Source organism: Enhydra lutris, unplaced genomic scaffold (assembly GCF_002288905.1).
Source record: "Enhydra lutris kenyoni isolate GAN:26980312 unplaced genomic scaffold, ASM228890v2 scaffoldscaffold18, whole genome shotgun sequence".
NCBI lineage: Eukaryota > Metazoa > Chordata > Mammalia > Carnivora > Mustelidae > Enhydra > Enhydra lutris.
Window position 1 is genome coordinate 23428136 of NW_019154102.1, and position 239268 is coordinate 23667403.

The following is a 239268-nucleotide window of genomic DNA, read 5'->3' on the forward strand; positions in this document are numbered from 1 at the left end:
GATTTTCTGTAATTGGTTGGGAAGCATTGTATTGTCCTTGATATTTCACAGAGAAAAGAAAGGAGTGGTTCTCAACAATTACGGGGCATCTGCATTACTTGAGGGTGGGGGGGTATAAGAGCTAGTTTAAAGATCAGATTCTTGGGCACCAACCCAAACTTCCTAAACCTTATTCTCTGGGTGATAGCAGCTGGGATTCTTCATAAAACATATACTTCAGGTGATTCTAATGAAGATGGTCTACAGACCACATTTTGATTAACATGATTAAAAGCCAAGAAACATGAATTCAGTCAACATCTTGCTCCACTTGCCTGAGTAAAAGATCTTTATTAATATCTGTCTTTTCTCTCCTCTATGAGAAAGCCATACTTTTGGAGGGTACTCCTTCCACTTGAATCCCCTGTCATCCTCTCTGCTTTTATCAATTATCTTTTTGTTTTCTAGCTTCAATGTCTTTCTTTCCTTTGGGTCAATCTTCTCGGCATAGTAATAAACTCAATTGTCTTCCATATTGAAAATCAAGACAAAACTCTTGTCATGGTTCCTTTCCTGTTCTAGCCACTACCTTATCCTTTTTTTTTTCTTTTCATGACCAAAATCCTCCTTTCTACACTCAATGTCTCACCTTCTTCACCCCCAATCATTTCCCAACTGTTGCACCTGGAGTCTGTTCCCACCATTCCAGCAAAATAATTTCTTGTGCAAGTTACCAATAATTCCTTAATGCCAATTTCATTAGATACTTTTCAGTTATTTTGTCTTTCTGTTGTATTTGATGCTTTTGGCCTCTTCCATCTTAAAACTATAGCTGATCCTTGAACAATGCAGGGATTAGGGGAACCTACCTATCAGTTGAAAATTTATATGACTTGACTCCACAAAAACTTAACTACTAATGGCCTACTGTTGATCAGAAGTCTTACCGATAACCTAGTCAATTAACACATATTTTGGGGACACCTGGGTTTCTCAGTTGGCTGAGTGTCCTGGGATCGAGTACCATACCGGGCTCCTTGCTCAGCTGGGAGACTGCTTCTCCCTTGCCTGCTTTGCCTACCACTGCCCCTGCTTGCGCTCTCTCTTTGACAAATAAATTAATAAAATCTTAGAAAATTAACACATATTTTGTATGTTCTGTATGTATTGTGTTCTTACACTGAAGTAAGGTGAAGCATAAAAAGTGTTATCAAGGGATGCCCGGGTAACTCAGTTGTTTATGGGTCTGCCTTCAGCTCAGGTCATGATATCAGCCTCCTGGGATGGTCTGCATCAGGCTCCCTGCTCAGCAGGAAGTCTGCTTCTCTCTCTGCCTGCTGTTCCCCCTGCTTGTGCTCACTCTCTGTCTGTCTCTCTCAATCTAACAAATAAACAAAATCTTTAAAAAAAAAGTGTTATCAAGAAAATTTAAAGAAAAGAAAATACTTTTATAGTACTGTACTGTATTTACCCCCCCAAAATCTGTGTAGAAATGGATCTGTGCCATTCAGACCTGGTGTTTCAGAGTCAACTGTATTTGATTTTCCCAACTCTATATTACCACTTTGTGTTCTCTTCCTATCTCTCTAGTAGTTTCTTCTCAGACTTTGCTCTCCTCTTCCTCTTTTGGAATGTGCCTATTATTCAGGGTTCCATCCTTGGCCCATTTATCTTTTATACTGAGTTGTGACTTTCTCTAACACCTATGTGCTTGTTGTCACCAACCTACACCTCCCTCTTCCCTAAGTCCCAGCCCTGTGTCTACAACTGCTACTTGAACATCCTTAACTGGATATTTTTAGGCAACTGAAACTCAGTATGTTAAGAATTGAACTGATGACCTTTCCCTAAAGACCTGCATGTTTCTACTTCTGTATTTCCTTGATCAGCTCAGCTGCCCAAATGAAAATGAGGGATTTATCTTCCTCTTTCCTTCTATCTCTCCTTCCTACACCCAGTCACCAGGTCCTATCGATATGATCTCCAGGTACCTTTTGCATCTGTCCTTTCCTATCTCCACGCCACTATCTGCATCCCATCATTCATCATCTGAAATACTGTTGTTAGTTTCTTATTGATTTCCTTTTCTCTACCAGGTCCTCCAGGTCCTTTCTTGTGTTTTGGTTCCTAAGGAGAATGGGTGAAAAGATGTAGAACTGTATCAGTGTAACTCAAGGATACAGCCATTTGTGTAAAGGACGGTGTAGTTGAAGGAGAACTCCAATTTATTCTCTGGAGGGCTCAGAGTCAGGAGACATCAGGTTTGTCTTTCAGACTGTCAACTTTGAATGTGGAAGTTGCTGAAAAGATTTACACATTTCAGCTATTAAATTAAGAGCAGTAGCTAAGATTTGAGAAAAACATACTAGAGATCATTGTTTTCCTTTCCTCTCCTTTTCTTTCCCTTTTTTTCTTGAATTTTATTTATGTATTTACTTGAGAGAGAGAGAGAGGGAGAAGCATGCTCTCTGCTCAGCCAAGCCATGGGCTTGATTCAGGACCCTGGGATTGTGAGCTGAGCTGAAGGCAGATACTTAACTGACCCACCCACATGCCCATTTCTTTCTTTTTTAAAATTGTTTTTTCTTAACTATCATATGATCTCCCTGATATGAGGAAGTGGAGATGCAACATGGGAGGTTTGGGGGGTAGGAAAAGAATAAATGAAACAAGATGGGATCGGGAGGGAGACAAACCATAAGAGACTCGTAATTTCACAAAACAAACTGAGGGTTGGGGGGGATAGGGAGAGGGTAGTGGGGTTATAGACAATGGGGAGGGTATGTGTTATGGTGCGTGCTGTGAAGTCTGTAAACCTGGTGATTCACAGACCTGTACCCCTGGGGCTAATAATACATTATATGTTTATAAAAAAATAAAAAAAATTATAAAAAAAAGAAAAAAATTGTTTTTTCTTAAGTGGCAGAAGAGCATAGGGAGTCAAAAGTAACAGTAGGAAGATAAGGGAGATCATATAGAAAAATCATTTTGTAGTTAATAAAGGTTGTCCAAAAACATAATAGGCAAGATTAGTGGTAGGGTAAAGGATGCTGAAGAACCAGAAAATTAATCTTGTTCTGTTGTAATGGGCATAAGCTATCCATTTCTGTAGTCTGCGGCTTCAGGATAATTCCTAAGAATCTTTGGTTTGAGATCTTCCAGTGAATTAGACATTCAGTGTCCCAGAAAAAAATGATGCATTCATTTTTAGTTGAGTAACATGAATCCAAGGACCAATGCCTTTGGAGTTTCACTGTTGGTTTGTTGTTAACAGTGCCTGGTTAGGATTTTCCATTGAGGATCAAGGGAAATTTTTTTCTGATTCTTTTTCAGAAGATCAAATCTCTAGATTTCAGATCATGCAGAAGCTGCTTAGATGGGTGCTTTGTAAATATTTTGTTGCTTTATTGTTGATAAAACAAGAGTTACAGCGTGGGTCCTCTGCAGTAATTAGTCATATCAGTTTGTATTAAGGTAGGATCTAGTACTGCAAATACACAAGGAAGCCTGTTATTAACTCAGAGAGATAACTTGTGAGTCTTACGATAGATTGATGTCATCATTTTCAAGACAAATGGAACTACTTTGGGCCTTGGGAATTTGAGAGTTTCTGAGAATTTTGCTAATGAGTTTTAGAATTCCATTAGTTCCCTTTAATTTTCCTGAAATTTGTGAATGATAAGGATAGTGGAGTTTCTAAGTAAATGGTAAAGGTTTACAGAATTATTTAATAACAGTGTCACTGAAATGTGTGTACCTGTTACTGGAGAAGTGCATTGGGATTTCTCAAGTCAGGAACACAAAATCAAGAAATTTTTTTCTATCATTATATCCATAGCTCTCCAGCAAGGAAAAGCCTCAACTGTCATAAGAAGAGTTATATTTGAATGTACTCATAGTCCATTTAGAGGTTTTCTTAGGAGCCCTGAGGCTTTGGGCTCCAGTCTGTATTCTATGTTTATAGTTTTGCCAGAATTACATCATTGGCAGATAGGACATACATCCTTGGCAACAACCCTAAAAATTACCCCAGCGGTGCTGGTTCGATATCATTGCCAATTTATCTTTGCTATTATGGATAGATACCATGAAGAATTTCACTGGCCTCTAATTATGGCTATCTCCTTAGGTAATAGCAAAGCATCTCAAGATTCTTTAATTTGCTGTTTATTTTACAGGAGTTCCTGAAATAGTCAGGAAATCTGTTTCTAAAGACTTTCAAAGTCATTGACTAACCTAAAATGTATATGTACCATCAGTACAGATACTTGTCCTTTTTCCTTTATTAGCTGATAGCTCTGGGCCAGGGCAATTAACTGGACCTACAAAAGACTTGGGATGGAGTAATTCAGAGACTTTGGGCGAGTTATTTTTCTGAGCATTATATTTCTTCAAATGCGAAATGGTAATAATACTCATCTCAGAGAACTGTGAGCATTTAATGAGTTTATCAATGAATAATACCTACCACCAAGTCCTTCACGTTGGTCATCATTTAATAGAGGCTCGGTCACGCAGTTTTAAGGGCAATGTCAGGCTTGAAACTTCTATTTTTTTCTGATACACGCGTCCGGTTCTTAACCCCTCTACTGTCCCAGACATCTTTCACTGCTAGGTTCAAGAGCCCATCATAAGGCCTGTCGCCCAGCAGGCACTCAATCTTTAAAAATTTAGTTTGCAAGTTTGATCATCATGGGTTTGTACTAGGGTCTGATCTCCTCTCGGTGCATGGACAAAATTCAGTCTTGGCTTGGCGCAGTCGAGGACTAAATTCTCCCCTCCCTCGAGAGGAGCCCAGTCGGGGTTTATTGTGAGCTTTCAGTGCAGTGAGCAAGATCCCAGCGGGTGGCAAGGACGACGCCCCTCCCCCGCCGGCCCCCCCCCCCCACACCTCTGCTCCCTCCCCCGCCCTCTCCCGCGGGGCGTCCTTAGCAACGCGCGCTTTCTCTCCCTGCCCCGCCCAGTCCGCGCGGCCCCGGGCGGGGCGCGAGGCCTTGGTGGTCTTTGCGCCTGCGCGCAGCCGCAACCGCCAGTCAGCTCTCCTCCCCTCTCCTCCCTCCCCTTTCCCCTCTCCCCCTTCCTCCTCTGCCTCCTAGAGCGAGACACCAATATGGAGCCTGAAGACCTACCATGGCCGGGAGAGCTCGAGGAGGAGGAGGAGGAGGAGGAGAAGGAGACGGAAGAGGCGGAGGAGGGGGGAAACCTGGACTCGGACGAGGTGGTGATGGTGGAGGAGGTGGAGGAAGAAGAGAGGAGGTACCTGGACTTGGACTTTAGTAACTACGAGAGCCAGCCTCTGGAGAGTACGGACGACGAGGAAGACGAGGAGGCCAAGGCCTGGCTGCAGGCGCATCCCGAAGGGCCTTTGCCTCCGTCGTCGGTCCCGAGGCACCGCTACTCGGAGGACCAGCGGAGCGGCCCGGAGAAGGTAAGCCGGGTCGGGGAGAGATGGGGATTGTGGTCGGGCCGGGTGACTCGGTGTCTCTGCGCGCTCAGCCTGCTCTCTGCCTTGCTGCCTCCTGCTGGCTGCGGGTCACCGTGCCGGGCAAATAACAGGCGGGCTTGTAAAGTCCTGTAGGGGCCGTATCGCGTCCTGGGTTAATAAAGTCCTGGGTTAATAAACTCCACTTCTGCGCAGGCTCTGGCTGACTACCTCAAGTCTCCCATTGTTTATGTCAAAGACCTCTCTAGTTTCACCCTCTCTGTGGGTCCCGGGCCTTTTGAATTACACCAGCTGTTTCGAGCGTCTCTATTCCCAGTGGGTGTGGTTAAGCAACGCTTTGGGGAGGAGTTGGGGCTCCTCGTGCCCTGCTGGAGGGGAAGCGTTTGTATGCGGGGAGAGAGTAGTTCTTGTGGGGCTGTCTTGTTGGGAAGACGGGAGATTAGCGTGCCTGAAGGGCAGGACTCTCCTGGAGGGAGTAGTGTGGATTCTGGACACTACATGATTAGTCTCCAGAGGCTCCTCACCTGTTTGACTTCTCCGGAACCTTGTTTGTAGCAATGAAGGGGAGTGCCCCGTAGGTAGGAGGTTTATGCTGCAGCTCCAGTTTGGAAAACTAGAAAGCACCAGGTAGTACACAATGGAGAAAGAGCTGGTTTTATGGTGGGCTCCTGAAGACAATTTTGAAAAGAACTACATTTAATTCATTAGCTTTTCAGGGAGGAAACAAAAGTTTTGCTATTCAGTTTGAATATCAAATCATCAGACACTTATTAAGTTTCTGTTGTGTGCAGGTCACGTTGTGGGGACCAAAAAGCCTAGTGTTTATTGTCTAGGACTGCTCCATAGATAAGATGTAAACTGTGAAGAGTGAACAAAATGCAACAAAGTACAAGTGAAAAGACAGTGAAAGACTTTTAATAGACCTGTGCTGTTCAACACAGTCATCACTATCCACACGTGGCTCTTGACATCGTATTTCGTTAAGATTAAATAAAATTTAAAAATTCAGTGCCTTTGTTATACTAGCCACGTTTTAAGTGTCCAGTAGCCACACTTGACCAGTGGCATTATTGGACAGTGCAAATATAGAATAGTTCCATCATCACAGGAAGTTCTTTTGGACCTTAATCCTATAGACGGTTGATCATTAAAGAGTAATAGTTATTGTTTTTCTTGGTAAGTATTCCACTGGGTACTTAATTCATTGAGCATTCACCATGGGCATTCACAGTGTCCTGCTGGGTGCAAAGGAATCTTGGTGAACCGAAACATTTTTTTAAAATCTCTGCCCTTCTAGTGTTCAGGTAAGAAAAAGCAGACAAAATTTAGTTGGCCACATAAATAAGTAAAACTGGTATGTGCTAATAATATACTTTGAAAGCATACCGTAAGGGGATCTGACTTTGTTAGTGAAGCTGGGGAAAGCTTCCCTGAGGAAGTTCTGGTAGAGCTAAGATCTGAAGACAAAAATTAACTAGACACAGAGAAGAGTTTCCCTCCCAGTTGAGGGAAAGTCACATGTAGAGGTGCTGTTGGAGAGAACATGGCATTTCCAGGGAACCAAAGGCTAATACGGATAAAGGCTTTATCTGTGGAGCTGTGGAATTGTTTAAATGGAATTGTTAAATTTGGAAAATGTTTAAAACATTTTCAGTGGTAAGATTTGTGTTTCAGAGGGGCACCTGGGTGGCTCATTCATTAAGTGTCTGCCTCAGGTCATTATCCCAGGGTCATGGGATCAAGCCCCACATTAGGCTCCCTGCTCAGCGGAAAGCCTGCTTCTCCCTCTCCCACTCCCCCTGCTTGTATTCCCTCTCTCACTGTTTCTCTCTCTGTGTCAAATAAATAAGTAAAATCTTAAAAAAAAAAGATTTGTGTTTCAGAAAGATGACTTTGTAGCAGAGTAGAGGACAGCTTTGACAGCAGGATGGAGTCAGAACTGGTAGTAAGTCAAGGATGCTAATTATTAAGCCATTGCCACATTGCCAGGCAAAAGATGATAATATTTTGGAACAGTAAAGTGTTAGTGGATATAGAAAAAAGTAGACTGATTGAAGACATATTTAGGAGGTACGGGTGCCTGGGTGGCTCAGTCACTTAAGCGTCTGCCTTTGGCCCAGGTCATGATCTCTAGGTCCTGGGATTGAGCCCCGTGTGTGTGTTTGGGGTGGTGGGGGGGAATCCTTGCTGAGCAGGGAGTCTGCTTCTCTCTTTCTTCCCACCTCTGCCCCTCCTCCCTGCTCATTCTCGTTCTTCCTTTAAAAAAAAAAAAAAAGAAAAATATTTTTTTCTATAAACATTTTTTATAACGTTTCTATAAACATTTTTTATAACATTTCTATAAACATTTTATAACATTTCTATAAACATTTTTACTGTACTGATAATGGATTAGGTAGAGTCTGGGTGTTAGATTATTGGATGAATGATTGTGTCAAGCATCGAGATACGGCCAGGTTCATGGTGGGAACAGTGGAGGGAGGGGTTGATGGGTTTGGTTGAGATGAGCGTTAAGATTCTAAGATTGGTTTTGGAGATCAGAGCAGAAGTCTGAATTGGAAATACCAAGTTGTAAGTTATCTGCATATAGACCATATAATATATGGGATCTGCATATAATATATGGGACTCCATCTCAGGACTGTGGGATCATGACCTCAGCGGAAGGCAGACACTTAACCAACTGAGCCACCCAGGCATCCCTGCTTTTTTTTTTTTTTTTTTTTAAGATTTTATTTATTTATTTGAGAGACAGAGGGAGAGCACGCCAGCGGGGTGGAGGGAGGAGCAGAAGGAGAGGGAGAAGCAGACTCCCCACTGAGCAGAGAGCCAGTTGCGGGACCCCATCCCAGGACCCCAAGATCATGACCTGAGCCGAAGGCAGATGCTCAACCAACTGAGGGACCCAGGTGCTGCATAATTATCTGACTTTTTGATTGTAGCCATCCTGGTGGATGTGACATGGTATCTCATTGTGGTTTTGCTGTGCATTTCTCTGATGGCTTATGATATTGACCATCTTTTCTTGTGCTTATTGGCTATTTGTATATCTTCTTTGGTGAAACGTCTATTCAGGTCCTTTACTCATCTTTATTTCAGTCATTTGTCTATTTGCTGTTGAGTTACAAGAATTCTTTATAAAGTCTTCATATTTTCCACAGTGTAAATTAAAAATTCCCACATAAGGTGTCTGATTTGCAATATTTTCTCCCAGTCTGTAGGTTGTCTTTCACATACTTGATAGTGTTCTTTGAAGCCCAGAAGTTTTTATTTTTGATGAAGTCTGATTTATCTTTTTGTTGTTGTTGTTGCTTATCCTATCTTAGAAACTGTTGCTGAATGAGAAGTCATATTTATCTCTATGTTTTCTCTTACGAGTTTTATAGCTTTTGCTCTTACATTTTAGATCTTTAATTACTTTTGAGTTATTTTTGTACATTGCTATTTTTTTTTGTATGTTGTATGTATGTATGTACGCTACTTTTTTTGTATGTTGCTACTCAGTTGTCTCAGCACCAATTGTTGAAGAGTCTGTTTTTTCCAGTTGAATGGTCTTAGCACTCTTGTTGAAGGTCAGTTGACCATTGATGTATAGGTTTATTTCTGGACTCTCAATTCTATTCCATTATCCATCTGTCCAGCTTTATGTCATGGTACACTTTTTTGATTACCATTGCTTTGTGTAGTAAGTTTTGAAATGAGGATGCGTGAGTCCTCCAGCTATGTTCTTCTTTCTCAAAATTTTTTGGCTATTCTAGTTGCCTTGCTGTTCTCTATGAATCTTAGGATCAGTTTGACAATTTCAACAAAGAAGCCAGCTGATAATTTGATAGGAATTACATTGACTCTATAGATCAGTTTGGGAGTATTGCCATCTTGGCAACACTGGGTTTTCTGATCCATGAACATAGGATATATTTCCATTTATTTAGATCTTTCCAGACACATTCATTACTGTTTTGTACTTTACAAGGTATAAGTTTGACACTTATTTTCCCTTAAATTATTCTAAGTTTTTTATTCTTTTTGGTGCTATTGTAAGTAGAATTTATTTTTTAATTTCATTTTTGGATTGTTCATTGCAAGTGTATAAAAGGACAATTGGTTTTTGTACATTCATTTTGTCTCTTGCAATTTTCCTGAACTCGTTTATTAGTCCTAATAGATTGTTAGTGGAGTTTGTAGAATTTTCTGTATATAAGACCATGTCAAATGTGAATACATATAGTTTGATTCTTCTTTTCCAATTTGAGTGCTTTTTATTTTTTTCTTGTCTAATTTCCTTGGATAGAATTTCAAGCATAATGTTGAATAGATTTAGTAAAAATGGATATCCTTATCTTATTCCTGACCTTAGGGGGAAAGCATCCAATTTTTTCACTGAAAGTAGGATGTTAGTTGTTGGTTTTTCATAGCTTACCTTATCAGATTGATGAAATTTCTACCTATTCCTAGTTGATGGAGTATTGTTTATCATGAAAAGGTGTTAGATTTTGTCGAATTATTTTATTATTTGGTGTATTAATATTAGATTGTTAAGCCAAGCATGCATTCTGGGGATGCATTCTTTACTTCATCATGGTACATAAATGTATGTTATAGGGTACAGGAATATGTACACACACACGCACACACACACACAATTTACTAGTATTTCTTAAAAGAATTTTTGCATCTGTAGTCCCAAGGTAATAGTCTGTAGTTCTTTGTGATGTTTTGGTCTGGCTTAGTATCCAGGTAATACTGGCTTCATAAAATGAGTTAAAAGTGTCCTTTCTGTTTGTTAAGGATTGGCACTAATAATTTTTGACTGTTAGCTAGATTACACCATTTAGGTCTGGGCTTTTCTTTTGGGGAAGTATTTTAATTACTAATTGACTCTCTTTCCTTGCTATATGTCTCTTCAGATTTTCTATTTCTTCTTGGATCAATTTCAGTAATTTGTGTTTTCTAGGTGTTTGTCCATTTCTTCCAAGTTATCTAATTTTGTAACATGTAGTTTTTCATTGTATCTCCCTATAATTATTTGTATTTCTGTAAGATTGGTAATGAAGTTGCCTCTTTAATTTCTGATTTTAAGTAATGGGAGTACCGTCTTTTTTTCTTGGTGAGTCTGGCTAAAGGATTTTTAATTTTGGGACTATTTCAAAGACCTAACTTTAGGTTTCATTTATTTTTCACTATTCTCTATTTCATTTCATTTCTTTCTTTCTTTCCTTCTTTCCTTTCTTCCTTCCCTAAGATTTTTATTTATTTAGAGAGAGCATGCACAAGCAGGGGGGGACGGCAGGCAGAGGGAGAAGCAGGTTCCCTGCTAAGAAAAGAGCCCCATGTGGGACTTGATCCCAGGATCCTGCAGACCATGACCTAAGCCAAAGCCAGATACTTAACCCACTGAGCCACCCAAGCGTCCCTATTTCATTTATTTCTATTTTAGTTTTATTTTCTTCCTTCTGTTTGCTTTGGGTTTTGGGTTTCTTTTTTAGTTAAAGGTGCGTGGGCAGGCTATTGGTTGAGATCTTTGTTCTATTTGTAATGTACACATTTGTAGCTATAAATTTCCCTCTCAGCACTGCTTTAGCTTCAATCCATAATTTTGGTATGTGGTATTTTTGTTCTCATCTCAAAATATTTGAAAATTCTCTTTATGAGTTCTCTTTTTTTGACCCATTGGTTATTTAAGAGTCTGTTGCTTAATTTCCACCCATTTGTGGGTTTATTCAGTTTGCTTTTGTTACCAATTTCTGCCTTTATTCCATTTTATTTGGAGAATAAACTTTTCATGTTTTCTTTTTTTTTTTTTTAAGATTTTTATTTATTTGACAGAGACAGAGAGAGAGGGAACACAAGCAGGAGGAGTGGGGGAGGGAGGAGCAGGCTTCCCCCTGAGCAGGGAGCCCGACATGGGACTTGATCCCAGGGCTCTGGGATCACAACCTGAGTTGAAAGCAGACACCCAACTGACTGAGCCACCCAGGTGCCCATGTTTTCAATTATTTAAAAATTTTGAAGCTTGTTTTATGGCCCAACATATGGTCTGTCCTGGAGAATGTTCCATGGGGGCTGGAGAGGAATGTGTATTCTGCAGCTCTGGAGGGTAATGTTCTATTATATTTGTTTTTGTTTTTTTTTTAGGTTTTATTTATTTATTTGACACAGAGAGAGATCACAAGCAGGCAGAGAGGCAGGCAGAGAGAGAGGAGGAAGCAGGCTCCCCGCTGAGCAGAGAACCCGATGTGGGGCTGGATCCCAGGACCTGGGACCATGACCTGAGCCGAAGGCAGAGGCCCCAACCCACTGAGCCACCCAGGTGCCCCTGATCTATTATATTTGTACATCTGTTGTATTTATGGTGGCATTCACATCTTATTTTCCCATGTTGGTCTTTTGTCAAGGTGGCTATCCTTTTTTAAAAGTAGACTTCTTGGGAGCAGTTGTTTTTTTTTTTAATAGAAAAACTAAGCAGAAAGTACAGAATTGCAATATATCCCCTCTCCCTCCCCATTTTCCTGTTATTAACATCTTGCACTAGTCTGTCACATTTGTTACAGTTAGTAAGTCAGTACTGATATATTATTTTTAATTAAATCCATAGTTTATGTTAGGGTTCACTCTTGGTATATTCTGTGGGTTTTTACAAAATGTATAATGCCATGTATCCACTATTACAGTATCATATATGACAGTTTCACTGCTCTAAAAATCCCCTGTGCTATACTGATTCACCCTTCTCTCCCTTCCTGAAACCCTGGTAACCACTGATATTTTTACTGTCTCCATAGTTTTTGCCTTTTCCAGAAAATCATGTAGTTAGGCTCATACAATCTGTAGCCTTTTCAGAATGACTTCTTTCACTTAGCAATATGCATTTAAGTTTCTTCCATGTCTTTTTACAGTTTGATAGCTCATTTCTTTTTTTCTCCTTGACTTTTTTTTATTGTGGCAAAATATACATAAAATTTACCATTTTAACCATTTTTAAGTGGCATTACACGTTTGTTGTGTAACCACCACCATCATCCATCTCCAGAACTTTTTTATCTTTCCAAACTGAAATTTTAACATTTCTGCCATATCTGAGTCTGGTTCTGAAGCTTGCTTTGTCCCATCAAACTGTTTTTGTCTTTTAGTATGCCTTTTAATTTTTTTGTTCAAAGTCAGATATTTATTAAATGAATGTGATATGAAAGGAACTGAAGTAAATAGGCCTTTAATGTGAAGTTTTGTATTTATCTGGGTAGAGGTAAGATTATATTTACTATTTGCTGTAGCTTTATGCCAGGGGCTAAAATTTCCTTTGGTGACCTTGTTTTTGTCTTCTCTGTTATGTTCGGGTTTCTCTAAGGATTTATTCTTAAATAAGGTCTGAGATATGCTTTTAGTTATATTCCCTTATTATTATCAGGAGCCCTATTGATGCAGTATGGTGTGTGTGGGGGAGGCTGCGGTGGGGTGAGGGAGCAGGGGGAGTGTTCTCTAGTCCTATTATTAGGTGTTAGTCTTTCCCCTGGGCTGTGATTTTCCCTGCGGTTTTCATTGTCTTCTCTTAAGTGAGACAGAAAGGCTAAAAGGGGGCTGGAGTTGGCTATTTCTTTATGCTCATGTTGAAGGCCAGAGCAAGCTGGAGTTGGTTATTTCCCTTCCCCTAGGTCTCTTAGTCTCTGGTAAAGCCCAAGTGGGTTAAGCTCTGGTAAAATAGTTTCTTTTGAGGGCAGGTTTTACTAAGAACAGAATGCTCAGGTATGTTTCAAAATGGCTACTTTCCCCCTCCCCCTGCCAGAAGCAGAAGATTTTTCTCTCATCTGTAGGAATGTGGTGCAGATCCTAGAGATAAAACTCATGGGTGTAGTGGCCCCTCTAAGACTGATATTCCTTTTTTTTTTTTTTTTTTTAATCTCAGGGTTTTCTACCCTGAGCTTCTAGCAAGTTGTCAATTGCAGTTTAGGTTTTCCTGCTGTAGTACTGGTTTCCATCATGGTATCTGCTCCTTGGATTTGGCTCCAGTAAACAGTAATTCTCTATATCTGCTTGTCTGTTTCCCCAGTCTTTGGGACTGTGGTTGCCCTTCATTTTATTTCTCTAGTGGATGTAAGAAGAGTTGTTGGTTTTCAATTTGTTCAGCCTTATTGTTGTTGTCCTTGTTGTTGTTAATGGGAATGATGACTTCCTAACTTGTTGCATGCTGGACCAGGACTCTTGTTTTCGTTATTTTTGTAACAGACACCATTGTTTACATTCCCAGAAAATTTGAGCAGAAATACTGAGCAGGCTGTACAAGCATACCTTGGAGATATTGCAGATTTGGTTCCAGAACATTACAATAAAGTGAATATTGTAATAAAGCAAGTGAAAAGAATTTTTTGTTTGCTGAGTGCACATAAAAGTTATGTTTACATTATAATGTAGTCTGTTACGTGCGCAATAGCATTATGTCTAAACCAACAATGTGTACACCTTAATTAAATGCTTTATTGCTAAAAAAATGCTGACCATCATCTGAACTTCTAGCAAGTTGTAATCTTTGTGGTAGAGAGTCTTGCCATGATGTTGGTAACTGCTGACTGATCAGGGGTGGTGGCTGCTGAAGGCTGGTATGGGTGTGGCCATTTCTTAAAATAAGACAATGAAGTTTGTGACATTGCTGGTTTCATGAATGATTTTTCTGTAGCATGTGATGCTATTTGAAGCATTTTACCCACAGTAGAACTTTTTTTTTTTTTTTTAAGATTTATTTATTTATTTTGGGAGAGGGGGAAAGAGAGAAGAGGGGGGAGGGGCAGAAGGAAAGTGGGAGAGAGAACCTCAAGTAGATTGCCTGCTGAGTGCAGAGCCCAGTGCGGAGTTCCATCTCATGACTCTGAGACCATGACCTGAGCCTAAATCAAGAGTTGAGTGTTTAACCAACTGAACCACTAGAAGTTCTTTACAAAACCGAAGTTAGTCCTCTCAAACCCTGCCACTGCCTCTCAAACCCTTGCCATTACAAGGTTAAGTAACATTTTAAGTCCTTTGTTGTCATTCCAACAGTCTTCACAGCATCTTCATAAAGAGTAGATTCCATCTCAAGAATTTTCTTTTCCTGTGCATAGGAATCAACTCCTCATCCATTATAGTTTTATCATGAGATTGTAGCAATTTGGTCACATCTTAAGGCTCTACTTCTAATTCTGGTTTCTTTAGCTATTTATATCACATCTGCAGTTACTTGTTTCATTGGTCTTAAACTGTCACAGTCATGCATGAGGGTTGGAATCAGCTTCTTTCAAACTCCTTTTAAAGTTGATAATTTGACCTCTTCCTATGAATCATGAATGTTCTTAATGTCATCTAGAAAGATAAATCCTTTCTAGAAGGTTTTCAATTTAGTTTTCTCGATCCATCAGAGGAATCTCTGTCTATGATATTCTTTAATAATAAGACTTTTGAAGGTCCAAATGATTCCTTGATCCACAGGCTGCAGAATGGATATTGTGCTAGTAGGCATGAAAACAGCGTTAGTCTTACTGTAGATCTTCATTAAGGGTCTTGGGTGAGCACGTGCGATGTCAGTGAATGGTAATGTTTTGAAAGGAATATATATATATGTATGTATATATATATATATATATATATACACATATATATACACATATATATATATATATTTATTTTTATTTTTATTTTTTTTGCTGAGCAGTAGGTGTCAACAGTGGGCTTCAAATATTTATTAAACCATGTTGTAAACAGATGTACTATCATCCAGGCTCTGTTTTTCCACTTACAGAGTCCAGGCAGAGTAGATTTAGCATAATTCTTGAAGGCTCTAGGATTTTCAGAATGATAAATGAGCATCAGCTTCAACTTGAAGTCAACAGCTGCATTAGTCCCTAACAAGAGTCAGCCTGTCCTTTAAAGCTTTGAAGCCAGGTGTTGACTTCTTTCTAGCCATGAGAGTCCTAGACAGCATCTTTTTCCAACATAAAGCTGTTTTGTCTACATTGAAAATCTGCTGTTTAGTGTGGCTACCTTCATTAATTATCTTAGCTAGGTTTTCTGGATAATTTGCTGCACCTTCTGCATCAGAACTTGCTGCTTCACCTTACATTTTTGTTATGGAGATGGCTTTTTCCCTTTAATCTCATGAGCCATCCTCTGCTAGTCTCACTTTTCTGCAGCATCCTCACCACTCTCAGCCTTCATACAATTGAAGAGTTAAGGCCTTGCGCTGGATTAGGCTTTGGTTTAAGGAAATGCTAGATTGTATGCTAAGAGTATGTTTAGTTTTGTAAGACACTGTCAAACTGTCTTCCAAAGTGACTGTACCATTTTGCATTCCCATTATCATTCAGTAATGAATGAGAGTTCCTGTTACTCTGTACTCTGAGCAGCATTTGGTGTTGCCTGCGTTTGGGATTTTGACCATTCTAGTAGGTGTGTAGTGATGATCTCATTGTTTTAATTTGCAATTCCCTAATGATAATACGATGTGGAGCATCTTCTCATGTTATTGTTTTCTGGATGTATATCTCTTTTGTTCACATCTATTGACCATTTTCTAATTAGGTTGTTTGTTTTTGTATCATTGAATTTTAAGGGTTATGTATTTTGGTTTATAGTTCTTTATGAGATATGTCTTTTACCAATTGTTTCCCAGTCTGTGGCTTCTCTTTTCATTCTTTTGACATTGTCAAATTGTAATGAGTCTGATTTCTTTCAAGGATTGTGGTTTGGTATTGTACCTAAAAATTCATCATCATATCCAAAGTCTTCTATATTATCATCTACGAGTTTTATAGTTTTTATAATTTCCCAGTTTGCCTTTACATCTATGATTGATTCTGAGTTAAATTTTGTGAAGCATGTCAAAGTAGTGTCTAGATTCATTTTTTTGCTTGCGGATGTCTAGTTATTTCAGCACCATTTGTTAAAAAGACTCTCTTTGTTCCATTATATTGCCTTTTGTTCCTGTGTCAAACATTAGTTGACTATATTTATCTGGGTCTATTTATGGGCTTTGTTATGTTACTGTGATCTATTTTTGTGTTCTTTTGCCAATACTACCCTGTCTTGATTGCTGTAGCTTTATATTGAGTCATGAAGTCAGATAGTATCAGGTCTCCCACTTTGTCTTTAATTTTGTGAGAGCTGTTCTGGGTCTTTCTTATGAACTCTAAAATTACTTTGTCAATACCCGCAACATAATTTGCTTAGAATTTTGATTGTGATTGGAATTGTGTTGAGTCTATACATCATGTTGGGAGGAATTTACATATTGACAGTATTGAGTCTTCCAAACCGTGGATGTGTTAATTAGTTCCTCTTTGACTTCTTTCATCAGAGTCTTACAGTTTGCCTCATATAGATTTTGTACATATTTGGTTACATTTATACCTGAGTGTTTTAATTTGGGGGTGCTAATGTCAATGGTATTGTTTTTTAAATTTCAGATTCCAGTTGTTCATTGCTGGCATATAGGAAAGTGATTGACTTGCTCTCTTTTTTTAATGTCCAAGAATCATTCATAGAATATCTGTCTCTTTGAAAATGGAGTATTGAAGTCTAATTATTGTTGAATTGTCCATTTCTCCCTCCATTTCTTCCAGTTTCTCCTTTCAGTTTTTACTGGGGGGCTCTGATGTTAGTTGCATATGGATTTTTAATTGTTATGCATTCTTGGTGGGTTGACTGCGTTATCATTGTGAAATGTTCCTGTTTATCTTGAGTAGTTTATTTTAATATGTTTTTTAAAAACATTTTAAAATTTTAATTCCAGTATAATTAACATACAGTATTCCATTCATTTCAGGTGTACAATGTAATATTCATATATACAATATAATACGATGGACATCGTTTCAGGTGTACAATATTATGATTCAACAGCTGTGTATTACTCAGCTCATCATGATTAGTATGCTTCTAATCCCCTTCCCGTTTCATACACTGTTTGTGTAAGGTGTAAGAAAGTGGTTGAGTTTCATTCTTTTGCATGTGTTAGGGTCCATAATCAAAGGAGGGAGACTGATACAAAGTGAAGGTCAAGCAAAGCTTTATTTCCCTCCAAGCATTGAGAATCAAACCAACCAGTCAGGGCGCCTCTTACAAAGAGGCGACGAGGACCCTTCCCAGCCTCACAGACTAACTTTTATAGAGGTGGTTGAGCCTGGCTTATACACAGGTGGCCAGTGAGATTGCAATACACAGGGAAAACTGCACAGTCATGCTAGGTCAGCAATACCGGTGGCCAATTGAATTTCAACTTGCCATAGTAAATATATGTGTGCCCTACTGATTGGATGTCTCCACCCGGCCTGGCCCGCCCTTGTATCTGGGCTTTGCAAGTAAGTTCCTCTGGGAGCAGCAGGGTCAATCTGAGTTTACAACCAAATGGCTCCCTCTGGCTAACCAGGCCCTTACAGCATGTAGCTGTCCAGTTTTCCCAGCCCCATTTATTCAAGAGACTTTTTCCCATTACATATTCTTGTTTCCTTTGTCAAACATTAACTGATCATATACTCAGTTTATATTTATTATTAATATTATATTATTTCTGGGCTCTCTATTTTGTTCCATTGATCTGTGTATTGTTTTTGTTTTGTTTTGTTTGTTTTTTTGGTGCCAGTACCATACTGTTTTGATTATTGTAGCTTTGCAGTATATCTTGAAACCTGGGTTTGTGATACCTCCAATTTTGTTTTTCTTTTTCAAGATTACTTTGGCTATTTGGGGTCTTTTGTGGTTCCATACAAATTTTAGGATTATTTGTTCTATTTCTATGAGAAGTGTTAGTGGTATTTTGATAGGGATTGCATTAAATCTGTAGATTGCTTTGGGTAGTATGGACGTTTTAACAATACTTGTTCTTCTAATCCATGAGCATAGAATATCTTTATTTGTGTTGTCTTCAATTTCTTCCATTGGTGTTTTATAGTTTTCAGAGTACCAAGTCTTTTACCTCCTTGGTTAAATTTATTCTTAGGCATTTTATTATGTTTTGGTATGTTTCATCTTGATATTTACTATAGCTACTCTACCTCTTTTTGGATTGTTTGCATAGTAAATCTTTTTAATCTGTCCTTTAATTTTCAACCTGTTTGTCTTTTTGGGCCTAAAGTGTATCTCCTATAGATAGCATACATGAATCTTCTTTTTCATGCAGTCTAACACAACATATGCCTCTGATTGGATTATTTAGTTCACTCACATGTTTGGATTTATTTCTATTTAACTTTTTTATATGTCTCATGTCTGTTTTAATCCTTTAGTCCTCCTTATATTGCCACCTTTTTTATTAAGTAGATAATTTTCTCTTATTCTGATTTTAAAATTATTATTCTTGAGTTATTTTTAGGGCTTACAGTATCATATTAACTTATCAGAATCTGCTTCAGATTCATTAGGACTTAGTTCCAATGACATTTGGAAACTGTATGCCCAGATATGTCCATTCTCTATCCCCTTTTTAATGCTATTACTGTGAGGCATAGGTCTGTATGTGTTCTATACACAGCAGTATATTGTTATATTTAGAACTTCATAAATCTTAGGTTTTTTTTGAAGATTCTTGCAGAAGGAAGAATAACAATTATATATTTGTAGAGGTTGATATACTAACCTTCTTATTTTCCTTTTTTCATACTTATTTCTTCCCTTCTTTTGAGTTATTATCTGATGTTATTTCCTTACTCCATTGCGACTCTATTCCTGTTTTCTCCTTTGTGGTATCATTATCAAATATATTTCTGTGTTATAGCCCAACAATATGGTTAGATACATTTTGTTTCATACAGTAGCTTTTTATTTTATTTTTTAAAATATTTTATTTATTTGTTTGAGACGGAGAGAGCACAAGTAGGGAGGAGGATCAGAAGGAGAGAGAGAAGTAGATTCCCTGCTGAGCAGGGAATGTGACACGGGGCTCAATCCCAGGACCTTGAGATCATGACCTGAGCCAAAGGCAGATGCCCAACTGATTGAGCCACTCAGGTGCCCCTGCAGTTCCTTTTTAAATCAGTGAAAGGAAGAAGGGAGAATAAATACACAATTATACTATCTTTCGCAGTTGCCTGCAAAATTGCTTTGATTGGCTTTTTTGTTGTGTTCCATAAATTTGAATTACTTGCTGGTTGTCACTTGCTTTCATCCTGAAGAACTTCCCTTAGTATTTCCTGTAAAACCAGATTGTGATCAATAGATCTTCTGATCTTCTGTTTGGTTTATCTGGGGCTTAAATTTTTTTCTTTTTTTTTTCTTTTATTTTTATTTGTTTTTAAATTAACATATAATGGATTATTGGTTTCAGAGGTACAGATCTGTGATTCATCAGTCTTATATAATACCCAGTGCTCATTATATCATGTGCCCTCCGTGATGTCCATCACCCTGTTACCCCATCCCTCCATCCCTAACCCCTTCCAACAACTCTGTTTGTTTCCCATAAGAGTCTCATACAGTTTGTCTCCAACTCTGGTTTCGTCTTGTTTTATCTTTTCCTCTCTTCCCCTATGATTTTCTGTTTTGTTTCTTAAATTCCATATAGGAGTGAGATCATATGATAATTATCTTTCTGTTACTGATTTATTTTGCTTAGCATAATATTCTCTAGTTCCATCCACATTGCAAATGGCAAGATTTCATTTTTTTGATGGCTGAGTAATATTCCGTGTGTGTGTGTGTGTGTGTGTGTGTGTGTGTGTGTATACCACATCTTTTTTATTCATTCATCTGTCGATGGACATCTGGGCTCTTTCCAAAGTTTGGTTATTGTGAACATTGCTTCTAAACATTGGGGTGCAGATGCCCCTTTAGATGACTACATTTGTTTCTTGGGGTAAATCCCTAGTAGTGCATTTGCTGGGTTGTAGGGGAGCTCTATTTTCAACTTGTTGAGGAACCTGTGTACTGTTTTCCAGAGTGGCTGGACCAGCTTGCATTCCCACACAAATTCTTTTAGTCCTGTAAGCTTTTTTTTTTTAAGATTTTATTTATTTGGCAGAGATCAAAAGTAGGCAGAGAGGCAGGCAGAGAGAGAGAGAGAGGGGAAAGCAGGCTCCCTGAGGAGTAGAGAGCCTGATGTGGGGCTCGATCCCAGGACCCTGGGATCATGATCTGAGCTGAAGATAGAGACTTTAACCCACTGAGTCACCCAAGTGCCCCTAGTCCTGGAAGCTTTTTATCTCTTCTTCTATTTTGAATGACTTCTGGCTGGATAAAGTACTCTTGGCTGCATATTTTTCTCATTTAGCACCCTGAATATATCATGCCAGTCCTTTCTGGTCTGGCAAGTCTCTGTGGATAGGTCTGCTGCCAGTCTAATGTTTCTACTCTTGTAGGTTATGGATTGATTGTCCCAAGCTGCTTTCAGGATTTTCTCTTTGCTTCTGAGATTTGCATGTTTCACTATTACATGTCAAGGTGTTGAACTGATTTTGAAGGGGGTTCTCTGTGCCTCCTGGATTGAATGCCTTTTTTCTCCCCCCGGTTAGGGGCCCTCCCTTTCCTCCTCTGGGATCCCAATTATTTCAATATTGTTTTGCTTTATGGTATCATTTATCTCTCGAATTCTACCTTCGTGATCCAGTAGTTTATCTCTCTTTCTTCTCCGTCATTTGGTCTTCTATATCACTAATTCTTTCTTTGCCTTATTTATCCTAGCAGTTAGAGTCTTCATTTTTTATTGCCTCTCATTAATAACCTTTTATATTTTGACTTGATTAAATTTTAGTTCTTTTGTCTCTCCAGAAAGGGATTCTGTTAGTATCTTTGTAATTGTTATTCTGAACTCCAGTTCTGATATCTTACTTACCTCTGTACTGATTAGATCCCTGGCAATAATTACTGCCTCTTGTTCTCTTTTTTGAGGTGAGTTTTTCTGTCTTGTCATTCTGTCTCGTAGAAAGTGTATGCTTTTTGATTTGCAGAATATTATTTTTTTTTTTAGATCTCTGGTTGAGTTTGTGGGTGTTCATAATGATATGATAGCTATCTAGATGAATTCCTGGGACAAGATGAAACTAAGGTCTTCTACTCCTCTGCTATCTTGGACTATCTTCTGCCTTTTTTTTTTTTTTTTTTTTTTAATGTATGCCTTTACAGTGGTAAATTTCCCTTTAGCACTGCTTTTGCTGAATCCCATAAGTTCTGGTATTTTGTGTCTTCATATTCATTTGTGTCAAAGTTGTTTTTGTTTTTCCCTTGTGACTTCTTGTTTGATTTATTGTTTGCTTTTTTTTTAAAGCATATAGTGTTTAATTTCCATATGTTTGTGGAAATTTCCAATTTTTTCTGTGCCATTGATTTCTAGTTTCATTCCACTGTGATTGGAAAAGACGTTGTATTTCAGGCTTCTTGAGTTTCTTAAGACTTTTGTGGCCTAACATGTTCTATCCTAAAAAATGTTCCATATGTACTTGAAAAAAATGTATATTCTGGGGGCGGGCCTGGGTGGCTCAGTTGTTAAGTGTCTGCCTTCCACTCTGGTCATGATCCCAGAGTCCTGGGATCGAGCCCCACATCAGGCTCCCTGCTCAGCAGGAAGCCTGCTTCTCCCTCTCCCACTCCTTGTGTTCCCTCTCTCGATGTCTCTCGCTGTGTCAAATAAATAAAATCTTTTAAAAAAAAGGTATATTCTGCTGTTTTTAGGTGGAGCTTTCTGTATATGTGTTAGGTCCAGTTGGTCTATAGTGTTGTTCACTTTATTTACTTATTGTTCTTCCATATGGTGGTTTTATCCATTATTGAAAGTGAGGTATTGAAGTCTTTTAATATACTGTGTTGCTGTATATTTCTCCTTCAATTCTTTAAAAATTTGCCTAATTGATTTGGGAGCTATAAGGTTGGGTCCACAAATATTTGTAATTGTTGTATCTTCTTGGTGATTTGATCCTTTTATGGTTTTATAGTGTCCTTTGTCTCATAACAGTTTTTTATTTAAAATCTGTTTCATTTGAATTTGGTATAGCTACTCCTTTGCTCTTTTGGTTACTATTTGCATGGAATATCCTTTTCCATCCTTTTACTTTCAGCCTATATGTGTCCTTAGATCTCATAGGCAGCATATATTTGGAAGACTACTAACCTTTAATATTAAAAACCTATTCAGGGAAGGGCTCTTTCAAGGTGTTAATTTATGCCAAAAAACATTTAATCTCAGATGAAGAGTTGATGACACCTGCTTAGCTTTGAAGCATTCATCTTAAGAATCCTTCAAGTATTTGGGTTATAGTCAGAAGCAATAGTGGGAAAGTTGATCAATCATATGGGAATGTATTAATTAGTTTTCTTGATGATGTCTAAACAGGTGATAAAAACAGGAAGTTCTGGGGAATGGATTTTCTTTTTTTTTTAATATTTTTTATTTATTTGACAGACAGAGATCACAAGTAGGCAGAGAGGCAGGCAGAGAGATGGGGAAGCAGGCTCCCTGCTGAGCAGAGCTGGCGATGCTCTATCCCAGGGCCCTGGGATCATGACGTGAGCGGAAGGCAGAGGCCTTAACCCACCGAGCCACCCAGGTGCCCCGGGAATGGATTTTCTAATAAGAACTTTTAGCATTTAATTTTTAGGTTTTCTTTAAACTGATAAAACTAAGGGGGGAATGTTTGTTTTCTCATATATTGGGTTAGTTCTCAAAGTGCTAGTTTCTTAATATTGTATCATTACTAATATCCTAAAGAATTGAACTCTTTTTATAAGCTGTTGTGAAGCAACTCTTTTCAAAGGCAAGACCCCGTGGTCCACAACCAGCATTATTTAGCTGCAGTGACTAGCCATTTTAAACATTTATGTTGGGATTCTTTCCTGGAGGGCTCAAAGAAGACTGTGCTAGAACTTTGGCTGTATTGTTACATATTTAGGTATTTCAGATGTCCAGAATGCATTTGCAAAACAGTTTTCTTTACTTTTTATTCTTTGTCCCTTAAACATTGCCACTGAAGCAAGATGAGTGTGAGCCATGGTACTCTACCTTTAGAGAAAAACCTCTTGGAAGAATTGGTATCTTAGAAATCTCTTTAGTTATTGAATAGATTTTAAATAAGCTGGCCTTTCTGTAACCAAAAATACATTGTTTTAAGTTCTCTCTGTAAAAGTGTTTTTTGAGTGTAGTAACAGTGTTTTAAATCTGGAAAAAATCTGATGACCTTGGATTTCCTTCAGAGGCTCTTTCACATTTGTGGTTATTAATAATTTGTTAGCATTCATCTTTTCTTGGCTTATAACTGCCTGTTTACTTTTATAACTTCTTCTCTTTTCATGGACATTGTGTGTTTATATCTTTGAGGATCTGAGATACTCATTTTAAAGTTTTTTGAAAGTATAGTTTGTAATTGCATTTTTATTAGCAGGAGTGTTTTTTTTTTGTTGTTGTTTTCTCTTTTGGTGGACCCTTCACTACCTGGTGTTTTTGTGGTTGTCTTTACTTTGCCCCTTGTGGCTGTTTTTTTAAGAAGAGGTCTTATATTGAAGCTTTGGGTTTTTATTTTCCAGGGATATTGGAGAAAATCTCAGGACTCATTCTCTGAACCAGTGGGTGACTTGACCTAGCTCATTTTTGTTTGATTGCCTTGATCTTTTCCATTTGCATTGCTTCAGCCTTGAGCTGTAGTCACAGCTTTTACTGCTTCCTTTCACAGTTGAGGGACCCCTGCTCTAACCCCTGATCTCACAAAATAGCCTGTTTGTTCCCACAGTCCCCACCATGAGTTGATTTTAGTCCCTATTGTTAGGGTTCATTTCTTAGGTATCTCAAATAGTAAGATTTTAAAGTTAGTAACTTGCTTGTTTCTGCTTGCTTCTTTTACTTCTAGGGGTAAAGGAGGTTAAAGAACTGCATGGTTTATTGGAAAGTATATTGAGTTCTAACTGGATAACCTTAAGACTATTTTTTTATTTTTATTTTTTTAAGGATTTGTTTATTTATTCTGGAGAGAGAGAGAGAGCGCGTGCACGAGCATGCATGCGTGAGGGCAGTGGGGAGGGGCAAAGAGAGAGAAGGAGAGAGAATTGCAAGCGGACTTTATGCTAAGCATAGAGCCTGACACTGGACTGGATATTAGGACCCCAAGGTCATGACCTGAGGTGAAATGAAGAGTCAGTAACCAACTGAGTCACCCAGGTGCTCCTGTTTTTTGTTTTTAAGTTAAGGTAGTAATTTGGACAGTGGTTGTGGAGTTGAAATGTTTTATATATATATATATATATATATATATATACACACACACACACACACACACACACACACACACACACAAACACACACACACATATTTGAAAATGCTTTAGAAACTGAGAAGTACAAGCTAAAGTTTAGATTTTATTATTATCTAATAACAATGATTGTGTCACTACTCTATTTAAATCTACTTTTGATTTTCAGGTTGTTCCATTGATCTGTCATGTATGGCAACAGCCACTATATCAAGGCAATAGTAGGACACATATTTCTAATACTACTGTGGTCTCTGTGGAAAAAACAGCTCGGTGGAGGTCTAAGGCTGATCAGGTGTGTCTTGTGTAACTAGCAAACTATTTTTCTCTTCATAAGCAGCATGAGAAATTCTGATTTAGCTGTTAAGAATAGTAAGAGGTGAATTACTTTAATATTCATTTTTCTAATAGATCTTTAACAATTTTAATTATGTAGACTAGCTAATTCAGTTTCTTTTTTTATCTCAGGACTCCTTTACATTCTTCATAAGTATTTTAAGTGTCTTTTGTTCATAAGGATTATCTATATTGATATTTAGCTTACTAGAAATTAAAACGTTTAAAAATATTTTAAAAATAATAAACCCATTATATATTAGCATAAATGATATATTTTAAAAATGAGAAATACTTTTTATTTTTTAAGATTATTTATTTATTTGACAGAGAGAGAGATCACGAGTAGGCACAGAGGCAGACAGAGAGAGAGGGGGAAACAGGCTCCCCGCTGAGCAGAGAGCCTGATGCAGGGCTCAATCCCGGGACTGTGAGGTCATGACGTGAGCCGAAGGCAGAGGCTTAACCCACTGAAGCACCCAGGTGCCCTGAAAAATAACTATTTTCCAAGACAAAAAAATTAGTTGAAAGAGTGGCATTGTTTTACATTTTTGTGTATCTCTTTAATGACAGGCGTAATGAAAGATGGTGTATTAGACAGGATTCTCTAGAAAAACAAAACTGATAGGAGACTTACACATACATACATGTATATACACGCACACATAAAATAAGGAATTTGCTCTTGTGATAACTGAGAATTCTAAGATCTGCAACCTGGAGACCGAGGAGAGCTGATAGTATAGTCTTAATCTGAATCCAAAGGCCTGAGAACCAGGAGAACTGATGATGTAAGTTCTATTCTGAACCCAAATCTAAAGGCAGGAGAAGACTAGCCTTAAGACCATCAGGCGGAGAGAGTGAATTCTGTTTTGCTCAGCCTTTTGTTCCATTCAGGCCTTTAATGGATTGGATGAAGCTTGCCCACAGTCGAAAGAGTAATCTGCTTTACTCAGTCTGTGGACAAATGTTAGACATACAGACATACAGAATAATGTTTAACCAAATATCTGGTTGTCTGGTGGCTTAACCAAGTTGACACATAAAATTAACCATCATAGGGGCGCCTGGGTGGCTCAGTGGGTTAAAGCCTCTGCCTTCAGCTCGGGTCATGATCCCAGGGTTCTGGGATCGAGTCCCGCATCGGGCTCTCTGCTCAGTAGGGAGCCTGCTTACCCCCCCTCTCCCTGCCTGCCTTTCTGCCTACTTGTGATCTCTGTCTGTCAAATGAGTAAATAAAATCTTAAAAAAAAAGTTAGCTATCATAGTTGGAGTCTCATATCTGTTTGTGCATTTAGTCTGCTGGGATACACTGAAGTACGTGAAAAAAAATCTGGCCTTGCATAGATGGAGCTGCACATAGATTTCCTGAAAGAATGTCTGTGATGGCCAGCGATCTTTGGGCCATACTTTGAGTACTAATCTAGAGTTTAGTCATGAATTTAGAAGAGATGGAAAACTAGGGAGCAGATAGGAAAGAAGCTTACATATGTTTGTTGGAGGAAAAAAAAATGCAACCTTATTCGTAATGGTTAAATATATAAGGTTGATTATCTAATAACTTGGTTATCAGATTTCTTCTGGTACCTTCTGTTTCCCCTAAATTGCAGTGATTATCCATTCGATGCAAGATATGGAGGAAGGAGATTTGCTATCATCAGGGGAAAAAAAGGGGTTAAAAGAAATCTTGACCGGAAAGTGCATAGGATTCTGGGACCATTAAATGAAAGGGGAATTGCCATAGATTGAATTGTGTGCCCAGATTTTGTTGAAGTCCTAATCCCCAGTATTTTAGAAGGTGTCCTTGTTTGAAAATAGGGTGATTGCAAATATAACTTAGAGCATACTGAAGTATGGTAGGCCCTTAATCCAATATAACTGATATCCTTATAAGAGAGGAGAACAGCATGTGTAAGAGACACACACAGGAAGAAGTCAGCCTTGTGAAGGCAGAGGCAGAAAATGGAGATACAGTGTTCCAGGCCAAAGAATGCCTGGGGCTATCTGAGGGAAGAGGTAAGGAAGGAGCCTCCCTGGAGGCTTTGGGTGGAACATGGCCCTGCCAGCACCTTGATTCCAGACTTCTAGCCTCCATACCTCTAGCCTGTCAGAAAATAAATTTCTGTTGTTTTGAACCCCCCAATTTGTGTAACTTTGTTATGGCAGTCCTAGGAAATGAGTATAGGGATATATCCCCAAATAGTTTCATATTCTCTGAGGACATATTTATGGTAGAGCGTGGTCCAAAAATAGATGTCTTCCCCTTTTGTCCCTGTCTTATGATACTATATGCCATGGATAGATCCTGTAGCTCTTTATTTCTGCCTTTATGCCTGGGTTCCTCAGCCTAGCAGGAGCATTATGCTATTTTTTTTATTCCCTTTCTTCTTTTCTCCTTCTTGTTACTCTGTTTGTTCATCTTTGTTGCTGTTATCTGAGTTACCTCTCTTTATTCATTGGAAACTATAGCTTTTGCTGCCCTGTTCTCAGTTTCTTTCACTTCAGCTTACATTACCCATGTAGTGCCTAAAGCTCCTGGATCTTTGATCTAACCTTCACAGATCTTTTCCTCTACTTCTCCTCCTAAACTTCTGCGCTTACTCTGTTATTATCTGATGATCACAGTCTAGACCATGTCACCTCTAGCAACTGAGTACAAATGTCTCATCCTCTCTTCCCCTCCAGCTGCTATTGGGTTTAATATTCTGCTCCTTGTTAAATGAAATTTTCAGGAATTTTCTCTGTTTCCTGCTATGTTAACCTTATTGATGTATAATTTAAATACAGCAATCCTCTTCTAGGTATACAGTTTGATGAGCTTTGGCACATATTTACAGTCATATAACCACTACCACATTTGAGATATACAAGATTGTCATGACCCCGGAAAGGTTCCCTTGTGCCTCAATATATAGTCAGTCATGTCCCCATTCTTAGTCCTTGGCAACCACTGATTTGATTTCTGTCCCTATAGTTTAGCCCTTTCAGAATTGAAGGGTATAGGTTTTTGAGTCTGGCTTCTTTCACTTAGCACATGCTTTTGAGATTTATCCATATTGTATGAATTAATAGTTTGTTCTTTTTAATTTTTTATTGCTGAGTAGTATTCCATACAGGTGAAGGTTTTTGGCAGACAAATGGTTTCATTCTCTTGGTAAATACTTAGAAATGAGATTGCTGTCTGATAAAGTAATCGTATGTTTAATGTTATGAGAACGTACTAAACTGTTTTCCAAAGTGGCTGTACCGATTTGCCTTCTCCCATAATATATGAGAGTTCTAGTTGATTTGTATCCTTGCCAGCTCTTGGTATTGCCAGTAGTTTTGTTTTAAAATTTTTAATCATTTTATACATAGTTGTATTATGGTGTCTCATTGTGATTTTAGTATGCATTTTGCTAATGACTAATGATATTGTACATCTTTTTGTGTGCTTATTTGCCACCTATGTTTCTTCTTTGATGTAGGGTCTTTTAAAATCTTTCCCCCATTTTTAATGGTTTATTTATTCCATCTGTTGAGTTTGGAAGTTCTTTATAAATTCTGGATGCAAGTCCTATAAAAAATGTATATTTTGTAAGTTTTTCTTTGAATTCTATGTATCAGGATGCCTGGGCGTCTCGTCTCAGTTGGTTAAGCCTCTGTATGCCTTAAGCTCAGGTCATGATCCCAGGGTGCTGAGATTGAACCCTGAATTGGGCTCCATGCTCAGTGGGGTGTCTGCTTCTTCCTCCACCACTCCCCCTGCCGTGCTCTCTCTGACTGTCTCTCTCTCTCTCTCTCTCTCTCTCTGACAAATAAATAAATAAATAAATAAAATCTTTTTAAAAACCCACATAAAAAATGAGGTTGTTGTATAGATTTGGGTTTTTTTTTAGTGGTTTGTATTGTTGTGTTCTGAGAAAGTTTTTCCTAATCCTGTGTCACAAAGATTTTGTTCTATATATTTTTCTAGAACAAGGTTTCTTAACCTTGGCCTTTTTGACATTTTGGGCTAGATAGTTCCTTATTGGGTGGAGCTGTCCTATGTGTTATAGTGTTTAGCATCATTCTTGACCTTTCCTCACTAGATATCAGGAGTATTCCCCCGTGTTGTAACTGTGAAGCATGTCTCCAAATATTGCTGAATGTCCTGTGGTTGAGGGAAGAGGAAGTGTCAAAATTTTACCTAGTTGTGAACCCCTGTTTCTGAAGTTTTATAGTTGTAGATTTTACATTTATTATATATGATCCATTTTAGTTGGTTTTTGTATATGATGTGAAGTAAGGGTCCAGCTTTATTTTTTTACATATGAGTATTTAATTGTCATTACAATACCATTTGCTGAAAATACTATAATTTTTGTCTAATGCTTCTTTGGAATCTTTATCAAAAACAGGTTGACTGTAAATGTGTTGGTCTATTTCTGGACTCTGTTCCATTGATTTATATGTCTGTCATGCCAATCCCACACTCTTAATTATTATACTGTCCTGAAATCAGGTAGTGTGAGTTCTCCCACTTTGTTCCTCTTTTGAAAAATGGTTTTGTTTATGTTAGATTCTTGTAATTTCTGTATAAATTTAGGATCAGCTTCTCTATTAAAAAGGCCTGATGGGATTTTGATTAAGATTGCCTTGAAGGATGCCTGGGTGGCTCAGTGGGTTAAGCCTCTGCCTCCTGCTCAGGTCATGATCTCAGGGTCCTTGGATTGAGCCCCGCATTGGACTCTCTGCTCAGCAGGGAGCCTGCTTCCCCCTCTCTGCCTGCCTGTCTGCCTACTTTTGATCTCTCTCTGTCAAATAAATAAATAAAATCTTTAAAAAAAAAAGGTTGCCTTGAGTTATACGTCAGTTTGGAGAGAATTGACATCTTAATAATAGTTGAGTTCTCTAATCCACAAACACAACAGTTCTTTCAGTTTCATTTAGGTGTTTAATTTTTTCGTCAGTGTTTTGTTGTCTTCAGTGTACCAAACTTAACACGTGTTTGTGTTAGACTGACTTTTTTTTTTAAACATTGCTTTTATTAAGGTGTAATTAATCTTACTGATGTTTTTAAAAATTTCAGTTTCCTGTTGATTACGAGTGTATGGAAATATAAATGACTGTATAATGAACTTGTATCCTGTGACCTTGCTAATCACATTTACTGGTTTTAGTGGTAGACTTCTGTAGATTTTTTTAGAATTCTGCCCCCCCCCCCCCTGTTTTTTTTGAGAAAGGGAGAGAGAGTGGAGAGGGGCAATGGGAGAGAGAGAGAGAGAGAGAGAGAGAAAGAATCCCAGGCAGGCTCCACACCCAGCACAGAGCCTGTGGAGCTCTCTCACATGACCCTGAGATCATGACCTGAGTTGAAATCTAGAGTCAGACGCTTCATCAACAGAGCAACCCAGGTCCTCTAGGACTTTCTAAGTAGACAGTTATATCAACTGTAGTTTTTTTCCTTTTTAATATATGTACCTTATATCACTGGTTAAGATCTACTTACTATTTTACTTAATCTGCTTTGTGTTTTAACCTCAACTCTGTGTAAGCAAATTTCGCTAACATTTGTATAGCTGAATACAGTGAGCACTTTTCTGTGCTCATTTTAGCTACAGTAAATAGCATTTGACACCGTTAACCATTGCATAATTTCTTAAAATGATTTCCTTTCTTAGCTCCTACTAGTTTTCTTTCTACTCTTCTGCTATTCTCTCTCATTTTCCTTTGCTGCTTTATCTTCCCCCTGTTAAACTTCGAAATCAAAGGTTGCAAGCTGTGGGCCTGAATAATGGTTAAATGTGGTTTTCAGAAAAAAAAATTTTTTTGGCACACTGTTTTTAAAATTTTGAAATAGAACACTTTAAAATATTTCATTTATTTATTTATTTGTCAGAGAGAGAGAAAGAGAGAGCGAGTGCACAAGCAGGCAGAGTGGCAGGCAGAGTCAGAGAGAGAAGCAGACTCCCTGCCGAGCAAGGAGCCTGATGCAGGAATTGATCCCAGGACTCTGGGTTCATGACCTGAGTCGAAGGCAGCGGCTTAACCAACTGAGCCACTCAGGTGTCCCGAAATAGAACACTTTAAAGTGTGTATGCAGTGCATATTTGGCCACAGGTCCCAATACTCTAATTTCAGGCAGGTTTACTCATTTCTCTTACTTCCCTGGCCCTGTTCACATTTGAGTTTTTGACTTTTGCTTGAAGTTTTAGGATGTTTTAGTTCTCATCTGGATCTGGGGGGTTAAATATATCTGTATACTTAAAAATCCCAAATTTATATCTCTAATCTTTATTTCTCCCTCAAAATGTGTTTATGTCAAAAACATTAGAGATTCGAGGGCCTTTTTTTATTGATTAAAAAGGTATAACACAAGTAACCACTGTATGATAGAAGCAGCAACATAATGTACAGAAACTTGTGACCAGCACCAGGTGTTTTATATAAGTGTTAAATCACTAAACTGTATACCTGAAACTAATGTTCATTGAGATTTACGTAAAAACTAAAAGCTAAAACAAAAGAAAAAAGATAAGAAAAAAAAAGATATGCAGAAAAAAAAGGAATGTTGAACAGGGATGTTTCATAATTTTATTTTATGATGGGAAATTATATATGTTTGCTTGGGGAGAAGAATGATTTAGTAGAGAGGGCAAATGGATGAAAGCAGGAGCATAGTATAGGAAGGCAGTTGTTGAAAAGAATGGAATAAGATGAGGATGCCTTTGGTAGGTACAGAGACTTTTTTAAAGTTACAAGATGAAAATGGGATTTAGATCTGGTGATAGGAAGTTAAGGAAGTTCCATCTCCTGCTCTTCACTTAATTGAAGTATGAGATGAGGTCATCAGCCGATATCCAAAATCTATAAAGAACTCCTCAAACTCAACACCCAAAAAATAGATAATCATGTCAAAAAATGGGCAGAAGACATGAACAGACACTTCTCCAAAGAAGAGATACAAATGGCTAACAGATACATGAAAAAATGTTCATCATCACTAGCCATCAGGGAAATTCAAATCAAAACCACATTGAGATACCACCTAACACCAGTTAGAATGGCCAGAATTAACAGGACAGGAAACAACAAGTGTTGAAGAGGATGTGGAGAAGGGGGAACCCTTTTACACTGATGGTGGGAATGCAAGTTGGTGCAGCCACTTTGGAGAACAGTGTGGAGATTCCTTAAGAAATTAAAAATAGATGGGGCGCCTGGGTGGCTCAGTGGGTTAAAGCCTCTGCCTTCGGCTCAGGTCATGATCCCAGGGTCCTGAGATCGAGCCCCGCATCAGGCTCTCTGCTCGGCAGGGAGTCTGCCTCCCCCTCTCTCTGTGCCTGCCTCTCTGCCTACTTGTGATTTCTGTCTGTAAAATAAATAAATAAAATCTTAAAAAAAAAAAGAAATTAAAAATAGAGCTACCGTATGACTCTGCAATTGCACTACTGGGCATTTACCCCAAAGATACAGATGTGGTGAAAAGAAGGGCCATCTGTACCCCAATGTTCATAGCAGCAATGGCCACAATTGCCAAACTATGGAAAGAGCTGAGATGCCCTTCAACAGATGTATGGATAAAGAAGATGTGGTCCATATATACAATGGAGTATTATGCCTCCATCAGAAAGGATGAATACCCAACTTTTGTATCAACATGGATGGGACTGGAGGAGATGATGTTGAGTGAAATAAGTCAAGCAGAGAGAGTCGATTATCATATGGTTTCACTTACTTGTGGAACATAAGGAATAACACGGAGGACATTAGGAGAAGGAAAGGAAAAGTGAATTGGGGTAAATTGGAGAGGGAAACAAAGCATGAGAGACTGTGGACTTTGAGAAACAAACTGAGGGTTTTGGAGGGGTGGGGGTTAGGTGAGCCTGGTGGTGGGTATTAAGGAGGGCATGGATTGCGTGGAGCACTGGGTGTGGTACATAAACAGTGAATCTTGGAACGCTGAAAAAGAAAATGAAGGAGAGTTCAGTAGTTCTGAGGAGAGAAAAGTGTAGTCATTTCAGCAGGAAAATATAGTAGGATTTCTAGGCAATTCTGAGTGCCCTTGAGGTTTAAGGTCATTAATTTTTTTTAAAGATCCTCCCAATCTTTTTTTTTTTTCTTTTTTAAAGATTTTATGTATTCATTTGACACAGAGAGAATGACAGGGAGAGAGGGAACGCAAGCAGGGGGAGTGTGTGGGAAAAGCAGGCTCCCTGATGAGGAGGGAGCCCTGCGGGGCTTGAGCCCAGGACCCTGGGATCATGACCCCAGTCCACGGTAGAAGCTTAACGACTGAGCCACCCAGGCATCCCTAATATCATCAGTTTAAGGGAAAAACTGTTTGGGTTTGTGCTTTACTCAGCAGTGTGCCACTGCCTTGTTCAGATAAGGAGAAGGTTTGACTAGAGAACTGAGCTTTTACCAGGCAAATAGGATAATGGGAGAAAAGTGCAGGAAAGTTAAAGATGTTTGCAAGGCAGTGGTTATAAGGATGACTCTGAACTCTCAGAGTGGTAAAGAGGGAAATACAGGAAAAGAAAGGAATTATAAAAAGTATAAATGTAATAGGATAATTGTCTTAATGTGGTTAAAGAATTACTGAAGTTGAGCTAGAGTAGAGTGCTCTGACTAGGCCAGAGGATGGGCAGGAGAGCCAACAGATACCTGTCTCTTTGGAGTGAGGAATAAACTGTGGAACCAGGCTCAAACCATGCTTGAGGAGACTGAGAGGAGTTGGGGACTAGAGATTTTTTGGTAGAGTCACACAATGACTGGCATTCCCCTGCTTTTAAACACTTCTTTAGCTCACTGTGCTCTATAGAATGGAGTACTCTCAAAAGAAAAAATTTAAAATTAATCACCTTTTGTTTCCAAGTATTGAAAACACGATTTTGATGTTCTGGGTTGGACTGATTTATCCAGCATAGCAGGGATTGAGATATTCTGGAATGTCAAAGGTCTACTGTTCTATAATCCCAGAAGCTGTAGATGAGTAGTGTTAATATTTTAAAATATTACTCTCCAATTGTTTTTTTCCCCTGCATATATTCATATAACTGATAGTAAATAGTGCATAGTTGTGTATCTTTTTTTTTCTTAACTTACTAAAAGAACATGTAATTAGTGAATATTAGGTAATGGTAATTTTAACTAATAACTTCAAAAATGAAAGTGTTGTTTGAGAAAATCATTCTGTATTTATAATACATCTTTTTATAGATTTTGGGTTATTTGAGAATAAAAAATTTATATTCTCTTAAGAAAACATTTGAAAAAATAAAAAAATAGAAAAAAGAAATAGAAAAAAGAAAAAAAGAAAGAAAACATTTGAATTGGTTAAGAAAGAAAAGTTCAGGGGCACCTGGGTGGCTCAGTGGGTTAAAGGCTCTGCCTTCAGCTCAGGTCATGATCCCAGGATCCTGGGATCGAGCCCCGCAACGGGCTCTCTGCTCAGCTGGGAGCCAGCTCCCCCCCCCCCCACCTGCCTCTCTGCCTACTTGTGATCTCTGTCAAATAAATAAATCTTTAAAAAAATTTTTTAAAAAGATAGAAAAGTTCAGTAATAGACTTGTTTACAAACAATGAATATCAGTAGGTTGGGGTGCCTGGGTGGCTCAGTTGGTTAATTGTCTGCCTTCGGCTCAAGTCATGGTCTTGGTCTTGGGATCAAGCCCCACGTTGGGCATTACGCTCAGTGTGGAGTCTGCTTCTCCTTTTCCCTCTACCCCTCCCCCTGCTCATGCTCATTTTCTCTCTTTCTCTCTGTCTGTCTCAAATAAATAAATAAAATCTTAAAAAATATATAGGACAAGTTTACAGAATAAGGTTAGAAAACAAAGCAAGGCATTTGAAAATCCTGATCAATCTTAAGAATATGTATGAGTGAAAATGTTAGAGTGCTAGCAAATATGATTAAAATCTGATCTACCATTGCCAAGTAAGAAATGTTGTACTAGAAAGAAATTTAGTACATTATCAGACTTAATTGGGAAAAAAAGATACTGTATTATAGTTTGATCAAATATAGAGTTCATTCCTAATCAAATTAATTAAATATGAAAATAAAAGTGTACTTTCATAGCATGGTAGGAAGAATATCTTTATTAACCAATACCAAATTTAAAAGAAAAATGCCGATAAAATTGTTAACCATTTGTCTTTTTTAAAATTTAAATTCGATTAGCCAACCTATAGAACCTCAGTAATTTCAGATAGTCTTTAATTCAACATTGGTACTTAGTGTGGTCTGTGGATTGGTGCCAATCCATGAATTGGTTGTTTCAGGTCTATCAAGAGATAAGTACAAGAATATAGAAGTAGTTAGAAACTTTTATAAATTTGACAGTAATTTTGGTTTTTAGAGCTAAAAATTGGACATTTGGCCTTCTGTTTTATATTTTCGGCTTATATATCTTTTAAATTTAATTTTCTAATTCATATTTGTAATCAAATTGTAAGATTTCATGTAGAACCAAATATAGTGAAGAGAACTGTTAAAGAATAACAGAAATGCTAGTGATATAACACATTGAAAGATGGGTAGTGATGGGAAGAGCTCTAAAATGTAGTTAATATTGTGAAAAACATATAGAAAGAACAGTTTACTTTCTCCAAAAACACTATGATGAGAATGTTATCACACAGAAGCCAAATGCTACTTGAGTTTATGGATATTTGTATCTAAATATTAATATATATGGTATATATATTATACTCGGTTAATGACTTAGCATATTTTCCTTCAAAATTATTGTTTTAGAGAACAGAATGTTGGCAGTATCTTCCTCAAGAGATGGACTCTTCCCACACCTTGGATATGACCCAGACCAGGTTTAATATGAGAGAGGAAGGGACCGAAGTGACAGACCTCGCCTCTCTGGAGGAAGGTATATTGACCCAACCAGAAAATCAAGGAAAGGAACCCAAGAGAGGTCTCTTATGTTCGCCGCTGCTAGGTAATGCCTCTTTATTTTTAACTAGTAGTAATAACATATTTATAACATACTTTTGGGGGACATTGGGTCTTGCATCTAAATCTCTTTTTCTTTCTTTTAGGTTATTTATTTTAGAGAGCGTGCAAGCAAGCAGGGGGTGGGGAGAAGTAGAAGGAGAGGGAGAGAGAATCTGAAGCAGACTCTGCAGTGATTACAGAGCCTAACTTGAGGCTCGATCTCTCCACTGCAAGATCATGAGCAGAGCTGAAACCAAGTCAGACGCTTAACTGACTGAGCCACCTAGGCACCCCTAAATCCTTTCATGAATTGAGGAGCTCTATAGAGCCATCCTCAAAGGTATTAGCTTAATTTTGGTTTTCTACACTGACCATCTGGTCTGGTTATATGTACCTGCCCTTCATTATGTCCTGTTGCTCACAGAAGGTAGAAAGGTGATAACTTCCTCTCTAGTGGGTATACCTCCTTGGCCTTGAGTTTGTGGATTTTTCCTTGGGGTAAACTATTTATTATCCTTTGACAATCTCTTATCTCTTGCAATGGAACCTCCATGATCCTTAAAAAACAACAAATGCTTACAAGCTTGCTTCATTAGATTCTTTTTTTTTTTAGATTTTTAAAAATTATTTTTATTAACACATAATGTATTATTTGCCCCAGGGGTACACGTCTGTGAATTGTAAGGCTTACACACTTCATAGCACTTACCATAGCACATACCCTCCCCAGTGTCCATAACCCAGCCACCCTCTCCATACCTCCTTCCCTCCAGCAACCCTCAGTTTGTTTTGTGAGATTAAGAGTCTCTTATGGTTTGTTTCCCTCATGATCCCGTCTTGTTTCATTTTTCCTTCCCTACTTCCCAAACCCTCACCTCTGCCTCTCAAATTCCTCATATCAGAAATTTATCAGAATTATCAGGAATGATAATTCTTTCTCTGATTGACTTATTCTGCTCTACATAATACCCTCTAGTTCTATCCACATTGTTGCTAATGGCAAGATTTAATTTCTTTTGATGGCTGCATAGTATTCCATTGTATATATATACCACTTCTTCTTTATCCATTGCTTCATTAGATTCTTAGAATTAGTTAAGTCATATGTTATTCTCAGTTTTCAGACCCTAAAAGTGAGATAAAGAGGTTAAATGACTAGTCTGAGGTAGATCTTACTGGTTTCCTCTGCTTAATATGGCACTGATTTATTAGCTCTTTACAAAAGGTAAACATGAAGTACCTTTCAGATTATCAGGGTAGGAGATAGAATTGTGTTATTACTACTTTGAATTGTGTGGGTATAGAAGAATGCTTAACCAGTATGGTGATTTCAGTTTTTTTTGCCTAAATGATAATTAAGGCAATATTATTTTGCTCTTCTTTTTGTTTTATTCAGGTTTTCTTTTCCCCCCAAATAACGCTTCTCAGCCTTTTGGCTAAGATCAAGTGTAGAACTAGCCTTGACAGTGGAAGGAGATTTAACCATGATGTTATCTTGTCAGCGTTTTGTAGAGGAGCGCCAATAGGAGTTAATTCAACAAGTTTCTTTCTTTCTTTCTTTCTTTCTTTTTTTTTAAGATTTTATTTATTTATTTGATAGAGCACACAAGTAGGCAGAGCGGCAGGCAGAGGGAGAGGGGGAAGCAGGTTCCCCTTCTGCTGAGCAGGTAGCCCAATGTGGGGCTCAATCCCAGGATCCTGGGATCACGACCTGAGCTGAAGACAGCTGCTTAACTGACTGAACCACCCAGGTGTCCCACAAGTTTTTTTCAAACATAAGCCAAGGTTATCCAGATCAGAATATGGGCACCAGTGTATTTTATGGTGTAGACCATCAGAGTCCGTTTTAGTTTCACATTTTAAGAAAGTTGTTGACAGTGGGGCTCCTTGGTGGTTTAGGCAGTTGAGCTTCTGACTGTTGGTTTTGGCTCTGGTCCTGGGATCTGGCTTCATGCTTAGCTTGGAGACTGTTTGTGATTCTCTGCCTCTCCCTCTGCCCCTCCCCACCTCACATACTCTCTTTTTCTCTCTTTAAAATAAATAAATGAATAAAAAAAATTTTTTTTTAAAAGAAAGATATCGACAGCACAGCAGTTCCTTTTTGAGAGGAAATGAGTATGACAGTAGATGAAAGAGAAGACTTTGTTATGATCAGGTGTTTGAGGGGCTGTCAAGCTAAAGAGGAAGGAGTTTACCTTTCATTTATTCACTCATTTGCTTAACAAATATCTAAGTACTTATATTGTGTTTGATGCTAAGGATATATAGATATAGAAAGCTACTTCTACTCTTGGGAAGACTAGTAAACAGAAAAATAACAGTACCGTAGGATTGGTATTATAATGATCTGGTGCAAGGATCTGATTTTGTACTGGCCATGAGCTAAGAATAGTTTTTGGATTTTTAAATGATTGTAAAAAACAAAAAAAGAAGTACATGTGATAGAGACCATATGTGACCCACAAAGTGTGAAATATTTATTAGTTGGCCTTTTAAAAAATGGTTGCTTATTCTTAGTCTAGGGGTTAAAATGAGAATACATAGCTTATAGGGAGGCTGTTTTCAATTTGATATAAGAAAGAACTTTTCTAACGGAGCCATTTAATAGTACAAAGACCATATAACAACAGAAAATGTGAGGTTTATATCATTGCAAAATGTCAAGAAAATCCTCTAACAGAATTTCAACATTGGGTCGGAGATTATGCAATGTGGCTTCTAAAATGTTTTCTAGTTAAGGTTTTAGAACTACAGCTTCTCATTTACTTTAGATAAATAGAACATTTTTAGTTATTAGAGCAGATCCCTGGATCTGATACATCTCTAGAGGAAATTTCATCATTGCTGTTTTGTTATGTATGTATATAGTCATTGGGGGGTGTATCGGTCTCACCAGCGGCAGATGTCATGATGATGACTGGTGCCAGAACAGTTAGATATTTCAAAAAATAGTGGTCTAAGCCATCAGCAGTTGTCTAAATGTGAGGAAATGTGGGATCTTTGTTAAAAACCTTTATGATTTTTAGAGGAATGAGAGACTTCTCTGTTATGAAGGTTTAAGACTGAGTCTGTAAGCCAAGGTCAAAGAGGAATCATACCAAGCAGTCCTTGGTAGTCAAGGTTATCATTCTCATCCTGCTTGATTTTTAATAAATTAATTTTTAATAAATCTATTTTGAGTAACTAAGTGTAGCAAGTACTTTGGTAGGCACTGCAGATACAGCTGTGAATAAAGTGGATGTGGAGTTGACTGTCCAGGTGAGAAGCAGTCAGACCAAAAATTAAAACATGGTATGACAGGGGCGCCTGGGTGGCTCAGTGGGTTAAATCCTCTGCCTTCGGCTCAGGTCATGATCCCAGGGTCCTAGGATCGAGTCCCGCATCGGGCTCTCTGCTCAGCAGGGAGCCTGCTTCCTCCTCTCTCTCTGCCTGCTTCTCTGCCTACTTGTGATCTCTGTCTGTCAAATAAATAAATAAAATCTTTAAAAAAAAAACAAAACAAAACCAAAAAAAAAAAACATGGTATGACAGTTATGATAGGGAAGGTGTTGTCATGCAGAATTATAGGCATTCTGAAATCAAGAAAGTGTACCATAGCAATGGTATCACATTCATAGTGAAAGAACGTTTAGTTCTAGCAAAATATCACCTATCCAGTTAAATTAATCTTGGAATATTGATGGTTTTATAGTTTTATTTCTATTAAAATTGTTTTTGTTTTATAGTTATATAAATGGTATAAATAATGAGGAGTTTATACCTATTTTGTATGTATTTAGGCACATATAATAAGAATTATTTAAGTTGACATTCAGGAATCCACAAGAATTATTTTTCCTTTAAATCAGCAGTTCTCCAACTTTTTGGAGAACAGGACTCCTTTACATATTTTAAAATTACCAAGGACTTCAAGGAGCTTTTGTTTATGTGGGTTGCTGATATTTCCCATTTTAGAAATTAAAACTTAGTAATTTCTAAAATATTAACTCATTAAAAAAAAAACTCCATTGCATGTTAACATAAATTACATTTTTTTAAGAAAAATAACTATTTTCCAGAGCAAAATATTTAAGAGTGCCATTGTTTTATTTAAGAACAAAAATCTCTATAATGTTTGGCCTCATAGAGGAGAAGTAGATTTTGATAATCTGCTTTTGCATTCATTATGTTGCTATATCTCAGATGATGTAGCTTCTGGAAAATTCTACCATACCCTTGTGAGAGAATGAAAGTGAATAAGGCAAATGACATCTTAATATTATTTTGAATATAATTTTGACTCTAGGTACCTCCTGAGAATGTCTTAGGGATGCCCAGGAACCTATGGACTACAGTTTGATTTAAGATGGACAGAAACACTCATAATGGTTAAGAGCACTCACTAAGAAATTAGAGTGTTTAAGTTCAGTTCTCATTCTGACACTTAAGCTATTTGAATGTGGGCAAATTCATATTTCTTAAATTTTATAATCATGTTTCCTCAGCTGTGAGATGGGCATAATACCTATCCTTCAGGGTTATCTTTGAAATGTTGTGCTTTAAGTGCTGTTATGTTATCATTCTGATGCTTTTAGAAACTTTCAGATGGCTACATATTTAGGTTCTATAAAGTATTACATGAGTAAGCTAAGCAATTAACTTTCAGCATTCCCAACATTTTTATGCTTGAAACTTTGCAGTCATACAAGACAACTTTGCTTCCCCTGATTTGCCTTTGCTGACATGTATGACACAAGATCAAGAGTTTGGGTCTGATTCCTTATTTCAACAAAGCGAACTAGATTTTGCACCTCTGAGGTAGGATGATTTATTTTTTTATTTGCATGTAAACTTCCTACTTTTTCTTGTTCTAAGTTGTTGCTAATATTAATGACTTCAGGCTAAGGTGAGACTTTGGAGTGGGGGTTAGATATTTTCAGCACACCCTTGGAAGGTAACAAGGCCCTAAGTTAAGACATGATACACATTAATTTGGTATAGTAATACATGTGTAAAAATGAGCCAGACAACTGTAGTTTATTTAAAAATGTTTTTTAATGTATTTTAGCATTTCAGGCATAATTTATTTTATTTTTAAATTTTTATTGTAGTATAGTTGACATACAGTGTTAGTTTTGGGTGCACAACGTAGTGTTTTGACAGTTCTATTCATTCTGTAGTGCTTACCATGATATGTGTTGTACACCTGAAGCTAATATAATAATGTTTGTCAACTATACTAAAATAAAATGTTTAAGAAAAAACTGTAGATGTTTGCAGAGTAAACACCTTTGCCCTTCTGCTATGTATTACCTTAAAATCACTTTTATGAAAAGGTGTTCTATGTATAATAGTCAACTAATAATTAGGTTACTGCTGTGTTTTAAGAGTACATCACTTCTTAAGGGGTTTTAAAGAGCACAGTAAATGACTAGTGAAAGAATTAGTGAAAGTTAAGTGAGTATTAAGTTATGATAGGTGATAAACATTTTAAATAGTAAAGTTTGAATTTTTTATTTAATCTCTTTTTGGCAGTATGAAAATATTCCCTATTTTTGGGTAGTATTGTTTTAGGAGAAGGTTGAAAAACAAGTCAGGGTCATAGGATGGGAGTTTGTATTCTATTTATACAAAATTTGCCTGGTTCAGTCACTAACCACTTTAAGGGAATTTGAGATTAGAACTTTGTTTTTTCAACACATTTTCAAATAATCTTAATTTCAGTGACATATCAATTTTGTATTTTTCATGTTAGTATTTAAAAAAATGTTTTAAATGTGTTATTTATTTATTTTTAACTGTATATTTTTCAGGGGAATTCCTGGTAAGTCTGAAGATACTGAATGGTTTTCTCGACCATCAGAAGTTAGTGAAGCTTTATTCCAGGCAGCCTCAGAAGTAGCTTCAGACTTAGTTAACAGTTGCATTAGTGTATCTCAGCACTCGCTTATAGCTAGTACAACTGTTGAGTGTCGGCACTCTTTTTTACCTTTTGAACAAGGGATTAAAGAAGAGACCCCTTCTTCTGATACAGTTGATGAACTGAAAACCCCCAATGACTTCGATAGTTATGATGCTCTTTGTTCCTGTATGGCATGGAAGACACAAGAAGTTCAGGAGCCAGAAGTCAGTTTAGCTGATAAAGGTCAAGTTTCTGTTTCGACCTCATCTTATACAAGTGATGAATACATGACTCCTGAAGGAAGTGACAGTTTTGATGCTTCTTGTTCGTATGTGCAGTATTGGAAACAGAAAGCTTCACAGAAGTCAGAAAATTATCTAACCAGTAAGGATCATGATTCTTATTCAGATTCATCTGACACAATTGATAAAAACAAAATTCCTAAGGGAAGTGACAGTTTTCATGCTCCTTTTTCATATACGCCATGGAGCAAACGGAAAGTTTCACACCATCCAGAAACATATGTGATCAGTAAGGACTGTGTTTCTTTTCCCCATGAAGTTGCTCCTCATTTTAATAACAGAATGTCACATTCTTTCTTGCATTGTCTGTTGGAAAGAAGAGGAAAGGGCATTCCATTGACAGCTCACAATTATTTTGGGAGTGTTTCTTTAAGGGCTCCAGCTGAGAATGAGGTGAAAGAAATGATGGGGTATGAAAGAAATGAAGAAGGTCTGGAGAAAGAACTATCTCAAGGTTTTGAACAAAAGGAGAGTAGAAGTACTTCAGTATTTCCCGAGATGCATCCCAGATCTTCAGAAATACAATTATTTGAGAATGTTGTAGTTCCTGATAATTCTGTAAAAGTTTCGGAAATAGATACACACTCTAGGCAACATGGTACCTCTAAGATGGAGGTTTCTGGTGGTCCTCTTAAGACGATTAAATCCAACTTGGATGAGACATCAGAACAACCGTATTTACAAGAGGAAAGATACCAAAGGGCAGCTTCTGCTTTTGGTGGAAATAGTGTTGATGCTTCTGAAAATGTAGCCTTTGAGGTAGTTATTGCCTCTATTGAGCCTTCCAAGAAAGACAGTACAGTAAATGAAATCCAAACTGACATTAGTAAGTCTTTAATAAATGACAGCCAAGAACGTGAACCAAAAAATTCACATCTTTCTCTATTAAATTATAATGGTGAAAACTCTTTGTTTGATGAGCTCAGTCATCCGCTTTATCAGTCTACTCCTGGGGTGTTTGAATTAGCGGCTTCAAAACCATTGTTGCATAAAAAAGATAATAGTGATAGCTCCCTGTATTGGCATCTTGATTTAAAATCCCTCCCCAGTGCTCCTCAGGAAATGTTCATTAAGCCACTTTCTCTTCCAGAGCTTAAGTCATCTGCTTCTTTAAGTGAAAAATCTCACAGCCAGGCTGCTGGTCTTGGCAAAGCACAGTCAACTTTATTTCAGTGCGATCTAGACAATGAACCATTTCTTCCCATTGGGAAGATAAAGTCTGGTCCTGATCTTGACCTTGCAGAGAAGGCAGGATCTTCAAACATTTTTTATCCAATGAATGTATCAACTTCAGATTCTTTGGTTTTACAAGATTTAAGAAGATTTGAAGAAATTGCGGATTCCTCAAACTATATTTTGGTTAAGAATGTAAACTCTAATAACATCATTGAAGGTCCTTCTGCAGGTGTAGGAGGTGGCTTTTCAGCAAACTTGGTGACAAGTGATGCTAAGTCACAAGGTACTTTACCAATGACCAGTAATGCATCATTAATTCCAGTCGGCCAAGAGTCATTGCTGAAAGCTGATGTAGGTCAAGATAAAATTCCTCAGCCTATGGGAGACAAATCCTATTTTACTATACATACAGTTATGCAAAACGACTCCTATTTTGTAGAGGGCCTGCAGGGGAATGCTGAATCTGAGACCTCTACTCTGGGTGATGATACTGAATGCTGTGACCTAGATGAAAATGCTATTGTTGGCAGTACAAGAGCTGCTGATCTACAAAGAGAGGTGAGACACAATAAAATGATATTTGGGGGAAATGTTGTCTTTTCTAGTACTATTTTAGGAAATGGTATTGTTACTTGTTTTTATTTTTCTTTCTTTTAATTTTATGAGCAGGTGTGTGAACAAGGTGACTTGCCTGTTGAGTGCATTGAGCTAGCAGGTTTTAAAAATGTGCTTGATGATCTGGAGGTTTGTGACAGCTCCCTGCACAGGCAGTCTGCCGTAGAACTGCCATCAAAGGAAGAGAGTGATTTTGAAGAGCCTGTAAGTTACTCTGTTTGATATTTCTTAGGGGGTAGGGAAAGAATATTTTAGTTGAAAAATGGGGTTGAAAGTAAAGGGCCCATTTATATCCTCTAATACCAACATGTGACTTACAGTCTGGTCTTCATCTGATATCCAAGAATATGCTCCATTAATTTGTTAGAGGTTGGCATAAAAGAAATATTTGTGTTTCATAGACCATAAGAGTTAGTGAGTTTTGTGGTGTCTGGGAAAAGGCCTTCCTTTGGAGCTCCCAGGCCTTTTATATTGAGATGTGCTAACTCTTCCCAGTTGTGGCAGCAAGAACCTTTAGACAGTGTTCAGATTAGACTCACTGGTAGAGATAGTCAGTTGTACATTTTTTCACTCTGCCCTTCAACTTACAAGCATTGGAATAGACCCTGGAATATTTTAAATATTTCTGTTTGGAAGCTCCTGAAAGGTTTGACTTCAGAGGAATTTTGAAAATTATAAGAGCCAGTGTTTTCCCAGGAAGGATACTGAGGTGCTTAATATCCACACTAGTTAGTGTCCCCAAAGGAAATTAACTGCCTCCTTCCCAAATGAGTGACATACTGAAGCATATACACATTCCCTCCCTCTCTCTGTTTATATCATTATTATTGTGTATGTGTACTAGAAAATAACTTTGAAGTGTTAAAAAGTTCTCTGTCAACCTTTCTTTTATACAAAACTTCATTTGCCTGGATGCTTGCCTCTCTTGGTTTTAATGCTCCTTTGGTCCCATTGCCTATCCTCTTTTGTCTGATACGGTCAGCTTCTTTATAATATATCCTTATATTTTATTAGTCATTAAATATAGCTGTACAATAAATGTTGTGTACTTAATGTTACTTTCCCTTTCCTGTTTTTCCATGTATAAGATTAGTATGTCATTGGAAAGCTGCTAGTTTGGGTTGCAATCATTTTTAGATCTTTAGGTTCAGGCGGTTGATTAGAGAAAATGAACAAAGATATTGAGATAAATTTTTCCTTTCATTTATAATTACCGAGTATATCAAAAATTGAAATACAGAGAACTGTGAGGTTAATTTTATTTCCTTTAATATTCTAAAGTAGACATTGTTTGGGCACCTGGGTGGCTCAGTCAGTTAAGCATCTGCCTTTAGCTCAGGTCATGATCCCAGGGTTCTGGGATCAAGCCCCACATTGGGCTCCCTGCCCATCTGGGAGCTTTGTTCTTCTTTTTCTGCTCTCCCTGCTTGTGCTCTCTCTCTGTCAAATAAATAAAGTAGACATTGTTTAATTTTCAATCTCTTAATGGGGATGAAAATGATAGTTAACACTGTGTGCTCAAATACTATGCTAAGCGATTTATTTATATACATTGATTCATTTAGTCCTTTGGCCAGTCCTGTCAGGTAGGATTATTGGGGATTGGTATCATCCTCATTTTACAATTGATATTTAGAGGGTTAAGGAACTTGCTCGTTGTTATTGAGCAAGTTGAGGACTAGTATTTGATACTAACCTTACCTTTTTTTTTCCTTAAGATTTTATTTATTTATTTTTGAGAGAGAGATAGCGAGAGAGTGAGCGCAAGCAGAGGGGAGAAGAAGCAGGGTCCCCGCTGAGCTGGGAACCTGACATGGGGCTCAATTCCAGGACCCTGGGACCATGACCTGACCCAAAGGCAGACACTTAACTGACTGAGCCTCCCACGCATCCTGAAACTAACATTATCTATGTATTTAACCACTATATCATAAACTGCCTTCCTGTTTAACTATTATTCAGTGAAACCAAAGCCAAGATTTTGCATTATTTTGGCAAGAGTGAAGGTTTTGAAGGGGATTGGTCAAAGTGAATTTCACTAAGAATGAGAAACAAATATAATCAATCTTAAACTTCTAATTTTTTTGGTAGTACTACTTATGTAACTTACATCAACCTTTTATACACATAATATATATCTGAAGAAATGTAGATATGGGTGCCCGGGTGGCTCAGTCGGTTAAGTGTCTGCCTTTGGCTCAGGTCATGATCCTAGTGTCCTGGAATTGAGTCCCCCATCAGGCTCCCTGCTCACTCTTTTGCCTTTAGCCCTCCCCACTGGTTGTGATCTGCCTCTCTCTCTCATGCTCTCTCTTTCTCAAATAAATGAATAAAATCTTTTTTAAAAACCCACAATTTTTTTTAAAGATTTTATTTATTTTGACACAAAAAGAGATCATAAGTAGGCAGAGAGGTGGGCAGAGATGGGGAAGCAGATTCCCCACTGAGCAGGGAACCCAATGTGGGGCTGGATCCCAGGACCTTGAGATCATGACCTGAGCCTAAGGCAGACGCTTAACGACTGAGCCACCCAGGCGCCCCCAAAAAACCACAATTTAAAAGATATGTAGATAGATATTCAGTTAATAGTGATATGCTAAGATTAATTCTGACCACTATTCCAGATTTTATTTGCCCGCAGCTGTAGCCTTAAGTATACTTCTTCACTTTAGGGAGCATGTTCCCTGTATTCGCTTTCACTCTTAGCTCCATTCTGTAGTCCGGGAGTTACAATGCTAGTATCAGGGAAATAAGGACTCAGATATGGTAGTAATATCCTGCATGGCTCAGCTTGATCTCAGAGGGCTTGCCTGCTTCTTGGTTCCTTTCTTATTCTCATCTGTGTCTCAGAAGAGTCATTCATATTTGTTTGCCTACATTTGATACTAGCCATCATTTCTTTAAACGATCGGTCGGGCATCCACTTGTATATGATGTAGCTTGGAGCTGTGAAAAGAGTGTGGAGATGTGGAGTCAAAACTTGTTCAGTTATTTGTTAGCCTCATGCCTTGGGCAGATGACTTTGGAGGATCATTCTGCTCATCTATATGAAGAAAGAGGAATAGTAACAGTCAGCCTCATGCATTGTTATATCGAATGGGGTAAGGTATATACACTGCCTGCCTGTTAGTTCCTTCACTTCACTGAAACCAGGTGACTAGACCCTCACCAGTGATTTCCTCTTGCCTATCATTATTCTTCCTTCTGTCTTTCTCCTTGTTCCTGGTAGCAGCACATTACATTCTTTTAGCTTCTGTGATAAAATACCGTTTTTAGGAAAGAAAATACTGTTTTAGTATTCCCTGTTTTGGTCATGTAACTAAATATTATTTAAAGTTTATTTTTAGAGTTCTTTTGTTTTGTTGGTTCTGCGTCTTCCACCAAGTACTTTCCTCTCATGGTTTAAATGCTTTTCTCTGTGTGATGGCTATTACTTCCATTTTTAGATCCTAATATTTCTACTAAGGTAGACCTGAATGCTTTCTTGCATGATATTTTTTTGTGAACGTTCCCGTCACCTCAAACGCAACTTGCCTGTACCAAAAGAACTCAGACGTTTTTATGGAATCGGACTGACTTGTAGATTTTCTTTGTTCTAGAGGAGTTAACATGTCTTGGTTTCTTCATCATCTTTGATGGATTCTTTATTATTGATTAAAGACTGGGAGATAAGCCAGTTTAATTTTTTTCCTCCTGATTTCTCCCATTTCCAGTTAGTAATGAAGATCTGCTGATCTCTTAAATAAATTCTTCTCATCTTTTTCATTCTACATCTTCTTTTTTTTTTTCCTTAAGATTTTATTTATTTGAGAGAGACAGAGAGAGAGCATGAGCAGGAGGGAGGGGAAGAGGGAGAGGGAGAAGCAGGCTCCCCGTTGAGCAGGGAGTCTAATGCAGGGTTCAGTCCCAGGACCCCAGGATCATGACCTGAGCCAAAGGCAGATGCTTAACAGACTGAGTCACTCAGGTGCCCTACATTTTCTTTTGCATTAACTACTCTAGTATCCGTATATTTCGAAGCTTTGATAATAATGAAGTTTTATTTATTTACTAAATTTTAATTCCAGTATAGTTAACATACAGTGTTATATTAGTTTCAGGTGTATAATATTCTGTACATTAACAGTTCTATACATTACTCAGTGCTTATTGTGTTAAGTATACTCTTAATTCCCTTCACTTATTGCACCTGTCTCCTCCCCTCCCCCAACTATCAGTTTGTTCTCTATAGTTGAGTCTGTTTTGTTTTTGTCTCTTTTTTTCTTTGTTCATTTGTTTTGTTTCTTAAATTCCACATAAGTGAAATCACATGGTGTTTGTCTTTCTCTGACTGACTTAATTCACATAGCATTATACATTCTAGATTTGTCTGTGTTGTTGCAAATGGCCAGATTTCATTCTTTTTTATGACAGAATATTAATGAAATTGTATTGAAGTCAAGATTGGAATAGAAATTTTTTTTTCTAACTATATTTGAAAGGTCTAGAGAAAAACTATTAAATACCCATATGTGCCTGGGGACACACACACGAAGTCTCAATCATATATGTGATATATGTGTTAAGGAACTGTACTTCAAAAAAGTCTCCTTTAGGGGTGGGATAATTGAAAACTTAGAACTTTGTGCTTTGTTTAGAGCAGAGTTTCTCTGTACTGTTGTCTTTTTGGGTATGATATTTCTTTGTTGTGGGGGGTCTGTGCATTTTAGGCTGCTGAGCAACATCCCTGGCTTCTACTCACTAGATGCCAGTAGCCACACACACTGCCCCCAACACCCAAAGTCAGGACAGTGAAAAATGTCTCCAGACATTGCCAGATGTTTCTTGATCAGGGAGAGATGGGTAGGGGCAAAATCTCCCACAACTGAGAACCACTGGTATAGAGAAAACTAGACCAAGGCAGCAGAAGTAGACTATTTATTTTATACCCTGCCAGCTTCCTAAGATTGTTCATTACAGCACGATGAAAAAACCTTGACAAAAGAGGATCAAACAAAATTCATCTTTACATACATTTTTAGACTCTCCTGAGACTGCATCAAGAAGTGGGAATAATATTTTTAGGAAAATAAAGAAACCTAGATGTGGTATATTGTTTTTATATGAGAATATGATGTGAATTTGGTGGGAAATTATATACGTTTATGTACTGACTTCACCAGAGTTGGTTTCTAATTTCTTTTCTAGTAAGGACTTGCTGGGATCTGATGAAACTTTGAGAACTTCTTTTTCAGCATTTAACCTTTGCTTCACTGTCAGTTTGTATTTCCTACTATTCTTGTTTAAAGAAATTTGAGGACTTAGGCTTTTTGGTGATTGATCATAGATCCAGTTCTTTGATACTTTAGTTTTTTTTTCTAAACATTTGTGGATTTCTTGAAAATATTCCTGTTCTCTCTTTCCTTCTTTTCTCTTTCCTTTTTACAACATAACCTCTCCTTTAAAAAAAAAAAAATCCTTGAGCTTGTCAAGAGTAATACCAAAGTTCACATTCTTCAGTGACCATACCATTATATGGAACAAACCAGATAGGCTTCCTATCTGTAATTTTCTATATAGGCAGACTTCCAGACCCTCAAGAGTAATTTGTAGAGCCTTCTTAGAATTGACCAAACAAGATATGACTGTAAATGAATTTAGGAGGGTTGAGAATATGAGCTTAAGGAACTGTTAAGTATTCATTTTCATAAAAATTAGGTTTGTTTTAATCAGGTTAAGCCTACTATTAATCCTATTTTCTTTATTTTTTCTCTCTTTTTATAGGTAGGTTGTTCTAATACGGACACTAATCAGACTTTTTCATCCACATTGCCTCCATTTACTCCTGATGAGCCAACCATAGAGTTGGAGTATCACTCTTCAGATCTCAGGATGTTGAGGGTATCTCCTGACACTGTGCAAAAGTCTCTCAAACATATAGCAGGTATGTAGAAAAGAAGATATTAGATGTTCGTGTGACTAGCTTGCTAAAAATACATTGCTGTGGCTAACTAATTTTTTATTTTTGAACACTTTCAATAATGTTAACTTTGGATTAGGTGTATTTATAAATCCCCAAATCTTTTATTAGGTGAATCATTTGGTTTTTCATTGCCTTCTCTATGGCAGTGTTTAGAACTGAATTACGTGGCGGAATCTATTAGAGTCAGTTTATTATTTCTGCATTCCTTTCTGTGACTTGAAGGGAAGAAAGAAATTAATGGAGCACAAGAGGAAAAGAGTGGATTCAAATAAATTTGTAGAGAAGAAACAAAGATCAGTTCTGAGGTAGAAAGCAAGATTATCTGCTGAGGGGAGGTAGTGATAAAGGAGGGTTAGGGGGGTTAAGGAGAGTAGATTGGTGCAGGCTCAGAATTTATGTTAAAGTGAATAGGAATTGCAGCTGACCAAGAACAAGCAAAAGAACTGGCAGGTAGTTCTGAGAAGTCAGCTGAGGTTGGAGATGATTCTGTAATGTTGACAGCCTTACTAGAATCTCTGGTTTTTCTCTTCTAAAACTCAAGACTGCAGAAATTGAGTTATAGGTTGATCCTCAGTTTTGCTGAGGGATTTGTTGAGTGGGTGGATGTGGTGGATGAAAAACAGTGGAAGGGAATCAGTAAATATTAAATGTTTAGATCTGTGAATGTGCGTTGTCTTTCCTTTGATAGAATGCCATTTTATATTAAATGCTTTGATCTATAAATATGGGACATCTTTTCATTATTTAGGTTTTCTTTATTTTTTTCAACAATATTTTGTAGTTTTCAGTGTATGAGCCTTGCAGTCCTTTGTTAACTTAATTCTTTTTTTTTTTTTTTAAGATTTTATTTATTTATTTGACAGAGAGAGAGATCACAAGTAGGCAGAGAGTCAGGCAGAGAGAGAGAGAGGCAGGCTCCCCGCTGAGCAAAGAGCCCGATGAGGGGCTCGATCCCAGGACACTGAGATCCTGACCTGAGCCGAAGGCAGCGGCTCAATCCACTGAGCCACCTAGGCGCCCCTGTTAACTTAATTCTAAGTATTTTAATCTTTTTGTTGAAAAAGAAACTGTTTTCTTAATTTCATTTTTGGAGTATTCATTGCTAGTGTATGGAAATACAGTTGAATTTTGTAAATTGTATAGCTGCCATCTTGCTGAACTATTTGTTATTACCTCTAATATATTTTTGTGTGGATTTCTTATAATTTTTATATACATGACCACATCATCTTCATATATAGTCTTCTTTCTTTCCAACATGGATGCCTTTTATATATTTCAGATTCCCAACTGCCCCCAACTAGAACCTTCAGTGCAGTGTTGCATAAAAGTGGCAAGAGCAGACATCCTTGTCTTTTCCTGATCTTTGTAGAAAGATATGAAGTCTTTTATCATTAAGTATGATGTTAGCTGTGGGATTTTTGTAGACTATCTTTATCAGGTTGAGGAAGTTCCCCTTTATTTGTATTTTTTAGAGCATATTTATCATGTCACCATATAAGGGTGTTAGATTTTGTCAGATTTTTTTTTTCTGCCTCTTTTATTATGATCACATGGTTTTTGTCTTATATTCTCATAATATAGTACATTGTTAATTTTCATATAACCGACCTTGCAATCTTGGTTATATATGCCATTTGGTTATGGCATATAATTCTTTTTGTATGTTGTTGGATTTTTTTGGCAAGTAATTTTTTGAGGACTTTTGTATTTATATTCATAGTGGGTATTGGTGTGTACATTTGTTGTGATTTTTGTTATTGGCTTTGGCGCAAGAATAATACTAATGTTACAAGTTGAGGTGAGAAGCATTATCTCTTCTAGTTTCGCTGATGTCACAAGTTGGAATGAGAAGCGTTGTCTCTTCTAGTTTTGCTAATGTCACAAGTTGGGATGAGATGTGTTGTCTTCTAGTTTTTGAAAGAGTTTGTAAAGGATTAGTTTTTATTGGGTGAAGGCTGCCTGCCTCTTTGTAGAAGTTTTAAAATTACTAATTCCATCTCTCTGCTTGCTATAAGTATTTATATTTTATATTTTTCATGAATCAGTTTTCATAATTTGTGTCCTTTGTGGAATTTGTCCATTCCACCTAGGTTATCTAATTTGTTGGCATATAACTGTTCATGGTATTTGCTTATAATCCTTCTTATTTTGGAAGATTGGTAGTAATATCCCTTCTTTCATTCATGATTTCGATATTTTGAATTTTCTCTTTCTTTTTTTAGTGAGTCTAGCCAAGTTTTGTCAATTATGTTCATCTTTTCAAAGAAATAAACTTTGGTTTCTCTACTTTTTCTGATCTCTTTTCTCTACATTTAAATTTCTGTTTTGTTCCCATTTTAGTCTTTATTTTTTCCTTCCTTTCACACTTCAGCTTTGGTTTGTGCTTTTTACTATTTCTTGAGGTGAAAGAATAGGTTATTGATATGAAACCTTTTTTTAAGATTTCTCATCTGTTTATTGAGAGAGAGAGAGAGAACACATGAGCTGTGGGGAGGGGCAAAGGGGGAGAGAGAAGCAGACTCCCTGCTGAACAGGGAGCCTGATGTGGTGCTTGATCCCAGAACCCTGAGACCACGACCTGAGCTGAAGGCAGACCCTTAGCCAGCTGAGCACCCAGGTACTCCGAGACTTTATTTTTGATATAGGTGTTTACATTTAGAAATTTCTAAGCACTACTCTAGTGGCATGCTCAGAGTTTTTGTTTCTTGTGTTTTTGTTTTAATTCATCTAAAATATTTTTAAGTTTCTATTGCAATTTGTTTTCGTTGACGCTGTGGTTATTTGGGTATGTCTTGTTTAATTTCCACTTATTTTTGACTTTCCTTTTGTTATTAATATCTCATTTGATTCCATTTTTGTTGGAGAACACCTGCTTTGTATGATTTTAGTTCATTTACATTTTACTCAGGCTTGCTCTTATGTCCTAGTGTGTAGTTTATTCTGTAGAATGTATGGTTTACTCTTGAGAAGAATGTGTATTCTGCTGTTGTTAGGTGGTGTGTTCTATACTTGTCTCTTAGTTCTAGTGGGCATATAGTGTTCAAGTCTTCTGTATCCTTGTTGATCTTCTGCCTAGTTTTCTCTGTTTTTGAAAGTAAGCTATTGAAATCTTGAACTGTAATTGTTTGTTTTATCATTTTTTCTGTCTTATTTGCTTCATATCTTTTGAGACTATGATATTAAGTGCATTTATGTTTATAATTGTTGTATATTCCTGATGAATTGACCTTTTTGTTGTTACAAATGGTTGCCCTTTAATTCTAGTAACATTTTTTGTTTTAAGGTCTGTTTTCTCTTACATCAGTATAGTCACTTCAGTTCTTATGCTTGCTGCTTGTATGGCATATGTTTTTCATTCCTTTACTTTCAACCTATTTGTTTTTTTTTAATCAGAAGTGTTATCTCTTGGGGTGCCTGGGTGGCTCAAGTGGGTTAAAGCCTCTACCTTCGGCTCAGGTCACGATCCCAGGGTCTTGGGATCCAGCCCCGTGTCCGGCTCTCTGCTCGGCAATGAGCCTGCTTCCCTCCACTCTCTGCCTGCCTCTCGGCCTACTTGTGATCTCTGTCTGGCAAATATATAAAAATAAAAAAAAAAAAATTAAGACTTTATTTATTTATTTATTTGCCAGACAGAGATCACAAGTAGGCTGAGAGGCAGGGGCCCAAGCCCAGGACCCCAGGATCGTGACCTGAGCCGAAGGCAGAGGCTTTAACCCACTTGAGCCACCCAGGCGCCCCTAAAAATAAAAATCTTAAAGTGTATCTCTTGTAAACAGCTTTATAGTTGGATCTCATGGTTTTTTGTTTTTTTTTTTTAAATCCAGACTGACAGTCTTTGCCTTTTTTTTTTCCCCCTAAAGATTTTATTTATTTATTTGACAGACAGAGATCACAAGTAGGCAGAGAGGCACGCAGAGAGAGGAGGAAGCAAGCTCCCCGCTGAGCAGAAAGCCCGACGCGGGGCTCGATCCCAGGACCCCGGGATCATGACCTGAGCTGAAGGCAGAGGCTTTAACCCACTGAGCCACCCAGATGCCCCCAGTCTTTGCCTTTTAATGTGACTGTTAATCAACTCATGTTCAATGTCATTATTAAGATTGGATATATATTTGCTGGGTTACTTTTTGTTTTCCATGTTTCTTGTTTTTTTTTTTTTTGTTATGTTCCTCCCTGCTTTTTATTGGACTTAGTGAATGTTTTCTAGTATCACATTTTAATTTTTAAAATTATTTTCTAGTTAATTTTTAAAGTTATATCCTAGGGGCACCTGGGTGGCTCAGTGGGTTAAGCCTCTACCTTCAGGACAGGTCATGATCCTGGGGTCCTGGGATGAATCAGGCTCTCTGCTCAGCGGGGGGCCTGCATCCCCCTCCCCCTCTGCCTGCCTCTCTGCCTACTTGTGATCTCTCTCCTTCTGTCAAATAAATAAATAAAATCTTAAAAAAAATAAAGTTATATCCTAGTCATTGCTCTAGGGCTTACAGAATTTATCTTATTAGAATATATACCTGATTTATACTAACTTAATTGTAGTGTAATACAGAAACTCCTATATGGTTCTATTCTCTTTTGTGTGTGCTATTACTGGTATATGTATTATACCTATATGTGTTACAAACATGCAAGAATACATTATTAATGTTACATTATTAAACTTATTTTTATAATTTTTTGTATTTTTACAGAGCTGAGAGAAGTAAGGAGAGCAAGTATTTAGAGTTTATTATATCAATCTTCTGATTTACCATTTTTTATTCTCTTTATTTGTTCCTGTGGATTTGTTACCATCCAGTCTTCTCCTTACTCCACTCCAGCTTTGCTCCCATTTGCCTCCTTTTGATTTTCATTGTCAAATATGTTACATTTCTATATGTGATAGCCCTACTAATATAGTTAAATACATATTGTTTTGTGTAAAATTGCTTTTAAAATCAGTTAAGAGAAGAAAGGAAATGAAATATGTAAATATGCTGTCTTTTTGTAATTACCTACATAATTATCTTTACTAGCACTGTTTGCTTTGTTTTGTAAATTCAAATTACTGTCTGGTGTCACTTGCTTTCAGCCTGAAGAATTTGTTTAGTATTTCTTGTGTGATGGTTCTGCTACCAACAGATTCTCTCAGTTTTTATATACCTGGAATGTTTTTATTTCATCCTTTTGGAAGTTTTGTTGAATTTATAATGTTTGGTTGATAATTTTTTTTTTTTTAAGATTTGATTTATTTATTTGACAGATCACAAGTAGACAGACAGGAGGGGGTGGGGGGAGGCAACCTCCCTGCTGAGCAGAGAGCCTGATGCGGGGCTTGATCCCAGGACCCTGAGATCATGACCTGGAGCTGAAGGCAGAGGCTTAACCCTGAGCCACCTAGGCACCCCTGATAATCTTTTTTGTTTTAGCACTCTGAATATATCTTTCCATGGTCTTCTGGCCTTTATTGTTTCTGATGAGAAATCAACTATTGATCTTATTAACATTGCCTTGTATTGATTTGTTTTCTCCTGTTGCTTTCAAGATACTCAGTCTTTCAACATTTTGATTATGATGTTGTGTGGATCTCTGTGTTTATCCTACATTGAGTTCATTGAGCTTCTCAGATGTGTAAATTATCTTTCCATTTATTTGAGTCTTTTTCCACTTCTTTCATCAATGTCTTTTACAGATCTTTACCCCCTTGTTAAATTTATTCTTAGCGGTTTTTTTTAATGTAATTGTAAATGGGATTGTGTTCTTGACTTTTCTAATAGTTCTTTATTAGTGTATAAAAGCATAACTGATTTTTATATGTTAATTTTGTATCCTGCGACTTTACCAAATTTATTAGTTCTGACAGTTTTTTGGTCGAGTCTTTAGGAGTTTCCATTTGTAATACCATGTCATCTGTAAACAGAGACAGTTTTACTTCTTCCTTGCCTATTTGGATGCCTTTCTCTCCACTCCCCCCCCCCACCCCCCCACCCCCGCTTTTCTTGCCTGATTGCTCTGGCTAGGATTTCCAATACTATGTTGAATAAAAATGGTGAGGGTGGGAACCCTTATCTTGTTCCTGATCTTAGAGGAAAAGCTTTCACCTTTTCACTGTTGAGGGTAATGTTAGCTGTGGGCTTTTTATATATGGCCTTCGTAATATTAAGGTATGTTCCCTCAACACCCCCTTTATTGAGAGTTTTTATTGTGAATGGATGTTGAGTTTTGTCAGTTGCTTTTTCTACATCCACTGAACTGATCACATGATTGTTATCCTTCATTGTTAATACTGGTGTATCATTTTGATTGATGTGCAGATATTGAGCTGTCCTTGCATTCCTGAAATAAAGCCCACTTAATAATGTTATATGATTTTTTTAAAGTATTGTTGAATTCAGTCTGCTAATATTTTGTTGAAGATTTTTGTATCTCTGTTCATTAGGGGCATTGACTTATAATTTTACTTCTTTGTAATTTCCTTGTTTGGTTTTGGTATTAGAGTAATGCTGGCTTTATAAAATGAGTTTGGAAGTGTTCCCTTTTATTTTTTGAAAGAATTTGAGGTATTTTGGTGTAAATTATTTGAATATTCAGTAGAATATTCACCAGTGAAGCCATCTGGTTCTAGAGTTTGATTTGTTGGGACACTTTTTTTTTTTTAAAAGATTTATTTATTTATTTATCTGACACAGATCACAAGTAGGCAGAGAGAGAGGAGGAAGCAGGCTCCCTGCTGAGCAGTGAATCCGATGTGGGGCTTGATCCCAGGACCCTGGGATCATGACCCGAGCCGAAGGCAGAGGCTTTAACCCACTGAGCCACCCAGGCACCCCTGTTGGGACACTTCTGATTAGTGATTCAATCTCCTTACTAGTAATTGGTCTAATCACATTTCCTATTTCTTCATGATCCAGTCCTGTAGGTTATATGTTTCTTCTAGATTGTAAAATTTGTTGATGTAAAATTATTTGTAGAAAGTCTTTTATGATCTTTTATATTTCTGTGATATCAGTTGCAATATTTCCTTTTCCATTTTTGTATTTTATTATTTGTGTCCTCTCTGGGTTTCTTTGGGTGGCGGTGGTGGTGATTTTAGCTAACGATTTGTCAGTTTATTTATCTTTTAAAAGAATCAGATCTTTGTTTCATTGATCTTTTTTCTTTTCTATTGTCCTTTTAGTTTCTCCTTCATTTGTTTTTGCTCTGGTTTATGTTTTCTTCCTTCTACTGGCTTTGGGCTTTGTTTGTTCTCTTTCTGGTTCTTTAAGATGTAAAGTTAGGTTGTTCATTTGAGATCCTCTTATTTCTTGATGTAGGTATTTATCATTATGGACTTCCCTTTTAGAACTGCTATAACTGTACCCCATAAGTTTTGGTATATTGTATTTCCATTTTCATTTTTTCAGGGTTTTTTTTTAATTAAAATATAATGTATTATTAGCCCCAAGGGTACAGGTCTGTGAATCGCCAGGTTTACACACTTCACAGCACTCACCATAGCACATACCCTCCCCAATGTCCATAACCCCAAGGGTATTTTTGATTTCTCTTTTGATTTCCTCTGTGAGCCATTTGTTGTTCACTTTGTTAATCTGTCCTGCTTTATTAATTTCTTGAGTCCTTTTTTCTCACTTTCCATAACTTTCCATAACTTCTATTCCTTTTCAAGTTACTGTGCAGATTACATTCATCCCTTCTCCTTTAGTTTTCCTGAAGAGTTAATACTTGATAATGTACTTCCTTACCTTATAATTCACTCCTCAACCCATTTAATTCTATATTTAGTTACTTTTTTGAAGCTCATCATTGAGTTTAGAATAGCAGTAACTAATAATTCAGTAAAAAGAGCTCAGAATTTGGAGTTAGAATTAAAAGGTTAAAGTACCTGTTTTTGTCTTTTACTGTAGAACTCTGGAGAAGTTGTATTTCTTTACCAATCAAAATGTAGTCTGAGGACCAAAAGTATGGGACATCACTAGGGATTTTGTTAGAAATGCAAAATATCAGATCCCACTCTAGACCTAATTTTTTAAAAAATTTTATTTATTTATTTGACAGATAGAGATCACAAGTAGACAGAGAGGCAGGCAGAGAGAGAGAGGAAGGGAAGCAGGCTTCCCGCTGACAGAGAGCCCAATGCAGGGCTCTATCCCAGGACCCTGGAATCATGACCTGAGCTGAAGTCAGAGGCTTTAACCCACTGAGCCACCCAGGCGCCCCCACCGTAGACTTATTGAATCAGAATCTGCAAGTTAGTAAGATCTCCATATTGAGAAGCAATCTTATATCTTCATCTTTGAAACTTAATTTCTTTATGTGTAAAGTGCTGAAGGTCCCCAGCTTAGGATGCTCTGATGTAGGATTTTCATCTTTATCATGTGCATTCAGTAGAAACCATACTCCAATTTATGAATTTTGCCATTTTCTTAGGCTAGCCATATGTGGTATGATATTCTTTTGTGATGTTGGGTAGCAGCCGTGAGCCACAACTCCCAGTCAGCCACATGATTATAATGGTAAAAACCTGATACACTTACAACGATTCTCTACCCATACAGCCATTCTGTTTTTTGCTTTTAGTATAGTATTCAGTAACAAGATACTTAACATTTTATTATCAAATAGTCTTTGTGTTAGGTAATTTTGCCCAATTTTTGGCTAGTGTAAATGTTCTGAGCATGTTTAAGTTAGGTGAGGCTAAGCTGTGATATTTCGTATGTGAGATTATTATATGTATTTTTAACTTACATGTTTTCATCTTATGATGGGCTTATCGGGATGTAACTCCATTGTAAGTTGAGGAAGAGCTGTATAGATAATACTTGTATATATCAACCATTTTGCCATCATCTAACATCCCATATGTTTTATCAATTTTTGTCTGCTTCCTACTATTAGAATGTAAGCTTTGTAAGGCAGAATTAGAGTGTAAACTTTGTCTGTTTATTGCCCTATTTCCTATATCTAGAACTGTGACTGGCACATAGTAAACATTAATTATTTTTTGAATGAACAAATGGATGAATGCATATCTTGTCAAATCTTATCATTTCTATTGCAGTCATTTACTTCCCACTGACATTTAGATTTAGAAGTACTGGATTAGACAGTACAAATACAGAAATTTCTGTTGTTGCAAAAAGTTCTGTTAGATAATACTACTTATGCTTTTGCATTCTGTTCCTACTCATCTTGAATCTGTATTTCTGCAGTATAGGTCAGTTCCAATTTATCAACTCATGCCATTTAGAGTTAAGTTCAGAATCTTTAGTGTAATCTTTACACACTTTATAGTTTCATATAGTTAACAAACATATCTTTCTGAAGGCGCATTTACTAGAAGAATCATTTAAAACCCACTGCTTGCATAGCATCCATCTGGGCCATATTGCATTGCCATTGTAAGACTCAAGGGATAGGGGAACCCATGAAAATAAGTTGAAGATCCTTTGCTATGCCATGGAATGAAGTATTTTGTCTCTGATTGAGGAGTCGCATGTCTTTTAATGGCATACATGGCACAATAACAGGCTAACTTATTAGGTTGTAACTAGGGTGAAATTAAAATCCAGACTGGATAGCATTTTCCCATCACGTTAAAATTCTTTAAAAATCCGGGGCGCCTGGGTGGCTCAGTGGGTTAAAGCCTCTGCCTTGGGCTCAGGTCATGATCTCAGGGTCCTGGGATCGAGCCCCTCATCGGGCTCTCTGCTCAGCAGGGACCCTGCTTCCTCCCCTCTCTCTCTGCCTGCCTCTCTGCCTACTTGTGATCTCTTTGTCTGTCAAATACATAAATAAAATCTTTTAAAAAAATTCTTTAAAAATCCCAATTTTAATAAAGATCCACCTATCATATCAAATGGATATGCTGCTATTTTTAAACATTACTCTATCGTTGAATATTTAAATTATGTCTACATTAGTTTGCTGTTGTAAATGGCTTTATAATTAATATCTTTGTAAATATTTGTCTCCTTTGATGACTTTTCTTAGGATTCTTTACTAGAAGTGTAAAGGTCAAAGGAAGGAAGGCTTTATTTCTTTTATGCATAAAAGAAATATTTCTTAATTAAAAAACATATTAGTATTAATAAGTCTCTTTTTTTAGGAGATACTTCTAAAGGAGGCATACCTGAAGTTACTCATTCCAACTCGAAACCAGGCATCACTGCTACTGCTGGAGATTCAGATACTGGATCTCTTTTATCCTTGTTCCCCGAGGACTTTCCTCAGTTGGCTTTAAGGTCTCCTCAAGAGAATACTGTTGGTCAGCATACTGATACACTCAACCAGCAGGCACCGGTAGATAGTAAGATAAGTGAAGAGACTCTAAAACTTTCAGCTGTTAGTGAACTAGCTGACCAGAAGACTGGGATATCAACAGTACCCTCTAGTTCCTACTCACAAAGAGGGAAGCCCAATATTTTCTACCCACAAGCCTTACCAGACAGTCATCTAACTGAAGAGGCTCTAAAAGTTTTGGCTGTTCCTGGTCCTGCTGTGCAGAAGGGTGGCATACCTACAGTCCTTCCAAGCTCCTACTCACATGGAGAGAAGCATAATGTCTTCTACCAACAGGCCCCGCCAGACAGTCATCTAACTGAGGAGGCTCTGAAAGTTTTGGGTGTTCTTCATCCTTCTGACCAGAAGACTAGCATACCTGCTGTCCTTCCAAGTTCCTACTCACGTAGAGAGAAGCATAATATCTTCTACCAGCAGGCACCGCCAGACAATCATCTCACTGAAGAGACTGTAAAAGTTTCGGGTGTTCCTGGTTCTCCTGTCCAGAAGAGTGGCATACCTACTGTCCTTCCAAGTTCTTACTCACGTGGAGAGAAACATAGTATTTTACCCTCAGACCTTGCCAGACAGTCATCTAACTGAAGAGACTCTGAAAATTTCAGCTGTTCCTGTATCTGCTGACCAGGGGACTGAAAAGACAATAGTTCCTTCTAGTTCCTATTCACGAAGAGAGAAGCACATTATTTTCTCCCAGCAACAGTTGTCAGATGGTCATCTAACTAAACAGGTTCTGAAAGTTTCATTTGTTCCTGGGCCAGCTGATCAAAACACTGGGATACCTACATTATCTTCACATTCCTACCCACTTGGAGAGAAGCCCGATATCTTTTACCAACAGGTCTTGCCAGATAGTCATTTAATTGAACAGACTCAGAAAATTGTGGCTCTTCCTGAACCAGCTGACCAGAAGACTAGGATACCCTCTACTTCTTACTCACACAGAGAGAGGCCCCCTATTTTCTATCAACAGACATTGCCAGAAAGTCATCTAACTGAACAGGCTCTGAAATTTTCTGCTCCTGGATCCACTGAGCAGAAGATTGGGATACCAACCTCTACTTTCCTCTCACGTAGAGAGAAGTCCAGTATTTTCTACAAACAGGAGTTGCCAGATAGTCATCTAATTGAACAGGCTCAGAAAGTTCCATCTGTTCCTGGACCAGCTGACCAGGATACTGGGATACCAGTAGTGCCCTCTAGGCCCTACTCTCTTGGCGAGAAGCCCAATGTTTTCTATCAGCAGGTATTACCAGATAGTTCTCTAACTGAAGAGGCTCTGAAAGCTTCATCTGCTCCTAGGCCAGGTGACCAGAAGACTGGGATACCAGCAGTATCCTCTAGTTCCTACTCACATAGAGAGAAGCCTGGTATTTTCTACCAGAAGGTCTTACCAAGCAGTCATCAATCTGAAGAGGCTCTGAAAGTTTCAGTTGCTTCTGAACCAGCTGAAAAAAATAGTGGGTTACTATCAGAAGCTTCTAATTTCTACTCACATAGAGAGAAGCACAATATTTTTTACGAACAGGAGTTGACAGACAGTTCTCTAACTGAACAGGCTCAGAAAGTTTCACCTGTTCCTGAACCTACTGACCAGAAGACCGAGATATCAACAATAACTTCTTCTTACTCGGATGTAGAAAAGCCCTTTATTTTCTACCCACAGAGCTTGCCAGACAGTCATCTGCCTGAAGAAGCTCTAAAAGTTACAGGTGTTTCTGAACCCACTGACCAGAAGACTGGAATACCAGTAGTTCCCTCTCCTTCCTCCTCACATAGAGAGAAACCCATTATTTTCTACCCTCAGGGCTTGACAGATACTCATTGCACTGAAGAGGCTCTGAAAGCTTCAGCCATATCTGTATCAGCTGACTGGAAGACTGGAAAATCAACAGTATCCTCTACTTCCTACTCATCTAAGGAGAAGCCCATTTTTTCCCCTCAGGCCTTGCCAGGCAGCCAGTTACTTGAAGAGGCTCTGAATATTTCAGCTGTTTCTGTATCAGCTGACCAGAAGACTGGGTTGCCATTAGAACCTTCTAGTTCCTACGCACCTAGAGAGAAGCCCATTACTTTATACCCACAGGACTTGACAGACAGCCAGGTGTCTCAGGAGGCTCTGAAAGTTTCAGCTGTTCCTGGATCAACTGACCAGAAGACTGGGTTGCCATCAGAACTTTCTAGTTCTGACTCACCTAGAGAGAAGCCCATTACTTTATACCCACAGGACTTGACAGACGGCCAGGTACCTCAAGAGATTCTGAAAGTTTCAACTGTTCCTGGACCAACTGACCGGAAGACTGGGTTGACACCAGAACCTTCTAGTTCCTACTCACCACAAGAGAAGCCCGTTATTTTTTCCCCTCAGGCCTTGCCTGGCAGTCAGTTACTTGAAGAGGCTCTGAAAGTTTCAGTTGTTCCTGGACCAGCTGACCAGAAGACTGGGTTGCCATCAGAACCTTCTAGTTCCTACTCGGCTAGAGAGAAGCCCATTATTTTCTACCCACAGGGCTTGACAGATGGCCAGGTACCTCAAGAGGTTCTGAAAGTTTCATCTGTTCTTGGACCAACTGACCAGAAGCCTGGGTTGACACCAGAACCTTCTAGTTCCTACTCACCACAAGAGAAGCCCATTATTTTTTCCCATCAGGCCTTGCCTGGCAGTCAGTTACTTGAAGAGGCTCTGAAAATTTCAGCTATTCCTGGACCAGCTGACCAGAAGACTGGGTTGCCATCGGAACCTTCTAGTTCCTACTCGGCTAGAGAGAAGCCCGTTATTTTCTACCCACAGGGCTTGATAGATGGCCAGGTACCTCAGGAGACTCTGAAGGTTTCAGCTATTCCTGGACCAGCTCACCAGAAGACTGGGTTGACACCAGAACCTTCTAGTTCCTACTCCCCGTGGGAGAAGCCCATTATTTTCTACCCAGAGGGCTTGACAGACTGTCTGGTATCTCAGGAGGCTCTGAAAGTTTCAGCTGTTCCTGGACCAACTGACCAAAAGATTGGGTTGCCATCAGAACCTTCCAGTTCCTATTCACCTCGGGAGAAGCCCATTATTTTCTACCCACAGGGCTTGACAGATGGCCAGGTGCCTCAGGAGGCTCTGAAAGTTTCAGCTATTCCTGGACCAGCTGGTCAGAAGACTGGGTTGCCATCAGAACCTTCCAGTTCCTATTCACCGTGGGAGAAGCCCATTATTTTCTACCCAGAGGGCTTGGCAGACAGTCAGGTATCCCAGGAGGATCTGAAAGTTTTAGCTATTCCTGCACCAGCTGACCAGAAGACTGGGTTGCCATCAGAACCTTCCAGTTCCTACTCATGTAGGGAAAAGCCCATTATTTTCTGCCCCCAGGGCTTAACACACAGTCCGATATCTCAGGAGCCTCTGAAAGTTTCAGCGATTCCTGGACCAGCTGACCAGAAGACTGGGTTGCCATCAGAACCTTCCAGTTCCTATTCACCGCGGGAGAAGCCCATTATTTTCTACCCAGAGGGCTTGGCAGACAGTCAGGTATCCCAGGAGCCTCTGAAAGTTTCAGCGATTCCTGGACCAGCTGACCAGAAGACTGGGTTGCCATCAGAACCTTCCAGTTCCTACTCTTATAGAGAGAAGCCCATTATTTTCTACCCTCAGGGCTTGGCAGATAGTCAGTTACCTCAGGAGGTTCTGAAAGTTTCAGCTGTTCTTGGACCACCTGACCAGAAGACTGGGTTGCCATCAGTACCTTCCAGTTCCCACTCATATAGAGAGAAGCCCATTATTTTCTACTCACAAGGCTTGACAGATAGTCGGGTGTCTCAGGAGGCTCTGAAAGTTTCAGCTATTCCTGGACTAGTTGATCAGAAGATTGGGTTGCCATCAGAACCTTCTAGTTCCTACTCACCTAGAGAGAAGCCCATCATTTTCTACCCACAGAGCTTGATAGATGGCCAGGTACCTCAGGAGGCTCTGAAAGTTTCAGCTGTTCCTGGACCAACTGATCAGAAGACTGGGTTAACAGCAGAACCTTCTAGTTCCTACTCAAACAGAGAGAAGTCTAATATTTTTTACCAGCAGGAGTTATCAGGCAGTCATCTAACTGAAGAGACTCTGAAAGTTTCAGCTGTTTCTGGAACAAGTGATCAGAAGACTGGGATACCAACGGTACCTTCAAGTTCCTACTCACTTGGAGAGAAGCCCATTATTTTCTATCAGCAGGCCTTATCGGATAGACCTCTCACTGAAGAGGCTCTGAATGTTTCACCTTCTCCTGGACCAGCTGATCAGGAGACTGGGATACCAACAGTATCTTCTGTTTCTTACTCTCATAGAGAGAAGCCCAGTATTTTGTACCAACAACCCTTGTCAGACGATCAGCTGGCTGTAGAAGCTCTGAAAATTTCAGCTGTTTCTGGACCAGGTGATCAGAAGACCAGAAAACCAACAGTTACCTCGGCTTCTTATTCACATAGAGAGAAGCCCATCATTTATCAGCAAGAGTTTCCAGATATTACTGAAGCATCTTTAAATGTTTTCAGGGTGCCCGGACTAGGTGACCAGAAGACTGGAATACCAGTAGTAACCTCTACTCCTTACTCACATAGAGAGAAGCCCATCATTTCTTACCAGCAGGAGTTGCCAGATCCTAATGAAGGTATTGTAAAAATTTTAGGGGCTCCTGGGTCTGCTGACCAGAAGACTGGGATACGATTTGGGTCCTCTGCTTCCTATTCACATAGAGAGAGCCCCATCTTTTCTTACCAGAGGGAGTCGCCAGGTGTTACTGAAGAAGCTCTGAAAGTTTCAGCTGTTTCTGGACCAGGTGACCAGAAGACTGGGATACATATAATTCCCTCTAGTTCCTACTCATATAGAGAGAAGGATGGTATTTTTAAACAGCAGGAGTTACCAGCTGTTACTGAAGAAGCTTTAAAGATTTTTGCTCTTCCTGGACCTGCTGATCAGAAGACTGAGATACCAGTAGGACCTTCTAGCTCTTGCTCACATAAAGAGAAACTCAAGCTTTCACCTGTGACTTTACCAGATGACCAAAACACTGAGTTACTAACAGCTCCCCTTAGTTCCTACTCACAAGGAGAAAAGCCCAAAATTTCAGCTGTGATTGGACCAGATAACCACACAACTCCATTACTGACAGTTTTTCGTAATTCCTATTCTCAGAGAGTAAAGCCCAGTATTTTCTTTCAACAAGAACTGCCAGATAGACATTGTAGTGAGGATATTTTGAAAATTTCACCTATCTCTGAACCAACTGATGCGAACTCTGGGATACCAATACCTCTTTCTAGTTCCTATTCCCACAGAGAGAAATCTAATAATTTCTACCCACAGGAATTGCCAGACAAACATCTAGCTGAAGATGCACTGAAGGTTTCAACAATTCCTGTACTAGCTGACCAGAAAAGTCTGTCACCAACAGTTCCTTCTAGTTCCTTTTCACACAGACAGAAACCAAATATATTCTATCAACAGAATTTTCCAGATAGACATGTAATGCAAGATGCTCTGATGTTCTCAGGGGGTGTTGGGCAAGTTGATCAGATTACTGGGTTATCAACAGTTACCTCTGGAACTTATTCACATAGTGAGAAGCAGAAACTTGTTTCAGACCATGTTCAAATGCTAATAGATAATTTGGATTCTTCAAACTCCAGTGTTATCTCAAACAATATGCCTTTAAGTTCTCAGACTGATGGTAGAGTTGTAATAAGTAAACCAGAATCTTCAGGTTTTGAAGATGTTGGGTCTGAGGAAATTCCAGATACAAGCAGTGGTTCCAAAACGCTTAGAGAGATTCGGACCCTTTTAATGGAGGCAGAAAATATAGCACTGAAACGATGCAATTTTTCTGCTCCCCTTGTCCCTTTCAGAGATGTTAATGATATTTCATTTATACAATCTAAGAAGGTGGTTTGCTTCAAAGAACCCCTCACAGCTGATGAACCTAATGGTGATTTGCCTCAGAGTCTGCCATTTACAGAAGAAAGCCCAAGCAACAAGTGCATACAGAAGGATATTAGCACCCAGGCAAATCTGAAATGCCAGAGAGGCATTGAGAATTGGGAGTTCATTAGTTCAACTACAGTTAGAAGTCCTCTACGGGAAGCAGAAAGCAAAGCCAGAGTGGCAGTAGATGAAACCCTTCGGCAATATAGAGCAGCCAAATCTGTAATGAGATCTGAGCCTGAAGGGTATAGTGGAACCACTGGGAATAAAATTGTTATACCTATGATGACTATCATTAAAAGTGATTCAAGTAGTGATGCCAGCACCTGCTCGTGGGACAGTAATTCATTGGAGTCAGTTTCTGATGTTCTTCTAAACCTCTTTCCATATGCTTCACCCAAGACAAGCTTGACAGATAGTAGAGAGGAAGAAGGTGTGCTGGAGAGTGATGATGCTGGTGGTAGCAGTGTAGATTCACTGGCTGCACATGTCAGAAACCTTCTGAAATGTGAATCGTCATTGAATCATGCTAAACAAATACTCCGAAATGCAGAAGAAGAGGAATGTCGAGTACGGGCACGAGGTAGGAACTGATAATTTGTTATAAAGGGAGGTTAAGCTTATAAACATCATACTTTAATTTATTTAAAGTTAAGTATTTGTGGAGTCTGAATTTATATTCCTGTAGGACTGTTAGAATGATTACATTTCCCACCGTAATCCAGAGTAAGTCCATTTAACCAATAGTGTAACTAAGTCACAGTATTAATAGTGCTAGTTTAAGTTTAGGGTCTTAGATAGTTTCTAAAGCCTGAAGGAGAGTAAGAAGATAGCTTGGGTTTTCAGATTCCTGAAGTTCTTCTGTTTCCTTAATTCTATATCTCAAACAGTATTCTATTCTATTACAGTATTCTATTTTGGAGGCAGAAAAAAAAAATGAAAACAATTTGCTCTGCTCTAAATCAAACTATCATAAAACTATATACACATTTCTCCTTTTCTAATAAAATTCTTAGAGCGTATTTTCGACGTTAGAAAAAACAAGTATTTTACACTAAAACTTGGGTTGGAGCTTTGAAAGAGGATATTTACCAATCCCATTAGTCTCTAATAGTAGAATGCCATTAAAAAGGTTTTTTTAAGACAAAGTAAGGAATATATTTAGAGAGCAACTTACAACTAACAGTTCAGGCCTCCCTGATTTGTTTATAAGTTTTCCCTTGAGATGAACTACCTATGCTGTTCCTTTTATCACTTACATATATTCTGACTCCAGAAAACTTAAGTATCAGCTCTCATGGAAGCAGCAGTAACTGTAGCAGGACCTAATAGGGCAGGGAAAGGGACCATCCTGATTGGAAAGAAGATTAAGATAAAAATAATTGAAAATCATGGTTAAAGGGGCTGCTTTGGAGAAATATCTGTAGAATGTGGCTTTTTAAAAATCACAGTTTTCAGTGAAATGATTGCTCTTAAGAACTTATAATTGTTCGTAATATAATTGAGAACACATTTTGGTAAGTATTGTGGTAGCATTTAGCTGGATGTATTGATGGGTTTCTGTGCTCTTGTAATCACTGAAAATTATCATTTTTGCATTGCATTATCTCAAGTGTTTTTATATTTTCTTTTCAGCCTGGAATCTGAAATTAAATTTGGCCTCATGAATGTGGCTACTCCATTTCAGAATTAAATGAAGATGACAGGAGAAAAGTAGAAGAGATCAAAGCAAAGTTGTTTGCTCATGAGAGAACAACTGACTTGTCCAAGGTATAAAAGAAATCTAGAAATGAAGAGAGAAAATGTGAAAGAAAGGGCAATGTAGAGTTAGTATCTCTTACTTGGGCATTGATGACATGGGCTGAGTCATTAATAGTCTTTGGATAAAGTGTTAAAAGTCTTATTTCTTCAAAATTAATATTTAAGTATTAGGTTCAGTAGTTTTTGATTACTTCCAAACTCATCTATTGAAAAAAGAAATTATCTCCTTAGGAAAATAAGAATAAATTTGCCTTGTCATTTGTATTTTCTCATGAAGGTGATAACTTGGGGTACAGATGAAGTCCAGCCATATTCAGATATATATTATCTACTTAAGAACATAGAGCTATAATAGCTTATGTTTAAATGATTTTCTTTTTAATAGTACTTATTTTGCTTCAGTTGTGAACTATTTGATGCATAGTAAAGCAAATATATATGAAACATATAAAGAATAAAGAAAATAAAAATAATTCCTATATATATTGGCCCAATAACTTGAAAAATGGAATGTTACCAAATACCATTGAAGTCCTTTGTGTCTTCATCCCGACATGTACTATTTTCTCTTGCTGTTCAGTATAGTTTTAATTTCTTTAATAGACGGAATTATATGGTATATATATTCTGAGAATTACATTTTTCACACAGACTTGGGTTTTTGAGATTCCTCTGTGTCAATGTGTGTAGTTTTAGTTTATTCATTTTTAGTACTGTAAGTATTCTAGTGTAAGACTATATCATAGTTTGTTCTCTTGTGGATACGTCATTTGGTCTGCTTTCATGAATAGTAATGGGGTACAGTAATACCTGTCTTACAGGGTTTTGATGTGGGTTATATGAGATAATGCTTAGTGGAATATGTGGTATCTAGTTCTCAATAATCGGCAATTATTATCATTACTATTAATACTATAAAATTGATAATGCATAGACTTTATGGCCTAATTCATAGTTTTTTAGAAAATTTTTTGTCAGTGATACAGCATAATTATTTGGCTTATCTCTTTTTGAAAAGTTTTTTAAAATTATAAATTAGATTGGATTTTAGATTTATATATATATTTGAAATCACCACCATCATCCCATTTCCAGAAACTCTTTTCATCTAACAAGAGTGAAACTTTGTACTTGTTAAATAATTTCTCTCCATTCTACCCTCCTGCTAGCCCCTGGCAAGCACCATTCTGTCTTTATGATTTTTTTAAAGATTTATTTATTTATTTGGCACACACAGAGAGAGAGCAAGCACAAGTAGGGGGAGCAGCAGAAGGAGAGGGAGAAGCAGGCTCCTCACTGAGCAGGGACCCCACTGTGGGATTTGATCCCAGGACTCTGGGATCATGACCTTAGCTGAAGATAGATGTTTATCTGACTGAGCCACCCAGGCACCCCTATGATTTTTTTTTTTAAGATTTTTTAAAAAATGTATTTATTTTAGAGAGCACGAGTGGGGTGAGGGGTAGGAGGAGGAGCAGACTCCCTGCTGAACAGGGAACCGGACTTGGTGCTCCATCCTGCGACTCTGGGACTGTGACCTGAGCTGAAGGCAAACACTTAACAGACTGAGCCACCCAGGCACCCTTGATTTTAATTAAGTACCTCATATAAGTAGAATCATAACAGTATTTGCTTTTTGTGATGAGTGTATGTCATTTAGCGTAATGTCTTCAAGTTCATCCATGTTGTACCTTATGTCAGAATTTCCTCAAGGTGGGTCTCTTAGAGATAGTATATAGTTGAATAATGGTTTTTTTTTTTTTTTTTTGATTCTGCCAATCCCTGATGTTTGATTGAGTTGATCCATTTAAAGTAATTACTGATAAGGTATGACCTACTTCTGTCATTTTGCTATTTGTTTTCTATGTCAAGGAACTAATTTTTACGTTCAGGTACAACTCCAAACCACAAGTTTATTTACCTTACTGCCCTTTAGTCCACAGAAGTGCAGAGGACAACAAATTACATTTTGTAGGCTCCTAAAGATACCCTGTTACATTGCTTGCTGGCATTAACTACTCAGATCAAACTATGATAACAAAATTCACTTTGTATGTATAGATTTACTGTCTCTTCTTAGCAGGATGCTCCCTCCTTTCTTTTCCCTTTTCTGTTTGGTAACCTCTGAAGACAGGAAAAGTTTGAAGTCAGAAAGTATCTCTTAAGTTTATAAAGAAAATCATAAAACAAACCTAAGAGTAAAAGTAAAACAAGCCAAACTAAGAAAGTAGTAAGAAAGAAATTATAAAATCAAATGGATCAACTAATGTACTAGAAAACAGGAAAATAATAGAATTGAACATTACCACTTAGAGTTCAGGCTTAGAAAAATTCCACATCAATAGGCAGCCTCTAACTAGAAGATTACAAGAAAATAATTCGATGTTATAAATTAAGAGGAGTATGCTAATTGTACCATTGAGAAGTTTTAAAGTCATAAGAAAATATAATATATACCTCTTTTTTAAATTAGATTTAAAATTCTCATGAATTGGCTGATTTTCTAGGAAGATGTCTATAAATCTTAAATAGATTAGATGTGAACAAGATAGAAAAGTCCTTGTCTCTCAGATTTATCTTCCAAGAAAAGTAGCTGACTTGTTAGGAAATGGTATGGAGTATTTCCTAGGTGTGATATTAGTAGTGTGGTTTTATGACAGGTGAGTGTCCCTATTCTTAGCAGATGTGGTGGTGAACTATTTAGGATTAAAGTGTCATTTACCAGTGTTTGTATAGAACTGATAGGGGAAAATGTTCAGTTGTTGAATCATGGCAGAATGAATTCCAGTGTTTATTTTAATACTGTATCAACTTTTTTAAAAAAAGACTTTAGTTTTTAGAGCTGTTTAAAGTTCACAACAAGGGGTGCCTGGGTGACTCAGTTGGTTAAGCATCTGCCTTCGGCTCAGATCATGATCCCAGGGGCCTGGAATCGAGCCCTACATCGAGCTCCTTGCTCATAGGGGAACCTGCTTCTCCCTCTGCCTCTTGTCTGCTGCTCCCCCTGCTTGTGCTTTCTTTCTTGCTCTCTGTGTCAAATAAATAAATAAAATCTTTTAAAAAAATAAATTTTCCAGCCGAATTGAGAGGAAAATAGGGAGATTTTCCATAGACCCCCTGCCCTGCACATGCACTTCCACTGGCATTGTCAGCGTCCCTCCCCAGAGTAGTATGTTTGCTACAATTGATGAACCTACATTGATACATCGTAATAACCCAAAGTCCTTGGTTTACATTAGGGATCACTCCTGGTGTTATATAGTTTATGGGTTTAGACAAATGTATAATGACATGTATCCATCACTATATCATACAGAGTATTTTCACCACCCTAATTCTGCCTCTTCCCACTTTCGCTGCAACTGCTGATCTTTCTGCTTTCTCTGTACTTTTAATATGTCATATAGTTGGACTAAAACAGAATTTAGCCTCTTCAATTGGCCTCTCTGGATTATTAATATGCATTTAAGTTTCCTCCATGACTTTCCATAGCTTGCTAGCTCATTTCTTTTTAGCACTGAGTAATGTTCCATTGTCTTAATGTGCCACAGAGTTTATTTCATCTACTGAGGAATATCTTGGTGGCTTCCAAGTTTTGGCAGTTATGAATAAAGCTGCTATAAACATCCTTATGCAGTTCTTTCGTGTGGAAATCAGACATTTTAGCTCCTTTGGTTAATTATCAGGGAGTGCAAATGCTAGATTATATGGCAAGAGTCTTACGTTGTTTTGTAAGAAACTACCAAGCTGTTTATAACTTTGTATGTCAGCTATCCTTCAGTTAAAAACATACACATATGCGCGCACACACACACACACACACACACACACACACTTAAATGGGGGAGAGAAAAAAAGAAACCAAAATTGTCTTACAAAGTGGCTGTTCCATTTTTTATTTCTACCCTCCAGTGATTCAGAGTTCCTGTTGCCAGCATTTGGTATTGTCAGTGTTTTAGATTTGGGACATTGTTGTAGGTGTGGAGTGAATCTTGTTTTGTTTTATTTTTTTAATTTTTAATTTATAGATTTTATTTACTTATTTGAGAGAGAGAGTGCATAAGCAGGGGGAGGGAGAAGAACAAAGAGACTTGTACTGTGTGTGGAGCCTGAGGTGGGGCTTATCTCATGACCCTGAGATCATAACCCTGAGATCATACCTGAGCCAAAACCAAGAGTAGGATGCTCAACTGACTGAGCCACCCAGGTGGTTAGGAGTTTCATTTTCATTTTCATTTCCCTGATGACATATGATGTGGAACATCCTTTCATATGCTTCTTTTCCAGCTGTATGTCTTCTTTGGTGAATTATCTGTTAATGTCTTTGGCCCATTTCTAAATTGGGTTGATTTCTTACTGATTCTTTTGAGTTCTTTGTATATCTTAGATAACAGTCCTTTATCAGACACATCTTTTGCAAATATTTTCTTCCAATATGTGGCTTGTCTTTTCATTCTTGACATTGTATGTCGCAGAACAGAAGTTTTTAATTATAGTGAGTTCGTCTTCTCAATTACTCTTTCAAGGATTGTACCTTTGATATTATATCTAAAAAGTAATCACTGTATCCAAGGTCATTGAGGTTTTCTCCTTTGTTATATCCTAGGCTTTGCATTTTACACTTAGGTCTATGATCCATTTTGAGTTAATTTTTGTGAGGAGTTTTATTTTATTTTATTTTTTTAGATTTTTATTTATTTATTTGACAGACAGAGATCACAAGTAGTCAGAGAGGCAGGCAGAGAGAGAGGAGGAAGCAGGCTCCCCGCTGAGCAGAGAGCCTGATGTGGGGCTTGATCCCAGGACCCTGGGATCATGACCTGAGCCGAAGGCAGAGGCTTTAACCCACTGAGCCACCCAGGTGCCCCTTGTGAGGAGTTTTAAATCAGTGTCTAGATTCATTTTTTTGCCTGTGAATGCTCAGTTCCACCATCATTTGTGGAAAAGACTATCTTTGTCGCTTTGTCAAAGATCAGTACATTATATTTACATGGATCTGTTTCTGGGTTTTGTTCTGTTCTTTGATCTGTTTGTCTATGCTTTGACCAGTACCACACTGTCTTAATTAATATAGCTTAATTGTAAGTCTTTTAGTGTCAGGCCTCCAACTTCATTCTTCTTTAGTAGAATGTTGGGTATTCTGAGTTTTTAACTTTCCCAGATAAACTTTGGAAGCAGTATGTCAGTATCCAAAAAATAACTTGCTGGGATTATGATTAGCATTGCAATGAATCTATATAGGTCAAGTTAAGAGGAACAATGTCAAGTTGGGAGGTCTTGACAATATTGAATCTTTCTATCCATAAACATGGAATATCTCCATTTATTTATTCTTTGACTTAATTTATCAGGATTTTACAGTTTTCTTCATAGAGAGCTTGTAGGATATTTTGTTAGGTTTAATGTAAGCATTCCATTTTTGGGAATGCTAGTATAAATGGTATTATGTTTTTTATTTTGAGCTCCAGTTATTCATTGCTGGTATATAGGAAAACAGTTGACTTTTGTATATTAACCTTGTATCCTGCCTTTTGCTATAATCACTCATTAGTTCCAGGAGTTAGTTGATTCTTGTAGATTTTCTACATAGATGATCAGTTCATCTACAAACAAAGACAGTTTTATTTCTTCCTTCTCAATCTGTATACCTTTTATTTCCTTTAGTTGTTTATGGCATTAGCTAGGAATTCCATTTCGATGTTGGAAAGGAGTGGTGAGATGGGATATCGTTAACTTGTTCCTGGTCTTTGTGGGAAAGCTTCTAGTTCTTACCATAAAGTAAGAGGTTAGTTGTAGGTTTTCTGCCAATATTCTTTATCATGCTGAGGAAGTTTCTTTCTATTCCTCATTTACTGATAGTTTTTATCACAAATACGTGTTGGATTTTGTCAAATTCTTTTTCTACATCTATTGATACAAGGGTCATTTTTCTTTTTTTAGCCTGTTGATATGATCATATTAATTGATTTTTGAATGATAAGTCCCACTTGGTCATGGTGTATAATTATTTTAATACTTTTTTGTATTTGATTTGGTAATATTTTATTGAGGATTTTTGCACCTATATTCATGAGAGATGTTGGTCTCTTTTTTTCTTCCCCCTTGTCAAATTAAATGAATTAGGAAGTGTTTCTTCTGCTTCTGTCCTCTGAAAGAGATTGTAAGAATTGGTGTAATTTTTTCTTTAAATGTTTGGTAGAATTCACCACTGAATCCAGCTGGGCCTGGCATTTTCTCTTTTGAAAGATTATTGATTCAGTTTCTTTAATAAATAGATGTCTATTCAGAATGTCTTCCTTTAGGGCGCCTGGGTGGCTCAGTTGTTAAGCATCTGCCTTCAGCTCAGGTCGTGATCCCACGGTCCTGGGAATTGAGCCCACATTGGGCTCCCCTGCTCAGTGGGAAGCCTGCTTCTCCCTCTCTGACTCCCCCTACTTGTATTCCCTCTCTCACTGTCTCTGTCTGTATCAAATAAATAAATAAAATCTTAAAAAAAAAAAAAAAAGGAATGTCTTCCTCTTTGTGTGAGTTTTGGCACATTTTTTATTTCCAGAAATTGGTCCATTCCATCTAGGTTATCAAATTTGTGGGCATATGGTTGTTCATACTATTTCTTTATTATCCTTTTAATGTCCGTGGGGTTTATAGTGATGTCACCTCTTTCCTTTTTGATATTAGTAATTTGTCTCCCCCCACCCCCCTTTTTGGCTAGAGACTTAGTGATTTTATTGGTCTTTAAAAGAAATAGTTTTTTTATTTTGGTCATTTTTCTGTTTTTTCTATTTGCGATTTCATTGATTTCTGTTCTAAATCTTACACTTTTTTTCTGTTTGCTTTCGACTTAATTTGCTGTTCTTTTTCTAGTCTAATGTAGAAACTTGGGTTATTGACTTTAGATATTTCTTCTTTTCTAATATATAATTTAATGCTAAAAATTCCCTTCTATGCCATGCATTCCCTGCATCGCACAAGTTTTCATAAGTTGGGTTTTCATTTCAAGTTAATATATTTTTAAATATTAGGTTAATATGCTTTTAAATTTTTTTTGAGATTTATTCTTTGATTCATGCTTTATTTAGAAGTATATTGGTTAATCACTATTTAGGGATTTTCTTGTTATCATTCTTGCTTTGATTTCTAGTTTAATTCCATTGTGGTCTAAAAGCAGACATGTGATTTTTATTCTTTTAAATTTGTTAAGGTGTGTTTGATGGCTCAGAATGTGACCTGTGTTAGTGAATGTTCCATGTAAGCTTAAGAAATTGTGTATTCTATTGTTTTTGGCTGAAGTAGTCTATAGATATCTATAGATATCTATTATATCCAGTTGATTTATGGTATTGTTGAGCTATGTCCTTACTGATTCACTACCTGATAGATCTGTTCATTCTGATGAGGATGTTGAAGTCTCCATCTATAATAATGGATTCATCTATTTCTTCTTATAATTAAATCAGTTTTTGCTTCATGTAGTTTAACACTCTTTTGTTAGGCACATATACATTATGGATTGTTATGTAGAGAATTGACCCCTTTATCATTATGTAATGGTCTTTTTTTTATCCCTGATGACTTTCTTTGCTTTGAAGTCTGTTCTGTTTGATATTAGTAAAGTATTCCTACATCCTTTTGGTTAGTTTTAGAATGGTATGTTTTTCTTCATTTGCTTACCTTTTTTTTTTTTTAAGATTTTATTTATTTATTTGACAGACAGTGAGTGAGAGAGAGAGGGAGAGAGAGAGCGAGCACAGGCAGGGGGAGTGAGAGGGAGAAGCAGACTCTCCCACGGAGCAGAGAGCCGGATCCCAGGACCCTGGGATCATGATCTGAGCCGAAGGCAGACACTTAACTGACTGACCCACTCAGGCGCCCCATCCATTTACTTTTAATCTATATGTGTCTTTATACTTAAAGTGGCTCTCTTGGGAGGCCTGGGTGGCTCAGTCAGTTAAGCATCTACCTTTGGCTCTGGTCACGATCCCAGAGTCCTACAATCTAGTCACTCACTGGGCTCCTTGCTTGGCAAGGAGGCTGCTTCTCCCTCTGTCTGCTGCTCCCCTGCTTATGTTCTCCATCTCTCTCTTTCTCTCTGATAAATAAATAAAATCTTAAAAAAAAAAAATAAAGTGGCTTCCTTGGGGCACCTGGCTGGCTCAGTTAAGTGTCCAACTCTTAATATTGGCTTAGATCATAATATCAGGGTTGTGAGATGGAGCACCACATGGGACTCTGTGTGGGTGTGGAGCCTGCTTAAGATTCTCTCTCCTCCTCTCCTTCTGACCCTCCTCCAACGCCCCCCCTTTAAAAATTTAAATAGATAAAGTGGATTTTTTTTTTTTGGGCATTGTTTTTCCATTTATTAGACAACCCTGGCCTTGTTCACTTGAAATCTTTCTAGTGATAGATAATAGATAGATATAGATGTAGATAGATATGAAAAGCTCAACATATTCAGATATACATATGCATTTGTATGTATATATGTGTATGTATGTATATTCTAAATTTCACCTCCTTTCTTAGAGTTTGTTCAGCAGAGGCGGAAAAGTTGAAAATTCACTCTAGGCTAAAAGCCAGTAAACAAAAGTAGTACACTTTTGTTTGTGGCTCTGGTGTTGGATTCGTGGCTCCATCAAAAACTCACTTTTAAGTCTTAGAAATGTTACCTAACCTTTTGGTTCTTGGTTTCAACATGTATAAAATAGAAATGTTAATGACATGTACTTTCTAAGGTTTTGCTAAGTATTAAGTCATATTATGCGCATAAAATGGTTAGCAACCCTAACACATAGGAACACTCCCAAAATTATTTACTGTTATTATTATTCTCAATGAAAAGCCCAACGGGACAGGAACTATTGTCCCACTTACTAAAATGATATTTTAACTTTATTTTCAGGCTTTGTTATATCACCCCTACTCGTAATCATGGACTGAATATTTAATTATAAATTTTATTTTTATTTTCTAGAAATGTTATTTTATTTTAATTCAGTTAATTAAGATATAATGTATTATTTGTTTCAGGGGTACAGGTCTGTGATTCATCACTCTTACATAATACCCAGTGCTCATTACAACACATACCCTCTCCAGTGTCCATCACCCACTTACCCCATCCCTATATCCTCATCCCCTCTACCAACCCTCTGTTACCTATGATTATGTGGTTTGTCTCCTTCTCTGGTTTCATCGTTTCATTTTTTTCTCTCTTCCCCTATGATCCTCTGTTTTGTTTCTTTAATTCCACGTATGAGTGAGATCATGTGATAATTGTCTTTCTGTTATTGACTTATTTTAGCATAATACCCTCTACTTCCATCCATGTCATTGCAAATAAAGTGCCTTTCTCATAGATAACATGTAGTAAGATCTTGTTTTTTGATTCACTCTGACAATCTTTGTCTTTTTTTATTTTATTATTTTTAAAAAGATTTTATTTATTTATTTGACAGACAGAGATCACAGGTAGGCAGAGAGACAGACAGGAGGAAGCAGGCTCCCTGCTGAGCAGAGAGCCCGATGTGGGGCTCAGGACCCTGGGATCATGACCTGAGCTGAAGGCAGAGGCTTCAACCCACTGAGCCACCCAGGCACCCCAATCTTTGTCTTTTAATTATTGTACTTAGATCATTGATTTTTCAAAGTTATTACTGGTATAGTTGGAGTAATATCTACCATATTGACTACTATTTTTATTTGTTGCCCTTGTTCTTCATCCCACTTTTTGTCTCCCTGTCTTTTGTGTTTTAATTAAACATTTTGTATCATTATATTTTCTCTCATTTCTTAGCATATCAGTTACACTTTAAAAAATTGTTTTTAAACTTTTTTTAGTGGTTGCCCTAGAATTTGTAGAACATTCACAGCTAGTTGAAGTTCATTTTCAGATAATACTAAGCATTTCAGGTAGTGTGAGTACCTTCTAATAACAAAATACAGTTTGTTACTTGAATAGTACAGCAGTGGGGGGAACCAATTCCCCACACAGTTGAAATTCTGCATATAACTTTTGACTCTCTCAAAGCTACTAATAGCTCACTGTTGGTCAGAAGCCTTAATGATAGCATAATCACTTAATATTTTGTACAGTATGTGTATTATATACTATATTTTTACAAAAAACATTTAGAGAAGAAAATGTTACCATCATAAGGAAGAGAAAATACATTTATAGTACTGTATTTATCAAAAAAGTCACTGTGTAAGTGGATCCACGCTGTTGTTCAAGGGTCAACTGTAGTCCTGATTTCTTCCTCCTGTCCCTTGTGTCATTGCTGTCATTTGTTCATACACATATATACACGCACACAAGCAATAGTTTGAACAGATTATTATCTGTTAGATCAATTAAAAGTAAAAAAAAGTGTGTGTGTGATTTTTCTTTTAACTATCACTTACTCCTTCTTTGATGTTCTTCCTTTTATGTAGATCCAAGTTTCTGACTATATTTTTCTTTAAAGTACTTCTGCTAACATCTGTTGTGTGGCAAATCTGCTGGCAACAAAGTCCCTCAATTTTTGTTTGTCTGGGAAACCCTTCATTTCTTCTTCAGTTTCAAGGATAATTTCATAGGGTAGAGAATTCCAAATATAATTCTTTGTTCCTCTATAGATAAGACTTTTTTTTTTTTAACCAAATAACTTCTTTTAGGGGCGCCTGGGTGGCTCAGTGGGTTAAACCTCTGCCTTCGGCTCAGGTCATGATCCCAGGGTCCTGGGATCGAGCCCCGCATCGGGCTCTCTGCTCAGCAGGGAGCCTGCTTCCTCCTCTCTCTCTCTGCCTGCCTCTCTGCTTACTTGTGGTCTCTCTCTCTCTCTGTCAAATAAATAAATAAATAAATCTTAAAAAAAAAAAAAACTTCTTTCAGTATTTTTTCTTTATTATTTTTTTCTTAAGATTTTATTTATTTGTCAGAGAGAGAGCGAGAGAGAGAGAGCACAAGCACTTCTCCCTCTGGTCAGCAGAGGGAGAAGCAGACTCCTCACCGAGCAGGGAGCCTGATGCAGGGACTCCATACCAGGACCCTGGGATCATGACCAGAGCCTAAAGCAAATGCTTAACCCACTGAACCACCGAGGTGTCTCTCTATTTTTTTTTTTTTAATGTTTGATTTTCTGTACTTTGAAACGTTATACCTATGTGTAATTTTGCCGGGCATTTATCCTGCTTTGTGTTTTGTAGCTTCCTGAATTTGTACTTTGGTGTCTGACATTAATTTGGGGGAAATTTTTAGCCATTTTTAAAAATGTTTTATTTATTTATTTGTCAGAGAGAGAGAGCTCACACAGTGGGAGGTGGGGGATGGCAGGCAGCGGGAGAAGCAGGCTCTCCACTGAGCAAGAAGCCTGATTCCAGACTCAATCCCAGAAAACTGGGGTCATGATCTGAGCTGAAGGCAGATGTTTAACCCAACTGAGCCACCCAGGTGTCCCTAGTCATGGTTATTTTTTCAAGTATTTCTACCATTCCTTTCTTCTCTTTTTGGTATTTCCATTGCTCATGTGTTACACCTGTTGTAGTTGTCGTAGAGTCCTTTGATGTCCTGTTCTTTTGTTTGTTTTTCAGTCTTGGTTTGCTTTGCCTTTCAGTTTTGGAGCTTTTTGTTGAGATACCTTTATGCTCAAGATTCATTCTTTAGCCACGTCTGGTAATAATGTAATAAGCCCATCAAAGGCATTCTTCATTTCTCTTAAAGTGTTTGTTCTCTAGCATTTCTTTTTCATTCTTTCTTAGGATCTCTATCCTCTTGCTTACGTTGTCCTTAGCTGCTGTTCATTTTAGCCATCAGAGCTCTTAGCATATTTATCATCCTTGTTTTAAGTCTCTGATCTGATAATTTCAGCATCTTGACATGTCTAGTTTTGATGCTCTATTTTTCTTTTCAACTAGTTTTTTTTTAATTTGTTTTTTTGCTTTGTAGTATCCTGTTATGGGGCCTGTAGCTGGTATAATATATGCAGATTATGACCCACTAAATAAGGAGACATTAGCTATGCTCACAGGACTGGCAGATCACTTCCTTAGCATCCAAACTCCCACTTTGGGGGAGGGAAAGCCCCAAGATCATTTTGATTGAAGATGCAATTTCAGTACACTCACACAAAGGGAGTTAGATTACAGCATTTGTTACTTATAGATCCCAGAAGCAGGGGTCTGTGGTGGGTGGGTGGCTCTGAGTAGGGGCAAGGGGCAGTCACTGAGCTGAGAGAAAGGCAGTCCTTTGTCCCAGGTCTGAACAAGCAGGAGATAGAGAACAGGGTCACAGACACCTATTACCTATGAGGTAGTTGAGCAGAGGTCACTAACTTCATAGTCTTAACTCTAAGTAGTTGTTTTAAAAGCTGCCTGAGGGAAACAAAGTGGAGACTTCTGGAGGGGAATCCTAAGCTCAGGTCCTTACCTAACTGTCCAGACTCTGGGTGTGAGCAGGGTTGTCATACTGTAAAATGCCTAGGCAGCAACTCAAAATAGCTTTTTTCTCATCACAATTGACCCTGTGATGCCTAGGCATTAGTCTTTAGGGAAAACCATGGGCATGGTCTAGTTGGTAGAGATGTTAAAAGCCACTGGCAGGGTTTTGGTCACCTAGCTCATGAAACATTTGAGCAAAGCCAAAATGCCAGTCAACAATATCAATAGACAAATGGTAGTTTAAAATCCTGTCTGTAACCATCCCTCCATTTGTCAGGGTCCAGCCAAGAAAATAAAGCCCATGGATAGGGTTAAGGTAAGTATCTGATTAAAAACTTGGGAAAGATTATGGAATATTTGTACCTATTAGGCCACCTTTTGTAAATTAGTCTAAATTTGTCCAGAATTACTAATAAGTATGCAGTAGGTGAGAGTTTAGGATAAGCACTTTACATTCCTTTACCAATAAGGAATGTAAAGTGCTTATCCTAAACTCTTCGCACGAAAGAACCTTGTGCGAAGTCTACGCTTTGGGGTAGCAGTCCAGTGTATTCAGCGAGGGTGGCTGACAGGTTAGTGTTTGCCTTAATAATTTGTTGTTGTGTGCCTAGTGCTTTGGTGTTCCCCACAAGGGACAATAGCAGATTTTCAACATAAGAATGCATTCTAAATGCTTTTGACATGAGGGGACAGAAAGACAGAGTGGGGGTTCTGTTTATTAGGTTGTAAGGGTTGTGCCAGGGTATTGAGATACAGTAGTGTGAACAGACAGGACTCCTAGGGGACCAGCAAAGAGGCAGATGTGTTGGAGTTTGAGGGAAGAAGTGCATGTATGGAGAACCATATATGGACTGGACTTGCAGTGAACACTGACTGTTTCATTGTCAAAGCCGGAGTAAGTTAGAGTTCCCCTGAGTGAGTAGGCTACAGGGCCCAAGACTGTGGGGTTTGTGCTCTTTGGGACAAGATATATGTTCTATTCATTTTTGTGGTGTTGGTGCCTGCACAAATATGTGGAACTACAAAGAGCGTGTGGGGTCTCCTGCCAGATGCCATATACTGTCCCGCAAAGTGTCCTGCATGGGAACAGTTGAGCACCACAGAGAGTGGTCTGGCAAACTACAGAGATGTGTGGGATGCCTTTTGGTGGGCAAATGAGCACAGGCTAGGCTAAGCCTTTGTTGAGTTCATTAACTTGCCCAGCAATTACAGTGGCTCAATAAATGAGCCCTAGTTCTTGCCCATGGGATAGAAATAGACTATTGGAGGGCTTCAGTGGGAGGATTGTGGAAAGCTGAGTGGTGACAGTGGGAAAGGGTCTCCTGGGGGTCGTGAAGGAGGTGACCTTACAGCTATGGTCCTGTGAGAGTGTTGGGGGGGATGCTCTGGCAGTAGCATCCACATCCAGAGTGGTTTTTCCAGTAGAGATTAAGTTTACTAACCCCCAGTAAAAAGCTTGGACCAATCTAATGGGTATGGTGAGGGCCAGTAACTAAGAGAAGTGTTTAAAGGGGCCTCTGTAAGTTTATGAGTCTTGATAGATACCTTGGCCTTTCAAAGCTCAAAAGTACGTGGAGACCAGCCTGGCAGTCATAGGGCTGCCTCACACTCAAGCAGCAAGTGTTGTAGTAAATAAGGGGGCCTTGGGGTAAACACATAATTTAATGTGTTTAATGGACAGAATACCACTCAGGGGGGTCATGTTCCCAGTTGTCATCTTTACTATTGTGGAAGGTTTTAGAGGCAGCATTTGGGATGAAGTTTTGTCCCATGCCATCATGGGCTAGGGTATTGTCATCTCCAGTGTTGTTGGACTGGAGAGAGCCATCCCAGAGGAGAGTGGTTCTTCTAGGTACCCACCCAGGTGGGGACCTGAGGGGCCCAGGAACATAGATTTCAGATGCCCTGGTTAAGGTTTGCTTTCATCATCATAAACATCTACTGGTATTACAATTTTTAGTAAACTTTGGAGGTTCTTGGGGGAGTATACCTCACAAATGATTGGTCACTGCTCTCCTCTGAGGCATAGGATGCCTCCATCCATAAGTAGTAAAGGTTGGAGGCATATGTGTAGCCTTAGTGTAAAGAAAGTGTAGTTAGATGCTTCTGACAGTTTAATGTTTGATCCTGTATTACTGGGGATGGGTCTGAACTGCATAAGCCTATTAGCCAGTTAGGGTTGGAATTGGGGCAGTGCTACAGCTGGTGGCCTTTAAGCATTTATGCCTTTGATTCCACTTAAGATTGTGGGCTTGAATCTCCTAGCAGTTTCCACACCCGATGGCATTTCAGGTGCAGCCACTCTAGGGCTGACTTCAGCACACACCATCTTCCCATCATGGGGTGCTGTTGTGAGCCAGTGCTGTTTGCTTCCAGCAACTTTCTAGTGTTGTCTTTCTGGGGTCAAGGAGAAGCTTCATGACCCACATGGTACAAAGGCACAGAGTTAGGCCAATAGTAACAGGCATCTGCATTTTATAGTTTTGTCCTTCTCACTGCCTCGTGAGAAGATATATTAGGGGCCCTTGTGGATAAGCAGCCCATTGGTGGCCTCTTCAAAGTGGGGTAGGGCCAAGTGTTATGACTGTGTCACCATGATGTCATCGAGTATTCTTGGTATCAACCAGGAGGAGTGCCTCTTTGCTGCTTTGAGTGGGTCCAGGTACAATTGCTTCCACTTTCTGTGGGGAGGTATGGTTAGGAGAAATGAGCCATTGACTGAAGCCACTATACATTGGAATTTACATATCAAGTAAGTAAGTGTGGTCCAGCAGCAGCACAGAACTTCTACTGGGCCAGCACTGTCCGTGACTAGGAGAGGTAACCGTCTGTCCTCAATCAGGTTGCCAGGGAATACTGGAAAGTGAGATGATTGACCTTTCAAATCTGTAATGTTGGGGGAAATGTAAATACTACTGTTCTGTAAGATAAAGGTATCAGATTACCCCATGATAACAACCATAGGCAGCATGGTCAGATAAGCCTAGTTGGTATGAGAAGAGTGGTGTCCATATGTCCTAGAGTTTAAAATGTTTTAAAGTGCCCCTCGTAGCAAGAAGTCCATTTAGGAGTCTATTTGTTGCCTTGTAACTTAAGGAGCAAGGAATTTAAAAGACTCTTGTGTTGAATAATGCCAGAAGTCTGTAGCTGCTATGAGAGATCAAAGTCTCATCAGATGTCCTGTTGGAAAGTCCAGTGCTATGTTGTATGAGCAGTAAAATGAGATCCTTGATCTGAATCAGTGGTGTCTGGAGGGCTGAATGGGGGCAGGCTATACTTAGGAAAGAAGGAGCTTACTTGTTCCACAGAGCTGTTCATGATGGGTATAGCAGGCAGCAGGCTGGTGAAAGCGTCTACACGTGTCATAGTGAAGTGGGTAGCGCCTGCGGACTGAGGATGTGGCGCTGTTGAGATCAACCTGCTGGCAGCTTACAGGGGCTCTCTCCTTGCAGAACTTAAACGTGGCAGGGCAGTTACCAGTGTTTGGTTTGGGAGCATAATCTGCAGTTTAAAATGGTATGTTTTTTAGGGGTGGTGGGCCCAAACTGTTGTGGCAGCAGTTCCCTCATGACCCAAAGAGGTATGGTACCATTCAGACAGGGAATAAGGAGTATGGAAGTAGTGACTAAGAGAGGCTGGAATGTTGATGGCGGGGAAACCGGTTTTGTGGTAGTGGGTGGAACTCACAGTTGGTAGAGTGTCAGTGGTTGAGAGCTCCAAACCCCTGGTGACCTGAATTTGGTCAAGGGTGTCTGCCTTGGAGTTAGACTCTGGTGTGATAGTATTTGTATGTGCTGAAACATGGGTAATCTTATTTGTGACTGGTGCCAGGGCATTGCCTTTCCAAATTTGGGGCATCCCAAATGGGATAGCCTTGAATATGAAAATCATCCTGTTGCAATTGGTCTGACCAAACAGCTGATATGGTAGCAACTGTCCATTAGTCAATGAAAATAAGAAAAGAGCCTTGTCTGGGCAACTGCACTCCATTTGGACCACCACAGGTTCAAGTTAGCCAACCTTCACTTACCATCTTTGATAAGCATGCGCTACTGACAGGATGATACATTACCACTCTCCCAATAGGCTGTACCGCATCCAGTGGTGGCGCTGCCACCCACGAAGAGTATAGAATCCCTTTCTTGTTCTATCAGCTCTTCCCAGGGACTACCACAGATCACCAGAGGCTTAAGCAGTGGGGGCACTGTCAGCAGTTCCTCAAGGTCTTTTGGCAGTGGGTTGAGGATCCAGGAAGCCACATCCTTCAGTAACATGGAAAGATCTGCCATGTCAGGTTTATCCCATTCTAGAAGCTACCATTTCCATTTTAGCTAAGAGGCATTTGTGGTCATGCTGAGCCATTATTGGGTGGCAGACCTTATGCATGATGTAATAGGAATTTGGGTACACAGTAGAACAGGATCTGTTCATGTTGAGTTGCCTTTGTAACAAAACCCAATAAACCGCCAGAATTTGATGTTTTTTAATTTTATTTTTTTTATTTTATTTTTTATAAACATATATTTTTATCCCCAGGGGTACACGTCTGTGAATCGCCAGGTTTACACACTTCACAGCACTCACCATAGCTAGAATTTGATGTTTTAAGGGGGTGTAGCAGGTGACTATGAAGGGCAGCCATCTGGTCTAGAAGCCAAGAGGCAACCAGGGAAAGCCTTTAGTCCATAGACTCCAGGCTGAATAGTACATGGTGGTCAGTGTCTCAACCTGGAAGGAAGAGCCAGAGGGAACTATGGGTAGGGCTTGATGATTTGATTTTTGTGTCAACTGTAAAGCTTGTTGTAGGGCTTCTCCCTGTGGTAGAGGATTTGTGTGTAACTGCATAAATGGTGCTAAGTGTGGTGGATATGTGCGGTTTATGTGCCTCCAAAATGTGAAGAGAGCTAAGACATGTTGGGCTTGCCATAGTGTGGTAGGAGTGAATTCTTGGCCTTCAGAGGGCCAGATACTGCCAAGAAATTTAACAGTTATAACTGGACCTTGAATTTTGTGTGGTGCAGTAGCCCCACCTCTATGTCGTAGGTGGTTTATCAGCTGTGTTAAGGCCTTGTGCACCATATCCTCCAAGGAATCTGGGATTAGAATGTCATCCGTATAGTGCCAGACAGTGTAAGGGGACACTGTAAGGGCATCTGTGTCTTGCTGGCAAAGATTGTATGTAATGGCTGGGTTGTTAAGTTAGCTCATAGGCAGCTGGGTAAAGGTATGTTGGATCCCTGTGGCTGAGATTTCTCAGTGATTGATACTAAATAAGACTTATCAGCTAGATGGCTCTACTATGTGTTAGAACTGGCCCTCTAAGATCAACATTCTATAACAACTGACATATTGGACCCAGCAGCTAGTCTCCCCTCCTGACCTAAATGTAGGTGAATTCTCCTTGGCTCCCAGGACCCGATAGCCTATACCTCTAGTCCCTGTTTGTGAAAAAGAGGCAGAACCCTACCTTCCTGGTTAGCTCACCATGGCTCAGTTCTGGGACTTTGCATGAGTAGAGTGGATCACATCTAGACCTGACACCCAATGGACTCTCCTTTAGAGACTAATCGGAAAACTTACCACCTCAGACTAGGGCCTGTTGGCCTGTCTCTGCAGTTTAGTCTGACCTTTTATAGGACTGACAATTAGGGTGGGGATCCACAGCAACAACCAGCAGCAGCATAAAGCAATGCCACAGACCACCAGCAAGCAGTTCTTCCTTCCCAGAGAGGCCGAGCAGTTTGGGAGAGGAAGTTAGTGACCAAGTCACAACTCAAAAACTTTATATGGGGTTACAAACTGCACTCACACTCCCATCCTGGTCACCAATTGTGTTGTGGGCCCGGAGCTGTTGTATTAAATTAAGAATATGCAGATTATGACCTGCTAAATGAGGAGGGGCAGACCACCAACACAGGGCTGGCAGGTAGCTCCCTCAGCATTCGAGGGTTTTGACTTTGGGGAAGTGAAAACCCCAGGGTCATTTTGATTGAAGATGCTGATTTTACTGTCACACAAAGAAGTAAGATTACAAGATCTCTTATTCCTTGCAGATCCCGGAAGTGGGGGTGAGGGTAGAGAAGGCATTGAGTGAGCCAGAGGAAGGGCAGCCCTCCATCCTGGATCATGAGTGAGCAGGAGATAGAGAGCAGGGTAGCAAACACCTATTACTTATAAGGAAGTTGGGGCAGAGGTCACTAACCTTTCATGGGCTCAACTATAAATGGGTATTACAAAAGATGTCCAGGGGAAACACAGTGGGGGTGTTTTGTGGGGAATCCTAAAGGTCCTGTCTAACTGTCCAGACTGAGTGTAACAGGATTGTCCCACTGGAAAATGCCGAGGCAGCAAGTTACAGTAGCTATTTTCTCATCATATATGCCTTGTTATTTTTTATTCATAGGGAGACACAGTGTATCGTCAGGTAAATAGGCCTTGAATAATGTGGTGGTAAGGTATTTGGAGAAGGAAAGCATTCCTGTGATTAGATCTCAGTCTTTTTTTTTTTTTTTAAGATTTTATTTATTTATTTGACAGAGATCACAAGTAGGCAGAGAAGCAGGCAAAGAGAGAGGAGGAAGCAGGCTGTCTGCTGAGCAGAGAGCCCGATGTGGGGCTCAATCCCAGGACTCTGGGATCATGACCTGAGCCGAAGGCAGAGGCTTTAACCCACTGAGCCATCCAGGCGCCCCTAGATCTCAGTCTTTTAGTGAGCCTATACTTCTGAGCTGTGACTTAAAATATTTCTCAGCTTTTTCCCCCTGCTCTTATATGGAACAGAATGGCTAGAGTGGTGTGGAAGGTGTATTTTCCTTCTCCCATATGGAATACTTGAGTTTACTAGACCTGGGAATTTTCTTTCACCCATCTCGGTTAGGCTCTGATAATTCCCCAGCGGATTAGGCTCTGGTTTACTAGTCTCTCCTGAGTGCAGGCCCTGTTAACAACAGAGTAGTCTGGGGTATTTCAGAATATTTCCTTTTCTCCTCTCAAAAGCATGCAGGGATTTTTCTCCAGTATTTATTGTGAGAATCTGGTCAATCTCCTGGAGGTAAAACTCACAAAAATACTAGGGTACCCCTATGACTGGTTCCCTGTAGAGTTTTTAATTTTCAGACTTGTCTACACTGAGCCTCCAGAAATTCATCTACTGTTGAGGTTTTCTTACCCCAGCACTAGTTCCCACAGTGGTTTCTGTTCAGTCGTCTCTGTGCCTGTAAGCCTGGACTCCCTGTATTTGCTTTTCTTCCTGGGGATAGTGATTTTCCTTATATCCTTACTTATGGATCCAGGAAGAGTTGTTCGTTCTTCAGTCTGTTGTTAGGAAACAGTGGCAACTTCCAAGGTTCATACATAAGGAACCACAAATCAAAAGTCCCTGAGATAGCCCTCTATCAACCTTTTGGTACATTTCATGACAAAAAGTTGGAGAAGAACATAACGTGATTCAGATATTTATATGGGTGAGTCTTTGAAATGGTTGAATAATGGATAAGTCCCATGCTATCTAAATACTTATCTAATGCATAAAAGAAAATAAAAAATTTACAGTTAATTTGAGAATACTGATACGTGAGAATGTTGATACAAAAATTTTAGATTCTTCAAAGAAGAAAATTACATAAGAGTCTTTGACAGCAGTTATAATGTCTCCTCTTTTTTTCTTTGAGATTCTTTTTAACTTATTTTAAAAAAAATTTTTTTTATTAACATTTAATATATTTTTTGCCCAGGGGTGCAGGTCTCTTTTTAATTTATTAAGCAATATGGATTTTCTCACCTAATGAATTCCTAGAGATGAAGATTTCCTCCCCAACATTTTAATAATTGTAATAATTTTCCTGCAGTCCATTTTAAGCAGCCTCACATCAGTGACTTCTTTTCATTTTCTGTCTTACCAGTTAGAAAATGGAATGGTTTTTCTAGACCAGATTATAGGGATAAGATTATTGGAACTATTTGACCTGATTGAACAGCCATTTTTATGTCTGGATATATTATAAAACTCCATACAGAAAGGGAAATCCACTCAGCATAAAAAGGTCAAGTAAATATTCACACTGTGGTTTCATTACAGGCAATAGGTTTTCATCAAAAATGAAGGCTTCAGGCACCTGGGTAGTTACATATGTGTGGCCATTTGTTTTATAATGGCCAGAGTTCTGTGCTTTCTGCGTAATTCTTTAGTAGTAGGAACAGATTGGCAGGTAGGAAGTAATGTCTCCTCTTTCATTTCCAATTTCTTTTTTTAACAATCTTTTTTTTTAACATCTTAATTTAATTTTATTTTTTTCAGTGTTCCAAGACTCATTGTTTATGTACCACACCCAGTGCTCCATGCAATACATGCCCTCCTTAATACCCACCACCAGGCTCACTCATCCCCCCACCCCTCTCCCTTCCAAAACCCTATTTGTTTCACAGAGTCTTATTTACTAAAAAAGAGTCTTCTCTTTTTTTTCCTGTAGTCTAGCTAAAGGTTTGCCAATTTTGTTTCTTTTCAAATTTTAATTTTTTCTTTTGTTGTTATGTTCTCTATTTGGTTTACTTATGCTCTAATTTTTTAAAAATTTATTTTCAGTGTAACAGAATTCATTGTTTATGCACCACACCCAGTGCTCCATGCAATATGTGCCCTCCATAATACCCACCACCAGGCTCCCCCACCTTCCCACCCCCACCCCTTCAAAAAGCTCAGATTGTTTTTCAGAGTCTATAGTCTCTCATGGTTCATCTCCCCCTCCAATTTCCCTCAACTCCCTTCTCCTCTCCATCTCCCCATGTCCTCCGTGTTATTTGTTATGCTCCACAAATGAACGAAACCATATAATTGACTCTCTCTGCTTGACTTATTTCACTCAGCATAATCTCTTCCAGTCCCGTCCGTGTTGCTACAAAAGTTGGGTATTCATCCTTTCTGATGGAGGCATAATACTCCATAGTGTTATGTGGACCACATCTTCTTTATCCATTCATCCATTGAAGGGCATCTTGGTTCTTTCCACAGTTTGGTGACCGTGGCCATTGCTGCTATGAACATTGGGGTACAGATGGCCCTTCTTTTCACTACATCTGTATCTTTGGGGTAAATCCTCAGTAGTGCAATTGCAGGGTCATAGGGAAGCTCTATTTTTAATTTCTTGAGGAATCTCCACACTGTTCTCCAAAGTGGTTGCACCAATTTGCATTCCCACCAGAGTGTAAGAGGGTTCCCCTTTTTCCACATCCTCTCCGACACACGTTGTTTTCTGTCTTGCTAATTTTGGCCATTCTAACTGGCGTAAGGTGGTATCTCAATGTGGTTTTAATTTGAATCTCCCTGATGGCTAGTGATGATGAACATTTTTTCATGTGTCTGAGAGCCATTTGTATGTCTTCATTGGAGAAGTGTCTGTTCATGTCTTCTGCCCATTTTTTGATATGATTATCTGTTTTGTGTGTGTTGAGTTTGAGGAGTTCTTTATAGATCCTGGATATCAGCCTGTTGTCTGTACTGTCATTTGCAAATATCTTCTCCCATTCCGTGGGTTGCCTCTTTGTTTCATTGACTGTTTCCTTTGGTGTGCAGAAGCTTTTTATCTTGATGAAGTCCCAAAAGTTCATTTTCGCTTTTGTTTCCTTTGCCTTTGGAGACATATCTTGAAAGAATTTGCTGTGGCTGATATCTAAGAGCTTACTGCCTATGTTTTCCTCTAGGATTCTGATGGATTCCTGTCTCACGGTGAGGTCTTTTATCCATTTTGAGTTTATCTTTCTGTACAGTGTAAGAGAATGGTCGAGTTTCATTCTTCTACATATAGCTGTCCAATTTTCCCAGCACCATTTAATGAAGAGACTGTCTTTTTTCCACTGTATATTAGTTTTATCCTTCTGCTAACTTTGGGCTTTTTTTTTTTTTTCCCCTAGTTCCTTGAGGTACAAAGTTAGGTTCTTTATTAGGTATCTTTATTTTTTTAAATGTAGGCATTTATAACTATAAACTTCCCTCTTAGTACTGCTTTTGCTACATCCCATTAGTTTTAGTGTGTTATATTTTTGTTACTTTTCTCAAGGTATTTTCTAACTTCTCTTTTGATTTCTTCTTTGACCCATTAGTTGTTCAAGAGTATGTTGTTTAATTTCTACATATTTGTAAATTTTTTAGTTTTCTTTCTATCACTGAGTTCTGGTTTCATTCCATTGTGATCAGGAAAGATAGTTGGTATGATATTTGTCCTCTTGAGTTAAGACTTATTATTTGACCACACAAATTCCTAACCTGAGGAATGTTCCATGTGCATTTAAGAAGTAAGTGTATTTTGCTTTGGGTTTAGTTATCTGTATATGTCTGTTAGGACCATTTGGTCTGTAATATTGTTCAGTTCCACAGTTTCTTTATGGAATTTTCTGTCTGGATGTTCTGCCCATTACTGAAAGTAGGCTATTGAAGTTTGCTACTATATTTATTGCTGTGTGTTTCTCCCTTCAGTTCTTATATTTGCTTTATATATATTTAGGTGCTCTGATGTTGGGTCTGTGTATATACATAATTATTATTTCTTCTAGATGAATTGACCCTTTATCATTATATAATGACCTTCTTTGTCTCTTATGACAGTTTTTGACTTAAACTCTATTTTGTCTGATGTTAGTATTGCCACTTTTGTGCCCTTTTGGTTACCATTTGCATGGAGTATCTTTTTTTTTTTTTTTTTAAGATTTTGTTTATTTATTGAGAGAGAGAGAGAGGGAGAGAGAAAGAGCACAAGTATGGGGAGGGGCAGAGGGAGAGGCAGATTGTCCCTGGTGAGCAGGGAGCTGGATGCAGGGCTCAATCCCAGGACTTTGGGATCATGACCTGAGCCGAAGGCAGATGCTTAACTGACTGAGCCCCTCAGACACCGCTTCGTGGAGTATCTTTTTGCATCCTTTCACTTTAAGTCTATGTTTGTCCTTTAAAGTAAATCTGTTGTAGACAGCATGTAATTGGATCTGCTTTTTCATCCATTCAGCCACTCTGTCTTTTGATAGAGGGAGTTTAATCCACTTACATTTTAAGTAATTATTGATAGGGAAGGAGGTACTCTTGCCATTTTGTTAATTGTTTTCTATCTGTCTTTTGTCCCTTTTTTCTTCACTGGTTGTCCTTCTCCTTCGTGATTTGTAAATTTTTTGCAGGGATGGGCTTTGGTTGCCTTTTTTTTTTCTTTATTATCTGTAGGTTATTTCTTTGTGGCTACCATGAAAGCTTACACATAACACCTTATAGTTACAGCATAGACAACAAAGGCAAAAATAGGCAACTGTGACTACATCAAATTAAAAAGCTTATGCACATGGGCGCCTGGGTGGCTCAATTGTTGGGTGTCTGCCTTCAGCTTGGGTCGTGGTCCTGGGGTCCGGGAATCGAGCTCCGCATCGGTCTCCCTGCTGGGTGGGAAGTCTGCTTCTCCCTCTCCCACTCCCCCTGCTTGTGTTCCCTCTCTCGCTGTGTCTCTCTCTGTCAAACAAACAAAATCTTAAAAAAAAAAAAAAGGCTTCTGCACAGCAAAGAAAACAGTCAGTTGGGTGAAAAAGCAAATTATGAAATGGGAGAAAATATTTACAAACCACACATCTTATAAGGGGGTTAACATCCAAAACACATAAGGAACTCCTATACCATAATAGCAAAACTAAACCTGATTTTTTTAAAAAAATGGCAAAGGCCTTGATAGACATTTCTCCAAAGAAGAACAAGTGTATGATTCTACTTACATAAGATTTCTACAATAGTTGAACTTACGGGAAGAGTAGAAAGGTAATTGCCAAGGCTGCGGGGCAGAGGCAATGGGGGAATTGCTGTTCAATTGGTATATCATTCCAATTACTCTAGATGAGCAAGTTCTAGAGATCTGATTCACAACATGGTGCCTGTAGTTAAAAATACTTTATTGCACACTTAAAAAATGGATGGACCTTTGTCAAGAGGGCACATCTCATATTAAGTGTTCTTACCACAATAAAACATATATATTTTAAAAATCTTGTGACAGATATAGATGCAAAAATGTTTAAAATAAATATTAATATTTGGTACTGAGTATCATGTTTTTGAAAAAAAAAAACATATCTCAAACAAGTAGGGCTTGATCTAGCAAAGCAGTAATAGCTAATTTATAAATCTACATTCTACATTAGTAGGAAAACCACAGTTATTTCAGTAGTCTCCAAATAGGTATTTGGGAATAAAAGTTAAAAAAAAAAAATCTGTTCCCAGTTAAAAATAATTCTTTAAATTAGAGTAGAGCAACAATGCCTCGATATAATAAAGAATATGTATTGAAATTAGCAGTTAGTATAATCAAAGGGTCATATACTTTTTTATCCATATAAAACATTGTGACTGATGTTACCAAAAATGGTGAACTCTCGAGCTCCATTCTCACACAAAAAGTCTAACAGGCTAGCAAATCTGTCAGAATCAACTTTTGTAAAGCTCTGGACTCTAGTCAGAACTTTAGAAGTAAACCAGGAACCATTACTGAAGTAAGAAGATGCTGCACTTCAGGGAGTGAGTGGTGTGACACCTTAAATTGCCCGCCTGCCATCCCTCAATTTATTGTAGCTTTGAAGATGACAGATCATACTCCTGGTATAGGTTAGTGTTTATGAAGGACACAATGCAAACCTTTTTCTTAACAAATTGTTTTAAAGTGTTTTAACCTGTCTGGCAGCTCCCAGAAGGGACAAAGAAAGTTTTCCCAGGTCTGGGGCAGCTTCCCTGCCAGTGTTTGTTGAAAATATTTAATGGCCAAAGTATCGGCTAAAGCAGCCTAGGCCCAGGGATATCAGGATAAACAGTAAGCACACTGAAGAGCTTGAGAAGGAAGCAGTTGAGAAAAGGGAATACTTGGGGGGAAAGGACTTTCAAAGGCTCCTGCTTATATGGGGGAATTGAGAAGGCCAAGTATATGCCCAGGGCTGGACTTACTCTCAGAAAGGCCTGAGAAGACTATGAACTTCACTTTGGCTAACCTTTCAGGCTTTGTGTTGCACAAGTGAGAAGTGGAGTGTGAAGCAGTGTTTAAATAATATGGCTAAGTAGTGAGGAAGTATCCTAACTTGGAGAAAACCAGAAAAGACCGGTAGAGGTTTTTTTTTTCCTCTACCCCCCTTGTTCCTTTCCTTCCCTTTCCTTTCCTTTTTTTCTTTTTGGCTGCACGTTTTAAGGAAACTCAAAACAGCTGATTATTAAGCTAAGCACAGATAGACTTCAATGCTACACACAAAAAAGAATACAAACCTTTCACAAAAGTAATTTAGAAAAGTATCCAACAAACAACAACAATCTACAAGTAAAAATAAACCCTAGGTAGGGAGGAGAATCTGATATCCAGAGTTGCCATGTCCATTTTTAAAAGATCATGAAATAGTTAAACAAAGTGGCCATTTTTAGGGAAAAAAGTAATTAATAAAAACTGTGTCTGAGGAAGCCCAGGAATTATACTTATTAGAAAAAGATTTTAAGTCAACTCTCTTAATTATGCTCAAAGAGCTAAAGAAAGCCATGATTAAAAAAACTAAAGAAAACCCAGAAAAGGAGGTTTCATCAAATAGAGACATCAAAAAACGGGATAGAAATCTACTTGAACAAACTGAGGGTTTTAGAGGGGAGGGGGATGGGGAGACGGGGGAGCCTGGTGATGGGTATTAATAAGGGCACATATTGCATGGAGGACTGGGTGTTATATGTAAACAATGAATCTTGGAATACTACATCAAATACTAAAGATGTATGGTGACTAGTATAACACAATAAAAGAAATCCAGTCGAAGGTTTCAGTAGCAGATTTGAGTAGGCAGAACAAAGAATCCATAAACTTGAAGATAATTGAGATTATAAAGTCTGAGGCCCAAAAAGAGAAAAGAATGAAGAACAATGAACAGAGCCATGAGATATAATCAATTGCTCCTCACAACCCCACAACCCCTCACAACTTCTTCCTGCCCATTGGTACTGTCTCTGTGCTTTAATAAAACCACCTTTTTCCACCAGAAACAAAACCAAAAAACAGCCATGAGATATCATCAAGCATACCAACATGTGTAATAATGAAAATCCTGGGAGGAGAGAGAAAAAACAGAAAGGAGCAGAGGCAATATTTGATGAAGAAGCTATTGAGAACGCCCAAATTTGATGGAAATTATATATCTATACATCTAAAAAGCTTAATGAACTCCAAGCAGAATCAAGAAAGAGTTCTTCACTGAGACTCATTATAGTCAAACTGTCAAAAACCAAAGACAGGAAGTCTTTTAAGCAGTAGTAAAGAAGTATATCATCACTTACAAAGGGATCATCAGTAAGATTAAAGGTCAGCTTCTCTTTAGAAACCATAGAGGACGGGCTCCTGGGTGGCTCAGTGCGTTAATGCCTTTGGTTCCGGTTATGATCTCAGGGTCCTGGGATCAAGCCCTGTATCAGGCTTTCTGCTCAGCAGGAAGCCTGCTTCCCCTTCTCTCTGCCTGCTGCTCTGCCTACTTGTGCTTGCTTTTTCTCTCAAATGAATAAATAAAATCTTAAAAAGAAAGAAACCATGGAGGCTTATAGGGAGTGGGGTGATGTATTTACAGCATGTTTAAAAAAAAAAGTCCTGCTAACAATTCTACTTCTGGCTAAATTGTTTTTCAAAATGTGCAAGAATTTAAGACTAGATAAACATTGACTTAGGGAATTTGTCATGCGAGAAACGCTCCAGGAAGTCATTCAGGGGAAATGAAAGGACACTAGATAGCAACTCAAAGCCATGTGAAATAATAAAGGACAGTGATACCACTTCAAACCTACTAGGGTAGCTATGTTTTAAGAAAATGGAAAATAAAAAGTCTTGGCAAGGACATAGAGAAATTGGAACCCTTGTACGTTGCTGGTGGAAATGAAAAGTAGTGCGGCCACTGTGAGAAACAGCTTTGTGGTTCCTCAGGTAGTTAAACAGAATAGCAAATAATAATAATATTAATAATAACTAGTCCCTGCAATTCTGCTACTAGGTGTGTACCCAAAACAATTGGAAACAGATGTTCAAGCTAAAATTGTACATAAGTTTTCACAGCAGCACTGTTTACAAAATCCAAAAGGTAGTAATAGTTTAATGTTCATCAACAACAAATAAAGGAAGTATGGCATATTCAATACAATGGAATATTACTCAGCCATAAATAAGTACAGTTTTTTGATATGTGCTACAATATAGGTGAACCTTGAAAACATGCTAAGTAGAAAGAACCTAGATATGACACATACCATTTCATCTATAGGTAATAGCCAGAGTAGGTAAATTCATAGAGACAAAAGCTTATTAGAAGTTACCAAATGCTGAAGAATAAGGAGAAAAGGGGTAGAAATTGCTTCATGGATACAGGTTTCCTCTGAGGTTGATAAAAATGTTTTAGAACTAGGTAGAAGTGATGGTTACACACTGGATAAGAGTGTTTGAAATGCTACTGAATTATACATGTTAAAGTGGTTAACTTCATGTAACGTGAAGTTTGCTTTGATAAAACATTTGCATAAAAATTGATTAATATATTTTATATTGGGTCTCTTTTGCATTTCTCCATTAAACATTCTTCTAAAAGAATATATTTTAAAGCTCTTTTACACACCTACGTACACAGTATTGTTGCATAGGCTTACTGTTGTATATTTAGGTGGTTTTGAATATAAATGAAATTAACATCCCAGTAGGATTAATAAGGTTGACTTTAAATGTGTAGCAAAGCTTTCAAGTGTTTCCAGAAAACATATAAAAATAACTCTTAGAATACTTGTTGGTTCTGATACAAATAGATGTTTTTCAGCTAGTTTTTAAAAATTTTTTGGTTTTGGGGCACCTGGGTGGCTCAGTGGGTTAAACTCTGCCTTTGGCTCAGGTCATGATCTTAGGGTCCTGGGATCAATCCCCACATTGGGCTCTCCGCTCAGCAGGGAGCCTGCTCCTCCCCCCCCCCCCCCCCCCCCCCCCGCCTGCCTCTCTGCCTACTTGTGATCTCTCTCTCTCTGTCAAATAAATAAATTAAAAATTTTTGGTTATGAGATCTTAAAACTATGAACAACTTAAAAAATTATCCCTCTTAGATAACTCTGTGGTAATTTTTAAATATTTCTAAAATTTTATGCTCAACCTTATGGTAACCCTTATGTATTTCTTAAAAAACATTTGTTTCCATCAGTTTCATTTTCAAGGAAGTTTTGCATGATTAGTAATCCATGTTTCATTTCTTTGTAGGGAGTAGATTTTTGCTACCTAGTTAGTGCTAGGTGATTGTGTTTGCATGCATACACTTGTGTGTTTCTTTTTATGCATGTTTCATTTTATGGGACAGGGCAAAACTATTTTTCTGGTTTGTGACATTGAAGTCTGCGACTTCTGGTAGTAAACTGAGCAATGAGAATAATGTAAGCTGATAAACTCAAAAAGATCTTATAAGTAAAATTTGTAATTGAGAAATTATCTCTGGAAATTAATAAAGGACATGTATCAGCTAAAGAGTACTTTTGTAACCTCAGTACAATTTTTATATTATAAGGTTCACCCATTTAAAGTATATAATTCTGGGTTTTTTTACTTCACTGTGCAATGTGCAATAATTTATTTTAGAACATTTTTTAAATTTTTATTTATTTATTTGACAGACAGAGATCACAAGTAGGCAGAGAGGCAGGCAAAGAGAGAGAGAGAGAGGAGGAAGCAGGCTCCCTGCTGAGCAGAGAGCCCAATGCGGGGCTCGATCCCTGGACCCCGAGATCATGACCTGAGCTGAAGGCAGAGGCTTTAACCCACTGAGCCACCCAGGCACCCCTGATTTTAGAACATTTTTATTATCCACTCTCCTCCCCTTAATTCTCCTAGCCCTGGGTAAAAACTAATCTACTTTGTCTATGGATTTGCCTCTTCTGGAAATTTGATATAAATAGAATTGTATGTGATCTTTTATGACTGCCTTTGAATTCAGTATGTTTTTAAGATTCACCCATGTTGTATAGCAGCATGAGTACTTTATTTCTTTTTATTGCCAAATAATATTGCTTTGTATAGATATTACTTACCCATTCACCAGTTGATCGACATTTGCTTTTTCCCACTCTTTTGCTCTGTGAACAGTGCAGCCAGGAACATAAGTGTACAAGTTTTTGAGTGGTCATGTTTTCATATCTTCTGTGTACATACCTAAGAGTGGACCTTCTGGAACAAATGTTTAGCATTTTAAGGCACAATAAATAGTTTTCCAGTGTAACTGCACCATTTTACATTACTATTAGCAGTGTATGAGGGTTCCAATTTCTCCACATTCTTTCTAACTTGTTTTCTTTTTTATTATAGTAGTTCTATTGATTGTAAAATATCCTTGTGTTTTTTATTTTCTAATGATTAATAATGTTGAACATCTCATGTGCTTGTCATTCATTTATCTTTGCAAAAATGTCTATTCCAATCCTTTGCTCATTTTAATTTAATTTTTTATTTTATTTTTATGTTATTTTATGTTTTTTTTAAATGTTTTATTTACTTATTTGACAGAGATCACAAGTAGGCAGAGAGGCAGGCAGAGAGAAAGAGAGAGGGAAGCAGGCTCCCTGCTGAGCTGAGAGCCCATTGTGGGACTCCATCCCAGGACCCTGAGATCATGACCTGAGCCAAAGGCAGCGACTTAACCCACTGAGCCACCCAGGCGCCCCTTATTTTATGTTTTTATTTAAATTCCAGTTAATTAACATACAGTGTAATATCAGTTTCAGGTATACAATATAGTGATTCAGCACTTCCATGCAATCAGTGCTCGTCACAAGGGCACTTTTTTCCCTTCCTTTGTCCATTTTAAAATAATTTGTCTTTCTTACTGTTGAAAATTAAGAATATTATTCTGAATATTAGTCCCATAACAGATACACTGCAGATATTTTCTCCTATTCTGTGTGCTGTCATTCCACTTTTTTGGTGGTGACCTTTGAAGCACAAGTTTTTTATTTTGATGAAATCCGACTTACACTTCTCTATTGCTTATGCTTTTGGTGTTATAGTAAGAAATCATGGCATAACTCAGAATTACAAAGGTTTATCTTTTTTGAAAGATAATTTGGTTTTAGTTCTTATATTTAGGTCTGTGATCCCCTTTTGAGGCAATAAAAAATTTGTCTTTGAAAATTCTGTAAAATATGCATAACATAAAGTTTACCATCTTAACTATTTTTTTAAAGCTTTTATTTTTTTTTTTACTCTCCTGTTCAGCATCATCATGGTGACCAGCACAATGTGCCCAACCTGTTTCTCTCCCCCTGTTTGTGTCCCCCTTGGAGGGCAGTGCCTGTTTTCCACTCTCTGTTTCCAGTTAGGTGCTCAATAAGTATTTTTGAATAAATATATGAATACGAATATGGCCCAAGAGTTGTTTTCAGTATTTCTACTAAGAATGTAAAGTCAGGGCAGCTGCTTCCTTTCCCATCCTGCCTGTCACCCTCAAGTTCTAATTTTTCTCAGTTCTAAGTTTTAAATGCACATGCATCCTGCTCTTTCACCTCTTCCCTGAAACCCCCTAATTCCCTGTATAACATCTGCAGTTCTCCTGATCTTTTGAAGAACATTTGAAGAGAAGTTTGAGAAATGCAAAATCAAGTTAACTGTAAATGAGTCCTCTCATAGCAGAAATAAATCAGATGACCAAATCCCAGCCAGCAGAGAGGGAGGGTTCATGGTGCCTTCCTTTTATACATTTAGTTCTTTTTCATTATAAAGGAAATACATGTTTCTTTAAAATTTGTTTTTATTTATTTGAGAGAGAGAGAATGAGCACAAGCAAGGGAAAGAGGAAGAGGGAGAAGTAGATTCTCTGTTGAGTAGGAAGCCCAGTTCAGGGCTTGATTCCAGGACCCTGGGACCATGACCTGAGCCAAAGGCAGATACTTAACTGACTGCGCCACCCAGGTGCCCCCATCTTAACTACCTTAAGTATGCAATTCAGTTGTGTTAACAATATTCACACTGTTGTACAACTGATCTCCAGAACTCTTCTAAGAAAACTGAAATTATATCCATTAAACCATAACTCCTCATTTCCTTTTCTCCCTAACCACTGGCAACCACCATTCTAATTTCTTTGTCTATGAATTTGACTCCTTTAAGTGTCTCATAAAAGTGTGATCATAACAGTATTTGTGACTCTCTTACTTTGCTTAGCATTATGTCCTCAAGTTTCATCCATGTTGTAGCATGTGTCAGTTTCTTTCCTTTTTAAGGCTAATTTTCCATTGTATGTATATACTACATTTCGTTCATTCATTCATCACTGGACACTTGAGTTGCTTTCATCTTTTGATTATTTGTGAATAGTGCTGCTATGAACATGAGTGTATAGATAACTCCTTGAGACCCTACTTTTTAGTTTTTTGGAGTTACAGACCCAGAAGTGGAATTGCTAGATCATATGGTCCTTCTATTTTTAAGTTTTTATGGAACTGTCATTCTGTTTTTCATATATGCAATTGTATATATTATAGAGGTTCATATACTTGTGCTGCCTATACCCATAGAGGCAATTTTTATGTATGGATTGCAAATTCATTCTTTACACATGAATAATCAGTTGTCCTAGCATTGTTTATTGAAAAGACTGTTCTTTTCCCATGAATTTTCTTGGCTCCTTCGTTGAAAATCAAGTCACCATAAATGTTAGTGTTTATTTATGGACCGTCAGTTATGTTCCCTTGATCTGTATGTTTATCCTGTGCCGGTATTACTCTGTTTTGATTACTCTACCTGTTTAGTAAGTTTTGACATCAGAAAGTGAGTCCTCCAACTTTGTCCATCCTTTCTCAGGGTTGGTTTGTCTACTATGGGTCCCTTGAATTTCTACATGAATTTTAGGATATGTTTTTCAGATTTTTGCAGGAAAAAAAAAAAAAGCCAGGTGGGATTTTTGATAGGAATTGCCTTGAACCAATAAATCAATATGGGGAGTATTGCTATTTAACAGTATTGTCTTCAAATACATTGGGTCAGTTTTCCATTTGTTTTGATTGTCCATAATGTTTTTTCAACAGTGTTTTATAGTGTGCTAGTTTTATATTTATTTTGGTAAATACGTTCTTAGGTATTTTATTTTTTGTGCTATTGTAAATAGAATTGTTTTCTTAAGTTTCATTTTTGGATAATTTGCTGTATGTTAAAGTACAGTTGAGTTTTGTATATTGAGCTTGAATCCTGCAACTTTCCTGAGCTTGTTTCTTACAACCTGGCTGGTTTTGTGTGGTTTCCTTGGAATTTTCTATATGAAGATCTTGTCATTTACAAATACAGTTTTACTTCTTCCTTTCCAATCTGGATTTCTTTAATTTCTTTCCAGATTGTCCTGGGGAGGACATACAGTATGATGTTGAAGATAGGAAGAATGGACATACTTGTCCTACTCTTGTCTAGGGGAAATCATCTAGTCTTTAACCATTTGGCATCATTTAATAATATTGGTTCTTCCAATCCATGAACATGGAATATCTTTCCATTTGTTTGTGTCATCTTCAGTTTCTTTCCGTGTTTTTACAGCTTTCAGAGTTAGGTCTTTTATTATTATTGGTTCATTTGTAATAGGATTATTTTCTTAATATCTCTTTCTGCTACTTCATTATTAGCATATAGAAATGCAACAGATTTCTGTGTATTAATTTTGTGTCCTACTTTACTGAATTAATTTGTCAGTTCTTACTAGAGATTTTTGGTGGAGTCATTAGGATTTTCTTTATACAGTATTATGTCATCTACAAATAGTGAAAGTGTTACTTTTTCCTTAGTTGGATGCCTTTTATTTCTTTTTCTTGTCTTGCTGCTGTGGCTAGGACTTCCAGTACTATGTTGAATTAAACTGGTGAAAGTGGATATCCTGATCTTGTTCCTGACCTTAGGGGAAAATTTTCCCACTCTCAATTTTTCACCATTGAGTATGATGTTAGTTGTGGGATTTTCATATGTGGCCTTTATAATGTTGAGGTATGTTCTCTCTAAACCTACTTTGTTGAGGGTTTTTATCATGAATGGATGTTGTACTTTATCAGATGCTTTCTGTGCATTTATTGAGATGATCTTATGGTTTTATTCTTTCTCTTTTTAATATGATAATGCTACAAACAATGAATGGCTCAACCAAGAAATCAAAGAAGAAATCAGAGAATACAGGGAGACAAATGAGAATGAAAACACAATGGTTCAGAATCTTTGGGATACAGCAAAAACAGTTCTCAGAGGGTAGATTATAGTAGTACAGGCCTACTTCAAGAAGCAAGAAAAATCTCAAAGAATCCAACCTTACACCTAAAGGATCTAGAAAAAAAAAAAACCAAAGTCCAGAGCCAGTGGAATGAAGGAAATAATAAATATTAGAGCAGAAGTAAATGAAATAGAGATTTAAGAAACAATAGACCTGATCAGTGAAACCAGGAACTAGTTCTTTGAAAAGATTAACAAAATTGATAAACCTTTAGTAAGACTTACCAAAAAAAGAAGAGAGGATTCAAATAAATAAAATCAGAAATGAAGGAGGAGAAATAACAACCAATACCACAGAAATGCAAAGGATTATAAGAATATTACTAAAAACTATATGCCAACAAATTGGACAACCTAGAAGAAATGGATAAATTCCTAAGAAACATATCACCTTCCAAAACTGAATCAGAAAAAAACAGAAAATTTGAACAGACCAATTACTAGCAATGAAATTGAATCAGTAATAAACTCCCAACAAACAAAAGTCCAGGACCTGGTGGATTCACAGGTTAATTCTACCAGTCATTTAAAGAAGAGTTAATACCTATTCTCAAACCATTCCAGAAAATAGAAGAAGGAAACTTTCAGATTCATTCTATAATGCCACATTACCCTGATACCAAAATTGTATAAAGACATTACAAAAAAATAGTAATGTAGGCAGGTATGTCTTATGAACATAGATGCAGAAATCTTTGACAAAATATTAGCAACCTCAATCTAATAACACATTAAAAAAAATTATTCACCATGATCAAGTGGGATTTATTCCTGCGATGCGAGTGTGGTTAAATATTTGCAAATAAATCAACATGATACATTAACATGCAAAAGGATAAAAACCATATGATCATCTCAGTAGATGAGTTTTTAAAAATTATTTTATTTTATATTTAAATTCAATTAATTAACATTTAAGGCTACCTTATGGTTTCAGAGGTAGAGGTAGTGATTCATCAGTCTTATATAACACCCAGTGTTCATTACATCACATGCCCCCCTTGATGTCCGTCACCCAGTTACCCCATCCCTCCAATCCCTACCCTCTTCCAGCAACCCTCAGTTTGATTCCTATGATTAAGAGTCTCATATGGTTTGTGTCCATCTCTGGTTTCATCTTGTTTTATTTTTTTCCTCTCTTTCCCTATGATCCTCTGTTTTGTTTCTTAAATTCCACAAATGAGTAAGATCATATGATAATTATCTTTCTGTTATTGACTTATTTTGCTTAGCATATCCTTTAGTTCCATCCACATTGTTGCAAATGACAAGATTTCTTTCTTTTTTTTTTTTTTAAGATTTTATTTATTTGACAGAAATCACAAGTAGGCAGAGAGGCAGGCAGAGAGAGAGGGAAGCAGGCTCCCTGCTGAGCAGAGAGCCTGATGCAGGGCTCCTTCCCAGGACTCTGGGACCATAACCTGAGCCGAAAGCAGAGGCTTTAACCCACTGAGCCACCCAGGCGCCCCAAGATTTCTTTTTTTATTTTTTTTTTAAGATTTCGTTTTCTTGATGGCTGACTAATATTCTGTGTGTGTGTGTGTGTGTGTGTGTGTGTGTGTATACACATACATACCACATCTTTATGCATTCATCTGTTGATGGACATTTGGGCTCTTTCCAAGTTGGTTATTGTGGACATTGCTGCTATAAACATTGGGGTGCAGGTGCCCCTACATTTGTTTCTTTGGGGTAATGCAATTGCTGGGTTGTAGGGTAGCTCTATTTTCAACTTTTTGAGGAACCTCCATGCTGTTTTCCAGAGTAGCTGCACCAGCTTGCATTCCCACCAGCAATGTAGGAAGGTTCCCCTTTCTCTGCATCTTCACCAACATCTGTCCTTTTCTGACTTGTTAATTTTAGCCATTCTGACTGGTGTGAAGTGATATCTCATTGTGTTTTTGATTTGTATTTTCCTGATGCCAAGTGATGTTGAGCATTTTTTCGTGTTGGCCATTTGTATGTGTTCTTTGGAGAAATGTCTGTTCATGTCTTCTGCCCATTTCTTGCCTGGATTATTTCTTTCAGTGTTGAGTTTGATAAGTTCTTTATAGATTTTGGGTACTAGTCCTTTATCTGATATGTCATTTGAAAATATCTTCTTCTATTCTGTTGGCTGTCTTTCGATTTTGTTGACTGTTTCCTTCGCTCTGCAAAAGCAGTCCTAGTTTTAATTTGCATTTCCTTAATGTAAATGGTATTGAACATGTTATGCCCCTATGCCCCATCTCTATACTAGTAAGAGAAATGCTGGGGTTTTGTCCATTTTTCTGATTGGGTTGTCTTTTTTTTTTTTTTTTTTAAGCTGTTAAGGTTTTGACATCCTTATGTGTGTTAGATACAAGTCTTTTATTGGATATGAGGGTTGCAAAATTTTCTTCCAGCCTATAGCTGGGAGAGAGAGGGTCCCATCATTGCTGCTGTAAGGAAAAGTCCAGTTTCTCTGTGTGGTCTCCACACAGGAAGGGGTAGCTCCTTATCAGCCATCATGGGTTAAAAATAGGTTCTGGGCCCCTGCTTGGCCATCTCTAATACCGTGGCTTAGATGTTGGGGTGTCTTGTCATTTAGCAAGGACAGAGGTTTAGGCTCCTCATTTAGCCTTTTCTGATATGAGAAAAGCAGGTGTCCCCCCCAACCCCCCACCATGGTGTTTGGCTGGAATAGAGCAGTTATGGTCTAAAAGTTTTCTGTCTTGCTAGACTTTGCTTTTACTGTTTTGTTTGTATTGTTTTGTTTTGTTTTGTTTTTTAAGCTAATGAAGGTGGGCTTTTATTAGAGACTGTCTATGCCCTTTTTTTCCTGTGTTGCTGGCCTCTTTAGCTCCTAAATCTTCCGGATATGAGTTACAAAGAAAACCCAGGGATTTTACTACCATGTCCTTCCTCTGGTCCCAGAATCCCTAGCCCGCCTGCCTTCTCTCCATCTTTCAGATATATATACATCTTTTATATATAATGTCTAGGACTTTTAGTTACACTTATCAGACAAATAGAAGGTACAACTACTCCATTACATCAGAAGTGACAGCATAATTTTAGGTATTTTTATTTGAAATCAAATGTGGCTGTTATCATCAAATAGGATGCCAGGTAATGACTTCATAGGTAAAACAGAAATCTCAAAGAAGTTTTATCTTTATGGTAGCTTAGCTTCTGATCCAGTACCCCAGAAAGAAGTACTCATTCTTTTTCCTATTTTTAGGAATATTCTTCTTTTTTTTTTTTAAAGATTTTATTTATTTGAGAGAGAGACAACGAGAGAGAGCATGGAAGGGGAGGTCAGAGGGAGAAGCAGACTCCCCATCGAGACCCCAGGATCATGGGGTCTGAGCCAAAGGCAGTTGCTTAACCAACTGAGCCACCCAGGCACCCCTCATTTCCTTATTCTTATTGGTATAATATTAGGGTATAGGCCAAGCTTCTGTAACAAAGGGACCCCCAAATGCAATGGCTCACATAGGGTAGAATTTTATTTTCCTTTTTTATAGTAGTCTAGGATAGGAAGAGGAGCTCTGTTCCTTAAAGGTATCCAAAGACTCAAGCAGACTTGGCAGCTAAGCCATTTGCACACATGGCTTCTGATATTGTTCTAGATATTACCATTTTTAGCTGGCAAGAGTAATGGTGATGGTAGTGATGGTGGTAGTAGGGGAACATGGAGGTCAAGAATTTGATTTTCTAAGGACAGGAAGCAGAATTTATACTTACTGCTTTTGCTCATATACCATTGGCCTAAACCTAGTCATAACGGTCATACCTAGGTAAAGGAACCTGGAAAGGTCTCCAGTTTTGTGGCCATGTGACCAGCAAAAGTTGGGGTAAGGGACCTCTGTTACTAAAAGCAAATAGCTGAGGATACTGAGGGACCAAAGTAGTCTTTACTTTTGTTAGTTCAGTGAAACATTTAAAAAAAATTTTTTTAAAGATTTTATTTATTTATTTGACACAGAGATCACAAGTAAGTGAGAGGCAGACAGAGGGAGAGGGGGAAGCAGGCTCCCTGCTGAGCAGAGAGCCCGATGTGGGGCTTGAGATCATGACCGGAGCCGAGGGCAGAGGCTTAACCCACTGAGCCACCCAGGCATCCCTAATGAAACATTTTTTTTTTTAATTTTTTTTTTAAAGATTTTATTTATTTGACAGACAGAGATCACAAGTAGGCAGAGAGGCAGGCAGAGAGAGAGGAGGAAGTAGGCTCCCCGCTGAGGAGAGAGCCCGACGTGGGGCTCCATCCCAGGACTCTGGGATCGCGACCTGAGCTAAAGGCAGAGACTTTAACCCACTGAGCCACCCAGGCGCCTCTAGTGAAACATTTTTAGAAGAAATTAACAATGTGGTCTTACATGTACAGACACTTCTCCAAAGAAGACATGGAAATGGCTAACAGACACAAGAAAAAACGTTCATCACTAGCCAATAGGGAGATTTAAATCAAAACCACATTGAGATACCATCTTACACCAGTTAGAATGGCCAAAATTAGCAAGACAGGAAACAACGTGTCTTGTAGAGGATGTGGAGAAAGGGGAACCTTCTTACACTGTTGGTGGGAATGCAAGTTGGTGCAGTCACTTTGGAAAATAGTGTGGAGCTTCCCTATGACCCTGCAATTGCACTGTTGGGTATTTACCCGAAAAATACAGATGTAGTGAGAAGAAGGGCCATCTGTACCCCAATGTTCATAGCAGAAATGGACACAGTCGCCAAACTTTGGAAAGAACCAAGATGCCCTTCAATGGACGAATGGATAAAGAAGATATGGCCCATATATGCTATGGAGTATTATGCCTCCATCAGAAAGGATGAATACCCAACTTTTTTTAAGAACATGGATTGGACTGGAAGAGATTATGCTAAGTGATATAAGTTAAGCAGAGAGATTCAATTATCATATGGTTTCTCTTGCTTATGGAGCATTAGGAATAACATGGAGGACATGGGGAGAATGAGAGGAGAAGGGAGTTGGGGGAAATCGGAGAGGGACATGAACCATGAGAGACTGTGGACTCTTAGAATCAATCCGAGGATTTTGGAGGGGAGGAGGGTGGGGGGTTGGGTGAGCCTGGTGGTGGGTATTATGGAAGGCATGAATTGCATGGAGCACTGGGTATGGTGCATAAACAATGAATTCTGTTACACTGAAAAGAAATTTTAAAAAAATGAAAAAAATTTTAAAAAAGAAAAAATAATAAACGTACCGTTGGTGGGGAAAAAAAAAAAAAACTATGTGGTCTTAGTTATCATGAGCCATTTTATCCTATAGTTAACTGTCCTTTTTGTTATGTTCCTACCTGTTCTATTGTAATAGATCAACAGGACCTTCGTGGTTAAATCTTAGCCTGGATTATGTAACTGGTTTATATAACTATTCGGACTACAAGTAAGAACTTGTTTATATCTTCTAGGGTGTACGGAGTCCACGGGGAATAGGATGCAAGCCAGAAGCTGTATGTAGTCACATTATTATTGAGAGCCATGAAAAAGGATGTTTCAGGACTCTAACTGCTGAACAACCACAATTGGATAGTCACCCTTGTGTTTTCAGATCTGCTGACCCCTCAGAAATGATCAGAGGACAACGGAGTCCATCATCATGGAGAACCAGACACATCGACCTTTCCAAATCACTAGACCAGAGTAACCCCCATTTCAAAGTTTGGAATTCCTTGCAGTTACGAAGTCATTCCCCATTTCAAAACTTTACAGCTGATGACTTCAGAATTAGCCAGGGTCTTCGAATGCCATTCCATGAAAAGATAGACCCTTGGCTGTCAGAATTAGTAGAACCTGCTTGTGTGCCATCTGAAGAAATGGACTGTCATTCTTCATCACAAATGCTGCCCCCAGAACCCTTGAAAAAGTTTACTACTTCCATCACTTTTTCATCTCACCGACATTCTAAATGCTTTTCAGATTCCTCTGTTTTTAAGGTTGGTGTTACTGAAGGTAGCCAGTGTACTGGAGCATCTGTGGGGGTATTTAATTCTCATTTCACTGAAGAGCAAAATCCTCCCAAAGATCTAGAACAGAGAACCTCTTCCCCTTCGTCATTTAAAATTGTTAGTCATTCACCAGATAAAGCTGTGACTATCTTAGCAGAAAGTGGTAGGCAAAGCCAAAAACTATCTGTTGAACATTCTCAGCAAGAAGAAAAACTCTTAGAAAGATCAGATTTTAAAGGCAGTGATTCTGAGCCCAGTACCAGTGAAAAGGGTAGCGATGTCAAGGAAGTTCATTTTTCTGATAACCATACCTTCATTAGAATGAACAGACCAAGTTCCACACTAGGAGTAAAAGAGAAGAATGTAACTATAACTCCAGATATTGCTTCGCACATTATTCTTGAACAACGAGAGCTCTTTGAACCAAGCAAAGCCTCACATGCAGATCACCATGTGAGAAAACATTCTCCCCCTCCTCAACATCAGGATTACCTAGCTCCAAACCTTCCTTGTCGCATTTTTCTTGAAAAACGAGAACTCTTTGAACAAAGCAAAACCCCACATTTAGATCATCAAATGAGAGAAAACCACTGTCCCTTTCCTCAAAGTCAGGATTATATAGCTTCAGACATTCCTTCTTCCATTTTTCTTGAACAACGTCAGCTCTTTGAACAAAGCAAAACCCCAGATGTAGATCACATGGGGAAATACCATTCCCCTCTTCCTCAAGGTCAGGATTATATAGTAGAAAAGAATAACCAGCATAAGTTTAGATCATACATTTCCAATATGATAAATGTTGAAGCCAAGTTCGATAATGTGGTGTCCCAGTCAGCCCCAAATCAGTGTACATTAGTAACATCTACATCTACTCCACCCTCAAATAGAAAAGCACTTTCTTGTGTTCGTATAACTCTTTATCCCAAGACTCCTTCCAGGTTGGATGGTGGAACCTTAGATAAAAGATTTCACTCATTGGATCCTGCTTCTAAAACAAGGATGAATAGTGAGTTTAACTCTGACCTACAAACTATATCTTCAAGATCATTGGAACCAACCTCCAAATTATTGACCAGTGAACCTGTAGCACAGAATCAACAATCTTTAGGTTTTCTAGGACCTAAATCTTCACCGGACTTCCAAGTTGTACAGTCTCCTCTTCCAGATAGTGATACTATTTCCCAGGACTTGAAAACCATACTTTTTCAGAATAGCCAGATAGTAACCTCAAGGCAAACACAAGTGAACATTTCAGATTTGGAAGGATATTCCAGTCCGGAAGGGACTCCGGTATCTGCAGATCGGTGAGTCTCAATGTGATGATAAGCAAGCTGGCGGAATTTGTGATAGAGGGTTTTAAATACTTAAGCAAATGTAAGTTCTTGGGGGAAAGGCAGTACAGTTTTTCTTTGGGGAGGTTGTATCTGACTATTCTTCTAGAAGTCTTTCAAGACATAAATGCCTAGGTAAAAGAGAATGTCTGAAAGTAATGTATTTATAATTTCAGAGGGCTTTTGACAAGACTTGGCATTGAGTATTTCAAAACATCGCATTACTTTGGGAAGAGTCTTTGATCATCCCATCGTGCAATTTACTAATTGTTTATTGTATTGGAAATACGCTGAACACCAGGCTTTGGGATATGTGCATGTGCTCACTCTCTTGCTTGCTTGTGCATGTTCTCTCTCTCTCCCTTCTCGGTTTCCATTTCATGATTCTCCTCAAATATTTAGTATTTATAATGAAAAGTAACTTTCCAGCAGAGAATCCTGGCAGACATCACTTTAGTCAAGTTGTCAAGGCTGACATCACCGGTAACGCATGTCAATACAATGTTCTCTTTGATGTGATACCCCTCTTTACAGTGTATTATAGGAAAGGAAACCTTTAGTCCTTTAGGTCAGGACTAAATGCATTAGGTTTATACTATTCAGACTAATTTTAAGACTATCATTAATTCAGTTTTACATTTTGAATCCTTTAAAATACAGCTAAACAGAATTACCCTGCGTGTTTCACGGTCTACCTGATAGTTGAGAAGGCAGCATATCGTAGTGAAGAGCCTGGGCTCGTAAAGAAGGAAGGGAAAAAAAGGTATATTCAGCATCCACGTGTGGTGGTCACGGCAGTGAGGGACTTCTGTATGTTATCTCATTTAATGCTCATGATAACCCTATGAGGTAGGTTTTTTACTCTCTGGGAAACCAAGACACTGATATTGCTACTTTGTCAGCAGACAGTATGGTCTCATGTAATGCTGGGTTTGGGGGGTTTTTTTGGCCTTTTTTTTTTTTTTTTTTAGATTTATTTATTTATTTTTTTGAGGGGGGGAAGGGTCAGGGGAGAGGGAGAGAAAATCTCAAGCAGGCTCCCTGCTGAGTGTGGAGCATGACAAGGGCTTAATCTCACACCCTGAGATCATGACCTGAGCCGAAACCAAGAGTCAGATGCTCAACCAACTGAGCCATCCAGGTGCCCCCACACATACTGCTGTTTGTAAGCAACAGAATAGGCATTCTAGTGCAGTCTCTTTAAAGCAAGAGGTCATTCACTGCATGGTAGTGTCTCCCCAAATCTTGAACCCTGCTTTCAGCTCCTCTATCAGCTATTCTCCTGGACAAGTCATTTAATATCTTTGGTACTCATATGTGGATAATGGTGGGAGGAAAGGCTTGAAAAGCTGCTGGAAAGCCCCTGATAGCTCTAAAACTTAGTGATTTAGATTGGATTGGGCCTGAAAAACAGGGTCAGTCTCTGCTTTCAGTATTATAATACTGAATTGGAGTTGAATTCCTCGAATGAGAAGAAAATAATAGGTGACTATAAATATAAACTAATAATAATGCCATTTTCTAGAACGTACTAAATGCCATCTGTTATAGTGGATGTGGATATCATTTTATACTTAATATAAACATCAGGATTTTAAAATCTTAATACTGAGAAATTTAATGTTTGGCCCAGTACGAGTGCTTGGCTATTATTAAGTGTTAAGAGGTGGCATTTGAATCTAGGTTTGTCTGACTCTAGAGTCCATAGTAATTCAAAGGGTACCTGGGTGGCTTAGTTGGTTAAGCATCTCCCTTCAGCTTTGGTCATGACCCTGGAGTCCCAGAATGGAGCCCCACATTGGCCTTCCCCCTCAGCAGGGAGTCTGCTTCTTTCTCTGACCCTCTGCCCTCTTGTGCTCTCTCTCAAATAAATAAAATCTTTAGAAAAAACAACAGTAATTCAAACTACACACACACACACACTCTAATCTGTATACATATGTGTGTATATATATGAATAAAATGTGTAAGGATGTGTGTATTGTTTTAAAACTTCTTAATTTTGAGATTAAGTTTACAGAGGTGTTAAAAAATAGGAAGATTTCTTGTATTATGTATTGCTGTGTAACATATTACTCTAAAATGTAATAAACAATATTAATATGGGTTTCTATGAGTCAGAGATCTGGGTGAGGCTTAGCTGGGTGCTTTGGGCCCAGGGTCTCTTACAAGGTTGCAAACAAGGTATTGCCTGCAGTTGTAGTCCCATATCAAGGCTTGATTGAGAGGATATGCTTCCAGGCTTGTTCACATGGCTATTGGCCAGAGACATCATTCCCTTCCTTCCATATGGCAGCACAAATATGACAGCCAGATGTTCCTCAGAGTGAACATGTGAGAGAACAAGGAAGGATACCCAACACAAACGTCATAGTCTTTGCAACCTAACTTTCTATGTGAATCTCACCACTTCTGCCACTTTCTCTTTAGTAGAAATGAATCACTATTTCCTCAAGGATTCGGGGTTACACAAGGGTGTAAATACCAGGACTCAGAGATCATTGGGGAATATCTTAGAGGTTGCCAATATATCCTTTACCAAAGATTCCTCTATGTTAACATCTTGCCATAACATCATAACCATAAAATATTTAACCAAAACTAAGAAACTATCCTTCATATAAAATTATACCTAAAATATAAACTGATTTGGATTTGGATTTCACCTGATTTTTCCACAATCGAACATTTTTTGCTTCAGATCCAATCCAAGATCCCACCAAGATTCCACCTTGTGTTACAGTTGTCATGTCTACTTTCTTTCTCCAATCTGTGGCTGTCCTTGTTTTTATGACATTGACACTGAAGAGAAGTGATTACTTATTTTGGAGAAAGTTTTTACTTAGTTTTACCTGATGTCTGAGGAGTATATTGAGATTATGCTTTTTCTTTTTTTTAAGATTTTTTAATTATTAACATATAATGTATTATTTCAGGAGTACAGGCCTGTGATTCATCAGTCTTAACATTATTCACAGCACTTTCAGTGCATCTCATTAGGGAGCAGCACAGTAAGTTGATATGCATTACTGGTGATGTTAACCTTGATCACTTGGCTGCAGTGGTGTCTACCAAGATTCTCCACTGTGCAGTTACTGTTTTTCCTTTTTAAATACTAGGTATTTGAGGGAGAAACTGGTAGACTGTGTAAACATCCTGTTTCTGCTTAAACTTTGATCACTAATTTTAGCATCCATCACTGGATCTTGCCTGTAGCAATTATTACTCTGGTATTCTAATGGAGTTTTTATATTTCTTTCATTCCTATTAAGTGGAATTTTTCTATAAGCAAGAGCTATTGTTCCTTCTCCATTTATTTATTCCTTTATTAATGTACATCAGTATGGATTCCAGGGCATTTATTTCATTCTTTGGATTGTAAGCAATACTACTCAAATTAATCCAGTTTTAGCTATTGAGAACACTTTCATGTTGGCTGTTGTACCCTGCACTAGCCCCTCCGCCGCCCCCATCAACCATTTCTCCCAAGAACTCTTGTTTCCTGTTCCCTCCTCCCTCCATCCTTCCTCCCTCCTTCCTTCCTTCCTTTACCTTTCCTTTCTTTTTTCTTTCTTGAAAAAAGGATTTATTTTTTTTCTAGCTTTTTTGACACATAATTTACATAAAACATTGTGTAAGTTTACTAAGGTTTGTAGTGTGTTGATTTGATGCACGTATATTGCAAAACAGTTACCACTATACATTAGCTAATACCTCTGCCCTGTCACGTAATTGCCTTTACTTTTTGCGGTGAAAACATTTAAGGTTTTCTCTTTTAACAACTTCCAAGTGTATGGTATTATTGTTAGCTATCATTACAATGCTGTGCATATAGATCTCCAGAACATCTTCATCTAGTTGGAAGTTCATACCCTTTGACCACAATCTCCCCATTTCTCTCACTCTCCAGTCCCTGATCACTACCTTTCTACTCTTCTACTCTCTGTTTCCATGAGTTTGGCTGTTCTGGATTCCACATATATATCATACAGTTTCTGTCTTTCTCTGTCTGACTTTTTCACTTAGCATAGTGCCTTTAAGGTCCATCTGTGTTGTTGCAAGTGCAGGATTTCCTTCTTTTTAATGACTGAATAATATAATACTATATATAATAAATATATTATATATATAGATACATATAAATAGCACATCTTTATCCCTTCATATATTGATGGACACTTGGGTTGTTTCCAGATCTTGGCTATTATGAATTAATGACATAGGAGTGTAGATCTCTCTTCAATATCCTGTTTTCATTTCATTTGAATATATACCCACAAATGAGATTGCTGGCTCATATGGCAATTCTGTTTTTAAGTTTTTGAAGACTCTCCATACTGTTTTCCATAGTGGCTGTATCAGTTACATTCCCACCAACCAGTAGTGCACAAGGGTTACCTTCACTCTGTATCCTCACCAACATTTATCTCTTGGCTTTTTTCTTTTAAGATTTTATTTATTTATTTGAGAGAGAGCACAAGCTGTGGGGAAGGGTGGAGGGAGAGGGAGAAGGAGTCTCCCCACAGAGCAGGGAGCCCTATGTGGCGCTCAGTCCCAGGACCCTGGGATCATGACCTGAGCTGAAGGCACGCTTAACCGACTGAGCCACCCAGGGGCCCCTTTCGCTTTTCTTTTTGATAATGGCCATTCTAACAGGTGTCAGGGAATAGCTCATGGTTTTCATGGAGCTAGAGGGTTCTGTTTTCCTGATGGATAGTGATGTTGAGCACCTTTTCATGTATCTGTTGGCCATTTGTGTGCCTTCTTTGGAAAAACGTCTGTTCAATTCCTCTGCCCAGTTTCATTTTTTATAAATTTTTATTTGAATTCCAGTTAGTTAACATACAGTGCGGTATCAGTATCAGGTGTACAAAATAGTGATTCAGCACCTCTGTACAACACCTGGTGCTCATCACAACAGGTGCACTTACCAATTTCCCTAACGTACCCAACCCATTGCCTCCAACCACCTCCCTACTGGCAACCGTCAGTTTGTTCTCTATAGTTAAAAGTCTGCTTCTTGGTTTGCCTCTCTCACATCCCCCCACCCTTTGCTTATTTGTTTTGTTTCTGAAATTCCACATGAGTGAGATCATATGGTATCTGTCTCTGACTAACTTAAGTATAATACTCTCTAGCTCCATCCATGTTATTGCAAATGTCAAGATTTCATTCTTTTTATGCTGAGTAATACTCTATAATATGTATATATACACCACATATTCTTTATCCATTCATCAATTGATGGACACTTAGGCTGTTTTCGTAATTTGCTATTGTAGATAATGCTACTATAAACATCAGGGTGCATGTATCCCTTTGAATTATTGTTTTTATATTTTGGGGATAAATACCCAGTAATACAATTGCTAGATGGTAGGGTAGTTCTATTTTTCACTTTTTGAGGAACCTCCATATGGTTTTCCACAGTGGCTGCACTAGTTTGCATTCTTACCAACAGTGCAAGAGGTTTCCCCTTTCTCAACATCCTCGGCAACATCTCTTGTTTCTTCTGTTGTTGGCTTTAGCCATTCTGACAAGTGTGAGGTGATCTCTCATAGTTTTGACTTGCATTTCTCTGATAATCAGTGATGTTGAGCACCTTTTCGTGTCTGTTGGCCATCCATAGGTCGTCTTTGGAAAAATGTCTGTTCATATCTCTAGCCCATTGTTTAATTGGGTTATTCATTTTGGGGGTGTCAACTTGTTTGTTTCTTTGTTATCGAGTTTGTGTGAGTTCTTTATATATTTTGGATATTAATCCCATATCAGATACATGGTTTGCAAATATTTTCTTCCATTCTGTAAGTTGCCTTTTTATTTTGTTGATTATCTCTTTTGATGTACAGAAGATTTTTTGTTGACACAGTCCCACTTACTGAGTTTTGTTTTTGTTGCTTGTGCATTTGGTGTCACATTAAAAAAGTCATTGCCAAGATAAATGTCAAGGAGTTTTTCCCATATGTTTTTCTCTAGTACTAATTTTCAGGTTTTATGTTTAACTCTTAACCCCATTTCAAGTTAACTTTTGTGAGTGGTATAAGATATGGGTCCAGTTTCATTTTTCTGCACATGGTTATTCAGTTTTTTTCAGGACTTTTCCTCATTGAGTATTCTTGGATCCCTTGTCAAATATTACTTGACTGTATGTGCAGGGAAGTATTTCTGTGCTATCTATTCGGTTCATTTGTCTGTGTTTCTGTTTTGATGCTAGTACCATACTGTTTTGATTACTGTAACTTTGTAGTGTAGTTTAAAATCTTGAAGTGTGATGCCTCCAGTTTTGTTCTTATTCAAAATTTCTTTGGCTGTTTGGGGTCTTTTATGGCCCCATACAAATATTTTTTTTAATTTAATTTAATTTTTTTCAGTGTTCCAAAATTCATTATTTATGCACCACACCTAGTGCTCCATGCATTATGTGCCCTCTATAATACCCACCACCAGGCTCACTCAACCGCCCCCCACTTCCCTCCCCTCCCAAACCCTCAGTTTGTTTCTCAGAGTCCACAGTGTCTTATGGTTTGTCTCCCCCTCCAATTTCCCCCAGCTCACTTCTCTCCATCTCCTAATGTCTTCCGTGTTATTCCTTATGCTCCACAAGTAAGTGAAACCATATGATACTTGACTCTGTCTGCTTGACTTATTTCACTAAGCATATCTCCTCCAGTCCCGTCCATGTTGATAGAAAAGTTAGGATTCATCCTTTCTGATGGAGGCATAATACTCCATTGTATATATGTACCATATCTTCTTTACCCATTCGTCCATTTAAGGGCATCTTGGTTCTTTCCATAGTTTGGTGACTGTGGTCATTGCTGCTATGGACATTGGGGTACAGATGGCCCTTCTTTTCACTACATCTGTATCTTTGGGGTAAATGCCCAGCAGTGCAATTGCAGGGTTTTAGGGTAGCTCTAATTTTTTTTTTTTTTTTTTTTTTTGAGGAATCTCCACACTGTTTTCCAAAGTGGTTGCACCAACTTGCATTCCCACCAACAGAGTAAGAGGGTTCCCCTTTCTCCACATCCTCTCCAACACTTGTTGTTTACTGTCTTGTTAATTTTGGCCATTCTAACTGGTGTAAGGTAGAAGCTCAATGTGGTTTTGATTTGAATCTCCCTGATGGCTAATGATGATGAACATTTTTTCATGTGTTTGTCAGCCATTTGTATGTCTACTTTGGAGAAGTGTCTGTTCATGTCTTCTGCCCATTTTTTGATGTGATTATCTATTTTGTGTGTGTGAAGTTTGAGGAGCTCTTTATAGATCTTGGATATCAGCACTTTGTCTTTAGTGTCATTTGCAAATATCTTCTCCCATTCCGTGGGTTGCCTCTTTGCTTTGTTGACTGTTTCCTTTGGTGTGCAGAAGCTTTTTATCTTGATGAAGTCCCAAAAGTTCATTTTCACTTTTGTTTCCTTTGCCGTTGGAGACATATCTTCAAAGAAGTTGCTGTGGCTGACATCAAAGAGGTTACTGCCTATGTTCTCCTCTAGGATTTTGATAGATTCCTGTCTCATGTTAAGGTCTTTTATCCGTTTCGAGTTTATCTTTGTGTATGGTGTAAGAGAATGGGCTTCATATAAATTTAAGAATTTTTTTTCTCTTTGTGTGAAAAATGTTAGCGAGTGTTGATGGGGGGGTTGCATTGACTCTGTCAAAGGCTTTGGGTAGTGTGGACATTTTAACAATATTAATTCTTGTGCACGAACATAGGGCATCTTTCCATTTTTTTTCTGTGTGCCTCAGTTTCTTTTATCAAAGTCTTGCAGTTTTCAGGGTACAGATCTTTCACGTCATTGATGTTTAACTTTGTTCCTAGGTATTTTATTGTTTTTGATACTAGTATAAATCTGGGTTGTTTTTTTTTTTCAGATATCTTATTGTTAGTGTATAGAAACACTAATCATTGGTGAAATATTTAAGATTTTCCATATATAAGATTATATCATTTATGAAAATATACAGTCTTACTACTTCTCTGATTTGGATGCCTTTTATTTCTTTTTCTTTGCTGGTTGCTCTAGCTAGGACTATGTTAATAAGAATGGTGAGAATGGTCACTTTTATCTTGTTCTTGACATTAAAGGGAATGCTTTTACCAGGCACCACTGAGGTTGATATAAGCTGAGGGTTTGTCATATATGACGTTTATTATGTTGAGGTACCCAATTTGTTGACAGATTTTTATCATGAGTGAATGTTGTGTTTTGTCAAATGCCTTTCTTGATATTTGTCTTTCACTCTATTAATGTTGTATATCACATTTTTTTACTTGCTTATGTTGAACTGTCCTTGCCTCCCAGGGATAAATCCAAACTGATCATCGTGTAGGATTCTGTAAATGTACTGTTGAATTTGATTTGCTAATATTTTATTGGGGTTTTTATGTCTGTATTCAGGGATAGTGGTTTGTAGTTTTCTAGCAATGTCCTTACCTAGTTTTGGGTCAGGGTAATGCTCACCTCATAAAATGAATTTGGAAGTGTTCCTTGCTCTCCCAATTTTTGGATGAGTTTCAGAAGGATTGGTGTTATTTCTTCTTTAAATGTTTGGTAGAATTCACCAATAAAACCTTCTGGTTCTGGACTTTTTTGTTTGTTTGTTTGGAGGTTTTTGATTACTGATTCAATCTTACTCATTATTTGTGTGTTCATGTTTCCTATTTCTTCATGATTCAGTCTTGGGAAGTTGTATGTTTCTAAGAATATATCCTTTTTTCCCCCTAGGTGCTCCAATTTGTTGGCATATAATTGTTCCTAGTAGTTTCATGATTCTGTGTGTTTCTGTGGTATCACCTGTAATGTCTTCTCTTTCATTTTTTATTTTATTCATTTGTGACTTTTCTTTTTTTCTTAGTCTGGTTAAAGATTTACAATTTTCTTTATCTTTTTGAAAAAAAAAACAGTTCTTAGTTTCATTATCTTTTCTGTTGTTTTTCTGAACTTTATTTCATTCATTTCTTCTCTGATCTTTGTTACTACCTTCCTTCTGCTAAGTTTTTTCCTTGAGGTGTAAGGGTATTTGAGACCTTTCTCTTTTCCTTTCCTTTCCTTTCCTTTCCTTTCCTTTCCTTTCCTTTCCTTTCTTCCTCTCTTCTTTTCCTCTTCCTTTCCTTTTCTTTTCAGGAGAGAGAGTGTGCATGAGCAGGAGGGAGGGGCAGAGGGAAAGGGGGAAAGAGAATCTTAAGGTCAGTTAATGGAGCTCAATCTTACGACCCTGAGATCATGAACTGAACTGAAATCAAGAGTCAGACGCTTAACTAACTGAGTTAACCAGGTGCCTCAAGACCTTTCTTTTTTCTTAATATAGGCATTCATCACCATAAACCTCCCTCTTTGAACTGCTTTTGCTTCATCCCATTGATTTTTGTATGTTGTGTTTCCATTTTCATTTGTTTCAGAATATTTTTTTGCTTTCTCTTTTGATTTTTTTCTTTAACATATTGGTTGTTCAGGACTATATTGTCTAATTTCCACGTATTTTTAAGATTTCCTGTTTTCCTGCTGGTATTAGTTACTAGTTTCATATTATAGTGGTTGGAAAAGGTACTTGGCATGATTTCAGTCCTCTTAAATCTGCTAAGACTTGTTTTGTGACCTATCATATGTCCTGTCCTGCAAAATGTTCTGTGTGTGTTTGATAAGAATGTGTGTTCAGGAGCTGTTGGATGAAATATTCTATATATGTCTGTTAAGTCCATTTGGTCTAAATTATAATTCAAGTCCAACATTTTCTCACCTAGAAGATCTATCCATTGTTGAATTGGGGTATTTAAAAACATAAAAGTGCAGGGGGCAAAATGATAGTGATTTTGTATGTGATCAAACTTGTTATTATATAAAATAGGTTGTTACAACTATAAGAAGTTTTATGTAAGCTTCATGGTAACCACAAGGCAAAAACATGGTAGATTCATGAAAAATCTGAACGGAATCAGAGCATAATCTTTTGAAAAATCAACAATTCACAAAAGGCAGCAGCAAGAGAGGAAGAAATGAACAAGGAAACGGCAAATCAGCCAGAAAACAAATAATGAGATGGCATTAATTAGTCTTTACCTATCAATAATTACTCTATGCATGGATTGAATTCTCCAATTAAAACCCATAGAGTGACTGGATGAATTAGGGGGAAAAAAAACAACAACAACACGACCCAACTATATGCTGCCTACAAGAGACTCATTAGCTTAAAGACACACAGGTTTAAAGTGAAGAAATGGAAGAATATACTCCATGCAGGTGGTGACCAAAAGAGAGCAGGAGTAGCTATATTTATACTTATATTGGACAAAATAGACATTAAGCCAAAAGCAGTAACAAGATCAAGGAAGGCCATTATGTAATAATGAAGGGGACAGTTCATCAAGATTATATAACAATTGTACACCCAACATTGGAGTATCTAAGTGGATTAAGCAATTACTAAACATATCTGAAAGGAGAAATAGATAACAATACAATAATAGCAAGGGACTTTGGTACCCTATGTTGACCAGTAGAGAATAGTATTTAGAAACAAAGATATAACACCAGATTGGCTCATTGTTACTAGGATGTCACTGCTTCTAGCAGTTAATCAAACAAAGAATTACATGTATATATATTAATTCATACATATACCTACTTCTCTACTTATTCCCATCTCTGTCAGTATGTGTGTATGTGTTTGTGTTTATCTTTATATATATAAAGTATTTTTTATTATTTATTTATTTATTTAAAAAGATTTTAGGGCACCTGGGTGGCTCAGTGGGTTAAAGCCTCTGCCTTCCGCTCAGGTCATGATCCCAGACTCCTGGGATCGAGAGCCCCGCATTGGGCTCTCTGCTCAGCGGGGAGCCTGCTTCCCTTCCTCTCTCTCTCTGCCTGCCTCTTTGCCTGCTTGTGATCTCTGTCTGTCAAATAAATAAAATCTTTAAAAAAAAAAAGATTTTATTTATTTGACAGACGGAGATTACAAGTAGGCAGAGAGGCAGGCAGGTGGGGCGGGGAAGCACCTCTGCTGAGTAGAGAGCCCAATGCGGGGCTCGATCCCAGGACCCTGAGATCATGACCTGAGCGGAAGGCAGAGACTTTAACCCACTGAGCCACCCTGACGCCCCTTTAAGTATTTTTTAAACCACTAGTCAGTATTGGTACCCTCAACTGATCTAGAACCACAGAGTTGAGTCAAGCCTCTTACCCTTATTTTTAACTTATTTCTTCAGTGGTGATACACCTGGCTCTCATTATCAACAATATATTTACCCTTGTATTTAATTAGATAGTTTCAGAATTCCTAACCCATACTCTGGTGAAAAACATTTAGTCACTGAGGTGATTAGATGCATTATATCATCTAGTCAAAACATTGCTGACGTTTCTTAGGTCATGTTCTTTTTTTTTTTTTTTCCTATACTCTTCAGTGTGATTCATTTATAATACAGTTATTATCATTTGTCACATCCTGCATTCTATCTTTGTTCTTACATCATGGTTCATTTTTAAAAATTTACATAGTTTAAAACTTACATTTTGTGGTGTACGACTCTATCAATTATGATAAATTCACCATCACAGTTCCATACAATGTTTTTCCATCAGTCTCCAAATTTCTACATGCCTTCTATTTATAGATCAATCCCTCCCTTGACACTGGTAATTCCTGGTTTGTTCTTTCCTCTGGTTTTGCCTTCTATAGTGTCATATAAATGAAATAATAAAATATGTAACAGCCTTTAGGTTTAATTTCTTTTACTTTGTAAAGCACATTTAAGATTCATCCCTCCTTTTTGTGAAGCAGATTTTTTGCTTTTTATTGCTTTATTGAAAGCAGTGATATTTTATTACTCCTTTATATTACAATTCTGTTGTATAGATTACCATAGTCTGTTTATCCATGCATTCATTCTTTGGAGTGATTACACTTCGGGGTGATTACAGTTAGAGCAATAAACCTTTGTGTGCTAGTTTTTGTTTCTGTAGGGTAAATACTCAGGAATGGGATTGCTAAGTCATGTGGTGTATGTGTGTATTTAACCTTGCAAGAACTGTTTATTTTTGCATTTCCACTAGCATTGATACGTGTTCCAGTTACTCTACATCTTTGCCAGCATGTGGTATTGTCCACATATTTTAGACATTTTTATATGTGTACAGTGATAGTTCAACATGTTTTTCATTTGTATTTCCCTAATGGATTTTCCTCACTTCATGTGACTTTTTTACCATCCTCTTTGGTGAAATGATTTTTTTTTTAAAGATTTTTATTTATTTATTTGTCAGAGAGAGAGAGAACACAAGCAGGCAGAGTGGCAGGCAGAGGCAGAGAGAGAAGCAGGCTCCCCACCAAGCAAGGAGCCCGATGTGGGACTCGATCCCAGGACCCTGGGATCATGACCTGAGCCGAAGGCAGTGGCTTAACCAACTGAGCCACCCAGGCATCCCTGGTGAAATGATTTTTAAATAGGGTTTTATTTTCTTACTGTTGAGTTCTGAGAGTTTTGGATAATGTGTTTTGGATATAAGATCTTTGGTGGATATGTTATTGGCAAATATCTTCTTCTAGTATGTGACTTATCTTTTCATCTACTCAGTGGGTCTTTCACAGAACAACGTTTTTTTAAATTTCAGTGAAGTCCAAGTTTACTCATTATTTTATGGCTCATGCAATTAGGTTGACAGTCCTTTTCTTTTAGTACTTTAAAAATAGTCTACTTCTGTCTAAATTTCATGGTTTCTGATGAGAAATCTACAGTTGTGGAATCGTTATTCCCATATAAGCTAAAACAATGTATCATTTTTCCCAGATTGCCCTTTTTTTTTGTTTTGCTTTGAGTCAATTGGTTATGATGTTTCTAGGCATGGATTTCTTTGGTGCATCATGTTTGGAGTTTGCTGAGCTTCTAAGGGTTTATAGTTTTCATCATATTTAGGGAGTTTTAGCCCTTATTTCTTCAAATATTTTTTCTTACCACATTCTTCTCTTTCTACATCTCCAAAGACACAAATGTTAAACCTTTTGGTATTATCTTGTAAGTCCCTGAAGTTCTGTTGATTTTTTTTTCCAATCTTTTTTATCCTCTGTTTAGCATAAATAATTTCTATTGATCTGTCTTGTAGTTCCCTAAGTCTTTCCTCCAACATTTCCATTCTGCTGTTGAGCTCATCCAGTGAGTATTTTATTTCAGTTATATTATTTTTTAGTTTTAAAACTTCTTCCATTTCTTCTCTTTCTCTATATCTTCTGAGACCTGTCTTTCCATTTGTTTCAAGGGTATCCACCCTTACTTGTTGGGAGGATTTTATAATAGCTTCTTTAAAGTTTTTGTCAGATAGTTCTAACATTTCTTTCATCCTAGCATTGGTGTCTGTTGATTTTCTTTTCCCATGTGAGTTGAGATTTTTCTGGTTCTTCATATGCTGAGTAGTTGTTGTTTGTATTTTGTAATATTTTGAGATAACTAGTCTCATTTAAATCCTATAGAAAATTTTGATATTTTTGTTTAACTGGGCAATCAACACATTCACATTCATATTACAAATTCTTACCTGCCTTCTGTGGGTTATAGTTCCATGTGAGTTCAGTTTTCAAAGTTTTTGCACTGCTTTTCAGATCTGACCTGTGGCCAGTCTGAGACTTGAACTATATAGTCTATCTCATACTTCTGTGCTCAAAGTATAGGTATGCTGTTTAGGTTCAGATCCACACACACAAATGGCTCAGGGATAGGCCCAGGAGTTTATAACATACGTTAAGGAGTTGCTTTTCTCTTTACAGTTTTTCTTTAAGCTCCCCTTTCCTGACTCTCAGGACAGAAAGTAGGAGCTTAATTTACTCCTCTCTCCTGTGTACTTTGTGTCAGTTGTAGGTGGCTTAGTACAGAGGGAACCAAACCTTCTCTGTTGGAAGAGGAAAGTTTTCCTTCTGTAATTTGTGTTATTGAGAATCATTTTCTTAGATATTCCAGCACCATTTTTGAAATTTTATTTCCTTTTTTAATTTAGTTAATACCTTTGTCAGAAGTCAGTTGGCTTGTTATGTGTGGGTAAAAATAATTTTACTCTATTCCTTTAATGTATCTATTTTTATAGTAATACCATGATGTCTTTTTTTTAAAACCATGATTTCTTGATTACTATAGCTTGATATTAAGTCTTGAAATCAGGTTATGTCCTCCTCCAACCTTGTTTTTATTTTCAACGTTACTTTTGCTATTATAAGTCCTTTGCATTTCAGTATAAATTTTAGAATAAGCTTCCTAATTTGTACATTAAAGCTTCTTGCGATTTTGTTTAGTATTGAATTGAATCTATAGATCATTTTATGAATGATTGATATCTTAAGAATACTGAGTCCCACACATGAACAGTTTTTCCCTCTTATTAATGTCTCTCAGTAATAAGTAATTTCCAGTGTGTAGATCTTGCACATCTTTTGTTAAACTTAATCCTAAATACTTGTGTTTTTTAATACTATTGTATATGGTGTTTCAGAATTTATATTTTCTAGTTATTTGTTGCTTGTATGTAGAAATACGCTTGTCAAGCCAATTTATATATGTCAACAAGTTACTTTTCACTTTTATTTTTTACTTGTTGGATCAGAGCTTCCTATGGGGTAATTGAGGGCAATGGATACTAAGACCACAGAGAATTTAAGTAAGCTAATATTTCCAGTGGTTAAGTTGAGGCATACCTGCTGTCCTCTATTTTATATTCTGTAACTCTGCTAAGATTTAGGGAGTGTCTTATCTAAATTTAATGAGATCTGCAAGTATGGTATTTATTTTTAGTAGACAATCTTATTGTCAGGGAACAAGCAGAGCAGTTTTACTTCTTCCTTTTTAATCTTCATGGGTTTATTTCTTTTTCTTGCCTAATGCACTGGCAAGGACATTCAATATAATATTAAGTAGAAGTAGTAAGAGTAGACATCTTGCCTTATTCTCTGTTTTGGGAGCGGGGGGAATTTTTCTCAAGTGTGATAGTACCTGTAGATTTTGAAAAAAGACTTATTTACTTATTTGAGAGAGACAATGGAGGAGGGGCAGAGGAAAAAGGGGGAGAGAGTCCTAAGAGGAGCGCAGAGCCCAGAGTGGGGTCCATCTCACCACCAAGAGATCACAACCTGAACCAAAACCAAGAGTTTCGACTGCTGCCACCTGGGCACCCCTAATAAATGCCCTTTATCAGATTAAAGATGTTCTCTTTTATTGTCTACTGTGAGTTTTTATCATGAGTGGGTATTGAATTTTGTCAAATGCTTTTCCTGCTTTGTTGAGGTAATCATATGTATTATATGTATTTTTTTTTTAATCAGTGTGGTAAATTACACTGGTTAGATTTTGAATGTTAAATTTATCTTGTGTTATTGGGATAAACTTGACTTGCTTATGACATATTGTCTTTTTTTTACATTTATTACTGAATATAGTTTGCTAATATTGGTCTATAATCTTTTTGAAGTGTCCTAATATCAGTTATGGTGGCTTCAAAGAAGAACTGGGAAATAGTCATTCTTTCATCATTGTCTGAAAGAGTTTGTGTTAGATAGGTATTATTTTATTTAAATCTACCATATCACATTTTGCTTTCTATTTGTGTCATATGGATTTTGTCCGTTCTTTCCTGCCGTCCTTTTTTTTTAATTTACCCTGCATCTTTTATTATTTGCCTTATTCTTCTTATTGGCCTTTTATATACATTCTTTATTTTTAATAAAGAAATGGAATGATTCCTACCCCAAATTTGGTTCAGATATGTCAGATATGACATTTCTCATACTATGAGAATTTGAGAGGAAGTTTATTACTCACACAGGAACTTTTAGGGTGAGCTGGATGAATACAAACAGGTCCTGGCTAGCTTTGGCAAAGCAGAGTGAGTGGACTGGGCTTATAGTGGCTTGGAAGTAAAACTAGGAAAAGGTTTCTATGTGTGGGAGGTTAAAATTTTTTTTGGTGCCAAAGAAGCAGGTACTCACATTCAGACTTTCTTACCAGCCTGTCCAGATGTAGGGCCAAAGGCAATGCTTAAAAAGAAGTCATTAGTGAAACATCAAAAATGGAATCAGACTTTATTACAGTTGTAGAGATTACCCTAATCATCTTAATTTATGTATTATCCTTTGTTGCTAGACACAATTTACCCAGTATTTTATTTAGGATTTTTACATCTATGTTCATGGGCGATATTCACCTATAATTTTCTTTTTTTGTAATATCTTTATCTGGTTTTGGTATGAGCATTAGGCTGACCTCAGAAATATATTAGGATAGTCTGAAAGAGTTTGTGTAAGATTGATATTCTCTCTTTCTTAGGTATTTGGCAGAATTCACCAATGAAGCCGTTGTGGCCTCGAGTTTTTAGTACAGATTTAATCTAATAGATAACTGTGCAGATTTTCTTTTTTTTCTGATGTCAGCTTTGAAAGTGTTTTCAATAATTTTTTTTTTCTATTCTAACTTGTCAGAATTTGTTGACATGAGTTATTTTCATATCTTCTTATCCTTCCAGTTTCTGAATCTTTAGTGAAATTAGTTTTTTTAAGTCTGATATCAGTGATTTTTGTTTTCTCTTTTTTTACTTGATTGATTTTTCTAGGGGTTAAGTCATTTGGGTTTTGTTGACCCTCTAGTGTGTGTTTTCTGTTTTTAAGGTTTCTGCTTATATATTTATTTTTTTCCTTCTGTTTTGGGTTTTAACTTGATGGTCTTTTTCTACATTTCTGAAAATAAGTACTTAATTTTTTTTCGTATTCATTAATATTTAGCCTTTTTTGATATAAACAGATTTTTATGTAGTTTCTCATCACCATCTTTGCTCTTAATATTTTCTCATTTCTGTTACAATTTGTTGTTCTTGTTCCATGGGCTATGTAGAGATGTGTTTCTTAATTTCCAATTATATGAGAACTTTCTAATTATTATTTATTTCAAGTTAATTCTATTATGGTCATTGAGATTATATTCTAAATGATTTCAACATATTTAAATTTCTTAGAATTGCTTCATTTTACAGTGTATTTCTATTTTGATCAATGCACAGTTGAAGGGAGTATGTATTCTGCAGTTCCTGAATGTAATATCTATACATGTCAATTTAGTCCAGTTGATCAAGTGTTATGTTGAAATCTTCATTTTTACTAAATTTTTGTCTGCTTGTTTAATCAGCATTTGAGAATATTATGTTAATATCTCCTTTGTTTTCCTTAACCATTTGGGAGTAAGTTGTTGACATACTGCCCCATCACAGTATCATTTCCTGTAAAAAGAACGTATTCCTACATAACCCCAATAAAGTCATGAAAATCAGGAAATCAATATCAGTGCTCCATTACAGACACTATTCAGGTTTTCTGGTTGTTCTAGTAAGGATTTTTATAATAAAAGGAGGCAGTTAAAAATCACATGTTGCATTTAGTTGTTAGGACTCTAATTTCCTTTGGTCTGGAACATTTCTTTAGTCTTTCTTTGACTTTCTTGACCTTCTGAAGATAACAGATCATTTACTTTGTAGAATTTTTCTCAATTTGGGTTTCTCTGATGTTTATCATGATTAGGTTTGGGTTAGGACTATCACAGAGGTGACATTGAATTCTCATCGTAGTTATCAGATGTTGCACAATTTTCGTTTGTCCCACTGCTGACTGTTATGACATTAATTACTTCAGGTTATGGCTGCTAAGTTCCTTCACTGGAAAGTTACTCTTTTTCCCTTTGTAATTACATATTTTGTGGGAAGTATTTTGAAATTATGTAAATATCTTATACCTTTGCAGGTTTTGGTTTATTATATCCATACAGAATCATGCTTTCTCATTTCATTCATGGGTCTATTACGTTTTTTCTTCACTTTTTACTTTAAAAATATATAGACTCACAAGAGATTACAAAAATAGTTTAGAGAGTCACAGGTTCCCATCGCTCAACTTCTCTTACATAATATCTTATGTAACTTTAAGTACATTATCAAAACCAGGAAATTTACACGATACAATACAGATAACTAGACTATAGACCTTCATGAGATATCGCCAGTTTTTGCATGCAATTGGTTTTTTAAAAATATATATGTGTATAATTATATGAAATTTAATCATATAGATATATGTAAATATTACCATAATCAAGATACAGAGGTGTTCTGTTATCACAAAGGAATTCCTTGTACCTGTCCCTTTATAATCACACTCCTTCTCTCTGACCCTGCCTTCTTTAACCATTGGAAAACAGTGATATGTTTTTCTAAGTATGATTTTGTCATTTTGAGAATGTTCTATAAGTGGGTTCATATAGCATGTAACCTTTGGGATTAACTCTTTTTACTCAGCCTAATGACCTGGAGATTCATCTAAATTATTATATGTATCAATAGTTATTTTTTTTATTGCTAAGTAGTATTCTAATGTATGAATATATCACAGTTTATCCTGTAAAGGACATTTGCGTTGTTGCCAGTTTTTTTACTATTAGTAACATAACTGCTGTGAACATTCAGGTTCCCTGTGTCTCTAGAGTGGGTGCCCCACTCTAGAGACACCTTCCTCATTCTGCTTGGGATCAGTCCACATGCCAAGCTGGACCTGCCTTTCCATGGAAACCTTTCCCATCCTTATTAGGCTCTGATATTTTATATCAGGCCACATCTCCAGATTCTCTCCTTGCCCTGATTAGATCATGATACCTTGTATTAGGCTGCTCTTTTACTTGGTTTTTTGTTGTTGTTTTGTTTTACTCTTTTACTTCTCACACTAATGAGGCTCTGTTACCTTACTCTGGGGTACTTGTTGCCTTACCCCACATAGGTGCCTAATTTATTCTCTCCACTCTGTCTAGTGGGACTTGGTTTGTTATTGGTGCCATGACTATGAAGGAGATTTCACTCCACTTTTCATTCAGGAAAGAAAAGATAAAAGGATGAGGAAAATAAGGCAGGAGGAGGAGAAAAAGAAAGAATGCTTATTTTTTATTAGGATTTCCTTAGTATATCTTTTTCTATCCTTTTACTTTCAGTATATCTGTCACCTTATGCTAAAGTGTATCTCGTGAATAGCATATAGTTTGGTTTTGTTTATTTTTATCTTGTCAATATTTGTATTTTAATTGGGATATTTAGGTCATTTATATTCAATATAGTCATTGAAATGATTGTGTTAAGGTTTGCCGTTTTGCTGTTTATTTCTGTTTGTTTTCCCTGTCCTTTATTATTTCAATTATTTTTATTTCATGTTCTCTCCTTTGTTGGATTTTTAAAAAGATTTATTTATTTATTTGAGAGAGAGACAGAGATAATAAGATAGCACATGAGTGGGGAAGAGGTGCCCCTGTTGCATTTTTTATTGTACTTTTTTCTATTATTCTTTTAGTGACTATTCTAATGATGATACTTAACTTTACAATTCATTTTAAATTAGTATTCTTTCTACTTTATGAACAATGAGGACTCTTTTTGGGAGTGCCTAGGTGGCTCAGTCGTTTAAGCATCTATCCTCAGCTCAGGTCATGATACCAAGGTCCTGAGATTGAGCCTCACATCAAGGTTCCAGAGCTCAGTAGGGAGTCTGCTTCTCTTTCTCTTTCTCTCTCTCTCTCAAATAAATAAATAAATAAATAAATTTTTGAAGAGTTTTTTTTTTTTTTTTTTTTTTTTTTAAAGAGAAAGAGAGAGTGCCTGTGTGGGAGTGGGGAAGGGCAGAGGGAGAGGGAGAGAGAGAGACAGAATATTAAGCAGGCTCCTCGCTCAGTACAGAGCCCATGCAGGGCTCATTCTTGCAGCTCTGAGATCATACCTGAGTTGAAATCAAGAGTTGGTTGCTCAACTGACTGAGCCACCCAGTGCCCCGAACAATTAAGATGCTTATAACAGTTTAGCTCCATTTGCCTGCTCCTGCTTTTGTTCATGTGTTATTTTCTACATTTTTATAAATCACCACAAGACGTTGTTGCTTATTTTCTTTCATGTGAAATATAGAACATACAAGTATATATAAAAAGGTGCATCTGTATGAGTGTATATGAATATGTACTTGTATATGTTACACACACACACAGACGTAAGTGCCTTCATTCTTTCCTGTAGTTCTGTACCGTGTTGGATTGTTTTATTTGATTCTAGAAAGTTTTTAGTATTTCCTGAGGTCTGCTGGGAACATGTTCTGTTATTTTTTAAATTTTTTTCTGTATTTGATTCTGAAAGGTAGATTCTAATTTTTGAGAATCCCTGTATTTTTATCTATTATCCCCCATAATTTGATCTTTTAATACATTCACACTCATTTTAAAGTCCTTCTTTCTGCACTAATTCCAATATCTTGAATCCTCTGTAAAGCAGTTTTTGTTTTTTCTCTCAGTTTTTAGTCACTTTTTTCTGCTTGATAAATTTTGTAATTTTTGATTATGTAATGAATGTTGTGAATTTGAAAAATCATAGGGACTGAGGATGCTGTTACTTTCCAGCCAGAGGATTTGCCTATTCCTCTGATCGTATATAATGGCTGATCACTTTAGTCATGTCAGGAATTTTCCTGGGTCAGCACTGGGGTGCAGTGCAGTGCCTTATTATACTTTTTTTCTTTTTTTTTTTTAAAGATTTATTTATTTATTTGACAGAAAGAGAGAGTACAAGTAGGGGGAGCAACAGGCAGAGGGTGAGGGAGAAGCAGGCTCCTGCTGAGCAGTGAGCCCGATGGGGGGCTCGATCCCAGGACCCTGGGATCATGACCTGAGCTGAAGGCAGAGGCTTAACAACTGAGCCACCCAGGCATCCCAACTCATTATACTTTTGATTTTTCCTGATCTGTGGCCTCCCTGGATTTTTTCTTTAAGCCTAACAGATCTTTGACTCTTCAGTAAGTAAATACAGCAAGATGTTCAGTTTAGTCTCTCAGGTGTTTGAGTTCAGCTCTTTTCAGCTCTCAGCTCTTGCAGTTTCAGAATATGGCAAATGTAAGGGGAGTCCGGCTATATATTTGTTGTAGTTACACTTTCTTTAATAGACATTTGTCTCATAAGAACTCAAACATTGAGATGATTTTACTTTTCCTGGCTCAGCCCCCTTGTTGGGGATGGCACTTCTGGGTTTTTTATTGTCAGTCTGGAATATGTCCTAAGGTTTGAAAGTGTTCTCCCTCAGGCAATAATTATTTAGCTTCCTGCCTTATTGACGTTCAGAATCTGGCAAATGTCTTGAGGAGGAGACCTGATATTTGTTACAGGCCCCTCTGTCTAGTGGGACTTGGTTTGTTATTGGTGCCATGACTATGAAGGAGATTTCATTCCACTTTTCTGATTTAGCTTTCCGTTCTCCCATACCATCCTGATACTAATAAAATGTCCTGTGGGGAAAATTGGCTGGCATTCTGCTAGATTTCACCTCATCATGCCAGCCCAGGAGTGATTTCTCTTTCCCAGTGGAGTATGTCTGCCTACACTCTGTCCCTGCCCATAATCTCCAAAATGCCCCTCTCTAGCTTATTAGATAATACTGTTTCCTGATGCTTCCATAACTTTTCTGATACAAAAAAAAGTAGTAGATTTTTTTTAAATTTCTTTTCAGCTTAACAGAATTCATTGTTTTTGCACCACACCTAGTGCTCCATGCAATACGTGCCTTCCTTAATACCCACCACCTGGCTCCCCCAACCTCCCACCCTCCGCCCCTTCAAAACCCTTAGATTGTTTTTCTGAAAAGTAATAGATTTTTTAAAAATTTTATCTCCTGGGAGGAGTTAAGATGGCGGAGAAGTAGCAGGCTGAGACTACTTCAGGTAGCGGGAGATCAGCTAGATAGCTTATCTAAAGATTGCAAACACCTACAAATCCAACGGGAGATCGAAGAGAAGAAGAACAGCAACTCTAGAAACAAAATCAACCACTTTCTGAAAGGTAGGACTGGCGGAGAAGTGAATCCAAAGCGACGGGAAGATAGACCCCGGGGGGAGGGGCCGGCTCCCGGCAAGCGGCGGAGCAACGGAGCACAAAATCGGGACTTTTAAAAGTCTGTTCCACTGAGGGACATTGCTCCAGAGGCTTAACCGGGGTGAAGCCCACGCAGGGTCAGCGTGGCCTCAGGTCCCGCAGGGTCACAGAAGGATCGGGGGTGTCTGAGTGTCGCAGAGCTTACAGGTATTAGAACAGGGAAGCCGGCTACAGAGACAGAGCCGAGGAGTAAGCTCTCAGCTCGGGGTTACCTTGAACCGGTCGCAGGCTCGGTCAGCTCGGAGCGCGGCCAAGGCAGGGTGACGGGAGTAAATCGGCGCTGTTCTCTGAGGGCGCACTGAGGAGTGGGGCCCTGGGCGCTCGGCTCCTCCGGGCCGGAGACCGGGAGGCCGCCATCTTCATTCCCGCCCTCCGGAACTCTACGGAAAGCGCTCAGGGAACAAAAGCTCCCGAAAGCAAACCCGAGCGGATTACTCAGCCAGGCCCCTGGTAAGGGCCATGCAACTCCGCCCGTGGCAAAGACACTTGAGAATCACTACAACAGGCCCCTCCCCCAGAAGATCAACAAGAAGCCCGGCCAGGACCAAGTTCACCTACCAAGGAGTGCAGTTTCAATACCAAGGAGAGCAGCAGAATTCCAGAGGAGGAGAAAGCAAAGCACGGAACTCATGGCTTTCTCCCCATGATTCTTTAGCCTTATAGTTAATTTAATTTTTTTTTCTTTTTCAATTTATTTTTCTTCTTCTGCTAAATTTTTTTAACTTTTACCCTTTTCTTTTTTAACGTTTTTAACTAGTTTATTTAATATATATATATATGTATATATATATATATATTCCTTTTTATATTTTTTCTTTATTGGTATTCTTTTTTTAATTGTTTCTTTCTTTTTTTTTTCTTCTTCTTTCTGAACCTCTTTTTATCCCCTTTCTCCCCCCTCACGATTTGGGATCTCTTCTGATTTGGCTAAAGCATATTTTCCTGGGGTTGTTGCCACCCTTTTAGTATTTTACTTGCTCCTTCATCTACTCTTATCTGGACAAAATGACAAGGCGGAAAAATTCACCACAAAAAAAAGAACAAGAGGCAGTACCAAAGGCTAGGGACCTAATCAATACAGACATTGGTAATATGTCAGATCTAGAGTTCAGAATGACGATTCTCAAGGTTCTAGCCGGGCTCGAAAAAGGCATGGAAGATATTAGAGAAACGCTCTCGGGAGAGATAAAAGCCCTTTCTGGAGAAATAAAATTCTGGAGAAATAAAAGAACTAAAATCTAACCAAGTTGAAATCAAAAAAGCTATTAATGAGGTGCAATCAAAAATGGAGGCTCTCACTGCTAGGATAAATGAGGCAGAAGAAAGAATTAGCGATATAGAAGACCAAATGACAGAGAATAAAGAAGCTGAGCAAAAGAGGGACAAATAGCTACTGGACCACGAGGGGAGAATTCGAGAGATAAGTGACACCATGAGACGAAACAACATTAGAATAATTGGGATTCCAGAAGAAGAGGAAACAGAGAGGGGAGCAGAAGGTATATTGGAGAGAATTATTGGAGAGAATTTCCCCAATATGGCAAAGGGAACAAGCATCAAAATCCAGGAGGTTCAGAGAACCCCCTTCAAAATCAATAAGAATAGGTCCACACCCCGTCACCTAATAGTAAAATTTACAAGTCTTAGTGACAAAGAGAAGATCCTGAAAGCAGCCCGGGAAAAGAAGTCTGTAACGTACAATGGTAAAAATATTAGATTGGCAGCAGACTTATCCACAGAGACCTGGCAGGCCAGAAAGAGCTGGCATGATATATTCAGAGTACTAAACGAGAAAAACATGCAGCCAAGAATACTATATCCAGCTAGCCTATCATTGAAAATAGAAGGAGAGATTAAAAGCTTCCAGGACAAACAAAACTGAAAGAATTTGCAAATACCAAACCAGCTCTACAGGAAATATTGAAAGGGGCCCTCTAAGCAAAGAGAGACCCTAAAAGTAGTAGATCAGAAAGAAACAGACAATATACAATAACAGTCACCTTACAGGCAATACAATGGCACTAAATTCATATCTCTCAATAGTTACCCTGAATGTTAATGGGCTAAATGCCCCAATCAAAAGACACAGGGTATCAGAATGGATAAAAAAACAAAACCCATCTATATGTTGCCTACAAGAAACTCATCTTAAACCCGAAGACACCTCCAGATTTAAAGTGAGGGGGTGGAAAAGAATTTACCATGCTAATGGACATCAGAAAAAAGCAGGAGTGGCAATCCTTATATCAGATCAGTTAGATTTTAAGCCAAAGACTATAATAAGAGATGAGGAAGGACACTATATCATACTCAAAGGAACTGTCCAGCAAGAAGATCTAACAATTTTAAATATCTATGCCCCTAACATGGGAGCAGCCAACTATATAAACCAATTAATAACAAAATCAAAGAAACACATCGACAATAATACAATAATAGTAGGGGACTTTAACACTCCCCTCACTGAAATGGACAGATCATCCAAGCAAAAGATCAACAAGGAAATAAAGACCTTAAATGACACACTGGACCAGATGGACATCACATATATATTCAGAACATTTCATCCCAAAGCAACAGAATACACATCCTTCTCTAGTGCACATGGAACATTCTCCAGAATAGATCACATCCTCGGTCCTAAATCAGGTCTCAACCGGTATCAAAAGATTGGGATCATTCCCTGCATATTTTCAGACCACAATGCTCTGAAGCTAGAACTCAATCACAAGAGGAAATTTGGAAAGAACCCAAATACATGGAGACTAAACAGCATCCTTCTTTTTTTTTTTTTTAAAGATTTTATTTATTTATCAGAGAGAGGGAGAGCGAGCACAGGCAGACAGAATGGCAGGCAGAGGCAGAGGGAGAAGCAGGCTCCCTGCAGAGCAAGGAGCCCAATGTGGGACTCGATCCCAGGACGCTGGGATCATGACCTGAGCCGAAGGCAGCTGCTTAACCAACTGAGCCACCCAGGCGTCCCTAAACAGCATCCTTCTAAAGAATGAATGAAATTAAAGGAAATTAAAGAAGAGTTGAAAAAATTCATGGAAACAAATGATAATGAAAACACAACGGTTCAAAATCTGTGGGACACAACAAAGGCAGTCCTGAGAGGAAAATATATAGCGGTACAAGCCTTTCTCAAGAAACAAGAAAGGTCTCAGGTACACAACCTAACCCTACACCTAAAAGAGCTAGAGAAAGAACAAGAAAGAAACCCTAAACCCAGCAGGAGAAGAGAAACCATAAAGATCAGAGCAGAAATCAATGAAATAGAAACCAAAAAAACAATAGAACAAATCAATGAAACTAGGAGCTGGTTCTTTGAAAGAATTAATAAGATCGATAAACCCCTGGCCAGACTTATCAAAAAGAAAAGAGAAAGGACCCAAATAAATAAAATCATGAATGAAAGAGGAGAGATCACAACTAACACCAAAGAAATACAGACAATTATAAGAACATACTATGAGCAACTCTACGCCAACAAATTTGACAATCTGGAAGAAATGGATGCATTCCTAGAGACATATAAACTACCACAACTGAACCAGGAAGAAATAGAAAGCCTGAACAGACCCATAACCAGTAAGGAGATTGAAACAGTCATCAAAAATCTCCAAACAAAAGCCCAGGGCCAGATGGCTTCCCGGGGGAAGTCTACCAAACATTTAAAGAAGAACTAATTCCTATTCTCCTGAAACTGTTCCAAAAAATAGAAATGGAAGGAAAACTTCCAAACTCATTTTATGAGGCCAGCATCACCTTGATCCCAAAACCAGACAAGGATCCCATCAAAAAAGAGAACTACAGACCAATATCCTTGATGAACACAGATGCGAAAATTCTCACCAAAATACTAGCCAATAGGATTCAACAGTACATTAAAAGGATTATTCACCACGGCCAAGTGGGATTTATTCCAGGGCTGCAAGGTTGGTTCAACATCCGCAAATCAATCAATGTGATACAACACATTAATAAAAGAAAGAACAAGAACCATATGATACTCTCCATAGATGCTGAAAAAGCATTTGACAAAGTACAGCATCCCTTCCTGATCAAAACTCTTCAAAGTGTAGGGATAGAGGGCACATACCTCAATATTATCAAAGCCATCTATGAAAAACCCACCGCAAATATCATTCTCAATGGAGAAAAACTGAAAGCTTTTCCGCTAAGGTCAGGAACATGGCAGGGATGTCCGTTATCACCACTGCTATTCAACATAGTCCTAGCCTCAGCAATCAGACAACAAAAGGAAATTAAAGGCATCCAAATCGGCAAAGAAGAAGTCAAACTATCACTCTTCGCAGATGATATGATACTATATGTGGAAAACCCAAAAGACTCCACTCCAAAACTGCTAGAACTTGTACAGGAATTCAATAAAGTGTCAGGATATAAAATCAATGCACAGAAATCAGTTGCATTTCTCTACACCAACAACAAGACAGAAGAAAGAGAAATTAAGGAGTCAATCCCAATTTCAATTGCACCCAAAACTATAAGATACCTAGGAATAAATCTAACCAAAGAGACTAAGAATCTATACACAGAAAACTATAAAGTACTCATGAAAGAAATTGAGGAAGACACAAAGAAATGGAAAAATGTTCCATGCTCCTGGATTGGAAGAATAAATATTGTGAAAATGTCTATGCTACCTAAAGCAATCTACACATTTAATGCAATTCCTATGAAAGTACCATCCATTTTTTTCAAAGAAATGGAACAAATAATCCTAAAATTTATATGGAACCAGAAAAGACCTCGAATAGCCAAAGCAATATTGAAAAAGAAAGCCAAAGTTGGTGGCATCACAATTCCAGACTTCAAGCTCTATTACAAAGCTGTCATCATCAAGACAGCATGGTACTGGCACAAAAACAGACACATAGATCAATGGAACAGAATAGAGAGCCCAGAAATAGACCCTCAACTCTATGGTCAACTAATCTTCGACAAAGCAGGAAAGAATATCCAATGGAAAAAAGACAGCCTCTTCAACAAATGGTGTTGGGAAAATGGGACAGCCACATGCAGAAAAATGAAATTGGATCATTTCCTTACACCACACACGAAAATAGACTCAAAAATGGATGAAGGATCTCAATGTGAGAAAGGAATCCATCAAAATCCTTGAGGAGAACACAGGCAGCAACCTCTTCGACCTCAGCCGCAGCAACATCTTCCTAGGAACATCGCCAAAGGCAAGGGAAGCAAGGGCAAAAATGAACTATTGGGATTTCATCAAGATCAAAAGCTTTTGCACGGCAAAGGAAACAGTTAACAAAACCAAAAGACAACTGACAGAATGGGAGAAGATATTTGCAAATGACATATCAGATAAAGGGCTAGTGTCCAAAATCTATAAAGAACTTAGCAAACTCAACACCCAAAGAACAAATAATCCAATCAAGAAATGGGCAGAGGACATGAACAGACATTTCTGCAAAGAAGACATCCAGATAGCCAACAGACACATGAAAAAGTGCTCCACATCACTCGGCATCAGGGAAATACAAATCAAAACCACAATGAGATATCACCTCACACCAGTCAGAATGGCTAAAATTAACAAGTCAGGAAATGACAGATGCTGGCGAGGATGCGGAGAAAGGGGAACCCTCCTACACTGTTGGTGGGAATGCAAGCTGGTGCAACCACTCTGGAAAACAGCATGGAGGTTCCTCAAAATGCTGAAAATAGAACTACCCTATGACCCAGCAATTGCACTGCTGGGTATTTACCCTAAAGATACAAACGTAGTGATCCGAAGGGGCACGTGCACCCGAATGTTTATAGCAGCAATGTCTACAATAGCCAAAGTATGGAAAGAACCTAGATGTCCATCAACAGACGAATGGATAAAGAAGATGTGGTATATATACACAATGGAATACTATGCAGCCATCAAAAGAAATGAAATCTTGCCATTTGCGACAACGTGGATGGAACTAGAGGGTATCATGCTTAGCGAAATAAGTCAATCAGAGAAAGACAACTATCATATGATCTCCCTGATATGAGGGAGAGGAGATGCAACATGGTGGGTTAAGGGGGTAGGAGAAGAGTAAATGAAACAAGATGGGATTGGGAGGGAGACAAACCATAAGTGACTCTTAATCTCACAAAACAAACTGAGGGTTGATGGGGGGAGGGGGGTTGGGAGAGGGGGGGTGGGATTATGGACATTGGGGAGGGTAAGTGCTATGGTGAGTGCTGTGAAGTGTGTAAACCTGGCGTTTCACAGACCTGTACCCCCGGGGATAAAAATATATGTTTTTAAAAAATAAAATTTAAAAAAAAAATGTTAAAATGATATATAGAGGAAAAAAAAATTTTATCTCCTGTCAACTTTCCTAAAAACTTATTTATATTCTAATGAGTTATGTTTAGATTGTTTTGGACTTTCTGTGTACCTAATTATATCAAATATGAACAATGACAATATTATTTCTTCCTTTGTTATTCTTCTGTCTCTCATTTCTTTTTTCTGACTTACTGCTAATGCCATTTAAGACCTTTACTGAAGTTGAACAGAAATAAGAATTGGCATCCTTATTTTATTCCTAATCTCACAGTGAACATTTTCTGCATTTCAGTATAAATAGGATGGTTGTTCTAAAGTTTTTTGTGGTTTCCCTTTGCTATGAGTTTTTATCTACATAATTACTGAGTTTTATCAAATGCTTTATTTGACTATATTTATATGGTCATATGCATTTTCTCATTTATTTTATTGATGTGATGAATCATATTGATTGATTCTTGAGTGTTAACTCACCTTGCATTCCAGGAGTAAACCATCTTGGTAGGAATTCACGTACATCCATTTAGTTTTGGATTTTGTTTATGATTTTGTTTGGATTTGGTTTAGGATTCTTGCTTTCATATCCATAAAGGAGATTGGCCTATTATTTTCTTTTCTCCTAATTGTCCTTTTCAATTAAGTGAAGGCAGAAGGTAGAAATTCAGAAGGTCTTCTCTTTTTTTTTTCCCTTAAGATTTTATTTATTTATTTGATAGAGAGATCACAGGTAAGCACAGAGGCAGGCAGAGAGAGAGGGGGAAAGCATGTGGGGCTTGATCCCAGGACCCTGAGACCATGACCTGAGCCGAAGGCAGAGGCTTAACCCACTGAGCCACCTAGGTGCCCCAGAAGTTCTTCTCTTTTGTGATATAACTATTACTCCAAAATAATACAATATTGCTCTGTTTTTAAAAGAATAACTTTTTATTTCTTATTTTCAAAACATACTTATTAATTTGAGAGGGAGATGAGTATCTGTGTGAGTAGGGGAAGGGGCAGAGGGAGAGGGAGAAAGAGAGAGACTCCTAAGCACACTCTCCACTGAGTGCAGGGCTTAATCCCATGACTCTGAGATCATGACCTGAGCTGAAATCAAGAGTCAGACACTTAACTGACTGAGCCAGTCAGGTACCTCAATAACTTCTTATTTTTGAGTAATTTTAGACCACAGAAAAGATACAAACATAATAGAGTTCTCTATACCTCTCTCCCAGCTTTTCATATTAAAATCTTACATTACTATAAGTACATTTGTCAAAATTAAGAAGCCAACTTTGTACATTACTATTAACTACACTCCATTTTATTTACGTTTCACATTTTTTCCATCAATAACTTTTTTTTTTTTTTTGTTCCAGGACCCAGTGCATATCACATTCCCTTTGGTTAGCTATTGTATATCTTTAGTCTCCTCTTGTCAATGGCAGTTCCTCATTCCTACCTTATTTTTCATGATTTTGACAGTTTTGAGGAATATTGGTCAATCTGAGTTTAGATTGTTTTTTTTGTGTGATTAGATGGAATTATGGGTTTCGAAAAGAATACCATAAAAGGGTACCCAAGTTTTCACATCCCAGCAGAGAGTATGTGACATCCACACAACAACATTGGTGATGACTTGAATAATATGGTGTTTGTTAGGTTTCTCTACTGTAAAGTTACTATTTATCACTTTTTATTACTCTGTTCTTTGGAATCCAGTTAATAAGTCCAGCCCATACTCAAGGAAGAAGGGAAAGATTAATCTTCACCTCCTTGGATGAGGAGGTATCTGCATATATTTTTTGGGAATTCTTCTATAAACAAGATTTGTATTCTTATTTTTAAAAAATCATTTATTTACTCTATTCTGTTTTAGTATTAATTCTCTAAAATATTAGTACATAATTACAATCTTAAAAACCTGTGGTTCCCCCACTGACAATAAGCTTCTTGAGGCAAGTCTTTATTTTTGTACACTCTATGCATTTAGCACAGTCCCTTAATTTATTGTAGATGTCTAGTAATTTTTAAAAAATGATTATATTTTTACTTCAACTGGAAAGTACCATATCCTCAGCTAAATTGTACAATAGCATTCTAAGTTGAAATTTAAAATAGATATTTAAATGAATAAACTCATGCATGATTTCATTATAAGTATTTAAGTTAGCAAAGGGTACTGCTGAAATAACTTAGCCATTTGAGGTTGATGTATCTCCACATAATGTTCCTTGAATCTGCCTTTGGAAAGAGAGTACAGTATTTGGTAAGCCACGGATATTACCTTCTGTGTCTTTTCTCCTTTTTGTTCAGACCATCAGAGGAGATTAAGACCCCATTTTCTGCCTTTCCTGGAAAATTGTCATCTGATGCCGTCACTCAGATAACAACAGAAAGTCCAGGAAAAACCATGTTCTCATCTGAGATTTTTATTAATGGTGATGATCGTGGACTTGAAATTCCAGAGCCCAGTACCCCAAAGGTGGGCAAAGTTCCTGTCAAATTTGCTTCATCATCTTCAGGCCAACAGATTACTCATCCTTATGGCACAGATGGTAAGAGAATGTGATTACATTTTAGGTCATATTACCAACTTCTATATGAAATGATCTCAGAAATTTGTGAGGGGGTCTTTGTAGTCAAAAAGTCCAATTTTATTTATTTATTTATTTATATTTTTAATTTATTTTTATTATGTGATATTAGTCACCATACAATACATCATTAGTCTTTGTTTAAACTTTATTTTATTATTTCAGTGTTCCAAGATTCATTGTTTATGCATCAATACCCAGTGCTCCATGCAGTACGTGCCCTCCTTATACCCACCACCAGGCTCACCCAACCCCCCACCCCCCTCCTTCCTCCTCCCTTCCAAAACCCTCAGTTTGTTTCTCAGAGTCCACAGTCTCTCATGGTTCGTCTCCCACTCTGATTTCCCCCAACTCCCTTCTTCTCCCAGTGTCCTCTGTATTACTCCTTATGCTCAACAAGTGAGCCCATATGATACTTGACTCTCTCTGCTTATTTCACTCAGCATAATCTCTTCCAGTCCCATCCATGTTGATACAAAAGTTAGGTACTCATCCTTTTTGATGGAGGCATAATATTCCATTGTGTATATGGACCATATCTTCTTTATCTATTTGCCTGTTGAAGGACATCTTGGCTCATCATTAGTTTTTGATGTAGTGTTCCATGATTCATTGTGTGTGTATAACACCCAGTGCTCCATGCAATACATGCCCTCCTTAACACCCACCACCAGGCTAACCCATCCCACCACCCCCTCCTCTTTAAAACCCTCAGGAGGACATTAGGAGAAGGAAAGGAAGAGTGAATTTGGGTAAATTGGAGGGGAGATGAAGCTTGAGACACTGTGGACTCTGAGAAACAAACTGAGGATTTTGAGGGCTTGGGTAAGCCTGGTGGTGGGTATTAAAGAGGGCACATATTCCAGGGAGCACTTGGTGTGGTGCGTAAACGATCAGTCTTGGAACACTGAAAAAATTAAATTAAATTAAAAAAATAAAACCCTCAGTTTGTGGACTCCTGGAAAGAAAACCCAATTTTAGTTTTAAACATTAGGATTCTACATGATTTTATCCATCTTTTATTTACATGGCTGTGAAAGGAATGTGGCATGTTTTTGTCTTAATTACTAGTGGAGATAACTTATGTGGGACTCAGGCTGCTCATCTTTGATTTATTTTTATCTCATGATACTTAATGAATTAGTTCATAAAAATTTAAAAACTATGGATGTCTGGTTTCAGGCCGGCAGATGAAGTATTGCCATTTTGTATTATATTAAATGTTACATACTGTAATAAATAGATGAAAAAATGTAATAGTACCAGCACAATACCAGTCTGTTGCTTATAAATCAATGACGAGGAACCCAGGTTGACTGTGGCCCTGCTGTCTTTAAAACACAGAATCCACAATTTCCTTGGATTCACCATCACAGTCAACTAGAAGGGACCCAAAAAAGCTTGGAGAGAGAACCCCATGTCCTAGGCCTGGAAGTGGCTCAGATCACTTTCTTCTAGCTAGGAAATGGCTAAACCATTTAGTTGTGATTTTGAGGATAAAGAAGTAGATTTTGATGAACAGCTGGTGATCTCAACCCTAAGGTCTACATTTAGAGTGTTCATGTGCTGTGAGAGTGGTAGTTCAGTGGTATTTATACTATATAACATTCAAAATAGAGCATGTTATTTTCTTTTTCAGACCGATAGCAGGAAAATTAATAATTAAGTTCCCATTCTTCCTTCAAATGAGAGTTAAATTACTAACTTAAGTTTAAGTTAGTATGGGTTATATTGTTTAAGTTTAAGTTAGTAATTTAAGAATTTAATAGTTTGCACAAGTCTTCTCAAAATATTTAAGTTTTCCTTCTTATGCAAAAAGGTCTGTAGATAAAGATGGGGTATGCCTAAATATATAAAAAAAATTTCTTGGTTCACCATATAACTTTGACTGAATTTAATTTAAACAAGTACACTTGTATGTTAAGATGGTTATAATTCTTACACATTTTTATGGTGGAAAAAAAATACCCCCAAATCTACAGTTTAATAAATATCACAAAGAACATCCTTGTATGTCAGTTACCTAGTGCCACAATGATACTGTGAAATAACCTCCCAAATCTGTGCTTTGTAACAACAAACATTTGCTTTTTCCACTCATGGGTTTTGTGAGTCAGAGTTTAGCTTGAGGCTATAGAAATGACTTCGGTCTGTACGCCAAGCCTTGTTCTGAAACCCCAGCTAGTGGAAGAATGTCTGCCCTGGGTTATATTGTTCTCATGGTGATGCCAGAAGCATAAGAGGGGAAGTCCAACTGTGAAAGTGTGTTTTAAACCCCTACTCACATCAAATGCGTCAATTTATATAGAGGCCATAATTTATGTTTTCACCTTGGCATACAGGATCTAGGAGAAAGGATTCCTTTAAATGATGAATGTCATTTGGCTTACTGATAAAATAGTGTTTTTAATACTGTGTATTTAAAAGTAAAATTTTTGGTTTTTTTTTTTTAATTTTTAATTTTTTCAGCGTAACAGTATTCATTATTTTTGCACCACACCCAGTGCTCCATGCAATCCGTGCCCTCTCCAATACCCACCCCCTGGATGCCCCAACCTCCCACCCCCGCCCCTTCAAAACCCTCAGATTGTTTTTCAGAGTCCATAGTCTCTCATGGTTCACCTCCCCTTCCAATTTCCCTCAACTCCCTTCTCCTCTCCATCTCCCCTTGTCCTCCATGCTATTTGTTATGCTCCACAAATAAGTGAAACCATATGATAATTGACTTTCTCTGCTTGACTTATTTCACTCAGCATAATCTCTTCCAGTCCCGTCCATGTTGCTACAAAAGTTGGGTATTCATCCTTTCTGATGGAGGCATAATACTCCATAGTGTATATGGACCACATCTTCTTTATCCATTCGTCCGTTGAAGGGCATCTTGGTTCTTTCCACAGTTTGGCGACCGTGGCCATTGCTGCTATAAACATTGGGGTACAGATGGCCCTTCTTTTCCCTACATCTGTATCTTTGGGGTAAATACCCAGTAGTGCAATGGCAGGGTCATAGGGAGGCTCGATTTTATTTATTTATTTGTCAGAGAGAGAGCACACAAGCAGGCAGAGTGGCAGGTAGAGGCGGAGAGAGAAGCAGGCTCCCTGCCGAGGAAGGAGCCCAATGCGGGACTCGATTCCAGGATCCTGGGATCATGATCTGAGCTGAAGGCAGCAGCTTAATTGACTGAGCCACCCAGCCGTCCCTTGTGGGATTTTTTTGTATGAAAACATTTTATCTTATAAAGAATAGTATGTTAAACACTTGACTGTGCTCAATACGTAAATGACCAAATTCAGAATAATATATGTATATATTTGGTTCTATTTTCCAAGTTTTTGAAGAAATAAATTTTATAGTTGAATTTTCTTCTTTATCCTTCTCTAATCTTTTTTTATCTTTCTTAAGAATAACCATTATTTGCTATGTAGTCATTTCTTTCCCCATAGGCAACCAGGCCAAAGTAACCTTAAAACTATTGCATCCAAACATAAAGTTGTCAGAAATTTTGAAAAACCACTTCTCTGTCTCAGAATTCTCCAGCTCTGCATGACAGCCATTCTTGCTCTCGGTCCATTGTAATTCTGCCCACTTGTTATTACTCATTTTTTTTGTAGCCTTTCACCTAACTGGTGAATTTAACCATCATTATCAAACATTATATACACTGGTAGAGAAAGAAAATTAATAAATCAATATTCCTACAATGACTACAGTAATGACCAAATAGAAGTGGAGGCTATTGCCTATTTTTTCTGTTTAAAATTTCCCCTCCTCTATACACTTTTTTGTTTCCCTTGACTTCACAGAGACAAAACCATATATGTATATATATATAAAATCTCCTCTATGATGATCAAATTATTACTTTGTTAAAACATATACCTCCTTCCTCTAAATGCTAGCTCTTCTTGAAGGCAGAGATATTTTTCTGTTTTAGTTCCCTGATATATCCTAAGACTCTTTTTTTTTTTAAGTTTATTTATTTAAATAATCTCTACACTCCATGTGGAGCTCAGACTCACAACCCTGAGATCAAGAGTTACATGCTCTTCCGACTGAGCCAGCTAGGCACCCTGATCTTTCCCAAGAATCTTGTACACTGCTTGGCACATGAAAGGCACTCAGTATTATTCAGTGAATTAATAAATCTTTTCTTATTAATTTTTCTGATCTTTCTGTCTTTAGCCCAGCCTTCACTGTTGCCATATAAGCCTCCTGGTAGTACGAGGATGTACTATGTTCCACAATTGAAACAAATTCCTCCATCTCTGGATTCCAGATCAGATACCACCATTGAGAGCTCACACTCAGGTATTATGCATAAATTATTCAGAATTTTATTTTTTGAAATTTGACTTGTGGATTGGCTGATTAATTCTAGATTGACCTATGAAAGCTCAGTGACATAATCCTTTAGCGTGAAATATGGAGCTTTTCATGCCTCAGTCTCTGGTTCAAAGAAGTGTTATTTGGTGAGATGTGTTATGTATATATAATCATTTAATAAGCATTTAATGAAGAAAATTGTTAGGATAATTGTTTAGGTTAGTGGACTTCATTTCAGATGAAGGTTTCCAAGTTTTTTCTGTTCACAGTGCCCTTAGTATTTTGGTGATTTTTTTTTCCTTATCATTATGTAGAACACATATGAACATAAGAAGTGTTTTTTTAAGCCGCTGTAAGTTATTAAGAAATAAATACTTACTGTTTTGATCTAACAAACAAAAATATTAGGCATTTCCTTTTAGTTTTGGGTTTTGAAAGAAAATACTTTACTTTGTTCTTAAATAACTAGTTACTTACTAATGCAGTATGTGCAGCTGTTAGAACACTGTGTAGCTTCTCAAACCTTGAGATGAAATTTTACACAACCATAGTTATTTGCTGCTTTTAACTACAGAAACTATCAAAAATCCAGCTTTGCAGAGATACAACAGCATTGAAAGGAATATGGCACTATCTAATACTGAAACTTTGAACTCCTTTGGGCCAGTTGCTTGTGCACTGTATACTGGGTACCAGTTATCACTGTTGTTTCCGTGAAATCTTAAAATATCCCATAGCACCCCTGTGAGATCACCACAGGGGAACTGCAGATTTAGAAAATGAATAGCACCCCATGCAGGAATTCAGTAAATAGTTCCTGTGGGGATTTTAATATAAGAATACTGAGTTGGTGTGGTGTGGGGTTTTGTTTGATGCCATAACGTTTAGGGTGGTCCACAGGAGATGACTTGTTTCAGTTTAGATAAAATTTTTTTCATGATTTATCAATAGACATCTTGATATGTGTAGAAATAGCACACAAATGAGAAATTTTCCCTAGTCTTAGGCAGACTTTTTTTGTTGTTAACTTTAAGAGGACCAAGCAAGTACCTAGTTGTAACTTAGTTAAAGTGCCTGGTACAACTGCTTCTAATTCCCCACTGTGAAGCTACTGAAAAAAGAACCATCAAAATGCTCATATTACCAAATGATAAGATTTATTATTAAGCCTATAACCAGGAACTAGAAGAAATTTCATGGCATGCAAGGCCATGATTTTAAAGATTTTATTTATTTATTTGGCAGAGAGGGAACACAGGCAGGGGAAGCTGGAGAGGGAGAAACAGGCTTCCTGCTCAGCAGGGAGCCTGATGCGGGGCTCCCATCCCAGGACCCTGGGATCATGACCTGAGCTGAAGGCAGAGGCTTAACAACTGAGCCACACAGGTGCCCCAAGGCTATGATTTTAAAAACACACTTAATGGGGTTTTATTCCTGGGTTGCAAGGATGGTTCAATATTTACATGAATGCGATACATCACATTAATAAAAGAAAAGATAATAACCATATGATCATTTTCAATAGATGCAGAGAAAGCATTTTATAAAGTGCAACATCCATTCACAATAAAAACCCTCAACAGAGTAGGTTTAGAGGGAGCATACCTCACCGTACTAAAGGCCATGTGTGAAAAACCCACAGCTAATATCCTAAGTGGGGAAAAACTGAGCTTTTCTTCTGGGGCAGGAACATGACAGGGATGTCCACTGTCTCCACTTTAATTCAGTGTAGTACTGGAAGTCCTAGCCACAGCAATCAGACAACTAAAAGAAATAAAAAGCATCCAAATCAGCAAGGAAGGAGTCAAACTTTCAGTATATGCAGATGACATGATACTATATACAGAAATCCAAAAAACTGCTAGAACTGATAAATTCAGTAGAGTCACAGAATACAAAATCAACATACAGAAATCTGTTGCATTTCTATACACCAGTAATGAAGCAGAAGAAAGAGAAAATAAGGAATCAGTCTCATTTATAGTTGCACCAAAAACAGTAAGATACCTAGGAATCAACCTAACCAAAGAGTTGAAAGACTTATACTCTGAAATTGAAGATGATGCAAAGAAATGGAAAGACATTCCATGCTCATGGATTGGAAGAACAAATACTGTTAAAATGTCTATACTACCCAAAGCAAATTGCACATTTAATGCAGTCCCTAACAAAATGCCAGTAGCGTTTTCACAGAGCTAACACAAGCAATTCTAAAATTTGTGTGGAACCACAAAAGACTCCAGATAGCCAAAAAGCAACCTTGAAAAAGAAAAACAAAGCTGGAGACATCACAATTCCAGACTTCAAGTTATATTACAAAGCTAGAGTAGTCGAAACAGTATGGCACACAAATAACCACATAGATCAATGGAACAGAATAGAAAACCCAGAAATGAAGCCTCAGTTACACTGTCAGTTAAACTTCGGCAAAGCAGGAAAGAATATCCAATGGGAGAAAGACAGTCTCTTCAGTAAATGGTATTGGTAAAACTGGACAGTAACATGCGAAAGAATGAAATTGGAACACTTTCTTAAACCATATACAAAAATGAATTAAAAATAGATTAAAGACCTAAATGTGAAACATGAAACCATAAAAATCCTAGAATGGAATATAGGCAGTAAAGTAATTTTTTTGACATTAGCTATACCATCTTCTTTCTATATATGTCTCGTGAGGCAAGGGAAACAAAATAAAAAATAAACTATTGGGACTATATCAAAATACAAAGCTTCTGCCCAGGGGAGGAAACAATCACCAAAACTAAAAGGCAAACTACGGAATGGAAAAAGATATTTGTAGATGACATATCTGATAAAGAATTAGTATCCAAAGTATGTAAAGAACTTATAAAACTCAACCCCCAAAAATGAGTAATCCAATTAAAAATGGGTCAAAGACACAAACGGACATTTTTCCAAAGAGGATATGCAGATGGCCAACAGACACATCAAAAGATGCTTAACATCACTGATCATCAGGGAAATGCGAATCAAAACTACAATGAGAGAGCACCTCACACCTGTCAGAATAGCTAAAATCAACAGCAAGAAACAACAGGTATTCATGAGGATGTAGAGAAAGAGGAACCCTTGTGCACTTTTGATGGGAATGTCAACTGGTGCAGCCACTCTGGAAGGCTGTATGGGGTTCATCAAAAAGTGAAAAATAGAACTGTCCTATGACCCAGCAATCACACTAGTGGGTATTTGCCTGAGGAATACAGAAATACTAACTTAAATGGATATATGCACCCTGCTATTTATAGCAGCATTATCTGTAATAGCTAAATTAGGGAAACAGCCCAAGTGTCCATTGATTGTTGACTGAATAAAGAAGAGGTGGTACAGGGGTGCTTGGGTGGCTCAGTTGGTTAAGTGTCTGCCTTTGGCTCATGTCATGATCTTACAGTCCTGAATGAAGCCCCATGTTGGGCTCCCTGCTCAACAGGGAGTCTGCTTCTCCCTCTGCCCCTTTTCCTGCTCATGCTCTCTCTCTCTCAAAATAAATAAATCTTAAAAAAAGAAAAAATGGTGATAAACACACACACACACACACACACACACACACACACACACACACACAATGGACCATTACTTAGCCATAAAAAAAGAATAAAATCTTGCCATTTGCAACAACCCATGAATGGAGCTAGAGAGTATTATGCTAAGCAAAATAAGTTAGAGAAAGACAAATACCATATGGTCTCACTCATATGTGGAATTTAAGAAACAAACAAGCAAAGGGATAAAAGGGGGCAAACCAAGAAAAAGACTCTTAACTAAAGAGAACAAATTGATGATTACCAGAGGGGAGGTGGGTAGGGCGATGGATTAAATAGGTGATGGAGATTAAAAAGTGCACTTGGGATGAGCACTGGGTGCGGTATGGAAGTGTTGAATCATTATATTGTACACCTGAAAGTAATACTACATTGCATATGAATGGAATTTAAATAAAAACTTAAAAAATAAAAACACACTTAATAAGGAAAACAAAAACACACAATCATTTAGTGGCTACCAGAAAGAAAATAATTGAGTAAGAAAACTTTGATCACTCTTTTACTTTCAACCCTCAGTTCAGAAGACAAAATGTCTGAACCAGTAAAAATCTGACCGGATGTCTCAATACTTTTTGAGGCCTCTATTGTCCTACTGTATGTTTATGTCCTTAACTCTCATCTAGTTGGAGACATTAATTTTGAGAAAAATTGGACAGTGGCAGAAAGAGAAAATAATTCAGGGATGGTACATTGTATCCTGAGAAATACTGTCCCTGTAAATAAAGTACTGAATAAATCAGTAAGACAGAAGGAGATCCAGTAACGATATATATACTTCAGATTATAGTTTTTATGTTCTCCATCTATTCTGAGAGGGGAGGAGTTGACCATAGTAAGATCCTTTCTTTATCCAGTAGAGCTACTCTAGATGAAAACCTAGGAATTGTTCTAATAGCTGTTTTGTAAATTAGTATGTCATGCATCTATAGATAGAGAAGTATCCAATTAGTGTTTGGGGCCAAGGGCAAGTCATATACATTAATAGCAAATATTTGGGCCAATTAGATTTTCCTCAAGTGAGAATGAATAAACCTTTGAATTAATGAAATCCCTAAAATTTAAAGAAGGCAAAGGTAACAGCCCCCCCACAAAGAAAGAGATTGATGTTAGAAATTTATGTATTGTACCCAGTAACATTCTTAAGTAGAACAAGACTCTATATTAGATAGTAAGTTCTGATACATGTCCCTCTTTTTTTTTTTTTTTTTTGGTTAGGCATTTTATACCTCATACCAATACTCATTCTAGACATTCAAATATTTATATATTAATAATCACTATATAGGAGCAAAAAGCCAGAAGAAGAGGACTGGCTGGTATCATTTAAAGGAATTTGGGCATTACAGCAGAGAAAATGGTAAAGACCTAAGATTTCTCCCCTTGGTAAAAGCAACAAAAATTGGCAAAACTTCAGAAATTTTTTGCAAAAGTCTGGAAATTAACCAAAGGCTTATAGCAGTCCATTGAACATTTATTCAAGAGAAATGGTAAGAACAGTAAGCTTTGTGGCATTTAACTTCCCCTAGTTTCATCCTCATGCTCAGCTCAGTTATAACCTTGAAAAATACCAGCCTGCTTTCAGAGATACACCTGTTTCAAAACTTCATTCCCAAAGAATTGTCAGTGTATGATCTGTCTGGTGATTCCCTGGAAGATGACATTCAAAAGACTTGTCTTTATTTAATCTCATTCAGAGCTGTCCAGTGTTAAAAGCCTATGTGTGTGAGTGCAGGTGTGCTTGTGGTGTTTGTCAATAATATTTACAGGTAAGTGTTTTAATGTTATGCCTGAGGTGACAGACAACAATTGAGGCAAACGATAGACTGAACCAAAGATTAAAGGTAAAAACCAAGTCTGAGGGGTGCCTGGGTGGCTCAGTGGGTTAAGCCTCTGCCTTTGGCTCAGGTCATGATCCCAGGGTCCTGGGATTGAGCCCCATGCCAGGTTCTCTGCTCAGCAGGGAGCCTGCTTCCCCCCTCTCTCTGCTTGCCTCTCTGCCTACTTGTGATCTCTGTCTGTCAAATAAATAAATAAAATCTTAAAAAACAAAAAACAAACAAAAAAAAACCGAAAACCAAGGATGAGATGTCCATAGGTGTCTTGAAAAGTTTTGATAGGGGCACCTAGGTGGCTCAATTGGTTAAACATCTGCCTTTGACTCAGATCATGATCTTGGGGCCCTGGGATCAAGCACTGCATTGGGCTCCCTGTGGGAAGCCTGCTTCTCTCTCTCTTCCTTTGCTGCTCCCCCGCTTGTGCTCTCTCACTTGTTCTCTCTCTCTGTCAAATAAATAAAATCTTTAAGAAAAGAAAAGAAAAGCTTGGACATATTCCTGGGACTCTAGAAGACTGTTTACATGCATAGGCCTATGTGTATTCTCAGGAAAGACTGAAAAGACCCCACCCTTTATCTCTGTGCACTTCAGTGTCTGTGTAAGAAGAAAAGGAACGCTAAGGCAGAGTTGACAACTCCTGGCTCAGAGTTGAAGGCATGCGCTGATATGCACATAAAACCCCTTTGCAAATCTTCCTGATTTACTGGCTCTAGGTGTTTAAGGAAATCTCTGTTTAGGCATTAACTGACCACTAAACTAGTTGAATAGAATATTGAAACCAACAAGAGTACAAGGAATCCTCAATAAGTCTAATAGCTAATTTCTCATCAGAAACCTTGGAGGCCAGAAGGCACTGCAATGATGTATTCAGAGTTGAAAGAAAAAGAAACTATCAGCCAGCAACTCTGTATCTGGCGGAACTACCCTTCAAAAATAAAGGAGAAATTAAGACATTCTCAGATACACTGAGTTTATTGGTAGCAAACTGACCTATAGGAAATACTAAGGGGATTCTTCAGGATGAAATGGGTGGATACTACCAGTAATTTGAATCCATATTAAAAAATAAAGAAAACTGATAAAGATAACTACACAGGTAAATATGAAAGTGTAAATGTGTTTTTCCTTATAATCCCATTTTCTTTCATATGACTTTAAAGACAAATACATAAAACAGTAATAATTTCTGTTGTACAAAAATGTATAGAAATATTACTTAAGAAAATAATAGCATAAAGAAGGGAGGAGACAGAGCTATATGGGAGAAAAGTTTTTGTATACTGTTGAAATTAGTATAAATCTAAATAGATTGTTAATTTATTGAAATTTGAATGGTAATTCCTGAGCAACCACTAAGAATATAACTAAAAAATATATAGTAAAAGACTCACCATAGGAGTTAAAATGCTATACTAGTAAATATCTATTTAACACAAAAGAAGACTCCACACCAGGCACTGCAGGGATAGGGGACCCCACAATATTTGGCTTTGAAGACCATAGGGGCTTAACTTCTAGAGTTTTCACAATCACTGGGGCTTAACACCAGGAACTTCAAAAATAAGCTGGCTGTGCTTTGGGATAGCCAGAGGGCAATAGGAAATTGAGTCCCTGCTTTTAAAGGAACAGCACAACAGCCCTTCTGAGATACAGTATAGAAGCAGTAGTTTGGAAAATGCCTAGAGTACATCAGAAGATCTATTTACCAATCTCAGGTATGCAGTAGGAGCAAGGATCTTTAGATTTCTCCAAGAACGAAAGAGCCAGTGCCATTTTTCTTCCCCATCCACAATCCTAGATACACTCATATTTGCTGAAGAAGCATGAACGCTCTCCACCTAGCTTTGTTAATAGGATCCCCCACTCCCATGTTGTGCCCCCACGGATCTGCCCCATCCAAACTGCTCTCAGCGGGAGTTCTCCAGAAGGTGCCAGGTCTTCTCCCACAAGCATACCAACCCATACCTAGCATTGCTAACAATGTGTCCTGCTCCCACATTCTCCTGAGAATTTGTTCCATCTGACCCACCCTTGGCAAGAGTCCATCCAAAGTGGCACCAGAAGCATGGTATTGTGCAAATAGCCCCAGTAGTGACCAGGACCACTCCAAGGTGATTAACTCCCTGCGTAGAGATAAAGATAAATACCAGTTCAACTTTGGGCTGGGAGCAGACATCTGGTCTGACTACATGCCCTGCCCACCAACAAAAGCTTCTCAGGGAACAACACAAGGAGAGCGCCCTGCAGTTCAATGCAACTGCAGCTCTAGCAGACATCTGGTCATACCCAACTCAATCGGAAGGCAGCCCCAGACTGGCCCATAACAGCATAGAGTCTAAACCTGCCCACTACAAGCGAAGAGACCAATTGCAGCTGACTGGACTGAAGGCAAACGTGGCTAAATCACAGTAGTAGGACCCATGCAATACTTGGAGGAGATACCCCTGAAGGCCCAGGTTCTGGTGAACAGGGGACATTGCACTGCATGGCATTACAGGACCTCTTCTTCACAAGGCCACTATCAAGACCAGAATATATAGCTGACTTTTCTTTCTTTTTTTTTTTTTTTTTAAGATTTTATTTATTTATTTGACAGAGACACAGCTAGAGAGGGAACACAAGCAGGGGGAGTGGAAGAGGGAGAAGCAGGCTCCCCACCGAGTAGGGAGCCTGATTGCAGGGCTCGATCCCAGGCCCCTGGGATCACGACCTGAGCTGAAAGCAAACTCTCAACGAACTGAGCCACCCAGGCCCTCCGCAGCTGACTTTTCTAACACAGAGAAACAATTAGAAAAAGGGAGATAGAGGAATATGTCCCAAATGAAAGAAGAGGACAAAAATCACAGCAAGAGAGCTAAACAAAATGAAGATAAGCAATATGTCTGATAGAAAATATAAAGTAATGTTAATAAAGATAGTCACTGAACTTGAGAAAAGAGAGCCATATCTCAGTGAGACTCTCAACAAGGAGAAAATACAAAAAAGAATCATTGATGAGCTCAATAACAAATTAAAAATACACTAGAGAGAATAAATAGTAGACTAGAGAACACAGAAGAATGGATTAGTGAGCAATGGAAGATAGAGTAATAGAAAGCAATCAAGCTGAACAGAAGATAGAAAAAATAGTAATAATAGTAGGTTAGGGGAACTTACTGATGCTAATAAGCATGACATTCATATTATAGGGCTCTCAGAAGAAAAAAAAAGGGAGCAGAAAATTTATTCAAAGAAATAGCTGAAAACTTATCACATCTGGGGAAAAAAACAGAAATCCAGATCCAGATTGTAAATGTAAGAAATAAATGAAACATAATATGTATTTAGTGAGAAAATTGTATAATTGAAGGATTTATAGACCCAAGTGCATAGTTTTCAAGCAATATGGCAACAGAGAGATTTTCACAAATACATAGGAACTCAAAGCATACTCTGCCTTCATACTTTTTTTTTTTTATTGGGTTTTAAATTTTAACTCCAGTGTAGCTAACATACAGTGTTATATTAGTTTCAGGAGTAAAACATAGTAATTCAACAATACTGTACATCATTACTTAGTGCTCATCATCTTAATCCCCTTCACTTACTTCACCCACCCCCAACCCATCTCCCCTCTGATATGCTTTATTTTAAATGAGTAACCTCTGTTAAAGTTATTTTTTTTTCAACAAGAACATTTTTTTTACTTGAAGCATACTTTAGAATACATGGTTCTAAAATATCTATATAACATATTCCACCCAAGAAAAATAGAATATACATTTTCTTTAAATAAAAAAGAAAAATTCCCTGGTTAAATCACTTGAAAAGAAATATAACAAATATTACAGATTTAAGATGACTGAAATATACCAAGTGTATTTTCCAGCCATGATGTTATAAAACTAAAGATCAACAATAAAAGCTGGAAAATCTACAATATAAATATGAAATATTGAATATGTAAATATTAACACCCTATACCCCATAGCAATGGGCCAATATTAATAAATATTAACACCCTATTTGGCCAATTATTTATTAGCCAATGTTAATAAATATTAACACCCAATTTGGCCCTATAGCATTGGGCCAAATAAGAAATCAAATGCAAATCAAAATAAGTCTCAAGGCAAAAGAAAAAGAAAACACAACATTCCAAAACCTATGGGATGCAGCAAAAGCAGATGTTAGAGTGAAATTTATGTCATAAATGCTTGTGATGTTAAGGGGAAAAGATTAATATCACACCTCTAGAAACTAGAAAAAGAATAAATGTAGCTGCAATTTAGTAGAGGGAAGAAACAACAAAGAAAAATCAGAGATAAGTAAAATAGAGACCAGAATAAACAATCACATAATGTTGAAAGTTATGACCAGATTTTCAAAAATATATAAATGAATAAACAAAATTGGCAATGCTTTAACTACATCAACTAAGGTGGGGGAAAAAAAGAATAAGTCCCAAAAACCAGAATGAGAAATGGAAGAGAAAACAATAGATAACCACAGAAATACAGTGTGAAAACAGATTATTTTAAATAATTATATACTAACAAATCAGATAACTTAGAAATATACAACCAGATAACTTCTAAAAATGCACAAATTACCAAGATTGCATCATGAATCTTGAATCCCAGAAGTAGGAAATCTTCTTAGACCAATTAACAAGCATGAGAGTTACATTAGGAATCAAAACTCTCCCAGCACAGAAAAGCCCAAGACCCCATGGTTTCATTGGTAAATTCTACCAAACATTAAAAAAAAATAATGACAGTCTTATCAAAATCTTAAAATAATAGAGGAGAGGGAACACATTCAAAATCATTCCATGAGGCCAGTACTACCCTGATACCAAAGCAGGATAAAAACAGTTTAAGAACAAAAAAGTCTAGTTTGTCCAATATAAGTATTGTTGCTCCAACTTTCTTTTGACATCCATTTGCCTATTAAGGGTTTCTCCACCCCCTCACTTTAATTCAGCTGGTGTCTTTAGGTCTAAAATGAGTCTCTTTGTAGGAAGCCTTCATACTTTCTTAAAAAATTAATTTGAAGACTCATCCACCTGAAGAGGTGGCTCTAAATGAAGAGCTCCAGAAAGAATAATGAAGCAGTGGTGAACTTTGAAGCCAGGTTAACATAACACTTACCTAAATAGAAATTTTAGTTACAAGACGAACAAAAAATGTCACAAGTTAATTTTGGAATGAAAAACATGAAAACAAAAAACAGTTTAATTATATCCTTTGTGTTTGATAGAAAAAAACAAAGAAGTCTTATTTTATTCATGATTTGGTGATCAGATAGATTAAAGAAGTTCTTATGGGGCGCCTCGGTGGTTTAGTGGGTTGGTTAGAGCCTCTGCCTTTGGCTCAGGTCATGATCCCAGGGTCCTGGGATCGAGCCCCACATGGGGCTCTCTGCTCAGTGGGGATCCTGCTTCCCCCCGCCTGCCTCTCTGCCTACTTGTGATCTCTGTCAAATAAATAAATAAAATCTTAAAAAAAAAATAAGTTCTTATAAGACTAATCCGTTGTCAGAAGCACAGGCAACAAAAGAAAGAAATTGGAATTTATGAGAAGTTAAAACTTCTGTGTATCAAAAAGCTATCAATGGGGCGCCTGGGTGGCTCAGTGGGTTAAGCCGCTGCCTTCGGCGCAGGTCATGATCTCAGGGTCCTGGGATTGAGTCCCGCATCGGGCTCTCTGCTTGGCAGGGAGCCTGCTTCCCTCCCTCTCTCTGCCTGCCTCTCTGTCTACTTGTGATCTCTCTCTGTCAAATAAATAAATAAAATCTTTAAAAAAAAAAAAAAAGCTATCAACAGGGTAAAAAGGTAATTCACAGAATTAGAGCAAAATGCAATCATATATCTGATGGGAGATTAATATTCATTATATATGAAGAACTCTTATAACTCAACAACAGCCAACAGTCTTATTTTAAAATGGGCACAGGATCCGAATAAATGTTTTTCCAATAAAGATACACAAATGGCCAAAAAAGCCATAAAAATGATGCTGTACATTATTAGACATAAAGGAAAGGCAAGTCGAAACCACAGTGAGATACCACTCCATATCCAGTAGGAGGGCTGTTATCAAACAGAAAATAACAAGGTTTGGTGGGGGTATGGAGAAATTGCAACCCATGTGTATTGCTGGTGGGAATTTAAAAGGATGTAGCCACTACAGAGAATATTGTGGTAACTGAAAAAGTCAAACATAAAGAAGTGCCTGGGTAGCTCAGTCGGTTAAGTGTCGGGTTCTTGATTTTGGCCCAGGTCATGATCTCGGGGTCATGAGATCGAGCCCCGCAACAGGCTCCCTGCTGGGCATGGAGCTTGCTTAAGGTTCTCTCTCTCCTCTCTCCTCTTTCCCCCACTGTGCACATGCTCTCTCTCTCTCAAAAAAAAAAAAAAAAAAATTAAAAATGTTTAACATGGAATTACTATATGATCTAACATATACCCAAAAGAATTGAATGCAGGGATTTGAATAAATGTTTGTGTGCTCATGTTCATAGCAACATTATTCACAATAGCCAAAATGTGGATACAACTCAAATGTCTATCAGCTGATGAATAAATACATAAAATGTGATACATATATGCAGTGGGATATTATTATTCAGCCTTAAAGAGGGTGAAATTTGGCACATGCTATATTGTTGATGAACGCTGAAGATACTGTGCTAAGTGAATAAGCTAATCACAAAGGGACAAATATTCTAAGATTTCACTTATATGAGGTACCTAGAGTAGTCAAATTCATAGAAACAAAGTAGGACAGTGGTTATCAAGGGTTGAAGGGAGGAGGAAAAGGGAATTACCATTTAATAGGTACAGTTTTGGTTTGTGAAAATGTGTGAATTCTGGAGATGTATGATATGATGGTTGCACATCAGTGTGAATGTACTTAAAACCACTGAACTGTACACTTAAAAATGGTTACAGTGGCAAATTTTATGTATATTTTACCCCAATAAAAAATTCTTAAAAAAATACTACTGGAAAAACTCTAATTGAATTTTTTTTAAGATTTTATTTATTTGTTTGAAAGACAATGAGAAAGAGCACAAGAGAAGGGAGGGTCAGAGGGAGAACCAGACTTCCCGCTGAGCGGGGAGCCCGACGGGAGACGGGGACCCAGGACTCCGTTCTGGGACTCTGGGATCATGACCAAGCCGAAGGCAGTTGCCCAACCAACTGAGCCACCCAGATGCCCCTCTAATAGAATTTTTAAACTTGATATCTATCTTCCAGATTACTGTTGAGTGTACAAAATTAGCAAAATAACAGAACAAGAACAGAAGGGATGCCTGGGTGGCTCAGTTGGTTGACTGACTGCCTTCAGCTCAGGTCATGATCCCAGGGTCCTGGGATTGAGTCCCACATCGGGCTCAGTGGGGCACCTGCTTCTCTCTCTGCTAGCCACTCCCCCTGCTTGTGTACTTGCTTGCTTGCTCTCTCTGACAAAAAAATAAAGGGTGTCTGGGTGGCTCAGTGGGTTAAGCCTCTGTCTTCAGCTCAGGTCATGATCTCAGGGTCCTGGGATCAAGTCCCGCATCAGGCTCTCTGCTCAGCAGGGAGCCTGCTTCCCCCTCTTTCTCTGCCTGCCTCTCTGCCTACTGGTGATCTCTCTCTGTGTGTCAAATAAATAAAATCTTTAAATAAATAAATAAAATCTTCAAAAAAAAAAAAAGAACAAAGCAGGAAACAAACTTTAAGATAGCGTAAACTCAAATGAATAGATTATAATGAAATCTTTTTAGCTATGACAAATTTAGCATACATTGGCATTTTGTCATACATGTGTTTAACTTAAGCATGTTCAAATACATATATTTAACAAAAAAGAGAAAGCGCATGTCTTTCAGCACAGACATATGCTAAAAGGGCAAGAGTTGGGGTGCCCTCAGTTGCACGGTCAGTGGAGCGTGCAACTCTTGATTTCTGGGTTGTGGGTTCAGGCCCCAGGTTGGGTGTGAGATTACTTAAAAATAAAATCTTCAAAAAGGTGCAAGAGTTGTGTGCAGTCTGTATACTCTGTGAACATACTGTGATGGATTTGAAATGGGTGATGGGAAACCTCTTTTCTCAAACTTTACTGTCCTCATTTTCCTTTTATAATAGTTTAAACAGCTTATCTTGATTCCCTGAGAATGATTCTAGAACTAAAGTGTCTTTTTGTTACAACATGGCTTCTAAACATAAGCCAGGTGCTTCATCAGGTGCTCAGAAACAGGCACAGTGATTCGCTGCGAGCCGAAAGGAGAAAGTACTCTCAGGTGGATTTGTTGAGCCAATGGGATGTCAGTTTCAACATGGTACCTTCTTGAACCTTCGTGGGGTAATTTCAGTGCTGTATGGTTTTTCATTTTATATGCTGACTTTAAACTCTAGATTCCATGTAAAATTTATCTTGAATTGAGTGGGGGGGAGAAAAACAGATAGGAAACTACATACGTTGCATTCCCTGTGTATATTCATTCCAAAGCATATAAAACCAAAGTTTGGTTGTTTTGTTTTTCTTAAGGTGACAAAAAGCTTTCAGTTCATGTTCATTGTTTCTTCAACCCAAAAGTATTAAAGCTCTTACTGTGTTCCTGGCAGATGCTATACTAGGTGCTACATTTACAGAGGCAAAATAAACATGGTCCCAAGTTTATGGAGTATGTGGAATGTTGTTACAGATAGTAAACAAATAGACCACAAATAAGTACATAATTACAAATGGTAAGTGTTAATAAAATAAAGTAGAATTGGATGAGAATAATAAGAGTACCCAGTTTAGTTTTAGGAGCTCCTGAAGGCCTTTTCAAGGAAAAAAACTTTAGAGATGAGGTCTGTAAGATAAAGGTGGGTTAGGTAGGCAAAGAGTAGAGAGTGACAGAATGGGCAAAGCTCCTGAAACAGGAAAGAGCTTGATGTATTTGACAAATGAGAATGCAGTATGGTTGGAGCAGAATGGTGGCTAGATACGGTTAGATGGGTAGGCCCAAGATCATTTAATGTCTTGTAAACCATACTAAAACATTTGTATTTTATTCTAGTAGGCAACTGTGGTTTCATTTACATTTGCAAAATTTACCTGGCTGCGAGATGGAGAACCACTTCATAGGTGGGAAGGCAGGGAGCCAAGGTGAGGATTCTAGAAGTGTGAAGGCGAGAACACCAGTTAGTCAGAAGGCTATTGACCATAAACAGAGTTGATTTACACATTTAAGGTTATATGCAAGGGTGCCACATAAAAGGTTGTGTTACTAACATCATAGAGATATATGCTGTTTTTTATGAAAATACATAGGTGAGTATGAAGGTTGCAGATCTCCAGCTAGAGTTCTGAAGCAATGTTAACTCTCTTCTTGCCCCAAACAAAAATCTATACTTAGAAGTCCCACAGTTGTGCTTGGATGAGGCAAAATAAGTACACATACACTTGTGGGCATTCGCACATCCATTTGGCTAGATGGGCTTTCAGTTGCCTCTCAGCTCCACAGACTTGCTTCTCGTTGCTATGCACCACTATTCTCAGGGACTTACTGTTCCCCACCTGACTATGAACCTGACGTACTCCCCTCTCTTGGAGAACAAAGGGGGGTGATGGTGAAGAGTATGCATGTGCTGGTTGCTGGTGGAGTGTGTTCTCTGGTATCTGGAAGTATTTGTGAGGAGAATGATCCCCGTGTACAGTTGTTATGTTGAACCATAATATATAATATCTTAATTTGTTTAATTAAGAAAGGGACACCTTTTTCTAATTTCTTCAAAAGATGCTGTAAGGACTAGCTGTGTCTTGAATGCTAGAATCTGAAGCTCAAAAGAAAGATCTCAGCCAGAGATACATATTTGTTGGTCATCAGCATATAGATAGATAGTGTTCAATCCATTGATAATTGATGAGTCCACTCAGGAAGTCAAAAGAGTTCTGACCCCTGGAGGAGCTCCTATGCTGAGAGATTTGGTAGAAGGAGAGATACTAAGGGTTTGCCAGAGAGATAGGAAGCAAGAGAGAGTGATGCCACAGCAGCTGACGAAAAGCCCAATTTAATCTGTACATATGACCCAGCAGGCTTAGTAGGATCCTTGCAATCTGTCTAGAAAAGTCCTTCATGACTTACCTACCCTGGCACTGTACTAATGAGACTGATACTGAGCTTTTATTGCCATACAAAGTTCAGGTGCTCAGAAATGTTCTTCACCTCTTTTTTATGGCATGGATAAACTTTTCTTACCAGTGGATGTAGGAATATTGAAATGTGTTTCAAAAGAAGGTAAAATTACTTTCCAATCTTGTATTTCTTTATCACATTACTTTTCTTTCAGTGTTTTGTATCTTATATTATTATCAGATTAATCGTCCTAAAACATGGCTGATTATATTTTCCCTTTATTAAAAATTTTTTAATGATGTTACATTTCATGTACAATAAAATTTGTGCTCTATAGCTTGGGATTCCATGCTCTGCTGAATTTTGCCCCAAACAATAATTTTTTAATATGTCCCACCACTTTCTTTTTTTTTCTTTTTTTAAGATTTTATTTATTTATTTGACAGAGATGACAAGCAGGCAGAGAGGCAGGCAGAGAGAGAGAGGGGAGAAGCAGGCTCCCTGCTGAGCAGAGAGCCCGATGCGGGGCTCGATCCCAGGACCCTGGGATCATGACCTGAATCGAAGGCAGAGGCTTTAACCCACTGAGCCACCCAGGCGCCCTCCCACCACTTTCTTTAATGTGTTCTATGATCTGACCTGATCACAAAGTAGCTGCTGTTCTTGCATACTTTTTGCTTTCCTGTTTCCCTGTCTTTGTTCATGCTTCACCTCTTCCTAAAATGTCTGTCTTCCTCTGCATAGTTCAAAAAGCCTACTTATTTTCCAAGTTATAGTCTGTATTCTCCTTTCTTTGAAAACCTTCCTGAACTGGAAATTGTCTTTCTTCGGAGCTGATACTCTATATTTTCTGTCATTAGCTTCTTCACTGTGTATTGTTGCAGTTTATTATACATGTCTGACAGCTTCATTTTGACTGACATCGCCTTCTGGTCACATTACAACACTCCTATTGTCGTACCTTTTTTTTTTTTTAAAGATTTTATTTATTTATTTGACAGAGCGAGATCACAAGTAGGCAGAGAGGCAGGCAGAGAGAGAGAAGGAAGCAGGCTCCCTGCCAAGCAGAGAGCCTGATGCGGGACTTGATTCAAGGACCCTGGGATCATGACCTGAGCCGAAGGCAGAGGCTTAACCCACTGAGCCACCCAGGCACCCTGTCGTACCTTTTTAATAGAAGCAGTTTAAGAGGTAAACTTTTTGTCTTTCTTCAACTTCAACTTGTATTAATTGTACTAGTTTCCCACTTTTCTGTAGGATCCAATGATGCCATTGCTCCAGACTTCCCGGCGGAGGTACTAGGCACAAGGGATGACGACCTACTAGTCACTGATAACCTTAAACATAAAGAGGGAATCTACAGTAAGAGGGCGGTGGCTAAGACAACCTTGCCACTGGGGGCAAAATCTCCTCAGAAAGATAATGCAGGTAACTGAATTGGCTTTGCATATTTTGTGGCCTTTTTTTCCCTGGTTATTCTAAGTGAGAATGTTGTCTAATCTTTATCTTATTTCTGGTGTTACACAAGCTTTTCTCCTAGCTATTTCATTGGGTGTAAACAAGAAGGTAAAATATTTACAAAATCTTCTAAAATACTTCACAGATTTCTTAGACCTATTTATTTTCACTGTGGGAAATAAAATATACTGCAACTTTTGACATGAAATAATACCTAGTCAGGTATGTTTCAGAAACAAATCTGTAGAAAATCTTGATTAAATTTGCTTCATGAATTTATCTGATGGTACAAACTAGTATTTTCATAGATTGGATTTTGCAAGAAAGTAGATGGTTCACGTGGTATTTTAAATTTTCTTTTCATTCTGCTGCCAACGTTTGAAAATAAGATTTTGTACTTCCCTTGAAAATCAGAATATCTGGTTGCGCTCAGCTTGCATTCCACCATGACAGTAATCACCTGCCCCTGATGCATGGGTCTTCCCTGCAGAGAAGATGTACGTTCTTGTGTTTGCTTCAGGTCCCCACACTTCTCAGAGCCAGTCTGTTTCATTCATCCACCTTATCCTGGTCACTATGGGTATTTGAGCTTTCAACCCTATCCCCAGATATAGGCCCCACTGTTTTATGAAACTTTTTAATCTTTAGAGACCTGCTCTGTTTTTTTTTTTCCTCTGCGTCCCTGACATTGTACTTCCCTAGCTGACACATGATTGTATTTATTAAAGGGAGACTCCAGGGGCACCTGGGTGGCTCAGTGGGTTAAAACCTCTGCCTTCGGCTCCGATCGTGATCCCAGGGTCCTGGGATCGAGCCCCCCATCAGGCTCTCGGCTCAGCGGGGAGCCTGCTTCCTCCTCTCTCTCTGCCTGCCTCTCTGCCTACTTGTGATCTCTGTCTGTCAAATAAATAAATAAAATCTTTAAGAAGGGGGGAGGAGACTCCAGTGGCCACTGAAAATTCTACATGTATAATTACCTGTGTTGCTTTATTCCATTTACTGTTTTTAGTTCCTGTGCATGGCTGTTAGCTAAATAGGTGCTGCTGATTCCAGGGCAATTTTTAAAGCATAGGATAGCTCTGTATTCCAGTCTGGGTACTATTGTTGATTAATACATGCAATAAAGCAAAAAAAAATTCGGAAACATCCTTGGAATTGATAAACGCTAAATTCAGCATAAAAGTTGCTACTGAAAAGACAGAAAGTAGCATCTCTGAGCCTTTACACACGGAATCATATCTGTAATGTTTTATTTCTTCAGCTCTTTGATAGACACATTATATCTTTAGTAATCTCTATTGCTTTTCTGATTTCTTTGTTGAAAAATATTCATACTTAGGAAGAGCTGAACCTCTTTTTGACCCATTGTAAAAACATAAACATTGTTAACTGTTATCCTAGTTGCTTTATTGGTGACTTTTTTGTTAAAGATTTTATTTATTTATTTATTTATTTATTTATTTATTTATTTATTTATTTGACAGAGATCACAAGTAGGCAGAGAGGCAGGCAGAGAGAGAGAAGGAAGCAGGCTCCCTGCTGAGCAGAAAGCTGAATGTGAGCTCAGATCCCAGGACCCCAGGATCATGATGATCTGAGCCGAAGGCAGAGGCTTTAACCCACTGAGCCACCCAGGCGCCCCTATTGGTGACTTTTTAATATACTTAGTAATATATTATTTTACACTTGAGTTTTCTCATATAAGAAAGAAAAGAGCTGATTTTAAAAAAAAAAACCAATAAGATAGATAAATCTCTGGCAAATATGACCAAGAAAAACAGAAAGAAAGTAGAAAATATAAGGCAGTTTTAAAAGGATATAATTTCAGGAGGTTTTTGAAGTCACAAGAGTATTATACATAAAATTTTGATGGTACAAATGCTTTTCTAGGATGATACGAAAATCAAAATTGGCTCCGTAAGTGACAAAAACTTTGAATAAACCAAAGAACTCAAAAGAGTTATTCACATTCCTTTTTTACTTTGAAAAAGACAATTGATTTTTTTTTTTTTAACTATTGTGTCAAACCAGTAAAGAACAGATTTCATTTAAAGAACAGTGGTATGTTAGGCTAGAATTAACAAGTTAGGAAATGACAGATGTTGGCAAGGATGTGGAGAAAGGAGACACCCCCCCCCCCCCCCCCCCCCCGCATACTGTTGGTGGGAATGCAAGCTGGTGCAGCCACTCTGGAAAACAATACGGAGGTTCCTCAAAAAGTTGAAAATAGAGCTACCCTACAATCCAGCATTTGCACTACTGGGTATTTACCCCAAAGATACAAATTTAAAGGGACGCCTGGGTTGCTCAGTCCATTAAGCAGCTACTTCGGTTCAGATCATGATCCCAGGGTCCTGGGATCAAGTCCCGAATCTGGCTCCTTGCTCAGCGGGGAGCCTGCTTCTCTCTCTCCCTCTGCCTGCCACTCTGCCTGCTTGTGCGCTCTCTCTCTCTCTCTCTCTCTCTCTGTCAAATAAATAAATAAAATCTTAAAAAAAAAAAAAAGATATAAATGTAGTGATCCGAAGGGGCACCTGCGCTCCAGTGTTTATAGCAACAGTGTCCACAATAGCCAAACTGTGGAAAGAGCCCAGATGTCCATCGACAGATGAATGGATAAAGAAGATGTGGTACATAGAGAGAGAATGAAATACTGCTCAGCCATTAAAATAATGAAATCTTGCCACTTACAACAATGTGGTTGGAACTAGAGGGTATTATGCTTAGTGAAATAAGTCAGTCAGAGAAAGACAGTTACCATATGATCTTATCATATGATCTCGTATGTGGAATTTAAGAAATAAAACAGAGGATCATAGGAGAAGAGAGGAGAAAATAAAACAAGATGAAACTAGAGAGGGAGATAAGCCATAAGAGACTCTTAAATCATAGGAAACAAACTGAGGGTTGCTGGAGAGGGTAGGGGGGTGGTGGGAGGGGATAATTGGGTGATGGGCATTAAGGAGGGCATGTGATAAAATGAGCACTAGATGTTATGTAAGACTGATGAATCATAGGCCTGTACCTCTGAAATCAGTAATACATTATATGTTAATTAATTGAATTTAAATTAAAAATAAAGTGGTATTTTATTTAAACCATCATTGTACACAGAAAAATAGGAAGAGCTTTCCAATTTATGTTGTAAACCCACCATAATTGTCACAACTTAAAAGCTGTGATGGGGCCTAGGAGATGCTTTTTTTTCTTAATATATAAAGAGGTTTGGGGTTTTGTTTGGACTTTTTGAGGGGGGATGGCGGTTACTTGCCTATTTTGTTTATTGTCCTTTCCTTCTCTATGGAATTGTGTGATGTCATTATTCCAGATGCCCAAGTTCAAGTTTCCATCATTGGGGATGAGGACATTTCAGATAAAAACCAGAAAAAGGAGATCTACAATAAAAATGCAGTGACTCAGGCTGCCCAACCTGAAGAAAAAGAACCCTTGCAGAAAACCACTGAAGGTAACCGAGCTGGATTATCTGTGTATTATTTCTTCTGGCCTTCTAAAATGAGTAGAAACAAAAAAGTATTTTCTGTTCCCTTACTGTCTTCAGCCTTTCACTGTCTTGCTCATATGTGAAATAGGATATTAGCTGCAATTTTTTTGGTGTAGATTGCCAGGTAAAATTAACATTTTTAAAGCTCTTTAAGACATTTCTGGACAACTTTGTGACTATAGTACACAAGTTAATCTCATTGCCAGAAATTCACATAATGGATTTTACTGAGAAAATTCAGTTCCGGGGTGCCTGGATGGCTCAGTGGGTTAAAGCCTCTGCCTTCAGCTCAGGTCATGATCCCAGGGTCCTTGGATCGAGCCCTGCATCAGGCTCTCAGCTCCGCGGGGAGCCTACTTCCTCTCTCTCTGCCTGCCTCTCTGCCTACTTGTGATCTCTGTCTGTCAAATAAATAAATAAAATCTTTAAAAAAAAAGAAAGAAAAAAAATTCAGTTCCACAAGATGCTTACTCTTTTTTCTTTTTTTTTAGATTTTATTTATTTATTTATTTATTTATTTGACACAGAGAGAGAGGGGAAGCAGGCTCCCCGCCGAGCAGAGAGCCCGATGTGGGACTCCATCCCAGGACCCTGAGATCATGACCTGAGCCGAAGGCAGAAGCTTAACCCACTGAGCCACCCAGGAGTCCCAGATGCTTACTCTTTAATACTATTGTTGTACATAAACCTTTTTCTCTAGGAATTCAGCTTGTTTACTTCTTAAGTACCTATCGGGTTAATTTACTTCAGTGGGATTATGCTAATTAAAAAAGACTATAATAACGTGTTAAAGTTAGGATTTGTTAAAAAAAAAATAGGATTTGTTTTGGCTCTGAGAGATGAAAATAAAAACAAAGTAACATTGTCTTAAAGAAGACAGGAAATTATTTCTCTTTCTTGTAAAAATCCAGGTGTAGACTTCAGTGTATCAAGGAACAAAGCTCTTTCTCTCCTGTTGCTCCAACATTTTTAGCTTCCATTCTCCTGCAGTAGCTATTAGGCCTGTATTCGAGCCAGCACAAAGGAAGAAAGGGAAAGAAGAAAGTATATTCCTTCTTTAAATACTTCTCAAAAGTTACATGTACCATTCCTCTTCCATTCTATTGGCCAGACTTAGTCACATGTTCATACTAAGCTATGTTGCCAGAAGGCTGGGAAATATAGTATCTATTCTGATAACCATATGCCCAGTGAAGTCAAGGTTCTGGTTTTTTTTTTTTTTTAATACAAAAATCTTCATTTTTGCACGTGAAAGAACGAATCACATGTTCATTCTGACAGCTTTACCAAGCCTGGCCACCCAGTAGGTAACACACACCCTTAGTTACTTGGAAGGTTATTGTCTGGCTCTTTAACTGATCAAGATGGAGCAAACCCCCAGTTGGACCCCGGCTCCATCTTCCACAAGGACACCGTACTCCGAACATGCTGTGGGGTGGCTGCAATTGAACCTTGTCTCCAGATTATGAAAGTGAAGTTAGCAGGAGGCTGCGGGTTCTTTCATTTCAGAGTGTCATGTCTACTGAAGTGAAACTTTCTGAGTAGGGAGACCAAAGTACTGCCTGCTCAGTAAAACAAAAAACACAACTCTGTAGTGCTTTAGATTGTAGGCAGGCAGCAGTAAGGTAAGTGTCAGTAACCTGTTCCTGACAGATTATACAGCAGCCCAGTGTGCAGCTGGAACTTATAACCCTGAGATCAAGAGTCCCATGATCTACTGACTGAGCCAGCCACGAGCCCCTCCCTATAAGATTCATCTTCAAAGTTGAATCTTTGCCTTTTTTTTTTTAAGATTTTATTTATTTATTTGACAGACAAGAGATCACAAGTAGTCAGAGAGGCAGGCAGAGAGAGAGGGAGGAAGCAGGCTCCCTTCTGAGCAGAGAGCTGGATGCGGGGCTTGATCCCAGGACCCTGAGAACATGACCTGAGCCGAAGGCAGAGGATTAACCCACTGAGCCACCCAGGCGCCCCAAATCTTTGCCTTTTTTGCCAGCTAGATGATTTCCATGAGTTTGCTGTGATCCAGGGGTATTCTGGCATTTTTTTGAGAATCAGCCTTCGGTTAGGGTTATGTTTTACCTGTCTTGTAAAGAAATCTCCGGCTCCCTCTTATACAAAGTCAGAGAATCGGAATTCAGTCTAGGATATGTTTTTTAGGTATCTTGGTATGTGCTTGCATCAGAAGGAGTCTTCCCAACTAGAAATTTATAACAAAGAACACTAAGGCTCCAGAGATTCACTTCTCAGCATGCATTTGGCCCTTAATCATCTCAGGGGGCAGGTGGTCAAGGGTGCTACAGTAAGTGGGTGGTTCTAGAGGATGGGGACATAAACCAGCTCCCCAAAATCGGTAATCCTAAGCTCTCTAGTTGATTCAAGAAGTGGGTTCTCTGGCTTAATGTCTCCATGAATAACTCTCTTTGAATGACGTTAAGACAGGGCATTTGCCAGTCCTGTTGTAGAAGCGTAGCAATCCTCTGCTCATCAGACTGACAGTTTGTGAAGTTCTCCTTAGACAGGTGTAAGAGGGGCATAGTCTAGAATTGGGTAAACTAGTGGCACCATGGAAGTAACCATACAGTCTGAAAATATTTGGATGTCTAAGGTGGGATTGGATTTCTGCTTCTCAGCTGATACTTAGCTCTTACTTTCTCCAGTTGAGCGTTAAGAGAGACTTTAAGAGCTAGGATACACTTGCTTTTTCTCTCCCCGAATAAACATTATCAAAATTGCTTTAACCCAGCAGCCGACCAAATCGAAATCTTCCAAAACTAATTGGTTTTGTTTTTGTTTTGTTTTGTTGATTCTTCATTTTACTGTTTTGACACGAGTTCCTTCTTAAGAATTATTTCCAAGGGCTGATGGCTGGGGTTGCTCTTTGGGGCATTATTCAGTGGCCTAGGATAGGACTAGGGACACTGGTTGCCTGTAATTGCTTCTGCTTCAGATTGTGAACTAGTTAATGGCTGGAAACGAGCTTCTGTGCTCATGAAGAACTCACTGGGAGGAATTTGAAGGACACAGGATCCCCTCAGCCTGTCTATTGTCAGGGGTTTATTTTAGAGGAAAGGAAAATGGATTTCAGAGGACAGCTGGTAGTCTCTGACAATATTATAAATAGAAACATTTTGGAGCATAATTAGCCACTTCTTTTTTGTGTGTGTATTGCTTGTTCTCACAAGTTATATTGTATTCTGGGCAACATTTCAAAATTTTACCCCCCTTTTTGCGGTTCCTAAATGAATGTTCTAGTAACAGATCCTGTTAATCTCACAATCAGAAAGTTTTCAAAGCCCTTAAGAATAAAATCTAAACTCTTTTAGTACAGTCTTTCAGAACAGGAAAATCAGCTCCCAAACAACTTTTTAGGTACCTTTTTTTCTTATAAATTCTGTACTCAAACCATACACTTGCTCTGTTTCTTCGATGTTTATTTGCTTTCCTGACTCTCTTGTTTTTGTGTGCAGTGACCTTTGCCTAAAATGCCTTTTGTCTTTCTGTCTCAGTGTTTATCCCATTTAGCTATCTTCTTTTTTTTTTTAAGATTTTTTTAAATTTATTTATTTGACAGAGCACAAGTAGGTAGATAGGCAGGCAGAGGGGAGGGAGAAGCAGGCTCTCTGCTGAGCAGGGAGCCTGATGCAGGGCTCAATCCCAGGATCCTGGGATCATGACCTGAGCCGAAGGCAGCCACTAAACCACCTGAGCCACCCAGGCGCCCCCCAGCTTAGCTATCCTCTAACACCCAAGTCAGTTGTTATTTTACTCTAGATTTCTTTCATGATCCTCTGAGCTAGAAGTAGTTTATCCTTTTTTGAGTACATATACTTCTTTCTCTTAGGCAGTAATTCTTTTACTTTGTATGGCATCTGTTTTTGTATATTTTTAATTTATTTATTTTAGAGAGAAAGGGTGCATGCACATGAGATTGAGGCGGGGGGGGGGGGCGAGGGAGAGAATTTTTAAGCAGACTCCCCGGCTGAGCCTGGAGCCCAGTGTGGGGCTCAGTCCCAAAAGCCTGAGATCCTGACCTGAGCCAGAATCAAGAGTCACCCAGGCGCCCCATGTTTCTGTCTATTTTTTAACTCCAATTTGGAACAATAGTTTCTAAACACATTTCTAAATGGTCTTTTTATTTATATATTTTTTGGGGGGTCAATACCAGTAACAGTGCCTTTCACCTGTTAGATGCTTGAGAGGTATTTTAAAATACTTCTTGTCAACCTCTTGTCTGGCTACTGTGTTAATTTACCTCTCTCAGGTTCTGATGGTGTTGCAGCTGCAGAGCACTCAGCTAGACTGCAAGACACAAAGACTGAAAGTCTACCAGACACTGAAGATGTTAAACAGAAAGAGGAGAGCCTTACTAAGAGAAGAGTTCCTAAGGAAGCCTGGACAAAAGAAAAAGAATCCTTCCAGATAGATATTGCAGGTAATGGGATTGGGGCAGGGGGGTGGGGAAGGGATTACAAAGGGAGTGACAGAGTGAAGGAGAAAGACAAGGTCTGTGTCTGTGTGTTTCCATTTTATTCTTTTTTTTTTTTTTTAAGATTTATTTATTTGAGAGAGTGAGAGTGAGTGGGAGCAGTGGGAGGGGCAGAGGAAGAGAGAGAATCCTCAAGCAGATTCCCCACTGAACGTGGAGCCCAATGTGGAGCTCAGTCCCAGGACTCTGAGGTCATGACTCAAGCCAAAAGCAAGAGTCAGATGCTCAACTGACTGAGCCACCCAGGCGCTCCCTCATTTTATTCTGATGATAATGTTCCCTCACAATTTAAATAGAGATCCATATTTCTTTTTCTTCTTTTTTTCCTGCTTTCTCATGCAAATCACTTTATTATGTAAAATAATTGTAACCTCTGGGAAAAGATTTGTGAACTTAGAAACAGGATTACAAGTAAATACTTAAATTAAGGCTGATAATAATAGAAGTATCATGTCTCACTACTAAAACGGGAAAACCTAAAATCTGAAGGCATTTCAGAAGACTGTGATAAAGACTAAAAGAGCCTCAATACAGACTTAAAAAAAATATGTAGTAAAAGCCAAGTAAAAGGCCATGTTTACCCATGGCCCCCTATTTCTAACATAAAAGAACATGTAGAACATAAGTCATTACTGGGTGCCTGGGTGGCTCAGTGGGTTAAGCAACTGCCTTTGGCTCAGGTCATGATCCTGGAGTCCTGGAATCGAGTCCTGCATCAGGCTCCCTGCTAAGCAGGGAGTCTGCTTCTCCCTCTGCCCCTCCCTTTCTCGTGCTCTTTCTCTTTCTCTCATATAAATAAATAAAATCTTTAAAAAAAGAAAAAAAGAGCATAAGTCATTACTACCTAGGTGTCAAACTTTACCTCTTAGAGGAAGATAGAACATACCTAGATAAGGAAAGAAGTCAAAGAGCTGATCTATTCGTATTTGTATTTTGAGTATAGTCCAGTTGCAGCTACTTCACATCAAGATCAATAGATAAGATAAATGATTCTCCACAGGGTGCCAAGACTACACAGTGGAGAAAGTACACTTCAACAAATGGTGTTAGAAAACTGGGCATCCACGTGCAAAGGAATGAAGTTGTGAACTCTTGCTTTTTACCGTATACAAAAATTAACTCGAAATAGATGAAAGATCAAGTATAACCGCTAAATTAAAAAACTTTTAGAAGAAAACAAGGGAAAAAGCTTCATGACATTTGATTTGACAAGGATTTCTTGGATTTGACACCAAAAGCGCAGGGCAACAAAAGCAAAAATAAATGAATTATACTACTCAGAATTGAAAACTGCCTTAGAGGGCACAACAGGATGAAAAGGCAGCCTAGGGAATGGGGAGAAAGTATTTGCAAATCATGATTATTGGTTAATATCTAGATTATAGGTGGAACTTCTATTATTCAACAATAAAGAAACCCAATTTAAAAATGGGCAAAGGACTTGAATAGAGTTTTCCTAAGAAGATTTATGACTAGCCATCAAACATATGAAAAGATGCTCAAAATCACTAATCATCAGAGAAATGCAAATCACAAACCACAATGAGATATCACTCCATACCCCATTAGGATGTGAGCAAAAAGAACAGAAAGTAACAGTTGTCCCAACAATGCAGAGAAATTAGAACTCTTGTGCACTGTTGGTGTGAATATAATGGTGTTGCAGCCATTGTGGAAAATAGTATCACGGTTCCTCAAAGAATTTGAAATAGAATTACCATGATTCAGCAATCCCACTTCTGGGTATGTATCCAAAATAATTCAAACCAAATCCCAGAGATATGTGCATACTTATGTTCATCACAGCATTATTTACAATTAATCAAGTTACGGAAACAACCCAAATGTCCATCAACAGACAAATGGACAAAGAAAATGAGGTACATACATCCAGTAGAATATTGTGTAACCTTAAAAATGAAGGCAGTCCTCTCTCATGCTACAACATAGATGAACTCACAGACATTGTGCTAAGTGAAATAAGCCAGTCACAAAAGGACAATATTGTGTGTTTCATATCTATGAAGTATGTATCTAAAGTAGTCAGAATTTTAGAAACAGAGAAGTATTTGCGCAGGGCTGGTAGAGAGGGCAGAGAGAGAATTGGTGTTTAGTGGATATGGTGTTTAATGTTGCAAGATGAAGATGTTCTAGAATTCTGTGGCACACAGTGTGAATATAGTTAACACTGCTGAACTGTGTATTTAAAAATGGTTAAGATGGTACATTTAATGTTGGATGTTTTTTACCACAATAAAAACAAATAAGATGAAAAAACAAAATTGCAGCTCAGCAATTGGTAGTGTCAGAGACATAACTTGGCAAAAGAAAGGTGGAACTGCAAGCTGTAAAAACATATTCTATAAGACAGGAAAGTTTTTCCTGAATGTTTTGTGCCATGAATAATTACAGAAGACATGAAATGTGTTAAATAAAGTTTAGGTAATAACAAGAGGTAAAGAGATTTAGGGGGTCAGAGAACAAATTGAAGGAAAAGAATTGTAACAGAAAAAGGAAATGAAAGCAATTGGAAAAAATAATTTGAGGAATGACAGTGGAAGTCTAACATAGTAATAACTGTTAGTGTCTCTAAAGAAGACAACAAAAAATAATAAGATATCTAAGGAAAACTGAACCTGTAATTTAAAAGGACATAACCCAGTCCTAGAGAAAAATCTGTGTATAGTAATCAACACCCAGACATACACAGGTGAGAGTACTGAACTTCAAAGAAAAAGAATACATTGTACGGACATCCACACAGAAGAAGCAAGGCAAAAAAACAAAATGAAAAACCAGCAAGGAGACAGGCAGAAAGAAAGGCAGGCTAAAAGAAATGTAAGTGAGCTTTTATCTTTTAAGTTGATAAAGATAAATTTAAGATGATAAATTTCATCTTCTAAGTTGATAAATCAAGAAATACATGTGTAAAATTATAGTATTTTAAATTATAAAAGTTACTTCTAAAAGAATTTAAAAAAATTAAAGTTTAAAACATCTGAAATATTTAGAAAAATGATAGGAGTCACGGGAGAGTAAAGGGAAGGAAAAAGAAAAAAAGTAAATTTATAACAAAAGAAAAAATACCGGGTGCCTGGGTGGCTCAGTCATTTAAGTGTCTGCCTTCAGCTCAGGTTCTGATCCCAGGGACCTGGGTCAAGCCTCACATCTGGCTCCCTCTTCCCCTCCCCCTGATCGTGTTCTGTCTCTCTCTCTCCCCCAAATAAATAAATAAGATCTGAAAAGGAAAAAAATACTATAAAATAGAGAATGGAGAACATATGAGACTATGTAAACATTGGGGCACCTGGGCAACTCAGTTGGTTAAGCCTCCGACCCTTAATCTCAGCTCAGATCTTGATCTTGTGGTTGAGAGTTTGAGCCCCACACCGCCCTTGCTGCGGGGCATGCTAGAAAGAAAACAAAACAAAACAACGCTATATACATTTTTGGAATAAATTAATCAATTTTTTAAAAACTCAGATTGGGTTAAAAACAAACTCAGTTTCATGCTATATAGCAGACACATTAAAAATAAAGTGACTCAGAATCGTTGAAAGTAAAAGGAAAACTAGAGTCATATCAAAAAGAAATTTGGAGACATGATGTTAATATAGACAACACCCAAGTGTTGCAGTAATCAAGGAGGAATATTTTTACACTGATTTGCAATCCACTGTGAGGCTATAACACATATATCTTCAACCATGGATTAGCATAAAAATATGTATAAAATGAAAATGAAAACGTTTTTAAGTGGGGAGAGAGAACATTGCTTGGGGATGGGAGAAATGCAGAACAGACCATAAACTAACAAAACTCTATAGAGAATCTTCAAAGAGAAATGGACACTACAGAATAATAGTAGAAAGGCTGAATACACATGCTTACCTAATGAGAGATCATAGAAATGAAATTGTTTATAAAAAACATAGTTAAAAATACTTCTGAGAATAATGCAAATAATGAGGGTGATCTAATAGATCTGTATAAATGTTTGAATGCTTTTTAAAAATCTTGAGAGGGCACCCCAGTGGCACAGTCAGTTAAGTGTCTGCCTTCGGCTCAGGTCATGATTCCAGGGTGCTGGGATCGAACCCTGCATCAGGCTTCTTGCTATGTGGGAAGTCTGCTTTTCCCTCTGCCTGGAGCTTGTGCTTGCTCTCTATCTTTCTCTCCCTTTCTCTCTGACAAATAAATAAAGAAATCGACAGCAAAATGATATACCAGTTGATACCCACTAGAATAGGTACAATAAAAAAAAGTCAGGGAGCACTCGGGGTGTGCAGTCAGTTAAGCATCCAGTTCTTGGTTTTGGCTCAGGTTGTGATCTCAGGGTCGTGGGATCAAGCCCCGCATCAGGCTCCACACTCAGCTTGAGATTTTCTCTCCCCCTCCTTCTGCATTTCCTCCCCACACTTGCTCGCTCTCTCAAATAAATAAATCTTTTTAAAAAGTCAGATAATAAGAAGTGTTATTGAGGTTGTTGAGAAACTGGAATCCTCATATACTGCAAGTGGAAATGTAAAATAATGCAGCAACTTTGGCAAACAGTCTGAGAGTTCATTAAATGATTAAATTTAAAATTACCGTATAACCCAGCAATTCTACTCCTAGGTATATACCCAAGAGAAATGAAAACATATCCACACAAAAACTTATATATAAATATGAATATTTATATAGAAGCATTATTTATCATAGTCAAAAGGTAGAAACAACTCAAATGTCCATTAATGGGCAAATGGATGAAATGTTGTGGCATATACATACAATGAAATATTATTCAGCCATTAAAATGAATAAAATATCACTATGTGTTATAACTTACATGAGCCTGAAGACATGATGCTGAGTTAAAAGAAGCCAATCACAAAAGTCTACATTTTATATGATTCCCTATTATTAATTATTGTATTAAAGTCCAGAATATAGACATCTATAGAGACAAAGTAGATCGGCGGGGAGTGATGAGGGGGTAAGATGGGTGATAGCTAAGGGTATATATAGGGTTTGTTCTTGATATAAAAACACTTCTAAAATCAACTGTTGATGGCTGCACACAACTATGAATAGGGTAAAAACCATTGAATTGTACACAATAAACAGGTGAATTGTATGTGCATTATATATCAATAAAGCTCTTTAGAAATGTTCTATGGGCATCTGAAAAATTTTATTTAAAGATTATTTTTATTTTTTTAAAGATTTTATTTATTTATAAATAGACAAATCATTCCTAGAATGTCATAAACCACTGAAAACAACTCAAGAAGTAACAGACAATCTGAATGGACTGAAAATAAATGATGAGTTTGAGTTAGTAATTTTAAAAAATTACCTACAAAGGAAAGTCCAGGCCCAGACACCTTCACCCTTGAATTCTATCAACATTTAAAGAATTAAAACTAATTTTTTATAAGTTCTTCTAAGAAATAAAGAGAAGGGAACACTTCTCAATTCATTTAATAAGGCTAGTGTTACCCTGATAATAAAATCCAACAAAGACATGACAAGAAATTAGATTGAGATCTCTTATGAATATGGATACAAAAAGCCTAAATAAAATACCAGCAAACTAACATCTAATAACACATAAAAAATATTATATACCTTCGGCAAGTGAGATTTATCCCACAAATACAAGATTGGTTCAATATCTAAAAATCAATCAACAAACTAAAACACAAACTCACTTGATCATCTCAAAGTCACAGAAAAAGCATTTAACAAAATCCAACCTCCTCTTTCCCCCACTTTGTTGATAAAGACATTCAACAAACTAGGAATAGACGGGAACTTCCTCAATCTGGTAAAGGGCATCTATGAAAAATCCATAGCTAAAACCATACTCAGTGTTTAAGACAGAATGTCAGCAGTGCCTGAGTGGCTCAGCTGGTTCTGCCTTCGACTCAGGTCCTGGGACTGAGCCCCACATCAGGCTCCCTGATCACTTTCTAGATCTAGAATGCTGACATTAGTTTTATATTTATCAGTAATAAATTGGTTCTCTATTTCATTTTCTGTATGAGTCTTCGTAATTTTTTCCCTTGGTTAATCTAGTTAAAGTTTGTCTATTTCGTTAATCTCCTGTGAGAACCAGCCTTTGGTTTTGATTGTTTTTGTCCTTTTTTATTCTCTATTTCATTAATTTCTACTCTGATCTTTATAATTTCCTTCCTTCTGTTTGCTTTAGTTTTAGTGTGCTCTTTTTCTAATGCTTAAGGTGGAAGTTTTGGGTTTTTTACTTGAGATCTTTCTGCTTTCTTTTTATAGGCATTTGCAACCATAAATTTTCCCAAGATATAGCTGTACCTGGGGCATCTGGGTGGCTCATTTGGTTAAGTCTCCCAACTTTTGGTTTCTGTTCAGGTCTTGACCTAGGGGTCATGGGATCAAGCCCTGCATCAGACTCCTCACTCAGATTTTATTTGTCAGAAAGAGAGAGAGAGAGCACAGGCAGCAGGCAGAAGCAGGCTCCTTGCTGAGCAAGGAACCTGATGTGGAATTCGATCCCAAGACCCTGGGATCATGACCTGAGCTGAAGGCAGACACTTAACCCACTGAGCCACCCAGACATCCCTCACAACTATCTTCTAACACTTATCAGAGTTGACATGGCAGTTAAACATCTTCAGGTCCCAAAAATGGTGAAAGCAGGAGCCCACCGTAGAGATAATTAAGCACTAAAGCAGACTGTCATCCTAAGGTTTCAGCTGAATTCTGTAGATCTGGGATTTTTTTTTCTTTTTGTTTTGTGGTGAGCAACAAAGCAGTTTATTGAGTGATAGTGAAGTTTATTGAGCAATGGTACAAAGTTCCCAAAGAGAGAGGGGACCTGAGAGGGTTGCCCTGGGATTTATTTTTAATGTCTACATGAAGTCGGGAACAAAATATAGAACTTAGGGCACACTGATAGTGGAAAAGTCCTTCTTGGGTTTCCGGTAGGCTGCAATCTAAGTAAAATAATAAATAAGAAATAAACACATCCATGCAAAAGAATAAAACAAGAAAGTTCGCCTTTCTCAACCTTGGTAATGGGTTCAGGGAAAGAAGGCAGTGGCAAATTTATCCTGAAATTTGTAACTGCAGACCAACTTTTTGCACTGGTACAATTTATTGGTGCAATGGACTACGTGTTATCTGAAAATTCTCCAGCCCAGAATTTTATTTAAAATGGCCCTAGCTTCGTAGTGCCAACTCATATGCCTGAAGGCTGAAGCAGATACACATCTCTCTGAAGAAATTTCAACTGGGACCTCAAAATATTCCCCCAAATACCAAACTCATAAGCACCATGAGTGAAAAAGCATAAAAAGTAAAAATAAAAAGCAGAAATGAGACCCACAAAAACATATTTTCAGGGCTCCTGGGAAAATAGGCTGATTCTACAGTTAGAACAAAAAATATAGAAGAAGAGCCAGGAGCATCTTTAGTGCTGGAAAGTTAGAAAACCTGACAATGATAAGAATGCCAAGGGGCCACAAGGGCCAAGTAAAAGAGCTGCAAGTGACGAAAGTTGCCACAAGTTGAGCAACATAGTGATACTGAATGATAACCAAGGGGTAAATATTTTGTTAACCTTTTGTAAGAACCAGCCTAGTTTCAGTTGTTTTTGTCCTTTTTTATGAGTCCATATTAATATATATAAACAATTAAAGAAATAAATAAATAATGGGAGCAAATAGACAATTCTGTGTGGAATTCCAGATGTCTGAATATGTATGGAGTATGTAGACACTCCACCCTTAAGGAGACAGAGCATACTCCTTCCTTTTTAAGAGTGGATTGCTCAAAGTAAACTCCTTCCCAGCAGTTTGGCATAGGAAGGGGACAGAGAGTAAGTTTATAGTGAAGAACCCTGACAAACAGGGTTGACTACCTCAGCCAGGTAGTCAAAGTTAACATCAACAGTGATAAGTCATGCTGATGGTATGTCCCCTTAATATGTGATAAGAATGGCACTTTAAAGTCTTCCTCCCCAAAATGTATGACACCAGCCTAGTTGTGAGAAAAACATCAAAAACCCAAATGAACATTCTGTGAAATATTTGATCAATACTTCTCAAAACTGTCAGGGCCATGAAAAACAAGAAAAATCTGGGGAACTGTCACAGACCAGAATAACCTAAGGAGATACGGTAACTAAATGTAATGCAATATTTCTGTATGGGATTGTGGAACAGAAAAAGAACATTAGGTATAAACTAAGGAAATCAGAGAGTGTGTAGACGTTGGTTAATAACAATGCATCTTTATTGGTTCATTAAACGTAAAAAATGTGCTACATTAATGGAAGGTGTTAATAATAGAAGAAACTGGGCATGAATTACAGAAAAGTATTTGTATTGTGTTCACAGTTTTTCTGAGACTAAACTATTCTAAATCAAAAGGTTTAAAAAGTCATGCGTAGTAAAAAAAATCAGGCGTGTTGTGATGAGCACTGGGTGTAATACACAATGAATCGTTGAACACTACATCAACAACTAATGATGCACTATATGTTAGCTAACTGAACATAATTAAAAATAATATAAACTCATGCATCCATATGGATTTTAAAACAGATAAGATTCATTATTCATTGATTAGATAATAAGAAAAGGGGAGGCTGTTCTTTATAGTACAGTGCCAACTAAACAGAGGAGGAAAAATAGAGTTAGAAAATCTTCTTAGTAATAATAGAGTTAAGCAAGAATCATCAGTGGATGATAAAACCAGTGAGTGAAAACTTACCAGGGAGAAGGGTATTTATTCAGCCTCAAGATATTCCACAATATCTTCTCACATTGCTCATTAATTTCAAAGGGAAAAAAGTTAACCTTTGCAGTAGAGAACTTTGGACATCAAAATTAATATCCACCAGTAATAAGAAACATTGAAATTAAGTACTTCACAGGCGATGTACTTAGGACACATCACTCCTATAGAACTGTTCAAAATGCGTAACTTTAATCACAGTGAAACTCACAGAAACTCAAGTTGAAGGACTCAAATTGAAGGATATTCAACAAATAACTGGTCAGTCCTCTTCAAAAATGTAGGTGTTGTGAAGGACAAAAGCTGAGGAACTATTCTAGATTAAAGGATACTAAAGAGACATGGCAGCTAAATGTAGTCATGATCCTAGATTGGACTCTAGCCCAGGGAGAAAAATTACTACAAAGAACAGTTTGGGGAAAGTTGCTGAAATTCGAACATAAACTTAACATTAGTATCATATCAATGGAAAATTAGATGGGTTTGATAATGGTATGTAAGAGGTTACTTTTCTTTCTAAGGTATACATCCTATAGTAGTGGATAGGCAAGGTGAACCTTTTTATTTTGAGGTAGTTCTACTTGTTTATTTTTGTTTTTGTTGCCTGTGCTTCTGGGGTCATATCCATGAAATCATTCCCAAGATCAGTGTCATGAAGCTTTTCCCTTTGTTTTCTTCTTGGAGTTTTATAGTTACAGGTCTTACATGTAAGTCTGTAATCCATTTTGAGTTGATTTTTTAAGATTTATTTATTTGGGAAAGAGAGAGAGCATGAGCAGGGGAAGGGACAGAGGAAGAGTGAGAAGCACACTGACTCCCTACTGAGCAGGGAGCCTGACATTGGGCTCGATCCCAGAACCCTGAGATTATGACTTTAGCCGAAGGCAGACGCCTAACCAGCTGAACCACCCAGGCACCCCATGAGTTGACTTTTGTGTATGACATAAGGTCAGGGTCCATTTTATTCTTTTGCCTACAGATACCTAGTTTTCTAATGCCATTTGTTCAAGAGGCTGTACTTTCCCCTCTGGGTATTCTAAGCACTCTGATTGAAGATCAGTTTATCATATTTGGGTAAACTTATTTCTGGGCTCTCTTCTTTTGGTCCCAAGTAACTTTTCCTACCTTATTTTATCTACTGCCTTTACTTTGCAAATTGTATAACCACATAAACTGAATGTTTACACTCAACTATTTGCTTAATGCTTCCTGCTTTTATGCCTTTGCTCATGCTACTTAATGAAACAAGGGGAAAGGCCAGCATGATTGGAATATAATTATCAAGAAGGATAGTAATGCATGGTGAGATACCTGTACACCTTGTTAAGGAGTTTGAGTTTTGTTCTAAGAGTAAGAGAAAGGTGTTAAATAGAAAATGGTAGGTCTAATTTACATTTTTGAAGATTACTGTTTGAAGAACAGATTGGAAGAAGACAGGAGTGACTGCCTTTTTTTTCTTTTTCCCTTAATTACTCTGGCCAGGACTTCTGTATACTACTGTATGTTGAATAAAAGTGGCAAGAGTAGGTATCCTTGTCTCGTTCCTGATCTTAAGGAAAAAGCTTTCAGTTTTTTACCATTGAGTATAATGTCAGTTATGGTCTTGTCATGTATGACCTGCATCATGTTGACGTCGATTCCTTCTATACCTATTTGTTGAGAGTTTTTGTCGTAAGTAGGTATTGAATTTTCTCAAATACTTTTTCTGCATCTCTTGAGATGATATATTATTTTTATCCTCCTTTTCGTTAATTTGGTGTATCACATTGACTGTGGATATTGAACCATCCTTGAATCCCTGCAATAAATCCCACTTGATGATGATGTATGATCCTTTTTATATATTGTTGAATTTGGTTTGCTGATATTTTTGTTGAAGATTTTTGCTCCTGGGTTCATTAGGAATATTAGCTTATAATTTCCTTTTCTTGTAGTGCCCTTTTCCGGGGTCAGGGTAATAGTGGTCTCATAAAATGAGTTCGGAAGTGTTCCCTCCTCCTCGTACTTTCTGGAAGACTTTGATTTTGTATTCTTTAAATGTATAGTAGAATTTACTAGTGGAAACCGTCTGGTCCTGGACTTTTATTTGTTGGGAGGTTTGAGAGTCTTTTTATACTTTATCTATAAAAATAGATCCATCTATCTTATTGTAGTCTGGGGAAATTGTCTTAGGGATTCTCAGAGTAATGAAAATTCTGGTTGCCAATAATCTATACAGTGGGCGAAAAGGATCCCATAGTCACAGTTGTTACTTTGTTGCGTATCTATCTTTGTTTCCCCACATGACTTGGAACTCCAGAAATGGGTATATTAGTATTTACAGTTAGGGTTTATAATTGTAAGATGTTCTCATATCTAAAAATGCCTGGTTTGTTATAGAATAATGGCTGTCAAAAATTGGAGATGAAGATAGTAAATTTTTTTTTTTTTAATTTTAAATTTTATTTTTTTAAACATATAATATCTTTTTATCCCCAGGGGTACAGGTCTGTGAATCGCCAGGTTTACACACTTCACAGCACTCACCATAGCACATACCCTCCCCAATGTCCACAATCCCACCCCACCAACCCCCCTCCCCCCATTAACCCTCAGTTTGTTTTGTGAGATTAAGAGTCACTTATGGTTTGTCTCCCTCCCAATCCCATCTTGTTTCATTTATTCTTCTCCTACCCCCTTAACCCATGTTGCATCTCCTCTCCCTCATATCAGGGAGATCATATGATAGTTGTCTTTCTCCGATTGACTTATTTCGCTAAGCATGATACCCTCTAGTTCCATCCACGTCGTCGCAAATGGCAAGATTTCATTTCTTTTGATGGCTGCATAGTATTCCATTGTGTATATATACCACATCTTCTTTATCCATTCGTCTGTTGATGGACATCTAGGTTCTTTCCATACTTTGGCTATTGTAGACATTGCTGCTATAAACATTCGGGTGCACGTGCCCCTTCGGATCACTACGTTTGTATCTTTAGGGTAAATACCCAGCAGTGCAATTGCTGGGTCATAGGGTAGTTCTATTTTCAGCATTTTGAGGAACCTCCATGCTGTTTTCCAGAGTGGTTGCACCAGCTTGCATTCCCACCAACAGTGTAGGAGGGTTCCCCTTTCTCCGCATCCTCGCCAGCATCTGTCATTTCCTGACCTGTTAATTTTAGCCATTCTGACTGGTGTGAGGTGGTATCTCATTGTGGTTTTGATTTGTATTTCCCTGATGCCGAGTGATGTGGAGCACCTTTTCATGTGTCTGTTGGCCATCTGGATGTCTTCTTTGCAGAAATGTCTGTTCATGTCCTCTGCCCATTTCTTGATTGGATTATTTGTTCTTTGGGTGTTGAGTTTGCTAAGTTCTTTATAGATTTTGGACACTAGCCCTTTATCTGATATGTCATTTGCAAATATCTTCTCCCATTCTGTCAGTTGTCTTTTGGTTTTGTTAACTGTTTCCTTTGCTGTGCAAAAGCTTTTGATCTTGATAAAATCCCAATAGTTCATTTTTGCCCTTGCTTCCCTTGCCTTTGGCGATGTTCCTAGGAAGATGTTGCTGCGGCTGAGGTCGAAGAGGTTGCTGCCTGTGTTCTCCTCAAGGATTTTGATGGATTCCTTTCTCACATTGAGATCCTTCATCCATTTTGAGTCTATTTTCGTGTGTGGTGTAAGGAAATGATCCAATTTCATTTTTCTGCATGTGGCTGTCCAATTTTTCCAACACCATTTGTTGAAGAGGCTGTCTTTTTTCCATTGGACATTCTTTCCTGCTTTGTCAAAGATGAGTTGACCATAGAGTTGAGGGTCTATTTCTGGGCTCTCTATTCTGTTCCATTGATCTATGTGTCTGTTTTTGTGCCAGTACCATGCTGTCTTGATGATGACAGCTTTGTAATAGAGCTTGAAGTCCGGAATTGTGATGCCACCAACTTTGGCTTTCTTTTTCAATATTGCTTTGGCTATTCGAGGTCTTTTCTGGTTCCATATAAATTTTAGGATTATTTGTTCCATTTCTTTGAAAAAAATGGATGGTACTTTGATAGGAATTGCATTAAATGTGTAGATTGCTTTAGGTAGCATAGACATTTTCACAATATTTATTCTTCCAATCCAGGAGCATGGAACATTTTTCCATTTCTTTGTGTCTTCCTCAATTTCTTTCATGAGTACTTTATAGTTTTCTGTGTATAGATTCTTAGTCTCTTTGGTTAGATTTATTCCTAGGTATCTTATAGTTTTGGGTGCAATTGTAAATGGGATGGACTCCTTAATTTCTCTTTCTTCTGTCTTGTTGTTGGTGTAGAGAAATGCAACTGATTTCTGTGCATTGATTTTATATCCTGACACTTTACTGAATTCCTGTACAAGTTCTAGCAGTTTTGGAGTGGAGTCTTTTGGGTTTTCCACATATAGTATCATATCATCTGCAAAGAGTGATAGTTTGACTTCTTCTTTGCCAATTTGGATGCCTTTAATTTCCTTTTGTTGTCTGATTGCTGAGGCTAGGACTTCTAGTACTATGTTGAATAGCAGTGGTGATAACGGACATCCCTGCCGTGTTCCTGACCTTAGCGGAAAAGCTTTCAGTTTTTCTCCATTGAGAATGATATTTGCGGTGGGTTTTTCATAGATGGCTTTGATAATATTGAGGTATGTGCCCTCTATCCCTACACTTTGAAGAGTTTTGATCAGGAAGGGATGCTGTACTTTGTCAAATGCTTTTTCAGCATCTATGGAGAGTATCATATGGTTCTTGTTCTTTCTTTTATTAATGTGTTGTATCACATTGATTGATTTGCGGATGTTGAACCAACCTTGCAGCCCTGGAATAAATCCCACTTGGTCGTGGTGAATAATCCTTTTAATGTACAGTTGAATCCTATTGGCTAGTATTTTGGCGAGAATTTTTGCATCTGTGTTCATCAAGGATATTGGTCTGTAGTTCTCTTTTTTGATGGGATCCTTGTCTGGTTTTGGGATCAAGGTGATGCTGGCCTCATAAAATGAGTTTGGAAGCTTTCCTTCCATTTCTATTTTTTGGAACAGTTTCAGGAGAATAGGAATTAGTTCTTCTTTAAATGTTTGGTAGAATTCCCCCGGGAAGCCATCTGGCCCTGGGCTTTTGTTTGTTTGGAGATTTTTGATGACTGTTTCAATCTCCTTACTGGTTATGGGTCTGTTCAGGCTGAAGATAGTAAATTTTATGTTGGGTGTATTTTACCACAATAAAAAAAAATTGGGAGGAAATGTAAAGATGGTTCAGAGAAAGGAATTTTAAAAGCCTCTAAGACACATGAAGAGGTTTTTTCTTTAATCCCACCTGTTTAATTACTGATGATGAAAATGAAGTCTCAGATTTCTTAACTGAAAATAAGGTTAACAGTTCCTCTCTCTCAGTTTTATCAATAAAATTGAATTAAAAGGAAAAAGACAGATACAGAGCACATATCATAATACTCTGCATGTAGCAGGTAGTGAATGCACAGCAGTTGCTGTTACAATCCAGAGAACTAAACTGCCTTCCTAAGGTCACACAGCCAGTCGGTGGCAGAATCTAACCTAGAATCCCAGTCTTTTGACCCTTAGTCCCTTGAAGTTTTATTGTATCAGTCTGGCCTATAGGTGTATGGCTAGAATCCTTTGTGGAGGCAGCTAATTTCCTGAAACTCTATATAAAACTGTTCTTTCTTTAGGTCTTTGTTCTGTATCTAGAGAATTAAGTGTGGCTACCATTTCTAAAGGGAATGCAAACATTTTGAAAGTCTTTCAGAATCTTCTCCTTTCTCCTTTTCAGAGTCCAGATGTCATTCAGAATTTGAAAATACTACCCATTCTGTCTTCAGGTCAGCCAAGTTTTACTTTCATCATCCAGTGCACCTACCAAGTGATCAAGATTTTTGCCATGAATCCTTAGGAAGGAGTGTTTTCATGAGACATTCTTGGAAAGATTTCTTTCAGCATCATCCAGACAAACAAAGAGAACACACTCGTCTTCCTTCACCTCACCAAAATGTGGAAAAGACGAAGGCAGATTATACCAGAATAGAGAGCCTCAGTATCAATGTAAACTTGGAAAACGAAGTGATGCATACTGCTAAAAGTCGGACTAGAGATTATCCAAAAAGTGACAAACTAATTAATGATCAAAAAAAGGATCATAAGGTCACCCCAGAGCCAACAGCTCAGCACAGTGTGAGTTTGAATGAACTCTGGAACAAGTATCAGGAGCGACAGAGGCAAAAGAAACCTCCTGAGTTCAGTGACAGGAAAGAACTATCCTTGGTGGAACGACTTGATCGTTTGGCTAAACTTCTTCAGAATCCCATCACGTACTCTCTCCGGACCTCTGAAAGCACACCGGATGATAGCAGAGGAGAACGAGATGTTAAGGAATGGAGTGGTAGACAGCAACAGCAGAAAAACAAGCTTCAGAAAAAGAAGCGGTATAAGAGCCTAGAGAAATTCCATAAAACTGCAGGAGAGCTTAAAAAAAGCAAGGTGCTTTCTACTCATCAAGCTGGGAAACCCAATCAGATCAAAATTGAACAGATTAAATTTGATAAGTATATCCTGAGAAAACAGCCAGGTTTTCATTGCAGAAACAACACTTATTCAGATTCTAGGCCCTCAGAAGAGAGTGAGCTGCTCACAGACACCCCCACCAACATTGTTTCCACCACCACTTCTCCGGTGGAATCAGATATGTTGACCCAAACAGATAGAGAGGTGACTCTGCATGAGAGGAGCAGCTCTATTTCCACCATTGACACTGCCCGACTGATCCAAGCTTTTGGCCAAGAAAGAGTTTGTCTGTCACCCAGGCGAATTAAATTATACAGCAGCCTCACCGACCATCAGAGGAGATTCTTTGAGAGGCGGAACAAGAAGAACAAGAAAGCACTGAATACGGCTCATCCCCAAATGACTTCTGAGCACACCAGAAGGAAACACATCCAGGTACATGGCTACAAATTCCATCTGGCAATGTGACTGCCTTTTTCATGGACTCTTTAGTTAAGCTTTGCACACAGGTGAAAAAAAAGCCAATTGCCCTTTCCTCACTATAACGTTTCTTACCAGCTGGAAAAGAGTGAGAAAGTGTAGTACAGTGCTATTGTGAGTTGTCATTCTTTTCATCGACACTCAGTTACGAATTACCCTTTGGACGAAGGGCTTTGCTACTAAATGCTTCAGAATCTGCAAAGTAAACCCCTGACACAGGGGACTGCACAGGGGACTGCCAGTGTCGGATGTTCTCCATTCCGACCAATAGTGCCTGGCTTTTTTTTATTCGTTCCTCCCTGTCTTTCAAGAAATTTTGAGGTGCTTTTAAACACATACACAGATACATACCCATATATACACTCACATACATACATAAGTAATACGGTAATGATTTTTTTGAGTAAATGAAGATTTAGAATGGTAGAAAATTAAACTGAAGCCAGGGAGGGGTGAGCTACAATGTGATTCTTAAAAATAAATAAATGAAGGGTTGGTAGTGATGGGAAGACAAGTTGAAGCCAGAGGAGAAGTCAATCAATATACCTATGGATATGGTTGCCAGAAGTAAGCCACAACTTTCACTCTATGTTTTCTCACATTTGGTGTTGCTAGAATTTTGTGATCAATTACGTAAGTCTGTAATATAAAAACAAACTAAATATTCAAAAGCGTTACAGATATTTCTTAAGACCTAAGAGAAATTTTTCTCATCTGTCCTCGTCAAGAAGGCACCATGGTATATAGAACAATCTTCAACAGCATCCTTACAAGAGATTCGGTAACAACACCCATAAGGTTAATATGACCTTAGGTTAGGGAGTTCGGTCAAGGTACATTTCCAGGGGTCAGCAAGCGCGGACTGTTACTTTAACCCGAGAATATAATTTAGGGTATCTAGAGCAGTGCTCTCCAAAGAAGGATGCTTGCAGAATGGGTCATTAGAGTATAGAAAGAGAGGTGTTAAAAAAAAAAGTTAGATGTATATTTTTCTCAACCTTTAAAAATTTATATTTCTCTATATCTTTTATAATATATGAGTACAGTCATAATTTATAACTTATAAATATCTAATTTGGTAATTTGTGCTCAAAAATACTTTATCCGTAGGACTACATGATTAAAAAATTTAGAGACTACTTGTCTAGAGGAAAGGAGGCACAAGACATTCAGATAGTTTGCCATAAATATTTCTCATAATTGAGTTTTGGTAGGTATTAAATGATAATGATTTACATTTACATGTGTAAATGGTACAATATGACCTTTTTTCTTTAAAGTAGGTGAAGAATTGGGAATGATATGGAGGAAGGCTTTTTGTTCCATTAGAGGAGATAGGGGAAAAAAATCGTGGTAGAGGGTTTTTTGTGTGTGGTGAAACACACACTTTACATAAAGCTTACAATTTAACCATTTTAAAGTGTACAGTTCAGTGGCACTGAGTTTCACAGTGTTTTACATTAGCACCACGATCTGGTTTGTGTACTCTTTCATGCCTCTAACGGACACTTCATAATCATTAAGCACTCACTCTCTGGTGCCTATTCTGTATATTTCATATAAATGAAATGATAGAGTATGTAACCTTTATGTCAGACTTCTATCACTTTAGCATATTTTTGAGATTCATCCATGTCCTAGCATGTATCAGTACTTTATTGTTTTTATGGCTGAATAGTATTTCATTGCATGTATATACTACATTTTATTTATCCATTCATCTGTTCATGGACATTGAGGTTGTTTCCATCTTTTGGCTACTGTAAAAGACAGAGCAGATAGGAACATTTGTATGTAAGTTTTTATTTAAACACCTATTTACAGTTCTTTTTGGGTATATACTTAGGAGTGGAAGTATTGGGTCATATGGTAATTCTGTGTTTAGCTTATTAATTAATTATCAAACTATTTTCCGCAGAGGATACACCATTTTATATTCCCACCAGTAATGTCTGAGGGTTCCAATTTCTCCATATTCACCAGCACTTTTTGTTTACTTAGTTTTGTGGCATTTTGTTGCCATGCTAGTAAGTATAAAGTGGTATCTCATTCGCGTTATTTTAATTGTGGTTTTGATTTGCCTTTCCCTTTCCTAATAGCTAATGACATTAAACATCTTTCTTTGTGCTTTTTGGCCATATATATGTTCTTTGGAGAAATGTCTGTTCAGGTGTTTGCCCACTTAAGTAGTTTATCTTTTTGTTTTTGAATTGCAAGAATTTTTTATATATTCTGGATTGTAGATTCTTTTTTTTTTTTTTTTTAAGATTTTATTTATCTGGGGACGCCTGGGTGGCTCAGTTGGTTGGACGACTGCCTTCGGCTCAGGTCATGATCCCGAGGTCCCAGGATCAAGTCCCACATCGGGCTCCCAGCTCCATGGGGAGTCTGCTTCTCCCTCTGACCTTCTCCTCGCTCATGCTCTCTCTCACTGTCTCTCTCTCAAATAAATAAATAAAATCTTTAAAAAAAAAAAAGATTTTATTTATCTGTTTGACAGAGACACAGTGAGAGAGGGAACAAAACCAGGGAGAGTCAGAGAGGGAGGAGCAGGCTTTCTTTAGAGCAGGGAGCCTGATGCAGGGCTTGATCCCAGGACCCTGGGATCATGTCCTGAGCTGAAGCCAGACACTTAATGACTGAGCCACCCAGGCACCCCTGGACTGTAGATCCTTATTGGATATGTAATTTGCAAATATTTGCTTCCACTCTCTGGGTTATCTTTTCACTTGCTTATTACTGTCCTTTGATGTGTAACAGTTTACCTTTGATGAAGTCCTATTTTTTCTTTTGTTGCTTGTGCTTTTGTTGTTTTATCTAAGAAACCATTACCAAATCCACAGTCTTGAAGATTTATCTCTATATTTTCTTTCAAGACTTTTTATACTTGTTAGCTCTTCCCTTTGCATATTTGATATATATTGGGTTAATTTTTATGTATGATATGACATCATTCTTTTCCACAGGGATATCCAGTTGTCCTAGCACCAGTAGTTAAAAAGACTTTTCTTTTCCCATTGAATGGTCTTGGCACTTTTGTCAAAAATCAATTGACGATAGATTTGAAGGTTTGTTTCTGAGCCCTCAGTTGTATTCCTTTGATCTACGTGCTTATCTGTATTCCAATACTGCAGTATTTTTGATAACTGTATCTTTGTAGTAAGTTTTAAAATTGAGATGCGTGAGTTCTCCAATTTTGTTCTTTTTCAAGACTACTTTGGCTATTCCGCTCCCTTGTATTTCCAAATGAATTTCAAAATCAGCTTTTCCATTTCTGCCCAAAGTTCATTGGGATTTTGGTATTAATTGCTTCAAATCTGTAGATTGGTTTAGAGTTTATTCCCATCTTAACATTAAGCTTTCCAGTCTGTGAATACAAAATGCCTGTCAATTTATTTAGGTTTTTAATTTCTTCTAGCAATGTTTTGTAGTTTTCATTGTCCAAGTCTTGCACCTTCATGGTTAAATTTATTCATATTTGATTTTCTTGTTCTCTTTCTTTTTTCTTAATTGTGGTAAAATACATATAACAGAATTTATTATCTTATCCATTTGTAAGTATGCAGCTTGGTGGTACTAGGTACATTCATATCACTGTGCAAACATTACCATCTTCCAGAACTCTTTTTCATCGTGCAGAACTGAAACTCTGTACCCACTCAAACAATTCCTCATTCCACCTTATGCTCAACCCCTGGCAGCCACCATTCTATTTTCTGTCTCTATGAATTAGACTACTCTAGGTACTTCATATAAATGAAATCATATATTATTTGTCTTGTAGGGTGATTTCATTTAGCAAAATATCCTCAAGGCTCATCCATTATGTAACATATAACAGGATTTTCTTATTTTTGAAGGGTGAATGATATTCCTGTGTACGATATGGCACATTTTGCTTATCCATGCAACTATCTATAGGCAGTTGGGTTACTCCATCTTTTGACTATTGTGAATAATGTTGCTGTGTGTATAAATGGTGTTTGTAGATATCTGGGTGTGCAAAAATATGGGTGTGCAAATATCTGTTCAAGAGCCTGCTTTTAGTTTAGGGGGTATATAGCCAGAAGTGGAATGGCTGAATCATATGATAATTCTATTTTTAATTATTTGAGGAGCCACCATACTGTTTTCCATAGCACCTGCACCCATTTTACAGTCCCACCAACAGTGCACAAGGGTTCCAATTTCTCCACATTCTTGCCAACACTTGTTATGTTTTTTTATAGCAGCCATCCTAAGGGGTGTGAAGTGGTATGTCATTGTGTTTCGATTTGTAATTGCCTAATGATTAGTGATGTTGAACATCTTAATGTGCTTATAAGCTGTTTGGATATCATCTCTGGACAAATATCTATTCTAGTCCTATGCCTGTTTTTTACTCAAGTTTGTTGTTGAGTCGTAGGAGTTCTTTATATATTCTGGATGTTAGCCTCTTCTACCTAATTTGTAATATTCTTTCTTACTCTGTGAATTGCCTTTTCACTCTGTTGATTTTGTCCTTGCATGCACAGGCATTCTTAGTTTAGATGTAATCCAGTTTGTCTATTTTTGCTTTTGGTGCCTGTGCTTTTGGTGTCATATCCAAGAAATCATTGCCAAATGCAGTGTCATTAAGGTTTTATTCTGTTTTCTTCTAAGAGTTTTTAATCCATTTTGAGGTAATTTTTTGTATATGGTGCAAAGTAAGTCTCCAACTTATTCTTCTGCATGTGGATATCTAATTGTTTCATCCCCATTTGTGGAAAAAGGACTTCCCCATTGAATGGTCTTGGCACCCTTATCAAAACTCATTTGACCATATATGTGAGGGTTTATTTCTGGGCTTTCTATTCTGTTGGCCCTTATGTCTTTCTTTATGCCAATACCATGCTGTCTTGGGTTTATTGTATATTGGTAATAAATTTTGAAATCAGAAAGTGTCAGACCTACAATTTTTTCTTCTTTTTCAAGAGTGTTTTGGCTATTCAGAGTCCCTTGAAATTCCATATTAATTTTAGTGAAGTTTTTCTTTTTGATGCTATTTTAAGTATAATTCTTTTCTTACATTGTTTACTGCTAGTATATAGATACATAATGAATTTTTGCATGTTGGTTTTGTAACTTTACTGAATTCATTTGTTAACTCCTAACAGTTCTCTTGTGGACTCTTTAAGATTTTCTGCATATAAGATCATGTCATCTGTGAATAGAGATAATATTACTTCCTCCTTTCCAATGTGGGTACCCACTATTTATTTTTCTTGCCTAATTGGTCTGACTAGAAATTCCAGATCAACAGTGTCAAATAGAAGTGGCAAAAGACATCATAGTCTTGTTCATGATCTTAGAAGAAAAGCATTTAGTCTTTCACCATTGAAAATGATGTTAGCTTTGGGTTTCATGATTTTTATCCTGTTAAGGAAGTTCCCCCTTTTTTTTCTTTTTTGTTGAGTAATTTTAACATAAAAGGGTTGTGGTTTTTGCCAGATGCATCAGCGTCTACTGGGATAATCACATGGGTCTTTTTTTACTTTTATTCTATTAATATGGTATATATTGATAATCATGTATTGAACCAACCTTGCATTCCTGTGATAAATCCTTAACTATTCCTTTGTCTTGATACATAATTCTTGTCATCTGCTACTATATTCACTTTGCTAGAATTTTGAAGAGGATTTTTGCATCTCTATTTCTAAATGATAATTAACCTATAATTTTCTTAAGATACGTTTGTCTGCTGCCTCATAGAATGAGTTAGGACATTGTTCCCTCATCGTCTATTTTTTGGATGAGTTTGGGAAGATCTAGTGTTAATAATTGATGCTTTCTTTAAATGTTTGGTAGAATTCATTAGTGAAGGCACTAGTCGTGCATTTTTCTTTGGGGGAATGTTTATTGATGATTCAGTCTCTTTGTTGTTTAAGTCTACTCAGATTTTGTTTCTCCTTGAGTCAGTTTTTGTAGTGTGTGTGTTTCTAAGAATTTATCCACCTCTGTTGTTTTCTAGTCACTATTTCATTTATCTCCACTCTAATCTTTATGATTTACTTCTGCTTCCTTTGGGTTTAGTTTGTTCTTTTTTTCCCAATTCCTTACAGTTTAAAGTTAGATTACTGATTTGAAATTACCATTTAATGTAAGCAATGAATCACTAAATCCTACACCCGAAACAGATATTACACTGTATGTTAACTAACTGGAATTTAAATAAAAACTTGGAAGAAAAAATTATGAAATTATTATTCTTTTTCAGTATAGGTGTTTACCACTATAAATTTCCTCTGAGCACTGTTTTTGTAGATAAGAATTTTTTTCTAAATTAAGCCTTTACTGCATTCCAAAGTTTTGGTATGTTTTCATTTTCATTCATCTCAAAGTATTTTCTAATTTCCCTTGTAATTTCTTTTTTGACCATTAATAGTTTGACCATTTAATTACCACACTTTTGTTTTCCAAATTTCTTTCTGTTATTGATTTCTAGTTTTAGTCCACTGTGGTCAAAGAATAAACTTTGTATTATTTCAGTCCTTTTAAATTTATTATGACTTGTTTTATAGCCTAGCATATGGTCTCTTGTGGAGAATTTTCACGTGCACTTGAGAGGACTGTGCTGTTGTTGGTTGGAGTGTTGTATATATATCTATTGGGTCTAGTTGTTTTATAGTGTTATTCAAGTCCTCTGTATCCTTGCTGGTCTTTTTTTTTTTTTTTTTTAAGATTTTATTTATTTATTTGACTGACAGAGATCACAAGTAGGCGCAGAGAAAGAGGGGGAAGCAGGCTCCCTGCTGAGCAGAGAACCCAATGCGGGGCTGAATCCCAGAATCTCGGGATCATGACCTGAGTCAAAGGCAGAGGCTTTAACTAACTGAGCCACCCAGGCGCCCCTCCTTACGTCTTTTATCTAGTTTTTCTATCATATTGAAAGTGATTTATTGAAGTCTGCTGCTATTAATATGGAACTGTTTCTTGACTCAGTTCTGTCCATTTTTGCTTCATGTTTTGAAGTTCCGTTGTCAGCTGTGTATGTCCATAATTGTTATATCTTCTTCATGGGTTGACCCTCTTATCAATAAATAATCCCCTGCTTTATCTCTTATAATGATTTTTAACTCAAAGTCTCTTTTTTCTGGTATTAGTAGAGCCACCCACCTTTCTTTTCATTACTACTATTTGCGTGGGATATCTTTTCCATCCTTTTACTTTCAAATACTGTGTCTTTGGATCTAAAATGAGTCTTTTTCAAAATGGAGGGAGATATGGGGGACAGCAAGGGGATGGCAGTTTGGGCTGTACATCTTTTGTGTGATTGGTTGAGGACCCTGTCCTTCTCTGGTGGGTGCTGTGGAGGGGCCAGAGCAGAATGACTTCATTCCATTAGTAACATCTGGTAAAAATGGTATGGCACCAATTACATTCCCAATATAGGCTTCCACACCCTGACATTTGCCAGGATAGATGTGTGATAAAGACAAGACAGACTTTCTGATAAAAACACATGGATTTCTTTCTCACCCAGAAGTCCTAACTGCATGGATTCTCGAAGTAGTGGCCTGGGATTGGAGGGTATTACCAGAACAACACACATATCTGACAGTTTCTGATGAAAGGAACTACTAGAGTAGCAGCAACAACAAATCCTGTTCTTGAGAATATGAGATTGAATCTAATTGAAATGGGCTAAAACATCAGTCGCACTCCATGTCATTTTAAATTACAATTGAGCCTTGAACAGCATGGATATGACCAACATAGGTATAAAATATCCACTTATATGCAGATTTTTTTCAATATAATTCTATACTGCAAATGTATTTTCTCATTTAATAATAACATTTTTCTTTTCTCTAGCTTTATTATAAGAATACAGTTTATAACATATATATAATATATATGATGTATAAAATATAGGTTAATCAACTGTTTATGTTATAAGGCTTCTGGTCAGTAGTAGGCTATTAGTTAATTTGGGTAGAGTCAAAGGTTAGACATGGATTTTCTGCTACCTTCAGGGGTCAGCACCCCTTTTTCCTGTGTTGTTCAAGGGTCAACTGTATAGGAAAACAGCCTCAGTGCAGGTGTCTGTATGACCCCATTAAATTGCCTTAGATGGGGAACCTGTGGCTCAGTCAGTTGAATGTCCCAACTCTTGATTTCAGCTCAGGTTCCGATCTCAGGGTCATGAGGTCAAGTCCCTGTCTGGCTCTGTGATCAGCAGAGAGTCTGCTTGAGATTTTCCCTCTGCTCCTCCCCTCCCAAAACAAATAAATCTTTAAAAATATTTTACCTTAGTTTTTGAAATGAATGAATTAATGAAGTCTTTTTTAGATGACACATAAGTGGATCTTGTTTTTTCAAATCCATTTTGCCATCTCTACCTTCTAATTGGAGAGTTTAATCTGTTTACATTTAAAATAATTACTGATAGGAAAGGACTTACTTTGGCAATTTTGCCATTTGTTTATGTCTTATATAATTTTTTTCTTTTTCAATTCCTCTATTCCTGCCTTCCTTTATATTTAACTGATGTCCTGTAGTGAACCATTTTGATCCCTGTCTCATTTCCTTTCCTTTATATTTATTTTCATAGTACTTACCTTGGGGATACAATTAATATCTTACATATATAACATAGTATATAACATGAAATGATACCAATCTAGCTTAAATAATATACAAAAACTCCCACTTTATGTATCTCTTGGCCTCTCACCCTTTTATTTATTTTTTAAGACTTTGTTATTTTTTCAGATTTGATTTATTTATTTGAGAGAGCATGAGCTGGGGAGGGGCAGAGGGAGAGGGAGAAGCAGACTCCCCACTGAGTAGGGAGCCCGATGCAGAGCTCAATCCCAGGATCCCAGGATCTTGACCTGAACCAAAGGCAGATGCTAAACTGACTGAGCCACCTAGGCACCCCTGCCTCTTACCCTTTTAATTGTTGCATTCACAGATTACATCTTTAGACTTTCTGTACCCATTAACATAGATTTATAATTATTTTTTTGCATTTGTCTTTTTTTTTTTTTTTTTTTTTTGAGAAAGAGAATGTTTGTGCTTGTGAGTTGGGGAGGGGCAGAGGGAGAGAGAGAGAGAGAGAATCCCAAGCAGACTCCACACCTAGCATGGAGCCCAAGATGGGGCTCTGTCTCATGACCTGAGCCAATATCAAGAGTTGGACACTTAACCAACTGAGCCACCTAGGTGCCCCTATACATTTGTCTTTAAAATCTTATAGGGAAAGAAAAGGGAGTTACAAACCAGAAGTACAATATTACTGACCTTCATATTTACCTATGTATTTACATTTGCCAGTGTTATTTCTTCATAGGGCATCATATGGTTTTATTGCTTCACATGGCTTCACATGTTGCCTCTTGTTCTTTCATTTCAGCCTGAAGGAGTCCCTTTAGCATTTCTTGTAGGGCAAGTGTTCCAGTAATGAATTCTTTCAACTTTTGTTTATCTGGGAGTATCTTAATTTCACCTTCATTCTTGAAAGATAGTTTTGCCAGACACAGATTTATTTTTTCAGATTTTCACACCCCTTTAAATGTCATCCTACTGCCTGTTGGCCTCCAACATTTCTTATGAGAAAGTGACAGTTAAACTTACTGATGATCCCTTCTATGTTATGAGTCTCTTCACTCTTACAGCTTCAGGGTTCTTTCTTTGACTTTTAAGAGTTTGATTATTATGTGTCTTGGTGTGGAGCTTGTCCTACTAGTTCATTGAACTACTTCAATTTTAGATTCATGTCTTTTATCAAATTTGGGGAGTTTCCAACCATTATTTCTTCAGATACTCTTTTTGACTCTTCCTATCTCTCTTATCCTTTTGACACTCCCACCATCCATGTTATGTAAGCTCCTATGCTATTCTATAAGTTTCTTAGACTCTGTTCATTTTCCTTTATTCTGTTTTTATTCTGTCCCTCAGACTGGATAATTTCATTTATCTTACTCTCAAATTCATGGATTCATCTATCTATTCAAATATGCTGTTGAACTACTCTGGTGAATTTTTCATTTCAGTTATTTTACTTTGCAGCTTCATAATTTCTATTTGTTTCCTTTTTATTTTTCTTTATTGGTAATCTGTATTTGGTAAAACATTCTCCTTGTTTATTTATCCATATTTTCCTTTAGCTCTTCAAGCATATTTAGGGTATATTTAGTTGATATAAAGTCTTTGTATAGTTTAAAAAAAAAAGTCTCTGTATAGTAAGTCCAGTGTCTGTGCTTCCTGGTGCGAAGTTTCTGTCATTTTTTTTCCTTGTAAGTGTCCCACACTTTCTTGTTTGGATGTCTTGTAATTTTGGGTTGAAAACCTGACATTTTGAATATCATGATGTGGTAACTCTGGATATCAAATTATCCTTCCAACTCCGTAGGGTTTGTTGTTACTGTTTGTTGTGGGTTAAAGTTGTTGGTATGTTTAGTGACCTTTTTTTTTTTTTTTTTTGGTTTAGTGACTTTTCTAAACTATTTTTATACAGATTGTACTTTTGGTCTCTGATATCTCTGTTTCTTTAGTTCATTAGTCAGTTGTCTGACAGATTGCCTTAAGTGCCTGGAATCAAGAGAAAGCAAAAAAGAAAGAAGGAAAGAAAGGGGGTGGGATTTCCCCAGCTTTTTGTAGATTATCTTTGTATTAGGTACTCCAGTGCTTAGATAGGCCATTTATAACTCTGCCTTAGTCAAATTTCCAGCTTGCACTGAACCTGTAGCTCAGCCAATTGTAAAACCTTATAGTCTTCTTAGGTCTTTTCTGCACATGCATTCCGCCCTGTGCATGCACTTTCTAGTTTCCCTGGGGCTCATGGGAGATTTTCAAAACCCCATTTCCCCAAAATTCTCACTGTTTTTCTCCCTGGCTTTAGTGTGCCTGGGGTTTCAACCAACTTTTATTGATTGATTGATTGATTGATTGATCGCCCTATGCAGTAATGCCTTTTTCACTTAGTTTTCAGTTTTTTCAAGGAAATCCTGTCCTTTAAAATGCCCTAAAAGAGTTCCAAGTTTAGTGAAACGAAGATAGGCCCACTTGTGTCAGTCCTTTAGGGAATACCCAGGCAGGTTCAAAGAAGCAATTCCTTGGGAAAAACAGACTCTGTGCTTCCTTTGGAAGCAGGTACCTATACTGTGAATGCAGGCTACTGTCTTTAATGCCATGCCTGGGAAAGGTAAGTTAAAAGCCACAAAGCTCACCTATCTTGTTTAGGTGGCCTTGCTCTTGCTTAAGTTTTCACTTAATTGCCATAAACCTTTGACTATCTTCTAGAATTCTGATGAGGTTGATTTTTTGACAGTTCTTGCCAGGTTTTTTGGTCCCTGGAGGTCCTTATTCTCCTGATTTTGCTAACATCCCTCCAAGGTAGTTTTATACCCTTCCCACAACAGCTACTGTTCCTGTTTCCTGGGTCTGCATGCACTATAATAGACATTTGAATAAACTCTTCTTTTTCCTGGTGGAGTTTATAGAGAAATAGCAAGAAGGTGCAGAGTTCCCCAATTTCTATAGCTCTCAAGGGCTTCACATTCTTTCCAGTGTATACTTGAGCTCCATTTAATCCAGTCTCCATCCTTCTTAATATTGTCCAGTTGTATCTCTTCCAGATGATCTGGTGCTCATGTCTCACGTCTCCCTGCAGGCAACAGTTTCTCCTTAGTAAGATTTTGGGCCAAGGTTGACCTGTGACCTCAACTTTCTGATGGCTTCAAGGAAGTCATGAACTTAAAATTAATACACTTTTGTTGGTGGTGGTAGTAGTGGCGGTGGTGGTGCTGACGGTGGTGGTGTTATAAGAATGGAGGGCTGCTTTATCTGACTGTCTAGATCCCTAAATGGAAAAAATATATGTGTATATATATTAGATTTAAGTTTGTAGTATTTGTATTAGTAGTATATTCTAGATGTTCTATAATTATAGCTTTGGATTTCCTGTTTGACCCAAAAAGAAAGTTTAGGGAATAATTTTTTTTTTAATTAAAATTATTAAAGTTGGCTTTATTGTCACTACATATGAACTTATAGTTTTAAAGTATTGTGATCAGAGATTGTACTCCGTTCTATTTCTGTTTTAAGCATATTATAGAGATCTTCTTTGTGGCTTAATGTATGAACAACTACTTGAGGGGTATTGTAAAAGAGGTGGAGTCTCCATATAGAGTATGACATTCCAGTTGTATCCAGTAATTCACCTTTATTAATTATATTTTTCCCAAATACTGGTTTCTTTGGTCTGTTAAGGACTTTAAAGAGTGTACTTAGGGTACGTTGCTGGCTCAGTCAGCAGAGCATACGACTCTTGACCTTGGGAGTTCAAGCCCCACATTGGATGTAGAGCTTACATTAAAAAAAAAAAAAGCTGCAGTGTTGCCATGCACAAGAGTTGGATAGACACACAAGCTTAAAATATTGATGGTAAATAAATGGGAGTTGGCAAAAAAGTTCTTTTTTTTTTAAGTAATTATCATATGGTTTCACTTATTTGTGGAGCATTAGGAATAACACCAAGGACATGGGGAGATGGAGAGGAGAAGGGACTTGGGGGAAATTGGAGGGGGAGACAAACCATGAGAGACTGTGGACTCTGAGAAAACTGAGGGTTTTGGAGGGGAAGGGGTGATAGGTTGGGTGAGCCTGATGGTGGGTATTGTGGAGGGCATGTATTGCATGGAGCACTGGGTGTGGTGCATAAACAATGAATTCTGGAACACTGTGACAGCATTTAAAAGGTATTGTTTTGGTGGGTAAAAAAAAAAGTATATTTGAAGGTTGATTTGTCTTAATGGTAATTAACGGTTTATATGTATATGTTTATTTTATGTCTGGCACATAAACATTCGTGATACTTTTTTATTCACTGTGAATTATACCATAAATCATACAAAGTAAGTTTTATTTTCCATTTTTAATGTTTTACCTTTGATTCCACTTCAGTAAAATTTTTAAGACTTTACATTTGCCCAGTTGCTCTTTGCCTGTCCTTCTACCTTTAGCCTTTCTGGGTCACTTTGCTCAAGTCTAAGTAACATCTAGTTAAATTTAACTTTTTTCCCCAACAAATTTGAGCATTCTTCTTTTGGGGTAAATTTATTCTACTTAACTGTGAGGTTATAACAAATACGTTTGGGTTAAATTTTATTATCCTTATTTTTTTCCTGTTCTGATATGTTTATTATGCAAAATTCCATTTCAGACCAAGGCAAGTGAACTTTTTAATGTGGTTTTAAAAAAAAAGTGACAAAAAAGTTATCATCTTAACCATTTTTAGAAATGTAAAATTCAGTAGTATTAAGTATATTAACATTGTCATGAAACAGATCTCCAGAATTTTTTCATATTGTAATAAGGAAAATCTATACCCATTAAATAACAACTCTCCCTTTCCCCCACCCTGAGCTCCTGGTTCTACTTGATTTTAGATAACTTCATATAAGTGGAATCACAGAGTATTTGTCTGTGGAATCACAGAGTATTTGTCTTTTAGTAACAGGCTTACTTTACTTAGCATAATGTCTTCAAGGTTCATCTATGTTGTACCATGTGACAGGATTTTTTTTTTATATTTTTATTCATTTATTTAACAGAGGGAACACAAGCAGGGGGAGTGGGAGAGGGAGAAGCAGGCTTCGCCCTGATGCAGGGCTCAATCCCAGGACCCTGGGATCATGACCTGAGCTGAAGGCAGACACCCAATGACCGAGCCACCTAGGTGCCCCAGGATTTTCTTACCTTTTAAGGCTGAATAATCCATTGTATGTATATACCACATTTTGTTTATCCATTCATCCCTCAGTGGACATTTGGGTTGCTTCCACCTCTCAGTTATTGTGAATAATGCTGCTGTGAACATGGTTATGCAAATATGTCTTCAAGACCTTGCTTTCAATTTTTTTATTAATTATTTTTATTAATATATAATGTATTATCTGCCCCAGGGGTCAGTTCTTAAGGACATGTATCTGCAGGTGGAATGGTTGGATCATATGGTAATTCTACTTTTAATGTTTTGAGGACCCACCATACTTTTCCACAGCAGCTGCACCATTTTATAGTGTCCTATACTGTCCGTCCAAACAGTTCACAAGAGTTTCGGTATCTCCATATCCTTGCCAAAACTTATTTCCTGGTTGTTGTTGCTGTTGCTGTTCTTGCTGTTACTGTTGTTGTTGTTCTATAGTACCCATCTTAGTGGGTATGCAGTGGTATTTCATTGTGGTTTTGATTTGCGTTTCTGGTGATTGGTAATGTTGGGCATCTTTTCATGTGCTTGTTGACCATTTGTACATCATTGTTGGAGAAATGTCTATTCAAGTCCTTTGCCCATTCTTGAATCAGGTTACTTATTTTTTGGCCATTGAGTTGTAGTTCTTTATATATTCTGGTTATTAACCCCTTATCAGATAGATAATTTTTTAAGTTTTTCTCCCTTTTTACCTTATTGATTGTGTCCTTTGATGCACAGATATATTTAATACTGATACAATCCCTGTAGTCTGTTTTTACTTTTGTTGCCTATAATTTTGGCTGACATATCCAAGAAATCATTACCAAGTCCAGCACCATGAAACTTTTCCCCTGTGTGTTCTTTTTAAGAGTTTTATGGTTTTAGGTCTTATGTTTAGGTCTTTAATCCATTTTGAGTTAATTTTTCTAGATGGTGTAAAGTAAGGTTCAACTTCATTCTTGCAAATGATATCTAGTTTTCCCCACACTGTTTGTTGAAGAGAAATTTCCCCTTTGAGTCGTCTTGGCATCAAGAGTCAAAGATCCTTTGACGATAGATCATTTGACCATATACATGAGGATTTCTTTCTAGGCTATTCTAGTCCATTGAAGTCCATTGTTACATTACATTACATTACATTACTAACTGTTACATTACTGTACCATACTGTACTGTAATATGTAATAGCTTAGAAAGAAATCCTCAGTACTGTTATAGTACTGTACCATACTGTACTGTACTGTAATATGTTTTGAATTCAAGAACTGTGAGTCCTTTAGCTTTGTTCTTTTTCAAAGTTGTTTTGGTTCTTTAGGGTATTTTATCATTTTTAATGATTTCCTACTGTTTCCAGTCTTCTTTTGTTCATTGCTATATGATTTTGAGTTGAATTTTTTTTTTCATTAGTTTCAGAAGTAGAATTTAGTGGTTCATCAGTTGCATATAACACCCAGGGCTCATTACATCAAGTGCCCTCCTTACTGCCCATCACCCAGTTACCCCTTCTCCCTACCCACCTTCCCTCCAGCAACCCTCAGTTTCCTAGAGTTCAGTGTCTATTGAATTGTTTTTCTGATAACTTATAGCAGCCAGGTAATCTCATTAAATACTGTGTTTAAACCACTTAACAGTATCTACTTATTCCATCATATGAAAAATTAAGAAACTGGTTGTACTTCTCCTACTTCTTCCCACCCACTAACACACAGTACTTCCCCCACAACCTACCAATATTATATTTTGTAAATTTTGTCTTAGTTCATTATTGTAATATTACTAATACGTTGACTACCTTTATTTTCAAGGATTATAACATATTACTTCCATATTGTAAGCAAAATCACCATTTTATATTATGTTCTAAAATACAGGGCCAGTATTTACCAAGAGCCTTTTCATGTAACTATTTTTTAATGAGTCTGCTAATTTAAATAATTCTGTTTAGATTATTTTATTTTTTTTAAGATTTTATTTATTTATTTGACAGAGATCACAAGGAGGCAGAGAGGCAGGCAGAGAGAGAGGAAGGGAAGCAGGCTCCCTGCTGAGCAGAGACCCCGAAACAGGGCACGATCCCAGGACCCTGAGATCATGACCTGAGCCAAAGGCAGAGGCCCAACCCACTGAGCCACCCAGGTGCCCTAGTTAGATTATTTTAAACAGTTGTTCAGGAATAAGCATTTCTTTAGTTCTTACAATTTGAGACTATCTTTCTCTTATCTTTATGTAAGAAAACAACTTCATTGGATGTAAGACTTTTGGATAATAATCCTTTAATTCAGAATTCTGTCCATTCTCTCCCCTTTTCTGGGCACAAGCATTTAATGTTTCTGTATCAGAGGCAACCCTGATATATTTTTCCCTGTGGTGTCCTGGATTTTCATTCCTGTCTCAGTATTGGTCAATCTCTATTAATTTTTTTCTATTAATTTTTTAAAATTCACTTGCTGTGCAGTTTACTTTTAAATATATAATTCAGTGCTTTTTAGTATTTTCTTTGAAGACTACCCAACCATCACCACTAAATCCAGAACATACTTGTCACACCAAAAAGAAACCCTATGTCCATTAATGGTCATTTCTCAGCCCCTCCTACTTCTCCCCACTCTGCAGCCATTAATCTACTCTCTGTATCTGTGGATTTTCCTTTTCAGTACATTTCATAAAAATGATTCATGTGATATGTGGCCTTTTGTGTCTGGTTTCTTTCACTAAACGTACTTTCAAGTTTCATCCATTTCATTGCATGAGTCAATACTCATTGCTTCTTAGAGGTAAATAATATTACATATACAACATTTTGTTTATTCGTGAGTTGATGGACATTTGGATTGTTTCTGTTTTTTTTTACCATTATGAAAAATGTTGCTATAAGCATTAATATACAAGTTTTAAGATTTTATTTATTTGAGAGAGAGAGAGAGCACAAGGAGGAGGAGGGGCAGAGGGAGAAGCAGGCTCCCTGCTAATAAGCAGGGAGCCCAACGCAGGGCTTAATCCCAGGACCCTCGGATCTTGACTTGAGCGGAGGGCAGATGCCTAATCAACTGAGCCACCCAGGTGCCCCAATATACAAGTTTTTGTGTGGACATTTTTTTTTCAATGTTCTTAGATATATACTTAGTAATAGAATTGTTGGACAATATGGTAGCTCCCTGTTTAATCTTTTGAGTGACTACACCATTTTACATTCCCACCAGGATCACATTCCAGTTTCTCTACATCCTGGTCAACACTTGTTATTGTCTGTCTTTTGATTATAACCATCCTAATGACTATGAAATGGTATCCCATTGGGGTTTTAATTTGCATTTCCATAATGACTTGATTTTTGAACATCTTTTCTTATACTTACTGGCCTCTTTATATCTTTTTTAGAGAAATGTCTATTCAGATCTTTAAAAAAGGACTATTTGGGTTTTAAAATTGGGTTATTTGTGTTTTATTACTGTGTTATATTTCTTTATTCTTTTTAAAGTTTTTTTAAAGATTTATTTGTCACAGAGAGAGGGAGAAGACAAGCAGGGGGAGCAGCAGGCAGGAGGAGAAGCAGATTCCCCACTGAGCAAAGAGCCCAATGCAGGACTGGATCCCAGGACTTTGGGAACACTACTTGGGCCAAGGGCAGACGTTCCAGGCATCCCACTTTTTTTAAAGTTTTTATTTTTTTTTCAGTTAACCTACAGTGTAATATTAGTTTTAGGTATACAATATAGTGATTCAGCACTTCTGTACTTCACCCAGTGCTTATCACAGCAAGTTCCCTCCTTAATCCCCATCACCCATTTAACCCATCCCCCGCAGCTGCCTCCCTCTGGTAACCATCAGTTTGTTCTCTGTAGTTTCTGTATAGTTTTACAGTCTGTTCCTTGGTGTACCTCTCTTCCCCCCCCCCTTTGCTCATGTGTTTTGTTTCTTAAATTCCACATGTGAATGGTATTTGTCTCTCTCTGATTGACTTATTTCACTTAGCATAATACTCTCCCACTCCACTCATGTCATTGTAAATGGCAGAGTTTCGATCTTTTTCATGGTTGAGTAATATTCTGTTATACACACACATTCTTTATCCATTCTTCAGTCAGGAGACACTTGGGCTGTTTCCATAATTTGGCTATTGTTGATAATGCTGGTATAAACATCGAGGTGCATGTATTCTCTTGAATTTGTGTTTTTATATTTTAGGGGGTAAATACCCAGTAGTGCAATTACTGGATCTTAGGGTAGTTCTTTTTTAACTTTTTTAACTTTGAGAAGCCTCCATACTGTTTTCAACAGTGGCTGCGTTAGTTTGTATTCCCACCAACAGTGCAAGAGGGTTCCTCTTTCTCTGCATCTTCATCACCTATTGTTTCTTGCGTTGTTTTTAGCCATTCTGACACATGTGGGGTGATCTCTCTTTGTAGCTTTGATTTGCATTTCCCTAATGATCAGAGGTGTTGCAAATGGCAGCGTGGGTCTTTTCATGTGTCTGTGGGCTATCCATAACTCTTCTTGGGAAATGTGTCTATGTTTCTGCTTTGCATTTTAGGAGACTTTTTCAATCTAATCTACCCCACTGGCTAAGTTTTCTTTTTTTTTTTTTTTTTATAAAATGTCTGTCTTCTATTGCAGTGGTATAATGCTATTATTTTTGTCCTGAGTTGTTTTTTTTTTTTTTTTTTTTTAGTGACTGCTCTTGGTTCTCCCAACACAGAGATATACTTACGAATTTTTTTGACAAGTTGTGTTAATTTTGTCAACTGCCTTTTAATCTTATATTGCCTTAGTTTATCTTGGATCTATTTTATTAGGTCTATGATCTTTTTAATTTTCTCTAGAGTGAGAGTACAAATTATTTATTGGCTGAAATGGGTAAACTTTCTTGCAAAATAAATTATCTTTTTTTTCCCTTCCTCCTGCTTTAATGCTAGAAAATATTTACATATCTTTGTTTTTGTTTTCAGATTGCTTGTCTTTGTCTCTGAACAATTGTGTGGAAACCATTTATTTGCCCACAAAGAATGTGGTTGAATTCTCGATACTGTTTTACCTGTTTGTAAGATACTGCTTTGAATCCTCTTCCCAGGACATGAAATGGAATGCTAATTGTGTATTTCTTATATTTCTTTTGCCCCTCAAATTTGGGGAAAGTCAGGGAGATCGATAGATAATTATCTAGGACTCTGCCCAGCTACAGCAGGTGACATTTTCTTTGCCATTGTTAGGAAATTCAGAAACGGTGGACCACCTTACCAAGTGTGGAAATAAAGTATTTAATTCTGTGGGATATGCCCTTGGAGTTTTGTTATTGTACTATTTTGGGGTCAGCTAGTGACTGTTTTCATGGCATTGTCATGTAGGCAGTGATATGGCTAGGGCCTTATTTTTTTCTAGCAAGTGTTAGTAATGCAACTAAGGTATTTATACTGAAGAGATTATTTCCCAGATCTTTTTCTGACTTCTTGGCCAGAAGAGGGTATATAGTAAGTCATTCTGGCTATGGCAGAAGGTGCTATTTTTTTCACTAAGACATATCTCCAGTTGGAATATTTTTCTTCTGAGCCACTTGTTGCCTCAGTCCTTCTCTGAGGTATCAGTATAGCATTTTTAATTTAATTGATTCTCCTTTTACCCTTCTTCATGATCCTTTGTGTTGGAAGAGCTTTGTGATGGCTCCTTAAATTTGGTCTTTTTCTCCAGTGTTTCTGGAATTTTGTGGTATCAGTTGAGGGTTTTCCCTAGCTTCTGAATATTCTTTTCACTTTTTGTTTGTATCTTTCAGTTATGGAAGAAGAGGTTCATTAAGAGTATCTCTGTGCTGCCATATTTTCTAAAATCCATTCATCTCTTTTCTCAGTGTTTTCTCTTTCTCTCTCATATTCAGTTTCTTCCTTTTCTATAGATTCCTTCCTCTCAACTAGAACCATGCTTATGTCTTTCCTCATCACAGAGTGTGGAGGACTTGCCTATCAGGCAATGTAGAGAGAAATAATAGTCAAAAAATGAAATCATACCATATATATTGTTTTGAAGCTCTATGCTTAATATATCATAGACATCTTTTTATTTGTTTATTTTAATTATTTTATTTATTTTAATAAATACAGATATGTAGTCATTTTTAATGGCTTTATGGGTTTCATTATATAGGTATAATATTTATCTCATTAGTTCCCTAATGGCAGGTATTTAATTTGTTTAGAATTTTTTTAAAAGATTTTATGTATTGGGCGCCTGGGTGGCTCAGTGGGTTAAGCCGCTGCCTTCGGCTCAGGTCGTGATCTCAGGGTCCTGGGATCGAGTCCCACGTCGGGTTCTCTGCTCGGCAGAGATCCTGCTTCCCTCTCTCTCTCTCTGCCTGCCTCTCCATCTACTTGTGATCTCTCTCTGTCAAATAAATAAATAAAATCTTTTAAAAAAAAATAAATAAATAAAAGATTTTATGTATTTATGTGAGAGAGCAGGAGCAGAGGGAATAGGCAGGGGGAGAAGCAGGCTCCCTGCTGATTAGGGAACCCAATGCAGGACTCAGTCCCAGGACCCTGGGATCATGACCTGAGCCCAAGGCAGCCACTTAACTGACTGAGCCACCCAGGTGCCCTTTTTGAATTTTTATCATAATCTGCACTTTGATGAGTAGTCTTGTTATATCTTTATGAATTTTTCTGTTTCCTCTAGTTACACTTCTAAACATGAGATTTCTGGGAATTAAAAGTGTTTAATCCACACTGATAAGGTGTTCTCCTTAAATGTTGAATTATTATTTGTTCACCAGTAATGAAAAATTATAACTTGGTCAATACCTTCTGGTAGCATTCTTGTTAATATTTGCCCCAAATAAGCCGTAAATATGGTGTTTATTCTTGTCCATACTTCTTTAACCACACCTGCTGAGTTTTTATTGTCTTTTTATGTTTACTGACCATTTATATTTATTCTTTTATGAGCTGCCTGTCTCATCTTTAACCCATGTTTCCTTAGATATGCTAATGCTTTTTTTCCCCCTAAACCTGTACACCCAGGACATTTCTTAACTCTTTGTACATATGAGGGTTTAAGAGCCAATATAAGTGGATAACAGCAGGCGCCTGCTCATCCCGTTCCCTTTCCTTTGATGACACATCCCCTTTCTGTGCCTCTCTCCCCTGTGTCTGTGCTGTCTCTCCTCAGTCTGTGCAGTTCCCGTTTCCCTCTCTCTACTGTATCTTTCCACTCTGTCCGCTCCTCTTTTGTTTCTTTCTGTCTCTGTGCACCTGCTTTTCAGACACTTGTGCTCTCCTCCTCCCGCTCCCATACTGTCTCTGCTGTGTTTCTTTTGCTTGTCTGGTTATTCCCCTCTTCTGCCCTTTCTGTCACGTCCCTGCTATGTTTGTCTCTGTGGGCACACATGCCCTCCCTCTCCCCCTCTCTCCTCTCTTTCTTTCTCCCTCCTTTCCCTGTTTTTATTTTTCTCAGTATCTGGTTGTGTGCTAGTCCAAGAAGAGTAGTAGTTTACTACTGTCCGTACAAAAAAAGAATAGTCAAATTGATCATTTTTTATTGAGAAACAGCTGAAGATGAATTATTTCTGGTTTTGACCTCTCATTATCTTCAATTGCCCATGTTTCCAGCAGCTGGGCAGATGAACTACACAAAACTACCAAACAAAGAGGCCTCCACGAGAGAATAAAATGAGAGCTTTAGTGATAGTTAGTAAATGTTTACCAGTGAGTCTTAGATTTTTATAAAACAAGCTGATTTCATATCAGTCCTTATACTCACACTCCAATATGGAAGGAAACAACAGTCAAAAGCAGTATCTTGGAACCCAAGAGATAAATGCCATTAAATGCTAAGAGATAAAAAAGCAAGATGTAAAGCCATATATGTTATATATGCATCTATGTGTATGACTGGAACAGATATTAACAAATCATCTTAAAATTATGGGTTCATAATTTTTTTCCTTTATAATGTGTCTTTTGATTTTTTTTACAAGAAGCATGCATTTTCTAATAAGATACCACAAAAGTCGTTTTTGTTTGACATTAATAAAAAAGTGAGGTAAGCCAGGCTGATCAAACACAGAATGTTAGTTATGAGCTGGAAAAGGGGATTCTCAAGCTTCACATTGTGTTCTACCTTCTGCCTAAAATAACTGTTTGTATCCCCAATCTAGTCATAATAAATCCTTCTAGAAGCAGAGTGAAAGAATAGGGGTAGAAAGGTATTACACACAGTTTCTATGCTAAGATAAAGTTAAAAAAAAAATTTAACTTTGGGTGCTGAGGATTGAGTTAAATGTGCTCCTAGGTTCATGGCCTCTCTTGAAAATTTTATCCCCGTATTACATCCTCATTTCTAGTTTTCCATAGGCAACTGGTCTTGTTATGCAAATATCTTTCGCCTTACAAGAAATCTTACAAAATTTATATTCTGTATGTATTCTGTATCTGTGTTTTCAATTTATATTAAAGGTATAACAGTTTTTTTTTAATTTTCAGTAAGCATTGTGCTTTTAACATCTATCTACATCGCTAGACATGTATATAGAACCAGGTTTTTGATCGTCACATAATATTCCATTGAGTGCATCTACCAGTTCACTGACATACTGTCCCTATATGACAGCAACACAGGTTGCTATCAGCACCTGTCACCACAAACAGTGGGAGTGCACACCCTTCTCCATACCCCTCATTAGATCTGTGTGAAACTGTCTTTGGCATATATACCCAGAAGTGGAATTCTTAGATCGTAAGCTATATAAGTTTCCCACATTTGTACCAAACCGCTTTCTAGTCCATTTCCTAACCGCAATGCATGCAAATTCCTACATTTCCACTTTCTGCCAGTAATTTCTAGTTGGACAGAAGATTAGAAATACAAATTTCTATACCAAGGGTTGGTTGGTTGGTTGGTTGGTTGGTTGGTTGGTTGGTTGGTTGGTTTTCGAGAGAGAGAGCATGTGCATGTGTGCACAAATGGGGGAAGTAGGGTGCAGATAGAAAGGGAGAGAGAATCTTAAGCAGGCTCCAATGCCCAGTGCAGAGCTCCATGTAGAGCTTATCTCACAACCCTTAGATGACCTGAACCAAAATCAAGAGTCAGACACTTAACATACTGTGCCAAGGCACCCCCTTTTATTTTCATTTTTAGTTAAATGTTACTTGTCTTGAGAATCTATTTACACTATCCCCACTGTAATGTCAAAAGCCTGAGACTTTTAAAATTACTGTTGTGCTTTCAACCAGAATGCATTCATTTTCCATTCATCCAGATGCAGTTAAAATAGAGAATGTGAAAAGTGCAAGAATAAGCTACTTTAATTGATTTTTTTCAGATTTTAACTTGTACAGACAAAAGTAATGGAAGATTTTGCTAGCAATATTAAGATTGATTTAAAATATCTACATAAAACTTTATTCCAAAAATACAGCACTAGTTCCAGATGCCCATGGAATATTTACAAAAATTAATTGTACTTAGGCAAAATGTCAACAAATCCCCAAAGTAAAAGATTTATAACTAAGCTTGTATTTTCTAACCACAATACAATAAAGTTGGAATTTAATAGCTATAATTTTTTTTCTTTAAGAAGATAAAAATTTTTAAAAACCTCATTCTAAACCTTTTTGTTACAGAAGGACTAAAAATGGAAAATACACTTTCTTTTTCATTAAAGACAGAAAAGGCACAAATCCAAAAGTTATGGGGTGTGACTAAATCTATATTTAGAGGGAAATGGTATATTTGAACAAGTTCAATAAGGTAATACATAATTGAAGTAAGTCTTCTAATCTGAAAGAAGATTAACAAAAAATTTTCTAAGGACCTATTATGCAGGCATAATGCCTTTTTAATGTTCTGAGAAGGGCTTTTCATAGTTCTTACCTACCAGACTTGCAGAAAAAAATATCCAGTTCTGATTCTTTAAAGGTGAATAACAAACAGTTATCACTTGAGTTCCTGCTTCTATAAGCTTTAATCGGTACCAATTTCTTATATAAAACTTTGTGATAGAATCAGGTTTCTTTTTTTTTTCTTTTTTTTTTTTTAAATATTTTATTTATTTATTTGACATAGAGAAGCAAGAGCGAACAAGGCAGACAGAGTGGCAGGTAGAGGCAGAGGGAGAAGCAGGCTCCCTGCCAAGCAAGGAGCCCAATGTGGGACTCGATCCCAGGACGCTGGGATCATGACCTGAGCCGAAGGCAGCCGCTTAACCAACTGAGCCACCCAGGTGTCCCTAGAATCAGGTTTCTGATCAATAAATCTATATCAAAGGACTACTGTCCATACAATCTATATTAAAATTTTGTGTTTTAGACAGTTTGTGATTGTGTCACCCTTTACTGGTTAGTAAATTTTATTATTGAAACTACAGTTGACATGTGATCTGCATATACCTAAAAACTCTTCACAATTTGAAAAGACTGTCCTTTGGTTCCTATTATGACATTGTCTTATCATTGTATATCCCTGATCCTAAACTTCAGTGGTTATAAATGAACTAGCATACACACATTCCTCTGAAAGAAAAGCATCTCCCAGCAGGCATCTGACTGGCAGAATGTAGCAATAACACATTTCTTATATGAAGAAGAGCTATATAGGCTCATGTAAGGAAACATGACCTTTCTCCTATGTTAGATATATTTTCCTCAGCCCAATTTCTACCTAAAAAAGTAACTTTTTAATTGAAAAGCTTTTGGGGGTGGGTCTACCTGAAGGTATCTCTGCTCAATAAATGTGGGAATTGAGTCTGACCTAGATTTTAATTAAACTTAACAGTACTGAAAAAGCTTATCTATCTCTGGGATGGTAGGAGTTATTTTCTTTCTTTTCCCATTGTGGAATAAGACATCAGCAGGTGAGTTTGCTATCATAATAGTAGAAATTAAAACCGCAGCCAGCCAGCCAGCCAGCCAGCCAGCATTTGTCTTTTTCCAAGACTCTCTGCAACAGAAAACGTGAAACCATGATGGCTGATAATATCAGCCTATGTGTAGTCACTTAAATCTTTTCATATAAGCCTCATTGCAGAGGCCGGAGTGAGCTGATTCACACCCAGGCCCTAAGGGATGATGAGATTGTCCGAGGAGATGCCTGAGGCTCTCCCATGGACTAAGGAGAGTGACTGTTTCGGTTTACCGACAGCACCCGTAAATGAATGCGGCAGAACCGATGTGATGTCTCTTGCTGGGGCATCAGCACAGATTGTCAGACCCGGTGAGGCCTATGCATTGTGATGATTGTTGTGACACTGTGGCTGTCGTCCTGGCGTCACTGCCTGATTCCGGCAGTCTGCACCGGCCCTCGTCACAGTGTGGGTAGTGCTATGTCATACCAACAACATCCAGGGCCCACGTTTTTTGGGGATTGTTCATGCTTTATTATATGAACGTGACACTTTGGCCCGCTTCCACTGTTCTTATTTCACTTAACAGGAGATGTAGGACCACAGAACATAAATTTTGTTCTCCAAATAAGTCTTTACCTCCATTATTTGTTTGCATAATAAATAAACACATTTTTACAGCTTTTTTGAGATTTTTCACATACCATAAAATTCACCTAAAGTCTGCAGTTTAGTGGGTTTTAATATTATTCACAGAGTTGTGCAACCACCCTCCCAATCTAATATTAAACATTTCCCACGCCCCCTAAAAACACCCAGTACTTGGTGGTTCAGTTGTTAAGCGTCTGTCTTCAGCTCAGGTCATGATCCCAGGGTTCTGGGATTGAGCCCAACATCGGGCTCCCTGCTCAGCGGGAAGCCTGCTTCTCTCTCTCCCACTCCCACTACTTGTGTTCCCTCTCTTGCTGTTTCTTTGTGGTAAATAAATAAAGTCTTTAAAACAAAACAAAACAAAAACACCCTGTACACATTAGCAAAGTCCCTCTGCATTTCTCCCTGCCTCTCACCCCTGCCCCAGCCCCAGGCTGTGGTTATTAATCTACTTCCTGTTTCTGTGGATTTTCTGCTTCTGGACATTGCGTATACATGGAATCTTACAGTATGTGATCTTTTGTGACTTAACTTCTCTCAATGTTTTCAAGGTTCATCTACTTTGTAGCAGTGTGTTCATTCCTTTTTATTGCCAAATACTCCGTTACATAGTTCATTTATCCACTCAGTGGTCAGCAGACGCCTGGATTTCTTCTACTTTTTTGGCTATTCTTAACAAGTCTGCTGGGAACAGTCCTTTCAAGTTTTGTGTGGATGTATGTACTCATTTCTTTGGGCAGATGCCTGGGAGCAGATATATGCAGGAGCGTATGCTAACTCCACATTAAACCATCTGAGGAACTGCCCGCTGTTACCCAAAGTACTGTCACCATTTTGCATTTCCACCAGCAGAGTGTGAAGGCTCCAGCTTCTGCACATCCTTGAAAACCCTTGTCTTTGTCTGTCCTTTGGGTTTTCACCATCCTAGAGGGCTAACTAAATATATTTTATTATGAAGGAATTTATTTTTAGACTCTTTTCTATTTTTAAATGTTTGTGACGTTTTATAGGCAAGAATTAATCCGAAAGAGATTCGAACTAGAAATAGAAACACACACACACCCCAAAGCCCTTCCTTGAATCAGATGTAGACATCTGTTTTTCACCCCCAGTGGTGCATACCCTGATTGGCTGTACCCCTGGGATGTTCAGGGGACTCGGGCTTGGAAGCGAGCGTCATTTCCACTGCGTGTGCACCACAAGGCCCTTAAGGCTCTGCTTGCAGAGCCCCACCATTGCCTCCCTGCTCACGGGCAACTCATTCGTGTGTCTGAGGCTCTGTTATCGAAGGTCTTACCCTCTAGAGATCCAAGATGTGCAGTCATTGCACTCCCTGGCAAAGCTCTGTCCCCAGCTCTGCTTTCAAAAGGCGCAGGAAGTAGGTCCAGTCTTCCTCTTGGGTTCCCACTTCCTGGAAGTGTTTCCTCTCAGGTCTTCACTCTGAACCATTTTTCACAGCTCATGCTTTCTACTCCCCTTTCCTAGAAACTGGTAGCTTTCCTGGGTCTATTAAGTTTGCCGGTACCTTATTTTTAAACATGTCTCCGAACTAAGTGTGTTGTGCTTCAAATGTGAGAGCGTGTTGACAGCGGATTTATCACCTTCCCTTTGGTGGCTAGAACATTTCTTTGGCCTAACATACGTTTTCCTTCTGTTGAGCTCACCAGAGCCACAAAGCCTCTTTAGCGGCACTCTTTCCTGTATGTTTTTATTTTCACTTCTTAAATGGGAGTTCAACCACATCATATAAAACTGGAAATGTATAAAGAGTATTTGATACAGGACATCCTTCCCACTCCTGTTCCCCAGGCACATAGCGCTCCTTTCCAGAGCTACTCAGTGTCATTAGTTCTTGCACATCTTCACAGAGATTTTTAAAACAGCTCTATTGAAGTATAATTTATATACCATAGAATTCATCCTTCTTTTTTTTTTTAAAGAGAACGGGGCGGGGGGAGCAGAGGGAGAGAGAGAATCTTAGCAGCTCCACGCCCAGAGCAGAGCCTGACACGGGGATCAATCTCAGGACTCTGAGATCATGACCTGAGCTGCAATCAAGAGTCGGATGTTCAACAGAGTGAGCCATCCAGGCGCCCTTTAAGCCCATTTTTAAATTACATATGTGGAATGTCTCAGTATGTATTTAGATCTTGAATTTCTTCCACCAATATTTTGCATTTTTCAGTCTGCAAGCTTTGCACTTCTTTTGTTAACTTTATTCCTGAATATTCCATTCTTTTTGATGCTGTTGTGAATGGAATTGTTTCCATAATTTTATTTTCAGACTGTTTATTGCTAGAATATAGAAATACGGTTGATTTGGAGGGGGGCACCTGGGTAGCTCAGTCAGTTAAGCATCTGACTCTTGCTTTCAGCTCAGATCATGATCTCAGGGTCCTGGGTCAGGCTCCATGCTCAGCGGGGAGTCTGCTTCTCCCTCTACCCCTACCCCATGCTTGTGCACGCACTCTCTCTCCCCCTCCTCTTCAAATAAATAAAATTTAAAATATATATATATATTTTATATATATTGAAAAGATAAAAAAAATACATATATTTGGGTTTTATCTTCTCGATTTTATATCTGCAATCTGGCTAAACTTACTAGTTTATAGTTAATATAGTTTATAGTTAATACTTCTTTATGGATTCCTTAGTATTTTCTATGAACAGGATCATGTCATTTGCAAATAAAAAGAGTTGTACTTCTTCCTTTCCAATCTGGGTTGTTTTCCTTCACAGGTGTTTTATCACTAAGAAAGCAAACCCTGCATGTGTCTTTTTTCTCACAAACTGGCAGCTTTGCTTTTTATACTTAACAGTCTATCCTGAAAGTCAGTCCCTTTCAGTCCCTAACGTGCTTCCTCCTCTTACAGCTGCAGACCAGTCGGGCCTGTCTTCCTCACCACCTTCCCTAGCCTCATACATTTGGGGTTTTTTAACATCACAGTAGTCTCCTAGTTTTATGTTAGTTTTTTGCAGTTTATAATCTCAATCGTTCGTTCTTTCTAACACTTCTGTACTTTCAGAGATGCAGGTACTCCCTTATGGAGCTGGGGAGACTGGCACAGAGAGTGTTCTCAGGTACAGATAGCTAGTGAAGGGAGGATCTGAGATCGACTTAAGTCTTGGGACTCCAGACACAGAGCTTTTTCTACTGTGTCAAAGTTACCGCCATTCCCCCTGCCTAACATGTAGGGCTTTACAATTACCCCTTGTTTGATTTGGCATCATTCCTGTTTATTATTTTGGATCTTGACAGTCATTTAGGCCCTCCCAGATATGGATCATACGAGAAATCACCTGCTTCCCATATCTCCAAGACACATATATGAAATGGTGAAAAGGAATAGCCAGAGCAAACCAAGTAACTGGACACTTAGTGTTTAGTGCTTAGTAAATACTTGCTGTTGGATCCAAGAAATGCACTCATAAAAGGCCTCTCTGTGTTATTAATGTTTGGTAAGAGTGGTTCAACCAGTTACAGTTCTACCAACTTATTTTGTCATTTAACCCACATAACTCCCATCTTGCCCTCAAAGATGTCATGAGAAGTTTTGTCATTTTATTGAAATCTAATTGTACTCAACTACACATTCTTTTGGCTGACCAGTTAGTGACCACATCTACTAGAAGAAACCAGGCTAACCGGGCAGGGCTCATTCCGCCTGCCTTCCTGAGCCCTGGCTGAAATGTGCTCATCTTTTCTTTGGCCTCCAGACGCTCGCAGATTGTTAGATTGGTGTTCCAGTCTAGAGTTTTACGTGTTGTCATTGTTAAATCCAGTTTGCAATGCTTATCTTTTTGAAAGGTAAAACATTTCTTGTCTCCAGGTATCAAGTTTCTAAAAGAAACTCTCAGTTTCCTGAGGGCCCTGGAATATAGTTTATCTAGTTCAGGGATCGGACATTCTTAGTTTCCTTTCCTAACTTGGCCTTCAGTTCACCTTTACCAAACTTGCTTAAGTAGACAAGTACCTGGCATTTATAAAAAATATAAATGCCCATACCCCTCCCCTAGAGATGCCACCTCGTTGTCCTGGGTTAGGACAATGAGAAATCCCCCAGGAGATTGTTGTAATGAACAAGTTTAAGAAATACTGTTTCATACTACATTTTGATCATCTTTTTGTCTTTCACTTAACATTCCACCATCAACTTCAATCCATGAAGTTGCCCTTCTTCGCTCTAGTTGCTCTGAACATAATTATAAAGCCCTTTTGGTTTCTTTAATAATTTTTGAAATACTCTAGTCCCTTGGGGCTTCCCGTGGGGCCTTTCACCTCTTTGTATGTACCTGTGTGTAAGTTTCTGAGTCTGATCTTACTAGAGAGCACCCTCTGCACCTCTCCCCACCACCTTTAGTCATTCCTAGCCCTCTTTATCTCTCATCAAAATTTCATTCTGAAGACCCACCACCCTAATCTTTGGCTAGCATCTTCCTCAGTTTTTTCAAGTCCCATGAACATACTCAGTCTTGATGTCTTCCCTTCTTTTTCTTTTTCTTTTTCTTTATCTTTTTTTTTTGAGTTTTCAGAGTCATTGTTTATTATCTATCTATTTATTCATTTCTTATGTTCAGTTAGCCAACATGTCTTCCCTTCTTAATACATTGCAAGCCCTTATCCAACAGCAGCAGCTTTCCTCTCCCAGTTATAAACGGTGCTGGAAAATGTTCCCATTGTCACAAGCTTCCTGGCCATTTGATCTCAACAAATGGAATCCAGTGAAAAATTGCTCTTGGTAACTTGTATGTTTTCTTATCCTGTGGGTGACTGTACAATTGACTGCAGGTAGTAACAGGGTCTCCTTTGTTTTTCCAGGTGCCAGACCATGTGATTTCTTCTGATTCTGTTTCATCTTCTACCAGTAGTTTCTGGAGCTCAAGCTCTACCCTTGGCAACAAGCAAAATGTACAAATGTTAAACAAGAGCATACAAGCAGGTAAATTTTGGTATTTAAACATTTCTGTTAAAATACCAGTAGATCTTTAACATATGTTAAGATACTCAGCCTCAAAACAAAATGAAGATTAAAACTATACTCAAATGCCATTTTTCATCTATCAGACTAGCAGAAATCTAGATCTGGTAGTAAGTTTGTGGGCACAAGTGTAAAGAAGTAGGTACTCATATGTTCTGGTTGAGAATACAATCCTACAGACAATTTGGCAATTTCAATCAAAATTACTTTGACCTGGCACTTTTACTTTTGGAATTTAGCCTATAGGTATGTTTTGCCTATGTGCAAAATGACAAGTGTACAGAATTAATCATTGAAGTAGAGGGTTTGTTGTTTTTTTTTTTTTTTTCAGATTTTATTTATTTATTTATTTGACAGAGATCACAAGCAGGCAGAGAGGCAGGCAGAGAGGAGGAAGCAGGCTCCCTGCTGAGCAGAGAGCCCGACACGGGGCTCGATCCGAGGACCCTAGGATCATGACCTGAGCTGAAGGCAGAGGCTTTAACCCACTGAGCCACCCAGGCGCCCCTGAAGTAGTGTTTATTATAGCTGAAAATTTAAATCGACTTAGATATCCATCAATAGCCAGCTGCTTAAATAGATTATCATATGTCCATATCATGAAGCATAGTGTAAGGACACTCACTCTCTACTAAAATGACAGGATCTCCAACACTGATAATTAAAAAGGAAAAGCAAAGTACTTTAAAAATAAAGGAAGATAGTTGCTTGAATGTGTGCAAAAAATTCTCTGGAACCATGGGATTACAAACTGAATGAATGGAAAACAGGAATGTGAAGGAGGCTTTTCACTTTTTTTCTATATCTTCTGATTTTATACAGCAAAAATAAACGTTGCCCTTGATTTTTTTTTTTCCCCTCAAGTCTTGACTTAATATCTGTCAGCCTCTTCCTTACCTGGGTGACTGCCAGTAGGACTATAAGCATTAGCTATCTTTCTCACTTGGGATCAGAACTGAAATCCTGGGGCCCCTTGGTGACTCAGTCGATTAAGTGTCTGCCTTCAGCTCAGTCATGATCCTAGGGTCCTGGGATTGAGTCCTGCATTGGGCTCCCTGCTCAGTGGGTAGCCTGCTTCTCCCTCTCCCACTCCCCCTACTTATGCGCACACATGCTCTCTCTCTCTCTCTCTCTCTCTCTCTGTCTTTGTCTTTGTCAAATAAATTAAAATAAATCTTAAAAAAAAAAAAGAACTGAAACCTTTACCCATTGAATCCATGTTAGTTGTTTTTTTTCCCTCTAATATCTAAATTGACTTAGAAGTAAAAACCTTCTTTTTTTCTTCCTTGCCTTCTTCCCTCTCTTTTTCTCCCTCCCCTCCTCTCTGTCTCTCTCGCACTCACCCCTCCACACCACCCAGAGGAGGCCTGCATTTTTGAAGGCTTACAGTTTTCATTTACTGAATTGAATACACATGTCAACTAAGTCTCAAGGCTACTCCCAGAATATCTGTGGATCTTTTTCCTCAGGTAACTTAGAGATTGTGAATGGTGTCAAAAAACACACTCGAGATGTGGGGATGACTTTCCCAACTCCAAGTTCTAGCGAGGCTAGAATAGAAGAGGACAGTGATGTGACTTCTTGGTCAGAAGAAAAAATAGCAGAGAAAAGACTTCTTGCCAACTATCTTGGGGACAAAAAGTTAAGGAAGAACAAGCACAGCTTCTATGAAGGTCAGTTTCTAATTCCAGTTTTGTAGCCAAAGAACTAATGAATTTCCAGTCTCTCACAATGCTAAGATTCTTTATTTCTAAATGACTCTGTTGACCCCATCTCCCCAAACAATACCTTGGCACACCTTCTAGTACTAAAATTACAGTCATGCTGGTAGTTCAGCCAACTCCAGAGTATCCTGGTGGCCTCTGACAGCTGAGCCCCCAAGAGCCTATATTACACACATGTCTTTGATGAGCACAATGGGAAATCTCTTTTCTTTTTTAAAAATATTCCCCATAGGAGTTTCATGGTTTGTTCCCATGGAAAATGTGAAGTCCGGTCCTAAGGAAAACCTGCCCAAGCATCATGGCCCTGGTATCTGCTGGTTTGCACCAATAACCAACACCAAACCATGGAGGGAACCGCTGCGGGAACAGAACTGGCAGGGACAGCACATGGACAGCCACGGGGCACTAGCCGGCCCAGGCAGAGAGCCACCGAGGCCGTTTGTGAGAGCAACGCTACAGGTGCAGTGATACGAGTTAATTTTAGCTGTAGGTTTAAAGGGGTCAAAGGGGGACATACAAAGAAGCTAAGACTGTGACTTGGCCTTCTGAAGATCAGTCATGTAACCCTCATTTCTAGCCACCCGCTCCCGCAGTTCATCTGTCCCTATTCTCATCGTTAATCAGAGGCTGCCTTACTGTTAACCGTTGCAGACTGGGCGTTGCCCCCTCACCTGGGGACAAGGCAAGGGAAGGGAGGGTGTTGTGATGCTGCTCATGGGGTTCGTGGGTTCCTGCACGTGGTGCACTCCGGAGGCCTGTTACTATTGTCAGCCTTACATGTGTTCCTCCGTTTACAGAACTCCTGTTCCTGCCTAGCACGGGATTGAAAAGGCACAAAGTCCCTTCTTTACATGTACCTTGGGAGCTGAAAGAAATGTCATTTAATAATGTATTTGTTGGAAGGGACATTTAAAATAGCACAGTGGGCTAAGCGACATCTAGAAGAGTTGCAGTTGCCAAGGTCGTAGTTCTCGGCTCGTTGCAGAGGCGCTCTTTGACCCCTCCAATGGCCTGCCGCCACCCCGCACCGCCACCCACCCCCCCACCCCGGGAGTTGTTAGATTATTCTTCGGCTCTAGATAGTTTCTGCACTGTAGAAACAGGCTCTTCAAACCACTGTGGGGCTGGTGCTTTTTTGCAAGCCCTTAGAGAACAGACTGCATCATTCATGTGAGGTCAGGGATCCTTTTCTCCCCCTCAGGAATCCCTTCAGTTTCACAGACCTGACTTCATCTCCCGCTCTGGGGAGCGGATAAAGCGTCTGAAGCTGATAGTCCAGGAGAGGAAGCTGCAGAACATGTTGCAGAGCGAGCGGGAGGCCCTGTTCAACGCTGTGAGAGAACGGCAGGGCCAGGACCCTGTGCGCCCGCTTCTGAAAAGAGGTACCCTCTGCCTCTTCACTTTCCTATCATGGCTGCTTCCCCTGGGGAGCGTGTCTCAGTGCCAGCCCAGTTACAGGGACAGAAAGGGACTCTTAGCTTGCTGAGTCTCCACTCTCCCCGGGCAGCAAAACCTGCCCTGTGTGGCTCTCTGCGCTCTCATGATCCACATAAGCCCCAGGTCCTCCTGCCCTGTCACTGCATCTCAGAAACCAAAGTGTACAGTGAGAATGGTATTTTTTTAAGCCAGCTGTGGGTCCGTGAGCAAGTTCCAGGATTGCCAAATTCATGGGGGGGGGAGGGGGTTATGATGATGATGATGATGATATGTAACCTTCACATGTTTTGCCCAGACACTGTTCTTATTTTATGCTTGTAACACCTCCCTGAGATAGATACTATTAATAACCCTGGTTTACAGATGGGAAAACAGACAATGAGAGCTTAAGTCCTCTGTCCAAGAGTATACACCTGATAAGCTGGTATTTGAACCCTGATGGGCTCGCTTTAGACTCTGCACTCCTAACGATTCTGTTAGGTGTAAGATCTCCAGAAAATAATGTATGAGCACTGTGAAAACTACAAGTGCTACCTAATGCTTTCATCGCAGCCTTACCTATAAACTGGCCAATGTTTCTGTTCACACTGCCTAGTCTGTGCCACAGCATGTTGTGTCTTCAGGAACCTGCTGTCATAGCCCCCGTAGTCTAACCTTGGCCTTAGCCTTGGCCACTGCTCACCACCCAGTACTGTCAGCTCAAGGTAGGGGCATCAGGTCCTAGCAGCTTCCTCTCACAGCCCTTGAGCAACACACCCTTCCCTATTAAGACGCTATCTCCTGAAAACCCCTTCTTCTCATGCTTAGGCTTCCTGGATGCCCGAAAGAACAGACCTATTGGGAAGAAGGAAATGATTCAGAGGTCTAAACGGTAAGGCTAAAAGAATAAGAGTAATTACGAAAGTATAAGTAAGGCCACCAACTGATTAGGAGCTCTGGTTTGTCCCTGGAATAAAGACATATGCTCAAGTTAAAATGTTATGAGAAAATTAGTTGTGAAAGAAGTTTCTTACTGATAGCACTAAAAAAGGAAAGAAAAATAGCAGATTTGTGGTATGAATGAGTCAGATAAGAAAGATACAAAGAATTCCCTCTAATTTGCATGCCTTAGTCAGGCTTGTCTTTGTTAGAAACCTAAATATAAATAAGGATACCTAAAAATAAATAAATAAACAAAAAAATAAACCTAAAATATAAGATATGACTATTTTGAAATAAGTTGTTTATTTGGGGCACTACCCTTTTATCCACACAATCACATTTCTAGGAATTTATGCAATACAGTGAGAAATAATAAAATACTAAGACATATTAAATTAAGCTTTACAAAAAGTCAAATTTGGGGCATCTGGGTGGCTCAGTTGGTTGAGTGTCTGCCTTTGGCTTGGGTCATGATCTCGGGGTCCTGGGATCGAGCCCCTTGTCCGGCTCCCTTGTTTCTCAAATTCTTCATATCCGTGAGATCATATGTTAATTGTCTTTCTATGATTGACTTATTTCACTTAGTATAATACCCTCTAGTTTCCATCCATGTCATTTTAAATTGCAAGATTTCTTTTTTTTTTATGGCTCTGAGCAGGATTTTTCTTTTTTTTCTTTTTTTTTTTTTTTTAATTTCTTTTCAGCATAACAGAATTCATTGTTTTTGCACCACACCCAGTGCTGCATGCAATATGTGCCCTCCATAATACCCACTACCCGGCTCCCCCAACCGCCCACCCCCCGCCCCTTCAAAACCCTCAGATTGTTTTTCAGAGTCCGTAGTCTCTCATGGTTCACCTCCCCTTCCAATTTCCCTCAACTCCGTTCTCCTCTCCATCTCCCTATGTCCTCCATGTTATTTGTTATGCTCCACAAATAAGTGAAACCATACGATAATTGACTCTCTCTGCTTGACTTATTTCACTCAGCAAAATCTCTTCCAGTCCCGTCCATGTTGCTACAAAAGTTGGGTATTCATCCTTTCTGATGGAGGCATAATACTCCATAGTGTATATGGACCACATCTTCCTTATCCATTCTTCTGTTGAAGGGCATCTTGGTTCTTTCCACAGTTTGGCGACCGTGACCATTGCTGCTATAAACATTGGGGTACAGATGGCCCTTCTTTTCACTACATCTGTATCTTTGGGGTAAATACCCAGTAGTGCAATGGCAGGGTCATAGGGAAGCTCTATTTTTAATTTCTTGAGGAATCTCCACTGTTTTCCAAAGTGGCTGCACCAACTTGCATTCCCACCAACAGTGTGGGAGGGTTCCCCTTTCTCCACATCCTCTCCAACACACGTTGTTTCCTGTCTTGCTAATTTTGGCCATTCTAACTGGCGTAAGGTGGTATCTCAATGTGGTTTTAATTTGAATCTCCCCGATGGCTAGTGATGATGAACATTTTTTCATGTGTCTGATAGCCATTAGTATGTCTTCATTGGAGAAGTGTCTGTTCATATCTTCTGCCCATTTTTTGATATGATTATCTGTTTTGTGTGTGTTGAGTTTAAGGAGTTCTTTATAGATCCTGGATATCAATCTTTTGTCTGTACTGTCATTTGCAAATATCTTCTCCCATTCCGTGGGTTGTCTCTTTGTTTTGTTGACTGTTTCCTTTGGTGTGCAGAAGCTTTTTATCTTGATGAAGTCCCAAAAGTTCATTTTCGCTTTTGTTTCCTTTGCCTTTGGAGACATATCTTGAAAGAAGTTGCTGTGGCTGATATCAAAGAGGTTACTGCCTATGTTCTCCTCTAGGATTTTGATGGATTCCTGAGCAGGATTTCTTAATGTTTTTATTCATCTGTCTGCCCTCCCAGATCATGAGGAACCCAGCCATTGTTCTTTGTGTCCAAATGTCTGACAAGAAGCAGGCCCAGACAGAGGCCTGGGGCCTGTGTTTGAGATCTGAATGCCCTGAGATTAGCAGACCTTAGGGACAAGGGGGAGAAGAGATCATGTTGCTGTGTGGTTGGGTAACCTCACTGCTTTTTGTTTTCCTACTGGCACCATTCCTAAGGATTTATGAGCAGCTTCCAGAAGTTCAGAGAAAGAGAGATGAGGAGAAGAGGAGATTGGAATACAAGTCATACCGCCTGCGAGCTCAGCTCTTCAAGAAGGTCAGTCAGTCCTTGGGCAGGATCCATCAGGTTTATCAGGGGAAAGAGAAGTTGAGAGAAACTCATCTGACCTATTTGAATTAACTATATCTGGGGAGTAAACTTAAGCTTGTAATGCATTGTACCACACCTGGAATTTGGAAGATAAAGGCACTCATGACTAGATTTCAAATCTCAAAATCTGAAAGGCAAATCTAGAAAAGGCACCCTCCAAGCATACATTTGGAACAAAACCAAATTCTGTACTTAAGAGTCATGGTGGAAATGTCCAAATCTGTCAGAATTCTTGGCTTTTCATTCTAGAGTCCCAAATGGTAGTTCTGTGCCCCTTACTGGTAAGTCAGATACTTCTAGAGCTTGTAAAATAAACTGGAAAACGTCCGAGTGTAGCATAAGAGTTGGCAGCCTGGGGACTCAGAGCCTCGAAACTGCCACCATTTCCAGCCCGTGGCCCAGGCGAATCAGTGGTGCCACAAGTCCCAGACCCTCCCAAGGCCAGGGAACTTGCCACCAGTATATTCCTTGAGAAGCCAGGCAGGCGACCATGCCTGAAGGTCCATATCCTTCACTGTTCTCATTTCCTTCCCAACCCCTTCACTTCACCACCAGAGGACTCTGAAAGTCAGAATCCAAAAGACGTGTTTATACCAGACCGATGTGGGATTGGAGAACTGCTTCTGGAGCACACCCGGAGCTGGGCTGGGCCGGGCCCTTCGAAGAGGGGGCCCCCAGGCACCACATGGCCTGTCCAGTGGGTCAGCATCACAGGCCAGGCCTCTTGTTGTGCTCGTATGTTTGAACTGATGGATGGATGGATCATAAATGATCTGTATCTGTACAGAAGTAATAGATACTAACTATATAGATCATCTTTCCTAAACACTTCAGGAAGAATTTTTTTGCATAATTACCATAGTTTCTGTAACTGGGGAAGATAAATAAGATTTGGGAGAACCCCACTGGTCTCTTCAGTGACATGTCTAGGGTGAGGAGTGACTGTCTCCCTCTGATGGCAAGAGTATCTGACTTTTTTCCTGTCTTTCTTTTCTTCCACAGAAAGTGACCAATCAGCTCTTGGGGAGAAAAGTTCCCTGGAACTGATAGGAGATTATTTTCCTCACAGTCCTGGAATTATATTTTATCAACATGAAGAAGCACAATCCTTACTTTTATGAGTCTGGTTTAATAAAACTTAACTCTTTGTCTATGTTTAATTTAGAAGTAGTAACCTTCTAAAGAGTCTGAGGAGAATGGTGATTAGGATTATTAATGGTTTGGGAGCAATATTTTCTCCACAGCGGCCTTGCCCACAGGAATGTTTGTCACAGTGATACCATTTCTGAATTCTAGCCACGAGTAAGTCCCTTTTTGTATGTGTTTTTATACTTTTAGAAAATAAATAACTTCTGATTGGTTCATAGTAAAGCAAGCAGCAGAGGGTCATTTCTTTACCATCTGGAGATGTGCAGGGAGCTATGTGATGTCTCTCCTAAGGTGTATGGGGAGCCTCAGTCTAAAAACATCCGTCAAGGGAAATGGGCTGTGCGAATGAAATGTGGCCTTTTTTCACAAACATGGAAGAACTTGACGATAGCTCTGCCGTGGGCTTCCTGGATATGGGGTCTGGTTAGAGTAGCTATTGGGCAGGCCCAGACACTCCCAGCAGACTTGGGTCAAGAGCCTCCTCTTAGCCTCATTCCAACTTCCCATTGGCCTCTAGCCTTTGGTGGATTTTCCTCCAGCCACCCTCTCTTCAGGATTGAAGCCTCAGAGCCTTTGTTATCACACATGGAACCAACATTTATAACCTGGATAACCACTTCTGAAAAGCATGAGTTAATAAAAGTAATCATGTACATAAAGCATTTAATGAATCCTGTAGTCTAGAATGACAGCTAAAGCCCAGAGTTGAGGGGGGAAGGTGCTGATCGGCCTCCTTCAAAATTCAGGGAAGCCCCAGCCTCCCCAAAGCCTTCCTCAGAGGCCAAGTTAAACAGCAGTCCTGCCACTGAGCAGCTCCGAGGGCGCCACCAAGGCTCCTTTCCTTACCCAGAAGGAGGCTATGAAGAAGACTCAGAGAAAACATTTGGTATGTGAAGTTTACTCCCTAGTTTTTCCCTTTTATGCTAAACAAGATAATTACGCACTCTGGGCCAGTTCACCTATAAAAGGGTTAATAACCCCATAAACCGCCCCCCACCTTCAGCCCTCAGATGCTGACTGTCTTCTGTCTTGTCAGAGTTATTATCCAGAATACAAACAGAAAGTGATAGTTGTCTGGAAACCTGGGTCTGCACGGAAACCAGGACAGGATGGAGCCTGCTTAGGAATGATGAGTGTGATTCTCTTCAGGCCCTGGGCTGTGTCATCCAGGCACCTTCCCAGAGCATTTAGATTCAGGGCTTGGGAAGCCACAGGTGACAGCTGGCCACCAGCTCCCTGCCCCCAGCCCCAGAACACACCTGCTTGGGAATGTTACTACTGATGCCCTGGGGAGAAGCTGTTAGCCTCTCCAGTTGGTTCTACAGACTTGCTTTCACATTTTAATGGTAGTTCCCAGGCCACTGGGCCCTGCATGAGTAGGGTACAAAATCAAAGCCATGCATGGGGGAGGTGTGCTGAGAATTCTCCCAACTGCAGTTTTCCTTGGCCAGGTGCTGCCTGCAGGTCCCAGGCATTGGCCTCACAGGCAATCCTAGTACCTCTCCCGGAACCTGTTCTTCCCCCACAGTGCTCAGGATGGTTCCCCCCACGCTGCCCACATCAGTCCAGGCTGAGCATCAGGCAGAAGCCACAGAGTCAGTACCTTGTGCTGCCACACCTGTGGCCAGGCTCTGCTCTCCTGCTTTCCATGAGCCCCAGTACCAGGACCTTGCTCTGTAAGTGCTTTTGTCCTGCGCCAGGCAGGATGTTGGGCCTCTTCTTTTATTTTTTCTTGCATGGGTACGGGAAAGGCAGGCCCAGGCTGAACCATTACTCCTGGCTGCAACCTGTCGTGGGGATTCATTCTGGAATTGCTTCTTGCTAGTCTGAGAACCCACTTGCCCTCCTTTCTCCTGGAGGTTAGGCTTCAGCCTCCTCAACCACTTTTCTTCTCTGAGAGGGTAGCTTGTGTTGCTGCCCTCCTCCAGCAGAGGCCTTCAGTGACCATCAGCAGGTGCAGTGTGGGGTGGGCGAGTGTACGAAGAAGGCATGGGCGAGTGTACGAAGAAGGCAGTGTGTGTTACCCATAAATCACAATGCATTTTGTGTCCCAAAGGATTGTTCCGGCCAGTCATTAGAGAGTTAGGCCAAGCTGAGCTGTTAACATAGTCTTCATCTTTACCTGTTGGGGAGCTTGGGTGCTTTTAACCTACAGTGTCAGTTTTATTTTTATTGACCATGAACCCTCGCACACAGCCCTTTCCCAGTTTCTCACTGAAATACTCCTGAATTCTGGTTGGGAAGGTGGTGTGGAGTGGGTCCACTATCAACAGTTAAAGCCAACATTATTGGCCTCAAGGGGGCACTCTTGGCTCCTCTCCTTAAGTCTTGCTCCTTGGCAACTCCCCATGATGAAGTTCCTGAGGTAAGAAAACTTTACTACCAACCCCAAGGTTGAGTCATCTTCCAAATATGACTGGACTACATGTTAAGGGTATTACAGGCCCCAAGTACACAGGTGTGGGCTTTTCATTTTCTTGGTCCATAGCCCTAGCCCTGTCTGCTGCTCTTACATCTTTCAGAGAGCTGTAGTTGGCCAGAAAATACTCAATAACCCGAGCCAGCTCCTCCTTAGACATTGGGATAAATTACCCCTCTTTCCCTCACTGTGTGTGTGGTGTGTTTCTCACTCTCTATCCCTGACTTGTTTCCTTTGATGGTTTGATGCTGGCACGTTTATTCTGGGTAGTCTTACTACTGCTGTGCATGGGGTTTGAGGTCCCGCATGTCTCCAAGGAGGACATTCATATATTCCTAGGATCCCTGACCTGTTCTCATCACAGTGTTCACCCAGCCTCACCCACTGCTCCCCACACAAGACAGCTTAACAGTAGAATCTAAGTCCAGGGGTGCCTGGGTGGCTCAGTGGTTTAAGCCTCTGCCTTCAGCTCGGGTCATGATCCCAGGGTGCTGGGATCGAGCCCCACATTGGGCTCTCTGCCCAGCAGGGAGCCTGCTTCCTCCTCTCTCTCTGCCTGCCTCTCTGCCTACTTGCGATCTCTGTCTGTCAAATAAATAAAATCTTAAAAAAAAAAAAAAAAAGAATCTAAGTCCAGAACCTCAACTAGCCACGGGGCAGATGGGGCTGGACTAAGAAATGCCTACTCTAGCTTCAGGTAATGAGACAAGGGCCAGTTGAGAAAAGTTGGGAAAGTGTTCATATAGTTCCCATTGTTCAGCCCTAATTTATAGGCTGAGAACTTTGGCCAGGAAGGAGACTGGTGAGCAGGAAGTACTCAGGAGACACGTACTTGGTGCCATGTTTTGACAGGCAGGCCTTAGCTCTGGACCCCAGAAAATAATGAGGAATAGCAAACAATCCGCATAGGGTTGGTTTGTTTGTTTCCTGGATTGTTCATTAAATAGGTAATTCTATGAGGCAGTCGTTAGCACTGCCTGATCATTTGTGGGGGTTTGTTTCATTTGTTTAAGATTTTTTTTTTTAAGTAATCTCTACACCCAGTGTGGGGCTCAAACTGACAACCCCGAGATCAAAAGTTGCATGCTCTACTGACTGAGCCAGCTGACTCATGCTCTACTGACTGACCCCTGCCTGATCCCTTTGTTTTGCCAGGGCTAACACAATGTGTAGCAAGTGTTTGAGTCAATAAGGGTTTATCAAATGGCACACAAAAGGGTCATCAGTCCAGATTGGAACCCAGAGGCTCTGGGAAAGAATTCAGGGGTATTTAATCAATAAGTTACCTGAGGCACCTTAATATTATGGGGATCTGTTTAAACATATGATAGAGTGTGGAGCTGAATAAGTGACGACTATATAGAAAACTAAACAACAACCCAAAAAAGATAATTCCAAGGAAAAGAAAAAAAAATCTACATAAAAGGATAAGTAATCATAATTTTACTGTGTAGCTTAGCTTAAACATAGAATGTTGCCGTTCACCAACAAGTGGTCCAATCTCTGGGAAGCTGGAGAGTAGGAAGGGTGCACATGCATAGTGTAGACATGGCCTCAACTCCCAAAAAGTAGTCCGCAGACAAGCTTAAAACTGAGCATTAAGAAGAAGCCACACAAGTCCCTTAAAGATGTGGAAATGGGCGCCTGGGTGGCTCAGTGGGTTAAAGCCTCTGCCTTCGGCTCTGGTCATGTTTCCAGGGTCCTGGGATCAAGTCCCGCGTCGGGCTCTCTGCTCGGCAGGGAGCCTGCTTCCTCCTTTCTCTCTCTCTCTCTCTGCCTGCCTCTCTGCCTACTTGTGATCTCTGTCAAATAAATAAATAAAGTATTTTTTAAAAATGTGGAAATGAGTGAGACCTGAAACCATAAAAATCCTAGAAGAGAGCACAGGTAATAATTCTCTGACATTGGCCATAGCAGCATTTTTCTAGATATGTCTCCTGAGGCGAAGAAAACAAGCAAAAGTAAACTGTTGGGACTACATCAGAATTAAAAGCTTCTGCACAACAAAGGAAACAAAAAGACAACTTACAGATGGGAGAAGATATTTGCAAATGACATCATAAGGGGTCAGTACCCAAAATAGATAAAGAACTTATACAACTAAATGCCAAGAACCCCCACAAATAGTCCAATAAAAAATGGTCAGAAGACATGAACAGGCACTTCTCCAAAGACATCCAGATGGCCAACAGATGGCATGAAAAGATGCTCAACATCACTTATGATCAGGGAAATGCAAATCAAAACCACAATGAGCTATCACCTCACATCTGTCAGAATGGCTAAAATTGAAAATAAAAGAAACAAGTGTTGGCAAAGTTATGGAGAAAAGGAACAATCTTGCACTGTTGGTGGGAATGCAAACTGGTACAGCCACTCTGGTTAACAGTATGGAAGTTCCTCAAAAAGTTAAAAATAAAATTACCTTATGATACAGTAATTCCAGTATTAGGTATTTACCCAGAGAATATGAAAACACTTATTTGAAAAGATATATGCACCCCTATGTTTACTGCAGCATTATTTTCAGTAGCCAAAATATGGAAGCAATCCAAACATCCACCAATAGATGACTGGATAAAGAAAAGGTGGTACACACAGACACACAATGGAATATTACTCAGCCATAAAAAATGAAATCTTGTCATTTGGAACAACATGGATGGATCTAGAGGGTAATGCTAAGCTGAATAAGTCAGAAAAAGACAAATACCGTAAGATCTCACTCATACGTGGCATTTAAGAAAACAAGCAAACAGAAAAAAAGACAAACCAAGAACCAATCTCTTAACCATAGAGAACAAACTGATGGTTACCAGAGGGGAGGTAGGTTGGGGGATGGGTTAAGAAGGTGATGGAGATTAAGGAAGGCACTTACTATGATGAGCACTGGGTGAAGTATGGAAGTATTGAATTACTATATTATACACCTGAAACTAATAACACTATGTTAATTGTACTAGAATTTTTTAAAAAATGTTTTAAAGACAGAAGTGAGTATACACAGGGAAGTGTAGGGCTGCTCTTACACATCACAAATCTGTAGAACTCTGACTCTTTAAAATAGATGGGTACATATGTAATCTTGAGAGAAAAAACTAGACTTAAGTGTGAAGGGCAAAAATTTAGAAGTAAATATAGGAAAGTATCTCTAAGAACTTAAGGAAAAATGTCTTAAGGAACAAAGCACAAACCATAGAGCAAAAGATTGATAAACTCAATTAATGAAATGTAAAATTTCTGTATTGGAAGACACCATAGGGGTGCCTCGGTGTCTCGGTTAAGAGTCCACCTCTTCATTTCAGCTCAGGTCATGATCTCAGGCTTGTTAGAGCCCTGTGTCGGGCTCCGTTCTAGGCATGAGGCCTGCTTAAGATTCTCCCTCTCCCTCTGCCCTTCTCCACCCCCATAAATAAATGAATGATGAATGAATGGATAATTACAAATAATAAATAAAGACTGAAAATACAAGGCACAAAACAGAAGATAATTGTAGCACATGTAACCAACAAAGATTTGTATCCAAAATATATCAAGAACTCTTATGAGTCATTTTTTTAAAAAGATAATCTATAGAAAGAGGGACTAAATAAAAACATGAGCAGGCAGTTTCACAGAACAAACACAACTGGCCTGTACATGTATGATAAATTGCTTGACTTTATTATTAATTGGAAATGCTCATTATTAGCAGAATACTCCATGCTGGCCTCTTGGGTGTGCATGCACATCCCAGATCTGGTCCTCAGAAAGCACTTGCACATCCTCTGTCCCACCAAACTCTGAGAGTGCAGACCAACCCCAGGGTCTTAGCCAGACTAGTCCCCGCACTCGCTGTCTGGAGTCCTCTGGTGTGAGTCAGTCCTCTGAAGCTCTTGACCTACAGGGAATGCATATCAACCTGTCCAAGCGGTGAAGGCCTCCCTAGATCTGGGATCATATTCACCAACATTGTAATTCCCTTGCCCTATTGTAAAACAAATTATCATAAATTAATCCAATCTGGTGTGTTTTTCTTAGAGCCTGGAAGAAAAGGCAGAGGGGAAATAGCCTGTTGCATACACCCTCCTCCTCCTCCTGGACTTCGGAGTCAAAGATGGCAGTCTATGGACTCAACTAGAGTTTAGAATTCTGGGTAGTGAGGAGCACCTGGCTGGCTCAGTTGGTAAAGCCTTTGACTCTTGATCTTGGTTGGGAGTTCAAGCTCCACATTGGGATGGAGATTACTAAATAAATACATAAACTTTAGATTTCTGGGTAGTGTCAACAGTAGGGCTGCCAGATTTAACAAATTAAAATTAACAAATTAAAATACAGAACTCCGGGGCGCCTGGGTGGCTCAGTGGGTTAGGCCGCTGCCTTCAGCTCAGGTCATGATCTCAGAGTCCTGGGATCGAGCCCCGCATCGGGCTCTCTGCTCTCTCGGGGAGCCTGCTTCCTCCTCTCTCTCTGCCTGCCTCTCTGCCTGCTTGTGCTCTCTGTGTCAAATAAATAAATAAAATCTTTAAAAAAAAAAAAAAAAAAACAGGACTCCCAGGAAATTTAATTTTAAATGAACAAATGATTTAGTGTAAGTCCTGTGCTATATTTGAAACATACTAAAAAATTACCCACTGTTCTTGTGAAATTCAAATTTACTGGGGTATGTCCTATTTTTTGTCTGGCAACTGGAGTCCACAGGGATTAGGGGCAGCCTAAGTTAATGCTGGGGAAAACGGAAAGGGGAGAGATGAGACCAAGAGAGTCCCCACTTACATCAGGAAGTCTCATCAGGACAACCTAAGGTGCTAAGTGCCCAGGAAGGATTTTGAATCTGTGTCTCATGTCATCCAGAGAGACTTTGGAAAGCCAGCCCTGAAGAGGATAGATCGACTGACAGGTACCAACTTGATAGAGAAGTGGTGGGCAGGACAAGGCCAGCCTTCCATATGGGGTGACCTCATCAGCACAACAAAGCAAAAAAGTCACTCTGTTATAAAAACACTTTTTAGTTAAATTCAGGATGCAGGGGCACCTGGGTGGCTCAGTAGGTTAAGCCTCTGCCTTCGGCTCAGGTCATGATCCCAGGGTCCTGGGATCGAGCCCCGCGTCGGGCTCTCTGCTCAGCAGGGAGCCTGCTTCCCCTCCTCTCTCTCTCTGCCTGCCTTTCGGCCTACTTGTGATCTCTTTCTCTGTCAAATAAATAAAATCTTTAAAAAAAAAAAAAAAATTCAGGATGCAAAGAAATTAGATAAAAATCCAAAAAGAAGTTTAAACAGTAACTGAGCGTTAAGGGAGAAAAGAATTAAATAAATACAAAGGCCAAAAATCATGTGGTCCATTTATATGAAGCACCTAGAGTAAGTGAATCAGAGACAAAAAGTAGCATAGTGCTTGCCAGGGACTGGAGGAGGGGGGCAGAGAGCTGGTGTTTGGTGCATACAGTGAAAGTAGATGGTGGCGATGCTTACGCGGCAAAGTAAATGTACCTAATGCTACTGAATTGTACAATTAAAAATGGTTAAAATGCCAAATTCTATGTTAGGTATAATTTTCATAATAAAAATAAATAATAATGAAAGGAATTACAACTTAAAAGAAATAAAAATCACAAATATTAAGATATTGGTAAAACGTGTAGCTTGGAATTAAAAAGCCTAAATTTAAAAATATTTAAAATGTCAACAAAAGAGAAATTTTAAAGGCATTATTTTTTTTAAAGAAATGAAATAATTTTTAAAATATGTGATAAAGCCAGTTTATAAATTAAGGTAGTATACATATAACAAACTTTTTAGAAGGGGGAAAATAAAAATGGTCAGGAAGCCTAAGAGCAGATAAATTAAGCTAAAACAATTTAATAGACAAACTACATACTGTCAACAACGAGGGCACAATACACTTGAAATCATTTGAAAGGAAAACAAGGTAACAGTTGAAAAGTATGCAATGAGAAAGAAAATGAAGGGCATGCTGTATAGGCAGCTGGAGAGATGGGGTGACCTCCCAGCCAGGAATCTGTTGTGGGCAGCACCGAACCCCCAGCAGCTTTGTCCAGTTCATCCTCCTACCGTCTGCCCCTCAAGAGGTAGGTGTGGGCCACAGGTCAGCTTCCCATGCCCACTCTGGAGTCCCTCACATCCAGCTGGAGCTCAAGTTCAAAAGATGCCCCAGGTTATCCAACATCATCAAGGATCCAGACTCCTCATGCCTTCAGTGGTTGGGAGAAAGGGCCCTTCCTCCATGTTGCACCCATCAGACAACAGACCCCCCCCCCCCCCCCCCCCTTCTACCTCTCAGAATGCTCCACGGAGAAAGCTCTACTGGCACCTCATTGTCCTGCCTAACCTTGCTCCCCTGAATCCCACCAGGCTGCTAGTAGGAGCAGGGCTTGGTCCCAGACCCCCATCAGGGTGCTCTGCCCTTTTGTTCCCCAGACCCACATGCCATGAGGCTATTCACTTTATCCCTCAGGCACTTCTTTACCTCACTGGGCTTTTGCTTCAAGCAGCTGGTCCCCACTCCTCTGGTTTACACCCCAGGGAGTTAAAATGCCCCCAGAGGAGAGATATTGACCGAAGAGAGTAACCTTTAGGTTCTGCTCTCTCCTATGGGCTTTCTCTAGCCATAGCCTCCGGGTGACTTGGCCCACAGAGGCAGTGCTCTGTTTAATTTCCTCTAATGCTCAAAGAGGATGCCGCCTTCTCCAGTCACCTGCTAGCTTTAAAACCCCAGCCTGCTACCTGGTCACAGGTCCACACTTCCTGCATAGTTGTTCCTAAAATAAACTTCCCATTTTAGCAAAATCTAAACTATCTTATCCCCAGTATATAAAGCTGAGCATTTTCATACTGATTTTGTTCAGAAGGTAACCACCTGGTTTATAATACATGCAAAATTTATTCGTTAACCTCCCTGATAATGTCTCCCAGTTAAAAAGTCACTATGTCCCCACTGTAACTTAAATATTTTTTTTCTGAATGGTTTCTAAAAAAAAATTAACTCTGGTCAAAATGTGAAAACAACCCTAATGTCCATCAACAGATAAATGGAAGAACAAAATGTGTGTGTGTGTGTGTGTGTGTGTGTGTGTGTGTGTGTGTATAAAACCGTATTACTCAGCCTTCAAAAGGTAGTGAAATTCTGATGTATGCTACGATATGGATGAATCTTGAAAATATTATGATAAGTGAAATAAACCACACACAAGAGGACAGTTACTGTATGACTCCACTTAAACAAGATACTTAGAGGCAAATTCATAAAAAGAAGGTGGAATGGTGGCTACCAGGGGCTGGGAGGAGGGGGTGAAGGGGAATTATTGCTTAATGGTTACGGAGTTTCTTTTTGGGGGATTGAAAAGTTCTGGAAATAATGATGATAGTTGCACAACATTCTGAATGTAGTTAACGCTACTGAACTATATATTTAAAATTTGTTAAAATGGTCAACTTTATGTAATGTATATTTTGTCACAATATTAAAAATACGAGGAGGAGGGAGAAAGGGAGGCAGGGGCAGAGCAGGGGAGCACAGACCTTCCTGCAGGTACCCACCTACACGGGCACCAACATGCACGCGCCAGACGGAAGAGGCATGTGCCTGGCAGGCAAAACCAAAAACGAACTTACCCTAGTTTAACCAGTACACTGGTACATAAAAGGAAACCTTGATGTTCTTAAAACTTGACCAAGGTCTGAATAAAACCTCATCTTTCAAATTGAACAAATCACTTATTAGCTGGAGAAAAGTGAAGGGAAGTTTGGAGTCAGCATTCTAGGATTTTTTACTGCTGGGTCCAAGTCACTGGCCTCTAAAATTATCCTGGACCTCACCCTCCCTCCTTCCTACTTTCTGGAAAACTATCAGTCCCCTACACTTGCCCAAAGAGGTCTTTGCCCAGATCACAGAGCTGCACTTTGCCATTCCCTAAAACCCACCGCCTCACCTCTGTCTGCATTCCCTTATGCCCAGTTCAGGAAAAGAACTTTCTCCTCTTCCACCCCCTTCTCTCTCAAACACACACACACAAAGTCAGGAACATCCCACCTCTGCCAGAGTTCCAGGCCCATAGGCGCTGATTGTGACTTTTAGATTCCTCAGGAAGACATCAACCATCAGCTCTTGCTCCACAGAAAGGTCCATAGGTGTTCTCAAGGCTTCTCTGTCAGTGGCCTTGGGGTTGCAGGTGGCACCTTGCCCATCCTTTGCTTGGTCGGAGCAGACTCATGGCTGGCTGTAACTCCCACAACAACTTCTCAACATCTCTGCTGTCTCCAAACCTTTGTATCCTCCCTTTGGTTTTTAGAGCCATCTAAGCTCTTCCTTTTTTATCTCGAAAGACTTTTTGGAGGTGAATTTCATACAACATAAAATTAACAATTTTAAAGTGTACACTTTGGTGGCATTTAGTACATTCAGGATGTGAAGTCACCACCTACACTGAAACTCAAAACATATCCATTGCCCCAAAAGAAAACCTGCAGCCATCACTCTCCATTTCTTCTTTCCCCAACCCTTGGCAACCCCCCTAAACTGTCTCGGTCACCTGCTTTGGAACTTCCACATTTGGGTCTCAAAGCTTATTTCTTATCTCTCATACCTGGTGCCTGGTCTGAAGCTGCAGCCTAACTTCCTGCTGTCCTTAGCCCACAGTCTTGACTTAAATACCCTCCTTCCAATTCATCAACAGTCACGTTCACTTGTCTGGCCTTGGGCCCCTTACCTGAACTCTGCAGGAAAGCACTGCTTCAGACTCCACTGACCGAGTGTGGATTTGGTCTGGAGAATATGAGTAAAGGTGTAGCCTCCAGGAAAGGCCTGGCCTCTGTCCCTGGCTGTTGGAGCACCGTCCGTGGATCAGGCAATAGGGAGCAGTGGGGTCGCCTGACTTCCTCTGCCTGAGGTGGGACCAGAGGCTCATGGGAAGCCGTCAGTAGGCAGTAGGGTGGGTGCCCCTTTGATGTTCTTTGTCCAGCACCCCCATCATCCCCACACTTATGACAACATATTCCAATTTGCTGCCTCCTTGGTTTCCCAGGCTGCTCTGGCCTGTAAGCTCCTGGAGGGCATGGACCATGTCTATGGGGATTAGCAAACCAATTAATTGTCACTTAAGAAAACTTTCAAAGCATCAAGACCACTGTGGGCCTTCCCCATCTCTAGCACCAACTGGAGCCCACTTGGGAATTCTTCCTGAGAGGCCATTTGGGCCAAGGACAGCTGGTGGGAACCTCCTCTTTCTCTACCTCTCAGAGAGGCTGGGCCCAAAGCCCTGCCATTAACTAGAAGCTGGAGCTGGGAGGAAACAGAAACTTCATTTTAAAAATGGAGTGAGGTGCGGGGAGGGGGGAACACAGTGTAACAGGAGATTTAGATGGCCCAGTCTTCTGAGAAGCATGCAGGAAAGGTACAAAAGCTGCAGGCATGGAAGAGGTAGAATGCCTGGTAGAAGGGATGGTGGGTCACCCAAAGTTAGGGAGAAAAGAGGCCCAACGGAGGGCAGCAGAGTTGTGGCCCACAGTCTTGGGTAACAAAACATGAATGTTTGCAGTCATCCCATGCATTTGATGAAAGGTCCCCATTTAGGGGAAATGTGTCAGCAGCAATGCCAATTGGCAGGTTTGGGCCTGGTTTGAGACCTGACTGATCCTTCACAGGAGAGAAGCTATGAGCAGGCATACTGCCAAGATGGGGGTATGTCACAAGACCCAGACTGAAAGGGTGCCTGACCTTCCTGGGTCATCCTGGGACTCGGCATCTGGGTCAGGAAACCTGGTGCCTGTGGTGACCTGACTGGACAAGGTGCACAGTGGGGCACACACCACACTGCCACTGTATCAGAGGCTTAGGGACAAAAAGGTCAGGCCTGAGGTTTCTGTAAAAATCTGGAGTCTCTGAGCACTGGGACAAGAGGCAGGGTGCCAGGTGTTGCAAGTCTGGGAAACTCACCAATCCCATATCCTCTTCCCAGACACACACAATTCCAGCCTCCCCTCAGGCATGTTAGGGTTATGTGACTGGGGCCTGGCCAGCGCGGTAGGGGCCGCACCACTTCTAGGTCTAGCTGGCATTGAAATGCCACTCCCTGTCCCAGGCTGCCTTCCCTTTCAGCGGACACAGTGGGTGGGGGCCAAAGCAGGCTGATGGCATTGTGGGCCCCAGTCCTTCTCCCAGGATTCTTCTTGCTCTCTTTCTTGGCACCCTTTGCTATGTGATTTCAGTTCCTCTCACTAAAGAGGCAGAGCCCATTTCTCTTCCCGAGTCTGGGATGTCAGCCGATGTGATACCCGAGAAGCTCGGAAAAGCATTTGCTTGTCTCTGCTTCACTTTTTGCTCCTCTGCGGTTAGCTTAACACCACAACTGAGTTCGCGTGCTGGAAGATGAGCCGTCCCGGTCGCCCTGTCCCTCCAGCTGACCCCACGACAATGTGCAAATTAGGTTGTAGGAGACCAAGGTGCTGCTGGACAAGTCCAGCCTAAATTGCTGATGGTGGACAAGTGAACTAAAGAAACGTTTATTTGTGCGTATTTGTTTTATTCATTTGTTTTAATGCAGTCTTCCCGTGGAGCTAGATAAATCAAACAGCAGCCACCCCAAAAGACAGAAAGGAACAGAGCCACCCCCCACCACCCCCCTGGTTCCCACGGAAGGAACAGTAAGCTCTCACGGTGCCATCACACTGAGACTTTGGGGTTTGCTTGCTACCTCAGTAGAGCCGGCCCTCTCCTAAGCCACCAGGAAAAGGATCGTGGGCCACCTTCCTACTCATGTGCCCACGAGGCCTGAGCAGAGGGCAGGTAGTAGACAAACGTAACCAAAGGAACAGTAAGCAGCCTCCAGCACAGGGGGGAGAACTGATGCAACTTCTGGAAGCCCATGCGCTGGTAGAGGGCCAAGGCCGAGTGCTGCAGCATGCTGGTGGTGAGGACGACTTGGCCGTAGCCCTGGTCACACGCGAACTGGAGGACGGTCCTGACCAGGGCTTTCGCTATCCCCTGACGTCGGTGATCCAAGGCCACGCACAGGTGCAGCAGCTCCAACTGCTCCTTGTGCAGGGAGTGCTCCTTGACAGGCAGCGCCCCCACGATGCCCACCACCTGCCCCTCAGCCTCAGCCACCCAGAAGCAGGAGCCGGGCTCACTCAAGTAGGACTTGGTGATGTTGGACATGTCTGTGCGCAAGCACTCGGCTGTAAACTTGGTCCAGGGGTATTTGCAGAGGAATCTCAGAGCAGTGAGGAGGGTGGGGCTGGCTATGAGGGCCAGCAGCCAGGAGCCAGAGACCAGGAGGAGGCCGAGGGACACCCCAAGCAAGAGCACGAAGGTTCGGGGCAGCTTTAGGATGTGGTGGAAGGAGGCAGGGCCATACTCATCCAGTGCATGGAAGAACAAGTCCAGGACCTGTGTGCGGTCACTCTCCTGGTATTTGCGGATGTGGTAAGGAGCCATGGAGGACTGCCGTGCCTGAACCTTAAAGTCCACAAGAGTGAGCGACCTTCTTGGCAGCCCTGGGGAAGAGAAAGGAAGCCAAATAAGTGCCCCATCTCTGCCACCTCCCGGGAGTGGGGGAGACACTGCTCAGGGGATTTCTGCTTTTGCCCTAGAGGATGTAGGAAACAGCCTCCCCAGCAGCCCCCAAGTAAGAGTTTCAACAAAGGCTCCTTCCCCCTTGACTGCAAATTTTTAGGCTGCTGAGGTGGCATAAGAGTCAAACATGAGGGCGCCTGGGTAGCTTGGTTGGTTAAGCATCTGCCTTCAGCTCAGGTCATGATCTCAGAATCCTGGGATCGAGTCCCATGTCAGGTTCCCCACTCAGCAGGGAGCCTGCTTCTCCTGCTACTCTCTCTCCCTCTGCCTCTCCCCGATGGTGCTCTTTCTTCCAAATAAATTAATTAAATAAATAAATAAAATCTTAAAAAAAAAAAAAGAGTCAAACATCAAAAAAGTCCCAGACTTGATACCCAGAGCAGGGTCCCAGGCTCCAGTCCTCTCTAAAGAGGCCTTCAACCCCAGTCCTCTCACCTGCTACCACAACAGACTTGAACGTCCAGGGCAGTGTCAGGACAGCCTCTGCCCTCAGTCTCTGACTGGAATCCCAGGAAAGACTGTGCACGGTTCCCTCCACCACCAGGAACCAGCCCCTTCCTGGATGGCCACCTGTTTGGCTGGCTTCTGCACACTGGATAATCATAAACCCCAGGATCAAGAGGCTGGGCTATGATGCAACTGGAAGCCCATTCTCCACTGACCTCTGCAATCGCCAGGGAATTAGCCTGCCAGGGGAAGCAGGGTCTGGAACATCTCAGGGGATCTTGCCCTGGCAGACGGCCTACACGTTCCTCCCTTGGTGGTTCGCGCCTGGAGCATCTCGCAGTTGGCCCCTCGATATGCCCTTGTGTCCACTTCTGGCCCCTTCTGGGACACAGCTTCTGGGAGCCTGGGGACTGCACCTCCTGCCTTGCGCTGTCATCACAGGCTAGAGTCCAGACCCGTGGCTCAGCAGGCAAGGTGCTCTCCCCCTGCCTAGCTCTTCCCGGTCTGAGGGAAACTGATCGTTTGCAGTTCGCCGGCCTCATCTCACTAGGCTCCATCTTCATTCATTCGTTTGTTCAAGGTACTGTCGTGTACGCTGCCACGACTGCGTGCCTGGCGGCCTCTTCAGCTCTAAACAACACTGACAAAGCCGGGGACAGCCACTGCTATGACGCGCCCCTGGTGTGTGCAGCTGTGAAATATTTTGCACTGAGAGCAACTAAAACGGGGAAAAATTCAACAGAAAAGCCCTTCTCTGTGGCACATGTGTGCTGTCCGGGGGGTCGCTTCCGCCCTGGAAACATGGCGGGCGCTTCTCCCCACGCACCCTCAAGGCCCCCCTCTATTAATAGTCTCCACTGCTCCTGAAGCCGGGCTCTCGTCCTCCTCAAGCTTGTGTGTTAAGCGTCATGGAACGCCCGTCTGGGAGAAGCGCCATGTGGGCGGCCCGGCCGGAGCTGAGGGCCTGGCACACCCAGGTTTTCCGTGCCAGGGGCTCCTCAGCAGTGGCCGGCAATGGCTAGAGCCGTGAGGCGCGCGGCGCGGCGCGGAGAGGGACCTGCTGCCGCGGGGGTGACGGGAACTTCCAGGGAGGACCCTCAGGGTGAGAGCGAAGGGAGGGGTAGATCGCGGCGAGGCTGAGGAGGAGAGGGCGTCCGGGGCTGAGGGGACTGAGGCGTGAAGACCCTGAGGCAGGTCAAAGGCAAAGTGTTCGGGGACGGGTGGCCAGCACGGCCGAGGGAGGGAGGGAGTGGTGAGGTCGGCTGGGGCCTGGGCATGCATGGCTTGTCGTCCAGTTTGCGGAGTTTGGACTCTACTCCAAAAGCGGCAGGAGGCCAGCGATATGCTTTTAACTGGGGAGTTTGGACTCTACTCCAAAAGCGGCAGGAGGCCAGCGATATGCTTTTAACTGGGGAGTAACATAGTGGTCTGTGTGTGCACGTGTGTGCCTGCCTCTGTGTACGTGTGCCTGCTCTGGCTACATCTGGGGAGTGAATGGGAGGAGGCCGTAGTGGAACCACATAGTCCCCACCCCACAGGCTAGTGTCCCAGTCCAGGTGAAAATAGAGCCCCCAGCTACAGATATGCAGGTTGCTCACTGTTCAAGAGCATCCGGGCAAGGAGGACTCGTCGGAACAGAAATAGAGCCCTACTCCACTCACCAAGCCGTGAGCCCTGACACAGACCTGAGTCTGGCCAAAGGTGAAGGGGGAGCTTTTTCTTATTTGCTCAAAGGCGGCACTGCCCACTGGACTGTGCATATCCAGTGGACTGCTGTCTGTATGAAAGGGATATCTTCCTTGTTCTGTGTTCACTAAGAAGCCACGTGGGCTAACAGAGGCCCTACAAGAGTGAGTGGTGGCTTGGAACAGAGTGAGGCGATCCAGATGGTAAGAACCCACCTGTAGTGCGTTTTGTGGGCAGAAATATCAGGAGTTTGTAATGACCCAAATGGGAATGAGGACGAGGAAGGGGTCAGAGATGACAGCCACATTTCTGGCAAGAACCTCTGGAGGATGCAGGAGAGACAGACTTGGTGCCCCTAGTGGTACCATCCTGAAGCCTTCTGGTCAGAAACCAGAGGCTGGCAGCTGGGGCCCAGGCCTAGTGGATGGAGACTGCTGACAGGTCTTTGGCACCCAGCAAGGTCACAAGGGTAGAGTTTAACATTAAATCTGAGGGGTGAGCCATGGGTATTTGCTACATTGGTTTCATACATTTTAATATTTAAACATTTCAGTGTTAAGCAGAATTTGAACTAGGAATCCAAAGGGGCTCCAAAGTACAGTTGAGTTTTCCCAGCAAGTCTAATATTAACCAGTCAAAAACCTAACAGTCAAGCTGAGGGTCCAGAGGTCTGTGATCTGTCCCCATGCTCTCCTTCCTTGTATTCTCACTGGGTTCTGTGGCCTCCTCAAAACCCAGTGGGTTGGTCTCCAGGTTTTTCATCTTTCCTCACAGCCATGAACAATGATAATGTGAGGATATATTGACATTAAAAAAAAGACTATAAAACAGTAGGTTTTAACTCATTTTTGGAAAACCATAACTTGAAACTGATGTATAGATGCAA

At 38.7% G+C, this 239268-nt stretch overlaps 2 protein-coding genes and 1 pseudogene across 2 annotated transcripts; 1 reads left to right on the forward strand and 2 right to left on the reverse strand.

Moving 5' to 3' along the window:
- Positions 1-5089: 5089 nt before the first annotated feature.
- On the forward strand, positions 5090-222479 carry LOC111148005 (ALMS1, centrosome and basal body associated protein). Its single transcript, XM_022504335.1, is given in 28 exon segments — positions 5090-5407; positions 24777-24902; positions 35664-35859; positions 40535-40652; positions 41648-42120; positions 43654-43772; positions 49662-49752; positions 59873-60451; positions 60582-61066; positions 61199-61593; positions 61732-61900; positions 62180-66596; positions 67649-67674; positions 67676-67783; positions 106869-108709; positions 139318-139559; positions 143781-143906; positions 160672-160842; positions 164201-164338; positions 168639-168809; positions 183412-184574; positions 214635-214755; positions 216264-216467; positions 216751-216977; positions 217720-217900; positions 218763-218826; positions 220960-221059; positions 222116-222479. Coding segments are annotated over 28 exon segments (12414 nt in total). The 3' UTR covers positions 222161-222479.
- Positions 165726-167582, reverse strand: LOC111147908 (annotated as a pseudogene).
- Positions 222480-235424: 12945 nt separating the features above from the next.
- Positions 235425-236165, reverse strand: LOC111148203 (N-acetyltransferase 8 (putative)). The gene has a single exon (XM_022504665.1). The coding sequence runs from the start codon at positions 236109-236111 to the stop codon at positions 235425-235427; it is 687 nt and encodes a 228-aa protein (XP_022360373.1). The 5' UTR covers positions 236112-236165.
- Between the last annotated feature and the right edge of the window lie 3103 nt (positions 236166-239268).

Bases quoted from the DNA above. Each gene is read 5' to 3' on its own strand.
- LOC111148203 (XM_022504665.1), bottom strand. From the start codon at position 236,111: ATGGCTCCTTACCACATCCGCAAATACCAGGAGAGTGACCGCACACAG.